At 42.4% G+C, this 264,825-nt stretch overlaps 1 protein-coding gene across 1 annotated transcript; it reads left to right on the top strand.

Annotated features, from left to right (window-relative positions):
- Positions 1-31,484: 31,484 nt before the first annotated feature.
- EPM2A (EPM2A glucan phosphatase, laforin) lies at positions 31,485-153,311 on the top strand. The gene is made up of 5 exons (XM_088474515.1): positions 31,485-31,605; positions 37,385-37,645; positions 119,267-119,441; positions 121,420-121,661; positions 152,576-153,311. The coding sequence occupies exons 2-5, from the start codon at positions 37,390-37,392 to the stop codon at positions 152,851-152,853; spliced, it is 951 nt and encodes a 316-aa protein (XP_088330641.1). The 5' UTR covers positions 31,485-31,605; positions 37,385-37,389; the 3' UTR covers positions 152,854-153,311.
- Positions 153,312-264,825: the final 111,514 nt, after the last annotated feature.

Below are 264,825 nucleotides of genomic sequence, written 5' to 3'. Positions count from 1 at the left end.
CTTTCATGGTCGTATTGCTGCGAAGAAGCCACTACTGAGGATGAACAACAAGAAGAGGAGAATTGTTTGGGTCAAGAAACACAAGGAATGGACATTAGACCAACTGAAATCTGTACTTTGGTCTGAAGAGTCCAATTTTAGCCGTGTCTTTGTGAGACGCAGAGAAGGTGAACGGATGGTTCCTGCATGTGTGATTCCCACTGTGAAGAATGGAGGAGGTGTGATGGTGTGGGGGTGCTTAGCTGCTGAACCTGTTGATTTATTCAAAGTTCAAGGCACACTTAACCAGCATGGCTACCACAGCATTCTGCAGCGCAATTCCATTCCATCTGGTTTGCGCTTACTGGGACCATCATTTGTTTTTCAACAAGACAGTGACCCCAAACACACCTCCAGGCTATGTAAGGGCTACTTGACCAAGAAGGTAAGCGTTGGAGTGCTACGTCAGATGACCTGGCCTCCACAATCACCCGACCTAAACCCAATTGAGCTGATTTGGGATGAGTTGGAACGCAGAGTGAAGGATACGCAGCCAAGTGCTCAGCACCTCTGGGAACTCCTTCAAGACTGTTAGAAAACCATTCCAAGAGACGACCTCATGAAGCTGGGACTTACCTTTGGCTTCACCACTGCCAAGAGTAGCAGAGGATGATCGGCTTCTTTCCTGTTTTCAGGGAACTGTTTTCAAACTTCACCAATTCTAGGAGCTAGGGAAGGGATGAGGGTGCAGCCATGAATGAAAACTTGAAAATGTTGTTGCAACACAAGGTAATTTGTAAGGTGGCAACAACCTAATCTAGGAATAGGATTTTATTCCAAAATATTAATTGTTAAAAAGTAGTGAAGGTTTTTGCATTATTCTAGATCTAAAGAAATTCAACACACAAAAACACCAGAACGTTCAAAATGCAGACAGTATGGAACATTTTCAGTGATATGGAAGTAGAAAATTTCCTAATCTCAATTGATCTCAAAGATGCTTACATTCAAGTACCAGATCACTAGCTTGTCAAAAATTCTTAAGAATCATAATGTAATTCGTACATTTCGAATACAAATGTCTCCAAGAGCCTCCACATACACGGTGAGGCAAGGTGATAGAACTTTATCTTTTACTGCTATGGGAAGTAAGTAGGAATACTGGCAGCTTATAAAATATAACTGCAGTGCTACAACCAGAAGAGTGGGATCAAATATTTCTCAAATGTAGAAAGGTGGGGTTTTCTGCAAGTAGCCCTGGTGGCCTCATCCAAGTATGGCAATTTTTTTTTTTTTCTTTTCCAGGTTCACAGACAATACCTTTTTTAAAGTGACACAATTTAATGTGAGTTCGGTATTTGCATCTACACCAATGATACCAAGGGGTTTACTTATGCTGGGTACACACTGGCCGATCAGTTGATCAGCTAATATATCTGCTGGCCGTTGGCCAATGTGTACAGACCATATGTCTGAACCGTGTCGTTCACAGACATCGCATTGCCTGTGCTGCACAGCCGATGGACAATCTGTCTGCAGACAGATCTGTCTATTGGCAAAACCACCTGTACACACACAGCTGCGGGGAGGGGGGGCGGCCACACACCCCCACCCGCCCCCCCTGCCAGCGGGACCCGCGGTTGCTGGATAGATGATGGCCGTTCAGTGTGTATGAACAACCATCATATAAAAATATATCTGCAGATCACTTGATCTGCAGATATCTTTCAAGTGTGTACCCTTTACTAAATGGAGGCTGATTATCAGCAGATTGTAAAACTGCAATACTATTAAGTCCAAAACAACATGTGTTTTGCACTTAATACTATTTCTTTTTTAAATGCTAAAGGCAAAAATGCTGATAATGGGCCAGCTTTGAAAAGCCACCATTTAGTAAATAAGTATCCAAATGTCTAAAGAGTGCCAACTGTTCTACCTTTTGGCAACACAGAGCCTGGATCAGGCTGGCATTGCAACTAGCTAGAAAAACTTGAATTGAAAGTAATCAATCAGACCTAATCTAAAGCTGGGTATACACTAGACTATTTTTTGAGCAATTTGCCCGATTCTGATCGTAAAGCAAAGGAAACAATGTTTAGAATTGGTTACATCTATTAATATTAAAATTGCAAGAATTATAAAATACAAAGCAATTTGTGTAAATTAAATGTGAAATGGTCTCAAAACCACTGTTGGTAGATGTATAAAATTCTACATTCAAGAAATGTTTACAATCAAGAAACTAGTTATTCCAGAAAGTATCAAAGCACTTTCTACTATGATTTATCTTCTGTCCAAGATGCAGGCATCAGTGTCCACTGAACAACTCTGAAAACTGATCCAGTAATGTTTAGTAAATAGAAGACCATAATGCAGCTTTGCAAAGTTCAATGAATGTGAAGCTTGGAAGAAAAGTATTTAGTGCAGTTTTGCAGAAATATAAGATCACATGAAGTTTAGTATGAGATTATTATCATGCTTCAGTTGATGTAATTAAGTTCTTATATGGCTTTTGTCCATCATGTATGCTGTCATGGAAGAGGAACAGGACACTGGAGAATAATATCTGTTAGTTTTGTCCCTTTGACTCCTCCATGGAAGCATGCTGCTGTCCCTAAATTCAATCATTACTAATTTTTCTATTTTGAAGATATTTTTGAGTTTGAGCAGGAGCAGGCGGAGTGATGTGTAATCTTTTATGTTATTTACGGGTGTATCGTCCCTCCTGTCCTGGTTTTGAAAGGGGAATAGAATTGTACTCCCCCCCCCCCCCCCCCAACCCCCCCTAATCACATTACTTGCCTATTGAAATTTGCCACATACTGACTCTCCATGATGAACCTACTCACTTTAACCACAATTCTCTGCAAGCTTCTCTTCTCTCTCCAGAATCCCATTTCTCTCCACCTTCCTCCCCGATTATTATTTCCACTTCACTACTTCCCTTTTCACTAATCTGCACCCTTGTACTTTTTTGTGTTCCTGTACCTGCGGTATTCATTGGCCTATATAAGAAATGAACCTCATACCCGCAAATTCTCCTCGCACATTTTCTTTCTGTCCTGCTCCGTTTTATTGCTGATGACCTCACACCCAACCCTGGGCTGAGCCCTGGATAAACCACACTGAAAAATAAGAGTGATTTGTGTAATGCACTTAAAAATTCCTGGTGTTCTCAAAATGTGTGTGATGTGCCAAAATATTCTCCGAACAAGGGTGTGAAAATAAAGTCTCCGCAGTGAAAAGTGGTGGTGCGTGGTCGAAAATGGAGTGTGGCCTTGTGGGAAGCTGTGTGGCTTAATGGAACACCCTCAGTTTCATCACTCTGGGGGTGTGCCCAGCACTCCCATAGAGACCGGGCTGCCCCCCAGAGACTGTCCCTGCACTGGCGGCTCCTCAGTGACCGTTGCACATTAACTTCACAGTACAGCACCCTGCGGAATGCATTCAGGATACCGGCGGGTGCCTGCCAATATCCCGACACCCTGACATGGGACTAAAGATAGGCGTTGAAATCCTGACTACTAGCATTAGCCCCCCTATGGAATCTCGATACCTGGCATACCGAACAAAGGTATGCCGGGTGTCTTAGCGTCTAGCAGCTGGAGGGGGGGGGATGGTTACGTTTAGGGACCCCTGTGGGGACTTAGGGTTAGGCACTCCCGGGAGGGTTAGGGGAAGGAGGGGTTAGGCACTAATGGGGGGAGGGTTGGGGTACTTTCAGCTGTCGGGATTTCGACCAGCCGGGCAGCCGTTGTCTTTATTTGATCCGTCAGCTAAACAGCCGCCGGCATTTCATACAGATTCCCACCCTGCTTCCGGTCACTGGGAAGGAGCTGCCATTTTGGTGTCCTCCCCTTAGAGGTTGTTCCAAACACCCCTAGTGACAGGTTTTATTAAAAACGCTCCAGTTTTTCTCTTAGAATACTAATTAATCCTAAGAGGAAAGGAATATGAAGACTGTTTTCATTGACTCTGGTAATTTTGTGTCCATAAAACTTTTCATGGATGCGGTCGATGTCCCAGCGTTCGGGATTCTGGCGCTTAGAATACCACCGCCAGCATCCCGAAGGTAAGTAGGGGGAGGGGTTAGGGTGAGGCACTATGGGGCGAGGGTTATGTTTAGTCACTAGGGGAGGATGTTGGGGTTAGACAGCAAGGAGGGAGGGTTTGGATACCGATTCGACAGCTGTCTGTATCCTAACCCTGTCGGGATGCTGGCATCAGGATTTTGACCTGCGGTATCCTGTATTCATTACATTGCTACAGGCAAAGTGAAACCTGTTGGAGTAAATGTGTCCTAATAAAGCTATAGGACTAGACTAGAAAACCAGCCTATAAGGATCTGCAAATGCCATTTGTTTTTTCTCTGTAAACTATCCCTATTATCCAGTTGTGTGGAAACCCATTGGGGCATTTGCAGTTTGTGCATCAATAGGTTACAAAGCAAACTCCCACTTAGGGCAGCACAGACGGTGTAATGGTTAGCGTTACTGCCTCAAAGCACTGAGGTCGTTGGTTCGCTTTCCACCACGACCCTACCTGTGTGGAGTTTGTATATTCTCCCTGTGCTTGCGTGGGTTTCCTCCCACACTCCAAAAATATACAGGTAGGTTAATTGGCTCCTCCTAACTAAATTACCCCTAGTGTATATGTGTGTGTGTGATAGGGAATATAGGGCCTGATTCAGACCCACTCGCAAGCGGCTGTCCGCTTGCAAGTGGGTCGATGTTGTGCACTGCGCATGCGCACGACGGCGGGAGCTCCGTCGTGCGCATGGGCCAGACGCGACGAGCGAAGGACTTTCCTTCGCTTGTTGTGTCTGATCAAAGGGGGCGTGCTGTCGATGTTGACTGACAGCACGCCCCCTTTGATGGGCGTGCCGGGGGCATGCCTCCCTGACGGGGGCGTTCCCAAGGGAACGCCTACCATCAAAAGCCGGCCCACTGACATCACTAGTGATGTCAGTGGGAGTGATTTTGGCTCTGATAGAGCCAAAATCACTCCGGGCCTTGCGGTTGAAAAACTCAACCGCAGGCTCCGGCTCGCAGTGGCGATGGTCAAGACCATCGCGGCCATCAAACTGCACGCTCGTATAGGCTGTGGGTGGTGACCCACAGCTATACGAACGTCCAGGAGGACGCTCCATAATAATGGAGGGCGGCCCTCATTCAGAGCGTGCGCTCTGCTCAGAGCGTACGGCTCTGAATGAGGGATATAGACTGTAAGCTCCACTGGGGCAGGGACTGATGTGAATGGCCAAATATTCTCTGTAAAGCGCTGCGGAAAATGTGAGCGCTATATAAATAACTGGTAATAAATAATAAATAAATAAAATTAATTCCAGTTCTTAGCTGATACAGAGCTTAACATGGATGTAGTAAAATATGACCCTAATGTTAACATAATTTTTACCTCAAATTCCATATACTGTAGTTAATTTCTAAATCTATTTTGCTATGATGGCTGGAGTCTGTCAATCTAGACATTTAATTGACGTACTAGGCACAGTTCATCTGAATCACAGTGTGATCAATGGCTTTATTTATTATGTATGGTCCCTTATGAAATATGTGTTTTGTTCTTATTGTAAAGTTCACCATACAAACATGATTAATGCATTTGGAAGAGTAGAACAACACTTTTCTCAATCTGGCTTCTTTTACTAGGCATGAGAACCTGAACACATAGATGTAATGTTTTAACATATTCTACATTACATATTATTACACTAACACTTTCTGTGCTGCATTTTCTCTTTGCTCGCATGCTTCTGCTGACTACTAACCCATATGTCAGTGGTTCCCAAACTTGTTCGAATCACGGCGCCCTAGAGTATCAGCAATTTTTCCACGGTTCCCCTGGGGCAAAAGTTTCTTATTGAGAAGTTCAGCAAAAATTAAATGAAGTCAGTTGCGCTTATAGGTCACTCTTAGGTTCAGTTATGTGGTGGGTGACAGGGCTGCACTTCTTTTTATCCACACAAGTTTTGATAGACAAAACCAGTACTAATGGCTGCCAATCACACTGACTAAAAATAATTTTATTTGGTACTGGATCACCAACCTGAGTCGCCACGGCACACAGTTTGGGAACCACTGCCATATATCCTTGCATTCAAATTTCCAACTGTCCGGGATCCTATTTATGTGGCAAATCCCTGCAACTATGTAAAAAAAAAGTTATTATTTTGGGAGATGGGTGTTTGTGGTGTGGAAGTGCATCACCCCCTTTTTTTTTATCACAAAAACAGAAGTACTTCAAAGTGAATGACAAAAACAGAATCATTTTCCATTAAATTATTAAAACTTTATTTTAAAATATAAGTAGGTATATGTTTATCCATGCAATTGTAGAACTACATGTTTTCAGAATGCACTGGCAGCCATTCCCTGGAAGCAGGGCCGGCAAGAGCCAAGGCGGGCCCCGGTAATAGGGGGCGTGGCCTAATCGTGGAAGGCGTGGCCACGCCCCCTTGCCGAAAAAAAAAATGAATAAAAAAGAGTTGCAGCGGCGCTGAGCGCCAGGGAGGGGGGCGCTCGGAGCCCCCTCAGCCCAGCGCAAAGCCAGGGGGGGCGCGATCAGTGTGATCGCTCCCCCGCACAGGCATAGGAGACTGCTGTGGCTACTGCTCAGCAGCCACGAGCAGTCCCCAACTGCAGCTCAGCACACGCTGTGTGCTGGGCTGCTGTGAGGGAGGGGGGGGCGGCGTCGGACGCTCCCCCGCCGGACCCCCACCAGGCCCCTCAGGAAGCCAGGGCCCGGGTAATCTGTCATCTGTACCCGCTCCCCCCCCCCCCCCCCCTCTAGGTGCCCCTGCCTGGAAGGGCATCCTGGTGCTTGTGGTTCATACCCCCGCCTCACTAATCTGCAACCTTGTCACCAACTAATCGTTATACCCAACATGTTTTCTTACTCTCCTGCAATCTCTGTACCATAGCACTAGACTAGTCACATGAAATGACATTGTCCTTAATGCAAAGAAGAACAGTCTGCTACTGTAGCTGAGGTTTACAGCAAAGTAGGGTAGGGAAATGACAGAACACAATGATTGCAATTTAAATAAGTAGTAGACTGGAGCGGTCACCTTCCCTGCCCATTCCAGTCATGGTTAAATTAATAAAGCTACTTTACGGACAGGATTTCAACATAAAACAGCAGGTGGCGATATAAGTCCAGTACCACAGTTTGTAATTTAAATACACCTTAAAGAAACAGCAATAAAGATGTCAGATTTTAATAGCAATGCTTTATTTGAGCATTGACTTGTGTTACAATAGTAACAAGGCAATGTTAGCAGGATTATAGTTGCAGCTAATGGGTTAAGTAATGAGCATTTCTTTCCTATGGCCTATTTATGAATACAGGGTGGCGATGATTTTCTATTGCTGGTTATTGCAATAACCTCAAATCTGGATATCCTGAAATGTACCAGCAATATCTCTCTGAGACAGCTGAGTGATACTGCACTTTCAGTTCAGTTTTTTTATTTTTAAGATTAATACTATTATAGAAACTGCTATGTTCAAATAATAAAGCATTTTATTTTATTTTTCAAAAGCCTGATACCAGAGCAAGGATTGTGCTGTCCTCAGTTTTGCTGTTTACTAATGCTCTCCTGTCTGGAGCTGTGTCACTAAGGGGTCTATTTTAAAAGCAAAGTGAAATTTGTCACAAAAAAAAAAAAAGAAAATCAGATATTTGTTTTGTACTGATCTCCTTATTTATAATTAAGACGTGCTAGGACAGCCATTACAGTAAGGGTTTTTCCCAGCAAGGAGATTCTGTACATGTCTGTGTCCCCCGCTCAGCGTTGGTGATGTCAGACCAACCATGATCAGTGAGCAGGCCAAGGGGCAATGGAGTCACTAGGGGGTTGTGGGCCGCACTTGGTGACACCAAAATAGCAGAGAGAGGCAGTGGAGAGGCTGTGGGCTGCCCCAGCAGCTGCCGGAGCGCTGGGTAAGTCCACTGTGTGCCAAGAACGGGGGGTGTGATGTGGTCACGCCCCCAAGAGAGGCATACAGAAGGGGACGTGGTTTTGTGGAATATGGCCACACCCCCTCTGGCATGCAAAATAAGTCCTACCAGCTGCATCGGGTGTCACCCAAGTTAGAGACGCCACTGCCAAGGGGATAAAGTATAGGGAGGCAGCGGAGAAAAGCAGGAAGAGAATGCCTCTCTCCTGTTTTCTCCATTTCCACTAGTAAAAGACACATAAAGCCATCTACAGATGGCGTTATATTCGTCAGAAAAGATGATAGAAGCTGAGCGTCTCATCTATTTGAATACTGTTTCTGAATACCCCCCATTAAATTCAATAGGGATGCAGGATAAAAAAGAAGAAATTAAAAGTTGGCGAAAACTTTGGGCCTGATTCAGACATGCACATGATGCCGATATTTACGCAGTTTGAGAGATTGTTAGCTATTGCACATGAATGAAACCTGTGCTGTGCACGCTCAGCAATTGTTTGTGATCACATATGCACAGAGGATTCACTCCCAAAGTTAGTGACAGGTACTCAGTTTTTTGGGGAAGTAAAGGGGGGTGGATAAAAAAAAACGCAGGCGTGTCGAATCGTTTAAAAACTGTTTTCAGGGCTTGCATAAATTAGCCACTGCATTATTGCTCGCAGCAGAAGAACCCTCTGCGTGTCTGGAGACATGTTGTGTCCTTGGCACCATATGCTGGGTACACACTGGGCAATATATCGGCTGTTCGATTGAATGGGCAGTGTATTGCGAGTCTGCCTTTGTGTGGCAATGCAGTCCCATGTTATCACAAAACACTTTTCAAGCTGAGGTTATTTTTCTAATTGACTTGCCCACATCAATATTGACTCTCTAAAGAGTGACTCGCTTTCGGTAGCACACTTGCACCTTTTACATTAATAAACAGGGCAGTAGAGAGCAATGACGGGCCTGTGTCATGGGAGAGGCGTGGCTACAACCGTCTGAAAAATGAATGGAAACTAATTTGAGCCCTCATTCTGGAGGGGGCGTTCTTCCCCCTGCACAGCTAGCGCAGGCCCCTTAAACAAGTCTGGGCCTGGGTATCAGAACCCACTCCCTTCCCTCTCTCGATGACCCTGTTAATACTGAAGATGCATTAATAGGTAATTTAGCCAAAACAGAAGACATGTTTTTATGGAACAATTCATTGAATCTGGATGTCTGTGTCTCATGTGCCTATATAATACATGAATGCACTTCAGATGAGGAACCTGAGGGGCAACTTTAACTTCATCTACACTTTTCAACTCATACAAGTGTCAGTCTGCTGTTCCCAATTCCGCTAGGGTTTTTAGTAATATTATTATTGTTTTATATAGCATCACCAAATTTCCCAGTGTTGTACAAATAGTATTTATCATTCATATCAGTCCCTGCCTTATAAATTTCCTAACACACACAGATACAGTACAATTCAAAGCTATGGCTGCCATCTCCCTCAGGTCCTTACATGATTCTATATGTTCTACATTATGCAGGTCTAGGCTGTATCTTCAGTCATGGCTATTTTCCTTTGTGGTATGTTATTGTACAAAAATATGTGCACAGCCAAACATCGCGGGGTGTTGGGTGGTACCTCGCCCCTAATTGAATCTGCCCTTACAAATTGTACAATGTTCTTCCCATGAGAGGTAACCACTCATCCAGAAGTGACTGGGACACCTATAAAATACGGTTATCACTCTCCAGAAACTTGCTGGTTTAAGGAACTTTTGGGGTAATTCAGCTTCGGATGGATTTGTAAAGCTGCACACAAGCAGCTTTGCAATTCCGTCCTTGCTATTATGCGAATGCAGCAGGAGGTGTATGACACCCCTTGCTGCATTTGCAATCCCAGCACTAGCAGACTAGGATCACGGATGGTGGACGGTGCCAGGCTGCCAGCCAGCTGGGTAAGCCTCAGCTTACACAGGCTGGTTGGCTGGCTTGCGAGGCCAGGAAACTTTGTACATGGACGCAGCCCCTGGCCTCGCCACTGCTGGAAAATGGGGCTGAAATGCCCCGTTCCTGGTAACGCTGTCTGTCCCTGTACTGCCCCTTAAATGCTTCTGTCTGTCAATGCCATGTAGAGGCATAGCTGGGGCTGGGTGCAATCACGCAGGACCTGTTCTGCACATTCCAAATGTGCTGATACCACTAGACCCCCATATCGCCAGATAAAACATCTCCCCCTGAGTTTGGGAACCATTGAATTAATTAATCTGCCATCAGCATTGCCTTGGTTAGACTTGTTAGTGCAGGGTTTCCCAACTCTAGTCCTCAGGGAACCCTAACAGTGCATGTTTTCCAGGTCTCTTCACAGAATCAAGTTAAATAATTACTTTCGCCTGTTGTGTCAGTTGGTAATGAATACACTTGTGCTTAGCTGTGCACACAGCTAAGGAAAACATGCACTGTAATGTGAATGTAAAGCTGGGAAATACTGGGTTAGCATGACTACTAGTGAAATACCCCATATTACATTGGAATCCCTTGCCACCTGCATAGTCCTAAGTATGGACAGCATGTTAGCCAATTTTATAAACTACTCTTGCATATATTTGTACATATATTAAACTAAGGCAATATTTAACAGCCCACTAAGCAAGAAAATATATATTTTTTCATTTATGAACTTCATTGCAGGGCCGATTATGAACAATGTGTTACAGGCAGCCTCCCAGGGCCCAGTAGGACCTAGGGGCCCGCCTGCCTCCAATCAGGGAGGGTCTGGCTGTGATCGGCGGAGGGGGGGTCGACAGCAAACTGGGCGAGGGGGTTTGGGGGGAATTGCAGCAGTAGAGTCTGACAGTGTCACTCACAGACAGTCTCAGACTCAGAATCTCTGTGTGTGAGTGACGCAGACAATCTCTCAGTCTGTGCTGTGGGGGCGGGGACATGGTGGGAGTGGTTTTGCACTACTGGGTAAATCCCATAAGACACTGCAGAGGGGTCAGAGGAGCCCATCACATCTCCCTCTGGCCCTGGAGATTAGCAACAGTAGCTGCCTCATGAGAAATTCACAGTGAATGAGAACAGAAAAGCAACACATCAGTGGAGCTGGGGATAAGGAGAAAGGAGAGGGAGTAAAGGCCCCCTTACATCAGCAATTGATTGCAGCAATAGTGCAATTTGAAATCGATTGTGTATAAAAATCTTTCCCTTTTTCAATCGATTGTGGCAATTCTGCAATCTGCAATCGATTGAAAAAGGGAAAGATTTTTATACACAATCGATTGCAAATTGCACGATTGCTGCAATCAATCTCTGATGTATGGGGGCCTTAATTGGTACAGTTGGGGAAAGTTTATACGTAATACCCCCTTCACATCGCAAACCTGGGTCTGACTGGGGATTTTGAACACTGGTCCAACCCGACTGCGACCCAGGTCAGGCCCCTTTCATACTGCACCTTCAAGCCGGGTTATTCCTGGGTTGGCCCCGTTCACCCTGAACCTGGGTCTGCCTTGTAAAACCGTACGGATGTCATTAAAAATGGATGACTTTTTCAGACTCGCAAAGATAAGGTTACAAAAGGGAGGGTTGAGGACTGCTCACAGCATTGCAGGAATCATGGCTTATGGATTACCACTGTGTCTCAGTTCATGAGTGTTTGTGCTTTACTGCTGTTTGATTCAGCCAGTGAGAGCATGATGCAGCTACTGACAGCATACTGTACAGTTCACTTCTTCATCACTCCAATTAGCCATCACTGTAGTGACAGTAGTGGTATTAACCCCCTTCAGACTGCCGGACTGCTGCCACTGCTGTTGTCTGAAGTGTGTGTCTGGGGGTCTGGCTGCTAACATCATCAAGTGAGACCCAGGAACATCCAATTAGTGGCGTTTGCTGAGTCCGGGGGTTGGATAACCCGGGTCGGACCGGTTCACACTGCACTACGGCCCAGGTTGGTCCCTTGCTCATCCCTGTTTGATGCCTGGGTTGAAATGCCAGGTCGCTCGACCCGGAAAATTTTTTGGTGGCACGATCACACTGCACCTTGACCTGGGTCAACCAGGCAATAACCCGGGTTATTTTGGCAGTGTGAAAGGTTTATAAGTTGTGTGTGGGGGTTATTATGAGGGTAATTTATGATGAACGGGGTTAATGCTTTTTGGGGGTTAATTTACATGAAGGAGTTTTTTTATTAGAGGGAAGTACAGTAATGACTGTGAATTAAATTACTGATGTGGATAAGGGACTGTTTATATGGAGGGTGGTCAGTTATGGTGAAGGAGTTAATGATTTTTTAGGAGGGTATTGTTTAAGGACGAGGGAATAATACTTATATTGTGTGTCAGTATCAAAACTAGTCTGTGTTATATTGTGGCCATTCACATGCATGAATTATATGGTGGTTATTCACATGCTCTCTGTATTATGTGGCGGTCATTCACATGCTCCCTGTATTGCAGACACAAAAATGGTCTCTGAAATGGATGATGGCCACAAAAATTCTCTCTGTAGGGTAAAGGCAGTCACAAAAATGCTCTCTGCAGTGCATGGTGGTCACAAAAATGGGAAGGGGACAGTGTGTACTCACAATCGTTTGTACCTCAGTCCTATCTCCACTTGTGACTGGGTGGGTGACCGTGTAATTGAGCTGCAAAGGGGATGGTTTGCTATAACTTGCTGATGAAATTGCAGGCACTGCTGATTGAAAATGTTACCTATCACTGCTTATTGTTAAATAGACCCTATGGGCCAAATGTAATAGGGTGAGAGTTTAGAAAATGTGGCAGTTTTCTCACACTTTAAACTCGGTCAATGTAATAGAGTCCGAGAACAAAGCAACAGAGCAAACTCTTTAAGCTCAAAAAACTCTCATGATTTAAAATCTCATTCAGATGTTTTCCCATTTTGAAGATAAAACTTGACCAATGTAATAGTGTGAGAGTATACTGCTAAACTCTCACAATTCCTAAACTTTCACCCTATTATATTTGGCCCTCTATGTTATTTTTTTTTGTGGAGTAGTTTTTGTAATTTATTTTTTCTTCTGTAGTGGGAGGGGGTTATTTGTAAGATTTTCAGCTCCAGTTTGTCTAGAAAAGGTAGTCATTGTATGAATGGATTGGGATTGGGCCCCAAACCAGTACGTCGCCTAGGGCCCCCTGAGGTCTTTATTACAAACTAATGAAAGCTGAAGCCCCAGTCACATATATTTAGAAAGTTTGCAATGGAATCTGATAAAGGACTAAAAGCTGAAATCTGAGAAACAGCACTCTCTTGACATTGCAACCTGCTGCATAGTGGTGAAAGACAATATGATGGACATATGTAGTTACTTATAAACACATTAATTCAGGTATATTATTTGGCACATTAATGCATAGACTTTGATGTATATTATGGTGACAAGAAAATAGTTGTGTTGTATAAACCTTTGTAACCTGCTGCAGTTACGGCTTGGATTCTGTTGTTACCGGAACCTGTGGGGATTCGAGGGAGTACCCCATATTTCTACCACCACGCTTTTCCAGAACTTCATTATGGTTCTGAAAGCCTATCCGGTAATTGTGTTTTCCTTCCATTTTGGACTCATGTCTATGTATGTTTGTGAACTATGTTATATGTGTACATCTTGATTAAAAGGAGATTATGCTATGTACTGCTTTTCTCCTATTTTTTTTGAGATCCACATTCTCATTGCTGTCCTTTGAAGTGGGGATCATCAGTGGTACGACTGAGGGTATACAAAGTGTCTGGAAGTCTGGCTATTCATGAACAGAGGACATGCATTCATTTAAGGATAAGAAATTCTGACAAAGATTGAAGGACTGTTGATCATATCTTTCTTTCCATTTTATTGTGTCACCATTAGAGCACCGGCAGATACCAATAACTTTCTTTGTGTTTAGAGGATATTTGATGTATATTAATAACATATATTCTTTCTTATACTTGTGCCCCAAAACTTGGCCAATATTAGAAGCTGCAAATCCATGGACATTAACAAATTGGATTAATGTCCTTCCTCTGCACTCAGAATGAACAGATAATGCATATGGGTCCTAGATAGCGTAGTTAGCTGAGTCATACATACTATCAATCATAGTCATTATCTAACTGGATTTCTACTGGTCTTCATCGACATTTGATAGATCTTGATCAGATATTAATTAGGATTGCTGGACATTGAGTTTCCACAAAACTGGTAATTTAGGATCACTTTGATTTGAAACTACTAAGCATGCTACTATCAATGCATATTAATAGGTGACATCAATAGTGGTACTAGGTTTGCTTTGTATGTTTCCCTCTTTTTAAGCATGCCAGAATCTTATAAGCACTTAATAGAAGTTGCGTGGGATGCAGTTACCATTTCGACAACCATAATGTCAACACCACAATGTCGACATTTATGATGTCGACTCTTGAAATGTTGATATGGAACATGACATCTGCAGAATATCAACATGTTCACAATGTCAACACGTGAAATGTTGACATTCTGCAGAACGTCATCATTAGGGAGAGTTAAGATTAGGCTACGGGTGGAGTGTGTTACGGTTAGGCTACGTAGAAGGGTTGGGCTGCGGGGGGGAGCATTAGGTCGCCTGAGCACACAGCGCATCAGCCTAGTGCTGATGTGCTGTGTCTCCCTTCCCCTTGCTGGCTCGAATGGGTATGCGCAGGATCTTGCAAGCATACTAAAGCAACACAATGCCTTTAAAATTGTATGACTTTGAAGAGAGTCTTGTACTTTCTCAAATGTACTGGACATGAAGGTCTTTATTACATGTACAGCTATCAAGTAGTCCTACTCTGGACACTGCCCAACAGACATGCTTCCAATCGCTCCTCATTTCTAAGGCTGCTAACACCAAATAGCTTTTTTTACGTAACTAAATCTCTTCCCTTCCAAACCAACCTCTCTGACTACCATCAATGCCAAAGATCTTTGCTACTCCTAACACAAGATGATAAGATCTTCAACCTACATCCTGCTCAATTCCTCGCCTGCACCTATCCCTCATTTGATCCCATAAATATAAATTAAATATCTACTGCCTGATCTCCCTACTGTACCACCAGTCCACTTGACCCTATCAGTCGATCTGTATCCTGTGCCCACCCAATCCTTAGCTAAAATCTATAATCTCTCCCTCATTCCATTGGTAACTTTCCAATTATTCAAGCATGCACTTGTGGCCAGAGCTGGATTAAGACTTGTGGGGGCCCTGATACAACTAAGTTGTGGGGGCCCCATCAATAAAATTTCCAGGGGGAAGGGAGGGAGAGAGGAAGAGAGACAGAGAGAGGGAGGGGAGAGAGAAAGAGAGGGAGGGACAGGGAGATACAGAGAGAGAGAGGGACAGGGAGGGAGATATATAGGGTCCTATTTAGCATCACTTAATTTCTACAAAAACAGGTGAAATGAGTATGGGGACAAAATTCATCAAGCTCTGAAAATACAATATTTTCCGATGGCAATTGCTCACCCTTGGGGCTTGCAACCTGCTCTTTTCTGATCCCTCCGCCCCGTCTGGCTCCTTCCGCTGGACGTCAGAGCTCCTGTGCGCATACATGACCTGTAGGTCACGCATGTGCACTTGTCTCACTGTTTTGAAAGGAGCAGTAAACACTTTGGGGAGATAGCTGATTTTCGGATCAGCTGTCTCCGCGCCAGAGCAATGATGAATTGTTCTGGCGCTCACGTCGAGTTAGAATATTAATTATCGGGGACCCTGATAATTAACATCATGAATAGACCTAGGGGAGGGAGAGAGGGACAGGGAGAGAGATAGAGAGAGAGAGTGAGATAGAGGAAGAGAGAGGGAGGGGTAAGAGAGGGGGACAGGAGGAGGGGACAGAAAGAGAAGTGGAGGGAGAGAGGGTGTGAGGAATAGAGAGAGAGAGAGAGAGAGAGAGAGGAAAGGACTAAGAGAATGTGCGCACACCTGTTACAGTACTAACTTTTCTAAAGGGGGCGGGCACTTTGCTGCATTATGCCCCGCCCCCTACTCAAACAGCTGAAAATCGTGGGATTATTTTGTCAAAGGGGGTGGGGCTTCCATAAACCATGGCCATCATGTCCATCTGTGAGGGTGCTGTGTGATACTGCCCGGAGGCGGGAGCCAGCCAGGAAGAGTCAAGAGTGGCCAGGTTCTGGCCAAGGGTTTTGGTAGTGTGGGGGACCCCAAAATGTGGGGGCCTCTGGGTGACAGCCCTGTTTCTGTCCTGAGACCATTCATGTGTGGGGCTGCTTCTCAGCCAAGGGAGTGGGCTCACTCACAATTTTGCCTTAGAAAACAGCCATGAATAAATAATGGTACAAAAACATCCTCCAAGAGCAACTTCTCCCAACCATCCAAGAACAGTTTTGTGATGAACAATGCCTTTTTCAGCATGATGGAGCACCTTGTCATAAGGCAAAAGTGATTACTAAGTGGCTCAGGGAACAAAACTTTGAAATTTTGGGTTCATGGCCAGGAAACTCCCCAGACTTTTATATCTTTGATATCTATCTAGTAATGGTCTGATGAGTAGCAGCTTTATCAAGGCCTCCGCTTCCACTACTGTTCACATTCCAAGCTAATCCAAGGGTCCTGATCTGAAGTTACTAAACCTCAGTGATGTGACAGCATGGCTCAGCAGCCAGGATTGCACATCAAGTGAGTGATACAAAAATGCTGGTGAGGTATAGGAATGTGTGTAATATGCAGTATGGTAAACCCATTGCTATGTCACATTTATTTATGATGATACTTGAGTGGCTTGTCTATCACCACCTCACCACTTTTCCCTTGACCCAACAATCTGGTTTTTGTTCCCTCCACTCCACAGAAACTGCTCTTATTAAGGTTGCTAATTATCTTCTTACTGCCAAATACATGGGTCAAAGTCTCTGTACTCTTAGTCCATGACCTCCCTGCTGCTTATGATACTGTGGACCACCTCTCCATCTTCAAATATTCCACTCTTTTGGTCTCAGTGACCTCCCTTCACACCTCACATCCAGTCTATCTCACAATCCTGACATTTTTGCAATATCTCTAGAACAGTGGTTCTCAAATTCCGTCCTCAGGATCCCACACAAGTCATGTTTTCCAGGTCACCCAGCAGGTGCACAGGTGTCCTCATTACTCACTGACACATTTTAAAATATCCACAGATGGAGATAATTATTTCATTGGTGATTCTGTGAGGAGATCTGGAAAACATGCACTGTTTGGGGTCCTGAGGACTGAGTTTGAGAACCTATACTCTAGAATTATACAGGCTTTCATCATGGATGCCACCAAAACTCTCATCCATGGCCTTGTCATTTCCCACCTAAGCTACTGCAATCTTATCTTCGCTGGTCTTTCTCTCTCCCATCTCATATACCTCTTCCACTGCTATGTATTGGACTCAACCATCTGCAAACTACTTCATCAAACAACCACAAAATATGCAGAATATAAAGTTTAAAAATCTCAACTCACATATAGAACCCTTAGGGGTTGATTCAGCAAGGAACGCAGATGAGAATTCACATACACCCGGCCAATGTTTTCGCACTGCATATGTGAGCGGGTAAGGGTACGCAAGCTACACGCAGTGTGTACGCAGACCCTTCTGATATTGATTGACAGGAAGTGCCATTTGTGGGTGGTGACGGGGTTGGTTGGGCGAACGCAGGCGTTCCTGTGCGTTGGGACGCAGTTATAGGGCATGCATAATTATGGCAGTGTAGCGGCATATGCAGCCAGACAACTTGATGCACGCAGGAAGTGGTTAAAATCCTGCACAACATCAGGTCATCCTCTTATTGTGCGTATGGTTCCGATGGTTCTCAATGTTTCCGCTGTCTTGCAGACTACTCAGGCTTTGAGTAAAGGGAAGTGGGCAGCATTGTGTAGTGCTAGGCATCTGCATCTTATGCTGCAGTTGCTGTGCGTATGCATTGATTAGCATATATCCGCAGCGGCCGAGTGCGTGCGTGCGCACACTTGCATTCCTTGCTGAATCAGACCCTTAGTCACTACACTCCTTCTACATTTCCAACCTAATTTCTGTCTACAATCCCTCCCTCCTTCCTCACCCCTACTAATCTCTGCCTCACTGTCGCTTGGATCACCCCCTCTTTCTACCATGCTCACCCACTGCTCTAAAACTCACTCCCATCCTTCTTATGTGCCCCTAAACTCATCTCTTCATAAAAGCCTGTCAATCCGCTTCATAACTCAGTTTTGCCGCTATACCACCCACTGACCCTGTCTCCCAGCTCCCCCTACCTGGTTACACAGCTTCATCTTAAACTGTAAGCCCTCACATGCAGGACCCACTTCCCTCTGTCTTTTCTCCTAGCACTATCCCTGTTACCAGTGTGCCTTTGTTCCCTGTCTCAAACCCCCCACCAAGGCCATATGGAGAAGTGTGCCTGTGATGCTGACGCCCTGGATGCAGGGACCTGGGGGCGGCGTCATCAGTTTGATGCTGGCAGGGTTTTAGGGGGGTTAGGGTCCCAGTCGGACCCCCCTTTAATGTACGCTGGGCAGAACCTTGACCCGGGGAGAATGGTCTGAGCCTTCCACTGGATGGATTTGGACAAAAACTTCAGAGTGGTAACATTGTATACCAGAAGACCTACTAAGGGGTTGAGGTCCTGGTCGGAGAATTACGTTGGCTCATGGATGCCGGGCAGAACCTTGACCCAGGAAGCCTGTTCTTTGCCTTCCACTGGATGGATTTGGATGACACCACATAATAAAACTTAACTTGAAGATTTAAGCCCGGGCTGCTGAGAGGGTATGGGGGGGGGGCGGGTACTAATTACCCAGGCCCGGGCTTGCTGCAGGGGTCCGGGTCCGGTTCCACTCCCCCTCCCTCTTAAATCACAGCAGCCCAGCACACGCTGTTGTGTGCTGGGCTGCACTGGGTGGCTGCTCGTGGCTGCTAAAGCAGCAGCCGGAGCAGTCTCCTATGCCTATGGGGGGAGCAGTCATGCTGATTGCGCCCCCCATTGGCTGTGTGCCGGACTGAGGGGCACACAGCACTCCCTCCCCAGTGCGCAGCGCCACTCAGCGGGGGTGTGGCCACACCATGCGATTAGGCCATGCCTCCTGTCACCTGGGCCCGGCACGGCTATCGTCGGCCCTAAGCCCGGGCAACGCCGGGTACTTCAGCTAGTCTATCTATCTATCTACAGTATCTATCTCTATCTACACACACATACTTTGCAGATAGCACAGATAACCAAATAGCCTTGTTTTTACTATCACATTTTTCTGACATTTTCTCACCCTTCCCAATAATAGTGTAAACTCATTGATGATTTCCTCCATTTAAATGAATGAATAAAGTTTGTTATAAACTACACCTCATATGATATCAATCCCACAGTACACAGTCCTCTATACCTTCTTTTGCGCTTTGGTATTTAGGGGCATATTTACTAAAGTGCAGATTTTTAGAAGTAGAGATGTTGCCCATAGCAACCAAACAGATTCTACTTAACATTTATCTAGCACCTTCTAGAAGATAATAGCTTTAATTTGATTAGTTACTCTGGGCAACATCTCAACTTCTAAAAACCTGCACATTAGTAAATATACTCTTTAAACCAGGTACACACTAAACGATATGTTGTCACCGGTGAATCTATAATATATCATCGCAGCTCCAAATGCAGCATCTGGTTCGCGCACGCGCACTGCGATGCGTACGCTTGTGCAGTGCAAAATAATTGGCCGTTTGGGTTCATATAAGCAACTGCGATCCTTGCTGCATCAGGCCATATATTCCTTAACACATGGACACATAAACACTCTATGGTTATTTTTTGTCTAGAGCACCCAGAAGAAGTCTACGCAAACATTGTGACAACATACAACCTGTAAACAGATAGGCCATGACTGGAAAATTAACACATTACCTTAGTGTTGTAAGGCAGTACTGCTAACCACCACACCAACCGTGCTGTCCATATGGGGTCCAATTCATGGTGTCTCAGATTTCTCATTTGTAACCTAAATGCTACCAGTGTACTTACAACCTTGCATAGGCAAATGCAGGGGGTGTTTCTGTCTGCCTGGAAACCCCCCTCCCCAGCACACACACGACCACAGTAGAAATAGTAATTGAACAGAATTTTGCTAGTGCTGCATGTTCTTCTCAGTATCACAAATGAAATAATTAGCACCACCTGTGGATCTTTTAACATGTATCAGACAGTAATAAATAACCTGTGCACCAACTAGGAGATCTGGAAAACATGCACTATTAGGGATGCACTGCTATAGAGCCCAATATGTACATATATGTCCAGGACAGTGCTAGGTTCTTCTGCCGCTCCTCCAGGCTCCCGGACTTGCTCCAATGGTCTGGAATGGTGCCCACATCTAAAATAAAAACATCCAGCTAAGGAAGGATGGCCCTACTGCCGCATCTAATGGCTTATTGTGATTGCTGGTCCTGTATATGCTGGAATTATGATACACAATACACTTTGTATGACGCATATTAAAACTGGTTGAGTACTAATTCTGCCCTCTTCATGGACCAGCCACGCTCGCTCTAAAATCAAGCATTTGGAAACCCCCCTCTAGAAATCCTGCGTTTGCCACTGCCTTGGTCCACTGTGTTTATACAGTCAGGTCCATAAATATTGGGACATTGACAGAATTTTCATATTTTGTCCTCTATTCACCACCACAATGGCTTTGAAATGAAACAAACAAGATGTTATTTAACTGCAGACTTTCAGATTTAATTTGAGGGTAATTACATCCAAATCAGGTGAACGGTGTATGAATTACAACGGTTTCTATATGTGCCTCCCACTTTTTAAAGGGGCCAAAAGTAATGGGACAAACTAAACAATCCTAAATCTAACTTTCACTTTTTAATACTTTGTTGCAAATCCTTTGCAGGCAATTACAGCCTGAAGTCTGGAATGCATAGACATCACCAGACGCTGGGTTTCATCCCTGGTGATGCTCTGCCAGGCCTCTACTGCAAATGTCTTCAGTTCCTGCTTGTTCTTGGGGCATTTTCCCTTCAGTTTTGTCTTCATCAAGTGAAATGCATGCTCAATCGGATTCAGGTCAGGGGATTGACTTGGCCATTGCATAACATTCCACTTTTTAGCCTTAAAAAACTCTTTGGTTGCTTTTGCAGTATGCTTCGGGTCAATGTCCATCTGCACTGTGAAGCGCCGTCCAATGAGTTCTGAAGCATTTGACTGAATATGAGCATATAATATTGCCCGAAACAATTCAGAATTCATTCTGCTGCTTTTGTCAGCAGTCACATCATCAATAAATACAAGGGAACCAGTTCCATTGGCAGTCATACATGCCCACGCCACAACACTACCACCAACTTGCTTCACTGATGAGGTGGTATGTTTTGGATCATGAGCAGTTCCTGTCCTTCTCTTCTCTTCCCATCACTCTGGTACAAGTTGATCTTTGTCTCATCTGTCAATAGGATGTTGTTCTAGAACTGTAATGGCTTTTTTAGATGTTGTTTGGCAAACTCTAATCTGGTCTTCCTGTTTTTGTGGCTCACCAATGGTTTGCATCTTGTGGTGAACCCTCTATATTCACTCTTGTGAAGCATTCTCTTGATTGTTGACTTTGACACATATACATCTACCTCCTGGAGAGTGTTCTTAATTTGGCCAACTGTTGTGAAGGGGTTTTTCTTCACCAGGGAAATAATTATTTTGTCATCCACCACAATTGTTTTCCGTGGTCTTCCGGGTGTTGCTGAGCTCTCCGGTGCGTTCTTTCTTTTTAAGAATGTTCCAAACAGTTGATTTGGCCACACCTAATGTTTTTGCTATCTCTCTGATGGGTTTGTTTTGATTTTTCAGCCTAATGATGGCTTGCTTCACTGATAGTGACAGCTCTTTGGATCTCATATTGAGAGTTGACAGCAACTGATTCCAAGTGCAAATGTCACACCTAGAATCAATTCCAGACCTTTTACCTGCTTAATTGATAATGAAATAACGAGGGAATAGCCCACACCTGTCCATGAAATAGCTTTTGAGTTGATAGTCCCATTACTTTTGGCCCCTTAAAAAGTGGGAGGCACATATTGAAACTGTTGTAATTCCTACACCGTTCACCCGATTTGGATGTAATTACCCTCAAATTAAATCTGAAAGTCTGCAGTTAAAGCACATCTTGTTTGTTTCATTTCAAAACCATTTTGGTGGTGAATAGAGGCCAAAATATGAAAATTCTGTCAATGTCCCAATATTTATGGACCTGTCTGTATATAAATATATGGCGTTTTATTAGGTGAGGGGACCAGTGTGCAATCTTCATGCAGGCCCCCTCCTCTCCGACAGCTCAGTAGACTCTGGCTTTGTGCAGGCCGCGGAAAACATGGCGCCCACGCTATGTTCCTGGAGACATTTCTATTGCGTATGCGCAAATCACCGGGGAAATGGCTGCCGCTCCATTTTCCCGGTGATTTCAGTCTGCAGAACCATCCCAACCCGGAGAGCCAAGTATAATAATTATTTGGGTGTGGTGTGGGCCCCCTAGACCCAGGGGCCCATGTAGTGGGCCCTGCACCCATTATAGAAACGCCAATGCAGGTGAGCTAGGTGGTTGGTAATTTACATTTGAGGTGACTTTCATTGCATCATTTTAAAACATCGTCTTTTATATTTAAACTGCATTTATTCTGAATAACTGTTCTTCTTAGGTTTGTAGGACCATCTATTATATATATTAGAGCCGTCTCTGTTCACTGTGTTGCACTTTCTTAAAAAACAAGCAGATGATTTGATATAACAATCTGCTGACAACATTTATTCAACGACAAGTTTTTATTTTTGTTTTTTCCCCATCTAAACATGACACATATGGGGAGAGAATTAAATTGAGCGCAATGTGAATACCGCCAGTAAGAGGTTTCCCAAGCTATTCAATTAACCGCGCTGTTAAGTCCAACTGAAGTATTTCTGCTCGCAGAAATCCTACTAAAGATGCTGTTTTTCAGCTGAACGCAGTGCTAACAGCATTGCAGATGGCACTTAAGTCGGAAAATGCCGGTTAGTGCGCCTAAACACCTGGCTTAAGGTGCACTGACCGGCATCTCCTGACTGTGCGCTGGACGCGAGGAGAATAATTGAATAGCGCTGGGAATTCCCAGTGCTATTCACATTGCGCCCAATTAAATTGCCCCATGGTGTCAAAATGCAAGCTTAAGTCAGATACACACTAATATATCACATAAAGGGGCTTATTCATCATTACTAAACTTTCCCTGGAGGTAATTAGGTTTAGAACTCGCTTGGAGTTCTACCTAATTACCAGAGGAATTCATCATTCCTCCTCCCTATAACTATCTATTCCGAAATGCTGTCATTTTTGCGATGACAGCTTTTCAGGAAATAGATAGTTATCCCTGTCTACACTACCTTACCGCAGCTGGAAACAGTGCTGCGCATGTGCTGTAAAATTCGTTAACCCAGCGCATGCGCAGCACTGCCTACACATACGGTAAGTTTGTGTCCCCCCTCCGCTCACCTGCCCCCCCTCTTACCTCCCCCCCTTCAGCACTTACCTGTCTGCGCAGCAGCCTCTGACTCCGTCCTGCTGGTCTGTCACATGGTCTCCCAGCAGACCACAGTACAGATTAGAAAAAAAAAAAAAAAGTTTTTTTTTTTTTTCTAATTCTTATTGTGTTCTGCTGGGAGAACACAGTGTCCGACCAGCCTCCGGAGCCAGAGGAGGGACCAGTGCGCCGGAGGAAGATGCCGGGGGACCTGTCCAGCTGGAAGCAGGTAAGTTTCACCTACTATTCGCCAACTCACAGTGGCGGATAGTACCTCCATCAAATTCCGAAAATTCATAATTTTCGGAATTTGATGAATACCATAATTTCCACATCCCCATACTAATGTACCAATGTATGGGGAGTGTGGAAATTAACGCAGGGGGACTTAGCAAGGAGATATCAGTGATATCTCCTATGCTAAGTGGCTTCATGAATACTAAAATAACGTTATTTAAGGAAAATGTCCTTAAAAACGTTAATTTAGTGTTGATGAATAGGCCCCAATATATTGTTCTGACGTGGATCGTAATGATATATATCGTGCAGATCGTATATTGTGTATGCCCGATCACACATGCACACTGGCCGTTCAGCGCATAGATGATGAAATGAACAACGCCATGCTGTTAAATGCAGCATAAACTGACACATCGTGCCATCGTACACCTCATTATGCAGTGTGTACAGACAGCGCGATCTATCGTTACATCACGTTGTTCCGTCACTGGGTACACAATCTTATTATTTTTTTTTACTTTAGCAACAAGCTTTAAGCTGGGTAGTTTAAAGCTTGTTACTAAAGGAAAAACAAATAAATTACCAGTAAAGAAAAAGGGTCATAAAAGGCTTTACATTACAGATGGCCAGATGATACTGCCATGGTGACCTGACATTCTCCAGGCCTAGAAAAATAGAGAGAACATTATAAATCCATGGCTGCTATGTTAATACACTCTAGGATTGATTCCGAGTGCGGACATCTGCAAACTTCAGAAGTGCCATAGAAAGAAATCGCTGACTGCACAATCTCCGGAGATTTCCCTGGTGATTCGCACAATGCCAGAGTCTACTGTGGCGCCGGAGAGGAAGGGGCCCGATCGGAGACTGCACACAGACCCTCTCCTCTCTTAAAGCGCCTCTGAGTGGGTGTGCAAGTTGGTTTGCACGCTAGTTTGTGGCGTGCGCACTGAAATGGGACACTTGTATCTGATGGATTTTTTGCACCCAGTGCTAATGCTAATGTTGACGACTGCAGACATTGAAACAGAGGGCAGGACAGTGCCCCACATGCTAGCGCACTTATGTTTGGCATAGACAGGTGGATTCTGACATTAGCATAAAATAATAAGCAGGCTGCTGCGATCGTAATGCGAAGTGGCCACAGATGTGTCCGACTCAGAATCAGGTTCTTTATCCACATATAACAAATTTTAGAATATTTTTCTGGACATTGCACCTTACTTACAGCCATATTTTATATGATAAAATACAATGTAAAGCTCCGGGTCTGATAAGTGTGGAGACTATCTCCAGGAGACAAACTAATGACACCGATGTCCCTATTTTGTCATGTATAAACCAAATTACTTGCACTAGAAAATATTAAGACATGTCTATTTTAAATTGAATAAGTCTCCCCTGCTAAACTGCAGATCTAGCAATAACCATTATAACAATAGTTGTCACAGAGAAATGTAGGATCTTTAAAGTATCTATTGTTTTTATTAGCAACTCTGGCAAGTAAGGTGAGGCATATATGGAAGCCTCATCATCCATGTCACCCGCATTTCCTGCCCACTGGGACCTGTAAAATGCTCCAACTGATGAGAATCTAGTAGATATCAAGGGATGGTATGGGATGCAGGCACTCGGTATCCCGGAGGTCAGAATTCCAATGTCGGTATCCCGACAGGTTTAGGATGCCAACACCTGTCGGTCGGTATCCTAACCCTCCCCTTCTCCCTACCCTAACTCTCCCTCCCTGCCTGTATGCCTACAGGTAAATGGATGGCTCTGTATGCATACCTCCCAACATGAACCTCTCCAGGAGGGACACAATGCTCTGGTCCTGGACTTCCCTGGTAATTTATGATTGGTGGCGGCTCCAGGGGTGGGGCTGCAGTACAGTCCAAAATGCAAATAGGGGAGTTACACCAACTGCCAGTGAGACCCAGCCAGTGATGTTGGGCAGCGTGAGAAATGACAGTTGGTGTGGCTCCCCTATTTGAATTTTGAACTGCACTACAGTCCCGCCTCTTACCAGGGAAGTCCAGGACCAGAGCATTGTGTCCCTCCTGGAGAGGGTCATGTTGGGAGGTATGTGTATATGATGATGTCATTGATGTCACTTTTTGATGAGCATGATTAAAGGAGATGGGCAGATTTCTTGTTGGATGTAGGGAAGTACAAGAAAGTATTAAGCATTGCACACAGAAGCAAAATATAGATATTTAAATTAGTCTCTGGGATGGAGCTTGCTCATTTAGGGGTGTTTCTAGCTTAGCAATCAGTCATAAAGCCTTTCACCGCCTCCATGAAATGACTTAGGTTTGATATATCAAACCTTCTAAAGTTTGGAGAAGCTGCCTATAGCAACCAATCAGCTCCTAGCATTTATCAAGTACAGTCTAGTAAATGATAGCAACCAATCAGCTCCTAGCATTTATCAAGTACAGTCTAGTAAATGATAGGTAGAAGTTGATTGGTTGCTATGGGCAACTTCCCCATTTGTCCACTCTTTAGAAGGCTTGCTATATTTGTATACAGTATATACTCAGAGGTAGCAGATATTGGTCATCAGCACTTACCTGGCTTACTGTATGGAGGAAAGCTTATTTATAGGCATTTATCTATAATTTGTATTTATATATATATACTCAGAGGTAGCAGATATTGGTCATCAGTACTTACCTGGCTTACTGTATAGAGAAAAGCTTATTTATAGGCACTTATCTATAATTTGTATTTATATATATATACTCAGAGGTAGCAGATATTAGTCATCAGCACTTACCTGGCTTACTGTAGAGAGGAAAGCTTATTTATAGGCACTTATCTATAATTTGTATTTATGTTTATATCCTCAGAGGTAGCAGATATTGGTCATCAGTACTTACCTGGCTTACTGTATAGAGGAAAGCTTATTTATAGGCACTTATCTATCATTTATATATATCCTCAGAGGTAGTAAATATTGGTCATCAGCACTTACCTGGCTTACTGTATAGAGGAAAGCTTATTTATAGGCACTTATCTATCATTTGTATATATCCTCAGAGGTAGTAGATATTGGTCATCAGCACTTACCTGGCTTATTGTATAGAGGAAAGCTTATTTATAGGCACTTATCTATCATTTGTATATATCCTCAGAGGTAGTAGATATTGGTCATCAGAACTTACCTGGCTTACTGTATAGAGGAAAGCTTATTTATAGGCACTTATCTATCATTTGTATATATTTGTACAGTATATATCCTCAGAGGTAGCAGATATTAGTCATCAGCACTTACCTGGCTTACTGTATAGAGGAAAGCTTATTTATATATATCCTCAGAGGTAGCAGATATTAGTCATCAGCACTTACCTGGCTTACTGTATAGACGAAAGCTTATTTATAGGCACTTATCTATCATTTGTATACATCCTTAGAGGTAGCAGATATGGGTCATCAGCACTTACCTGGCTTACTGCATAGAGGAAAGCTTATTTATAGGCACTTATCTATCATTTGTATTTATCCTCAGAGGTAGTAGATATTGGTCATCAGCACTTACCTGGCTTACTGTATAGAGGAAAGCTTATTTATAGGCACTTATCTATCATTTGTATTTATATATATATACTCAGAGGTAGCAGATATTGGTCATCAGTACTTACCTGGCTTACTGTATAGAGGAAAGCTTATTTATAGGCACTTATCTGTCATTTATATATATTCTCAGAGGTAGCAGATATTGGTCATCAGTACTTACCTGGCTTACTGTATAGAGGAAAGCTTATTTATAGGCACTTATCTATCATTTGTATTTATATATATATTCTCAGAGGTAGCAGATATTGGTCATCAGTACTTACCTGGCTTACTGTATAGAGGAAAGCTTATTTATAGGCACTTATCTATCATTTGTATATATCCTCAGAGGTAGTAGATATGGGTCATCAGCACTTACCTGGCTTACTGTATAGAGGAAAGCTTATTTATAGGCACTTATCTATCATTTGTATATATCCTCAGAGGTAGTAGATATTGGTCATCAGCACTTACCTGGCTTACTGTATAGAGGAAAGCTTATTTATAGGCACTTATCTATCATTTGTATATATCCTCAGAGGTAGTAGATATTGGTCATCATCACTTACCTGGCTTATTGTATAGAGGAAAGCTTATTTATAGGCACTTATCTATCATTTGTATATATCCTCAGAGGTAGTAGATATTGGTCATCAGCACTTACCTGGCTTACTGTATAGAGGAAAGCTTATTTATAGGCACTTATCTATCATTTGTATATATTTGTACAGTATATATCCTCAGAGGTAGCAGATATTAGTCATCAGCACTTACCTGGCTTACTGTATAGAGGAAAGCTTATTTATATATATCCTCAGAGGTAGCAGATATTAGTCATCAGCACTTACCTGGCTTACTGTATAGAGGAAAGCTTATTTCTAGCCACTTATCTATCATTTGTATATATCCTCAGAGGTAGCAGATATGGGTCATCAGCACTTACCTGGCTTAACGTTTTCACGTGCATCAACCCGGGATTTTTAGGTCTGTGTAAAAAGGGTATACACCTATCAGTCTATCAAATTCATAGAAATTACAGCACACATCAATAGATGGAAATCTACATTCAGCATATTTTAATGGATGTCCAGATCCTAGTACAAAGGAATAGTATAAATCACTGCAACATGATCTATAATATTTAGTTAGTCAAAGTTATTTATATAGCACAGCATATTGCCTTGCGCTTTTACAGTATACAGCTGCATTTGCAGATGTCTGGAAATACATATATATATATATTCCTTGGCCTATGGCATTATTCATGTTCTAAAGTTAAACTCCAGATACAGCTTTAGCAAAAGAAATTATAACTTCTACTTACATTTTACAAAATAAAGGGGGAGATATATCAAGCAATGAAAAGAGTGGGGAAGTGAACAAATGGGGAAGTTACCTGTAGCCAGTGGCGTAACTAGGGTATTTGGAGCCCAGGGCAAATTTAAAAATGGAGCCCCCCCATGTGTGCGCGCCGAAGGCAAAAAATGGGTGTGGTCACAAGGTGCATGGTCACTAAAAATGGGGCGTGTCAACACGACACACATCCCTTTCTCGTCACTCTGAACATTCCTTTCCATTCCATATGCACCTTAACCCCAGTAGTGCCCCTTATACAGTACCCCCAGTATGCAATGTCTCCAGTGGTGGTCACTCTTAAGCAGGTCCCTAGTAGTGCCACTTATACAGTACCCCCAGTAGTGGTCCCCCCTATGCATTGCACCATGTAGGGCCCCCCCTATGCTGTGACCCATGTAGGGCCCCCTATGCAGTGCCCCAGTAGTGGTCCCCCTTATGCAGTGCCCTTATATAGTGCCCCCAGTAGTAGTCCCCCCAATGCAGTGCCCCCAGTAATGGTACCCCTATGCAGTGCCCCCACTAGTGGTCCCCCTTATGCAGGCCCCATTAATGATCCCCCCTCTTCTGTGCCCCTTATGCAGTGCCCCCTGTAGTGGTCCTCCCTATTTAGTACCCCCAGTAATGGTACCCCCAGTGCAGTGCCCCTTGTACCCCCAGTAGTAAGCACCTTATATAGTGTAGTCCAGTAGTAGTCCCCAGTAGAGGTCCCCCCTCCCGATGCAGTGCCTCCAGTAGTAGTTGCCCACCAATAGTGCCCCCAGTAGAGATTGCCCCAATAGTGTCAACAGTACCCAGTAGTAGTGTCCCCCCCCGATGCAGTGCAGACAAATACAATTAAAAAAATGGCGCGCTCTACATTATGGGAGACGTCATGGCATCTCTCCCATTACCCAATGCAGGAGCCAGAAGACTGAGCTCGTGAGTGAGCTCCAGCCCTGCTCTTACAGTGGGCACAGCAGCAGTCAATGTGAGTCTGTCTGGCTCTCATTGGCTGCTGAAACACACACATCGCCGACGTGCTGGCGGCGATGTGTGTGTAAAATATGCACCAGCCTGAGCCCGCCTCCCACCCTCTGCCTGGCGCTATTGGGTAAGCGCTCAGGGGCTCGGCTGTGCAGCACAGAAGGGCGCTGGGAAGCCTAGCGCCGATCCTGCGGTCGGTACTACACTGGCTAACTAGGACAGGCTGGTACCGTGGCCGGCGGTGCCCCACGTTGCCCATGGCACGAGCCTCGGTGGCCCTGGCCTAGTTACGCCACTGCCCGTAGCAACCAATCAGTTTCTATCTGTCATTTGATAGAAAGAAGGTACTTGATAAATGCTACCTCGAAGCTGATTGGTTGCTATGGGCAACTTCTTCATTTGTCCATTTCTCCACTCCTTGCACTGCTTGATACGTCAGGCCCAAAGCCCCTGCAGACGAGGCAGTACCAGCAGTGGCATCACAAGGGGGGGGCGGGTGGTGCGGGCCGCAGCGGGTGTCACCCTCCAAGGGAGTGACACCAAAAACTGAACACTCCTGCCCGCACCCCCTGGATGCGCAGCCTGTCGCCATTACACTAATACAATCTGCTCCCCGCTACTGGTCCCGGACAGAGAGACAGAGAGGGGGGCCCACGGAGTAATGGGCCAGCAGCGGCCGGGATCCCAGTGCATGCCATCAGTGAGGATCCACAGAGCCGAGCAGCAGCTGCCTGTGTCACTGTCACTGACTGTAGCTACTAGCTAGCTATACTTCCTGGTGGCTGGCCCCTCCCCCGGACCTGCCACGTTACCATGAGCTCAGAACAGCCGACAGCAGTACATGCCTGAGCTGAGGGCCTGATTCAGAGGCGCTCGCAAATAGCGAGCACTTGCTCTGAATCAGGGCGGCCGCTTTTTTTTAAAAACCCGGCCTCCTGGCCGCTCGCTAAGCTGTGGGTGACCAACCACAGCTTTAGCGGGCAGCCAGATGATGGTCGCGACCATCGGGCTTGCGACAAGACCCTTGTGGTAGGGTCTCATACCCGGAAGCCCCAATGAGCTTCCTGCTTTAATAGAGTAAGAAGCTCACTACTGACATCACGAGTGATGTCAGTAGGGCCGCCCACAAACGGCAGGCGTTCCTTCAGAAGGAAGGAACGCCTGCGTTTGTCCAGCCACCCCGCCTACAAAACGGGGCGTGCTGTCGATCAACATCGACAGCCACCCCATTTGTAGCGAGCCCCGGAGCGAGTGCATTTATCTCTCGCTACGGGGCTTGGGCACGCGTGGCACGTGCGCAGTGCCCCACCATCAGAAGGGGTGCTGGCTGCGGAGACGCTGCAGAGCTGGAGTTGTAGGAACACGGTGAGTGGGGGGCCCTGCCTATATTGTCAGTCTTGGGCCCCACGATTTCTGATATGGCAGCCCTATACTTTGGTCCCGATTTTTATTTTATGGGGGGGGGGTGTCACCATACGTTACAGCACCGGGTGACACCAACCCTAGTGACGCCTCTGAGTACCAGAGCATGTCACCCTTTGCTTTCGGTCTCCATGCTGCAGCAATGGGCTAATTATATTTCAGAGAATAGAAAGTGAAATTAAATTATTTCTGAGTGACATGGTACAATGCTGGTAGCTGTCACACAGTGAGAGACCAATGCATTCTTGCTTAGAGATGAGTAGAGCATGTAAAATAATACTGTATAATGGATAATAATAGCATTCCCTGTGATATATAACACAGCACAATAGTATAACATATGTAGTGAAATGTCAGCACTGCAGCATGTATATTGTTCTTTGCGTAGAGACTCTCCTGGCTTTAAATATCACCCTCCACCACAGCAGGGTCCTCCCCCTCCTCCTTATGATAGATGTGTGACCCATCCCACACACATACACAGTGAGGGAGGGAGGGAATGCTCCCAGCTTGGGCCTGTGTGTCAGCTTCCCAGCACTGCAAATACACTAGGCTTGTCCTCCAGGCCTGAGCTGAGCTGCACAGTAAGGTACAGGAATAATTATACATATTTACATCAGCCCCTTATACACCCCATTATATTAGTGTATTCATATTTACAGCATAGGTGACCTGTCAGGTTTGTGTCACTGCTTCTTGTAATATATAGTGCTAGTACTGTATGTGTGGTTTATATGCTTCCTCCCCCTTCCAGGGAGGAGATACAGTAGCAAAGAAAACAGCAACACTGGGTTCACCTGACAAAGCTACTTGAAAATCAGGAAATAGCAGGTTTCCCTTATGTGGATCCTATTCATGGCTTCATTTATTATTATTGCAAAAGTAATACATTTTAATTTTTGAATCTCATATAATTAAGGCTAAATATATGTCTCACAATAAGAGTGTGCTTCAGTTCAAATGGCTGCAAAAAAAGCTAAAAAACAAACAAATGTAATCACATCTATAATAATCACATTATTGCTGTGTCAAACCACAGCTTTGAAGATAAAATCACAGAAAATGCTAAAATGGCTGTCTATTGGTTACATTGCTGGAGCTAGCTGTGTTGTACATGGAGTAAATGATGCAAATTGTACTTGGTATCATATGAGCAGTACAGTATTTAGGGTTCCTGGCAGGACTTGAATAATTGAAACCTCTACTCATCTGCATCGCAGCATTGTGGAATGTGCTCGCTGCACTTTTGGGCTACAACAGGAAACCCAGAGTAAGGCTGGCCACACATCTAAAGATTATCTGTCGAACCAGCCAACTAGTTGATTGGTTGGAATGAAAATCTGGTAACGTATGGGAGTAAATGATGATCAGCAATTTGCTCCTAAATGCCAGAATTAGATGAAAATGGGTGTTAGACAAGTTTGTTAAATGTTTGATCTAAACAATTTGTTCAAACAAAAGTTTTTGTCCATTTTCCGGCATTTGGGAGCAAATTGCTGATTGTTATTTACTCCCATACCTTACCAGATTTTCATTCCAACCAATCAACTAGTTGGCTGGTTGGACAGATAATCTTTAGATGTGTGACTAGCTTTAGGCTGGGTACACACCCGAATGATATCTTGACAATTTGTCATATCGCCAAGATCGTCTGGTGTGTACGCAGGATTGAGCGCTCCCATGGATCGCATGCAATATCTTCTGATATCAGATGATGTTGTATGTGGTGCTGTACTGTATAATGAAGGACAGAATGAGGTATCGGTACGTCGTTCATTACATCGCTCCTTGTGTACCGGCAATTTCCACTGGATTGGACCAAAGGGTAATCGGTCGGTCTATTGAGACGATTGCTGGGCATTTATATGTGTACCCAGCCTTAGGAGCTCAGGAGCTGATTCAAACCCTCTCGCTAGGATGCGTTAGCTCATAGCTGCCGATGGTTTGCATTGTGTGCATGCGTATGCATTGCAATGCGCGTGCGCAAACCACTGCAAAAGTTCGGGAAGCAATCGCTCGCCCAGCATGGACTGCCCAGCAGAGTGAGTGACAGGAGAAGCCGTTTGTGGGTGGTAACAGAGGCATACCACTAGAAACGGGTGAGTGGAGGTGCGAACGCTGGCGTGCCTGAGTGTCTCAACGCCGTTTCAGAGGCGTGCATAATTAAAAGGCAGCGTCATAGTACACATCACTTGGTTGTATTTCACACTGAAGTGATCACTGTGCTTGCGGCAGGGTATAGTCTACCTCAAGCGCTGCGATCGCATCCGATGGTCCTCGATGTACCAATGTTTTCATGCACTTCCAGGAGATGACGTGTGCAAGTGGGCATCTTAAGAATGGCTGGTGGGCATCTGCATACACAAAGTGAACGCACACCAAGACATAGTGGGCATGCTAATGTTGTGCCGTGCGATCGCACCTCCCAACTTTCCTGGTTTAGGCTGGACAGTCCCCATGAAGAGGACTAACCTGCCATCCAGTGGACTAGGATATTTGTCATGATTACATAATATTTGGGTGGTATGCCCTGCTATCAGGTGCACCTTCATTGCATTGTGTATTAAGGAAACTGGTGTGCGCAGGAGACAGCACAGGAGGTGTCACAATGGGACATCAACCTTCTATCCCCACCCCCGACGGGTAATGGACTACTCCTCCCATCCCTCCCGGACATAGGCCCTCATTCAGAGCCACTCGCTATTTGCGGTCGTTCGTTCTAAAACAAGGGGTGGCTATTCAAATGAACCGTTCGCTGTTTGCGGTCTGTTCACGCCTCTAGGTCTGAACAAGCGAACAAAACTTGCGTTCGTTTTTTTAAAAAATACGCCCCCTAGCCGCTCGCATCCTACGTCATGTCCGCTATTTATTAGATTAATCGAGTACATCGACCAGGGTATGAACTGCTCGCTTTTCTTGGGGCTGGTGTTTGCTACCACAATTTTGCGAGCAGTTCTGGCTCTAAAATAACCCAGTGACGTGGTCAATGACGCTGCTGTTTTAAATATGCACACCCATAAAACGCCCGTTTTGACCTTTAAGCACGCCTGCGATCGGATCTCCACTCCCCGTTTTCAAGCACCTTCCCCTGTTACCACCCACATACGCCTCTTTCTGTCACTCAAATTATCAGGCATTCGCTATTTTGCGAGCACATGAATTTCGGCCGCACTGAGTTGTTCGCGCATGCGTATAACGATCCGTACGCATGCGCAGTTCAAATAACCTCACTCGGAGCGAACGAGCAGCGACTTGCGTCCGGCTCTGAATCAGGGCCATAGACTACATTCTTGGTCGACCTGGGCGGTGAGTAGTTTATGTCCGGAAGGTGGGAGTAGTCCATGGTCTGCCTGTGCAGACTTCTGTACACTCATAAAAGGACAAGTGTCTGTGCGGTACAAAAGAGGTGTTTTATTGAGTTGTGGGTGCCCCAATGCTTCAGAAGTACTCAGCAAGCCAAACTTTTATGTGGTCTGTATTGCATTTGAAGTATGTATTTGCATCACATAAAGTCACACCCCAACCAACAGGAATAAACAGTACAACAGAGTATAAGAAGCTTACAGCGTAAACCATTCTGCGAGCATGCAATTTTCACCCGGTCTCATTTTTACAGGCCTTCATTCTCAAAATGCTGTTTGGAAGTGCAGGATCTCTGTTGGGTTTTAGATCACTTTCCTTATAAAGCAATTTACATTAAAAAAAGAAGAAAAAAACATATTGGCTTCAATTGATCTGATTGTTTAGATGCAAATTATCCTCTGTCACAAAATATCAATACATTATTTAAGTTTAATATCTGGTTTAACATCCAATATTTGGGTTATAAGTTTGATTTAGCCACAGTCTAGTGCTATAGCGTCTATACTAAAGCCTGTTTGTGTGATCTCAGCCAAATACCACTGGTGATCATAGATATGTAACACAGTTGGGGTATTTCCTGCTGAAGACTAGTATAAGAGTGTATGACAGTATGCACATTTCTGAGCTTTAATTTCTTTCACCACATTTTTAGTTATTATTCTATGCAAGTGCACTTTTGTAACATTTTATGTTTGTAGGGAGGACAGAGTACTTTGGATGAACATGATAACAATCGTGATTTTAGTTACATTTTATCAGCAAATTTGTAAACATCAGTGTGTGAATTATTCAGGCAATGGTTACTTGCACGCCGTTAGTGCAAGCAAAGATATATTTGAATAAGTTCTAATGGGTGTGAAACAAAATGCCAATGCTCAGGTTGTCGACTTTCAGAATGGCGACACCAAAATGTCAACATGTTCTGAATGTCGACAAGTGTGAGAGGTAGACAAAACAACATTCATAATATCAACATTGTGAATGTAGACAGTCGGCATGTCGTCCGTGCTGGTTTGCATTCACGTGAAACATTTAATTTTCATGTTACAAATTGAGGCAAAATTAGATAACCTGTCCGTATTTAAAATACGGGATATGATAAGTTGTCCCCAAAACTAATACATTCGTATTTCACTGCCAAATACAGATACATGTTAAAGTTCTGTAATGACCTACGATATGCCCAGATCTCCCACATCCTGGCATATATATATATATATATTCACATACATCCATGTATGTTAATTTTAATATGTGCGGTCTGTTGGGCATATTTATATGTATGTGTATACATACATAGGGGTGCAGCTAGGCTTCCTGTCATCCTGGGCAAAAACTCAGCTCAGCAGGTAGTAGTCACCCTTGGCTAGCTCGCATACAGCTATCAACATTGTAAAGACTAAAATGTATGATGGAAAAACCCATTTTTAATCCCGTTACATTAAGGTGCCAGCACCTAAGCATTTATTTTGTGGTATCAACACTTTTCAGTGGAGCATGTAGGCTCAACTTTCCAAATACTCAATGGCTAGGTACTGCTGTCTGTACTACACTACCTCACCCATCACAGAGCATTGCCTTGACCACCATATAATGCAGAGAATATTGTAGTGACTGCTATATACTGCAGAGAGCATCAGTGACCACAATGTAATACAGATAATATTACACTGACTGTCATATAATATGTACATAGAGCATTGCAGTGACCACCTTATAATAGAGAGAACATCACAGTGACTGCCATATAATACGGAGAGCATTGCAGTGACCACTATATACTGCAGAGCGCATGAGTGACTACAATGTAATGCAGATATTACAGTGACTGCCATATATTACATAAAGCATCGCAGTGACCACCATATAATACAGAGAACATCACAGTGACTGCCATATAATACAGAGAACATCACAGTAACTGACATATAATACGGAGAGTATTGCAGTGACCACCATATAATACAGAGCATCTCAGTGACTGCCATATAATACAGAGAGCTTTGTGGTGACCACCTTATAATACAGAGAGCATTGCAGTGATTGCCATATAATACAGAGAACATTGAAGTGACCACCATATAATACAGAGAGCATTGCAGTGACTTCCATATAATACAGAGAACATTACAGTGACCACCATATAATACAGAGAGCATTGCAGTGACTGCCATATAATACAGAGTACATCACAGTGACCACCAGATAATGTAGAAAACATTACAGTGACCACTATAGAATGCAATAAACATTTCAGTCACCATAAGCCATAAAATGCAGAGAACATTGGAGGATGGTGAATGGGCGATGTTTCGGCCCGAGAAGTGAATGGTCAGGGCTTCGGAGTGCTGCTGGTGGTGAAAGGAATTTATTTTCCTGTCAACACTGTCTGCTCTGCAGAGAATCCTGATTGCCTATTTTCATGGGGTCCTGGAGCTGCAGCTCCACCCAACTTATTGTTAATTCGGTCCAAACGTATACAATTCTAAATTATGCTTTGTTTTCTGATTATAAGAGTATGATGTATTTGCATTTTACTGAAAGCATGAATCATTTTTACAGTTCATGAATATTTAATTTCAAAGGTTTTGGTTAGACTGAGGTGTTAGCACCTGTTGTAATAGTCTTCAAATCAGGCATGTCCGAGTGTTCTCACTTATCACACGACGAATGTGAGCATTTGAAGCGTTGCACAGGATTCAATTAGATAAAGCTGATTAAGAGAGATTGTTTTAAAATAAACTTTTGATGCGCTTTGTTTTCACAAATAAATACTTTGTGTAAATTGTAGTTAATGATAAATTGATATGAAAGCTGCTTGTGAGGTGTTTTTTTTCAAACCTTAATTTAAAATTCAATGAAAATAATTTTCAGATGATATATTAACATTGCAAAGTGTGGTAGCAGTGGAACACCCAGCATGTGTCGTTGTAGAAAAATATATGTAATGGTAGGATAATGCATATATTTTTGTCTATGTAACAAGAGATCCTACTCTATTGCAGTGGCCATGCAGCAGATGCTGTTCCGGTTTGGTGTAGTCATCACATTGAGTCACTCAGACACTGAACTCCTTGTGCTTGGATCACGAGCGGAGATGGGAGCCTGGGACACTCAAAATGCTGTTGCCATGAAGCCCACGCGCTGCCCTTTATCCATAACTGAACCATCTCTATGGGTGGGGGAGGTACTACTGGAAGAACCGTATACTGACAACTTTTGGTTCAAGTTTATCAGAAAAGAAGTTGGAGTCTTAATTTGGGAAGGTGAGATAAAAGCTGCTATAAATTCTTTGAAAGCATAATTACTAGCTAAATTTACATGTACTTTACTGGCTACCAGAGATCAAGGTTTATTTTTTTTATTCCATTTTTTTTTAAATAAATCCTCAAATCGCATCTATTTTGGTAATGAAATGAAAGCCGTGTGACCAATACCTTGCTTTCTCTTTTCCCATTCTCCAAATTTGTGTTTAAAAGGGACAGTTTGGGCTTGTTTTGTTTAGTGTGGAGATTAGAGACATGGGGGCTTATGTAATAGGGGACGCCTGCGAGTTTTCCCGTATTTTTAAACTGGAAATCATTTTAAAGGCAAAACTAGCTTGGTTTTGCCTTTAAATGACTGCTGCTTTAAAAATACGGGAAGACTCGCAGAAGTTCCCGCAGCGGCTGCAGCTCACACCCTATTACGTAAGCCCCATGGGATTAGTAAGGAATGATCTTGACATTTAGTTATTTTATTGGTAGTTGTGGTGTGAATATTTTGTATTTTTTTCCCTTTTCCCTCAGACTGTACAAAAAGCAAATTACATTCATTTTGGTTCACTCATGGTTCACTTTGTTTTTTAAGTAATATTATAATATTATTGATACCGTTTGAACAGCATCGATATTAGAGAGATTTGATTGCACAGACCAGATTGCCCATACCTCCCATTTCAATATAAAATAACTTTGTCACACAGAAACAGTTTGCGGTTCCAACACACACAAAGGTACTATATTGTAAAAAGGGTATAATCAGCCTTAATCTATACAATGCAGCTATATACAGGATAAAGACAAAGATACAATTACCAACACTTCGCCATGCGGTCTGGATCCTAGACTAACAGCTGTCCATCAGGATTGCTGTGTGTTTCTTTAGGGTCAGGCAGGGAGAAAGGTAGCAAAGGAAAAGGGATGGGATCCAGACTGCATGGCAATTTATAGGTGTACAATTACCTTTGAACATAAGCTGAATACTCAGAGGGGTTCCCTATTGGCCCTTTATTACTGAGTCACAATGGTTGTTGCTATTCATTTGTTAGTAAATGGTTGACGTCACTGGAGGTTGAACTGTTAAATAAATCCCTTTGTACTAACATTTGGCATGCAAATCTACAGGGGAGGTGTACAGTGATTTATACAGTATAGAGTATAATTCTTGGCAGGTCTTCATAACTCGATAGTGATCCCTTCCATATTCATTCTGTTGGTTTCATATTCCTGTTGAGACAGAGGGAAATCGGTAGATACTACTCATGACCCATTTATCTTATTCCTAATCCCAGATATCATATAACTGCTATTTAACATGTAACATTCATTGTATACCTTTAAAACACATAGCATTGTGCGTATCTCAGTCAATTTAGGGTTAAATGGGATATAAGTTTGTGTAAGGAAAGGCTGCTGTCCGTTGGGGTAAGGTTTCCGACAATAATACTTAAAAGCTGGCTATGCGATTGAAATGCAAAACAGTATTTAAACAGTATTGCTGTACTAACTTTATGTGTTTATGTAATGTAAAAATTGCGCTTAACTGTTGTGAGCACAGAAGCATGGCTCGCCATTCACAATATGACGAGTTGCGGGGGCATGGGATGCGTGTGCATGTATAGCGAGCATGTGCAATTAAGCGTGCGCAAGTGCGTTGGGAGCCTGTGTTCGCATAAAATGGCCGTGGACGATCAAATCGTCCAATGGATGTCGTGTTGCGATTCGTGCACAATTAAGCGATCGCAACCAATTTATACGGTTTTGACAATATATATTAGTGTGTGTGTGTTTTTATTTGCTGCTTTTAATTGTATGGTAGTGTATACTTAACTCCTTCACTTACCTAAAGGCGGGTATCCACTAGAAGATCTGAAAACGACTGCACGATTACGACATTGTAATCGATCAGTCGTTTGTCAGTTGTGTGATGAGCCTGCACTGAATGAGCAGTCGTTCAGTGCAGGGTTATCAATCATCTGGAAACATGCTGAATCTGACGATATCGTCAGGTTGACCAGCATGTTGGAAATATGATAGATGTCTAAACGACCAGCGGGCACGCGCATCGCTGGTCATTTTAGACACTTTTGCAAACTATTTGCAAACGATTGAACGATCAAATGATCGTTATCGTACAATCGTTCATAAAAATCGCTAAGTGGATACCCCCCTTAAAACTGCAGAGGACTGGTGGATCCGATTACAAGATTTCGTTATTTGCAGATGATGTTTTGCTTTCTCTCTCCTCACCCCACACTTCTCTGCCAAATTTGTTCCAACTTCTCACTGACTATGGCCGTCTGTCGGGCTATAAAATCAATTGGTCCAAAACTGAAGCCTTGCCTCTCCACATTACTCCGGCATGTTTGTCACTCTTACAAACCAACTACAAATTCTCTTGCTGGCCTACAAAGTTCCGTTACCTAGGCATCTATATTACAAACCATTATAGTACCCTTTATAAAGGGAACGTCTTACCATTGACATCGTCCATCAAAGCAGACCTGCATAAGTGGCAATCTCTTATCATCTCTTGGTTGGGTCGTATAGTGGTCTTTAAAATTAATATAGTTCTATGCCTTATGTACCTGTTTCAAACTTTGCCGGATAAAGTACCAGAATCGACTTTAGCTCAACTACATGCATGGTTTCTCCGATTTGTGTGGAGGAATAAGGTGCCCAGAACGGGATTTTCGACTTTACAGAGACCCGTGGTGGGAGGTGGGAGGGGTTTCCCGGACATCCATTTATACTATTACACCTCTCACTTGAGTCAAGCTAGTGCCTGGTTCGTCCCCACCCCCCACTCTTAGGTGGCTCCAATTAGAGACAGATCTAAGTCATGCTACTTCATTGGCAGCCCAACTACTACTACCCTCCAAGTCCAGATTTCCTTACATTGGTTTACATCCTGTTATTAATTTTACTTGTCAGATCTGGGACTACTGTACCCGACGCTTCAAACTCCTCTCGTCTCCCTCTTCCCTTACACATTTATGGCATAGTCCTGCCTTCCCACCGGGCCAATCCATGGTACGTGCACGTCCCTGGGTCAGCAGAAATATCCGCTTTGCTATAGATATCATGGATAATGGTTTATGTATGCTGTTACCGGATATTATAACTAAATTCAATTTCCCCGAGGTGAACCCTTTTCTCTGCTTTTAATTGAGGCATTTTGTGTCCTCTCTAACTAGCCCAATGCCACTTTGTTCTCTGTCAAATTTAGAATCTCTATGTTATCGCAGTCCCCTAGCTTAGGGCATTATATCTGTCATTTATTATTTTCTCCTATTGTGTGGACAGTCTCCTTCCCCATTGTTTGAACCTCAATGGAAAAGAGACTTAGGTCTACCTGATGAGCAGACATGGTCCGATATTTATATATCTGTCTCAAAGACATCAATTTCAACCTTGGTGAAGGAGAACGCCTATAAGATCTTTTACAGATGGTACCTGGTCCCTACTAGGTTACCTAAGATGTTTCCTTCTGTTTCCCCTCAGTGCTGGAGAGGTTGTGGTGCCCTAGGTTCTTCTATTCATATATGGTGGACATGTCCCAAAATAGCGCTCTATTGGAACATGATTCCAAATTTGTTAAGTACAGTGATTAATGTTTCTATAATAATAATAATAATAATAATAATAATAATAATAATAATAATAATAATTTTATTTATATAGCGCTTTTCTCCTAAAGGACTCAAAGTGCTTTACATTTACAGTACAAAATACAAAATAAGCTTAAACAAGGGACATTAGTGAAATGCTTGGGTGAATAGGTGAGTCTTGAGTCTATTTTTAAGGGATTCTAGAGTGGAGGCCTCTCGAACTGTGCGGGGAAGTGAGTTCCATAAGGTTGGAGCCACAAAACTGAAAGCTCGACCCCCAGACGAATTCCGTGAGATTCTAGGTACTGTTAATAATCCTTCGTCAATGGATCGCAGTAATCGAGTGGGACAGTAAGGAATCAGAAGCTGTTTCGGGTACCCTGGGCCATGGTCATGAAGGGCTTTGTAAGTTATTAATCCAATCTTGAAAGCAATTCGCCATCTGACAGGCAGCCAGTGAAGGGAGTAGAGAATGGGTGTTATGTGGCTGGAACGGGGCTGGTTGGTTAATAGCCTGGCAGCTGCATTTTGTACCATCTGCTAGCGGTGTAATTCTTTTGCTGGGAGACCAAGGTAGAGGGCCCTTGGTCTTTTATCTTGGGTCTACCAATTGCAGCACTCTCCAGTAAGCTGATGGTTCAAATATTGAACGCAGCCAGATATCTCGTTGCCTTATTTTGGAAGCGTTTAGAAACTCCTTCTCTCCACCTAGTTATTGATAAAGTCTGGTACCTAGCGAGTATGGAGAAGATCACCGCATATCTTAATAATAGATCCTCTAGTTTCTTACAGGTCTGGAATCCTTGGTACAACTACCAAAGCTCCTCACATAGTTCCCACTCGTTAGGTGGCCTTTCAGCCCTTCTGTTCTGACCGATTGTTTCTACAGACTCTCCTAAAACTAGTTCAGTACCATTTGTTAATGCTTCGGTCTCTGTTGAGGTGTTATACCAGTGAGGTCCTTCCACCCCCCTTTCCCCACCACTCACTTTTCCGTTTCCTCTTTCTCCCCCCCACCCTTATCCTCCACTTTTCTTTTCTCTTTTTTCTCTCTTTTCCTCTACTCTTGTTTCTACAGCTAATATCGTACAATTGTTCATAATACATTGTTACACTATATAGGATCATATTTGTCCAACATGTTCTTCAGATGTATATTTGACTCACAATGTTTTCTTTTTCTCATCTAAAGACTACTTGTCACGAACCTGGGCTGACTCGCAGATACAACAATCTGGATCAGCTGGTTGTGATGCCGGCGCACCGCGGTAACTTACCAAAATACATGGTTCTTTTGCCACCACGCAGACTGTTCTCCGGAGGTCTGCGATCTCCTAACAGATTAATAATAAATCACATTCAAATGACACACAAATATGTAGCATGGGCCTATCTAGGCACACAAGTTCAATAAGAATCACGAAGAATATGCTAGATTAAATGTGTTTAATTCAAAAAATATTTTCAAGTCTTAGTTACAAAAATATTAATAAAGTGACAAACAGATTATAACGCAAATATTTTCTTAAAAAATAAAAGAGAGAAATAATTCAGAGCCCCTAAGACAACTTACACTAAAGTTCTTAGCACTGCTGATGGGGTGGGGGATCTCACCCACAGGAATATCCTGATGCACTTCCAGACCTGACTGTCTGAACCCCAAGGAGTGAACATTGAATGCTGGATGGTATTCCCTTTTTATACATCCCTAATTCTTTGTTCATACTTAACAGGGTCTCCCAATCAGGTCATCAGGGTTTGAGATTATTAGATTTCCAATACAGGGTTACCTGGCCAAACTAACAGGGTCCCTGCTTTAAAGATAAATGATGACATAACTCACTCTTCAACTTCCCCCTTCCAGACCTATAGTGAATACCATATCTCAGCCTCTATAGAATAACAATAGTCTTTAGAAATAGGGCACTGGGGTACAAGGAGGTCTGGTTCTGGAATAACCATCTAGGACACTGACTTCAGGGGTCATAAAAAGTGAGAGGGCTAATTGTTCACACAGGACCTCATACTGTGAGGGATATTCATTCTTTTGTTATCTGCAAGCCATCCATTTGCTAATTCCAGGCCTTTCTGACCTGTACACCAAATAGCAATGGACATACCCAGTTTATACAGTCTATAAAACTAGAGGACACACAGTTATATAACACTCCTCAAATCACAGGACATTGGCCCTCATTCAGACCCGGACGCAAGTGGCCGTTCGTACGTTCGGCGTACTTACAGACATATGTTAATTCAAGCACTCGCTCGTAATTTCGAACGCATCTAAACATCCTCCCCAAACTCTACCGACCCCTCCTCTAACTAACGAGCGTGCCAAATAGCAAGCGTACATCCCCAATGCGGCTTGCAGGGAACGCACGCACAAGTACAAACCGGAAGTGGGCCTGTCAGATTCCGATTACCTGCTCCTTTATTCTGCCTACCTGCCTCAATCGTATCATGCCAATCAATATATCAATTATCTTAATTGCTCTTTTTTTTTTTTTTTGGCAATGCAATAAACTTTACTCTTGTCCGTGTTTGTGTTTACCCGCAGAATACGTACGGCTTAAACATTCGCTGTTATTTGTCAAAATACATGTTTGAGACAATTAAACATTTGTTTTATTTGTTTTTAACCACGCATATTTTCCTTGGTTCATTTCTTTATTTAAATTAGCTTACGCATGTCACTGCATCAAGCCTATCATAACTCTCAAAAGATTTGTGGCCCTGTCGAACACATGACTCATACACTAACCAATAGAATTGGTCCTGTTAATTACCCAAATACATTAGCCAATCAAATTTTTTTTCGGGTCTTTATTAAAATAGATTTTTAGAAAATACACCATTGCCATCATGAGAGCCTCGGCATTCACCAGGCGCGAGCTGATGGTGTTAACCGAGGTCATGGACAGGCGGATCACCAGCCAGCCTCCCCCCATCACCAATAGGGAAAAGCGTTCCGCATATGCGGAGGTACGTGGCCGCCTGCGTTCCTTCGGCCAGCTGGAGCGCAGGTGGTCTGACCTGCAAAGGTGGACGCCCCGCTTGCTGGCATGCTTTCGCATGCAGATTGCGGAAAGTAAGTTTTTCTGACTGTGGTTTTCATGTTTTTCTTTGTACTCATATCTGCATGCCCATGTTTTCATGTATGTCCTATTTATTCTTTGTACTCATATCTGCATGGCCATGTTTTCATGTATGTCCTATTTATTCTTTGTACTCATATCTGCATGGCCATGTTTTCATGTATGTCCTATTTATTCTTTGTACTCATATCTGCATGCCCATGTTTTCATGTATGTCCTATTTATTCTTTGTACTCATATCTGCATGCCCATGTTTTCATGTATGTCCTATTTATTCTTTGTACTCATATCTGCATGCCCATGTTTTCATGTATGTCCTATTTATTCTTTGTACTCATATCTGCATGCCCATGTTTACATATTTGTGTTGTCAAAAATTAGCGTTTAACTAGGTCATGGTTGAAAATAACCACAATTTGTTTCCCATCTTTTAGGGGCAGAGCGAAGACTACGGCGTCATCGCCGTCAAAGACGGCGCTCTCGGCCCCTCTCCCCAACCCCCAGCCAAACCTCCACACCCCCAAATTCCCTTATTTCCCCCTCCTCCCCAGCCTGCACAGACCCTGTGGAAGATGTGTCGGGGCTCCTTCCCCTCCATCCCAATTCCCCCCTCCCCTCCAACCACCCCTCTCGTAACTACCCCCTCCCCTGAATCCCAAATCACCCCTCCAACCTCGTTGGGGAATGTTGGCACCTCCGAGGAGGACGAGGGAGTTGCTTCTGTCCCGGGCGTCATTTTGAACGGTATGTGTTTTTTTTTTTTTACTTTTTTTATAAAAGTGTTTGTATGTAATCCTGTGTCTGTGCCTTTTTTGGGGGGGTTTGTCAGAATTTGGTGTAGATTTATGTTTGTCTTTACCTTTTACTGCTGATTTCCCCATACACATATCACACCTGTCAGAATCTGATGTTTTTTGTTGCAATTTTTGGGGTCTCCATTTTTGGGGCCTTGGTTTTTTTGGGGTAAATCTGCTTTTGGTCACAATATTGTCATTTTTGGATAGCTTTGTTTGGCTTGTTTTTTAATGTGGTTTCATTAATTATGTATTAAGCCCCACACTTTTCTAACCCACAGAGGAACAGAGGCGTTTGGCGGACTTAGCCGGATGCGTAGAAAGGATGCGGTGCTATGTCATCGGGCTGCTGGTGGTCCTTGACCATATGTCTGTCATCCTGCGTCCCTAATTTTTTTGTGTTATTAAAAAATAGTTGTATTCAGTAAAATTTTAAACTTAACGTTCTGTCTCATTCCTTGTCTCCAAATCTTAGATTGTTTACACTGACATAAGTAGACTCTTCCAGCAAGTATTTGCAATTAATGTCACTAAGATTGTGTGTTGTATTTTTAAGGGAAACAGGCACATGAAACACCTAACAGTAACAATCTGCTTGGCCTTTTTTTGTGTTTGACAATTTATATATTACTACATTTTACATGTTCCAATTTGGGGGGCAACCTGCTTAGGCCGAGATTACAAAGACTACTGATTGTACAGGATTCCTTTTGGTGTTGGTTTTGACCCAGAAAGCATCTTTAAATTTAGATCAAATTGCGTCATTACAGAATTAACCCTTAATAAATTTTAACGTGGGTGAACCTGGTTACACTTGCTTGTAATGGGCAATAAAATGACCAAAATTACACTCTCAAAACATTTATTCACAGCATAACTAAAATAACAAAGTGTTGACTCACAAACAATACACACAGTGAAAACCAAAAATACAACCCATAAAACACCATATGAAAAAAGAAATGAAAAACCAAGAACTGGTTGACGAAGGAGCATGCCAACATGATTCCACAAATGTGGCGTTGCAATATGGGTTCCAGAATATATATCCAATGTGTCCCCATGAAGGTTTTTTATGGGTAGCAGGAAGTAGTCATCGTTAGAGTCCCAAAGATTATGAAATCAAACAGAAGATGGGAAACAAAAATCAAATTAATTAGATGTTCTCCAAAAATCCTTACCACATTGTGTCTAAACACTTTTGTGTTGCCAATAATTACCTAAAATATCTGGCCACCACATCATCGCGTATGGCCCCCCCCACATACTGACCTCCGACCAACCTCGGGGGGGCCATCCTCAGGCAAGGCATCCTCTGGCTGCATTGGGACACCACTCCTTATGGCGATGTTGTGAAATATCCCACACAGGACCACAATTTTCGAAACCATATCCGGCAAATACATGAGCTCGCCACCAGAGCGGTGGAGGCATCTGAATCGGCCTTTTAAAAGGCCGATACAGCGCTCCACCACTTGCCTGGTGGCTGTAAGTGCGGCATTAAAATTACTTTGTGGCCCTGGTGTGGGAGCCAAATAAGGAGTGAGCAGCCAGGGCATGCAAGGGTAGCCACTGTCTCCTGTGAAAAAGAAGTGACAACATCAGGATCACTGTGTATCAAGCTTAACATTGTTATGTACTAAAGGTCTCCACTTACCCAGAAGCCACGCATCACCAGCTTGTAGGTTGTTTAATTTGTGCCATATCCCTGATTGCCAGATGACGAATGAGTCATGTGCACTTCCGGGTAATGTTGCATTCAGGGACAGGATCTGGAGGGAGGCATCACATACCACCATTACATTCAGGGAGTGATAGTGTTTCCGGTTGCGAAATATGGCCTCCAGCCATGCTGGAGGCTCAAGTGGTATGTGAGTACCATCCACAACCCCTATGATGTGTGGGATGCCAGCTATTTGGTAAAAATTGGCCTTGGCCACACTAAGGGCACCCATATCCAAAGGCATTTTAATAAAATGATGGAGGTGCTTGAAAAGGGCCTCCATCACTGCCCTCAGGATCCGGGAAAAGGAGGATTGTGAGATTCCCGCCACTATTCCCACCGTTGTTTGAAACGATCCTGAGGCACAGAAATGTAACACCGCCATAAATTGCGTAAGTGGTGGTATTGCTGTAGGACTGTCAATTTGCCGCTCAAGATCACTCTCTATTAATGAGAGAGTGTCTATGATGATTTTGGGCGGAAGACGGTAGCGTCTTAACACCTCATCATCGGGCATTCCAAAAAGGGTGACACGTGTTCGATATATCTGGGGCCTTGCACGCCTACGATGCCTACGCCTGGGACGAGATTGAGGTTGGTCAGCTTCCGGGAGCATGGCCAGAACAATCCAACCAAGATCAACCTGAAATGGCAAGATTTGAATGTAAGGCTTTTTTTGTGCAAAAATATTTGAAAAATTACTTAGCTTGATGATACAATCCAATGATGCTTACATGCCGGGGTATTGTCATGATTGTCCAAACCTATAAATAATAGCAAATAAACAATGCCACAATTTAGGGTGGGCATTTAGGAATCTAAATTGGGTGCAAGACAAAACAGAAAAGGGGAGAAACACACATTTGGGCAAAGAGCAAAACGACAGTGCGCACACTACCTCAATTTGGGCCCAAATGTATTAAACAAATGCTAAAGGGAAAACACAACCAATTTCACGGTTCAAAATAAGCAGATAAAAATGCGCTAATTAGTTCGCAAATACAAGTCAAAAAAATAAGCAGATAAAAATGCGCTAATTAGTTCACAAATACAAGTAAAAAAATACGCAGATATAAATGCACAAATTAGTTCATACATTTCGGACTCACAAAACCAAAGGTTAAAAGTGTAAGGTCAAACAAAGTTGCGTTACAAAAAACATGAACATTTAATAAACAAGTGAAAAAATATACTTACCAATAGACGATATATAAGTCACCGGATAAAAAGGTCGTTGGGGCAGAGCCAAAAGAAACCTAACAAAGGAGAATTTTGTAAAAATTAACGATCCAAAATTCACAAAAAGAAGGAGACACAAAGTGAACAAAAGTAAGACGGCCAAAAACTTACCAAAACAAAACACGACAAAGAAAACAACCACACCAAAAAAAGCGAACGGAAAAAAAAAAACCCAAAAGACAAACCAAAAACAACTCCCAACAACGCCAAATCCAAATCCCACCAACAATCCACTCCGACCAACGTAACCTCCAACAACCAACAACCGCCACCTCGACTCGAGACGCCCCAAGCCATAAATAGTGTTTATTTTCCCGCACAAATTAAGGAGGGATCATCGGAACGCACAATCAATGATGCGGCCGAAAAATAAGGACGCATGTATAAATACGTCACGAGCCAAAAAACACGTTCTGGTGTATTTCTTGTTTGGAGATAAGAAATGCCTACAGACCAGGGAAACAATGGCCAACAGTCTGCCGGTAAGTATTTCATGCATTTCCAAGCAATGATTATTTTGAAACATAATATAGTGCAAGTTTGCAAGCTTAAATTTCTCAACATTTAAACAAATAGGTGAGGAGGATGACATGGAAGAGACTGCTGGGCCCAGTTTTCCGGCCAAAGCAGGGAAAAAGAAAAGGCAGCCACAATTCACAAGAAAAGAGATGGAGGTTTTGGTTCAGAAGTGTGTGGACATCCTGCCACAGACAGACAGGAATATGAGTGCAAGCCAGAAGTGGAGAATGTGGGAGGAGGTAGCCAGTGCTGTCAATAGGGTGGGTGATTATGTCCGTCTAGCCCGGGATGTCAAACGGCGGTAAGTAAAAACTTGACCCCCCCTAAAACCAAAACCCCCCCCAAAAAACAGAATAATGGTTCCTTTTTCACCCACAGATGGGGCGACTTCAAATATCGCCTGAAGCAAAAACTGGCGGACAGGGCTAGGCATGCAAGGGGGACAGGTGGGGGTCCCACCCCTGTGTCATTGGAGTTGAATGATTTAGAAGAGCTGGCACAGGGGTGTGTGCAGGCTGTGGAGGTGTTTGGCGTGTCCAACATGGATACGGACATGCCAGACTTTGCGGCTCCTCTTGTTGTCCCAGGTAAATATTGTGATGTCACCAACTCTGAAATGTTATTGTGGCAATATGTAGATTCTAATGTGACTCTTTTCTCATTTTTCCAACAGTGACACAGGCGGATGAGTCTGCTCCAGAGGGGAGCCTTGGCCGCAGAATTTCTGCTGGCTCTGCAGGGGAGGAACCAGTACATCCGGCTGAGGACCCTGCAGAAGCCAGTCCAGGGCAATCCCCCTCGCAGGCAGTGTCCCTCCTCACGGAACTCAATTTTAAATCGGATTTCCATACGGAGATTCTGCCGAGGATGGACGCCAGTCTGGTACGGGTGGCTGAGGCCCTGGAGCAAAATGCTGCGGCCAACGTGACCATTGGTCAGGCCCTGGCGGAAAATACCAGGGCCAACATCCGCATCGCCAATGCCCTGGAGCAGCTCGTTCGCCAGCACATAGTGGAGCCGACCTCCCTTCCTGCCGGAACATCAGGATCCTCCACCTCTGGCACAACATCAGCCAATCCTCCAAATGTGCCTAGCCCTGTGCCTAGTCCAGAGGCCACAACATCTGCCTCTGGACGGCCCAGCCCGATGACATCCCGGACCAGGTCTGGCGCCCACCCTCCCCCAGCCAAACGGGGTAAAAAATGTTGACAGCACTGGCTACTTTTCCCACTCTCCTTCTGTGCTTGCCCCATATTCCTTTCTGGCCAAAACTTCCCTCTCCTTTCTTGTGAATTGTTTTTAATTTTTAGATGTAAGTTTCCATACCTTTTATGTTTGCACAAATTAAAAAATTATTGGGAATAACACTGCCAAAAATGTTTGGGGCAAAAATGTGCCTGAAAATGTTTTTAGTTTCCAATAAATTTAGAAAAAATGTTCTACATTGTATTCTGACATTATTTTAGAAATGGTTTACATTTAATCCTGGCCCACAAGGCAAAAACGAGCTCCCAAAAAATGTAAATGAAATAAAAAAATGGCCTCTTTAAGGAACACTTTAAAATGTACATAAGGATGCAAATTCTCCAGACAAAAGCAAAATGGAAAAATACACACAAACATGATGACATTATTGTTACAATAGCACAAAAACCAAATATCAACCAAAAAAAACAGACCAACAAATGTACGCTAATTGATTGTGTAATCCTGACATTAGCAGCTATGATTTCCACCTGCGTACGGTTTTGTGCTAACCCAAAAAACTGATTTCAAAACACATTACAAGCTAGTTTTCAATACAAAACTAATTGGTTTTCTGACAAGCCGTGATTAATCGATGAAACATCGTGGAGGGCCGGGACGGAGGAGAAGGCCATCGCTAATGTGGTTGAGTAATCCAGACCCTAAGCTGTACAAGCAGTTTGAACGGAAAGAGGATCATCCAGTGACGTATGACTTGGTACGAACACATTTGACGTTCGCATCAGATAATGTATATACGCCCAAAAAATGCCACGCCTGCGTTTTCCATTTCCCCCCCTGTCAACGCCCAAAAACGCCCTGTTCTGTCAATCACATTTGACATGTCACTTCCTGTATGCAATTTGACGAACGAGACAAAAAAAGCTCGCAATATGCCGCACGCACATGCGCAGTGTTACACCGACGCATGCGCGGTTTCTCATCATCGGAACGCAACGAGCGTACTGCTGTTAACGAGCGGCTCTGAATGAGGGCCATAGATCATTATCAACCCCTCTTCCTGGAATTCCTATCTTCAAAAGAGGTGGGGTAATACCTCAGCCCTTCTAGACACACACAGTTCAATTAAAGGACTTCATAGTTCACAAAATATTATTTCTGGCGATTCTTCTTGCGATTAATCGTCACACTACTGTTGTGAATGTTTTATATATTTTAATTAAAAATAAACTGTTTCAAAAACTGCAGAGGACAAGCTCCACATGTATACAACAGCGATGTGGGGAATTAAAAAAAAAATGCCTTACCCCCACCAGTCCTGACAATGGGTGCGAGTGCCTAGTAATGCACATTGGGAAGTGACATTGTTGCGTTAATGTGCAAAGATGTCACTTTTGGAAAAAATTAAATTATGAAAAGGATGGTGGCACCTCATATATTGTCAGGGTGAACACACGCCTACAAACATGGGAGCACCCACATTTGGAAGGGGTGAGTTACTCCGTGCTTGCTGGTTTGAATCCCTGACCACCAATCCTGAACAAAGCCAACTTGTGAAAACAAGCTAATGACTTAGCTGCCATCTTGTGCACAGAGGCACCCACCTCTGGCGTCACTTACGTACCACCTACGACGCTGGAGCCTCTCCAGCTGTGTACAAATTCTCAGAGGCTCATTAGGGCATGCTCAGAAAATGGTCCCTACACACCCACTTCCTCCCCAAACACTGACTGCCTGTCACTCACTTTGCAAATAAATCCTTTCTGTGACCAGCATTGCTAACTAATTGCTGCATGTGCCAAATGAGGTTTTGACGCATACGCAGTAGCAAGAGAGCACTTCACTTTATCCAACATTGACAATGCTTCCACCTCAGAATCAGGCCATCTGTCTTTCAGAGTGCGCTCTCTGGGGATTGTTGTGCTGGAGTGCCGCACTGTTCACATAACCAGGACCCAGCGCAATGCCACTCCGATAGCAGATACGCTCACTGCCTTTCTTCCACACATCAAGTCAGCTTCCCTGTTCTGTCATCATTCGCACAGCTCCGACAGCAGATGCAAGTGACTGCGATCTTTCATTTTTTTTCTATTATCCCTAAAAGCGATGTAGTTTAAATCCCGGCTGTCATGATGCTGGCGCTCAGAATTCCGGCGCCAGCATCCCAACTGCCGGCATCCCGATGGTAAGTAGTGGAGTTGGGGGAGGGTCAGGGTTAGGCACTGGGGGGGGGGAGAGTTATGTTTTAGGCAGTGGGGGGGTTGGTTAGGTTTAGACTGTGGGGAGGGTGGGTTAGGTGTAGGGGTAGGGTTAGGCACTGGAGGGGTTAGGTTTAGACTGTGGGGAGGGAGGGTAAGGTGTAGGGGTATGGTTAGGCAGTCGGGGGGAGAGTTATGTTTTAGGCAGTGGGGGGGTTGGTTAGGTTTAGGCTGTGGGGAGGGAGGTTAAGGTGTAGGGGTAGGGTTAGGCACTAGGGGGTTAGGTTTAGACTGTGGGGAGGGAGGGTAAGGTGTAGGGGTATTGGTAGGCAGTGGGGGAGGGTTAGGTTTAGGCTGTGGGGAGGGAGGGTTAGGTGTAGGGGTAGGGTTAGGATACTTACCGACAAGTGTTGGTATCCTAACCCTGTTAGGATGGCGGCATCGGGATTCAGACCGCCGGGATCCTGAGCACCGGCATCCTGTACCCAACCCCTAGCATACACTAGCTTAGTGTACAGTGAAAGTATATATGCCTTCTGAAATATACTGTGTTATATGCATTGTTTATATAGATTGTATCACTTTGTTGGTCTTTATCTGTGACTGCTGTGACCAATGACACAGATTAATGTGTATGCTAATTAAAATACACTGTGTTAGATACATTATTCTGTGTGTAGCTAGCTATGTACATTTGGTCAGTGTGACATTTAGAGCTCAATCCTTAGGTGCGAGTTGGGACCTGCTAACTGTTCTCACAGTGAACTCACTCTGCAAATTAATTTGCAATATAATTCCCAACTCACATTGATTTTTTAGGAAATTTGTGTTTTTTTTGTGTCTACCCCCATGAGCTGGTGAAAAAGTAGGGACAAGGTGCAAAACCTCTGGTACCCCCCCAATGAATAATCATGTACTTGGATGGGGTTTAAATAGCAGATTTTGGATAATAAAAACATTAGTTTTCAGGTGAATATCTCTAAAAAGCTCAATTAAGGGTTACATTATGTGGGACAGGTTTGTCAAGGTGTAAATGATGTGTGACAGTTATGGGCAGGTGTAAATGATGTGGGACAGGTATGTGGAGGTGTAAATGATGTGTGACAGTTATGGGCAGGTGTAAATGATGTGGGACAGGGATGTGGAGGTGTAAATGATGTGTGACAGTTATGGGCAGGTACAAATGATGTTTGACAGGTATGTGGAGGTATAAATGATGTGTGACAGGTATGTGGAGGTGTAAATGATGTGGGACAGGTATGTAGAGGTGTAAATGATGTGGGACAGGTATGTGGAGGTGTAAGTGATTTGGGACAGGTATGTGGGGGTGTAAATGATGTGGGACACGTGTGTGGAGGTGTAAATGATGTGTGACAGTTATGGGCAGGTGTAAATGATGTGGGACAGATATGTGGAGGTGTAAGTGATTTGGGACAGGTACGTGAAGGTGAAAAATAATGTGGGACAGGTATGTGGGGGTGTAAATGATGTGGGACACGTATGTGGAGGTGTAAATGATGTGGGACATATATGTGGAGGTGTAAATGATGTGTGACAGTTATGGGCAGGTGTAAATGATGTGGGACATGTATGTGGAGGTGTAAATGATGTGGGACAGGTATGTGGAGGTGTAAATTTAGCTCAGTGAACTAAGAAAGTGCACATTAAAAGAGGAATTCTGCCAGTTTGAATTTCTCTCTGAAACTAGGCTCCTTATGTGGAAGATGTGGGAAATATTGTCTGGGAAGCACATATTTCTCCCACCAGAGCTGGCCGTCTGCTCCTGAGGCCTACAGGGATGCCATCAACCTGTTGGCATGAACCGCCTCCCTGGCAGTACGGTTAGGTTTAAATTCAAGCAAGCTAAAGGACCTCTGATGTCACAACCATGTGACCTGCAATGGCAGGGGCATTAGCGAGGTCGGCTCAAGTTCCGAACATGGGACCCTACGGGTACCCTTATGGGTCACTTTGTTCACAACGCTAAGGACAAGGTGGCTCGCTCCACTGCGCTCGTCACGGGTTACTATTCTCAATAGATGTCCACGTGGATAGTAAAACTGCAAGCCCACCGATTTTGCCACTTCCCCTGCAGTCGCAAGTGACATGCTGATATCAGAGGTCCTTTACCCCACTTGTATCTAGCATCAACTCTGGCGGTACTGTGCAAGAATCTGGAGTCTACTAATATTGTTTCCGGTCCCTGCCATACCTGCTTCTGAACACTGTCTCTGGACTAGGGTCAATCTTATTGGAAGAATCCTACCTGACTTGAGTGTGGATCCTACCTCCAGAGTGTGGAGCCTGCTTGGGTGACCTGGCTGCTACGTGGACACAATGCCTCTGCCCTGCCAGTGACTGTTCCATCCATGACAGACTGGGATGCCCATGCGTTACAGCGGACCTGCACACTCCAGACACTTAAAACCACTTTCTTAGCTCTCCGGTGCCTGTCCAGGCTAGCGCTGAGGTCTGCTCATGCTGTGCATCACTCCAGGATAGCACAGAGGTCCGCTCTAGCTGCACATTGCTCCCGGCTGGTGCTGAGATCTGTCTGTGCTGCGCCTGCCCTGTCCGCGCAGTTTCCTTTCACTGAGCATGGAGTTGGCTCTCTGCAGTCCCTTGCTCACAGCTTGTCTTTCCAGCATGATGGCACACAGGCTGCATGCCAGAGTTCCCTCCTAAACAACATTATGGGGGCAGCCATGGTGGACTCTGTCACCTGACGCTCTTCCTCCACTCAGAGCACTGCTCCCAGACCAGCTGATTGCAGCATACAATCCCTGGGGATCCTCCTGTATAAATTCCAGTTCCTGACTGGCCTCTGTTGCCAGTACAACATCGCTTCTTGCAGTGCTGAGCTCCCAAGTACTCTGTATCTGAATGGCCCCAGTCCATTTTATCCAGTTCCTAGATCTGGTAAACAAGTCTCCTATACCATCTTGCACACCAGTCTGGTTTTACCACCGAGACTTGTTGTTACAGCCGCCATCGGTTCCAGCCAGTACCTCCAACCGTTGGTCCCATCAGATGTCTTCAATCATTGGACTCATATTAGTTCTTCAATTCATCAACATTGGTTCCAACCGATCAAGTTCATCAATCCATCAACATCGGACTCTTATCAAGTAAGTTCTTCAATTCTTCAACATTGGTCTCAAACCGATCCAGCTCTCAAGCCAGCATTATTGGTGTCACGGTCCTGCAGGCCGACCATCCAGATAGGCCAATCTGAGAATTGCCACCCGTGACTTTACTGGTTACCTCAGCATGTGTGGTTACTCAAACACAAACGCTTAGGAAAATAGGTAACATGGGCCACACAAGGCCTTGAGTTTAAGGGCCTGATTCAGAGCTGAACGCTCTGACCAGAGCGCTCGCTCTGAATCAGGGCCCTCCTCCATGAAAATGGAGCTGTCTCCTGGCCGCTCACATTGCTGTGGGTTACCACCCACAGCTTATGCGAGCGGCCAAAAAGATGGTCGCGATGGTCTTGACCATCGCGACCATCGGACTTGCGACGGAGACCCTATCAGAGCCAAAATCACTCCCACTGACATCACTAGTGATGTCAGTGGGGCCGGCTTCAGACGGTAGGCGTTCCGATGGAAAGCCCGTCGCTCCCCGGGTCTCGCGCATGCACACGACGGAGTTCCCTCCGTCGTGCGCATGCGCAGTGAGGAACATCGACCCGCTTGCGAGCGTACTGCTGCTCGCGAGCGGGTCTGAATGACCCCCTAAGAACACAGACCAAGAACTAGAATTTTAAGTACTTAGGGCCTGATTCAGAGCCGGGCGCTCTGACCAGAGCGCTCGCTCTGAATCAGGGCCCTCCTCCCTCAACTTGGAGTGGCCTCATGGACGCTCACATAGCTGTGGGTTACCACCCATAGCTATAGCGAGCGTCCATGATGATGGTCGCGATGGTCAAGACCATCACGACCATCGGGCTTGCGACGAGACCCTGCGGTAGGGTCTCGGTGACCGCAAGCCCTGGAGTGATTTTGGCTCTATCAGAGCCAAAATCACTCCCACTGACAACACTAGTGATGTCAGTGGGGCCGGACTCAGACGGTAGGCGTTCCCATGGGAACGCCTCCGTCTGGCAGCCACGCCCCCGGCACGCCCACCAAAGGGGGCGTGCTGTCACTCACCATCGACAGCATGCCCCCTTTGGTGCGAGACCCATAACGACGGCTTGGCCGTCATTATTCGGGTCTCGCACATGTGCACGACGGAGCTCCCTCCGTCGTGCGCATGCGCAAATCGGCACCATCGACCGGCTTGCGAGCGTCCTGCGCTCGCGAGCGGGTCTGAATGACTCCCTTAATTCCAAGGGTATCTTCAAAGCTTTTGTTGCAAAAAGGTACAAAGATGATGATAATTTTAAAAGGTCATACCAGTTACTCACAATTTCAAGAAATTGTTACAAGTCCAGTCCAGGACTTGTCTCCTGCCAGTATTCCTCCTGCTCCTGAAAATGCTTCTAGGTTGCCGGTTGCTATGAGACCCAAACGTCAGAGGATTGCACATGTTTCCTCCTAGTGTTGCCTGATTGGCAGCTGATCCTATTTGAATTTCCTGGACTGTCGCCGCCCTGTCGGCTATAGAGTTTTCATGTGGAACTTTTGGTTATGCAACTTGCTTTCTGTCCATCCAGACTTCCAGTTATAATCTGCACATGCTGTGTGTACTCTGCTCACCGGCTTCTAAGTGACCCAAGTACTCTGGGTTCAAGCATCGCTGTCTACAGGCCCACCAGGCCATACAGCTATCCTCCTTCTACACCACATGCCAAGCATCGCTGTCTACTCGGCCCTCCAGGCCATACAGCTATCCTGCGTCTACACCACGTTTCAAGCAACGCTGTCTACTAGGCCCTCCAGGCCATACAGCAATCCTGCCTCTACACAAAGTTTCAAGCATCGCTGAAACTAGGCCCTCCAGACCATCCAGCACTCCTGCTTCTACACCACGTTTCAAGCATCACTGTCTACTAGGTCCTCCAGGCCATACAGCAATCCTGCCTCTACACCACGTTTCAAGCATTGCTGTCTACTAGGCCCTCCAGGCTATACAGCAATCCTGTTTCAGCACCACGTTTGAAGCATCGCTGTCTACTAGGCCCTCCAGGCCATACAGCAATCCTGCTTCTACACCACATATCAAGCATCGCTGTCTACTAGGCCATCCAGCAATCCTGCTTCAACACCACGTTTCAAGCATTGCTGTCTACTAGGCCCTCCAGGCCATCCAGCAATTCTGCTTCTATACCACGTTTCAAGCATCGCTGTCAACTAGGCCTCCTGGCCATTCAACAACTTTAGTTTGGGCTGTTAAGTCTACAGTATATTATATAGACTGTCCTATTGTATCAGCTCCTTACTGCACTATTGACATGTTGTGTTTGTACTGGCCCTCCAGGTCCACCATATCATTTATTAAGTAAACTGCCATGATTTTAATATTCTGCTTGTGACTGTTCTTCGATGTGCCTCGTATCTCCAATACCTCCATCTCGGTTCTAGCAATTGCTAGAGGATCGTAGCAGAAATAAAATAAAATAACAAACAAGGGAAGAATCACCGTTCGGATCAACTGGACAGGGCCAAACAATGGCAGAAGTGAGGTCTCTTCCTAAAGGTGTGGTTTTATAAAAAAAATTCAATAAAAATACATATATATATATACAGTATATATGTAAAATTAAATCATATTTTTGTTTTAATGTAGTGTTCTCTAATTTGTGGTCCTCCATTGCCACCTAGTGGCGGGATCTCAAATTTCGATTGCTTTATCTGTTCTTGCAATTTGTGATTTGAATAATTGTATTTATCATTTAGCAGGTACTTTCTGTACTTCTATACAGGATAGTGAATCTTAACTGTGCTGTTCTAATATTGGCTCTGCTGCTCAAACCAATAATGAGGGTCCCCCATCAAAATAGAATAGGAAATAGATGGGATTGTTGGTGCTGAGCGTTTATGCAAATTATGGTTTCAAAGCAGTAGTGATAATAGCTAATCTAAGCTTGAAATTAGCCTCCTAAGACAGATACAACATTAAATTGATAAAATAATTTTTAGTTTTATCTTTCATGTTGCAAAACACACGTGTGGTATTGTTGTTACCAGGGCCGAAACTAGGATTTTTGTCACCCGCGACAAAACAGTCGTTTGGCACCCCCCTGGTAATTCCCCCATAGTAATTCCCCCTGCAGCAGTGCCCCTATAGTAATGCCCCCTTCAGCAGTGCACCTATAGTAATGCCTCCTGAGATAATGCCCCTGTAGTAGTGCCCATATAGTAATGCCCCCTGAGGTAATGCCCCTATAGTAGTGGCCATATAGTAATGCCCCTGTAGTAATGCCCATATACTATAGACCCTGTAGTAGTGTCCATAAGGTGATTCCCCCATAGTAATGCCCCTTTAGTAGTGCCCATATAGTAATGACCTGTAGTAGTGCCCATATAGTAATGCCCCTGTAGTAGTGCCCATAAAGTAATGCCCATATGGTAATGTCCCTGTAGTAGTGCCTTTATAGTAATGCCCCTGTAGTAGTGCCCATATGGTAATGCCCCCATAGTAATGCCCCTGTAGTAGTTCCCATAAAGTAATACCCCTGTAGTAGTGCCCATATGGTAATGCCCCTGTAGTAGTGCCTTTATAGTAATGCCCCCCATAGTAATGCCCTGTAGTAGTGCCCATATGGTAATGCCCCTGTAGTAGTTCCCATAAAGTAATGCCCCTGTAGTAGTGCCCATATGGTAATGCCCCTGTAGTAGTGCCCATATGGTAATGCCCCTGTAGTAGTGCCCATATATTTGAATTTTTATTAACTTGGATGTTTCTATATGATTTTATACTAACGTATATGTGAAGGAAACCCCCTTCCTTTTAGATTAATAAAATAGTTTTTAGTTTTATCTGTTTTAAGAGGCTAATTTCAAACTTAAGTAAACTATTTTCATTACCTCAGTGAAACCATAATTTGCATAAACGCTCAGCGCCACCAATCCCTTATATTTCCACTGTTTGTACTTCACTGATTGGGTGATTTAACTCACCTAGCAGGTCCTACCTGTAATCCCATGTTAAGATTAGTCTCTTTATTTTTTTTCGTGTAAAATGTAGTACATTTTATTATTCTTAAAAGAGAGGGTGATTCCTTTTACATACTTTGGTCTTACACTGATAATTTTTGTGTGGTACTTCTGTGTTCCTGATGTGATTTATTATAATTAGTACCACTTGCTACTTACTACTATCAATGGGCTCTTTGGACATGGAGGCATTTTTAGATAAATCGTCTCAGCCCAAGTACCCGCCCTCAGCTGCAGAGGTCAGAAAAAGGGGTATGGCCAGGAAAAGCTCTGCCGCTTCTCCCCCTAGTGGCTCTACTGACCCAGTGGATCCCCCAGGTCCACCCACTTTATCAGTAATACCGGTGAACTCCCTGCCCCTCGCTGAAATGGCGAGGGAAATGCCCCAAATCATTATGCCTCTACTTGACAAGCGTCTAGATTACATGAATTCTCAACTGGATGCAACTCTAGGCATAATTTATTATTACTCTACATGTTTAAACACATTGGAACAACATACTAGTAATGTAGATAATCAGTTGTAGAGTGTTCAGCGACAAGGCACCTCCCAAGATGTTCTCTTGCAGTCACTGCAAGATAAAATCGATTACTTAAAAACCACCATAGGAGTAATCTCCGATTCATTGGCATACCGGAATCCATCACAGGTACCCAATATGTTGCTTTTCCCAGTATATATCTTCCTGTAGCTTTGGATATCACTAGAGAATTTGCTACTCCTCAAATAGCGAGAGCGCACAGATTGAGACCGAATAGCAGACCGGTACAGGGAAGACCCAGGCCAGTAATCGCATATAGTTCTTAGATTACAGGGCAAAGGAGCAAATCCCTTATCACTATTGTAGATCACATCACAGTCTCTACCTGGACAGGACCATAGAAACCTATTTTTCCAAGATTTTCCTGCGGCAGTCTTGTAGAAATGTAAGGCGTTTTCTAAAGTATGCAAATATCTACATGACAATAATCGTCGTTTTGCATTTCTCTATCCTGCCAAACGTAGGGTTTTTGAAAATGGTCAACCGTTAATATTGATAATCCTATTCTGGCTAAGCAAAAAATTATGTCTTCCCTTTCACCTCCACCAGTTTAACAGCTAGACGTTGCACAGGAGTGCATGATCACATACATTGTTTAATTTTCTAGCCTTTAGAATAGTGTACATAGCTTCTAGGCGTTCTACAGTAGGTGTTGTATTGTTTGGGCATTTTTAATGCCCTATATGCTCTAATGCTCTCACGCATGATTGTGCATCTAAAGACAGACAAATAAGTTCTACTCATTATACCCTCTCTTTTATTTGTTACATTCAAATAATTAAAAAACAAAGTAAACACCCGTTTACTTTGTTTTAAAGATGTACCCCTGAGGAAGTTCTGTTAAGGAACGAAATGCATTGGGTTCTTCATCTATTGTACGCTATTATTGAATGTAAGCTCTTTTGCAGATATTACTGTTTTAATGAAATAAATAATATCTTTTATCAAAGGAAATTTTCTTATTTACTGAGCGGCCATTTTAGCCCTCTTTTTGGGTGTGTTCTGGTGTGAGGGTGTCTTTCAGTGAAGAATACAAAGGATTATCGTGTACCCATATCATCCGTGGATTATAAAGGGTCAACAAGAATTCATTAATAAGAACATTTCTGAAGTGGGGAAAAAGGAAAAAAGGAATTTAAATCCTACCTCTTTATGCAGGACTGATCTTTTTGAATTTCTAAATATTTTTCATTGTTTCTATAGTGTGGTTATTTATATAAAAGATCTTTATATTTTGAGTTACAAGCGCCCGTTTTCTCCTTTTCACTTTTGCATATATATATATATATATATATATATATATATATATATATATATATATTGTCAAACACTAATTTACATAATTCCATATTTACATATGCTTTATGCTGTATAATGAAGCAGCTCATGAGATTTAATAGGGCATTGGTACGTCCATTTTGTTTCTCTGTCCAAACTCACATTTAAATGGAAATTAGTGTGTGTCTTTAAGGCCGCTCCCAAGGAAAACAGTTTTTCTAACAAAGTGAATAAGAGAGTGCCCATATATGTATGCTTGTGATGAGAAAAATACTTGGACCAAATATGGGGATACAGCAAGCAATGAGTATCTCTTAAAAGAATTCAATTTCGATTCTGATTGCCAAGGAGGAGCTAGCAAGAGCAAGCTTTGTCTATCTGATAATGTTAGTGGGTGTATAAGGGAGGCGTATAATCTGAATATTGTAATAGGGTATAAGAACTGTGTGACAATGTCAATGGTTGTTGACTGCTGCATTAACCCTTGGAGAAATGTCCCAGTTAAAAGGGCTAGATCTATTTATTTAATTAATTAATAAAATGACAAATTCTTAAGTATACTGGATTGGAGTATATTACTTATTATGGAACAACACCAGGTTAAAGGTAACTTAAACAGAATATATATATTATATATATATATATATATATATATATGTATATGTGTGTGTTTGTTAAATACACATATATACAGTACAGGTTGAGTCTCCCATATCCAAAATGCTTGGGACCAGGGGTATTTTGGATATCGGAGTATTCTGTATTTTGGAATATTTGCATGAAATAATGAAATATCTTGGGAATGGGACCCAATTCTAAACACATAATGCATTTATGTTTTATATACACCTTATACACATAGCCTGAAGGTAATTTTAAACTATATTTTTAATAATTTTGTGTATTAAAAAAGTTTTAGTACATACATGATATTCATTTATGTTTCATATACACCTTATACACACAGCCTGAAGGTTATTTTATACAATATTTTTAATAATTAGTGCTTTAAACAAAGTTTGTGTACATTGAACCATCAGAAAGCAAAGGTTTCACTTTTTCAGTCATACTAAGAATATTCCATATTTCAGAATATTTGGATATGGGAGACTCAACCTCCATATATATATATATATATATATATATATATATATATATATATATATATATATATATATATATAAAGAAAAAGTGGTAATGGTGCTCAGTCTGTGTACAGTCAGATTAATGTCTTAATAATCCTTGACAGGTATGCACTCCCCAAATCTCAAGGGTGGCTGCTTCTTCTCCCAAAGACTGTTGTTCCGACAGCATATAATCCTAATAGATAAAGAGTGGAGAAAAGAGCGCCTCCTAGTGCAGTATTTTATAATAATTTTCAACCACCACCAGGTGCAATCACCTCTATGTGAATGGAGGTGTACCTTGAAAAGTGGAAACACCACTTTTTTAATAACACGAATGGCCTTTTTAGTCCACAATCTCAGGATCCTATGAGCAGCCTGATATCATAACATTATATTTCAAACTGTACTTGTAATTCCAGGGAATTGCAATAGTTGGTCAGCTTGACTTGCCTGCCTTTCCAGGGGGCCGGGAGCGGCAGCCGAAAATCGGGAGGCTCCCGGCCAAATCGGGAGGGTAGGTAAGCCTGGTACACATTAACAGAAATATACAGTATACACACACTAACACATATACAGTATATACAAAGATACAGTATATACACACTAACATACCTACACATATATCCACACTAACACATACTTATATACACTAACATTCATACACATATATATATTATAATAATGCATACATACACACTAACACATACAGAGACAAATACATACATACTTACTTCCTGTGATGCAACAGCAGCTGGCCCCGGGCATCTCGCAACATTAGGCCCCTCCCCTCCACAATGACGCAATTTGTGGGTGTTTGGGGCGGGGCTTGTCTCATTGGCTCCGCCCCCATTGCAATCATGGATTGAAAAGGAATCTGTCCCTTGCTGGAGTGTTTAGTGCACTCACTGCGGATTATACATGTAAGCGGTGGGAGGAGCAGGACCGGGCGCTGGTCCCCTCCCATTCTGCCAGAGTCCGGGCACGGGACTCTAGTCTCGGCAGTCCCCCCGTGAATGGCGGCCCTGATGTTCCTTCTTGTATATTTTTATTATACATTAAATCCTTCTGTGCAAGGATATGCCTTGAGTTTCTTGGCTGAATGTAAATTCAGAAAATGGTGTTTGAAGCTTCATATGTGCATTTTGTTTATTTTTGTTGTGTCTTCGTTCTTTATCTCCCTGCCCTGCGGTTTGTTAGTTCTTTTTTTAGGAAATGTCACTTTTGCCTTCTCTCCGCTCGCTGGGACAGAGGGTTGCAATTACTTGATTGTATTTACCTTGATTTTTTGTACACCTCGAACAGGAGTAGGATAAATACTGTATGGCTATGTATGGCTCATACTTGTTTAGACTCCAGATTTTCTCTCCTCCAACAACAATTTAAGGTGGTGTCCTGGAATGTGGGAGGCCCTAATTCACCCATAAAGAGGAGGCGGCTACTTACTCGACTTCGCCCGGATATTGTTTTTATTTTTATTCCTCCCTTAGGTCCCCATGGTTAGCTGATTGTGTTTCCTCAAAATATTGTAAAAAAGCAAGCCGGAGTTTAACTTTTTGTCACAGAAACCTTAATTACTTAATTATTAATAACACTGTAATTGATCCAAATGGTCGCTATGTCATTCTAGATGTCGCTATTTGCGGAGCTGAATACACCTTAGTAACCTATATACCCCTAATGTATCTTCTTCTTTATAGAAATCACCCATTTTCTAGCTCAACAGGTTAACGCTCAATTACTAAAAGGGAGTGAATTTAATGCAGTAGGAGATCCTCAACTTGATAAGCATCCCATTTCACAGCACACTATTTCCTCCTCTTGGAGGTCCATATATTTCCTTAGATCTACTCTCCAGCTCACCGATATTTGCCATCTTCTTAACCCAACTGATAACCCTTTCACTTTTTTCTGCGGTTCATGCTTCCTGGTCCCGTATTGATTGTATCTTGGTGGGAGACTTTCTAGTGGCCCAAGTTCATAAAACTGATATTTACCATATTCTAGTGTCAGATCATGCTCCAGTATCGCTGACCCTGCAGAGGTCTATACAGTCAGGAAGTCAGTGTCTTTGATGTTTCCCTCGGTATCTATATAATTCAGACGATTTTAAAAGCCATCTTACTAATGGTTGGATGAACTTCCTAGATGATAACCCAGAATATTGGGATTGTCCAATGATATTTTGGGGGGACATCAAAGGTATTCATGCTTGTTCTCATCATTAAATACATATCTGAGTACAAGAAAAAGTTAGCTGCACAATACACTTCCCTGCATGACACATTGGGGCTGATTCAGCATGCTGAATGCAGATTCCCAATTATCTGGAATCTGCGTGTGCACAGGACCCATTCTGTGAGTGTCATACACCTCCTGCTTCATTTGCATTTTGGCAAGGACAGAATTGCAAAGCTGCCTGCGTGCAGCTTTGTAATCCCTTCCAGTACTGAATCATCCCCATTGACCTAATCCCTGACCGACTATAATGCTGCTTCTAACCCAACACTTTTGGTGACCTATACTTAAGCTCGGCAAATGTTAAATAACTTTCTGCTTTCACAGGCTAAAAAGCATACCACTTTTTCTAAATTTAAATATTTCCGTTGGGGTAACAAGGCACTCCGTCTCTTGGCCACTTTGTCTAGACCCTGGTAATGTAAGAATATTATCATGGCCATTAGAAACCCTCACACTCAGGAGCTTGACTTCACTCAGAATTTTGATTCACTTTGACTCCTATTATTCTGAGCTTTATGTGCGCAAGCTCCAAATTGCTGATTCTTTTTTTGCATAAAAAAAATGTAAAGTCTTGATGTTTAGTATTTTAATTATGATGAGAAACACTACCAAGTTCCTAGCTCAAGAAATATCTCTTGAGGAAATCAATGCAGTAATATCCAAACGTAAACTACACAAATCCCTGTAATACCCATTGGCCTGTCCAATGTGTATTACAAACTTCTAGCTCCCCATGTTTCTTGGGCTCTGTTGGAATTGTTTAACAATATCCTCAATAATCCCATATTTTATAAAGGCATACACAGTTCTCCTACTACAACCTGATAGGGATCCTCAGAGGGTTTATTCTTACCGCCCTATTACATCTATTATCTTCTCCCTCATTCGCTTACGGACCACCAGTTAAGGGATTCGAACTGCCACTGCAGCAACTCCAACTCTGCTGCTCACATAAAGCCTTATTTAGTTTGGATACCACTAAGGCCTTTTATTCAGTTATTTGGCTTCATTTCTTTACTGTTTCTACATCGCAGATGTTTTGCGGCTGCTTTAATTGGATTAATTCAATATTTATATAACTTCCCTTCCACTTCCCTTTTAGTTAACAGATACAATGGGATCACCTATTCCAATGTCTCATGGTACACGCCAAGGATGTCCTTTATGACCCATTGTTTAATTTAGCTATTCTCTCCTTACTTAGATTATTGCAAAGTTCTGCTCAATTTCAAGGTATAAGGACTGGAAGGACTGGTAATAAGCAAATCAACATGATCGCTTTTGCAGATTATGTCCTTCTCTATGTGTCTAACCCCTCGGTTTTTATGGGTCCCATATTTACTATTCTAAAGACCTTTGAAGAGGTTTCTGTTTTTTTTTCCGTCAAGCTCACTAAATCTATAGCACTCTCATTGGGAGATATAGTGATATCCTAATTTCTTGGACCATTTTACTTATCTAGGGGTGCAGATTCCTTGTCACCTGCATTGTTTATATGTTCTTAATTTTACCCCTGTGATAAGAGCTATGTCGACTGAGCTGGAGGGAAGGAGACCTCTACCTCTGACATACCTGGGGAGCGCTATCCTTATTAAAAATGTATTTATTTTCCTAGACTGTTATATTTACTTTAATCTCTACCTTTTGTTCTAAAAACAAAAAAAAACTAAATTTCTGCAAAATTTCTCTGGAATAGCAAGCGACCTAGCTTACTGAAACTGCAACAGTCTATCGCCAATGGGGGGATACATTTTCCTAAACGTATGCATTATTTTTATTCTTCGATACTACGCCACCTGATTGGTTATATGATCAGGATTTATATTCCAACACCCCTTTGGAAAGTAAAATCCTGGTGTTGGGAGGGGAATAGACTTAACCAGCGTCCTGCCTCTGCATGATCAGGAAATATCTGTACATCTGAGGGATAATCCACTCCTCTGGAGAACCACAAAAATATGGATCTGCTCCGACACTAAAATGGATTAAATTCTCACAAGTCTTTTTTTTCTCCTTTTTCTTGCTAATTCTGATTTTCAAGATGGGTGTGTCTCTTATCCCTTTAATATTTGGAGAATAAACTGCATCTCTACCATAGAAGACTTGGTACATGACTGAGGAGCAATGTGAAGATAACAAAATTCTCCTGTGCTTCTACACAATGAGGTGCAGCTCAACAAGGGTGTGATATTCACCAATCACACAATTAAAATAGTAATAGAGAGAACAAATGTCAAGTGCTCTCCCAATAGAGTGAGACTACCTGATATATGGTAAAATAGTCACTGGATGTGACGTCCGTCCCAATGGCAGAATAATATTCTGATGGATGAACAAATGTCCAGTTTCCCCTTCAATCCTTCTGGGTGTACGTCAATACATGTATAATTAGTGTCTGCAGCACCTTCAAATTAGCTTATAAGAGGGGACAACCCATAGTGTAAAACCATAAAAGTGCAAGTAACAAGCAAATAGGTGAATATGACACAGGTAGAAAAATTGCTGCATACCAAAATTAGCCTTATAGAGAAGGCATGAATTAGCTACTCCAGGTAGCATTTCACCTTCCCATAGCAGTCCCTTCTAGAGTCCCTGGTGGCAGCAACTCTTCCAGTAATACACCAATGCGTTTCAACCGTAGGTCTTTATCAAGGTGTACCTGTGTATTCATCTGGTATGAGATATATATATATATATATATATATATATATATATAAAATGTATGTCTTCAGACGCACGCCCTAATTGATTATGATGATAAAGCAGCATGGCGCATCCAGCTGGCACACTTTAAGGCAATTCTCCCCGACTCTGTCACACTGACGGCTACAAAGAGGAAACCAGACTCTTACATGCAAAGCATGCCAGTCACTGTAGTTCTCAGCGAGTTTTAACAGAAGTCAAGAAAAACAAGCACAATTAAATAGCTGAGATGCAGGATTTGGTTTTGGTGCCTACTGGCCCATTTGAGGATTTGGGGAGCATAATGCCTAGTATTTATGTTGAGCGGAACGACAAATTAAGGGGAAAATAAGTTCAATTAGTTGTTTGCATTTTCAGGGGATAACTAGGGCCGATGCCAAGATTATTTTACAAGGCCAAGTCATCTGTGAGTAATTTGTCTCAAAATAGGAGGCAAGGGCGCTCATCATAAATGGCCACTCTTGCGGTCAAAGGTTTTCTCAACATCAAGGATGCTAGAATGCTATTGTGCTCTCAGGACCTCAGAACTTAAAAATCCAGTACTATTTTTTACCAAATAAATGTGCATTTAGATTTAAGAGCTACAAAATACATATCAAAAGTATATCTATGCAGTAAAATTCACAAAGTAAATATATTTAACGAAAAAATGGCGAACTCAAAAAGTCTTCATACTAAACAGTGAGTTATGTAAAAAAGAGGGTGAAATTAAGTAGAATCAAAAAGTAAAAATGGGGTTTAGGGTTCCACATTACAGTAGGGTATTATAAAAAATATCCCATTGCACCAAGATCCTCCAATAACTTCAAAATATTTTTTAGTAAACCGAGAAAAAATTGCATCACACAAATACAGACATTTATTTTCAATATATATGTTTTCAGTTTTAGGCTTTTTAGTGTGATTCATCAATTTAAATGATTTGTACAGTTTAATTGGCTTAAATTGGAGCTATTTTTAGCAAATGGCATGTTTGATGCATCACCCTCTCGATCTTTATTGCTTATTATGTACTGTTCTTATCATGAATCATAGTACTGCACTATTGTGGGATGCTTGTTCCCACAGGCTCTTAAAAACTGGAACATTAGCTGTATAAATGTACAAGTACTTTAACAGTCAGGAAATGTAATATACACAGCACAGTCATTAAAATGTACTCTAAAGAGACATTTGTTATATTACAGTATACCATATTTCTATGTTACAAAAATTAGAGATAATCGTAAAAGTAATTTTCAAAGAGTAATATAATGGATTTACACTGGTTACTCTGGAAACATTACCAGAAAGGTATTTAATCATATATTAACTTGAAATGAGAAATTAAAAACATTGTTAGATCAAGGTAACAGTGGATGCCGTGTACCTGGATTTGACAAAAGTCCTTGTTATGGTGCAATATTAGAAGCTACTATCAGAATTAATAAACTTGGGGGGAGATGTATCAAGCTGTGTAATGAGTGGAGATGTGGACAAATGAAGAATGTAATTTATAAAGGCTACCTCAAAGCTGATTGGTTGCTACGGGTAACATGTCATTGACTTGATACATCTCCCCCATAGTCTTAGATGAGCCATCTATTATGTATCTCTGCATCTGGGGTTCGACAATGAAATACAATGTATCATTAAAACAACCCTGATAGAATCACTTCATTTGAAGTTATGGACTTCACAGAGATTCCTAATTAGTCTACTGAAGCAGCATTAATTCAGGCTATGCAGACATCACAAGGGCAATGAGCGGGATGCACCCTAGAATGGAAGAGGTAAAATCCAGTTTGAGAACCACCTGCACCTGCTGGAGTAGATGCTGCATTACTTGTTCCTCAACTTTAGCCAGATCTTGTTATACAATTTGCAGAAAAGTAAATGGAGTTTGAGATCAATTTCATCAGTTTGTTGCACAACTTATTATTTTAAATGTGGCCCAGGACTTACTATTCCGATGCCTTAAATGTTGGTTTAATGTTAAGGCATACTTGCCTACCTTTAATAATCTTTTCACAGGAGAAGCCCGGGTAAGAGAAGCAGCAGTGGGCCGATGGGGACGTGGCCTGACGAGTTGCGTCATTAAGCCCCGCCCCCTCATGGTGAAATTGCCGCGATTTAGTAAAATTTACATAGGGGGCGGGGCCAAATGCTGTGATTCATGCAGAATCACGTCTTAAGCCCTGCCCCCTTCACGGAGACCCGCGACCGCCGCAGGAATTCTCCTCATTCTGCCCACTTCACTAGGAAGTGGGCAGAATGCGGGAGAAATGTCTATCCTTACGGGGGTGCGGGGGGTTACCTGAAAAATCGGGAGCCTCCCGCGAAAACCAGGAGGGTAGGCATGTATGTATTAAGGGCAGTATTCAATTTGGCTGCGAAAAGACGTTATCGGCTATAATTAATCGCCAATGATGTCATTTTCGCATGTTTCAATTATCCCCGTATTCAATTACAAAGACAAGACTTTGCAAAAAAACGGGGATAGGTTTTCACCATGTTTTACATGGTGAAAAAATTTGCAGAATTGGGGTTTAATGGTACAGGCTTAAAAAAAATAGCCTGCACCCCTGGGAGTGTCCTTTAAAAATAAACGGTGTAAAAAAAAATTTAAAAAATCTTCAGGAGCCCCCCAAAAATGTATTTTATTTTTGGGGGTAAAGAAATAATAATAGGGGAACAAAGTGCCAAACTAGCAAAAATAATTCAGGTGGAGTCCCCAAATATGCGGCTGGTGTTTTCTTCAGTGTGGGTAGAAGCGGCAGCAGAATTTTTAAAAATAACTTTAGGGACTTAAAAATATACTTACCCCCATTTTCGTGTACCCCAAATTTGATAGGAGTAGTTATTCCCCCCCCAAAAAAAATCTAAGTGCTATTCTTCACCACTTCTTCATAACTGCAAATATGCACCTGCCGCGGCTATTGCAAACCCTGACTTCCTTCAGCAGGCAAAAATGGGGGTACCCATAGTGCTGCCCCATGTCTGGACATCTTTAGGGGGTCCCAGGCACAGTTCCCGAAAATTCCCGAATTTTTGCGATGCTTACCTTTCCGCCAGCTCCCGTTTTCACTGCGATGTGGAGCGAAAAGTCCAGCACGGACTTTTCACCCCAAATTGAATACTCCCCTAAGTGTTGCTTAAAATGGCAGCTTTGGTATTGGCTACTTCTTCTTTGGGAAAGCAAGATCCTCTGCAGTTGCATTTGCTATTGGCTTTGATGACTCACATAGGGCAACCACAGTGTAACCGAACTGACCAGTTTAAGACAAATTTGGGGCAGATGTACTAAACTTTGGAGAGTTATATAGTACCAACCAATCAGCTTCTAACTGTCATCTTTCAAACACAGCCTGTAACATGACAGTTAGGAGCTGAGTAGCTGGTAGTTTATCACTTTCCAGTTTATCACTTTCCAGATCTTAGTACATCTCCCCCAAAGGGTTCTACCAGTACTGAAATATGCAGTAGAGCCCAGTCAATGGATGGGAGATACTGACTGGAACATAGTACCAAAGAGATACCAATTTTGGAAACCGTTAAATGGCAATATTAAGGATGAATTAGCTTGAATATAGACTCCAGTAGGGTTTTAGGAATTTATGAATAGAATATTTCGGTTAATTCAACATTGACATAATGGCATAAGGAGAGATGAAGGTCTCAATGGGGTACATTTTCTGAAGTGAAAGATTTTAGAAGTGAGTTTTAGAAAAGATGTTGCCCGTAGTAACCAATCAGATTCTAGCTATTATCTTCTAGGAGGTGCTAGTTAAATGTGAAGTAGAATCTAATTGGTTGCTATGGGCAACATCTCTTCTAAAACTCACTTCTAAAAACTCTCACTTTAGTAAATTTACCCCAATGAGTTCTCTCTTTTTCAACTCCTAATACTCTAAGGATAACAGTATCTTACAGAATGCCAGAGAAAGACAGTTGAAAAAACGGAACTTAATTGAAAATCCAAATACAGGAATTGTTTTTTGTTTTATTTTGCTTTTTTTGTTGAAGGTAGGTTGTGTAGCAAAATTGGGAAAGCATAAGACAATAGAGTGCAAACACCTACAGTACACACTGTATTTTAAGTTAACCCAACAACATGACTAGCCTTGGCCAACATGTATCCCTCTGAGAACTACACTTTTATCCAGAGAGATGTTTAAAAAAGGAATAATGGACAATAACAGGACAGTACACATTTATTAGTGAAAAATACACTGTTGCTTCCTGGGAATTTTCTGTTTGGCCATCATACAGTGGCTCTGTCTCCACTGGCTCATCTTGTGCTGGCCTCTCCTCCTGGACCCGAGCATGGTAGGTTACTATGAGACAAGCAAACAAAAAATTAATTATAGGTTTTAGACTCAAAATCAAATAGAAAATAATGTCCAATGATCCAAAATTCAGATACTTAGAAATTACAGGACATCAATCTATGAAGGACTGGTTAAATACACTCCACACATGGTGGCTGTTAGTGACTTCTAAAGTATCTGACGTTACACATGCAGCCTAATTACATAAGGGGTGGCCATACTGAATTTGACACAAGCTATATTCCTTTGAAATGGTGGACACTTATTTTTTTTTTTTGGGGGGGGGCTCGGGTATTACAAATTTATTTTAGATTAATCTGACTCTGACTATTATGACTTCTCAAGTTTTGTTAATTCTACTGTCACAGGCTAGTAAAAGACCAAATTTACTCTGGCAAATCATTTTGAGAAGAGTTCTCTTATGGTGGCTCCACCATTGCTCCAGTTGGACCTCCAAACATTTGCAGCCTACTGTAACTCTTGGTAAATGCACCACTTAGCTGCTCAGCACATAGCCAGTTTAGGTTATGCTATGCTATGATGACAGTGCTATGATGACAGTGGCGGAGGCCAGTGTAAAACCAATGGGTGGAACTGGTTTCTGCTTGCAGACCCATGACAAACCCCCACATTAGCTGAATGGATTCTCACATTAGCATAAAGTAGTAAACATGGCTTCCGCATTGCGAGCGACTCAGAATAAGCCCCTTTATTTGCATATGCAATAAAAAAAATGTAATGAGCAAATTCATGCCAAAATGTGACATGTAACTATACCAACATACACTCCCAAACAGTATATATAAGCCTCAGTATGCCCAAAATAAATTGCCTTGGTTTACTGTTAAATGAACCTAAAAATATCCCAGATTGAGGATGAGGCTCCTGGCCTCAGCTGTGTACCCATGAAGCAGCACCAGACCACCTTTAGCTACAAATAAATTGGGAGAATATCACCCATGAATATGGGAGGGCATCACTCAACAGGTCAATGTAATGGCCCCTACCCGCTGTAGTATTATAGAGATAAATATGTACAGCCAAACAAATCTCTATTCTATTTAGTTTAGTTTAATACATTATGTGTCACACTACAGTTTCAAAGTATAATCCATACAGTGAATTTTTGGAAAATGCAAATTTCTGAATTAAATGTCACAAAACATTTTGAGCAACTGCCTAATAAGCTGTTGTTCCTACATGTGCCATCAAAAAATGAACTGACCCACTTAAGCATGGACTCTACAAGACAAATACCAGGAGATCCTTCAAATCCTTTAAATTGCGAGATGGACCCGAAATGGATCACTTGTTATTCCAACACATTTCACAGATGCACAGCTCTATTGCGATCTGACCAGAGAACACCTTGAACTTTTCATCATTTTCCACAAACCATTCTTGAACAATACGTGCAGTTTTACTGCCTGCACAGTTTTACGGCCATATTGGCTGCTGATTTTGTGACCTAACAATTATAGTATGGTTTATAATAAATACATTTTTACCCAATATACGAGGGTGGTTCAATAAATACAGTAACTCTAATTGCGTAATGTTTTTCAACTCTTACATATACATACAGATTATTTTTCCACATAGTCCCCATACCTGTCTAAGCTTTTGTTCCAATGAACACCAAGGAATCTATCTTGGCATAGAAGAAAGCAGTGTCAATCGCCTGAAGCCAGGACATGATGGCTTGCTGTACTTCTCTGTCAGTAGCGAATCGACTTTCACCCAGGTGCTTCTTCAATGGTCCAAGAAGCACGCTCTTGTGGTCCCAAAATACGGTTTCCATGGCCGCCTTCTTTGCTGATGGAGTTATTCTGAATTTCTTTGAAGGTGGGGATAATGTGTGCTTCCATGTCATGGATGCCTGCTTCATCTCCAGTGTCACATGATGCACCCACGTTTCATCGTCTATAACAATACGATGCTGGAACTGCACTCCCTACTCATGGTAACGCATCAAGTGCACGAGAGACAATCCCATCCTATTGGTTTTGTGAACTTCTGTGAGTTGCTTTGGTATTAAGCGTAAACATTATTTCCTGTACCTAGTTGCTCATGAACAATGTTGTGCACGGTACCCACTGAGATGTTCAATTCATCGGCAATATCACGAACTAGAATGCGTCTGTCCTACTGAATCAGACCTTCAATGTGGAACAAATTGTCATCTGTGGACATAATTAGCCGACTGGATCGCTGCTCATCTTGCACGTCTGTTCTGCCGTTATCAAAGGCAGCGCACCAAACCCAAACCTGTTTCCATGACATGATGTTCACTGTACACCTCAACAAGTTGGCGATGAATTTCAGCTGCTGATGTTCCCTTTACACGCAGAAATGTGATCACAGTACTCACCTCAATGTTTGACCACGTTTCCGCCAACCCTGCCAACTTACAGCTGATGTTGGGACAGTTTGACTGATATGAAGTGCAGTCTAATGGCCTGAGGGGAATCACTGCTCTACCTGCTGTGGTCTGGCGAGAAATTAGAAAGAAATAGAGTATATTACAAATGTGAACGGTCTTGTTACGTTACTTATTGAATCACCCTCGTATATGTATTTAGTTTATAATCCATGTGCATGATACAGTGACCACTTACTCATACCTCACACTGCAGCCAATGGGTAACAGAGGAAGCAAGACCAGCGAAGAAGTGAACTACCAAGGGTGGGTAATCTTCATCTCATCTCTCACTTCAATGCAAAATAGCGTTCTTGTGAACCTGACACTGGGCCTGATTCAGACCCGGTCGCTAAGCTGCGAACGCTCGCTAGGGGAGAGTATCGCACATCTGCGTATGCGTCAAAGTACGCATGCACAAACCAGTCACTGCGGCTGGGAATCGTACGCTTGTAGTACACAGACTGGACGCTACTTTGAGTGTCAGCGTCGTTTGTGGGTGGTGACAGGGGAAGGTGCTTGTGAATGGAGTAGTGGATGTGCGAACGGAGGTGTGTCTGAGCGTCAAAACGGAGTTTAATGGGTGTGCATGATTAGCAAAGTAGCGTCATTGAACACGTCACTTGGTTGTATTTTAGTCTGAACTGATCGGAGTGCTTGCGATGGGGTAGGGGCTACCTCAAGTGCTGCGTGCAGCTCCGATGGGTCTCGATGTTACCGATTAATCACACATTTCCTGGAGTTGACGTGTGCTAAGAGAGAAAGGTAGGCAGCTTTATACTCCTGCGTACGCTCACTTCCATCGCCCTCTAAGACATAGAGGGCGTCCTTAAGCCAGACAGTGCGATCGCGGGATATGCATACCCGGCCCCTTTTGGCAGCGAGCGCAGCTTAATGACCGGGTCTGAATCAGGTGCTGTGACCAAGTTGTGAGGCATTCTTCATGCACATGAATGAGGGGAGTATATGTGGATCAGAAGTGTCCAACATTTACACTGGAATTTTTCACCAGAACGCTGCTGGTCACCAGCCCAAACAAGGTAAGTCTGGGATGCCCTTAGCGTTAGCCGCGCGCGCGGGGGGGGGGGGGGTGGTTTAGGGAGTGTAGCGGGGTTAGGGTTAGGTTTGGGAGGGAGGTTAGGGTTAGGCACCCCTAGGGGGGAGGGTTAGGATTAGGAACCCCTGGGGGGAGGTTAGGGTTAGGCATCCCCCAGGAGGGTTAGGTTTAGGGAATGGTAAGGGCAAGTTAGGGTTAGGCACCCCCCTGGGGGGGTTAGGGTTAGACACCCCTATGGGGGAGGGTTAGGGTTAGGCACCCCCGGTGGGAGGTTAGGGTTAGGCACCCCCCGGGAGGGTTAGGGTTAGGCACCACTAAGGAAGGGTTAGGGGGGGAGAGGGGTAGGGTTAGGGTACTTACCTGCCCTGTCGGGATCTTCTCCCTTCGGGCTGCCGGCGTCAGGATATGAACCGGCGGCTATTCAGTTTCATACCGGGACATGTGGTTTTAGTGACTTTTTATACATAACAATCTGCTTAATAAATGATTTTGAGACTTTGTGACACATTGTGTCCAATTCAAGATACAATACAATAGTGACTGGATTTAGTATCCTGTTTGACCGCTGCATATATCCTATTTTAAGAGCGGGATCATGGAACTTTAAATTTAATTTCCTGTTACTTGGCTCCTACATGGTTTCGGAATCTGGGCTAGAGATGCACGCAGTGTCGATGCCGGAACACAAGCGGACAATTTTCTCACTCTACGCATACATTCAAGTTGCACTACGCATGCATCCCGAGGGTTACTGATAAAAGTTGCAAAATAAATTTGGACACATAGGCCCGTTTTCAATTTGGAGCGAAAAGCTGAGATCGGCAAAAAAGTTTCGCCAATTACGTCATTTCGCCAGGCGGAAAAGTATCGCCGTATTCAATTTCAAAGACTTTCCGCCTAGGCGGAAAGTCAATGCAATGTAATAGGCAAAAAAGTTTCGCTTATTAATAGCAGGTGGAAAAAAGTGCAGAATAGGGGTTTTGGGGTGCAACATTGCGGGAACCCCCGTGCAGCCTTAAGACAGTCCCCCAAAGGTAAACTGCGTCAATTTTTTTTTTAAAAAGACTTAAGAACACCCCAAAAAATAACTTTCATTTTGGGGGCAAAAAAAAAAAAAAAGTTGGGGGACAAAGTAAAAAAAACTAGCGAAATAGACTCCAGAGGGGTCCCCAAGTATGCCCCAGGTGCATTTTTGATCGCAGTGTTTGCGACAGGTGGATTTTTAATATATTTTTAAACTATACTTTAGCAACTTTAAAATATGCTACCCCCCATTTTCAGGCACCCAAAATTTGCAGGGACTAGTTATTTTCTCCAGAAAATAAAACAAAATGCTATTCTTCACCACTTATGCAAATGGGTGGGTGTCCCTGGGTGGTAACAGTGGGGATGGGGGGTGTCGTGGTCAGCGACTGTGGCTTTAGCCACAGTTTCACTGACACCGGCGGCCATGTTATAAATATCACTGCTGACATTGGCTGTTATAGTAAATACTCATAGTATGCTTTTTTTTGGGGGGTGGGGAGACGGGTTTGTGAATAAATCCATTGATCTAGGCTATATATTTGGGCATTCATTCAAATTAATCGATATACCATATTATATCATACTTGCCGACAATCAGCTCCAGCCTTCCGGGAGGGAGCTGATTGTCGGCTATTAGCGGGGGGCAGGGCCGGCCATTGGGGGTGGAGCAGGGGGCGGGGTGGCCATTTTGTGTCATACTGGGGCGGAGCCGGGGGCGTGGCCGCATGATCGCGTCATCGTGACTCCGCCCCCTCTTCACAATGCTGTTATTTTTGGCATTGTGAAGCAGGGGGCGGGGCCACGATGACGAGATTCTACGCGAATCGCGTCACCGGGCCCCCCGCTGCGGGGATTTCTGTGTTTTTCAGGGAGGGAGGTGGGGAGGGTCGGACACTTCCGGGAGGCTTGCCTGCCTTTCCGGGGGGCCGGGAGCGGAACCCGAAAATCGGGAGGCTCCCGGCCAAATTGGGAGGGTAGGCAAGCCTGTATTATATATGGGGTTGAGTACGGTATCTCGGCGGTCAGAATACCAACAGCGGCATAACAACAGTCAGAATCCCAAAACAAGAACGTAAGTATACTAACCCTAACCCCCCCTCTGCAACCTAACCCTAACCCTTTCTCCCTGCAGCCTAACCCTAACCCTCCCCCTAGTGCCTAACCCTAGACAACCCCCTAACCCTAATAATTAACATCGGTATGCCGGCGGTCAGGACTCTGGAGCCGGGATTTCAACTGCTGCTATTGAAATTCCGGCGCCGGTATTCTGAGAGGATCGGGCTCAGTGCAGCATCCATGCAGGCCCACTCCTCTCTCATTAGCGCATGCTCCCAGTAGACTCTGGCCCTGATGAATTAATGACTGAACAACTGCAGTACTAATAATACAAATTAACGTACTGAAATCACTATTTATGTAATCCCGCACTACCTCTCATATTGATCCAATCCTCCTTCTCACACCATTTGCTTTTTTATCTGCTTTATTTTAGTGTGGATACCTAATAGCAAATAAAGATCTACTATTTTGTATAATCTGTGATACGTTGATTGTGCAACACGATATTAAACATAATATCAATAGTCTTTAACAGAATTAAAATCACACAAATATATGGCTTCTGTCAACAATTTTATTTGATGTATGATACTTATAATAAGCACAGCTGACTTTTTTTTGTATAACACAATTTTTCTTCAAACAATTACAGTGTCTATACAAGATCATTATATATACCTTTTGCCACATACATACAGAACAATATGGCAGCCAGGGGTGATTACTTTGCCTTTGCACACCCTACTAGCAGTACACAGTTAGCTTTTCACTGTTGTGTGGCAAAACCCTTTAAAATACTTATTTTTTAGAAATACTCATGGGAATGGTTAAACAATACTAAAGACGAGCACATTCTGGTTTGTTGATGTTCATCACTACATTGTTTCAGCTATTTCAGGTGTCAGAATGCATTATGAAGTATAACCATTAGATGTCAGCATTTACCGTTTTATTATGAATGCATGGTTTAGTCTAGATAACAAGAGGATCCTCTATGGAAAATGCCAACAAAACAATTGTTTTTTTATTTTTTTCTTCCCAAAGAATGTTGAAACTAAAGCCAAATCTTTTCCCCTACGGATAGTTTTGTAGCGCTCTGTAAGTGACATATGGGGAGGCTTGATGCATTAATTGCTTGTATATTTTAATATTTATTGTTTGAATTATACAAATGGATTCCGTATGCTATCAGTTACCGTGATTTTTAGCAAATTATTTTTTTATTGTTTAATGCTATCATTTGTCTGCTATGTCCATTACCGAAAATATGGCTATAATTAGTCCTACTCGAGGACAAATAAGCTCTGTGCTGAATAGTACTTGGGCCCCGCCATACACCCTTAGGAAGCGGATGAAATGTGTTATTTGCTGTGAAACATTAAGTATAGTTTTGGAATTATAAGTCTCAGCAGGTCGTGGCAGCCATTGAACGCTTGAGCATGCTGGAGCTTGTGGAACTAGAAGTGTTAGCATGCCCAGGGTTGGAGTGGCCCACAGGGATACAGGGGAAATCCCCAGTGGGCCCCACTGCCTAAGGGCCCTACCACTTGTTCTAATGTCAGGTTCCAGACTGTGCACTTGAATAAAACATTGTTAGTCTATAAGAAGGTCAGTTACATGGTCTCTAATGTCTGTCCAAACCTCTGTGGGGCTGGCCTCATCCCCTGTAGCAACTGACCACACCCCAAAGCATGGGCTCCTACCATTGCATTCCCCTGGTGGGCCCTTCATGCTCCAGTCCGACACTGAGCATGCCTTGGTAGCAAGGGTCTTTTGGAACATGTAGTTCCACAAATGTTCCTAATAGAAAAAAACTACTTTAAGAGAATTTTAATTAAAATAAAAAGTCCCTCAAACAGCTAAATCCAATGGAAATCTTTTTTCTAAAGTAGTCCATAGCGAATCTTCATTCACAAAATAATCCATAGGGCAGAGGTTTTCAAACTCCGCCATTACAGTCCAGGTTATAAGGATATCCCTGCTTGAGCACAGGTGACTTAATTAGGGAAATAAAATTAAAATCATAATAAATTAAAGTAGTCTCTTAATTGGTTTATGGCTCCCTTTTGGCTGTCACCATTTTTGTCTCCAAGACGTGTATATGATAATATACCAAGTGCTTGTTGTAACAGTATATATCATGTACAGTAATATTGTATTTATTTTTTTCCTAATATAGCATAGCTATATATAGTCTAATGTAGACTACTAGGGATATATTTACTAAAGTGAGAGTTTTTAGAAGTGGAGATGTTGCTCATAGCAATTCTACTTACCATCACTAGCACATTCTAGAAGATAATAGCTGGAATCTGGTTGCTATGGGCAACATCTCCACTTCTAAAACTCTCACTTTAATAAAGTTACCCCTTTCAAAAGTGTCTGTGCTTTAGAATATATCACTGTTAATTTGGTCACTATTTTTTGTGCTTTGCATCTTATACATTGATTTTTCTGTTTTTGTTTTTCAGCATTGTTAATTAATATCTTTATTATAAAGACAGAGGGCCTGATTCAGCAAGGATTGGTAACATCGAGTAACATCAGACCCATACGCACAGTTAAGGCAGGTCAGCCCTCACTCAAGAACTGCTAACTTCAGCGCACGCTATGAGGCCTCAGGCTGCTTATGGTATCGCAGTGGCTAATTTATGCACACCCCTGCAACGCCGTTGAAACGCACTGGCATGCCTGCGTTCGTACGACCACCCCCCGTTACCACCCACAAACAGCACTTTCTGTCAATCACTCTGTGATGGGTCTGCGTCGCCATTGGTGATCGCAGTTCCATTCGCAGTGGCTGGTTCGCACACTGCGATGCGTACGCATGCGCAGTGCAAAACAATCGTCCAATTGCGTGCGTATTAGCAACTACGATCCTTGCTGTATCAGGCCCCAAAAGGAACATTCATTGCAGAAATGTCTATGGAAAAAATATCATAATTGCTTTCAGTAAATGTATTTACAGTATGCATACACTGTATAGCATCTTGCACTTTGTGTTTCAGAAAATACTTTTTAAAATTTGAAAGCAATGCAGCAATACTGGAAAATTGTTATTTGCTTCTATTTGGAAAAATGTATAAAACACAGTTAGCCAAGTAGGTCCAATTCCAGGCTGCACAAATATGCTTTGTTTTTTGGTATGTTGCACTGTATTTACTCTGGGGGGTCTGATTGTCTTAGGGAATGCTGCCATGTACTATCAGACTGGGGCTGGTGGTATCATATCATAACAAGGGGGCAACACTTTGCAAGTCTCCATGCTATAGTGTGAACAGCCAAGCCTGACATAGCCTGGTACTGGTTGCCGCTTTTGTAGTGGACCTTACTCATTTTTATCCCCCTGCATTAGCAAATTGAAGCTCAGGCTATAGCATTGGTGATGGGTTTCATTTTGGAGTGGGCATGCTATCTATTTATTTATCTTTTACTGTGATTGAATATTGTGAATGAATGACTTTCTGCAGCAAGACTACATGCAGAATAGTAAACCTAATTTTGACAGTATGATAGCACAAAAGTGTAATTAGGGGAAGGCATGATGATATGTTAAAAAAGTGACACAGCAGGTGTCCATTTAATGCTTGCTACAGTTGTATGTATAAGAAGAACCAGCCAGGAGGAGAGGAAAGTGCAGCTCAGCTTACTGTTACATTGACTGCAGTGCCAGGTTGAGCTAAGCATACTGGAAGCACTACCATTGAGATACTTTCTCGAGGCACCTATCGTTGTGTTCTTCCTACTGACAGGTGCAAATTAAATAATTTGTTTTATGTCATATTTATTTTATCGTCTCCTGGTGTTGCTACAAGATGATCTAGCTACATCAAAGTCCTAATGCTCTGCTACACCATTCTTTATTAGTGCTCAAGATATGAACATCTGGATCATCGTCTAGTTTGGCCCTACAACTAAACAAGATGTGTCTTTTTGGTGCTTAAGCTTCACATCGAAGGCATAGAGTCAGATGGCGGTCATTTTCCAACTGTATTTATCAACATGCGCGATAATGATGATTAGAAAATATAAATATTTGTCTGCGCCTGAAATCACTTAAACACATATATTAGTATAAAATTTACAAAATTCCTCAGTAATATGTAAGGGATCTCTAATAGGAACACCTGAGCTAGATTTAATTTTCAGAACATTGTTCTGCGAGAGTTTGGATCGTAGTCTAGACGCCAGTATTCTATCAGCTTTATCCCCCTTTTTGTAAAATGTTTGATTAAGTCATTTAAGCGAAGTCTCAGCTTTTGCTGTAAGGAGGAGACCAAGTTCACCTCTGGTGGCTACAAGATCATGATAGTCATCCACCAGTCCTGATGTTTTGTGAATTTTGTCTAGACGAGCATCGAGATCCATAAGCTCAAGAAGCCTCTTGTTTCTGGCCCTCTTGGCAAAAGCCACAGACTTAATCAAAGACCCTCAGATCACTGCTTTGTGGGCATCCCAGAGAAGCTGGGGAGAGATTGTAGGGTTAGAATTTAGAGAGGAATATTCTGTAATCTCAGAGGCTAGTTGTTATCGCAGGGTAGGATTCATAAGGAGCCTATCATTAAGGCGCCAAATATGAGAATTATTATGAGGAAAGGGAGATTCAATATCTACTGAGAATGGGGAGTGGTCTGACCAGGTGCTGGGGTGAATGCTGGCATCTAGAATTAGTTGTGCGGGATCAATCCCAAGAAAAATCATATCCAGCCTTGTATGAACATCATGGACAGGTGAATAAAAGGTAAAGGCTTTAGCAGTAGGTTCTTTCACACGCCAAGCGTCAAATAGGAGATGTTGGGAAAGAAACTGTTGTAATGCGACAGAATTAGCACGAACCGAGCTAGCCGACGATAGTCACCTTCTCTCTTTTAACTTATCCCTCTCTCCTTCCCCTCCTTTACCTCCTAAGGGTACCATTACTAAACGTAACATTGAGGCTATTGACACTGTTGCTTTTTCCTCTCTGCTGGACTCGCTTCTTTCACCTATCCCTTTTCTCTCTTGTCCTGAACAAGCCACTTCCTTGTACAATGCCTCCCTTACTACTGCTCTTGACTCTGTTGCTCCAGCAATAACTACTCACCCTTGCAGATCCACACCACAACCCTGGCATTCCAAATGCACCAGATACCTGCAGAAGTGTTCAAGAATTGCTGAGCACCAGTGGAGGAAATCGCGCTCTATGGCAGACTTCCTCCATTTCAAATTTATTCTCTCATCCTACAGTGCTGCCCTGTCCCTCTCCAAACAATCATATTTCAAGAATGTCATCTCCTCCCAGTTCGCAAACCCCCAGCATCTCTTTGCCACTTTCAACTCCCTCCTCTGCCCTTGTCCTCCTTGCCTCCCCTCCTCGCTCTCTGCCCTTGACTTTGCCACCTACTTTACATCTAAAATTAACTCCATATGTGAGGACATCTTATCCCATCAGACCCTCAGCACTCCTGCCCCTCCCTTCCCTGACCACCCCTCCCCTTCTGTCTCACCAACTCTGGCATCCTTCTCCCCTGTTTCTGGAGAGGAAGTCATGGCCCTCATCTGGTCCTCTCCTCCTTCCACCTCCCCCCTTGACCCTATCCCTTCCCGTCTCCTCTGTTACCTGTCTCCCTCTGCCTGTTCCCCCTTAACCCTATCCCTTCCCGTCTCCTCTGTTACCTGTCTCCCTCTGCCTGTTCCCATCATGCCCACCTCCTCAATCTCTCCCTATCATCTGGCACTGTCCCTTCTGCATTCAAACATGCCCTTGTCTTCCCCATTCTTAAAAAACCTACCCTGGATCCTAACATACTCTCCAAATACCGACCCATCTCTCTCCTCCCTTTTGCTTCCAAACTCCTTGAGCGTATTGTCTACAACTGCCTTACCACCTTTCTTTCTTCCCACTCCCTCCTTGACTCATTTCAATCTGGCTTCAGTTCTCTCCACTGAAACTGCCCTCACGAAAGTCAGCAATGACCTCCTTGCTGCCAAATCCAAGGGCCACTACTCTCTGCTCATTCTCCTTGACCTCTCTGCTGTATTTGACACTGTAGGCCACCCTATCCTCCTGAAAATCCTTCACTTTCTTGGCTTCCATGGCATTGCCCTCTCCTGGCTGTCCCCCTACCTCTCTGATTGTTCCTTCTCTGTCTCCTCTTAGGACTCCTCTTCCCCCCCACTTCCACTAACAGTAGGAGTTCCCCAAGGTTCTGTTCTTGGACCCCTCCTTTTCTCCCTATATACGTCCTCTCTACGTGAACTCATTAACTCTTTTGGCCTCCAATATCATCTTTATGCTGATGATACTGAAATTTACCTTTCCACCCCTGACCTCTCCCCCTTGCTTCTTACCCGTATCTCCAACTGTCTCTCTGCTATCTCTTCATGGATGTCCCAGTGCTTTCTTAAACTTAACATGTCTAAGACTGAGCTGATCATCTTCCCACCCTCTTCCATTACCTCACTTCCCACAATTTCTTTATCTATTGATGGCACAACTATCTCCTCTATCCCCAAAGTCCGCGGTCTTGGAGTTATTTTAAACTCCTCCCTCTCCTTTAAACCACACATTCAGCACCTCTCGCAGTCCTGCCACTTCCACCTACAAAATATTTCCAGGATTAGACCCTTTCTCACCCAGGATGCAACTAAAACCCTCATCCACTCACTGGTCATCTCCAGATTGGACTACTGTAACCTTCTCCTAGCTGGCCTCCCAGTCTCCCACCTCTCTCCACTACAATCAGTCCTCAATGCTGCTGCTCGGCTCATCTTCCTCTCCAGACGTTCTACATCTGCTTCCCCTCTCCTTCAAGCCCTACGCTGGCTCCCCTTCCCCTTCAGATGCCAATTCAAGGTTCTTACACTCACCTACAAAGCCCTCACTAAATCCTCCCCAACATACATTTCTGACCTTCTCTCCCTTCACACTCCCTCCCGTCCACTTCGCTCAACAAATGCATGCCGCCTCTCTTGCCAACTGATTACTTCCTTTCACTCCCGCCTCCAAGATTTTGCCCGTGCTGCTCCCTACCTTTGGAACTCTCTCCCTCTACCTATCAGACTCTCCACCTCACTGCATATCTTCAAACGGGCTCTCAAGACCCACTACTTCATCAAGGTCTTCCAGCTCTCATCCTAACCCACATAATACTCTCTCCTCCCTATCTTCCCCTTCTGTGTCACGCCTGTCTGTCTGCCCCTCCCCTTTAGAATGTAAGCTCTCACGAGCAGGGACCTCTTCCTTCATGTGCTTCTCCTTATACTTTCTTCTACTCCTTACTCCCCATAAGGGCACCTAACACGTCTTTGCCAACTCCCTGCTGCTTATTGTGAGTGTTTTAATCACTATTGCAGCAATGTATATAATGTCCTTCACTGTACTATAAGTTACTTGTTTTTTTTTTTGTTCACTTATTAGTTTTATGTATTATGTAAGGCGCTGCGGAACACTTGTGGCGCCATATAAATAAAGGATAATAATAATAATAATAATAATAGACAATAGTTGCCCAATATTGCCTGAATACCACGTTTTGCGGCCAGCGTTAGTAAAAATCTACTATTTCCATTAAAAATAATTTGTCAAAATAAATGTATTTTTCAGTCTGTCCCTGTATCCTTATAGGAGTCAAACTTAAAAATGAATAATATTTATTTTTGTTTTATTTTTCTACATATGCACTTATTATACCTTTGCACAGTCTATTGTTATTGTTTACATGGCTGTAATATGCTCTTAATGCCAAGGACAATTGATACAGACAACAATAGAACAGGGCTACCCCATGACAAAATTATAATGGCATTATAAGTGGTTAAACCTGAATCTAGCATCTCTATGATATGAAAATACTTTTTCTTCAATTATCAGTATGTTCCTTACAAATCGCAGATTTAGTATAGTGGTCCTGATTCAGCATGGATCGCAGTTGCAACCGTGGTCACAGAGCGGTCGAAGGTGCGTACTGCGTATGCGTATACATTGCAGTGCGGGTGCGTGAGATAGCAATCACGATCACGCATGCAGAGAGAAAGCCATCGCAAAGTGAGTGATGGGACATCAGCGTTTGGGGTAGTGACGTGGGAGTGGTCGGAGAAATGCAGGCGTGTCCATCCATGTGATTGCCGTTAGTTGGGCGTGCATAAATTAGCCACTGCGATGGCATAAGTAGCTTGAGTACTCACTGCATGCGACGAGCGTTGTAATTTCTGAGACAGGTCGGGACTGCTGCAATTGTGTGTGAGGGGCTGATGTTACCGATGTATACACAGGACTGCGAGGTCTTATGGATGTGAGATAGCAGTAGTGGGGGTCTCTATGCTGGCGGTGCGATTGCAAACATTAGCATATTTTCGCAGCAGATCTGAGTGTGTAATTGCAGCTGCGATCGCAGTGTCCAATAAATACTACATGCCTTCATACCAGTGTTTGTTTTCTTTATCTGAAATCACTTTAGCTACATGAAAAAGTTTCTGTGCCTTTTTAGGAGATTGATATTAATTTGACTTATTTTCAAAGTATGTGCGAAACATTTCCCAGAACACGGTTGCCAAAAAAAAATAAAAAATCTGCCTAAACCTTTGCATATATTTTTCAGTTATATTTATTTTATATCATTAAGTGCTATTATGAGAGGATGTGCTGAGCGAAAATTATATGCGCTTGGCAAAAAATGTAAAAAACTGATAAATAATTCCTTTTGTGCTAGCCAAATGGAAATAACTCTGCTATGTTCCGTTATTACAATATCCAGTAAGGGAATAGATTTGCAGGCTGTGTTTGCTGTATCTCGCATACAAAACACCTTTTATTTTGTCGGTATCCTTTGGGTATTTTTTTGAGTTTATTTATGCTAAAACAATTACAAATTATCAAAAGGTCACTGATGCCCATCATTCATAGTTTGCATGAAGAAATCTATTGAATTGCACTCAATACCCTACACTATAATGGAATTTTGAATGCATATAATTAGTCATGGTCAGATTCACAGTCCATTTTTTATCTTATATTGCACGCTTAGATTATGCAAACTTAACTAATAGCTGAACAGGTAAAATTTCATTTTTAACTTGCAATCTCCTACTGAACTAAGAATGGGCATTTTAGTACAGTATGTTACAGGATACCAAACCGAAAATTTGTTAGAGTAAACCAAGAAGGTGCTGGATAAATTAATTGCTATTTTTAATTCACAATGTAAAACCAAACAATTTGACTTACCTAAATAATGTTTGTATTGGTGAAAGAACCAAGCAAAGGGGAATGGGAAAAATATTTTGAGCACAGGATCGTACAAATAATCAATAATATACTACTAAGATTAGGTGATCCACAATACTATAAATAATACCTTATAAAAGGAAATATAAAGGTGTGGAGGTGCTCCCCCTGAGAGTGTAAATATATGGATATAAAGAACAAGGAGAAAAAAGAAGAACTCTCTTGTTGGGAGGCACTCAGCTATAAATTGTCTGTAATTAATAATTAACTTTTATTATGTATACATTAAAATACATAAGCAGGTCAATAAATACCCACATTAACACATATAACACGCAAGGACATAGACATAAACATATACTAAAAACAAAGGGCCTGATTTAGACCCACTCGCGAGCGGCTGTCCGCTCGCAAGTGGGTCGATGTTATGGACTGAGGATGCGCACGACGGAGGGAGCTCCATCGTGCGCATGCGCCAGACGCGACGAGCGAAGGAAAGTCCTTCGCTCGTTGTGTCCGATCAAAGGGGGCGTGCTGTCAATGTTGATTGACAGCACGCCCCCTTTGGTGGGCGTGCCAAGGGGCGTGCCTCCCTGACGGGGGCGTTCCCACGGGAACGCCTCCCGTCAGATGCCGGCCCACTGACATCACTAGTGATGTCAGTGGGAGTGATTTTGGCTCTGATAGAGCCAAAATCACTCCGGAGCTTGCGGTTGAAAACCTCAACCGCAGGCTCCGGCTCGCAATTTCGATGGTCGCGATGGTCTCGACCATCTCGCCCATCACAATGCACGCTCGTATAGCCTGTGGGTGGTGACCCACAGCTATACGAGCGTCCAGGAGGACGCTCCATGAAAATGGAGCCCGGCCCTCATTCTGAGCGTGCGCTCTGCTCAGAGCGTACGGCTCTGAATGAGGGCCAAAGTCTCAATCATTGAGAAGCTAAGTGAAATATTGCTGAATAGTGTCAATAAGATCAACTAACTTTGGTGGTATTAAAATACACCTGGATATCCGATTATCAAAAATCCACCTGGATATCCGATTATCCTCTCAAAAAGTAATATCTTACCACAGCATAATAGCTAATCAAAAAGCATACAGCAAACACAGAAACGTTAGTTGGCTTGATGATAATGGTATATCGTATTGTAGAAAGATATATAGTGCATTGAATATTTGCAAGATATAAACATATATACCAATCAATTAAATCAAACGACAAATATATAAGTATATATATATAACCAATGACAGATCATCCACAAGTAGCCTAAGAAATTAACCCAGGTACACGCGGACAGTTAAGTATAGATACCAAGAAGTAGAGTGTAGACTACTCCCTTATAGGATATTAAAGTGGCAGCTGCTGCAAGTCATTATAATATATTATTGAATGACATGTGAGCGTACCACTATGTTTCCCCAGAGTAGGGAATAAGTACAATGGACATCTGCTTTTGGACCAAGTACATCTGAGGGTCCTGGTGTATATATATATTGCAGGAGCCTCCTATGGCAAGGTACCAATGAGAGTGCCCATATGGAGTATATAAAGATGGTGTATTATATATCACTCAGCATAAAATCGCAGTCTGTGCTGCTGCCACTCACATACCTAAAGGTTGTGGTGAGTGGTGGGAAGCACAGATCACGTTCTGCAGTGTGGGAAAAGAGATAAGAATTATACAGCTACAGTATGACTGATCCAGTGTGAGCTGAGCCCTGTTACCTATAGGCTTTGCATGGTCATACGCTCACACATAAGATATATAGTCACTACCTGTGCTCAGAGTGAGAAGGAAGTATGGAAGGTACCTGGGTGCACCTATGCAAGAAGTCGGCGTCAGGTGGAGAGGATCTGTCATGGAAATTTGTAACTGTGCTGCTGTGCTGAATCCCACCTGTACACAGCGGGATTCGCGGGTCTGAGACGCGCGTTTCACTGGTCGCTTCCTCAGTCAGATGCCGATAAGGAGAGAAACACAGGTGAACTTTTACCCTGTGTTGTGGCCGATCAATGGGCGCTTGCTCTATCAGCAAGTGTAATGCGCTCGCTGATAGGTTAAAGTAATGTCTCTCTCTATTGGTAGATCGTTAAGGAGAGAGAAACGTGTCACCAGGAGGGGAGGTTTAATTTAAATGAGACTGAAGACTATTTACGTCCCAATAGAGTCGAGAGCTGCATGTTAGGTAACCATGGTTACTAAGAAAACAAAACAAAATAGAGTGAAATGGGGATCAATCGCTAAGGATGTAAAGTGTAAATGGATTAAGAAAGTTAAGCACTTAGAAAGTTATACAATAGCTAGATGATATATGTTACGTGAAGAGCAGATACTGTAATAAATTATCACAAATTGTGAGGTTGTGTGAATGAAGTGATTAATGTGAATAATAGAAGTGAATATATATTATTGAAAAAAAGTAAAAATATAAAATATAGATTGAGAAATAAAGATAATAAAAATAAGATGAAATGATATTAGAATGAAATAAATAAAAAATGTTAATAAATATAATTATTCAAGGTATGTGTGTGCATGGTATTTGATAATGAATAAGTGAGAAGAGTGACTGTATATAATGTGATGTAAGAATAATGGATAGTGAGATATAAGAGATAATGAAAAATAGATAAATGATTTGTGAATAGAAATGAAATATTATAAAAGACATAAGGAAATATAAATATAAAAATGAAAATGAGTAAAGATAAAAATGAAAATATTAAGAAATAATAATGAAGATAAAATAAATATAGATATAAAGAAGAGGTCAAACCAAAATTATAATTATGGTTATAAATCGTGCTAACAATTAGATATATGATGAAATCATAAAAATGTCAATTACACCAATGGGGGGGGGGGGGAAATCAGGGGGAAAAAAAGGGGGCTGCGGTTATCCAGATTAAGGAGACCAGTAGTGAGCCTATAATAGTATCCACTTAGTCAGATGGCTACTTAAAGCCTACATAATAATGAATATTAATTATAAGGAACATAGATGTGTAAAAAATGTTAAGTGTATAACTTTGAATAAAAATTGTGTAATAATATATACACTAAGTGATAAAATTAAAATAGTTTAATGAGGGGTGAAGGAAAATTATATAAAAAGAATAATATAGTACAGCGATGATTTCTAGTGGTTATGACCACTCCCTATGGTGTCATAAGAATGTACTGTAGTTGATCATTTCATTGAGCCCATTGGGGATCACAGTATTAAGTCTAAAAGTCCATTTACTTTCCCATTGAAGTAATGTTTTTATCAAATTGCCGCCTTGAACACCCAATCTTACATGTTCAAGACCGAATGCTTTTAGATCCTGGGTGTGTCCATTATGGTATTTCAAAAAGTGTCTGGTGACTGATGTAAGTTTCTTCATTTTGACAAGGTCATCTTTAGCATTTTTAATATTTCCCACATGTTCTAATATTTGTTGTTTGAAAATTCAACTGGTCATGCCTATGTATTTGAGGTTACAGCTGCACTCCAGGCAGTATATAACCCCCATGGCATCACAATTAATGAATTGTGTAAGGTTAATGTTCTGACCATATCTGTCGATAACATTGTCCTTTTTGATGATATAACTACAGGCCTTACACTTACCACATGGGAAGGTCCCTCTTAATTTTGTTTGTCTTTTCGGAGTTCCTATAAAGTGACTCGTGACCAATTTATCCCTAAGATTTTGAGATCTTCACCAGCTAAAGGTGGGTTTGTTCTCGAGACATTTCTTTAAGTCCTCATCCATAAGTAAGATGTGCCAATATTTTTTAACCATCTTTTGAAGTTCTTGCCACTCATTACAATAGTTGGTGATGAACCTGACCTGATTTGTATGTTCCTGAGGTTTATTATTGTTAAAGATCAAAGTTTGTCTGTTTGTTTTGAGTGCCTGATGTTTGGCATTCTTAATCATTTTGTTACTATAGCCTCTATGAAGAAGGCGTTCCGTCAGATCTTTACTTTTAAGTAAAAAGGTATCATCAGTTGTACAATTTCTTCTGAGTCTAAGGAACTCGCCCTTCGGTAAGTTTTTGATGGTAGGTGGAAAATGGGCACTGCTACTATGAAGAAGACTGTTTGTGGCTGTCTCTTTTCTAAATAATTCTGTCAGTACATGACCATCCTTATCCGTAAATAAATGGAGGTCTAGAAAGAAAGCTTCATTCCTACTGACAGAATATCTGAGTTTCAGGTTGATTGAGTTGCTGTTTAGTTCCTGACTTGCTCACAAGTTATTAGCCCCAAGCATCTTTTTGTGTAATGCTAAGTTTAAAACTTTATAGTGCAGCATGCCTTTTACCAAGCAGCAACACAGCCTGCTAGTACAATAAACTGTACTGGTAAAATCGCGTTCCATAAGTAGCAACACTAAAATAAAAGACGTATCGCTAAAACATATTATTTATTTCATTATTTATTAAAAGTTATTTATATAGCACAAACATATTCCATAGCACTTTACATAGAATATTTCACTCATTCACATCAGTCCCTGCCCCAATAGATCTTATGATACATATTCCCTATCACATGGACACACACGCTACTGTTGATTTTTAGTCAGATGACAAGTAACCTACCAGTATGTTTTAAGAAGTGTGAGAGGAAACCAGAGCATTTGGTGAAAACCCACTAAAACACGAGGGGACATACAAACACCACACGGATGTATCATGACTGGGAATTTATCGCATAAGCTCAGTGCTGTGATGCTGTAATGCTAACCACAATGTCAATTGTTTCTACCCATTTTCTGTTTGTACTGTATATATTTGTGTCCAAGTCCTATAAATGTATCATGTCTTAAGTTAATATTCTCTTATGGGGGGACTATTTATCAAAGTTTGGAGAGAGATAACATGCAGAGAGGTAAAGTTCTGACCAATCAGCGTCTAACTATGATTTTACTGGCTGTGTTTAAAAGATTACAGGAGCTGATTGGTTGGTACATTTTCTCTCTCCACTCTATCTCTCTCCAAGCTTTGATAAATCTCCCCCTTAGTTTGAAATGTACCAGGGAGTAAAAGTGCTAGAAATTATGTATGATAATGAGGATAACTATTTTATGCTGAAATTGTGAGCTAATTTTTTTAACCCCACAGTCCTTGGATCCATTCACACTGATGAAGAATTAAATGCATGTCCATTTGCTGAGCTTATCTTGTGTGTTTTCACATTGTGCATGCTGCAGAACTCTTCATACACCAGAACGGGCGATTTATATATATTTCATTCACATCTCCACGTTCGACTGAATGGCTGTAACGGTGCATTCTCACAGTGTTAACTGAGGGCGTGTTGATGATAACATAAGTACACCTGTTTTCAAGCATATCTGTTGCATCAAGGATAGGGCTGGTGCTAGTGTGCATTCATAATGATGACTAGTATCAAACCAAGCATGGTCCAGTCACAGAGATGTGTACAACTCTACACATAGGTCCACTAAGGCAGAGCGGGAGCAATTCCAGATGACTTGTGTGCAACTCTGCATTGTCTGCTTTCTGTATGGAACTATACTAACTTAAACGGAGGCTAAAGTGACTGATAGAGACAAGCAATGCAAATAAAAGATAAATACAGTGATTAATAAGCATTTATGTAATAGATCGTATTACTGCCTAACCAGGATGTGTGTTTTCATGCTGGAATAAAAATGTGAAAATTGTATTTTTGAAATTCTGTACTTGTGTATTGTATGTTTATTTTGTTCATACTGTGTGATGACTGGCATATGAATTGTAAGTAATTGCTGTTTTATGTTCATTTCGCTCTAAATCAATCCTAATGAGATTAGGCAAGGGAAAACATGTTTACTAATAACAAAGAATTTATTCCTAACTTTTCCAATAATATCACTCTAGTAACAGAAATACACAGCTACAGTATATATGGTGAATGGCCAAGCAGACATCTGTGTTTCCTATGGATTAACTATATCTCGCTCCAATCTATGTGTACATGACTGCAACATGGGGACACTGATAAGAGCTGTTTGATAATCCCTGAAATGTTGTATATCACAGAGAAAAACATTATTTCCTGTTGCAGCTGTGAAACCTGCTTTGATCATCCTCTAACATAGCTGTGAGCTGAGGCTGTTATATCAATTGTTTACTGTTCTAAAAAGAAAATAGTAATGGCTTAGAAATTCTTAAAAGCAAAAACTTTTAGGGTTACAAAAAGCCATAGAAATCACGTTTGCTCCATTAGACTAAACTTCAGTTGAATGTTTGCAAATCATGGAAAAAAATTATGTTCTACTTCCAAATTATGATTAATTTAGATTTGCATTGATTTGATTGTTCTCAGCTCTGAGTTGGTTATTCCCAGCTCCGATTCACCCCATCAAATTGCTACCCACTGTCTACAATCTCTGTATGAGCAGGAGCAACAACACAGATGTGAAAACTAGTTAAGCCGGGTACACACTAACCGATATGTCGTCTTATCCGGTGGATCAGAACAACGTATCAGGCACATTGCCTAGTGTGTAATTGCTATGTCGCTAATGATGCGCTCTCCCGTGCGTCATCAGTGACATCCTCAGTTGGCCTTGCATGCAGGTCTGTTGGGCGATATCGTTAACGGGGGCCATGCTGCCGAGCGCAGCATGGGCCCCGCCTTCGCTCCGTCGCAGCCAGCATCGGCAAGTGTGCAAGTGTGTATGCACTTGTCAATGCCGGCATCCCTGCCGAGTCCCGTCATTGACGAGGTCGGGCACGTCTAGTATGTACCGGCCTTTATGGGGCCTGAAAGTTACACTTTATATTTGCTTTTCTATCTGTGTATAAACATACATTTATGTTTGAAAAATGTTGACTATGTACCGTCTATTTCAGTTCTGCTTGAGCCAACAATTCTGCTAATAGCTCAGATTTAAAAAACGTATAAATAATTTTCAAAGCTGCTATTTTGTTAAATGCACAGTTAGCAATTGTTCGATACTTCCAATGGTGGAGTTTGGCAGTTATTTTTTTATTACCCATTACTTTTTTTAAATTCTGAATAATGTTGGATCACTGAATTTCTCTTCCCACAGTTATTAGCATTGCTTCTTCTACTGTACAATGTACTTTGCAGTGTGTGGTTGTCTGAGCACATTTTCCCATACCTGATTTAGGTATAATCTGTGATGGCAATTTTTCATCATCATCATCTGAGCTTTAGACAAGATTAAATATTCATCCTTACCATCACTATCAGGATAGATATCACACCACAGTACTACTGTCTCATCATGTTCATCCTCAAACTGTATCAGAGAGTCACTGCTTGTGACTGGGGTTCCAGATGGTCACCACTACAAAAATTTAAACTCCCTGTGCTGTTGCACCATTAAGGGGAAATGTAGGTACTAATGCTTTGGAGAGAAATGTACTAAGCTTTGGAGAGAGAAAAAAGTGGATGATGCTAAAGTACGAACAATCAGCTCCAGTTATTTTTTAAACACAGCCTGTAAAGTGACAGCTAGGAGCTGATTGGTTGGTACTTTATCCCCATCCACTTTATTTCTCTCCAAGGCTTAGTACATAGACTACTGTGCGCATGTGGATTGAATATAGTTAATTTTGTTCAAAGTTGACATTCTGAGAGAGGTAATCAAAAGTTATATAGGCATTCCATGTATTGAAGAAGAAAGTTGTGAATATTTTTAGCATGAAAGCACAGCTAGTGGTCATCCTCCTTTTCATCCTGTCTGATTAGAGAGATAGGGAAGCACTCCCAATATAAGATGGCTTTTAAATACAAATAGATCAATTAGTTTGCTTCCTAATGACTATATATTCTGTGAGGCATGTGTTAAGTGGTAAATATTCACAAAAAGAATACAAATAACAGATTGCTTTCAAATGAGCTTCAATCCACTTTTGGGAGACTTCCATTCCTGATTCCATGATTTGAAAAAAAAATTAATAAATGTTAATAGCTGTCAAGATTTGTGAACTAATCTTAGATGGTTTAAAGAGGCAGATAACCAACTCTCTTCTTGTAATTAAGACACCTTTATGTGCCATTAAAACAGCAATCGTGGTCAGTCTTCTTAATGTCCATCATTTTCTGTATGTCCTCACACAATGTCACATCCAGAGATAACAACCTTCAATGCTTTCTGGACCTCCAGTCTGATCCATTTCATTATGCATTTCTTTGCAAATTTCTTTTGGAGGGGTCTCTACAACTAACAACTCAGCATCAGAATCTGCAAAAACTATATATTTTGGTAAATAAATATTTTCCTTTGGCAGTTTCTTGGGAACAAAAAAATACACTAGTTTATGGGAGCTACCATCTTGTTCTTCAGTATAGCCTTCACCTCATTGGATACCTTATTATGCTCACTCTCCTGACCCTGGATGATAACTCCCACTCCTCAAATAGGTTCGCAACAATTTGTTAATGCCTCTGTTTATGCTCTTTGATATGGGCTTCATATGTTATACTGGGTACACACTATAGCGATATATCTGCAGATCGAGTGATCTGCAGATATATCTGCAGATGATGGTCCTTCATACACACTGAACGGCCATCCTCTGCTTCAGCCCGCGGGTCCCGGTGGCCGGGGGGCATGTCGGGTGCGTGTCCCACCCTCCTCACCATGGCTGCCGCTGTGTGTGTACGGGCGGTCTGCAGGCCGCCTGTACACACTTGACGATGGACAGATATATCTTCAGCAATGTTGACCAGCATGTTCGGCAGATAATCGGGGTCAGCAAGGACCCAGCGTGCACGCGCTTTGCTGGTCCTTGTCGGCTATCCATTACACGACTTTGTGAACAATGCGACCAAAACCTCCTGGTTTTGATCGGATCGTTCAAAAAGTCATGTATTGGATAGACCCCTTAAGAGAGTTCACCTGACTGAGTAACTGATAAACTCTTGCTTTTCCATTTGTAGAGCACATTTAGTACCACTTGTTTTTTTTGCACCATTAAAAGAGTCTTGTTCAAAATGTTTATCTCATCATCTCTCTCTGTTTGAGTGTACATCAAACTAAGTTTTTATCTCAACATTCTTGGAATGTCTCAGGTAGTTCTTTTTGTATTACAGTCAGATTATCTTGCTATACTTGCCACTTCACAAGTAACATTTGTAAGGAGTTAATTATACCCCTTTCACACTTACATCTAAATCCCGGGATTTTGCACGTGAACGCGCATTGACCCGGGATTTAGGTAAGTGTGAATGCAAACAGCCCAGGACGTGGTCCTGGCTCCCCGACCCTGCTCTTTACCAGGGTCGGGCTGAGTCCCGGGAAATTGCCAGGTTGATAGACCCGGCAATTTCCCAGCTCTCATATCTGAAAGGGGTTTTAATAAGTATCTTTCAGTATTACAGTTTGATGGGCCATGGTCTCTCATGCATGCTCTGTGTCAAACTGTTATCCCTTTATACATTTTTTTAGTATCTACATTTTCTGCTGAACCTCTCACTTTGTCAATCTAATTTAACAATATTTTTTTTGAAACTTTTGTCTTTTTGTAATGCTATTGCTTTCTCAAACTAGGTCCTCAGGACCCCACACAGCTCAAGTTTTCCAGGTCACCCAGCAGGTGCACAGGTGTATTCGTTAATCACTGACACATTTTAAAAGATCCACAGCAGGAGCTAATTATTTCACTTGTGATTCTATGCGGAGACCTGGAAAACATGCACTTTTTGGGGTCCTGAGAACCGAGTTTGGGAACCTGTGCTTTAGACTGTACATTACTTTTTCAAGCATTTGATTATTTTCCAAACACAACAAGAAATTTCCAGGCAGAAATTAGGTCATATTATCAATCTCTTCCATAGTCACGTAGTCCACTACAGACAGACACAGCTTCACACTTTTGCACTCACAACAAATCTTTTAAGATTTGTTTAATTTTTTAATTTAAATTTCTCTGAAATACTACTTGGCAGCTTTCTAAAGATGATACTGAATTATAACATCAAGGTGATCCATATACTGTACAGTATATATATATATATTTTAAATTCCTTGCATTATCGTTGCTTTATGTCCAGACTCCAGTCCAAGTTTTGTGTCTTTCCACACTGAGGCTGCCACACCTTTATGCAATCCATCTGATTGCAAATCATTTTCTTTTTTTTACTCTGATTTGAACACAATATATAAAGTCAACAGCTTTTTTTTTTAATTAGTTTATTGTATCTTAAAAAGTAGGCAACTTTATCTACATAAGCATTTTCCACACAGCAAACAATTTTAAAATTAATAAACACCTAGAAGTATATTTTGAAGTCAAAATGTAAAGAGGCATTAATATTAATTATGAGGTCTAAAAGTGACTGTAAACTCCCGAATGCTCATTGTGAATATTACCTTACTTCTTGGCTTTTCTGTAGTCACTGGGCAACTAAGCTGCCTTCTTTCTGTCTTTGCATAATTTTTCTCTGCATATTTGCTCTTTGAAGCCTCTTAGACCTTTTTCCATACATACATTGGCTCAATGGTCCCTATCCTTAGTTATTTATTTGACCTTTTCAAGCTCACTGAGCTCTATTCTAGCCTGTACTATTTTTCAATGTTTATAATAATTTAACAAAATGAAATTCTTTGAATGAATGATGGGTAGATGGTGAAATAAAAGGTGCACCTATCAGGGAATCAGCTTCAAGGGGGTCTACCTGTCTGGTCAAAGCTCCATACATATATGTGGGGACTCTTGCTAGTTTTTCCTATTAGGGGTAAATTTACTAAGATTCGAGTTTGGTCGAGTTAGCAATCTCTGGAGACTTTAGTAAATTTGCGAGTAGAAAAAAATACCTAATGTCAAACTCGATAGAGAAATCTCCTTTGCTACAGGAAAAGTCTGGAGAGTTAGCAAACTCTCTTCACTTTACCATCGGCCAAACTCGAGTAACTTTTCACTAGTGAAGATAGGATTCGAGAATTTACCAAGATGAGAGTTTGTAAACTCTCATGAGACCGGACAAAACTCCTGTCCAAATTTGTGAAATCAATTCACCTGCCTGTAAGCTGCGAGTTCAGTAGAAACATAAACAGATCAGTGTGATTCATGTATGTTTCTGCCTGTAAATAGTAAAAAATAAAATAAATGTTTTAAAAAAAAATGATGCAGGGTCCCCCCCCAGAAGCAAAACCAGCCCCCGGCTGCTCAGCTAGTCCTGGTTATTAAAATACGGGGAAGAAAATGAATAGTCCCCCCGGATTTTAGGAACCAGCACCTGGCTGCTGAGCCAGTCGTGGTTTTAAAAATAGGGGGAAAAATTGCTTAGGGGTTCCCCTATATTTAAAACCAGCACCAGGCTCAAATTCGGCTAAGGTGTAATGCCAAAGCCAGGGGACCCTATCACTGGGTCACCCCAGCCAAAGCATTCGCACCCCAAGCCGGTCAGCCCAAGCCGGGGATCTCAGGGGAGGTAGGGACTCCCCCAATAAAGTGGTCCCCCCTTTCCTGACACCCCAGGCTTAGTTTGAAGCCCGGGTCTTTTCCCCACACCCCTGGGCTGTGGGTGGGGGGGTAATAGTGGGGATATTAGTTATAAACTATTGTATTTTACAGTGGATCTACAGGTGTCAGCATGCCTTCCCTTTGGCACGTGGCACCCGTACCCCCGCTGTAAAATAAATCGTTAAATAACCACAACACTCAAACACTGTGTAAAGTATTATTTAATTACATATCTCTACCTACCCCACTCACATACTTACCTGCTGTCAGCTGTTCTGTCCCCTTCCCTACTAGAATCCAATGGTGGTACATGAAAAGAAGATGCTTAACTCACCTCTGTTCTTGCGATGGTCTCCGTAGAATCCCCGGACTTGGCAAAACAAAAAAGCGAGTGACCCGATCCATGCCGGACAAATATTGGTATGTGTGTTGTCACATATACCAATACTTCGCACATGATAGGAGACGGGCCTCTTCGGGAAATCCCACGGCCCGGCAGCCAATCAGAGGCGGCTTCACATATAGTGGACGCTCATTGGCTGGTTACACGTGGGTCACAGCCAATGAGCGGCCGCTATATGTCAAGTGGCCTCTATATACATTTGTTTCACTAATTAGCACCTCCAAATATATACAGTACATATATGTATATATTTATTCTAATATTATGTATGGCTGTATTATTTTATATATACAAGAAATAAAACTACATGACCTAAGAAAGCTGGAGATCATAAAGGGAGTAGTTTACCCAACCAAGTGACCGATTAAAGTTCACCCAGCACATTTGGATTCCAACCTTGACTAGTTAGGTGTCATCCTTATGAAGCGTGTCACTGAATCCAGCTACTGAGGCATAACCACTACTGTGAAGGAATGATCTTCATTAACAACATAGGATATTTTCATATCCTCGCAGTACTGACTTTTATGGAGATGGAGTTTACGGTCTAAAATTTTGTTAAGTTAAATAATCTACAGTACATTAGCACTGTGCAGATAATAACAATTTTTCTGGGAGCGTAATGTACAGTATATCACACTGTTCAATTCCTAAACAAACTATATCTAATTAGAATTGAAAAGTGCATGCTCATTGATAGGTATGTCCCATTGAGCATTTTTATCCCATTTAAGTCTCCCACTCTAGCTCCATTGAAAGTAATTGTTGGCTGAGCAGGTGAAAAGTTTCTAGGATGAAAGTGACATAAAGAGTGCTAGAGTTACCTATGTTTCTATTTGTTAAATAGGCTGAATTCCTGAGAGTATTCCTGTTAATTGGACTTCAATGCATTTTTTTGGTGAACTTCAATTTAAACTTTTGAAAAGTGGAATGCATTTGGTTCATAAATAGATGTACTGTAATACACCAATATTTTGGCCCCCCTCCCCATCATTGTATTTAAAGGTCGATTCTAGATATAATTATAAAAATTCTTATCAAGTGAAAGCAAAAGGCATGTGTCACATCGCTAATGCATGTTAAAAAAAGCATATAGAGTAGCACTCAGTAACCCCACTACCATTTCCTGCTTCAAGCTAGTATTCCTCACTGGTGTTGAGCATAGATATGGAACAGGGAAACATTGACTGTAATTGATATTCTGGTGGGTTGTTTGGCATGCTGCCTACTTGATTAATATGCCACACAGCCTGATTTTGTTATACTTTTATTTGTTTTTGCTACTGACAACACAATAGCTGCTCCTAATAAAAAAAAACAATCTGTTGTATAGGTTATTAATTCTATTAAAATTATCTAAAATAAAACTCTTACACCACTTTCAGACAGAAGCTGGGGCTTGGATCCTGGTTTTTCCCAGGATTGTGGACATGGGTTGGACACGGGTCACAGCGGTATGCAGTCGGGAAGCCGGCAGACCTAATCCTGACCTCCAACATCCCGACTGTCTATTCCCGGCAAGGGTCTAAAGACAGGCGTCGAAATCCCAACGCCTGTCATTTGACATATACATTGGGAGCCCGACGCCCGGCATCCCGATCGAAAGGATGCCGGGCGCGGATAGCTGCGGGGGGGGGAGAGGGTTAGGTTTAGAGTTCCCAGGGGGACTTAGGGCTAGGCACCCCCCGGGAGGTTAGGTTTAGGCTAGGGGAAGGGGGGGTTAGCGTTAGGCACCCCCCGGGGGGAGATTAGGTTTAGGAACCCCCCTGTGGGACTTAGGTTTAGGCAGCGTGGAAGGAGGGGTTAGGTTTAGGCACTTAGAGGAGAAATTAGGGTTAGGCACTGGGGGGGGGGGTAGGTTAGGGTTAGGCACCCCTAAGGGAGGGTTAGGGGGTAGAATAGGTTAGCAAATACTTACCTTAGGACGATCAGGATTTTCACTGCTGCCAAGATGCCGCTGTCGGGATTCCAACCGCCGGCCATGCGTTCAGCGGTAAATCATACCGATTCCATCACAGCTCTGACCCCCCCTTACACACTGCAGCTTGGACCCGGGTTATTCACAATTTGACCCCTTTCACATTGAACCAGGTCAGCACTGTAAAATGTGTGAGTCATTAGAAGTGGACGTTTTGTTACAGGCTCACAAAGATGAGTCATGAAAAGTGGATGTCAATGCTCCTGAACCGCCAATAAGTTACTATTACTGTAACCGGGTTACATCCTTTCAGATTGCAGGCAACCCAGGCCAGACCAGGGAATAACCCTGACAATTTGGACCCGGGTAGACCCTTTCACACAGAAAAAGGACCTGGGTTGACCTGTTTTGCCCCAGTCTGAAAGGGGTGTTACTTACCTGCGCTCTGGCAATTCAACAGATCTTCCTAATTCTTATACACCTATTGGTTTAGTGCAGTAAATGCTTCTTTGACAATTCTAGATCAAATTAACAAAAGGCTGGCCAAGGACCCTGCTCCACGAACTTCTCATTCACATGAATTGCAATAAATTGTAACGTAGACTGATAGCAAGCTTTGATATTTTATTTTATCTCAATTCTACCTATTATTTTATATTCTTCACCAATTTCTTCTCAGTATCTTCTCTGCATAGTTATATATACTAAGCAGTGCAAAAGAAATATTTTACATTTAAAACTTGTTTGGCATCACTAACTTGAATGGGTCATAAACCACACTCGGTGCACACTTGACTTTGAAGTTACAGTAAGGTTGTCACAGAGGACTTTAGCACTAATCTTGGCACAGAAAAAGGCAACCGATGCGGTAAAACAAGTGGATTTATTGTAAGTAAAACAGGAAAACTAGCAGCTATATTTGCATAGAGGCGTCGCTTCTCGGCAGGTTGGAGCTGAAAATTAAAGAGCTACTCACATGCAGTGTGAAGCATGCTGGGCTAAACAGTGAATGTGAGTACCGCTTTGTAAATATAGCCCCAAACTAATTTCACCCCATTACCTGTATGGCAAAGCACTGTAATTGATGTATAAGTTGCAATACATATCCCTTTTAGTGAAAGTGTATTTGCTCACTATCAATTATAATATTAATTAAAGTAATTATGATTTAGGAGGAATTAGGTTTTTCTGTAAAGCACAGGACGCATCCTTGTGCTCGCAGAGTACAAGTTTCTTTGTGTGGGACTGATCTCTGGTATGTATATTAGTTTTCAAAAAATACTCCAAAGGCAGGACATAGGGCCTGATTCAGACCTGGACGCAAAGCAGCGCACTTTTGCAGCCATCAGTGGCAGGGTATGCAAATTCCGAGATCGCACTGCAAGGCTTAAGGACACCCTCTATGTCTTAGAGAGCGACGGCAGAGTGAACGCATGGCGGTCTAAAGACGCCCCCTTTTCCTTCACAGCACACGTCATCTCCAGGAAGTGTATGTAATATCAGTAGCATCGAGAGCCATCGGAGCTGCTCGTAGCCCTTGAGGTAGACCCTACGCTGCCACAAGCAGACTGAAATACAATCAGGTGACATGTACAATGACGCCTCCATGCTAACTATGCACGCCCATGAAACGCCATGAACACACAGGCACGCCTGTGTTCACACATCCACACCCCTGTTTTCATAGACCATCCCCTGACACCACCCACAAACGGCACTATCTGTCACTCAAATTAGCGCTCAGTCTGTGTACTACGAGCACACGATTCCCGATCGCAGTGACTGGCTCCCGCAGGCGCACTGCAATACATACGCATGCGCAGACGGGCGACTATCGGCCATAGCGCGATCACGGCTTAGCGTCCGGGTCTGAATCAGGCCCATAGTTCCCAATAGGGGCTCTTTGAAGCTGCCCTGTTCTTCCCACTGGATGTCAAGGTTATCTCATAGTTTAAATCGCTTTGCATTTCAATACTCTTTTGTGTGCCGACACAGAATGTCACAGGCAAATTCTTTCCTGCTATCACATTCTAATACATTCATATCTATTTGACTAAAATCATCTCAACAATGTCATCTTTCAGTTAAAAGATAACAGTAATGATTAGCGTAAAATTAGTTAATTTTGGATTGGCTTATTTAGAGTTGTATTTTAGTGTTCCTGTTCAGGTTTATTCTTAGTATACTGTGTTCTTGCCAATTAATGCAGAAGGTAGGTTAATGACACCTCGGGTTAATGTAAGTTAATTACACCTTGGCATTCCCTGCTGTAAATTACTTTATCAGATTGCATTGGTTATCATGTGAGCATTTGAATAATGAACCTGGAGTTCCTGCATTCCATAAGAGACCTTTGGAAAGAGCTTTTAAGTTTGTTTGACCTTGAGTAACTAATTTCATCTTTTGGTGCTGGAGGCTAAAAACATAGCTATTCCTTCAGCTTGATATGAACTGCCAACAAAATCATCATTAACTCCTGTTTTCTACTTTTCATTTTCACCTGATCTTTAAATGCTGTTTTGTAAAGCAATATCTTCATGTTGATAAAATACATTAATCTGCAGATAGCATTTTATTTTGTAAAATAAATAAAATATAAATAATAGAATCACTAAGTGAAACAATATTTCCAGGGGGGGTTTCCACACAACAGCCTACTACCAGTCCTCTTCCCAGCAAAGTATACTCACCCATGTGGAGCATGTTTGCTGCTGTTCTGCCCAATGTTGGCATGGCCTGCTCGTCAGTCATGGAGGAATGAGAGTTATTTTGCAGTATCTGGATGATATTTCTGTCAGCTAGTATAAGTCGTAACCTACACCTGTCTAAATGAGAGATGTATCAAACCTTTTACCCATAGCAACCAATCAGCTTCTAGCTAGCATTTATCAAGTACATTCTATAAAATTAAAGGTGGAAGCTGATTGGTTGCTAAGGGTAACTTCTCCACGGTTTCATACATTCAGCCCACAAGGGCTATTTCACATTTGCCGGTTTTGGCCGGGCGGCAAAAAGCCGCCCGGTCTTTAGCCGGTTTTGAAATCTAGTAAATGCAGGGAATCAGCGGGTCCTTTCAGACGGCACGGCCACGGCACGGTCGCTGTCCAACAGCAGGAAATATCTACTGTGCAGGACGGTGCCGTGCCGTCCCTGCACAGCAGTAGTGTGAAGAAAACAATGTTTCCTTTCACACATACTGGCTTCTGCCGGCCGGGCTCGAGCAGCAGCTGCTGCTGTGCATGCCCAATTGGTTGCCAAAAAAACCCCCCATAAAAAGCGGCTCATATTTGCTGCTTGTGAAAGGCACACAGTGCCTGTAAAAACCCGGCCTGCTACCGCCCGGTTCTTGCCTGGCCGGTCAAAACCAGCAAATATGAAACTGGCCTGACTGTTGAATCACAAGAGAGAATAACCCACTGTCCTAGTTGCCCAGGATGTTTTTAGGTTGGGGGGAGAGACAAGATATTTTATTTTGGTGCTCCTATATATTTATATCTATATTTATTTCTATCCATCTATCTATCTATCTATCTATCTATCTATCTATCTATCTATCTATCTATCTATCTTTCTATCTATCCATAATTAATACATTTATTATTATTACTAGCATTTGTTCGCAGCTTTGCTCGCATGGATGTTATTGCTCAGCGGAACTAATTTTAGTGGCATCTAATATTGTGGTGTATATTTTATATTGTACACAATAAGAATCCACAGTTTTCTCTTTTTTTTTTATGTAAACCACAAAATCGAATTCAAGGGGCAAACAATCTCGCAGTCCAGTCTGAGTTCACTTTAGTGACGTCAAACAAATCTTATCTTGTAGATGCCAAATCCATTGCTACTTAACCTACAGTAAATCAAATCAAATCAATTTATTGTCACATCCACATACAATGCGTCAGCGAAAATGTAATGCAAGATACAATCATAAATTCCATAAAACAGTTTAAAAAATGTAAACTAACTATTGCAGCAGGGAAAGAACTATTCCGCATCCTGCTAGTACGACACCTAAGACATCTAAAACGGTTTCCAGAAGGCAAAAGAGAACAGAGTGGGTGGCTATGATCGGCGACAATCTTATTTGCTTTCGCAGCACACCTTTTAACATAAATGTCTTCTAGCCTAGGTAAAGACTGACCAATAATTCTTTCAGCTGCCATAATCTCCTTAGTCAATGATGTGTGATCCAAACACTTGGAATTCCCATACCAAACAGTGATAGAACAAGTCAAAAGGCTCTCAATTATATCGCAATAGAAATTTACCAATAATGGCCTAGATAATCCACTTGCCTTTAGTTTCCTAAGAAAATACAGGCGTTGCTGAGCCTTTCCCATAAATGAAGAGATATGCGACGACCATGACAAATCCTCCGAAAAATTAATACCAAGGAATTTAAAACCACCAACCCTCTCCACTTCAACACTAAAAGGTTGCAAGTAACATGAGCAGCGACTCTATGATATGTAGTATTTGTCTTGGTGTGCCATCTACTGGGTTGACATGTATACTGCAACTTCATGAGTCAAGATAAGCTGCCTGGTTAGTGCTTAATATATAGTTGGATTTTCCTGTGAAATAGATCTTGAGATAGATATATCTATGTATTTCTATATGCACACATATATAACTCTTTGCATTTGAGGTGTGCAATATATATATATATATATATATATATATATATATATATACATTTTGGACTTCAGGAGCCTATGCAAATTCTGATAAAAAATGCTTTTGTCACCATAGTTCATAAACAGTCCCTAAAAGTATATGTGTCCCCCAAAAATTATAAATACTTCTAGTCGGTTTTGTCTTGAAGAGCCTGCACGCTGCACGAACAAAGTATCAACTGTCTGACTTTTCATTATTGCTCCTCTCCCTGATTTCACATTGAAATAATAAATACCTCAGTTTCTTTTGGGGTGACTAAGCTATACAATATTTAAAATGCAATCCAAATCCATCCTGTAGTTTTTGCGTGATGCCGGAACGAAGAGACAGACAGACAAAAAAAAATTCTGAAATTAGTTTTTTTGTCTCCATAGTTCATACAGTCCCAAGGAGTACATTTCTCCAAAAAACATTCTACAGTATGTACAGACACAACCAGTACAACTTTATTATAAGTATAGATTATTATTATTATTAATAATAATAATAATAATAATAATAATAATAAAAAACACACACATTGTCCCCCATGGGAAAAAAACACACACAATGGGGCATATACAGGATTTTGGTTGCAATAAATTATGCTGACCACATGACCAATTTTGGATTACTGCAGGTATGAGCGCTCCAGATACCTACGTTATCCAATAAAGAAAAATTGATTTATTGCTCTTGGACAATATTTCAATGTTTATACCGGCTTCTGATTGTCTCTGACATAACTAAGAGAATTTCTGTGTAGATCCACACATTTTGTACTTTTCATTTTTATTTCATCATTTGTATTATTCTGTTGAATGCTTATACTATTGAAAAAAACAAATAAAAACAGACTTAAAAAAAAAAAAATTGGTTGCAGGGTTTCTTGTTGGCAAAATCCTGCGGGGGAGGAAAAAAAAGATGTGTCATGGAATACCGGGCACTTACCAATTTGTTCCGGCCAATCATGGGTCTCTCCCCCTCCCTGTCAGCTCCCCTCCTGCCAGTCAAGTTGCGGAGGAGGATGCTCGCTCGGAGGATGAGGCTAATAGGAGATGTACTTCCTGGCTGGTTTAGGGGTAGTGTAGGGGTGCAGGGTTAGCAGCGGTAGTTTAGAGTTGTGTATTATAGGTATGTGTTTGTGGGCAGGGGGTACAGGGCTAGTGGCGGTAGTGTAGTGCAGTGTAGTGTGTGGGGAGTGGGTGCAGGGTTAGCAGCGGTAGTGTAGTGCAGTGTAGTCTAATGTGTGTGGGGAAGGGGTGCAGTATTAGGGGTAGTGGAGTGCAGGGTTAGTGGTAGTGGGTTGCAGGGTTAGGAGTAGTACCTATACTGTGCCTGGCTGGTTCTTGGAAGCTGTCTGTGACGCTAGAGAAGAGATGGAGGAGGAGCACAGTGCTGCAAAGGTGAGTAATTAAGGACTAATTAAGCTAATTTGCATAATTATTCATTAGGGGGGGTGTCCAAAGGGTAATTTTTCCTTAAAATATAAATTGGACCTGCTCTGGAGACGCTAAAAAAAAAAAAAATCTCAGGTACTATTGCATACCAAGAATATTGCAACTGTGGGAAAAATGCTGCAGGTGTGACATTTTGGTGAACTCTTACCTAAGTGGATATGCCTGATTGTCCCACATGGGGAAAAAACACAAACACATTGCCCTCCCCCAGGAAAAGTATAAAACACATTTTCCCCCTTAGGAAAAAAAAATACACATTGTCCACAGAGGGTAGGCTGTAATATATAGAATGTAGTCTTCCAGTGCCAAGCCATCAGGTGTGGGGGGCGTGAGGGGGGGGTTGGTTGGTGCCAAAATTTCGAGGGGTGTTGAAAGGGGGGGGGAGTCAGCTGGACCCAAGGGGTAGAGAGGACAAAGGGCGGGGTAGCTGAGGGAGAGATGGGAGTAACGTGTGAAGTGAGAAGGGTACAGGGCAGGTCCCAGAGAAAGGGCCAACCCACAGTAACTAGCCACACAATTTTCACAGCCAGGTGCAGGGGGGGGGGACCCTGGAGGTGGGCAGAGAAGGTCTGTAAGGAGGGAGGAGGTGGAGCACTCAGAAAGGGAATATAATCAATCCCAGACGGCGGCCGCACTGTGCCCATCAAACCAGTACATTAACTGGCGCTGCTCTCATGTTTGGGGGGAGGGCCAGCCGCTTCCTTGAGCCCCCCTGTTCCAGCACCTCTATAGTTGCCTGATTTTTAATGGCAAAGACGGTCCCCCTTGCAAGTAGCCCAAACTCCTCTGATTGGTCCTTATTTGATTTACTTACTTATTGTCCTTTAGATTCTGACTCTGGGTCATCTACAGTGTCTGGGATTTAACAGTGGGAATTGGATGACACGTTTTAGTGATGGAGAAAGCATAGTTCTGAGGGTGCAGTCGTTCTTACAGAGTTTCACTTGAAAAGTATGCAGTTTTGTCCTGGATATATTTAGGTGATTCAGTCCCTTATGAACCCCACAGTAGTGCACTACAACCCCCATCAGGTGACTTTTGAGAACGGGTGTATGTACATTGTCACATAAGCATGAGTGACCATAGGTGCAAGCTCTTAGAACTGGCAGTGTGGTCAATCCCTGCACCCTACACTCACCACAAGATTGGTTAAAACAGAACTACTTACACAATATTTATAATATTTACTTTATTATTTATTTACACTATTTTGTGCCTTTTGTTCACTGTGCTCATATTCAAGTGTATGCCACAATCTATAGATGATTTTGCAACCGATTGTGATTTTGCAGTCTTTCATAGACATGTATGAGTGTATGCATATATATGTTGAGAGTGCCTATGGGTGTTTGCTATCTTTATCCTGTTTAGCTCATTTCTTGATTAGCAATTTAATATCTTTAGAAATAAAAGTACAATAGTTGAAGAATATTTGACAGGTTTAGTGACTTGTAACATGAATAGTACATTTTATATACACATCTGACTAGAGTAACACAGATGCCAGGAAGCCTACTAGTGGGACTGGCTTCCTGCTGGTCACTGCTGAACATGGTGGCAGAGCAACTGGTTCCAGATGCCAGTTATAATATCAGTGTCATCAACATCCTGTATTTGGAGTCACATTATATATATATATATATATATATATATAAACAGTAAACCCAGCACTCACCATGTTTAAACACTCACAATGATGTATAAATAAGTAAATAAATAATGGGGATTTAGTTCATGGATTGATCAATGCATTTAAGCCCGCAGCCCACATCACGGGACCCCACTTTCTGCAGGTCCTACACTATCCGTCACACTGATGGAAACCTGTTAGCTGCTATCACATAGTTTAGACTGAAAAAATGTTACCTGGTTTAAAGCTCACCTGCCAGCTAATGGCTTTTAAAGGTAAGGCAGTCACCTGACCTAATGAAAAGTGTATAAAAAAACAAGACACACACCGTGAAAATAAAGTTTTATTACAGACATACATACACATACATACTCACCTGCTCCCAGATGTTCACGTCCCCTTCTCAACGTAAAGTATCCAATTGAATTACCTGTAAAGAAAGATCCACTACTCACCTTTTGTCCCACGATGTTCTCTGCAGTATTCCAAATAGGGCCCCGGACACACTGTAACAAGACTCTACAGCATATTGTTACAGTATTGCTAATGACAGCTCTGGGCTTGAGCTATCATTAGTGCCGGGAGGCCAGCCAATAAGCGGCGACTTAACATTAGTGGCCGCTCATTGGCTGGGACCCATGTGGGCTTAGCCAATGAGCTGCTCCTCCACATGGGTTCCAGCCAATGAGCGGCCACTAATGTTAAGCCACCACTGATTGGCTGGCCCCCTGGCACTAATTATAGCTCAAACCCTAAGCTGTCATTAGCGATACTGTAACAACATGCCTATTTGGAATACTGCGGAGAACATCGTGGGACAAAAGGAGAGTATTGGATCTTTTTTTCAGGTACAACCATTGGATACTTTACGTAAACATCTGGGAGCAGGTAAGTATGTGTGTGTATGTATGTAAGTAATAAATCTTTATTTTCCCGGTGTGTGTTGTGTTTTTTTACACATTTCTTTACAGGTGAACTACATGTACCATTGAGCCCTTAGTGCCCCGCATGCTGGTACTTGTGGTTCACCAAATACCAGCATGTGGGGGAGGCTTGCTGCGACCTGTAGTTCCACTGTAAAGACAATGTGAATTATTCTGTTTTTTACACACTACATCTACACTATCAACGCACCACCCACCGCCCAGGGGTGGTGGGGATAGCCCCAGGCTATCAGCCTAGGCCGGGGTGCCCTGGAGAGGGGAACCCCTTTATTGGAGGGGTCCCCAACTCCCCAGTGATTCCTGGCCTGGGCTAACTAGCAGTCAGGGCTGATGCTGCGGCTGGGGGGCCCGGTGAAAGGGCTCCCCTGGCTGTGGCATCAGTCCCCCGCTAGAAAGGGTCTGGAGCTGGTTTTAAAAATAGGTGGAAACTCACGCCATTTTTTTCAACCTCTTTTTAAAACCATGTCTGGCCCTGCTGCCTGGTGCTGGTTTTTAAATTACAGTGGAACGCTATTAATTTTGTTCCCCATAATTTTAGGAACCAGGACTGGCTCGCAAGTCTGGGGCTGGTTATGCTTTTGGGGGGGGACCCTATGTCATTTTAAAAAAAATAAAAACACTTTATATTACATATACAGGCAGAAAAATACTCAAATCACACTGATCTGTGTATGTTTCTGCCAAACTCGCAGCTCAGGAGGTGGTCTATTTGAAACATCTATTTCACAGTGAGTTTGCTACAATCTCACATGAGATTGATAACTCGATTCTTAGTAAATTTGCGAGTTGCTTCTTTTTCATCTAAAGTACTTCATATTTTGGCCGATGGTGAGTTTTTTCGAGTTTGCAAACTCACATGAGTTTTAACTAGGGGTGAGCGGGTTCGGATTTCTGAAATCCGAACCCCCCCGAGCCCCCCCGATCCGAGTCCGATCCGAGTCAGGCTCGACTTTTCCCGCCTGACTCGGATCTGAAATCGAGGCAAAACGTCATCTTCCCGCCTTCCGAGTCTCGCGGGTTTTGGATCCTATATAAGGTACACACGTCGGCGCCATTTTCTCACTCGGCTGTGGACAGTGAAGAGGGAGGGTGGGAGTTAGGGCTGTGTAGTGTAGTGTAGTGTAGTGCTGCTGTTGTCCACTACTTCAAAGTCCATAGGGGCTGGCTGTGTTGTGCTGTGCTGCTGTTGTTAATAGGGGCTGTGTCCACTACTTCAAAGTCCATAGGGGCTGGCTGGACTGTGTTGTGCAGTCAGTTCTCCATAGGGGCTGTGTCCACTCCAAAGTCCTGTGCAGTGTCCCAGTCCTAAAGGAGTGCTGTAGTGTTGTCCAGGGGGTGCTCTGTCCATCAGGGGTGCTCCCCCCAAGTGCTAAAAAAATAATATATTTTCTGTGTTTGTGAATTGTGTGCGCAGTAGCCGCACGTGCATCAACAAAGTAGTGCCAAGCGTGCGCCTGTGTCATAAGTAAAGGGCCGGCTGGCTTGACCGTTAAGGGTGCTGTAACCCCCGAAAGTACACTCCAGTCCAAACCAAAAAAAAAATTATTTTCTGTGTTTGTGAATTGTGTGCGCAGTAGCCGCACGTGCATCAACAAAGTAGTGCCAAGCGTGCGCCTGTGTCATAAGTAAAGGGCCGGCTGGCTTGACCGTTAAGGGTGCTGTAACCCCCGAAAGTACACTCCAGTCCAAACCAAAAAAAAAATTATTTTCTGTGTTTGTGAATTGTGTGCGCAGTAGCCGCACGTGCATCAACAAAGTAGTGCCAAGCGTGCGCCTGTGTCATAAGTAAAGGGCCGGCTGGCTTGACCGTTAAGGGTGCTGTAACCCCCGAAAGTACACTCCAGTCCAAACCAAAAAAAATATTATTTTCTGTGTTTGTGAATTGTGTGCGCAGTAGTCGCACGTGCATCAACAAAGTAGTGCCAAGCGTGCGCCTGTGTCATAAGTAAAGGGCCGGCTGGCTTGACCGTTAAAGGGTGCTGTAACCCCCAAAGTACACTCCAGTCCAAACCAAAAAAAAAATTATTTTCTGTGTTTGTGAATTGTGTGCGCAGTAGCCGCACGTGCATCAACAAAGTAGTGCCAAGCGTGCGCCTGTGTCATAAGTAAAGGGCCGGCTGGCTTGACCGTTAAGGGTGCTGTAACCCCCGAAAGTACACTCCAGTCCAAACCCAAAAAAAAATTATTTTCTGTGTTTGTGAATTGTGTGCGCAGTAGCCGCACGTGCATCAACAAAGTAGTGCCAAGCGTGCGCCTGTGTCATAAGTAAAGGGCCGGCTGGCTTGACCGTTAAAGGGTGCTGTAACCCCCGAAAGTACACTCCAGTCCTAACCAAAAAAAAATTATTTTCTGTGTTTGTGAATTGTGTGCGCAGTAGCCGCACGTGCATCAACAAAGTAGTGCCAAGAGTGCGCCTGTGTCATAAGTAAAGGGCCGGCTGGCTTGACCGTTAAGGGTGCTGTAACCCCCGAAAGTACACTCCAGTCCAAACCAAAAAAAAAAATATTTTCTGTGTTTGTGAATTGTGTGCGCAGTAGCCGCACGTGCATCAACAAAGTAGTGCCAAGCGTGCGCCTGTGTCATAAGTAAAGGGCCGGCTGGCTTGACCGTTAAGGGTGCTGTAACCCCCGAAAGTACACTCCAGTCCAAACCAAAAAAAAAATTATTTTCTGTGTTTGTGAATTGTGTGCGCAGTAGCCGCACGTGCATCAACAAAGTAGTGCCAAGCGTGCGCCTGTGTCATAAGTAAAGGGCCGGCTGGCTTGACCGTTAAGGGTGCTGTAACCCCCGAAAGTACACTCCAGTCCAAACCAAAAAAAAAATTATTTTCTGTGTTTGTGAATTGTGTGCGCAGTAGCCGCACGTGCATCAACAAAGTAGTGCCAAGCGTGCGCCTGTGTCATAAGTAAAGGGCCAGCTGGCTTGACCGTTAAAGGGTGCTGTAACCCCCAAAGTACACTCCAGTCCAAACCAAAAAAAAATTATTTTCTGTGTTTGTGAATTGTGTGCGCAGTAGCCGCACGTGCATCAACAAAGTAGTGCCAAGCATGCGCCTGTGTCATAAGTAAAGGGCCGGCTGGCTTGACCGTTAAGGGTGCTGTAACCCCCGAAAGTACACTCCAGTCCAAACCAAAAAAAAAATTATTTTCTGTGTTTGTGAATTGTGTGCGCAGTAGCCACACGTGCATCAACAAAGTAGTGCCAAGCGTGCGCCTGTGTCATAAGTAAAGGGCCGGCTGGCTTGACCGTTAAGGGTGCTGTAACCCCCGAAAGTACACTCCAGTCCAAACCAAAAAAAAAATTATTTTCTGTGTTTGTGAATTGTGTGCGCAGTAGCCGCACGTGCATCAACAAAGTAGTGCCAAGCGTGCGCCTGTGTCATAAGTAAAGGGCCGGCTGGCTTGACCGTTAAGGGTGCTGTAACCCCCGAAAGTACACTCCAGTCCAAACCAAAAAAAAAATTATTTTCTGTGTTTGTGAATTGTGTGCGCAGTAGCCACATGTGCATCAACAAAGTAGTGCCAAGCGTGCGCCTGTGTCATAAGTAAAGGGCCGGCTGGCTTGACCGTTAAGGGTGCTGTAACCCCCGAAAGTACACTCCAGTCCAAACCAAAAAAAAAATTATTTTCTGTGTTTGTGAATTGTGTGCGCAGTAGCCGCACGTGCATCAACAAAGTAGTGCCAAGCGTGCGCCTGTGTCATAAGTAAAGGGCCGGCTGGCTTGACCGTTAAGGGTGCTGTAACCCCCGAAAGTACACTCCAGTCCAAACCAAAAAAAAAATTATTTTCTGTGTTTGTGAATTGTGTGCGCAGTAGCCACACGTGCATCAACAAAGTAGTGCCAAGCGTGCGCCTGTGTCATAAGTAAAGGGCCGGCTGGCTTGACCGTTAAAGGGTGCTGTAACCCCCGAAAGTACACTCCAGTCCAAACCAAAAAAAAATTATTTTCTGTGTTTGTGAATTGTGTGCGCAGTAGCCGCACGTGCATCAACAAAGTAGTGCCAAGAGTGCGCCTGTGTCATAAGTAAAGGGCCGGCTGGCTTGACCGTTAAAGGGTGCTGTAACCCCCGAAAGTACACTCCAGGCCAAACCAAAAAAAAATTATTTTCTGTGTTTGTGAATTGTGTGCGCAGTAGCCGCACGTGCATCAACAAAGTAGTGCCAAGCGTGCGCCTGTGTCATAAGTAAAGGGCCGGCTGGCTTGACCGTTAAAGGGTGCTGTAACCCCCAAAGTACACTCCAGTCCAAACCAAAAAAAAAATTATTTTCTGTGTTTGTGAATTGTGTGCGCAGTAGCCGCACGTGCATCAACAAAGTAGTGCCAAGCGTGCGCCTGTGTCATAAGTAAAGGGCCGGCTGGCTTGACCGTTAAAGGGTGCTGTAACCCCCAAAGTACACTCCAGTCCAAACCAAAAAAAAAATTATTTTCTGTGTTTGTGAATTGTGTGCGCAGTAGCCACACGTGCATCAACAAAGTAGTGCCAAGCGTGCGCCTGTGTCATAAGTAAAGGGCCGGCTGGCTTGACCGTTAAAGGGTGCTGTAACCCCCAAAGTACACTCCAAACCAAAAAAATATATATTTTCTGTGTTTGTGAATTGTGTGCGCAGTAGCCGCACGTGCATCAACAAAGTAGTGCCAAGCGTGCGCCTGTGTCATAAGTAAAGGGCCGGCTGGCTTGACCATTAAAGGGTGCTGTAACCCCCAAAGTACACTCCAAACCAAATAACAAAATATTTTTTCTGTGTTTGTGAATTGTGTGCGCAGTAGCCGCACGTGCATCAACAAAGTAGTGCCAAGCGTGCGCCTGTGTCATAAATAAAGGGCCGGCTGGCTTGACCGTTAAAGGGTGCTGTAACCCCCAAAGTACACTCCAGTCCAAACCAAAAAAATATATATTTTCTGTGTTTGTGACTTGTGTGCACTGTGGCTGCATGTGCATCAACAAAGGAGCAGCGCCAAGCGTGCGCCTGTGTCCCATAAGTAAAGAGCCGGCTGGCTCATTTCTTAAAGGGTGGTGTAACCCACAAAGTGCACTACTCTCCAGCAAAAATAAAAAAATATTTTCTGTGTTTGTGTGCGCTTTAGCCGCACGTATATATCAATATAACATAAATGGAGGACCAAACTTTCTCCGATAAAAATAAAATAGGGAAAGATCAAGAACCACTTCCTCCTAGTGCTGTTGCTGCTGCTGGGAGTTGTTCATCATCCCAGAGAGGAAGTAGGAACATCACTACTTTTACTAAACAATTGACCCTCCAACAGTCCCTAGCGATGAGGATGAAGTACGACAGCAGTCATCCTGAAGCAAAACGTATAACTGAGGCCTTGACTGCTATGTTGGTGTTAGACGTGCGTCCGGTATCCGCCATTAGTGCAGTGGGATTTAGACAATTGATGGAGGTAGTGTGTCCCCGGTTCCAAATCCCGTCTAGATTCCACCTGCATCCTCAAAGCAGCAGCGACAAGCGTGCGTCTGTCTGTTAAAGGGTGGTGACACCCTCAAAGTGTGCTACACAAACAATAAAAATATTGTTCTTTTTTTTTCTGTCTTTGTGAATTGTGTGGGCTGTAGCCGCACTTGCATCCTCAAAGCAGCAGCGACAAGCGGGCATCTGTCTGTTAAAGGGTGGTGACACCCTCAAAGTGTGCTACACAAACAATAAAAATATTCTTCTTTTTTCTGTCTTTGTGAATTGTGTGGGCTGTAGCCGCACTTGCATCCTCAAAGCAGCAGCGACAAGCGTGCGTCTGTCTGTTAAAGGGTGGTGTAACCCTCAAAGTGTGCTACACAAACAATAAAAATATAGTTCTTTTTCTTTCTGTCTTTGTGAATTGTGTGGGCTGTAGCCGCACTTGCATCCTCAAAGCAGCAGCGACAAGCGTGCATCTGTCTGTTAAAGGGTGGTGACACCCTCAAAGTGTGCTACACAAACAATAAAAATATTCTTCTTTTTTCTGTCTTTGTGAATTGTGTGGGCTGTAGCCGCACTTGCATCCTCAAAGCAGCAGCGACAAGCGTGCGTCTGTCTGTTAAAGGGTGGTGTAACCCTCAAAGTGTGCTACACAAACAATAAAAATATTGTTCTTTTTTTTTCTGTCTTTGTGAATTGTGTGGGCTGTAGCCGCACTTGCATCCTCAAAGCAGCAGCGACAAGCGTGCGTCTGTCTGTTAAAGGGTGGTGTAACCCTCAAAGTGCTCCAAAAAATAAAAAACTATTGTTTTAATGTGTTTGTGACTTGTGTGCGATGTAGCCGCACGTGCATCAACATAGTAGCAGCGCCAAGCATGCGCCTGTGTCATAAGTCAAGGGCTGGTTTGGACATCTGGTCCGGACTGAAGGACGTGCCAACAATTTCTGACAAGTCTAATGTCACTGCATATGATACTGTCCTCAAAGCAGCAGCGACAAGCGTGCGTCTGTCTGTTAAAGGATGGTGTAACCCTCAAAGTGCGCTCCACAAACAATAAAAATATTCTTCTTCTTTTTTCTGTCTTTGTGAATTGTGTGGGCTGTAGCCGCACTTGCATCCTCAAAGCAGCAGCGACAAGCGTGCGTCTGTCTGTTAAAGGGTGGTGTAACCCTCAAAGTGCGCTCCACAAACAATAAAAATATTCTTCTTTTTTTTTCTGTCTTTGTGAAATGTGTGGGCTGTAGCCGCACCTGCATCCTTAAAGCAGCAGCGACAAGCGTGCGTCTGTCTGTTAAAGGGTGGTGACACCCTCAAAGTGTGCTACACAAACAATAAAAATATTGTTCTTTTTTTTTCTGTCTTTGTGAATTGTGTGGGCTGTAGCCGCACTTGCATCCTCAAAGCAGCTGCGACAAGCGGGCATCTGTCTGTTAAAGGGTGGTGACACCCTCAAAGTGTGCTACACAAACAATAAAAATATTCTTCTTTTTTCTGTCTTTGTGAATTGTGTGGGCTGTAGCCGCACTTGCATCCTCAAAGCAGCAGCGACAAGCGTGCGTCTGTCTGTTAAAGGGTGGTGTAACCCTCAAAGTGTGCTACACAAACAATAAAAATATTGTTCTTTTTTTTTCTGTCTTTGTGAATTGTGTGGGCTGTAGCCGCACTTGCATCCTCAAAGCAGCAGCGACAAGCGTGCATCTGTCTGTTAAAGGGTGGTGACACCCTCAAAGTGTGCTACACAAACAATAAAAATATTCTTCTTTTTTCTGTCTTTGTGAATTGTGTGGGCTGTAGCCGCACTTGCATCCTCAAAGCAGCAGCGACAAGCGTGCATCTGTCTGTTAAAGGGTGGTGTAACCCTCAAAGTGTGCTACACAAACAATAAAAATATTGTTCTTTTTTTTTCTGTCTTTGTGAATTGTGTGGGCTGTAGCCGCACTTGCATCCTCAAAGCAGCAGCGACAAGCGTGCGTCTGTCTGTTAAAGGGTGGTGTAACCCTCAAAGTGCTCCAAAAAATAAAAAACTATTGTTTTAATGTGTTTGTGACTTGTGTGCGATGTAGCCGCACGTGCATCAACATAGTAGCAGCGCCAAGCATGCGCCTGTGTCATAAGTCAAGGGCTGGTTTGGACATCTGGTCCGGACTGAAGGACGTGCCAACAATTTCTGACAAGTCTACTGTCACTGCATATGATACTGTCCTCAAAGCAGCAGCGACAAGCGTGCGTCTGTCTGTTAAAGGATGGTGTAACCCTCAAAGTGCGCTCCACAAACAATAAAAATATTCTTCTTCATTTTTCTGTCTTTGTGAATTGTGTGGGCTGTAGCCGCACTTGCATCCTCAAAGCAGCAGCGACAAGCGTGCGTCTGTCTGTTAAAGGGTGGTGTAACCCTCAAAGTGCGCTCCACAAACAATAAAAATATTCTTCTTTTTTTTTCTGTCTTTGTGAAATGTGTGGGCTGTAGCCGCACCTGCATCCTTAAAGCAGCAGCGACAAGCGTGCGTCTGTCTGTTAAAGGGTGGTGACACCCTCAAAGTGTGCTACACAAACAATAAAAATATTGTTCTTTTTTTTTCTGTCTTTGTGAATTGTGTGGGCTGTAGCCGCACTTGCATCCTCAAAGCAGCAGCGACAAGCGGGCATCTGTCTGTTAAAGGGTGGTGACACCCTCAAAGTGTGCTACACAAACAATAAAAATATTCTTCTTTTTTCTGTCTTTGTGAATTGTGTGGGCTGTAGCCGCACTTGCATCCTCAAAGCAGCAGCGACAAGCGTGCGTCTGTCTGTTAAAGGGTGGTGTAACCCTCAAAGTGTGCTACACAAACAATAAAAATATTGTTCTTTTTTTTTCTGTCTTTGTGAATTGTGTGGGCTGTAGCCGCACTTGCATCCTCAAAGCAGCAGCGACAAGCGTGCGTCTGTCTGTTAAAGGGTGGTGTAACCCTCAAAGTGCTCCAAAAAATAAAAAACTATTGTTTTAATGTGTTTGTGACTTGTGTGCGATGTAGCCGCACGTGCATCAACATAGTAGCAGCGCCAAGCATGCGCCTGTGTCATAAGTCAAGGGCTGGTTTGGACATCTGGTCCGGACTGAAGGACGTGCCAACAATTTCTGACAAGTCTACTGTCACTGCATATGATACTGTCCTCAAAGCAGCAGCGACAAGCGTGCGTCTGTCTGTTAAAGGGTGGTGTAACCCTCAAAGTGTGCTACACAAAAAATAAAAATATTGTTCTTTTTTTTTCTGTCTTTGTAAATTGTGTGGGCTGTAGCCGCACTTGCATCCTCAAAGCAGCAGCGACAAGCGTGCGTCTGTCTGTTAAAGGATTACATCCTGTACTGGCAGGAAAAATAAGCAATTTGGAGGTCCCTGTACAAACCGGCTCTATTTTACCTGAGTTGCCCCCCCTCCAGTGTGTACTCCGAAAGAGTGTTTAGTGCAGCCGGGAACCTTGTCAGCGAAAGGCGTAGGAGGTTGCTTCCACAAAATGTGAAGAAGATGATGTTCATAAAATGAATTATCACCTCTTCCAGGGAGACCAGCCTCCAGAACGTACAGAGGGACCTGTGGTTGTGGATTCCAGCGGGGACGAATTAATACTCTGTGAGGATGAGGATGTACACAACACTGAAGAGGGTGAGGAATCGGTGGATGAGGAGGATGAGGACGACATCTTGCCTCCGTAGAGCCAGTTTGTGCAGGGACAGATTAATTGCCAGCTTGTTTTGTGGGGGCCCAAACGAACCAATCATTTCAGCCACAGTCGTGTGGCAGACCCTGGCGCTGAAATGTTTGGTTTGTTAAAGTGTGCATGTCCTGTTTATACAACATAAGGGTGGGTGGGAGGGCCAAAGGACAATTCCATCTTGCACCTCTTTTTTTTCTTTGCATTATGTATAGTTTGGGGCCTAGTTTTTCAAACTGCCATCCTGTCTGCCACTGCAGTGCCACTCCTAGATGGACCACGTGTTTGTGCCGCCCACTCGTATCTCTTAGCATAGTCATCCAGCTACCTCGGTGCAACCTTTTAAACATAAAAACACTATTGTGAGGTGTGAGGTGTTCAGAATAGACTGGAAATTAGTGGAAATTAAGGTTATTGAGGTTAATAATAGCATAGGAGCAGAAAAACCCACAAATTCTGTGATTTTAGCTGTTTTTATGCTTTTTTTCAAAAAAATACAGATCCAAAACACAAAACCCAGAACCCAAAACACGGAAGGGTGGTTTTGGCAAAACCAATCCAGATCCAAAACACGAAGAAAGATCCAGATCCAAAACCAAAACACAAAACACGAAAAGTGGCCAGTGCACACCCCTCGTTTTAACAGTGAAAAAAGATAACTCACTGAGTTTGTCTTTAGTAAATTTGCGAGATGAAAAAAATGCCTAAACTCACGTGAGTTTGCAAACTCACACAAACTCACCTAAACTTGAATCTTAGTACATTTATCCCTAGGATGGAATTTCTGTGAGACAAACTTGAAACACCATAGGAAAAAAGTCGTCAAGGAACCTTTAATTGTAGTCTGACAACAACGCTCAAAACCATTTACTGTTTATTTAAAGCAAACTGTCAAAGAACATTGAAAAATGTCTCCATGTTCTACATGATAATGCCTGTGGCAAGATTTTCTTGTCGCTTTGCCCAGTTATTTGGTTAGCAATTAATGTTTGTTCACTGTCTCCTAATCACTTTAGAAAAAAATAATTGAAAGGCTTGCTCTGCTGTAAAGTTACCAGCATCCTTACACCCCCTCGGCTGGATACCCTTTGTTGTCAGTGCTGCCATTGCATTACTCTATCACAGTGTCTGTTTTATTTTCGCTGGGAACGTGTTATGATTACATAAATGCAGAATTAATGTTCTCACATTGGAGTCATTTTGTAAATGTACAGCTTTGTAAATATTCTATTCTTAAAAACTATTAGTGTCACTATCTCAGAGCAGATGATAGATGGTAATTTAATTGAAGTGCAATAGTTGAAGGATATTTTACAGGTCTTGTAGAGCTTTAACAACATATAGCAGGAAAGAGTAAATCGTCATACAAGCCTGCATGACATTTCTTTCTAAGCCATTCAGTAGCTCTGTAATGGATTGTGCCAAACACTGATCTATTCGGCTGAACTGAGTAATATTGTTAATTCTATCCAAGGGAAAACCATTGTGCTCTGACTTTAAGTGCTTTATAAAGTTACCGAATCATATAGAGTACTGTATTTCAGAAGACTCATCCTTGCAAAGTATTTTATTTTTCATTCTATATTCTATATACATTGTTAGGTAATGGCCCACACTACGATCGCTGCTGTGTTTACAATGAGAGCAACATAGTGGATGGAGTTTATTGCTACCCAATAGGTCATTGGATTGAAACAACCGGACATACTGATGAAATGAAGCACACCACAGATTTCTATTTCCACATTGCGGGTAATCAGGCAATGCACTTCTCCAGGTATTATCAATTCAAATACAAATGTGTGGGACACTATTTATAGAGCTCTTACTATTCTTGAAAAAAAAAATCAAGACAAAAGAGGGTATCATCCCAAACTACTGAATCAGACACCCCCTCAATTCAACTCAATCCATTTTGACGGCAGGATAAATACCCGATCCGTGGGTGGGAGGGCGAGAAAGTGTACAAAAAAAGTTGAACTTTTCTGCCAAATTCTAGGCGGCTGAGAGGAATGAGCCTATAAGGACTAGTGTGATAAAAACTGCACTTTTTCAGGGTGTCATTTTCTTGCTGTAGTACTAAAAAGCTGTTCCATTATCATGGAAACATGGTTTATTTTCAGCCTATAAAGCTCCAGCACAGCATGAGTAATTTCAGGGAGATTATCAAAGTCATGTCCACTTGTTTATATTACTTTTAAAGTCCTCTAACATAGAACTTTGATACAACATTTATTTATTCAGAGCACAGATAATGACAAGACAAACATCAGAAATGTTCTAATGGTAATTATACATAACTGGAATACAGTCTCTAGAGACAACGAAGGGCTGCTGTGTACTACCATGTCTTATGTAGCACCTAACATGACCAAATGTCATCATGACATTTTACTACTTTAGGTTTACTTTTTCAACTTTTGTAAATGTTAACTTATAGTACGTCAGAATAAAAATACACAGTCGATACTGTATCCAACTTACAAATCAAATCATACTCTGCAGTAGGACAATATTGTAGGTAATTGACTTTGTAACGGACAACATTCTTGGGAAATTATTAATACTTTGGACTGGAAATGTGTGACAGCTGATAAATATGCATAAAACAACACAATATAAAATACAAGTGCTAGCTGCCAATAAATAAAACACAAAGAAGCTGGCACATAAAACACAAATCAGCTGGCACAACACTCACAGGGACCAGACTATGGGGCCTATTCATTAAACATTAAAATTCTCTGGAGATAATTAGCTTTAGAACTCTCATGGAGTTCTAGCTAATTATAGGTGGAATTCATCATTCCACCTCTCCATAAGTTGTTATTCCGAAAAGCTGTCATTTTTGCGATGATAGCTTTTCGGGAAATATATACTTTTCCCTGCCTACACTACCTTATCGCATCTGGAAACAGTGCTGCGCATGCGCTGTTACATCTGTAAAACCAGCGCATGTGCAGCACTGCCTACAGATGCGTTAAGTTTCGAACCCCCCCGACCCCCCCACCCCCCTCCCCCTTCCGCTCACCCCCCCCCCCCCGACTTACCTGTCCGCGCAGCAGCCTCCGGCTCCGTCCTGCTGGTCTGTCATGTGGTTTCCCAGCAGACCACATGACAGATTAGAAAAAAAAATATATATTTTTTTATTTTTCTAAACTTTCTTGTGCTCTGCTGGGGAGCACACATGACAGACCAGCCTCCGGAGCCTGAGGACGGAGCAGAGCGCCGGAGGGACTCGTCGGGGGACCTGCACACGCTGATACAGGTAAGTGGATTCTGCTATTCGCCACCTCACAGTGGCGAATAGTAACTGCATCAAATTCCGAAAATTGATAATTTTCGGAATTTGATGAATACCACAATTTCCACATCCCCATACTATTGTATGGGGAGTGTGGAAATTAACGCAGGGGAACTTAGCAAGGAGATATCTGTGATATCTCCTGTGTTAAGTCTGTTCATGGATATCAAAATAACGTTATTTAAGGAAAATGTCCTTAAAAACATTATTTTAGTGTTGATGAATAGGCCCCTATGCCCACTAAATACTGACTATTATCACAGCTCCAACAATATTAACACACCTGGGTTTTAGTGCACTACATCCTTTCAGTTTTGCTGATAACTATGCACTCAACATACAAACTGTTGTTGTTCTTCCCCTGTTCCCTTTTATGTCTGCTTGATGTGAGCTTCATTATGTGAATATATCTCCTATAATAACATCTATGTATTTTGTATCTTAAATCTAGAATACTGCCTAACATCTATCTGGGAAGTTGCCCTCGTCAGCTGGAACACGTTACAATAAAGATGAAGCATGAATTAGGAGTGACTGCTGTCTTGAACTTCCAGACTGAGTGGGACATAATGCAGAATTCAAAAGGCTGCAATCGGTTTAATGAACCTATGAGTCCGGATACTTTGTTCAAGTTATATAAAGAAGTTGGATTGGCTTATATATGGATCCCTACACCTGATATGAGTACAGAAGGTATGTACAATATCAGGGGTGTAACTAGGTATTTGGGGGCCCCATATAAAATGTTTGTAAGGGTCCTTATGTACCACCCAATGATGAAAAATGTATATAGCACATGTGACTTTGACAAGGAAGATGGATCCCCTTCAGCTCTGGGCCCCATAGCAGCTACACCCCTTGCACCTATGGTAGTTACGCCCATGTATCTCTGATGGATGTCATATTTTCTTGGTTTAAATCACTGATATCATGTTTTCAGTAAATGTGATTTAGAGATTAGGAACTGAATATAAGATGACCTATAAGAATGGCTGCAACATTTCTGACAGCCATTTTGAGATTTGAAATTAAAGCTTTTGCTTTTGAAATATAATAAAGTGACTTCATCCTTCCTAAATCAGGCCTGGTCAACCTGTGGTTCTCCAGCTGCTGAAACTACATGCCCCATCGATCAGCTGGTATAGCATGCTGGGACATAGTTTCACAACAGTTGAAGAGCCACAGGTTGGCCAGGCCTGCCCTAAATCAGCATTTAATTTCTGTGTGCATGATAGCTTGCATGTGTATTTCTATCACAATTCCACGTGATCTATGGATTGTTAGTACGTTTACAGTATTACAAGAGATTTTTATAATTATCTAATCAATATTTCCATGGAGCACTATTTAATGAACCCACTGAATGTGAAAATAAGATTTAATTGTCTTTGAATACAACATTCCTTGTTATACAGACACTGTGGAATTGAGCCTGTTCACTCTGTGAACTCAGGTGGAGGCCAAGGTCAGAGTTTGCAAAACAACATCTACATGTATGTTGTGGTTTCAAAATAAGGTAATTCCCACACATCTTCAAGTCACAATAAATTAAATTGCAAGATGTGTGTTTTGTGCTGAAATTGCAAAGTATAGTACCGTGCTCTGCATTCACATCCACAATCTATAGTGGTAATAGAGGTAGTTCTGCAAAGAGGTTGCTTCAGAATGCACTCTGTGATCTGTGCATAGGATATAAAATACTATTTACATTTTCAGTGTAGTGATGAATATGTTCCCCCACTAAAGTGGAAACAAGGGCAGTCATACTAAGAACCATACCTAACCTTTTTAGCATAGGGCTGGAGCCTTTTTTAGGTGGACAACCACAAAAACTGAGTGGGCCTTACCCCCAAAAAGATAACCAACCGCATTTTGGATCACTTCTCTGAACTCCTGGATTTGGCAACTTTCCAACTCCAGTGAACCCTGTCTAATGGTAATGGGTCCTTAAGACTTATAGATAGGTGCCCTGCAGAGGTAGTAAGTTTATTCATTTATTTTTTTTAAATTGAATAATTCAAATGGCTGCAATCGGTACAATGACCTATGATTCCGGAAACAGATAGGGGGATATGTATTAGGTTATGATCTTATGGAACCAGTGTCATTGCCGCTAAATATGTATATATAATAAGGGCACAGTCGTGCCCTTATATTGAGGTTGCATCTACAAAACTTGATTTCTCCATAGAGAATTCCGGAGGGGGGGGGCAGGATGTTCAAGGGGCCACACCTCAAAAGCTATTAGAGTTACGGATCTGAAATTTGGTATGGCTGTGTAGAACCGTCAGGGCAAAAACATAAAAAATTAGGATTTGGGAGTAATCTACAGCTCCAACAGTCACGTTTCTCTGAAGTTCTCAATTAGGAACACTTTTCTGCTGTAGTCTATGTTTTTTTTTTGGGAAGGCAAAACTCTGGGTCAGGGTGGAATTTAGATTTGGGGTTTGTTTTATTAGGTAGCTATTGTGCCAGGGTACGTGCTTTTGGGGTTCAGGTAAATTAGAAAGTTACAGTTTGTAAACTATTACCTCAAGAATGCGCCATTGTAGAGATAGGACTTTTCAACCTGTTGCGCAGCCGCAGTAGGAGCCTCCAGCAGGTGTAATAACTGTGGCTTCACTTGGGTGCACAAAGATGGCCATCGTTTGCGGGCTTTAGCGGTGGTGGGCTCGGGGGAAAGAAGCTGGCGTTAGCTGCAGCGGGAGCCGGGGGAAAGGTGCGGGGGTAGCGGGCGCTAGCTGCGGCCAGAACGCGGGGACAGTAGCAGGCTTTAGCAGCGATGGTGTGGGCGGCAGTGTGGATGGTGGTGGGGCAGGCGCTAGGTCCCGGGGGAGGTAGCAGCACACAAAATGCAGGCTCGGATCTGGTAGATCCATGATACCGGATTCTGTGTTTAATTTAAAAAAATGGCGTGGCCCTGTCCCCCAGAAAACAACCAGCACTGGGCTGTGGAGCCCCAGTACTGGTTGTGCTAAATACAGGGGACAAATGACATAGGGGTACCCTGTAAGAAGCACAACCAGCACCAGGCTTTTCAGAACCTGTCCTGGTTGCCAAAATACGTGGGACAAATGATGTAGGGGTCCCCCATATTTAGAGCAACCAGCACAGGGCTTTGAGCCGGTCCTGGTTCTGGAAATACACAGGAAAAAAATGCGTAGGGTCCCCCTGTATTTACCAGAACCATCCCCGGACTACTTCTAGCGGGGGGGTGATGCCACAGCCAAGGGAAGCCCTTTCACCGGGCCCCCGAGCTGCAGCATCACCCCTGACCGCTACTCAGCCCAGGTCGGGGATCCCTGGGGAGTTGGGGACCCCCCCAATAATGGGATCCCCCTCCTCAGGGCACCCCAGGCCCAGGCCGATAGCCCGGGGTTATCCCCAGCACCCCTGGGCGGTGAGTGCCGGGTTGATTATGTAAAGTGTGGTGTATATGAAAATATAAATATTGGCTTTTGCTGTGGAACTACAGTTCCCCACAAGCCTCCCCTGCATGCTAGTACTTGGAGAACCACAAGTATCAGCTTGCGGGGCATTACGGGCTTGCTGGTACTTTTAGTTCCACAGCAAAAGCAATATTAAAAAACACACAACACACCGTAGAAAAGTACAATTTTATTAAAACATACATGCACACAGTATCTCACATACTCACCTAGTAGCCCTGAAGCCATTCTGTCCTCTTCTTCAGTAGATAATCCAATGGGGAGTACCTGTAATAAAAATTCCATACTCACCTCCTCCTATGCATGGATCAGGTCCTCATCACACAATCCAGGGTCTTGGCAAAAAAAAGAGATACCCGGACCCTCGCTCATTAGTAGTGTTCTCTAAGACACTACTACCTGAATGACAGCTCCGCCCGGGATTTCAATACAGAAATCCCGGTGCGGAGCGCTCATTGGCTGAGAGAGGCGAGCCTTCCACTTCTCAGCCAATGATCTGTTCTTACCATTGACTTCAATGGTGAGAACCGAGCATGCCCTTTTCAAAAATGGCTCCTCAGCTCCATTTTTGAAATTCAAAGATGGCCACCGCGAACCAATCACGGCTCACAATGTCATCGCCCCCCCCGCTCGGCTGGCTTAAATACAGCCAGCACGAGGCCCCGTCCATTCAGTCATCGGCTGGGGAGCTGGACAGATCAGCTGAAGCATGAAGATACCACGGAAGCCCTGAATGGGCGGCGGCCTCGCAAAAGAGCTTAATGGCCGCCGTGCTCCAGGTGAAGATGCCGTAGAAGTCCTGGGGGAGCTATAGCCATGTAAAAGAGCTTAAAGGCTGCTGCTCCACAGGTGTAGGTGCGGCATAATAAAATACTTTAAAAAACGGTGTCTGTTTTCTTTTAATATTTCTTTTGCAGGGGTACTGCTTGTTCTACAAGTACCAGTATGCAGGGATACCTGCTGGGACCTGGAGTACTACTGCAAAATGCAATATTTATATTTTCATATGCACCACACTTTACATTTTCAACCCAGCACCCACTGCCCAGGGGTGCTGGGGATAGCCCTGAGCTATCAGCCTGGGCCAGTGGTGATGCTGCGGGAGAGGGGGGCCCAATGAAAGGGCTCCCCTGGCTGTGGCATCACCCCCCAGCTAGAAGGAGTCCGGTGCTGGTTCTTGTAAATACAGGGGGACCCTACGCATTTCCCCCCCTGTATTTCCAGAACCAGGACCGGCTCATGACCCTGTGCTGGTTGCACTAAATACAGGGGACCCCTACTTCATTTGTCCCCTGTATTTTGGCAACCAGGACTGGTTCTGAAAAGCCTGGTGCTGGTTGTGCTTAATACGGGGGACCCCTACGTTGTTTGCCCCCTGTATTTAGCACAACCAGTACTGAGGATCCAAAGCCCGGTACTGGTTGTTTTCTAGGGGGTGGGGCTACACCTTTTTTTTTTTTACACATTCAATTTTTAACAGATGCGTAGATGGATCTCACTGCTGCATTCGTGCATCTGTGACTTATTGATTTGATTTTCTCAGGTTGATACGCACTGCAAGTGAGCCCTCTGTCGCCCACTGATGCCCACTGATGCCCCCTTTGCACTGCACCACTGCCACTGCTCTGCACCACCACTGCTGCCGCTACCCCACACGCCTACAGCTGTCTCGCACTATGCATCTCCCAAACCAACCTCCTGTGTGCTGTCCCCTCTTCCATCTGCATTAGTGTACCATTTTGTTGCCCTTCTCCCCTGCAGGTGGCCCAGTTTGCTCATATAAACCCTGACAGTTAATACATTTTAAAAAAGCTATGAAATTCCATAGACAAAAAACCTTACAGTTTCACATGTCCCATTAAGGCTGCTTAGACATGATCTGAAAATTCTCAAAACCTATTGATTTTCTGCCACTCAAACTTCAAAAAGCAATGAAGTTACGATCATTAGGGCTAACACCTTAATGGACATGTTCCTTGAGCAATACAGATATGGTATGCCATCACACCCTGTGGTTAACTGTAGATTTAGCACTCTCACAGAATGAGATTGCTGTCACTCACAAAATGGTGGAACTGTTAATTCACAGAATTGTGTGCTCATTGGAATACACACATGCAGTCTATGCAACTGAGGTTTGAACAGTTATGTGGCTCCCACATCCCACTCAGTGCCCACAATCTTCCCATTTGATCACAAAAACAATCTCACTGGCTTCCAACATCCTTCTCACTGCATACATTTATGTAATTTAGAATACACATTCAGCTCCATTATTTTTAAAACTATCATACTCTGTCTATGCATGTACACTTTCTTCCCCTATATGCCTCCATGCTGCTGTATATTCCCCAATCCCTACTGCTGTGTGGTCTACCAACTGTGATATTTTTTTTCCTCATCCACACCAATGTTTTTCCCCAGTCACGCTGCCCTGCATCCGTGCCTTCTCCACAGCCATGTTGCTGTCTTTCTCTCATTTGTTGCACTCTTTCTTCCTCCATTTGCTCCGTCCTGATGATGGGGTCGGCAGCGGCCCAGAAACGTTGATATTTTTAAGAGGATTATGATGTATTGCTTTTGATATACTATATATAAAGTCTTTTTTCATTGGATACCAGTCTTGTAGTGCCGTGCTTCTTACAATTTTGTTTCACACACAGCAAGGGCACACAGGAAGTTGCAGCCAGATTTGAGAGTGCCGGATTTCTTCTCAAATATATATATATAAAACACATTTTTATCCCTTATCCTGCGCTTTTCACTATCCTTCGAGACACTCCTCTCAATAAGCCCTCTGCTAGTAGGACTATATAAATAGCACTAGAACAAATATACTGACAGGTCACTCTAATCAGAAAAACAGTTTATAAAGTCAATATCACATAAACGTCCTTATGATTTCTTTATAAAGGACCATTCTTTTGGAGGCTTTATGGTTCTGGCCTGATAAATGTTTTCTTTTGGGGCTCTCTCTTAGCTCCAGATAATGACGTATTAGTCCTTGAAATATTTTTTAGCTTGTCAATATTATTCATTGGGGCCCTAAAAAGATACCCTCATACCAAAGAACACCCAAAAATCAGGCCCAAGGTCAATATTAATAGATATAAAATTGTTTTATTAAAATACATAAAATACTGCAAAATTAAAGGAATTGGCTTACATAATATCCAATATATATATTGAGTAGCAGTCCACTATTAGTGAATTTTCACCCACGTTCCAATAGTGGACTGGATCTAACAAATAGACCACTTATCACTAATAAACCCTACGCATTTCGTCTCTCTACGAGACTTCTTGAGGGGTATATCTCAATAAATGTGCACATATCCTAATTAATGAGTCATATGTTACAATGCAATTGAAGATCCACTGATTCAGGCAATGTGAAAACCTTCACTGCTCCAACTAGAGAAGATCAATATCAGGTTTGTGGACAATTGGACTCTATACATACAGCGACATTGAACTGATTCTCAGCGTCCTATGGCACAGTCTTGCAGCACTGGGACTGTGATATAGGACACTGAAAATCAGATGATTGAGTGCCATGGAGATATATATATATATATATATATATATATAATTAAACTGAATTGATTGTACAGCGACTAGTTTGCTACTGTAAGTGTAAAGGTGTAACTTTAATAAATTAATAACACTCAGTATTAGGTGTATCAAGTGGTATATATATATAAACCATATAAGTGAAAAAGTGCAAAATTCTACATCTCCCTCACTACCGCTTCAAGATGAAGATGGATCCTCTTCCCCTGCCCTCTCTACCAAGGACGATATTTGAGCCCTAAGGTCACTAATTACTGATTTTAAAGAATCCTTGGAGACCAAACTTGACAAGGCAGTTTCATCTATTAAATCGGATATCTCCTCCTTGGCTTCTAGAACATCTAAACTGGAATCACGCCAGGATTTTCTTCATAAAGCTCAGACTGAGACCCACAAAGACCTAGATCATATAGCTCAAGAACTTTCTGATCTCCGCACGAAAAATGAAGATCTTGAGAACCGTGAAAGGAGAAATAACCTCCGCATTGTGCCAGTCAATAACCTCTGAATCTCTGGAGCCCTACCTACATAAGATGTTCTCTTTAATTCTCCCATTCTAGGCTCTCGTCACATACCTCTGGAATGGGCACATAGAGCACTCAGACCCAAACCTCAAGAGGGCGACCCCCCGAGAGATGTCATTATAAGATTTCTCAGTTTCAAAGATAAAGAATCCATTCTAGCCCCAACCCGAGGCAAACCTCACATCCTATACGAGAATACCAAACTTCAGTTCTATCAGGACCTTGCACCTACCACAATTATTAAACGAAGAGAACTCAGAGAATTAACAAGGGCTCTATGTGATCGTGGAATTCGATACTGCTGGTGGTTCCCCTTCAAACTTATTATCGATCTACATGGCAAAACGATTATTATTCGAGATCCTAGAGAGGGTAAAGACTTGCTGACTCACCTTGAAGAATCCGGACCCCCCCGCCTCATTCAACTAATGATAGCACTTGATTTTTTCTTCATCAAAAATGAACACACTCGTCTAATAGGTTTTATTATTTTCCATGAATCCTACTCAGTCATACCTATTACTACCTTGGATCTTTGACTCCCACTCATATCAATACCCAAGAAGATCCATATCCTTTTTTGCCAATATAGACTGTTATTATTGCGAAATTTATACACCATGATGTTTTTGTTTTCCTACTTGTATTTTGTTGTTTATCCACAGGTTATACATCAGTCGTTTACCAAGTATTCTAGATGATGTTATATAGGTCTTTCAAAATTACTCTAGCTTCCATCTATAGCCAATATCTAATTTTCTGGTTCTTGCAGTTCTTATTATTGGATTCTATATATTAATTATATGTTTTTTCTAATACAATATAGGCCTTACCATATATTCATTATTTTTAGAACAGACCCAGAGGGTTCTATCTAAATTCAATTTTGTTTGGACTCATTTACATTTAGCCATTGAATATTTTGTACACTAAAATTTTCTTTTGTCTGTGTTCTTCTTTATTTTTATTTTCATACTTTCTAGAGGTTATAGAGATTTAGTTTCTTAAACCTCTTTGGACTCTTAAGTCCTAATTTCTGTGTGTGTCATCCTCCGCTGGACTCTGGGATTTCATAACCAGTCTTCTCCCTTACCCTTCTTTTTCTTCTTTTCTACTCCCCCTACCCTTTAGGCGAGTCAGGACCCAACGTTTATTTCTTCTCCCCCCAAACCTATCTTTTTTTAAACTCCGTTAAAATGCCTTTGACCTTTGCTTCCATGAACGTCAAAGGTCTCAATACGCCTCAGAAGCGATCATTACTATTTCGCTCCATTAGTGGCCTTAAAGCCGGCATTATATTCCTACAGGAGACCCACTTTCGTGCCTCCTCTCACCCATCTCTTCAATCAAAACATTTCTCAAATGTGTTTTACTCCTACAGCCCAACTAAACATAACGTAGCTATACTAATCAACAATAAACTACCTTTTGTTCAAGACTCTGTCTTTACCGACTCAGATGGCAGGTTCATTATTATAAATGGTAAATTGGGACATTTAGAGTTGATGATAGCTAATATATATGCTCCTAACACAAACCAAATTTCCTTCTGCAATTCATTTTTTTCAACTCTAAATAAATGAAGAAAGGGTTGTCTCATTGTAGGTGGGGACTTTAATGCTGTTCTCAATCCAGACCTAGATAAATCGCACTCACCAAACCGTCCCCAAGCACATCAATTTAGTAAATCTCTTAATAAACATCTACGAGAATCTGGACTTTTTGACGCTTGGCATGCATTTAATCCCTCCTCTTGCGACTATACTTTTTTTCCCCCCTCATCAAACCTATTCTAGAATTGATTTGTTTCTTTGTTGCACCCAACTCTCAGAACACTAAATTGATTCCTCTATCCTACCCTATACATGGTCGGACCAGTCTATTCTTACAATTGCTTTAAATCTCCTAGGAACACCTATGTCTAAACATCCTTGGTGCTTAAATGAAACACTTCTGAAAATACCTCAATTTCAAGAAAATATTGGATCTGCACTGGCTGATTATTTTTCTACTAATAAAGCAAATTCCTCCTGTTCACCTTTGGTTTGGGAAGCCTACTAATCGGTTATACGCGGACGTATAATTAGCTATGCCTCCTATAGAAATAAGACTAATAAACTTCAATAAGCTTATTTGACTGAAGAAGTTCAAAGGTTAGAAACCTCCCACATAAACAATCCTTCTTCTCACCTTTATAAAAAACTTACATCAGCTAAAAATGATCTTAACGCCCTTCTGGCGGAAAAAACTGAGAAATCCCTACGCTGGCTTAATCAGCGTTTCTCTGAAAAAAATAATAAGGTGGTCGCTCTACTAGACAATAGATTAAAAACCCGGACAGCTAAATCTGCCATTCAAGCCCTTAGGGATGACTGTAGATTACTTATCATCATGTGATCTCCCCTGTATTGACCCACAAATGTCGGAAACACTTGGACTTCTCATTACAGAAAAGGAAACTTGTAATGCCCTGAAAACACAAAAACCATCTAAAGCACCTGGCCCGGATGGGTTCCCAATATCCTACTATAAAACGTTCCAAGCTTCTTTAATCCCACGTCTTACTGAGATGTTCAACCAGATTTTGAATGGTGAAACTTTTCACCCTTCTACCACCAGAGCTACCATCACGGTCATTTCCAAACCAGGTAAGGATCCCCTCACCACCAATTACCGACCCATTTCATTACTTAATGCAGATTTAAAAATCTTCGCTAAGATCCTGGCAAACAGGCTTAATCCCCTTCTACCCAACCTTATCCATCCGGACCAGGTGGGCTTTGTTCCGTCCAGGCAGGCACTTGATAATACTAGACGAACAGTGGACATTATTCACTATGTAAATAATCATCAACTTCCTTCTCTTGTGCTTGCTCTTGATGTGGAAAAAGCCTTTGATAGAGTTTCCTGGTCATTTATGATGCACACACTTACTACTTTTGGCCTCGGGGCAACTGCATCTGTTCTTGCTGGGGGGATACTTTCGGATCCTTTTTCTATAACCAATGGCACCCAACAAGGTTGCCCATTATCGCCCCTTATTTTTGCATTGATTATAGAACCGCTGGCTAGGAGAATACGGGCTAACCCTGACATATCTGGTGTAACTATTGGAAACTCTCAATACACTCTCTCTTTATTTGCTGATGATATTCTTCTTACTTTGATTAAACCACTCACCTCTCTACCAAACTTATTTTGTGAGTTGTCCCTATATGGAGATCTGTCGGGCTATAAAGTCAATCAAACTAAATCTGAAGCTCTCCCTATTCATCTCCCGGGTGATCTGAAACGACTATTGCAATTGAATTTTAATTTCCATTGGAGAACAGACTCTTTGCGATATCTTGGGGTTAATATTACTAAAACATATGATCGCCTATATAAAGTGAACTACCCTCCTTTGTTTAAAACAATTGAATGGGATATTCTACAATGGAAAACTTATTTTATCTCATGGATTGGGCGTATTAATGCAATAAAGATGAATGTTGTACCAAAATTGCTTTATTTGTTTCAGACTCTACCTGTGGCAATACCAACCCAAATCCTCAACCAACTCCAATCTTCATATTGTAAATTTATATGTAACTATAAAAGACCCCGTATATGCTGAGATATCTTAGCCAGACGATCATCGGATGGAGGTCTAGGTTTGCCTCTTCTACTACGCTACTATAAAGCTTCTCAGTTGAGTCAGATGGTAGCCTGGCATACTCCTAGTTTTACTAAACGGTGGGTTGACCTCCAGAATGATTTAGTGGGTTTTGATTCACTCTCACATTTGCCTTGGTTACCTTGCAAATACAGACCACGCACTGCCCTCTCCATACCAACGGTAGCACTAACACTCTTCATATGGGATCATTTTAATAAAAAACTCTCTCTCTCCTCCTACCCTTCTCCTCAGACCCCCATATGGAACAACCCTACCTTCCCACCAGGCCTCTCATCTACCATGGCATCTGCCTGGTCCAGGGCGGGTATTACCCGCGTACGTCACATTATAGGACAATTCACCCCTCAATTGTTTAATGATATTCAGGAAAAGCATGGCATCCCCAACTTGTTACACTACCAATACCTGCAAATTCGTCACTTTATCACCTCTTTATTTTCCACTACCTCACCTCGAAATCCTTCTCCTATAGAAAGATACTGCATTCACTGATCTACTGACAAAGGTTCTATATGTTTTCTTTACCATTCTATATTGGCACCAGAATCCCTTTTACCCTCAACACATGAACTTGCATGGGAAGCAGATTTAGTACACCCATTGGGCGATGACACCTGGGAGGCAATACATCTCACCATTTCTAAATGTTCCATTAGTGTGGCAATCAAAGAAAATTCATATAAAATGTTCTCACCAGATGGTATTTAGTCCCAGGACGCCTCCATCATATGTATCCCAACACCTCTAACCTGTATTGGAGGCAATGTGGTCATGTCGGCACATTTTTTCAGATTTGGTGGTCATGCCCAAGGATAGTCCCATTCTGGAATATGGTTCACTCACTCATATCATCTGCTGTTACCCTACCTTTCTCTCTTTCCCCCGCTAACATTTTACTCTGTGTCCCGGTTGATCAGGTTCCCAAAGACGCTAACAAACTAATTCTCCACATCTCCTGTGCAGCCAAATATCAATTGGCATGCAACTGGAAAAAAAATAGCACTCCAACTGAATCAGAACTTTTAAATAGAATTTGGTTTGTATCTAAAATGGAGTATACTACCAGCCTATTGAATAACTCAATGCATAAATTTCATTCAATATGGTCTCCCTGGTACTCTTCCCAAGCCATTCCTCTTCCAGGTCTTTCATGAACCACGTACCCTATTTCTGCTCCTGATGTTTTCATTTATCATTTTATATCGTGTTGTCCCGACTCGCTTACATGCTCTCCCTTCCTCCTTTTTCATTTTTATACTTTCCCTTCATCCCAAATATCCTCTGACTGAACTTATACTTTTTACCACATCTTACCAATGTTTTTATGAATACTGAAGATAACATTTTTCTCAATTTCAAATTAGCTGAAGAATTTTTCCTATTATGATGTCACCGGTGTATTCTTTATATATGACTTTATACATTGTTATTGGATAATGTATCTATTATGACACCGAATTGTCTTGTTGTTTACCTCTAATAATTCTAATAAATGATTTAAAAAAAGAAAAATAAAGAGGTATAAAACAGCAGCTTATCTGAGTATATGGAAAGAAGTATTTTTCAGAGTTCATGAGACAATGGACAACCACACACAACGCTTTTCATCCTGGGACTTCATCAAGGGGATGATGTGCTACTGGGGTGTTCCGATATTTATACCCCACTGAGAGTTCATTAGAGGTCAGGAGTCTGCATCTCTTCTTGTATGTCAGAAGTTCATACTTTTGTTGGTAATTTACATTGTATTAACTCATAAACTTATCTCCTGAGTTGTATGAATATTGCAGTGATTTGCGCTACATTAAGCAATAATTCTAAGGTACTTTAAACTTTTTAATAGGGCCCTTTTTATTTATGCTTCCGCCCTTCTTAGAGATGTCATATCCGTTTGACTCCCGCGTTCAGCTTCTGAGTATCCTAGTAGTGCTGGCTGCGTCCTCAGTTCCCATCATTTCCACCCTTTTCGGCTTCCATCATCGTGTCATTTCTGCCCTTCTGAGCCTTGTGCTGGCCGCGTCCTATGTTGATCGTCATATCTGCCCTTTCAGCTCGAGCATCGGGATACTTCTGCCCTTTTAGCATGCATCTATTGGGACTCTGCTTGATGTGTCACTGCGTTAATTCCACCCTTCTGATACACATCGCCTGGATATCCACATGGAAACTGGCTTCCACCCATACATAAAATATTATTGCCATGATTGGTGTTTGAGAATTACCTGACTCAGGTGTTGAAGTGGATTCAGCAGAGACCGGCTTAACTGGAACCATGGTTTAGGTAAATAGTTTTATTTGTGATAGAATTGTATAACAGTGAGAAATGCCTTTGGTAATAATTAACAGGAACAGGAAACTTGTAACGTTGGAGTGGAACTAGTAGAGGACTTGGAGGAACCGGACCGGGACCGGCAGGAAGACTTGCTGAGTTGAACTGGTGAACTTGGAACTTGACTCTGGACTGGAATAACGTGGATTGAACTGATGAACTTGGAAGTTGACTCTTGACTGGAGTAATGAGAATTGAACTGGTGAGCTTGGAACTTGACTTCGGACTGGAGTGTCGTGGAACGAACTTGGAATATCACTCCGGACTGGAGTATCGTGGAATGGACTTGGAATATCACTCTGGACTGGAGTATCCTGGGCTGTGCTGGGAAGCACTGGTAATACACAGTAAACAGAGGATCATAAGTCATGCGACAACAATGGACATTATGCACTGGCCTCTAAACTGGTAGAATTTCTGGATGCTCCAGGTGTATTCGTGTAGCAGGACTACAGATAGAAATAGTCTGGCAACCAACAGGATATCCAGATATACTAGGTTTGCAGTTAGCAGGATAACTGGATATAGCAGGTTTTGCAGTAGCAGAAGCCTGGGACATGCTAGTACTCTGAAATAGCACCAACTATACACCACTAGGAATGATGAGATGTTCAGGCCCAGAATGCTATCAGAGGAAGGTGTATATACCCTAGGTCCAGTTGGAATTGGTGGATATGATCAGGTGATCTGGAAGTAGCACTCTGAGTGGTGGAAGGCACAATATGCAGAGAGAGCAGTCATCTCTGCAGGGCTGAGAGTCAGACCTGCACCTGTGATTCCAATCAAGGCTAGCAGTGTTCTCAGACAGAGTAGAGACCAGGTGACTAATCACTGTGGAAAGGAGAGCACAGTCTAAATACACACACAGCAGTGTTACAGACAGCATGATTCAGAGCAGATCTCCCAGGTGAATTGCACACACAGATCCATGGAGCAGCTGGCAGAGGTAAGTCTCAAGGCAAAAGGTAAAAAAACTAGCCAGGGTTGTGACTATTATCAAATAATGGTTTCTCATTCATTACTGAATTGATCTATAACTTAAACAAAAACACATATTAGACTCTATAACACACTTTGGTTTTGTTTTATGAAGACTTAGTCAGCTGACCATATATATATATATATATATATATATATATATATATATGTTTATGTTATGTTTTATACATTATACAGGTGTCAGTAAAGGTAAATATTATGATTAAACCTATGGATATTAAGATTATATTAACTATAAATAGTCTTGTGTAGAAAAACATTTCTTGTTCTTTTTCTGAGACCAAAGTTCTGTGGTTCAGTTCTTTAGAACAGTCAAGTTTTGTCAAAAAAGGGGTTCAATTATAAGTTTTATAGAGCATAATCTAGTAGTCCACAAAAATCTTCTTCCAAAGTGGTTCTGGGTCTTGGTTCACCTTCTTCACCGAGAACTATGTTTTCTCCAAAGATTTGATCTTTACTCTGCCTCTTTACTGGGAGACAGCTTTATTGGGGTACATGGGGCTTACAACACCTGGTATTCCCAGGTGGTCTCCCATCCTGTTACTGAACAGGCCCAACAATGTTTAGCTTCCGGGATCAGACGAGGTCAGGCTTATACGTGGTGGTATGGCTGTATGCATCATTGTTTCCCACTAATGTCCAAGAATTATGTCAGAGGGATCTGTATTTGATCAATGTTTGTTTACTATCCTGTTCACCAAAAATATGTGTCTATTATGGACTGCCTGATAGTTCCTTTTATTTGGGAAGTGTCACCATATTGAGATAACCACAATGTATGGAGACCTTTTTGTAATTGCAGCATCGGGTATTCCTAAGAGGTTCCCCATCTTAGTACTGATCAGGTCCAGTTATGCTTCGCTTCTAAGATCAGGCGAGATTGTGCATATACAGTCAGGTGCATAAATATTGGGACATTGACAAAATTTTCATATTTTGGCCTCTATTCACCACCACAATGGCTTTGAAATGAAACAAACAAGATGTGCTTTAACTGCAGACTTTCAGATTTAATTTGAGGGTAATTACATCCAAATCAGGTGAACGGTGCAGGAATTACAATGGTTTCTATATGTGCCTCCCACTTTTTAAGGGGCCAAAAGTAATGGGACTATCAACTGAAAAGCTATTCATGGACAGGTGTGGGCTATTCCCTCGTTATTTCATTATCTATTAAGCAGGTAAAAGGTCTGGAGTTGATTCTAGGTGTGACATTTGCATTTGGAATCAGTTGCTGTTGATTCTCAATATGAGATCCAAAGAGCTGTCACTATCAGTGAAGCAAGCCATCATTAGGCTGAAAAATCAAAACAAACCCATCAGAGAGATAGCAAAAACATTAGGTTTGGCCAAATCAACTGTTTGACACATTCTTAAAAAGAAAGAACGCACCGGAGAGCTCAGCAACACCAAAAGACCCAGAAGACCACGGAAAACAACTGTGGTGGATGACAGAAGAATTATTTCCCTGGTGAAGAAAAACCCCTTCACAACAGTTGGCCAAATCAAGAACACTCTCCAGGAGGTAGGTGTATATGTGTCAAAGTCAACAATCAAGAGAAGACTTCACAAGAGTGAATATAGAGGGTTCACCACAAGATGTAAACCATTGGGAAACCAAAAACAGGAAGACCAGATTAGAGTTTGCCAAACAACATCTAAAAAAGCCATTACAGTTCTGGAACAACATCCTATGGACAGATGAGACAAAGATCATCTTATACCAGAGTGATGGGAAGAGAAGAGTATGGAGAAGGAAAGGAACTGCTCATGATTCAAAACATACCACCTCATCAGTGAAGCATGGTGGTTGTAGTTTCATGGCGTGGGCATGTATGGCTGCCAATGGAACTGTTCCCTTGTATTTATTGATGATGTGACTGCTGACAAAAGCAGCAGAATGAATTCTGAAGTGTTTCAGGCAATATTATATGCTCCTATTCAGTCAAATGCTTCAAAACTCATTGAACGGCGCTTCACAGTGCAGATGGCAATGACCCGAAGCATACCTCAAAAGCAACCAAAGAGTTTTTTAAGGCTAAAAAGTGGAATGTTATGCAATGGCCAAGTCAATCCCCTGACCTAAATCCGATTGAGCATGCATTTCACTTGATGAAGACAAAACTGAAGGGAAAATGCCCCAAGAACAAGCAGGAACTGAAGACATTTGCAGTAGAGGCCTGGCAGAGCATCACCAGGGATGAAACCCAGCATCTGTTGATGTCTATGCATTCCAGACTTCAGGCTGTAATTGCCTGCAAAGGATTTGCATCAAAGTATTAAAAAGTGAAAGTTAGATTTAGGATTGTTTAGTTTGTCCCATTACTTTTGGCCCCTTAAAAAGTGTGAGGCACATATAGAAACCGTTGTAATTCCTACACCGTTCACCTGATTTGGATGTAATTACCCTCAAACTATATCTGAAAGTCTGCAGTTAAAGCACATCTTGTTTGTTTAATTTGAAAGCCATTGTGGTGGTGAATAGATGCCAAAATATGAAAATTCTGTCAATGTCCCAATATTTATGCACCTGACTGTATATACTGGTATGGCTGCAAATACCTTTCATTTCCCTTGACTTAATCATGATTGACACTCCCTTATTCTCTACTGTACCTGGACTTCCCCCAAAGGTCGCCCTTTATGGGTACTAGTCAGGCCCCACCATGTTTATCCAAAGATGCTTGGGATCTGATAACATCATGGAGGTATAATAGTAGGTAGGAACTATTGGTATCACAGAACGGAGCAATCTCGTAGCTTTCATTAAATCCTTTGGGGACCAGTGTATCTAGTTCGAATAGCCAAAACATCTCTCTTCTTGATAGTAGGTTCCCCAGATCTCCTCCTCTTTCACCCAAAGTCACATGCTCAATGGCTTTAAATGTGATGTCTTCAGGGTTGGAATTATGCTCTATTGAAAAATGTTTGGAGACTGCATGTCCCTCTACTTTGTTTATTATGTTTCGAATGTGCTCCAGAATTCTCCATTTCAGAGGTCTTTTTGTCTTTCCTACATATTTGAGTCCACAAGCGCATTCCAGCAAATATATGACTGACGTGGAGTTACAATTCATAAATATTTTTTATAGTAAACTCTTTAGATCCATCTGAGTTTGTAAAAGTTTTCTTTTTGGGGTGGACGAATTTACATATGTTGCAATGGCCACACTTATAACTACCATTACATCTTAAAATGTTTGAGGTGTTTTTTTCTTTTTCCTGTAGCATACTAGGTGCTAAAAAATCTATCAGGTTTCTAGATTTCCTGTAGATAATCTGTGGTTTTGGTGGCAAGATGTTCTTTAGTACAGGGTCCATTAAAAGAATGTTCCAGTTTTTGTCAAATTATTTCTTGATCTGATTCTCATGACCATTGTGTGTGGTAATGAAGGGTACTGTCTCTCTTTTTTTGGGGTTCCTCCATTCTGTACTTCAGTAGCTCTTTCCTGTCTAGAACTTTAGTTTTCTGTATTGCTGCTGTTAAAGTTTCTTCAGGATATTCTTAATCTCTAAATCTATTTGCATATACTTCTAGTTGTTCATTGCAGGTCTTAGTGTCACTACAATTATGTTTTATCCTGTAGAACTGGGAGTAATGGATGTTTTTCTTCCATTTATCCAAATGGCAGATCTTAAAATGAAGGTAGCTGTTGGCATCTACTCCTTTTATAAAATTATTTGTACAGACTTTCCCCTCAGTTGCTGTTAAAATTAAATATTAAAACTCAATGGCCAGAGTATTAAAGTTTGATGTAAATTTCAAATTCATGTTGTTGTTTGAGATATGTAGTAAAAACTGGTTAAAATTTTCCTCTGTTCCTTCCCAGATAATTAAAATATTGTCAATATATCCTTTGTAGAAAATAACATTGTACTTAAATGGGTTATTGCTGTAGATGTAGGTTTTTTCCCAGCAGCCCATTAACAAGTTTGCAAAACTTGGGGCAAAAGTTGTACCCATAACTGTTCCACATATTTGACGATAAAATTGGTTGAAAAATGTAAAATAATTATGTTTAAGTATAAAAAACATAAGATCACATATAAACTCCTTGTGTAGAACATCCATATTGCCATCCAACTCTAAAAAATCTCTTACCGCATTAATACCTTTTGTATGCTCAATACATGTGTATATGGATTGAATGTCGATTGTTGCCCAATTGTACGTCTGTTTCCACTGGATCCCCTCCAGGCACTGTAGAACACTTGTAGTGTCTTTGAGGAAGGATTCCAGTTCTGTAACATACTTCTGAAGGAAAGTATTATTATTATTATTATCATTTATTTATATGGCGCCACAAGTGTTCTGCAGTGCCTTACAAAGTACATAAACAAATAGATTGATTTACAGTGACTTACAGTAGAGTACAGTACAATACATTACAGGACATGGATAATATACATTGCTACATTCACAACCATAACACCCAGATAAGAAACAATGCAAAGCAACCAAGTGTTAGGTGCCCTGGTAGAGAGTAAGACATAGATGAAGATAGAGTAAAGAGAAGCACAAGAGGGTAGTGGGCCCTGCTCATAGGAGTTTACATTCAAAGGGGGAAGGACAGACAAACAGGGGTTAAACAGATGGGGTAGGCAGGGAGGAAGGAGTATGTAGCAGCAAGTTAAGATGAGAGCTGGAAGGCTTTGATGAAATAGTGGGCCTTGAGAGCCCGTTTCAAGTGTCAATGAATTTAGACAAATGAGAGGTGTGACTCAATTCCTGCTATGATTGGTTTACCCGGAAGTTCCATAAGTGATTTATGAATCTTCGATAAGAAGTAGAAAATGGGGGTTGTGGGGTTCGTTTTTGTTAAGAACTGGAACTCTTCTTTAGTTATAATATTTTTGTGTAGGCCATATACTAGGATCGTTCTTAGTTCTTCTATGTACTCTTCCACTGGATCTTTATCCACTTTCTCAAACTAGTTCCTATCACCAAGCAGTCTTTGAGCTTCTCTTAGATAGTATGCATAATCCATGATCACTAGCCCACCCTTTAACAGCTGCTTTTAAAACTATTTCCTGACTTTTCTTGAGGTTCTTTAGAGCGTCCTTTTCCTGATTATTTAAGTTCTGTTTTTTAATATGGTTCACCTCCTTTTCACATAGATCATTTTTAACCATCTCATAGAATACATTTATATAGTTCCCCTTTGACTCTAATGGATAGTACGTTGATTTACCCTTCAGACCGGATTTGGAAGTAGACTCATTATAATTCTTTATAGGTGCTAGTTCCTTCTTCATAAAGTGTCTCTTGAGCGTCAGATTCCTCACAAAATTGTTTGTCAATAAATATGTCAAATTTGTTCATACTACTCGTAGTTGTGAAGTTCAATCCTTCACTCATTAATAAAATGTCAGATTTGGTTAATATATGCTGGGAAATGTTAAAGATACCCTTTGTTTTAGGGTCTATTGGAGATTTCTCCTTTTTAAGTTCCTTCATCCTACCACCCCATTTTCCTCTTCATCTCTGTACCTCCTTTTTAGAGGGGAGGCTGTTCTTGTAGTTTCCCTGAAGGTCAACTTTCTGTTGCTTGTGATGCGGTCCTGTCCTGGTGATAAAAAAGGTCACTGTCTCTATTGGAATCTAGATGTTGAAGCACAGAAAATCTATTCTTTGGCTGAGTGACTGCAGGTCTGGGGTGTAGACTACCCTCCTGATTCTTTCTAGAACTAAATATTTTCCAAGAGGCTATTCTCCAGCTTAGTTCCTCTGCAGAGTCATGTCTTCTAGTAGTTCTTTCATGTTTTTGGAATCTACTCCAGTTTTTAACTTTATTATGTTCATAGTCCTTCTTATTTCTAATGAACTTTTTCTCTTTGCTCTTCATGACTGCTTCTTCTACTCTTTCAACTTTTCTCAGTAATACTTTCTCATTCTCTTTATAGTTCTCTTTTTCTTTTAGCTCCTCCATTCGAGATTCCATTTTAGTAATCTCCTTCTCCAAATTGGAGAGTACCACCTTTTTCTCTTCTATAATTAATCTCATTAAATCTATAGAACATTTATCTAAAATACTGTCCCAGTCTTTTCAAAAATTCTGGGTTTTCCAAACCAAAGGTAGGATTTTTCAAAAGTCTCAAACCTCTAGGGATTCTATTCACAGAGATGTAGTTCTCCAGTCCTATATTTTATTATTGGTGCCGAACCCACCTAATTTATATATATATATATATGTATATATATATATACATATATATTTACCATATGCAGAGGGCACTCTATACCATATGCAGGCGGCACTCTAGGGACTTGACAAACTGTTAAGGAAACACTGTCACAGCTCTATAACGTCCAACATTTTGGTTTACCTATTATTAAACCTCTCTCTTTGTTATATATAAAAAAACACAAAAACAAAGGCTCTAGCCTTCTGGGCAATTGAAATGTATATATAAAGGGTGTTAATAGCAGACAGCAGCCACCATACAAAATGTTCAGAACTTGACACCCCAAAAGATCAGAACAGTGATACTAAAAAAGATGAGGCACTGTTAAGTTATACTATTTATTAAAAACTCAAAAATCATACATATCAAACAAATGATTATAATCACAGAGCTGGTAACACATGTATCCATTGCACTTCTATCTCACTCTATTGGTACTGACTGCAAAGGCTACAAAGTAACAATCCGTTTGTATATCAGGCTTAATTGTAAAAGCCCAACTCTCCCTGCTACTATCCTATATACCTTTCAGCTTGCTTATTACAGCTTTATTTGCACTCAATGATTGTTGGATAAAACCTGCTAACAGACAATCACCACTTTCACACTACAAACAATAACCCAGGTTATTGCACATGAAAGCACAGCAAACCGGGTTACTGTGCTGTGTGAAAGGGCCAGGTTGTAAGAAGCCGGGTTGAGTGAGCTGGCATTTCAACCCTGGTCACAAGAAGGTTTGAAGACGGGTTCAACATGGCTCAACATGCAGTGTGTTACATCAACCCAGGTCCCGTTACAATTAATGGAAGAGCTGGCACTTGGAGATGATCTCATTGCCGGGTCGGGCTGCCAGTCTGAAAGGGGTCTCAGCCAAGTTGCACCCGTGATGGATACGTGAACAAAATCCCAGGTGCGAACCGGCATTCAGATGTGAAAGTGGTATATTGTAGCTATAAACATATATGAACTGAAGCTTACTCACATACTGCTACAGCTTTTCTTTATTTCACAGTTAGAGATCAATTAACATCTCTGACTGGTCACAACAGTGACTGCTGTGGTTGGACATTTTTGCTGTTACTAACAGAGTGAAACCTAATCACTGCTTCTATTAACATTGCAGGTATACTGATAATTTTTGCCCGCTCACATAACGCTGATAATATTTTTCCTGATAATGGCTTTTTTGAATTGATATATTTCAATGTAGCCTGTTAACCAAGAGGCTTATATTTATATATAGAACACTAAGATGACCTATTAAGGGATTAAGGTGCATTTTTAAACAAATATATTTATATCTATGCATTTTTTTTCTCTTTTATGTCAATTGTGTGATATGTGTGATTTAGAGATTTTTAGTAAATAGTTTAACTGAATAGCGCCTCTACTTTGTATTGCCTGGCTCTACAAAGTGGTTTTGAGATGGATTCCAATTGATATAAGCGTCTGCTAGCCTATAGCTATCTGAGGCTGAAAGCTGATGGTGCTGAGCATTGGAGGAGGATGAGGTCCCGCTGGAACAAGGAGTGGTTGAGGAGGAGGGAAACTCTCTCCCATTTGCCTCTGCTCAAGGAGATTAGGGAGAACAACCCGGACAATTACCACAACTAACTGCGTATGGATGATGACACATTCCAGGAGTTGCTGCATCTGGTGACCCCCTATATCCAGAGGCAGGACACTGGCATGAGGAGGGTTATCCTGGCTGAGGAGAGGCTCATTGCTACCCTGGGGTACCTGGCAACAGGAAGGTCTTTCAAAGATCTGAAGTTTGGCACGCTCATTTACGCCCAGGCTTTGGTCCGCATCATCCCAGACACCTGTGATGCCATTGTGAATGTCCTGAAGTTCTACTATTTTAAGGTGAGTAAAAACACTACACATTTTTTTTTCTGGTTAAAGAAAATATTTAGTTTTTTTTCACACTGAGGGAAAAAAATCAACCAACATGGCTGTAAATATCAATAAATGTATTTTTTCTTAAAAGCAAAACTAACATGGCTGCTTTTTAATGGAGACCAAAACCAACATGGTTTGAAATGTATAAAAACTGGTATATCAACAAGTTTTATCTCTCCCAATAGCTAGCTGGCTTCATGGCATATGGTGAGTCAGATAATGGATTGAATAGACCAAGAAGCACATGGCCCAAGTCCAGATTGAGGCCCCGGCATTCCCCAATCTGTCCTTGCGCCATGCGTTTAGTGACCCTGTCCAATCCACATCATCAGCACCGTATACCATGCAGTAGCTATTGGGAGAGATAAAACTTGTTGATATTTTAAATGTACTATACTTTTAAAAATGTACAAATTCGGGTAAATTAGGGCTCCTCATCCTCCACCAACATGGCTCTGTAAAGAACCTCAGAGGAGGATGTGGAGGGGTTGGTGGTTTCGGGAGTCAGGTAAGTGGGATGGGGTGTAGGGTGGGATGGGGTTGGCCCCAGTTGTGTGGCCTGGTAGGTTGGTGGTGGGTAGGAATGGGATGAGGAAGACCAATAGGGTGGCTGGACTGTTGTCAGGGGCAGAAGCTCAATTGTCAGCCTCGTGCTGCCCAGCTGTTTGAATTTCCCCCAGGCAACAATATCATGAATCAGCCTTTCAAATGGAGCTGCTGTTGTTCCTCCATAGCCCTTAAACTGCTGGAAATATGTGTGCCCAGGTTGTCAAACATGTCAGGGGGTTTGGCGAGGGCATGCTCGACTTGTCGCAACAGGGCATCTGACTGCGAATGGGTTTTGCACTGGTATGTTCTGTGGTTTGCAGCAGGCTGACTCACTTCGGTCTCGCTCTCGCTTGGCTGTGGTGTTTGCGGGCTAAAACACCGGTCCAAGTCAGGTGTAGCAGACTGTAGGAGGAAAGAGAGAAAAGATTAATGTTTATATACTGTAAATTTTGTTGTTTCTTCTTTATTCCAGTTCCCAACAATGGTGGAGGAGTGGCAGACCATTGCTGAGGAATTTGAATGCCGGTGGAATTTCCCCAACTGCAAAGGAGCTATTGATGGCAAACATCCGCATTACCCCACCTGCCCACAGCGGCTCCTTTTTTTTTTAGTATAGTGTTGATGGTGGTGGTGGTAAATTTATTTTTTTTGATGTGGACAAAAATGGTAGTGCTTTAGATGGTGGATCATTCAAGCAAACTTTATTTTATGACAGACTTACCACCAACCATCTGAATTTGCCATCAACAGCGGTTACCGAGCATGGCCTGAAATATGTTTTTGTGCCAGACGAGGCATTTACTTTACATGAGCACTTACTAAAGCTGTATGGACAAAGGGACCTGACCAAAGAAAAGCACATTTTCAACTACCACCTATCCAGGGCATGGCAAATAGTTGAAAATGCGTTTGGGATTCCCGGTAGCCATTTCAGGATATTTCATACGGTTATAAACTTTCGTGTGGGTAAAATTCATTTTGTCATTCTGGACTGCTGTGTCGTACACAATTTCTTATGAAAAACCAGCTCAAAACAACAGCGGACATTAGACAACAGAGATGGCCGATTACGTCCAGGAACAACCACACGAGATTGAGCAAATGCCCTCTGTGGCCACCCCCACAGTAATGGAGACAATAGGGAGTGCGTGGGCTAAACAGGTCAGGGAGCAATACCTGGCCTACTTTAATGGAGTGGGGGCAGTACCATGGCAGGAGGACAGTGGCCCTGATTCAGAGCCAGACGCTCTGACAGAGCGCTTGCTCTGAATCAGGGCCGTCCCTCCTCCTTTTTGGAGCAGCCTCCTGGCCACTCGCATAGCTGTGGGTGACCACCCACAGCTATAGTGAGCGGCCAAAATGATGGTCACGATGGTCAAGACCATTGTGACCATCGTGCTTGAGACGAGACCCTTGCGGTAGGGTCTCGCTGCCGCAAGCCCTGGAGTGCTTTTGGCTCTATCAGAGCCAAAAGCACTCCCACTGACATCACTAGTGATGTCAGTGGGGCCGGCCCCAGATGGTAGGCGTTCCCATGGGAACGCCTCCATCTGGGCAGCCACGCCCCCGGCACACCAACCAAAGGGGGCGTGCTGTCAATCACCATCGACAGCACGCCCCCTTTGTTGCGAGACCCATAACGATGGCTTGGCCGTCGTTATTTGGGTCTTGCGCATGCGCACGATGGAGCCGCCTCCGTCATGCGCACTTGGGCAACATCGGCCCGCTTGCGAGCACTCAGTGCTCGCGAGCAGTCTGAATTAGGCCCTGTATCCGCTAAACACCTGTGAACAATAGTGGACTCCTGAACAATTTAAAAACAATTGGCATGGTGTGTATGTGTACTTACCATATCCAAAGAGGATGGCTGATCATTCTCACACCCTGCTCCTCGGGGACACTGTCTACCATGAACGTTTGTGATGCTCGCTGCGGCTCCTGTTCATGGAGGAACTTCAGTAGGTGGTAATACCACAAGGTGCTTGTATATACGTCATCTGCCCCCACTCCAGATGCCCGTGAATCCTGCTCTTTCTTATGCTCCTTCACATAGACTCAGTGGTGGGCTGGGCCGGGGGGCAGTGTGCCATGTGCCTCCAGGCCGCTCCATCACCATGCATCATGGGTCGCCTCCTCAGACAGCAAAGGGCCCTGGTGGTCCAGTGTGTTATGCTGCTCTGTTGCAGCCATGGCTGCATTCCGACTTTGACTGTCGGTGGCAGCTGCGGCCACATGATCTTACTGTGTGTCCTGCAGGCAGCTGCACGGCCACCACCAGGATGAGGGCTGCTGCTGTCAGTCCACCCCGGGCCGTGCAGCTAGTGATGAGTGCCACTGCGTGCCTTCCGGAGCAGTACATTCTACAGTAAAGTTTATTTATTTATTTTTTTCACAAAGAACCGGCGCATGTGACATCATGATGTCACGCGCACCGCAGAGAGAGAAGAGAACTCAGAGGAGCCAAGTGAGCAGAGGCCTGTAAGGTAAGTGTGGGGACTGGCTGGGTACATAGAACGTGGGCTGCTGGAGACACAGAGGTTGGGCTGCTGGGGCCATAGAAGATGGGCTGCTTGGGCCTTAGAAGGGGGCTGACTGGGGACATGGAAGGGGGCTTCTGGGGCTGGCTCTAGACACAGAAGGAGGGCTGCTGGGACTGGTGATACAGAAAGGGGGCTGCTTGGGATGGAGACACAGAAAGGGGGCTGCTGGATCTGGGGACATATAATGAGGACTGCTGGGGCTGGTTGGGGACACAGAAGAGGGACTGCTGGGGATAGAGACTCAGAAGGTGGTCTGCTGTAGATGGGGACACAGAAGGGGGGCTGCTGGAGCTGGGGACACAGCAGTGGGGCTGACTGGAGAGACAGAAAGAATACTGCCGGGGCTGGAAACAGAGAATGGGGGCTGGCTGGAAATGGAAAGACACTGCAGAAACATGTAGTGCAGTGAAAGGAGAACAACATATCGTGCAGTGAAAGGAGAACATTGAAGGGGAGGGGAAGGGATGCTGTGCCCAGACCTGCCTACAGACTGTCACCCACAACATCTGCCCCACATACACTAACTGTATCACCTACTAGACCTGCTCCCGCACACTCACCATGTCACCTACCAGACCTGTCCCCGCACACTCACCCTGTGACCTAAAAGACCTGTCCCCGCACATTCACCCTGTCACCTACCAAACCTGTCCCCGCACACTCACCCTGTAACCTACTATACCTGTCCCCGCACACTCACCCATTCATCAATCATACCTGTCCCAGGATGTAGATTATTATTAATATGTACATGCATATGTATTATACACACATGTACATATATACACTGTAGATAGATATAATATATGGATAATAAATAATGTAAATGTATAGAAAATTTATATTCTATCTATCTATAGTTTTCTGTCACAGTTTTTTTTTATTGACAAGCCAGGGCCACTTGCTTGTGTTTGCCCCCCAGCCTGAAAGTTGCCAGCCAGCCCCTGCATAGACTGTTTGTAGGTTTTGGATTTTTGCCTTTACCCATTTTGGACAGGCCTCATCATGGTACGGCAAACTAAATGTTACCAGCTCTTCTATTGCAGCAACTCTCTTGGTCTTGTTGCTGTAATCCTTACTTTTGACACACCACAAACACTCATGGGCGCTGTCACGACACCGTGCCCAGCCTACGCTCAAATATGCCAACCTGACATAGCAAGGCGGTTGTGACGTGGGTTTCACCTAAGCTGCCACCACGAAGAGTATTAAAATAGCACTCTTACATTCGCCAGACACTTAAATCTCACTTAAACTCACAATTATTACACAAATGTAGCATGGGCCTCTCCTGGCACGTGAATTCATTAGAGGACAGAGATAATGCTGATAAAATTTAGGATTTATTGAGAAAATATCTCCAGGGTTAAGTTACAAGGAAAAACAGGTGAATAAACAAGACATACAGATATAAATGCACAGATTGATTACAGATAAAAGTAAATGATGAAAGTCAGAATCCTAAGTTGTCTTACGCTGAGATATTTAGGGAACCTGTGTGGAGGGAGACCACGATAGACACAGATGGGGTAGCACTCTTAGCACGCAGCTAATCTAACTGCAGGTTCATCTGATCTACGATGCCAATTCACGACGCCGGGGATGCGCATCGGCATCGTAATAGTCTAGAAAATGCAATTTTATACATGATTAGTTGTTACGATTGATCGAAATTGGCCATTATTGTCCTATGATGGACAACCAATGTGGTAATCCAGCAACAACCACAGGGGGTTTAATGACCAAACACTATGGCTTTAGTTTTATTTTGCTGTAGCTCTTTAATTGAATTATTAAAGTAAAAAAAATGTTTTTTAATTTACCCTGCCATCTGAAGCATTGTGCTTCCTGTACTGCACAGTGGAACGCATCAGATGACCGCTTAGGCCATGCCCCCACCTATAGTAAATAGTGCTTCAGCCACATTTCTTCAGTCTGGTAAATTGGATCAAATGAACTAATTTATTACTAAATAAAGTATTTTGTATGTGTGTGTTAATTTAGTCTTTTGGAGATGGGGGAAATGATGCTATGTTTAGATCACAAATTTCGATCTGGCTGTGCATGTTAATACTGTAGCAGTGATACTTGTATTATGCTATAAGCAAATATTTTTTTTTTAAATTAAGGGGGAAATTCAATTAGCTGCGATAAAACGTTAACTTTTTGTGTGTTAACATATAAAACCTATCGCCCGTTAATTTAACTTTTCGCCTCTTTGTGCACTCCCTTTTTTGGTTCAATTTAATTCTAAAGTTTGTTTTCCGGCATTCTTGCAAGTTTTACATGCCATAAGTATAGGTGAAAATCTGTCTGTACCCCCACAAAAGGGAACCTTTTATAGGATAAAAATATAGAAGTCTACTAGTGGCCACAATAAAAGTATTTGGGGTTCTTAAATTGTGTCAAATGTCTGTTATAAGCATTTATCTAAATCAGTGAAAAAATCATAGAAAGCAAGTGTTTTTTTTTTGCAAAATTAATGTGCTGCTTAAATTGGAGTGCATAATAATGCCTATAAGTATATATTTGTGTCATTTTAAGCCACTTTTAAAAAAACGTCAAAATACACCTCTTAACACCAACCTGCAATCTTAAAAACACCTGTTCCACTCATACAGCACCCCCATATACCTGTCCTACATCAATTATCCCATTTTCCTGCACTTTGCACAGTTTCACCACAAAAATGACATGTCATTATTGGCCAAATTAAGCTAATTAATAAAATTGTTTTTGCCTTATTAGTCAGTAAGGGTTCTGAACCCTGACATTTTTTACCTTTTAAAATAGGGATTTTCTCCAACTTTTCACCTGCTCAGGAGGTGGTGAAAAGAAATGTACGTTAAATCTCATGAAGAATTTTTGCACGTTAACTTGCAGGCTAATTGAATAGGGTGACATTTTTTTTTCACCTGAAATTCACTTTTATGCACTGACACTTTTACGCTAAGTAGCGATAATGGGTAATCGTGGTTAATTAAATTCCCCCCTAAATAAGAAAATCAATATAAGAGACGTATTAATTTCTAAAAGAATTTCTGCAGAATGCTAATAAAGTGTTTTAACTGTGTACCTTTGCAGAAAAATTTTATGTGGCAAAACAATAAAGTGTCAGCGTTAAAGATTAGCAATTTCGATGTACTTTTTATTTTCACTTGGAGTTTTGCAGCGGAAAAGGCCGTTTCTCAGAATGGTGAAATTCCAGCTATACAATCTGAAAGTATGGTCTAAAAATAGATTTGGGATGATGACGATCAATTACTTCTACCACATGGTGATTTTGGGGAAGGACTTTGCTAAATTTTGCCCATTTCTTGATAGTGAAAGTGATCCGATTTTTCTTTATTGTACTAAAAACAACATATATGAGTCATTTTGTAATATGCAGCTAATTTCCCCAAATTATTGTTTATAATTAATGATTTATTCCAAAAATTCCAAAGGTAGCAATGAATCAACTGCTACTGCATGTAGATTGTACATTGATACCATGGCATGAAGACACGATTGCTATGTACTGTACATTAAATTTCTTAAAACAGGTCTTTGTCTCTGTTAGTGAAACAGAACAATAAAGTTTCATTTTTAAATTCTGTGCAGTAACTTTTAAATCAAACTGGAACTCTTGGTGATTAAGACATGAAAACATATCAGCTTTTTTAAACCATTCCTAATGAGCATATAAAAAAGAAATCAATGCCAATATCGATCATTTGTCTTGAACATTTTGTCTCAGTGTTATGTGCCATTCAACTTAAAAAATAAATTACTTTTATTTAGAGCAATTGACTTCATTTGCCAGGCTATGCAACCATGACTTCTTGAAAACATTAGAGGGCAAAATATCAGAGAAATAAAGAAAGAACATAATGTTGTTTATGAAGAAATGTCTTCAAGCTTTCTCTTCTGTGTAACAAAAATATTGTTTACAGTAAATTAATGTTACTAGACATGTACTTTGGCTTACTTGTTTGTGGCCTCATTGATTAAGGTTGGTACACACTGGACAATATGTACCGAGATGGTATGTCGGGCTGATCACTCATTCCATCATTCATTAACATAATAGGGCCGCATACGATATTGTCAGGTTTGATATGCAGCACATCAAACTTGATGACGTTGCATGTGACCAAGGGAGCTCGCATATTGTGCATACACACTGCACAATTTGTCATTATGATTTGGCTAAATCCCAGTGTGTACCCAGCATTGCACATCTAGATATTTGGGGGTCAGACAATGTGGTGTTAGTGAGGTATTAGTTGTGGATCCATACTGTTTGGGAAGGATAAGGTATGTGGGATGCTATATAAATTTAGGGATACTGATTTTGAAGAAAATACATCATATCCTTCACTCATCCTGATGACTCATATACATGTGTAAATCTGGATGGCTTTTCATGTTAGCAGCTGGCACCAATCCTCACCGTTGAGACATGTTATCAAGAATGCCAAAATATACCCATTCCTCATACAGTCACAATTATCAACTACTTCAGATTAAGTAAACCCATGGCAGGCCTCCTCTCAGGTTATTGCTGTACTGTCTTCACTACTAATTCTTCAAAAAAGGAAAACGCATTGTAGCCACATTGGATGGTGGGAAACTGGAACTATCTCCAACTTCACCCGACAGGGCCTGGTGTTGAAGGTAACCTCTATTTAATTTTTCTAGAGAGCAAACCAAATTATTATATAATGGGCTGAAATGCCTTTCTAGCAGTTGGGTATTAAAGCTAGAGGGAGGCCAAGGTCCCCCTCACAGCTCTCAGTGATCGCTAGGCACAAGATGGAGTAAGACCTGCCCCCTTCCCCAACACTCTCACCGTCATCACAAGATGGAGTAAAACCTGCCCCCTTCCCCCGCTCAGGTGCACTGAAGAACAGTGAAAGTCCCTTCCCCAACACTCTCACCGCCATCACAAGATGGAGTAAAACCTGCCCCCTTCCCCCGCTCAGGTGCACTGAAGAACAGTGAAAGTCCCTTCCCAAACACTCTCACTGTCATCACAAAAAAACACACCTACAGAGTACAAGCCCCCCAATCACCCACCCACCTACCTACAATGGACATCTCCTGGCCACAAATATACACAGCATGTGCTCAGAATTTCCAAAGTAGATTTACCCCTCAGTACAATTAACAGTCTCTGCTACAATTGTTGCATTCACTATATTGGCTTTATTGAGAAAGTTAGTGAATAAAACACTGAAATACAAGGTTTGGACTCTCTGGGAGTGGAGGCGGGACCGCATGATGTCATGACGTCACACAATACTCGGACAGTGCTCCTCCGGGAGCGCTGTGATCGGGTGATTTCTTCGGGCAAAAGGGCCCCTCCACGGGCTCCTAGGGTTACGACGGGCCCTAGGCGAGCGCCTAGGATGCCTAGCTGGAAATCCAGCCCTGGCTTAAGGTAGTCTCTGGCATTTTGCTAGAGTGTATCGCACATGCTCATAGCTCTGTGAAAATATCGCTAGTGCCATTTTCCTGGAGGTTTCTTCAAAGGTGACCACAGCCGCTACATAGGGTTAAGTATATTGAATGGATGCAACATGTGTGGTGTGGGTCACCCTAGACCCAGGGGCCCACGTGCACCGCACATACTACACCCATTATAGATACACTGCTGGCTATATTATTTTGTTATGTAGCTGATACTGTTGTATGGTGTCCTTATAATAGCCAGTTTGTGTTGAAAAGTATGCAGCATGCTCCTAGATGCTAGTTTTGTCTGATATTGATCCACATATTTATTTTAAACTTATAAAACTAATGTTATTTAAAGTAGTTTTGTTAAAATGACAATATCCATAATAAAAATGGGTAAGCTTTTTTGTGCTAATACTTTGTTCTTGTCTTCAATAGGCCGAGTTCAGATGTTGCCACAAGCTGTATACCTCCTCTATGGGCTTTTGGAAAATGGCCACACAGTGTATGTCCATTGCAATGCAGGGGTTGGCAGATCCACTGCTGCAGTATGTGGTTTTCTCATGTATGTGATTGGTTGGAGTCTCCGAAAAGTACAATACTTTCTTGCCTCAAGAAGGCCAGCCGTATACATTGACGAAGTAGCATTGACACACGCTGAAGAAGATTTCCATCTGAAGTTTGGTCGGCTTCATTCTACTGTGTGTAGAATTTAGAACAGAGCTGGACAATTCATAGACTTTAAGGGTGGTAAGCAATTGTTGCGCCCCTGTACGCGCCCGACAGGAGCTATTGAATTGTTTCTCCAGTCGGGCGCGATCAGCTACCGGCGCACCATTTCAGCTCGCAGCCTCAGGAGGTTGCGAGCTGAAATGGGTGAAAAGTGACATGTTTGGCCCCCAAAGATCACTTTTCGCGATCGTGCCCAGCACTTTGGTCGGGGGTAGCTGTTTTATGCGGCTACTTTGAGCACGATCAGCGCAAAAAACAGCAAAAATGTAATAGCGCCCCATGATCTCCCGTCACTTGAGACAGGAGATCAGACGCGCTATAACAATTGAATACTGCCCTAAGAACACAGTATTTGTTGCATGCAGGTCTTTCAAATAGTTTTGTTTTCAAACCCTTGTAGTTATAATTATTGGAAGTTATTAAGTACAGTATTATAAAAATATTAAACCAATCTTTTTCAGTCTATTGTCTTTTCTGCACTTTTTAACCAATGAAACATTTTTTTTTTGCACACAAATAATTTAGTAGGATGAATTCCTACGCTGACAAAAACAGTCCATCTGAAATTGATGTTCAGTAATTCACATTTTTTATCTAAAGATATTTGAAACAAGTCAGATCACAATTATTACTATTAATAGCAAACATTTAAATCTTTCTTAAATAGGTATAATAAGGGTGATAAGAGAAGGAAAGGAACACAGAATTGTTGGGTACTCACAGGCCAGGACAGTTTACGACCAGATGGATAGGTACTTTGGGGTAAATTCACTAAAGTGAGAGTTTTTAGAAGTGGAGACGTTGCCCATAGCAACCATTCAGATTCTAGCTATTATCTTCTAGAACAGGGATGGGGAACCTCAGGCCCGAGGGCCGTATATGGCCCGCGGGATTATGTTGTCTGGCCCTCTGAGCTTTTTTCTGCTAACCTCATCTGGCTAGCATGGTGCCTAGAATGGCACCCTGCAGCCAGAATATATGCAGCGGTGCCACTTGGAGCATCCTTACGACGCTTCAGATGGTCACACCGCTGCCCTTACAGCTCCCCGGAGCATCCTCTATAATCACCAGCAATTGTGAACCCGCCCCCGCGTGACGTCACATAGGGGGGAGTGGAAAACACCGGGCCCATGAACAATGTTTTATATATCACAATGGCCCTCGGTAGAAAAAAGGTTCCCCACCCCTGTTCTAGAAGGTGCTAGTTAAATGTTAAGGGAATGAAGCGAATGTGAACTGCGCATAGGAGAGGTGAGTTTGGACTTTTGTATGTGTTTGTTTTTTTACGTATTTCTTTAGTTGTGGAACTACAAGTGCCAGCGGGCCCTAATGCCCCGCATGCTGGTATTTGTGGTTCTCCAAATACCAGCATGCGGGGGAGGCTTGCTGGTATTTGTGGTTCTACAACTAAAGACAATATTTAACCCTTTATTTTACACAAAACACTAACACTATCAACCCGGCACCCACCACCCTAGGGTGCTGGGGATCGCCCCGGGCTATCAGTGTAGACCTGGGGTGCATTTTGGCCCCTGTATTTTTAGAACCAGGACGGGCTTTATAATGCCCGGGGCTGGTAATGCTTTTGGGGAGGGGGTGCACGTCATTTTTTTTTTAAAACACACACAGAAACCATTACGGATCTCACTGATCTGTGATGGCTTCTCTAAAACTCGCACCTTTTAATGCTACTCGCATTAAAAGGTGTCAGTTTACATAGTCCTAAACTTGACTAAACTCGCATATGCAGTAGCCTCGAGCTGAAACGTTCGCAGGCTATTGAATTTGCGAGTTTCGGTACAAACTCGCACTTTTTAAAAGTGCGAGAAAGTGCAAGTTTGTACTGTTACTAAAACTGACTACCTATTACATTTGGCCCTATGGCAACATTTTTGTTTATACTCTGTTTTTGTGTTTTTTCCACACTGCTGGCACTGGGGAGCACTGTGGTACCTTATTTATTAAGAATGACTTGGAACATTTACATAGTATTAGTTATCCTAGACATAGTTTGAACTCAATCTCATAAGCTGGAGTCTTCTTGAAGCCTTTAATGATATCATATCCCTGATGTCTTACTTCCCTCCTTTCCATAAGATGCCTATGAGTTGATGGGCTTCTAACAAGACTAAAGGCCCCCATACATCAGCAATTGATTGCAGCATTCGTGCAATTTGCAACTGATTGCGTATAAAAATCGTTCCCTTTTTTAATTTATTGCAGAATTGCCACAATCAATTGAAAAAGGTAAAGATTTTTATACACAATCGATTGCAAATTGCACTATTGCTGCAATCAATTGCTGAATGTATGGGGGCCTTTAACTAAAACTCACTTATTCCCACACTGAGATAATGCTCATACAGCTTAAGGCCCCCATACATCAGCAATCGATTGTGGCAATTCTGCAATTTGCAATCGATTGTGTATAAAAATCTGCAATGTATGGGCTTCACAGATCGCAGATTGCAACCAAAAAGTAATTGGAATTGTTAAATCAGATTGTCCAATATGTTGGTTTTCACAGATCGATTGGGGCTGTAAATTGCTAGTGTATGGACTTGATCAGCAGATTTGCCGACCGTTACTAGTAAAATGATGGGCCTTTCAAGATTGACAGATCTGTGTTTTCTGCAATCGATCTGCAAATCACTGAAAAAGATCTGTAATGTATGGGCGCAGATTGCAAGATGATTGCTAGATTGGGAAATCCTAAAATCGTGCAATAAATCTTCAAATTGTTTAATTGTGGTTTCCAGATTGCTGATGTATGGGGGCCTTTAGTTAGTGGAAAATGTCACAGCATTAATTAATTGAATAATCAAGATCAAACTTTTAGGTTGCCAAGAAAGTATTGCAGACAATCATAATACAGACTGGGCTGGATTGTATGTCCCAGACACAGCTTTGATGTTCCCCAAGGACACTTCCAGGTCACCTATCAAGTGCAGGACACCTCATCTAACTTCATGTCACAATTGTTAGTTATGAAAATAGTGCCTGTACTCTCATTGGAATTATTAGCTGCACTAGATGTTACCATGTTATATACACAGGATCTGCCACAAATAAGACACATAACATTAATCTGGGACATTAGGATGTGTGTATAGACGAGCAGTGTTTCCCAACCTCAGTCCTCAAGGCACACTAATAGTCCAGGTTTTAGTGATATCCATGCTTGAGCACAGATGGTTAAATCAAAATAACTGCAGTACTAATTAAGACACTTGTGCTCATCTATGGCTATCCTTAAAACCTGTACTGTTAGTGTGCCTTGAGGACCGTGGTTGGGAACCACTGGTGTAGAGCTTCCCAAATGTTTTCTAATTTGCAGAGCTATGGTGGCTCTCCTTCTGTAATGTATGTGCGTGCGTATATGTGTGTTCATGTGCATAGGGTGAGGTATGGGGAACGAGTTCAACAGTGGATATGGAAATTCAGACCCAAACTTTGTCCAATAAACTTTCCTGCTCATCTTGTCTGTCAGCCTCTGAATTTCTGTACCAGTGTAAAGGACCGAATTGAAGTATCCGTGTGCTGGCGTTATCTTCTGTATGTAACTCCCCTTCAGAAAAAATTAGCCATAGCGTTGCAGATTCTGGATGCAAAATCAATTCCAGTGAGAAATAAGATGTGTTAGAGGATCTATCTTCCCATTTAGCTGATTTGTGCATTAGACACACAAAGCTAGCACAGTCATTCCATATTTCCCATGTACAATTACAGGAGAACGATGTGTGAAAGCAGAATTTTGGACTACTTTTGTTGTGGTACATCTAATAATGAAGGAAACCATACATTTTGCTGAGCAAAGCATACATAGGATAACACCACAGTCATGTTCAAGAAAGATTGGGTGCCAACAATGCCTACCAAAATATTAACAATCTTCTACCTGTTATTACTGCAAGAGTTGGTTCAAAAACCCCTGCTGGAGTGGTACTGGACTTAGAGAGCACCAACGTTTGGATTAATGATGTCCCACAGATGGCTTATTTTACTCAAATGTTGTTTGAGCTTTGTCAATAATCAGGTAGATTATAATAGAAAGAGGTATAAAGTTAGGCATTTACTCATACATTGTCAACAGAGATGCCGCTATGAGGCGTACATAACTTCCAAAAGAGCTAGATTTAAATCAAATCTCTATGCTTGGCAAATCCAAATCGGTCCAATATTATATATATGGGAAAGGGAACTATAATGGACACAGAATACAGAGAATTGTGGCTGTCTTTTTCCACGTCTACTCAATGCCTGATATATTATTGACTTATCAAACTGACCCATATAGAACCCTGAGGAAGAACAGGGAAGATGTTCTGAAAAAATAGAAACTACAAAAGGGAAAATTCTAAGTATTTCATGAAAGGTGTCAAAGAGGAAAGCTGTGAGCGTACAAGTGGAGGGACAAAAAGGACATCTGGAAATAGTTGACTATAATTACACATCTGACGACAACTATAAGTAGTAAAATGGGTAAGAAATTTTATGGAAAGAGTTTTGCCCACCTCTTACACCAAGTAATTTGGAAAGCTTTTACTTTATAATAAAAAAGTATACCAGTGAAATGAGGGTTTCAGATGTGATGTAAAAAAAAAAAATGTAAATTTTCAAATATGGGGGACACAAGTGGGTCCAGACTCGTAGGGAAAAAGGGGGGGGGGAGGGGATACACGGAGGGTCAGGGGTAGGGTAGGTGCACTAATTTGTGCCCAGAAGATCCAATGGTCTGCTGGGAAACCACATGACAGACCAGCAGGACGGAGCCGGAGGCTGCTGCGCGGACAGGTAAGTCGGGGGGGGGGAGGTGAGCGGAGGGGGGAGGGGCGTGGGGGGTACACAAACTTAACGCATCTGTAGGCGGTGCTGCGCATGCGCTGGTGTTTCCAGATGCGATAAGGTAGTGTAGAAAAGTATCTATTTCCCGAAAAGCTGTCATCGCAAAAATGACAGCTTTTCGGAATAGATACTTATGGAGAGGTGGAATGATGAATTCCACCTATAATTAGGTAGAACTCCATGCGAGTTCTAAAGCTAATTATCTCCAGAGAATTTTTAGGTTTAATGAATAGGCCCCTTAGGGGTAGATTTATCAAACCTTGGAGAGAGATAAATTGGAAAGCTATAAGGTATTAACCAATCAGCTTATCACTGTTATTTTACAAGTTGTGCTAGAAATATGACAGAAGCTGATTGGTTGGTACTTCGGGCCTGATTCAGAGATGGACGCTAATGCAATCGCAATTGCGAATTCCTACGCACCGCAGCTGTGAAAATATGCTAATGCTTCCAGAGTTTACCCGAGCATAAGGAAGGCCACTGCTGCCTTTGTACATGTGTACAACATCACTTACCTGTGTAAATATCGGTAACATTAACGCACATCGAGCGGCCATTTTACCCTTGCGGCAGCCCTGACTTACCGCAGACTCGGCAGCTCACCTGACTCACAGGGTTCTCATGCTGCATAGGAGATAGGCTAATTTATGCACGCCCATTAATAGCGTTTAAACACTCAGACACGCCTGCGTTTTTCTGACCACCCCTTGTTATCACCACCAAACGCTGTCAATCTATCATTCACTTTGTGATGGATTCCTATGTGCGCCCGTAATCGCAATGCGATCGCAGCACATGCGCATTGCAGCTTATACGCAGGTGCATTGGCAAACAATCGCTCGATCTGCGTAAATATCAGCATTGAGTACATCTTACAATCGGGCCCTTTATCTCTCTTCACTTTATCGCTCTCCAGGATGTGATCAATCTCCCCGAGGAGTTAAATAGTACTGTAGATACAGTATGCTATGTATAGGGAAAGTAAAGCAGCATAAAGTAAAAAGGATGTAATGCGTCCATGAATACCCTGTCTTGCAGCCTGTGTACCATTTGTAATATATATATATATATATATATATATATATATATAATGTGTGCTACACCTAAATGAAGATAATAGTCAGTAGCCTTCATCGAGTTTGTTACAATCAGGTTTAAATATTGTGCGCAATAACCATACAGTTGTGGGGGAAAAAAACTGATTAAATCATTTTAATTTAGTATGCAAGCATATTGTCTTATTATACTTCATGAGTACATATCACTGCATCAACTTTGTGATCTTATAGGAACTCTATGTAGGCTCTGACCACACTACAAACTATGACTACGTAGCTCCTAGTTAATAGGTGCTAAGAATTCATCTATTACTTGAGCTCCAGCAGTATACATACCAAATGAGCGCTACAGCAGCTTTCTGACCATAAATTAACATGAAACATAGAATGTCATAAAAACCGCATGGCATTAACATTCATTTTAATATAATTACATTGAATTTAAAAGCCTGGCAAGTTTTGGAGGCCACAGCATGGGGTATATTCATAATGTCTCGTTTACAGACCCAAAAATGATTCAGCAGAAAAAGTAATTGGAATTTAGACTATATGAAGGATTGTTGGAACTGGTAGAACATACTGAGTTTACCCTTTACCATTACTGTCTAGATACGCAGCACAATCTACAGTACTATTCATTTTAATATGTTACATTATTCTAGGTTGTTTTTTTTTTATTGCCCCCACTGTTCACAATATGCTAGTCCATAATCCATATAACCAATTACAGCGGCTCCCGATGGTTGGTATCCAGACAGGGGTTGGATAAGTATACTTACCCTCCCCCTTCTCCCCCTAACCCTCCCTTCTTGTAGCTTAACCCTAACCCTCCCCACCCCGCGCCCTAACCCTCCCCGTTAGTGCCTAAACCTAAGTTTCCCCTCTTTGTGCCTAAACCTAACCCTCCCCCCTTAGTACCTAACCCCCCCCAGTGGTGCCTAACCCTAACCCACCCCCCTAGGGGTGCCTAACCACTAACCTCCCCCTCAAAACCTAACGCTAACCCTGCTATGCTACCTAAACCTAACCCTCCCCCCGTGGCTAACAGCTAAGGGCGCCTCGGACTTACCTCGTTCGGGCTGGCGTCCTTCTGGATTCCGGCATCGGGATTAATATAGGCATTGGTATTTCTTTCAACACCTATCTTAAGTCCCTTGTCGGGCTTCTCCCATCGGGATTTAGATCGGCAGCATCGCAGCTTCCGGTCTCATAACTACAACCCGTTGGGTAGTTTTTATTTTTATTGGGGGATATTTTATAAAAGAGAAGGCAATTTTAATTTACCCTGTCATAAGGATTCATACTTCATATTGCCGTCTAAATTATATTGACATATTAAGGGGTAAAATTACTAAAGTGCGGGTTTTTAGAAGTAGAGTTGTTGCCCATAGCAATCAATCAGATTCTAGCTATTATCTTCTAGAAGGTGCTAAATAAATGTTAAGTAGAATCTGATTGGTTGCTATTGGCAACATCTCAAATTCTAGAAAACCGCACTTTAGTAAATATACCCTTAAGTGTGGTTTACTTATTGCCACAATAAAACACACACACACACATATATATATATATATATATATATATATATATATGTATATATTTTTTTAATAAATGCAAGATCAGCATAACAGGCAAAATAAGAGAGTGTGTAGGAACAGCAGAGGCTTATATAATTGAGTTGTGACCTTACTCTAAGAGTTGCTCAATTTTCATCTATCTTTGTACTGGCTGCAAAAATAACGTAATACTGTAAATCTTCAGCTTAGAGCTGCTAGCAGCTCTCTTACCAATGTCAGATTACCTGACTCCCCTGAACCTCAATCATGCAAAGCTTTAGTGAACAAGCAGCTATACAGCCACGGGTTGACTAGCTCTTCTGTGGTTTAACTAGTAGCACTAAGCACAATAGTCTTTATTAATACTGCTGTGTTCAATCTCTTTTATTTGTGTCTGCAAGCCTGCAGGGGTCAATTATATTGTATAACATTGCAACTCAGAACATGTTCATCACCAAAAATGTTTTCACATTCTTAACTACAGTATATAATAAACAAATGTTTTGTATCTTTGAACCTGCGGAATCTATTCCTTAGAGAAAACAAAATTATACTCAATAATAGAAAATTAGATCATTACTTACTGTAGTCAAGTAAGACAAGTAAACATAAACATTGACATTTAGAGATAAGCAAAGTAACTACAGTAGGTCATTTTGTGGTGGGGGGGCAGGTTGTTTTACAGAGGTGATACAAGATCTTATTTTGTATCAGATAAAAATTAAAATGTGGATGGATACATAGGATATATGCAAACTGCGCATGCGTCATTTAATACAATCGCAGACTGCGCATGGGCTGTACCATTCACACAAACGCAGATGGAGACTAAAGCTGGGTACATACTATATGATCAATCGTCCAATATATTGTTCTGATGCGGGTCGGAACAATATATCATACAAAACATAGAACAGTGCGCTCCACTGATGGGATATTAGTCCTCAATGTCTGTATTTCTAACTTCAGTTTTGAGTTTCTTCTTTATATATATCGTTTTAAACACTCTCTCTGGGCATATGAAGGGAGAAACAGAAGAGCTAATAGTGTAGTATATATAAAACTGTTTTGTCCATACACTATTATATAGGGTCGAAATGATCCAATCCAAATATTAATGGGATATGTGTCAATCTATTGGTAACACCCACGTGTTAAGCAGTGGCGTAACTTCATCCTAGACGCCCGGAGGCAAGTTCTAATTTGGTGCCCCCCCGTCACAGCCGCTGACACTGTAACATAGCAATTCACATGCAGACAGGCTATAGATAGATGAAGGCGGCAGCTGATCTGACATGGAGCTATCCATTAGTGTATGGTGGCTTTTCAGGTGTCAGGAAGAAGTGCCATGTATTGGGCGGCCGTGACGGTACACTCTGGGTACATAGTTACAGCCCTAAGTGGGGTGAATATGAAATGGACAATGGAGGAGGTGCCCCTTCACAGCTGGAGCCCGGCAGTAGGCGCCTCCATTGTCTCCCATAGTTCTGCCCCTGGTGTGAAGGCATATAGTCGGATGCTCACAATATTGCTTACTTCCATCAATATTCACCATACATATAATGTTATCTTTAAGCTTCTTATTTCTTGGTGTTTGAATAAACAGCTGTCTTTATCCTTAAACACCACATGAAATTCATACTTTTATAACGTGCTTACATTCATGCTTACAAATATATTGTAGTGGATCCTCATATAACAGTTTCTTTTAGTAGTAATCCCTCTAACTTTGTTATTATATGGATAGACTTCTTGGTAAAATATTTTAACATTTAATTGTAAATCCAAAAAATAAAACTTCTTAAAATACTATATTACATATCCACACAGGTGGAAAATGTGTTGTTCAAAAATCCAAATTATACTGAATTAAACATATATAGGCATCCTATATATGTTTAAGGAAGGTAACCTACAGAGGTTACCTGGATATGGTGGGTAGGCCATTAACCTTGGCCATGATTATGCTAAAAACCTCTATTTATTTATTGCATAATGTATTTATATATAATTAGTAATTTGTAATTGAGCACCTGTGATTTGTCTTTTCTGTGCTTACTTTATATTGCTGCAAGGGTATTCACTGTATCTGGCTGAGTCTTTCACAACAGTTAATGGGAGCCACAGTACACATTAGGATATCACTGTACCTGTGAACACTGCACCTGGTCCTTCTCCCTCTGTCTCACTGGGAGCTGCCTGGCTGGGAATGGGATTGAAATCCCGACAGCGTGAGCCCGACAGCAGGAAATACCGACAGCGGCAGGTAAGTGATCTAACCCTCCCCTCTCCCCCCTAACCCTCCCTTAGGGGTACTTAACCCTATTCTCCCGGGGTGGTGCCTAATCTGAACTTCCCCCCAGGGGTGCCTAACCCTAACCTCTTCCTGGGGGGTGCCTAACCCTAACTCTCCACCCTAGGGGTGCCTAACCTCCCCCCCAAAACCTAACGCTGCTAACTGCCCTAAACCTAACCCCGCCCCCCCCATGGCTAACAGGATGGGCACCCCAGACTTACCTAATTCAAGCCAGCGTCGTCCTGGTTCCGGCATCAAGATTATGATAGGCGTATTTCGACGCCTATCATAAATCCTTTGCCGGCATTCTGCAGTTGGGATTGTGACTTCAGTTAACATAACTACATCCTGTCTGGCTGAATGAGTGATTGGTGTGGGAAACTGTACAAGTAAGAACAGCAATGTACCTACTGGTCTCTGTCTCACTGTCAGTCTCTTGCTGGTCACTGCCGCCCGATGCATTCTCTGACCCCACAGCGCAGCTTCCTCACTCCGCAGCTCAGCTCCCGGTCACAGCACTGCACACTGGGCCTGATTCAGACCCGCTCGCGAGGGCTGAGCGCTCGCAAGCGGGTCGATGTTGCCCAAGTGGCTGCTCCATCGTGCGCATGCGCGAGACCCGAATAATGATGGCCAAGCCGTCGTTATGGGTCTCGCACCAAAGGGGGCGTGCTGTCGATGGTGGGCGTGCCGGGGGCATGGCTGCCCAGACGGAGGCATTCCCATGGGAACGCCTACCATCTGGGGCCGGCCCCACTGACATCATTAGTGATGTCAGTGGGAGTGCTTTTGGCTCTGATAGAGCCAAAAGCACTCCAAGGCTTGCGGCAGTGAGACCCTACTGCAAGGGTCTCGTCGCAAGCCCGATGGTCTCGATGGTCTTGACCATCGCGACCATCATTTTGGCCGCTCGCTATAGCTGTGGGTGGCCACACACAGCTATGCGAGCGGCCAGGAGGCCGCTCCAAAAAGGAGGAGGGACGGCCCTGATTCAGAGTGAGCGCTCTGTCACAGCGTCCGGCTCTGAATCAGGGCCACAATCCCAGTTGCTGCACTCCGTCTTTTCAGTCTGGGCACACACAGCAGACACGTGCTTTCTATCTGCAGCCAGCTACAGGGTTCTTCACTCTTCCCCCCTTTTACTTTCAGTCTGAGGGCCTGATTCAGAGCCGGACGCTATTTGCGCTTGCTTGTTCAGAAAAAGGGGCCGGCTATTTAAATTGAGCGCTCGCTCTTTGCGGTCTGTTGACGTCTCTATGTCTGAGCAAGCGAACGAAATATGCGCTCGCTATTTTGTAAAGACGCCCCCTGGCCGCTCGCATCCTATGTCATCTCCGCTATTTATTTGATTAATCGAGTACATCGAAAGGCATCTGAACTGCTTGCAGTGCTTGTGGTAGGATTTTCCTACCGCAATCATGCGAACAGTTCAGGCTAAGAAACAACTAAGTGACGTGGTCGATGACGCTGCTTTGTTAATTATGCACACCCTTAAAACGCACTGCTCCATGGCCTGCCGCAATATAGGGGTCCACACTGCCCGATGCCATTTGTAAATGGCAGGCTGCAGTGCAGCTGCTTGTTGGGCAGTCATCAAGGCTGTAACTGAGCCAGCCGGCAGCTACACGCAGAGAGGACCAGAGCACAGTGCAGTCAGTTTCAGCACTGCAGTGCACTACTGGGTAATAAATCCCAGTAGTCTCTGCAGTGGGGTCAGAGGAGCATGTGCTGATTGGAGGAACCCATCACATGCTCCTCTTACCTGGAGCTTACCAGCAGCGCAGCCTCATGGGTGTGGCTCATTGTGAGGCTGTGACTGCTGCTCTGCCAGCTGCCTGAGGATGCTGCTGGTGAGTACACTGTGTGAGCACTACAGGTGGTATAATGTGCGGGCACTACAGTGTGGCATAATGTGTGGGCAATACAGGTGGCACAATGGGTTGGCACTGCACGTGGCATAATATATGGGGACTACAGTGTAGCATAATGTGTGGGAACTAGAGATGGCATAATGTGTGGGGACTACAGTGTAGCATATTGTGAGCATTAGAGGTGGCATAATGTGTGGGCATTATAGTGTGGCATAATTTGTGGGGTACTACAGTGTGACATAATGTGAGAAGCACTATAGTGTGGTATAATGTCGGGCACCCACTGCATCTCCATGTCACCCACTTCCTGTCACCACTTCCTATCACCCTCTCTCTGTCACCGACTGCCTCTCCCCTCTCCCTGTCGCACACTGCCTGTCACCCTCTCCCTGTCACCCACTGCCTGTCATCTCTCCCTATCACCCTCTCCCTCTAACCCACTGCTTTTCCCTGTCATGACTGCCTGTCACCTCTCCCTATCACTCTCTCCCTGTCACCCACTGCCTATCCCCTCCCCCTTTCACCCTTTGCCTGTCAACTATCCATGTCACCCTCTCCCCTCTCTGTCACCCACTGCTTCTCCCTGTCACCTCTCACCCTCTGCCCTGTCACCCACTGCTTCTCCCTGTCACCTCTCACACTCTTCCCTGTCACCCACTGCCTGTCACCTCTCCCTAACACCCACTGACTGTCACCTCTCTCTTTCGCCCACTGCTTCTCCCTGTCACCTCTCATCCTCTTCCCTGTCACCCACTGCCTCTTCCCTCTCCCTGTCATCCACTGCCTCTCCCTGTCACCCACTGCCTGTCACCTCTCCCTGTCACCCACTGCTTCTCCCTGTCACCCACTGCCTGTCACCTCTCCCTAACACCCACTGACTGTCACCTCTCCCTAACACCCACTGACTGTCACCTCTCTCTCTCACCCACTGCTTCTCCCTGTCACCTCTCATCCTCTTCCCTGTCACCCACTGCCTCTTCCCTCTCCCTGTCACCCACTGCTTCTCCCTGTCACCCACTGCCTGTCACCTCTCCCTAACACCCACTGACTGTCACCTCTCTCACCCACTGCTTCTCCCTGTCACCTCTCAACCTCTTCCCTGTCACCCACTGCCTTTTCCCTCTCCCTGTCATCCACTGCTTCTCCCTGTCACCCACTGCCTGTCACCTCTCCCTAACACCCACTGCCTGTCACCTCTCCCTCTCACCCACTGCTTTTCCCTGTCACTACAGCCTGTCACCTCTCCCTGTCACCCACTGCCTCTTCCCTCTCCCTGTCACCCACTGCCTGTCACCTCTCCCTAACACCCACTGCTTTTCCTTGTCACTACTGCCTGTCACCTCTCCCTGTCACCCACTGCCTATCCCCCCTCCCTTTCTCCCATTGCCTGTCAACTATCCCTCTCCCCCTCTCTGTCACCCACTGCTGCTTCTCCATTTCACCTCTCACCCTCTTCCCTGTCACCCACTGCCTCTTCCCTCTCCCTGTCACCCACTGCCTGTCACCTCTCCCTGTCACCCACTGCCTGTCACCTCTCTTTGTCACCCACTGCTTCTCCCTGTCACCCACTGCCTGTCACCTCTCCCTATCACCCTCTCCCTGTCACTCACTGCCTCTTCCCTCTTCCTGTCACCCACTGCCTGTCACCTCTACCTATCACCCACTCCCTGTAACCTCTCCCTAACACCCTCTCCCTGTCACCTACTGCCTCTTCCCTCTCCCTGTCACCCACTGCCTGTTATCTCTCTTTGTCACCCACTGCTTCTCCCTGTCACCTTCTCCTCTTGATTGTTTGAGACCACAACCAATGAAGTTTCCTTAACATTGGTTTGCAAATAATCAATGATCCCGCACCCCTGCTGGCTCCACCGCACCCCGCCACTGGACCCCTTTGCACCCTACCACTGTTGGATCCCAGCACCCTGCCATTGATGCCACTGGACCCCCACAATGCAAGACGGATAACCACGCACCACCGCCTACATTGACGGACCCCCAGGTATTGTAAATACTTTAAAAAATGCCATATCCGAAATGCTCCTGGTCCAGAGCATTTCGGATATGGAAAACTCTCGACCTGTACATATATACATATATATTGAGAGGAAAAGAAATAGTGGCACTCACGGGACCTCCAAAAGAAGACTCATATCACAGCAGTGTGGTTGATTCTATGTTTCAGTCAGTGAAGACTTTTATAAAGAACACAGAAATATAACAGTGTACATACCTTTATAGGACTATACTCGTGTAGTGATGTGCTGCATCCGCCCCTCCTGTCTGTCTCCGGGTGGATGACGTCATCAGCATGCGGCCGGCGCTTCCTTGTGCACGTGATGACGCCCGCCATGTGACGCTATCCCGATGACACTCACTTCCCGGTGTCAGCCGTAGGGTAGTGGGCAGCATTGTATAATGAGTAACCTAGGTAACAAAATTTTACATTAGTACGTGCATGTGCATATCATGAGTTCAGTGTATACTAGGGGTGCGCACCGGCCACTTTTCGTGTTTTGTGTTTTGGTTTTGGATCTGGATCTTTCTTCGTGTTTTGGATCTGGATTGGTTTTACCAAAACCACCCTTCCGTGTTTTGGGTTCTGGGTTTTGTGTTTTGGATCTGTATTTAAAAAAAAAAAAAGAATAAAAACAGCTAAAATCACAGAATGTGTTGGTTTTTCTGCTCCTATGCTATTATTAAACTCAATAACCTTAATTCCAGTCTATTCTGAACACCTCACACCTCACAATAGTGTTTTTATGTCCAAAAGGCTATGCTAAGCGACACGAGTGGGCGGCACAAACACGTGGCCCATCTAGGAGTGGCACTGCAGTGGCAGACAGGATGGCAGTTTGAAAAACTAGGCCCCAAACAGTACATAATGCAAAGAAAAAAAAGAGGTGCAAGAAGGAATTGTCCTTGGGCCCTCCCACCCACCCTTATGTTGTATAAACAGGACATGCACACTTTAACAAACCAATCATTTCAGCGCCAGGGTCTGCCACACGACTGTGGCTGAAATGATTGGTTCGTTTGGGCCCCCACAAAACAAGCTGGCAATTAATCTGTCCCTGCACAAACTGGCTCTACGGAGGCAAGATGTCGTCCTCATCCTCCTCATCCACTGATTCCTCACCCTCTTCAGTGTTGTGTACATCCTCATCCTCACAGACTATTAACTCGTCCCCGCTGGAATCCACCACCACAGGTCCCTCTGTACGTTCTGGAGGCTGGTCTCCCTGGAAGAGTTGGTAATTCATTTTTAGGAACATCATCTCCACATTTTGCGGAAGCAGCCTCCTACGCCTTTCGCTGACAAGGTTCCCGGCTGCAATAAACACTCTTTCGGAGTACACACTGGAGAGGGGGCAACTCAGGTAAAATAGAACCAGTTTGTACAGGGGCCTCCAAATTGCCTCTTTTTCCTGCCAGTACAGGTACGGACTGTCTGATATGCCTACTTGGATGCTGTCACCGATGTAATCCTCCACCATTCTGTCAATGGTGACAGTATCATATGCAGTGACAGTAGACATGTCAGAAATTGTTGCCAGGTCCTTCAGTCCAGACCAGATGTCCAAACTTGGTCCTGCCTGCCCTGCATCACTGCCAGCGGGTTGCTTAGGATACCTAAGTTTTTTCCTGGCAGCCCCAGTTGCGGGAGAAAATAAAGAAGGAGCTGTTGACGTGTCACGTTCCGCTTCAGCTGACAGTGTTTTCACCAGCAGGTCTTTGCACCTCTGCAGGCTTGTGTCGGCCAGAAAGAGAGACACCACATAGGCTTTAAACCTAGGATCGAGCACGGTGGCCAAAATGTAGTGGTCTGATTTCAACAGATTGACCACCCTGGAATCCTGGCAAAGCAAATGAAGGGCTTCATCCACAAGTCCCACATGCCGAGCGGAATCGCTCCAGCTTAGCTCCTCCTTCACTTTCTCCAGCTGCTTCTGCAAAAGCCTGATGAGGGGAATGACCTGACTCAAGCTGGCAGTGTCTGAACTGACTTCACATGTGGCAAGTTCGAAGGGTTGGAGAACCTTGCACAATACGGAAATCATTCTCCACTGTGCTTGAGTCAGGTGCATACCCCCTCCTTTGCCTATGTCATAGGTGGATGTATAGGCTTGAATGGCCTTTTGCTGCTCCTCCATCCTCTGAAGCATATAGAGGGTTGAGTTCCACCGCGTCACAACCTCTTGCTTCAGGTGATGGTGGGGCAGGTTCAAGAGTGTTTGCTGGTGCTCCAGTCTTTGGCACGCAGTCGCTGAATGGCGAAAGTGGCCAGAAATTTTTTGGGCCACCCAAAGCGTCTCCTGCACGCCCCTGTCGCTTTTCAGAAAATTCTGCACCACCAAGTTTAGTGTGTGAGCAAAACATGGGACATGCTGGAATTTGCTCAGATGTAATGCCCGCACAATATTGGTGGCATTGTCAGATATCACAAATCCCCAGGAGAGTCTAAGTGGGGTAAGCCACTAAGCGATGATTTCCCTCAGTTTCTCTAAGAGGTTGTCGGCGGTGTGCCTCTTACTGAAACCGGTGATACACAGCGTAGCCTGCCTTGGAACGAGCTGGCATTTCTGAGATGCTGCTACTGGTGACGCTGCTGTTGTTGCTGCGTAAGGTAATACATCTACCCAGTGGGCTGTCACAGTCATATAGTCCTTAGTCTGCCCTGTTCCACTTGTCCACATGTCCGTGGTTAAGTGGACATTGGGTACAACGGCATTTTTCAGGACACTGAGGACACTTTTTCTGACGTTTCTGTACAGTCTCGGTATCGCCTGCCTAGTGAAGTGGAATCTAGACGGGATTTGGAACCGGGGACACACTACCTCCATCAATTGTCTAAATCCCACTGCACTAATGGCGGATACCGGACGCACGTCTAACACCAACATAGCAGTCAAGGCCTCAGTTATACTTTTTGCTTCAGGATGACTGCTGTCGTACTTCATCCTCCTCGCTAAGGACTGTTGGAGGGTCAAATGTTTAGTAAAAGTAGTGGTGTTCCTACTTCCTCTCTGGGATGATGAATGACTCCCAGCAGCAGCAACAGCAGCAGCGGCAGCAGTAGGCGTAGCAATGCAGGATCCTCCGGAGAAATCCCGGATAGGAGAGTCAGTCATGCCAGAGACATGGCCTGCAGGAGTACTTCCGATCCTGACTAAGGAGGAAATTGACGAGGAGGGAGTTGACGGTGTGGTTTGCAGGTGCTTGGATACAACAGGACAATGGGATTTAGGTGTCCCTGGACTGCTTACGGTCTTAGCCAAAGTTTCTGAACTTGACAGTAACTTTTTATGAACGCGCTGCAGGTGCCGTATAAGGGAGGATGTTCCTAGGTGGTTAACATCCCTACCCCTACTTATTCCACCTTTACATATGGTACATATGGCAAGACAGTTGTTGTCCAGATTTGGATAGAAATATTGCCAGACCAAAGAGGTGGAATGTTTGGTCTTCTGCCCAGGCATGACCGTGATGGGCTTTTTCATCCCACGGACAACTGTCTCCCCCAGAGCCTGATTTAAACAAACCACATCACCATCAGAATCCTCCTCGCCAACTTCCTCCTCAGCGCCAGCTACACCAGTATCCTCATCCTGTTGTACTTCAACAGTGACATCTTCAATTTGCATATCAGCAAGTGGACTGTGGGTGCTCCTTTCAGCACTTGCAGGGGGCGTGCAAATGGTGGAAAGAGCCACCTCTTCCCGTCCAGTGCTGGGAAGGTCAGGCATCGCAACCGCCACCACACTTGGACTCTCCTTGGGGATTTGTGATATCTTCTTAGAACGCACAGTTCTTCACTGTGCTTTTGCCAGCTTAACTCATTTGATTTTTTTAGCGGGAGGAGGGCTTCCATCATCATGTGAAGCTGAACCACTAGTCATGAACATAGGGAAAGACCTTAGCCGTTCCTTGCCACTCCGTGTCATAAATGGCATATTGGCAAGTTTACGTTTCTCTTCAGATGATTAAAATTTTTTTTTTAAGGTCATTTTCCTGAACTTTGTCATTTGGGATTGTATGTGCCCTCTACGATGACATTGGGCATTGGCCTTGGCAGACGACGTTGATGGCATGTTATCGTCTATGTCATGACTAGTGGCAGCAGCTTCAGCACTAGGAGGAAGTGGTTCGTGATCTTTCCCTATTTTATTTTTATCGGAGAAAGTTTGGTCCTCCATTTATGTTATATTGATTTGATATATACGTGCGGCTAAGGCGCACACAAACACAGAAAATATTTTTTTATTTTTGCTGGAGAATAGTGCACTTTAAGAAATGAGCCAGCCGGCTCTTTACTTATGGGACACAGGCGCACGCTTGGCGCTGCTCCTTTGTTGATGCACGTGCAGCCACAGTGCACACAATTCACAAACACAGAAAATATTTTTTTATTTTGTTTGGAGTGTACTTTGGGGGTTACAGCACCCTTTAACGGACAAGCCAGCTGGACCTTTACTAATGGGACACAGGCGCACGCTTGGCGCTGCTCCTTTGTTGATGCACGTGCAGCCACAGTGCACACAATTCACAAACACAGAAAATATTTTTTATTTTGTTTGGAGTGCACTTTGGGGGTTACAGCACCCTTTAACGGTCAAGCCAGATGGCCCTTTACTTATGACACAGGCGCACGCTTGGCACTACTTTGTTGATGCACGTGCGGCTACTGTGCACACAATTCACAAACACAGAAAAAAATATATATATTTTTTGCACTTGGGGGGAGCACCCCTGATGGACAGAGCACCCCCTGGACAACACTACAGCACCCCTTTCGGACTGGGGCACTGCACAGGACTTTGGAGTGGACTCAGCCCCTATGGAAAACTGACTGCACAACACAGTCCAGCCAGTGGACACAGCCCCTATGGACAACAGCAGCACAGCGCAGCACAGCACAGCACAACACTACACTGCACTACACTACACTACACAGCCCAGCCAGCCCTAACTCCCACCCTCCGTCTTCACTGTCCACAGCCGAGTGAGAAAATGGCGCAGACACGGATACCTTATATAGAATCCAAAACCCGCGAGACCCGGAAGGCGGGATGATGACGTTTTGCCTCGATTTCAAATCCGAGTCAGGCGGGAAAAGTCGAGCCTGACTCGGATCGGGGGGGTTCGGATTTCAGAAATCCGAACCCGCTCACCCCTAGTGTATACATAAGGTATGTCACATAGTGTATTACATAAGAAGTAATAATACTGATGTTGATGCATAATAAAAAGAGACATGTTAAGTGTTAGACAAATGACATTAAAAGAAAAGACATGTGACATTAAAATACAGCAATCAAGATGGTAAGACTGTGTTGACATAATCCTGGTGTCTTCAGTGCATAAACAAGCATCAGATGGGACATGTATAAATCTATATAGATATGAATTCTATAAATAAGTAACGCAACCAAACCAACTATATATGACCAAAGTCCACCTAGGAACGGGTCAGTTAAGGAAGAGAAAGAACGGATAGTATGAGGTGGATATCAGATCCACTATAATGAGCAAAGGATCAATTCCGCATCACTACACGAGTATAGTCCTATAAAGGTATGTACACTGTTATATTTCTGTGTTCTTGATAAAAGTCTTCACTGACTGAAACGTCGAATCAACCACACTGCTGTGTTATGAGTCTTCTTTTGGAGGTCCCGTGAGTGCCGCTGTTTCTTTTCCTCTGTACATCAGGTTCCAATACCTCGGAGGGCACCAGGGCGAGTATCCATGTTTATATTGTGGAGTGCCGGCTTAAATTGACTGTTTGTGTTCCAATTGCTGTTCCACTATTTGTGTGGACCTTTGGCTTGCAAGGCACCTCATTTCACTTAACCCTTTCTTTTTCTGGACTTTTTTTAGTGAATGTGATCATCTTTTTTGGATATCCCTTTGAAGTTTTTGATCAAAGTTTTGCATGTCCTTGGAGACTTCCAGGTTACAGACCGGGTGATTGTGCTGTTTACGCTAGCGGTGGCTCTGACCGCGTGTTCTGGTACGCGCATTGTAATTTTTAAAGATTGCAATAAAATATTGGCCCTCATTCAGAGCCGTACGCTCTGAGCAGAGCGCACGCTCTGAATGAGGGCCGTCCTCCATAACTATGGAGCGTCCTCCTGGACGCTCGTATAGCTGTGGGTCACCACCCACAGCCTATACGAGAGTGCAGTTTGATGGCCGCGATGGTCGTGACCATCGCGACCATCGAAACTGCGAGCCGGAGCCTGCGGTTGAGGTTTTCAACCGCAAGGCCCAGAGTGATTTTGGCTCTATCAGAGCCAAAATCACTCCCACTGACATCACTAGTGATGTCAGTGGGCCGGCTTCTGACGGTAGGCGTTCCCTTAGGAACGCCCCCGTCAGGGAGGCACGCCCCCGGCACGCCCACCAAAGGGGGCGTGCTGTCAATCAACATCGATAGCACGCCCCCTTTGATCAGACACAACGAGCGAAGTACTTTCCTTCGCTCGTCGCGTCTGGCGCATGCGCACGACGGAGCTCCCTCCGTCGTGCGCATGCTCAGTGCAGAACATCGACCCACTTGCCAGCGGACAGCCGCTTGCGAGTGGGTCTGAATCAGGCCCATTGTTATACTTTTAAACACGATGTGGCACCCTCTTTCTATGTTTTCTTTTTAGTGGTGTTCCCGGATGGATTTGGGGGCTCTTATATTGGGGAAGACGCCGATCCATTTCAGATATGGGATCTCTGCTTCACAATCCCACTTTCATATGTGAGGAATTGGTTATAAGACACTGTTTTTGCAATCACTTTTGGGACTCATTCCTTGGACATTGGTATTGTTCTAAACCCTGAATTAAGCGCACTAATTATTTGTTTTTATATATATATATATATATATATATATATATATATATATATATATATATATAATATATGTATTCCATAGACAAAAAACCTTTATGGTTTCATTTGTCCCATTAAGGCTGCTTAGACATGATCTGAAAATTCCACTCAAACTTCAAAAAGCAATGAAGTTACGATCATTCAGGCTGACGCCTTAATGGACGTGTTCCTTGCGCAATACAGATGTGGTATGCCATCACACTCTGTGGTTAATGGCAGATTCAGCACTCTCACAGAATGAGATTGCTGTCACTCACAAAATGGTGGAGCTGCTAATTCACAGAATTGTGTGCTCATTGCAATACACACATGCAGTCTATGCAACTGAGGTTTGAGCAGTTATCTGGCTCCCACATCCCACTCAGTGCCCACAATCTTCCCATTTGATCACCAAAACAATCTTACTGGCTTCCAACATCCTTCTCACTGCATACATTTATCTCATTTACAATACACATTCAGCTCCCTTATTTTTTAAAAATATACTCTGTCTATGCATGTACACTTTCTTCCCCTATATGCCTCCATGCTGCTATATATTCCCCAAAGTCTACTGCTGTGTGGTCTCCCAACTGTGATAGTTTGTGGTCTATCATCCGCACCAATGTTTTTCCCCAGCCTCACCGCCGTGCATCCGTGCCTTCTCCACAGCCATGTTGCTGTCTCTCTCTCATCTGTGGCCCTCTTTCTTCCTCCATCTGCACTACTCTGGTCCCCCAACCGTGCAACTCTGTCTCCCCCCAGCACCCGCACCACTCTGTCTTCCTCCCCATCTGCACCAATCTGTCTTCCCCAATCCCTATTGCTGTGTAGTCTCTGAACTATGGTAGTCTGTGTTCTCTCATCCGTACCAATCTGTCTTTCTCCATCTGCACCACCTTGCATTCGTGCCACTCTGTTTCCTTCTACACCACTGCCTTCCCCTAAGCCACTCCGCTGTCTTCCTTTCCTCTGTGGCACTCTTTCTTCCTTCATCTGCACCATTCTGTCCCCCCCAACTGTGCAACTCTGTCTCCTCCCCCCACCAGCACTACTCTGTCTTACCTACCCATCCACACTAATCTGTCTTCCCGAATCCCTACTGTTGTGTGTTCTCCTATTTGTGCTAGCCTGCATTCCCTTATCCGCACCAATCTGTCTTAACCCATCTGCACTGCTCTGTCTTCCCATGTCCATGCCACTCTCTTCCCCGATCCACGTCGCTAACCCCCCAAACCGTGCCACTCTGTTTCCCCCCATCCGCACTACTGTTTTCCACCCATCTGCATTACTTTGGCAACCCCCCCTCTGTACTGCTAAACCTTCCCTCCACTACACGCCTTTGTGTCTCACGTATCCACGCTGCTGTGTCTCCTCCCCCCATCCACACCACTTTTATCCCATCTGCACAGCTCTATTCCCTGCTTTCACCTCAGTTGCATAGTCTGCATTCCAATGAGCACAGAATTTTGTAAATTAGCAGCTCCACCATTTTGTGAGTGACAGCAATCTCATTCTGTGAGAGTGCTGAAACTGCCGTTAACCACAGGGTGTGATGGCATACCATATCTGTATTGCGCAAGGAACACGTCCATTAAGGCGTCAGCCTTAATGATCATAATTTCATTGCTTTTTGAAGTTTGAGTGGCAGAAAATCAATAGGTTTTGTGAATTTTCAGATCATGTCTAAGCTGCCTTAATGGGACATATGAAACCGTAAGGTTTTTTGTCTATGAAATTTTATAGCTTTTAAAATTTATTAGCTATCAGGCTAGTCAGCCCAGGCCAGGGATCCCTGGGGAGTTGGGCCCCCCCCAATAAAGGGGTCCCCCTCCTCAGGGCACCCCAGGCCCAGGCGGTGGGTGCTGGGTTGATTATATAGTGTAGCGCATAAGAAAATATAAATATTGTATTTTGCAGTAGTACTACAGGTCCCAGCAAGCCTCCCCAGCATGCTGATACTTGGAGAACCACAAGTGCCAGCAGGCGGGGCATTAAGGGCCTGCTGGCACCTATAGTACCCCTGCAAAAGAAATATTAAAATAAAACAAACACCGTTTTTAAAAGTATTTTATTTAGCAGCACCTTCACCTGGAGGGCGACAGCCTTTAAGCTCTTTTACATGGCCGTCGCCTATCCAGGGCTTCTACGGCATCTTCACCTGGAGCCAGTAAGCTTGTTTATGCGGCCGCCGCACATCCAGGGCTTCTCAGCGTCTTCTTGCTTCAGCTGGTCTCTCCAGCTCCCCGGTCGATAGACTGAATGAACGGAGCGCTCGCTGGCTCTGTTTAAGCCAGCCGAGGGGGCAGGGTGATGACGTCGCGAGCCGTGATTGACTCGCGGCGGCCATCTTTGAATTTAAAAAATGGCGTTGAGGCACCATTTTTGAAAAGGGCACGCTCGGTTCTCACCATTGAATTCAATGGTGAGAACCGCTCATTGGCTGAGAGGCGGAAGGCTCGCCTCTCTCAGCCAATGAGCGCTCCGCACCGGGATTTCTGTACTGAAATCCTGGGCAGAGCTTTCATTCGGGCAGCTCCGGGTATCTCATTTTTTTTTTGTTGCCAGGACCCTGGATTGTGTGCAGTGGACCTGATCCACACATAAGAGGAGGTGAGTATGGAATTTTTTTTTTACAGGCAATCCATTGGATTATCTACTGGATAAGAGGACAGATTGGCTTCAGGGATATATAGGTGAGTATGTGAGATAGTTTGTGCATGTGTGTGTGCATGTATGTTTTAATAAAATTATACTTTTCTACGGTGTGTGTCTTTTTCAATATTGCTTTTGCTGTGGAACTAAAAGTAATAGCAAGCGCGTAATGCCCCGCATGCTGATACTTTTGGTTCTCCAAGTACCAGCATGCGGGGGAGGCTTGCTGGGAACTGTAGTTCCACAGCAAAAGCCAATATTTATATTTTCAAATGCACCACACTTTACATAATCAACCCAGCACCCACCGCCCAGACGTGCTGGGGATAGCCCCGGGCTATCAGCCTGGGCCTTGGGTGCCCTGAAGAGGGGCACCCCTTTATTGGGGAGGGTCCCCAATTCCCCAGGGATCCCCAGCCTGGGCTGACTAGTGGTCAGGGGTGATGCTGTGGCTGCGGGGCCCAGTGAAAGGGCTCCCCTGGCTGTGGCATCACCCCCCACTAGACGGAGTCTGGTGCTGGTTCTGGGAAATACAGGGGGAGCCCTATGCATATTTTTCCCCTGTATTTCCAGAACTAGGACCGGCTCAGAGCCCTGTGCTGGTTGTGCTAAATGCGGGGGACCCCTACGTCATTTGTCCCCTGTATTGTGGCAACCAGGACAGGTTCTCAAAAGCCTGATGCTGGTAGTGCTTAATACAGGGGACCCCTACATTGTTTGTCCCCTGTATTTAGCACAACCAGTACTGAGGCTCCAAAGCCCGGGGCTGGTTGTTTTTTTTTTAAACACAGGCAGCCCGTCCTGGTTGTGTTTAAATGCAGGAAACAAATGACATAGGGCTCCCCCATATTTAAGCACAACTAGCACTGGGCTAGTCATAACCAGCCCTGGTTGCCAAAATACGGGGGACAAATGACATAGGGGTCCCCCTAAGTTGTGCAACCAGCACTGTGCTCTGATCCGGTCCTGGTTCTGGAAATATAGAGGGGAAAAATGAGTAGAGTCCCCCTGTATTCTCCTGGGCCAGCACTGGACTATTTCTAATGGGGGGCTAATGCCACAGCCAGGGGAGCCCTTTCACCGGGCCCGCCAGCCGCAGCATCAACCCTGACCACTAGTCCGTCCAGGCCAGGGATCCCTGGGGAGTTGGGGACCCCCCAATAAAGGGGTCTCCCTCCTCAGTGCACCCCATGATTAGGCTTATAGCCTGGGGCTTTCCCCAGCACTCCTGGGCGGTGGGTGCTGGGTTGATTGTGTTGTTTGGTGCATTTTAAAGAATATTTTCTTTTGCAGGTGAACTATAGGTCCCAGCATGCCTCCCTGCATGCTGGCACTTGGAAAACCACAAGTACCAGCATGCTGGGCATTAGGGCCCACTGCCACCTGTAGTCCACCTGTAAAAAAAATATTAAAATAACACAACACACTTTAACATTGTAATATTTTATTTTACAGGTCTTCACCTGGGAGACGGCGGCCTTTAAGCTCTTTTGCATGGCCGCCGCCACCCCAGGGCTTAGGCATCTTTGCCTGGCGGGCGCCAACCCGCCAGCGCTTCGGCGTCTTCACCTAGTGGGCACCAACCCACCAGGGCTTCCACGTCTTCACCTAGTGGGCAACAGCCTGTGTCAGCTCTTTTTCATGGCTGCCGCCCACTAGGACTTATGGCATCTTCGGCTGATGAGCACCAACCCGCTAGGACTTCCGGCGTCTTCCCCTGGCGGGCGCAAACTCACCAGGGCTTCGGTGTCTTCGCATAGTGGGCAGCAAACATACAAAAAAGATTTACAGAGGCACAACTCCAACATTACTCATTATATATAATACATTTTGCAATAGCATTTTGCAAATAATAAAAGAGGTTTTGGCATAATCATGGCCATGGTTATGGGCCTACCCACCGCGCCCAGGTAACCTCTGAGGGTAGGTCCCTAACATACTGGGGTTGAAATCCAGAGCGCAGGACACCCCCAAACCAGCCCAGCTGAGCCACCCCAGGGCATCGCTCTAATAAGGAAAGGTGGAGTGTAGAAAGGTGTAAGATAGATAAGAGCAGCTACTGCTGCATGTAGGGAGGTGAGAAATAAAGATGTGAAAATAATACATATATATTAAACAAACAATGGAAGTGCTAAAAGTGAAAGAAAAGAAAAATGTGTATATAATGCGATGCCCTGAAGCAGCCCAACCAAAGCAATCCAGGGGACCCACACACCACAAATCAACCCATAGCTGCACTACAGTATAAACATTTTTAGGAATAACCTAGATTGTACAATCTAGGTAAGTCCTAAAAATGTTTATACTGTAGTGCAGCTATGGGTTGATTTTTGGGGCGTGGGTCCCCTGGATTGCTTTGGTTGGGCTGCTTCAGGGCATCGCATTATATACACATTTTTCTTTTCTTTCACTTTTAGCACTTCCATTGTTTGTTTAATATATATGTATTATTTTCACATCTTTATTTCTCACCTCCCTACATGCAGCAGCAGCTGCTCTTATCTATCCTACACCTTTTTACACTCCACCTTTCCTTATTGGAGCGATGCCCTGGGGTGGCTCAGCTGGGCTGGTTTGGGGGTGTCCTGCGCTCTGGATTTCAACCCCAGTATGTTAGGGACCTACCCTCAGAGGTTACCTGGGCGCGGTGGGTAGGCCCATAACCATGGCCATGATTATGCCAAAACCTCTTTTATTATTTGCAAAATGCTATTGAAAAATGTATTATATATAATGAGTAATGTTGGAGTTGTGCATCTGTAAATCTTTTTTGTATGTTTGCAACAGTAGTCTCCACAGGTAGCACCTCCCATTAAATATATTTTCAGGGTGTGCAGTCTAGGGCCCCCCTTTTCCACATAGTGGGCAGCAGCCTGTGATAGCTCTTTTTCATGGCTGCCGCCCACTAGGACATCCGGTGTCTTCGCCCGGCTGGCGCCAACCTGCCAGGGCTTCGGCATTTTCACCTGGCGGGCGCCAACCCGCCAGGGTTTTGGCCTCTTCACCTAGTGGGCAGCAGCCTGTGTCAGCTCTTTTGTATGGCCGCCACCCACTAGGACTTCCGGTGTCTTCGCCCGAAGGGCACCAACCCGCCAGGGCTTTGGCGTTTTCGCCTGGCGGGCGCCAAGCCGCCAGGGCTTCGACCTCTTCACCTAGTGGGCGGCAGCCTGTGTCAGCTCTTTTACATGGCTGCTGCCCACTAGGACTTCTGGTGTCTTCGCCCGGCAGGTGCCAACCCGCCAGGGCTTCAGCCATTTCACCTTGCGGGCGCCAACCCGCCAGGGCTTCGGCCTCTTCACCTAGTGGGTGGCAGCCTGTGTCAGCTCTTTTGCATGGCCACCACCCACTAGGACTTCCGGTGTCTTCGCCTGGCGGGTGCCAACCCGCCACGGCTTCGGCGTTTTCACCTTGAGGGCGCCAACCCGCCAGGGCTTCGGCCTCTTCACCTATTGGGCAGCAGCCTGTCAGCTCTTTTGCATGGCCGCCGCCCGCTAGGATTTCCGGTGTCTTCACCTGGCGTGTGCCAACCCGCCAGGGCTTTGGCGTCTTCGCCTGGCGGGCGCCAACCTGCCAGGGCTTCTGGCATCTTCACCTGGGGGGTGGCTGCCACCTCCCCAGGGCTTCTGTGGTCCTCTGTAGGTGCTGTCACCTCCAATGATGTCATGAGCCGTGATTGGCTCGCGGCGGCCATCTTTGAAAATCAAAGATTGCCACCGCGAGCCAATCACGGCTCACAACATCATCGTCGGTGGCAGCTGCGGGTCCAGCGCCTGTTCGAGTGTCGGCGGAGGGCCTCGATCGGAGAGGATCTAGTCCCCGCCAGCCATTCTGCTGAGTATGGCAGCAGCACCCATTTTAAAATTCAAAGATGGCCGCCGCAAGCCGTGATTGGCTAGCGGTGGCCATGTTTGAATTTCAAAAAGAGCACTGAGGCGCCATTTTTTAAATGGGCGCCGCTGCCATATTCGGCATAATGGCTGGTGGGGTCTGAATCCTCTCGGGTCCAGGCCCGCCGCCAATGCCCTCGCCACCGCCGCCAACACCTGTGCCCCCCGCACCGCCTCCGACAACCGCGACTATCAGTCTGCCGCTGCCGCTGATGTCCCCACCACCGCATCCGTGTCCCGCCGCTGCTTTGCCTGCTACCGCCAGCAAACGACGGCCATCTTGCTGCACCCAAGTGAAGCCATTATGACTACACCTGCTGGAAGCTCCTACTGCGGCTGCGCAACAAGTTGAAAAGTCCTATCTTTATAATGGCGCATTCTTGAGGTAATAGTTTAAAAACTGTAACTTTCTAATTTACCTGAACCCTAAAAGCACGTACCCTGGCACAATATTTACCTAATAAAACAAACCCCAAGTCTAAATTGCACCCCTACCCTGAGTTTTGCCTTCCCAAAAATCCCCCATAGACTATAGCAGAAAAGGGTTCCTAATTGAGAATGTCAGAAAAATGTGACAGTTGGAGCTTTAGATTACTCCCAAATCCTAATTTTTTTATGTTTTTGCCCTGAAATTTGGCATGCAGCACCCAGTAAGAGTTCTACCTGGCAATGCCAAATTTCAGATCCGTACCTCCTATAGCTTTTGAGGTGTAGCCCCCCCCTTCAGAATTCTCTTTGGAGAAATCCGTTTTTTTAGATGCAGCCTTAATATAAGGGCACGACTGTGTCCTTATTATATATATATATATATATATATATATATGTATATATATATATATATATATATATGTATATACATACATACTTCTGTGGGGTCATCAGCCGCATCGCCTGATCTTTTGTAAATGCTGGAAGATCAAGCGATGCGGTTGATGATCTCATGCTGCGCTATGCAGCGGGGGCCAGCATATCGGGCAGTTGGCCGCCCAGTGTGTATGGACCACCCGATATGTCGCCCCATCTTCGCTGTGGTCATGGGTTTCATCGCTGGGTACACAGGGGGCGATTCAGACCCGCTCGCTAACAAGCAATCGCTCGGTGCGTGAAGTAGCATGTGTATGCAAATATACAATCGCAGAGGCACTCGCTGTAGAAACATGCAGACGCCCATCCGCTACTGAAGTCCACCCACTTCCCTCTGTGAGCAAACGTTAAGAGGCCACTACATAAGGGGAACATTGGTACAATCTGCACCATTCACACTGCTAAGGTAGACCTGAGGCTACTGCAAGCACTGTGAGTTCTGATGACTTTAATCCAGCCTTGTGATGTGAATGCTGATGATACATGTTAATTATGGACGCCCACGAAACGGCGTTCAGACGCTCTGACACGCCTATGTTCACACAACCACTCCCCCATCAACACCCCTTTACAGCATCTAATGTCACTCAAGCTGGCGGGCCTTTGGTGTACTATGAGCAATAGCTTCCTGATTGCTGTCATAGGTTTGCGCACATGCACTGAGTACTTTACGCATGTGCAGTACTAAAACATCGGCGGCTAGCGAGCGAGCGCCCGCTTGCGACCGGGTCTGACTGGCCCCCACAGTCGTTTAGTGTGTACCCAGCTTAAGAGTGCGTGGGGTGCAAGAAAAAAAGAAAAGACATATGCAATTTTGAAAGGTTTATTATTAAGAAAAAACAACAATAATGTTTAAGCAAAGAGATGTCAGGTATCGGGAAGAAAACATTAACTTTAATGTTTTCTTCCCAATATTTGACATCTTTGTGCTGTCACCAGTTTTTCAATTTAAGGAGAAATATTATTGGATGTGATAACTTTTAACACTGAACCAAGATGAAAATCTGTCAATCTGGACCTAGCAGGAGATTAGTTTCCTGTCACTAATGAGAATAATTGCTCACACTGGTAGGTACTTCCGAACATGGAAATAATTTCACTTGCGAACTTGCAAGTTTCTACAAATCGCTCAGTCAGGTACACCAACTTCGTTAAATATGAACTTCACATTGAATCTTATTTACTTCCATTTGCTTAAGGTATGAGTTGGCACTTTTTCTATTTCAATTTAATTCACTTACTGCCTTACACAAAACACGCTGCCCCCAATTCTATAACTGTGAAAGGTAGACAGCAGCTGTGTGACTGCACAGACAGTGGCACTTATCAGAGCATACCAGCACCAGGCTGTACTTACAGGTGTGATATTATGAGTGACTCCAGTCTTGTTTCACATTCGCCTGTACAGAGGTCTGGGTATGCAACAGAGATTCAGCTGTGAGCGTGGCGGTAGGCCTTATGGCGTCTCTAGCCGGCAGCATGTTACTGCCGGAAGGCGGGCTTGTGGGAACACAGGCCTTGTGGTGTGTGGCGTCTCTCCCCGTCCGTGCGTTACTGCTGGGAGGCGGGATTCTGGGAGTGCAGGTTTTGTGGGGTGTGGCGTCTCTCCCTGACCGAAGTGTTACTGCTGGGAGGCGGGATTCTGGGAGTGCAGGTTTTGTGGGGTGTGGCGTCTCTCCCCGACCGAAGTGTTACTGCTGGGAGGCGGGATTCTGGGAGTGCAGGTTTTGTGGGGTGTGGCGTCTCTCTCCCTGGCAGCGCAGCGTGTAATCACGTGACACTGTCACTGTTGGGTGGCATAATATGTGTATTTGGCCCACACTGTCTGGCCACATAAAATGTGCATTTGGGCTGCATGCGTCCTGTGGGCCGCATGTTTGTCATGTTTGTCCTAGAGGACTAAATGAAGGGAAAAGTTATTTGGCTTTTTTAGAGAAGTGAATTGGGATTACTGATAACTGATTCTTATGATCAATCCTGTATATCTTATGCTGGGCATACACGGCAAGATAAAATGCCTGTCAGACCGACAGACATTTTATCTGGCCGGCTGCCAGCCGCAGATGTCGCAGGCATACACTGTGAGAGAAATCTCACAGTGTATAGCCCGACATCTGCGCTCCGCCCCAGGGGGAGGAGACATTTCCCTGTTCCTTCCGTAGGAAGGAACACAGGAAATGTCTGTCTGTTGGCCGCGCTGGACATACACTGCCCGATGCGGCCGACAGTTACCGGGTAAATATCGCATCGGACGGATAATCCAGCATGCCCGATTGAGCAATATTTAACCCTCAGTCGCCTCCCCCCACGCTACAATTATCGCGGCGATCCGCCGATATCGGGCGGATCGTCCCGATAATTGCAGCGTGTATGGCCAGCATTAGAATACAAATGATACAACATTTCACAACCTATTCCTCATGTATAAATCTCTTCATACCCGACACTTAGCAACACGACTTGAATAATGGAGGGTGCACAAGGTCAGATTTTCTGGAAGATATGAACGATAACAATTGTAAAAGTCGTCACATCATTCATATCGTTGACATGTTTGGCATGCATCGATGACCGAGGAACGTGCCCGCATGCCAAATAATGATATCTGTTTGTTATCAGATTTGAACGATATCATTAATTTAAATACTGTCAGAAATCATTCATCGTTCATGAAATCGTTGGTAAAATCGTTCAAATCGTTCATCGTTGATCTAGCAAGTCTGACCGTGTGTATACACCATAACTTGCCTAGGTGCCCTCCCAAGTGTCTAAGGATGAATTCACAATAGTCGATAATGGGTGGTCCTCACAGGACATGCACATCAGAAAGAAGACCAGTAGTCTAGGTATATTCCAACATTTCAGTCACCACTTTTTTGCAACTTTCCTCAGAGACCACAATGTATCAAAGACATACACATAAATACACAAAGTAGCGTAACTCAACGCGTGTCACACATCCCGAGTGCTGGGTCCGGAGTGGTGATGTAATCACAATGCTACTCGCTGGACACATTTACCAATCCCCGCACGGCAACTCAGGTTACCATAGTGACAAACACCTCCACCAATAAAACAATCATATGGTTCCCATAACAACAATAGTAACCAAAATAGGACAAAAAAAGACATATTAAACTAAACAGCTTGCTAACTTCTTACGTTAAGGAGCGTGCAGAATATACATCGCTGGTGATCGACTGCATACAATAAATAAATAAAGATTTCAAAAGGATTACATACTGTAGTTACCTTAGTAATACACTACTATACATAAACACATGAACAGGCATTCATGGGTGCTGCCAACTTAATAACAGATTAGCAGACACCAGAACTAGTAATACCTGTCTATCTATCGCAAAAAAAACATAGGTAGAGTCACATGACCAGGAACTGAAAAAAATAAGCCTAACATTATAGATGTACCATGACAAAACCTATACCGAAGACTATAAGTGCAAGAATATATATATATATATATATATATATATATATATATATATATATATAAATATATATATATATATATATATATATTATAGCTAATGACCACCAAGTACCTTACAGAATATTTTAGGATACAATTTAATTTTTTCTATAATTTACAAGAAGAAAGAATAAACAAACAAATCCCTTTATTGATATAACAGATATAGGTATTTACCATTGTCTCTATATTTCACCTTGTCTGTTAAGTATTAGAAAAATAAACAAGGAAAAAAGTACCAATGTTTTAATGGCATTTGTAGAGTTATTGAAGTTCATCTATTTTAATTTGCAGCTTGGTGTTTTAGATGCCAAATAACATAAACTGACCTTTTAGAATAATATCCCCATTTTCAACTAATTCCAGAAATCTCTGCATATAAGCCAGTATATAGTTTTTTGTTGCAGATTTCATTATTTAAACATTTGTTATGAATAAGGATGAAAACTTAATGAAACATTCATGCACCTCAAAGTCACTTTAATAAAATATGTATTTAATTACAGTAGGTGTTTATTTGTTCTGCAGACACACGATTTAGCTTAGAAACTGTGTTTTTTTTAAACGGTTTCTTATTTATTTTGAGCACAGAGTGGTCAATGAAGATCTGCCTGTAAGGACAGAAGCCAAATTCAGTGGTGTTGCACCCGAGTGTCACCCTCGGAGGGGGTGACACCTAAATGCCGGCCCCTCCTCATTGACAGGAGCCAGATGCTGCAGTGTGACTTTCTCCTGCAGCACTCAGCCCCTGTCACAGAGAACAGGCCTCCGGGGAGAAGCCCAGCATCACCGGGGATGCTGTGCATGCCCCCAGAGTGATGCTCTTGGGATTTCCAGTGAGGCCACTCTCCCTTTATGATAGACCTTTTCGGGTGCATGTGGTAGAGCCATGCAGGGGTATATAGAGTGCGCACCGGTTGTCACCTGACTTGGTTATGACTCTGGCCAAATTAGCAGTTTTTTTTAATGCCAGTAAAAATACCTTAGTGCATGTGGATAGCAAATGTGTTTTGAAAACCAAAGCACAAATGGACCACTATCGCAACACTAACAAACAGTAGTAGGGAATATGGTGACATTAGTACAGTGGTTTCTATTGCCATATCTGTCTACATGCATTATCCAGCATGCAGTTACGTAACACCATGAAGCCTAAGGAAGATATCAGCCTGTGCTGTGCATGCATACCAGTGGTTACCGCCAGGGGATACAGAATGAATTTGTAGACAGAGAGAGACATTTCCAGTGGCATTTGTGGGTGGTAACAGGGGGGTGACTAGCTATGTAGACTGTTATGGGTGGTAACAGGGGGGTGACTAGCTACATAAACTGTTATGGTTGGTAACAGGGGGGTGACTAGCTACGTAGACTGTTATGGGTGGTAACAGTGGCTGACTAGCTACGTAGACTGTTATGAGTGGTAACAAGGGGTGACTAACTACATAGACTGTTATGGTTGGTAACAGGGGGGTGACTAGCTACGTAGACTGTTATGGGTGGTAACAGTGGCTGACTAGCTATGTAGACTGTTATGAGTGGTAACAAGGGGTGACTAACTACATAGACTGTTATGGTTGGTAACAGGGGGGTGACTAGCTACGTAGACTGTTATGGGTGATAACAGGAGGGTGACTAGCTACATAGACTGTTATGGGTGGTAACAGGGGGGGGTGACTAGATACATAGACTATTATGGGTGTTAACAGGGGGGTGACTAGCTATGTAGACTGTTATGGGTGGTAATGGGGTGACTAGCTACATAGACTGTTATGGGTGGTAACAGTGGGTGACTAGCTACGTAGACTGTTATGGGTAGTAACAGGGGGGTGACTATCTACATAGATTGTTATGGGTGGTAATGGGATGACTAGCTATGTAGACTGTTATGGGTGTTAACAATGGGTGACTAGCTACGTAGACTGTTATGGGTGGTAACAGTGGGTGACTAGCTACGTAGACTGTTATGGGTGGTAACAGTGGGTGACTAGCTACGTAGACTGTTATGGATGGTAACAGTGGGTGCCTAGCTACATAGATTGTTATGGGTGGTAACGGGGTGACTAGCTACGTAAACTGTTATGGGTGGTAACAGTGGGTGACTAGCTACGTAGACTATTATGGGTGGTAACAGGGGGATGAGTAGCTACGTAGACTGTTATGGATGGTAACAGTGGGTGACTAGCTACGTAGACTATTATGGGTGGTAACAGTGGGTGACTAGCTATGTAGACTGTTATGGGGGGTAACAGTGGGTGACTAGCTACGTAGACTGTTATGGGTGGTAACAGGGGGAGACTAGCTACGTAGACTGTAATGGGTGGTAACAGGAGGGTGACTAGCTACGTAGACTGTTATGGGTGGCAACAGGGGGATGACTAGCTACGTAGACTGTTATAGGTGGTAACAGGGGTTGACTAGCTACATAGACTTTCATGGGTGGTAACTGGAGGGTGACTAGCTACATAGACTTATATGGGTGGTAACAGTGGGTGACTAGCTATGTAGACTGTTATGGATGGTAACAGGGGAGTGACTAGCTATAGAGACTGTTATGGGTGGTAACAGGGGGGTGACTAGCTACGTAGACTGTTATGGGTGGTAACAGGGGGGTGACTAGCTATGTAGACTGTTATAGGTGGTAACAGTGTGTGACTAGCTACGTAGACTGTTATGGGTGGTAACAGGGGGGTGACTAGATACGTAGACTGTAATGGGTGATAACAGGGGGGTGGCTAGCTACGTAGACTGTTATGGGTAGTAACAGGGGGGTGACTAGCTACATTGAATGTTATGGGTGGTAACAGGGGGGTGACTAGCTACGTAGACTGTTATAGGTGGTAACAGGGGGGTGACTAGCTACGTAGACTCCAATGTGTGGGCACCAATGGCTGCGTCTTTTTTTTGCAGGTGCACTGACACAGATAACATGTTCCCATGGACATTCTGAGCAACCATAGGGCTAATCTAATGTCCGATGTGTGACCAATGGTTCCAGTGGAGTGATTTATAATGCAAAGCAGCGGATTTGAGTTGCAGCCTGTGAGTGTCTCTGTACGAATCCCATAGGCTGAGGCATTAGCATAAAGATGCAGTCATGCTGTGTAAAAGGAAACAGTTGCAGCTGTGTTACCGTCCAACTCTGAATCAGGGCCCAGTGACACTAGGCTGCAGGTCTTGGTTGATTATATGAGCTCCATCATAGACTGCTTACTATGAATATCCTCCTGATTTGTATGCTTAGAGATTACACTAAGCAGAAAAGAGACTTGGCTTTAATATCAAGATAATGGTGTGGATCCATGAAGAAGTACATTAGGAACATGGAGAGTGCACCCTAAAAGGTACTGGATAAAGTGGCGCAATGCATACGTGCAGTAATGCTATTCTTACACAATTCCATGTTTTTCTCAAATATCCATAGATGTTCTTCAGTAAAGCAGTCCTTTATGTGGTTTTCAAGCAATATATAGAAGGGTAACAAAATGGTGTAAAGAACTTTATCACCAGTTACAAAATAAAATATTTGGGTGATGGGCCCTGAGTTAATGTCATTACTGAATGTGACACAATTGATATTGTTGTACACAGAGAGTTATTGTGTATGAATATAACAAGCTCTGAATACTAGTTTCAGCAACAGACTGTATATCTGCCCATTCTGGAGACATCATCCATAATGTAGAGTATACTACATCTATATGTTTTACTGTTACTGCCTATGCAGCAATAAATTACCCCCTCCAGAAATATTGAATTCCAATGCGGATTCTTTCAGTCTGTAATAAGTAACGATATAAAGTATAAAACAGCTAATTCAGCTGCTATTGCTTTATAGAAAATACAATTTAGACCCCTGGGTAGTATTACATTTACTAAATCCATTTCATACATGCTTACTAGTTATTATTAATAACATTTATTTATATATATGCTTCTATTTGCTTGTCAATTTGAAGTTGCTAAATAAACCTAACAACTAATTGGGTGAAAATGAATATTTTGTGTTTGTGATTTCAAGCGAAATAACTCAAAACTAATTCCCCGCAGGGGCAAGTACTATATAGGATCTTTAATTCAGTGTCAGTCCATCAGTTTCCAGCACGTGTATACTACACCAAATACTAGTGCTCCTTCTACATCCTGCCCTGACCTACTTGCATAATTGCCAAGTGTCCCTAATTTTTTTTTTAAACACTTTTTAGCATCAAAGACAAATACAATAACACAAAAGTACAAAAAAATATACAAATACACAATAAAGTTACCGGTACGTGTGCTAAAGGATCCCAAATAGAGTGTGCTTTGGAGTTAACAATGATGTTATATATAATGACATCCATTATAGCTATAATGACTACAAGATGTTCCACTATAGAATTTTTTTGTTTAGGAGAAGATTCTATAATTAAGCTGATCGTTCAGACCCTTAGGTCTGACCGTATCTAAAAAGTGAATCCACTTTGATTCCAACATCATTAACCTATTATTCCAATCCCCCCTTCTCCCATCATCCGGAGCTTGGTCTTTCACCATATGCTTAAGGCTAGACAAGTTATGCTTAGCTTCCATGAAATGTCGAGCAACTGGTTGCTCAGACCCCTTACCATTGATGGCAGATCTAATGGCCGATCTATGCAGGGCCATGCGCTCCTTGAAGGAGTGCATTGTTTTCCCTACATAGCAGAGTCCACAAGGGTATTTAATTAGATATACTGTACTACAAAGGTACTAGAGCAAGTCAGGCGATGCCGTATCTCATATTTCTGTCCAGAGTGTGGGGGATAGAAAAACTTGCCTGTCAGCATGTAACCACACGTCGTGCATCCTAAGCACTTCTAACATCCGTTGGTGGGTCTGCAAACCATTTGAGAGACTTACTGTGTTTCGTAATATCTGAATGGACCACCCAATCCTTGAAGTTCTTGCCCCTTTTATAACATGGTCTAATTCTTGCTTTTTTAAATGATGGTAAGTCTCGATCATTTTGGACTATCGGACAAAGTTCTTTGCTTGCCTTACTTATATCTCTATGTGCCGTACTGTAAGTGTATAGCCAGTTCAGGACATTATCTGTTTGTTCTTTATCCTTATGTTTCAGCGTTTCTTCTCTGGATAATAAGTCCACCTTATTCCGTGCTGATTGCAATACTTTTTCAGCATATCCTATAGATCTAAACCTATCTAGCACTTTGTCCAACTGTTCATTCAGTATAGAGGGATCACTTGTAACTCTTTTAACCCTTAATAATTGAGAGTATGGCAAGCTGTTGATTGTTGGGGTTGGGTGAAAGCTGTCTGCTCTCAACAGGGTATTTCTGTCTGTTGGCTTAGAATAAATTTTGGTAGATAATATATTATCATTCACCATAATGGTAACATCCAAAAAATGTATTTCTTCAAGACTCATGTCATACGTAAATTTGATTGAGTGGTCAAGTCCATTAATCCCTTCAATTATGTCTTTAAGGTCGTTGCATTCACCCCTCCAAAAGAGAATCACGTCATCTATATATCTCTTGTAGAACAGGATTCTGTCTCGTATGTCCCTATTAAAGAAAAAGTTCCTTTATACCTTGGCCTTATAGGCATTGGCATATGTTGGTGCCACGTGCGATCCCATGGCACAGACGCTTTTTTGCATATAATAATAGCCATCAAAATAAAAGTAATTCCTTCTCAGGGACAACAACGTAAGAAAAAAATCTATCCGGGGACCCTGATATAGGTCATTGTTGGTAATCAAATCCTCCACAGCCTCCAAACCCCCTATATGGGGGATGTTGGTGTAGACGCTGGAGATGTCTAGGGTGCATAACCACATATTAGAGGGCACCTCACCTATTTCTGTTAGACTTAATAGTAAATCTGTTGTGTCCTTCAAATAGGTATCTCCCGCCTGGACGCAGGGCTGCAAAAAGTGATCCAAAAATTGCGAGATGTTACTATATAGAGAGTCTCTTGCTGACACTATCGGGCGTCCAGGGGGGTGGATAAGGCTCTTGTGGATCTTGGGTACCATGTATTGGGTACCCTTGGATGATCTTTGTTTAAGAAATTATATGTCTCCTTGGCGATGGTACCTCCATTTAAAGTTGCTGTAAGCAAATTCTCAATCTCAACCTTGAAGACATCATTTGGATCCTTCTTTAATTTCTCATAAACTGATTCATCCACTAACTATTTGTATATTTCCTGACGGTACTTATCCACATCAAGAACCACGATTCCTCCCCCCTTATAAACTGGTCTGACAAAGATGTCCTTATAGGTGCTAAGATTCTTTAGTGCACCCCATTCTTCCTTCATTAAGTTGTTTCTATGCAGAATATTCTCTTTCAATTTTTCTGATATGTTCACATCCAAGGTCGTCATACAGCTATTAATAGCAATGTTGTTTAGAGGGGGTTCCAACTGAGATTTGACTCTAAAGGGTTCCTTTTTTTTTAGGATGTATGTTAGGATGTATTTTTGGACTCTTGTTGTCAAATAGCCCCTTAATTTCAGTTGTCTGTTTAAAAATTGGTGATTAGGTACATACCCTTTATTGTGTATTTGTATATTTTTTTTGTACTTTTGTGTTATTGTATTTGTCTTTGATGTAGGTTGTCACAAGGTTTTGTTTTAATGTCTCCCCTGGCAGGCGTCGGGTTTCCATGGTGACGGTTACGTCACCAGTGAGCTGATGTGTTTCCGGTGTGACCGGAAGCCCTGCACGCGGTACTGGGAGAGACCAGTGGGACCCGGCGCAGGTCGGAGGAAGACAGTGGGTATTTAAGGTAAGATTGTAACATTCACTGTGTTGATGTTTGCGCAGCTTGACGAAGGGCAAGAAAGCCCGAAACGTTGTGACCAAGATGATGTGATGTCCTTATTAACAAGTCCTTTGACTGCCGCACTTGGATCACTATATATATATATACACACACACACACACAACTTTTATTGATAGCGGCCCCCACATGTTTGTTGCCCAGGGGCCCCCACAGACCTTAATCCGGCCCTGTCCTGCACCCATATAGCCTTATACTTACCTGTCCATTCTCTCCAGACTGCTGCTCTGCAGTGCCGGTCCGGTGCTGCAGAGCAGAAAAATATCACTGGGAAAATGGCGGCGGCAATTTTTCCAATGACTCATGCATGCACAGTACAGCTGTCCCTGGGAAATTGGAGGATTCTGGCACTAAACCATAAACTACAGCACCGCGGCACCACCAGAGAAAGAAAGTGGCCCATATAGCTGTCGGCACACAGGCTCCATCCTCTCTTAAAACACCCCTGATGCCCCTTGTTCAGTAATAATGTTCCATCTAAAAATGCTTAATTTGGACCTAATAGAATCATATTTTAATTGATTGTAAAGCAATTGCAAATTTATTGTAAAACTATATTCTGTTTCCATTGTTCTTTATTAATTTAGATTTATGCCAGTCCCTTATTCTGAGCAGTATATTTGTGGTTTTCTAATTTGATCGTTAGATTAAAAAAAATATTGAGAAAGTGGATATTGGTCAATTAGTCAACAATAAAAAAGGTCAACATTCAGAAGGTCGACCCCAGAAGGTTGACACCTATGAATGTCGACAATAAAAATAAAAAGGTTGACATGAACATTAGGTTGACCATCATTCTATTGATATCTATGTAGATCAACAGTGTTAAATGGTTGACACAGTCAATAGGTTGACATTCAACATGTCAACACTATAATGTCACTTTTTTTATTGATTTTTAACATTAGGGATTAGGGTTAGGTTTAGGCTAAAATAACAAACATGTATTGACATGTTATATGTCGATCTTTTGACTACGTCGACGATTTAACCATGTCAATATAAATACATGTTGACAGAATGATGGTCGACCTAAGGACCATCTTGACCTATTTACTGTCAACATTCAGAACCAGTAAACTTTCTGGGTCGACATTCTGAATGTTGACCTTTATACTGTCTACCTATTGAACCACACCCGGGAAAGTAAATTACAATTACTTGCGTGGAACGGTTAGACGAGAGTAACAAAATTTAAATAATTCAGTGTTTGGAATAGGAACATTCTTTTAATTTTCAAAAGTACTGAGGATACATAAAATACAGTAACAAGAGTCAATGTACTAGATTACAATAGAAAATATAGAACCAGAGAATATGCCAAATGCATTTTATTTTTTTGCTATCCTTATCTATTTTTTGTTTTTTTTCTTAGTTCAATAAACTCGTATTTCAAATTTACATAAAACACAAAATACATAACACAGGAAATGGGTTGCAGACTATTTGCAAAGAAAAAAAAATAGACTGAAAAGCAAATAATCCTTATACAGTACCAGAAATTATGTTTTGTGCCAGCTCAGAGGCAATGCTGAAATATTTCCTTCCCTCTCATGAATATCACAAGTAATCAATGCTTCATGAATTTTAAATCTTCGAAAGTACAAAAATCATTTAAGTTCATTAACACAAGGACACATTGACGGTACTGATATTTACCCTTTTATGTAAGTGATATTGCTCATATATTTGTAATAATTTTTGCCACTTTAAAAAGTAATAATTTCTACCCTATCAGAAGTACCTCTAAGTGATTGATTTTTCCGTGGCTTTATTTTACAGATTTCCTGCATGATTCACATTTTTGCAGAGACAGAAATTGTTATACATTTTTTGGTATTTATGCTCTATGGGATTATTATGTGCAATTATTATAATTTAGTATTAAATATTTATGAAATAGTGAGGAATTAATTAAGTAAATGACTAGAATATTTCTGTAACTCATCATTTGCAGCTCTGTCTACTGTATGACTATATTGCTGCAATGTATTAAATGGGCAAGTAATTAATTAAATGCTTAAATGCTAATTGGCTTGCTATGCTGTAATCATTTGATGCTATGACATTAAAGATGAGCATAATTGCTGAAAAATGTTGCAACAGAACAGGCTAAATTTCAGGTCTCGGAAGTACCATCAATACACTTAGCTCAACTGTTTTGACAAACTTTGGATTCCATTCTGCACTGGGCTTGTAAATTCCCAGTTTATGGATTTTTTTAGGAATAGATTTGTGATGAAGAGAGTCAATACACTTAGTCGGGTGATGATTGGGGTAGAATGAGTCAAATTCAACCGGTGAAATGAGGAAAGTTCCATGGCAATGAAGCAATATTTATGGAACAGTATGAATCTCTGCCCATCAACAACTCACATAACAACTGATTCAATACTGCAAATCACATTTTGCAAAATGTTTCAAGCCCATGCCTACACCCACAATGTCCAGGAGACTCCTGAATTTCGTGGACCTTTCTCAGATTCTTTGGATAGTAGATACTGCATGTTTCTTGAATCCAGACCACTTCACCATTCACAGTGGGGGATTTCACGGCCATGGACCTCACCTTACATGTGGACTTCCCCTTCAGTCAGCAAGTATGTTTAAGTCCCTTACAGAATAAGTAAGAAAGGGGGCCAAATGAAATAGGGTGAGAGTTTAGAAAATGTGAGAGTTTAACAGTAACCTCTTAAACTATTACATTGGTCAAGTTGTATCTTCAAAAATGGGAACATCTGAATGAGAGTTTAAATCGTGAGAGTTTTTTGAGTCTGAAAAACATGGGAGTTTGGATTTTCTCGGAGTCTCTCAGACTATATTACAGTGGCTGAAAGTGTGAGAAAATTTTCACATTTTTTAAACTCTCATCCTATTACATTTGGCCCAAGGTGTTACACTGTCGGTATTTATCTGATCAGATAGTAATAGGACATCACAAACAAATGTCCATTCATAATAATGAATAGAGATGAGTGGTTTGGTTTTGCTTAAAACAGAACACACCTGAAATTTAGGATTCCAAGTTGAACAGAGCCCGGCTTGGATCACTTTGGGGTTCCGAGTAGAATTAAGTGTTGACTCACCAAGTTAAGAACTTGGATCTCAAAAATGGATCTTGTGTGTTTTGGATTGGATGTAAGTCCCTCCCTCGTGATTTCAGTGTCATTTCATACAGGAGAGTATGGAGAAGGTGTGTGCTGTAGGTAATGCTGCATTACTACATACTAGTCACCATTAGAGAGAGTTGTAAGTAGATGAAGTGGGTGGGAAGCATGTAAAAGACTGCAGACATCTTTGTCACTGTGTATGTTTGTTTGTTAGAGGCCCATTTATTAATGTGATCAGAGAGTGATATTAGTACCCTTGATTGCATTGCAGGATGCGATCACAGCGCTGGGATGAAAGAAGCTTGTCCCTGTGATGTGTTGGGAGTGAAGTGACTGCATCTACAGACCACACATGCACGGCGGCCATTGCCGGAGGAGGGTTCCTATAAATGCAAGAGCAGATTAAGAGAGGAGGGGGCCGTGTGTAGATTCAGTGTGCCCTCCTTCCCTCTGGCAACAGCGCATGCCAGAGTCTACTGCACATACTCTGATCACTGGGAACATGATGCCCACACCATTTATCCTTGTAATCACTCTACTATGCATGTGCAGATTTATAGGAAAATGTCAGCTGCGTAATTTTCTCAGTGATTTCTGTGGTTCCAATGCACACACTGCACTCATTATAGTTATGCTCATGTATAGATGCCAGCTCATGTTCTGTGGTGGTAATGCTTAAATTTGTCAGCTGTGGTTGTCCCATTACGCTTCAAAGATATGTTTTTATAAGTTTTAGGGGGAGATGTATCAAACCGTGGAGCGGGAAAAAGTGGAGACAGATAAAGTACCAACCAATCATTTACAGGCTGTGTTTAAAAAAACAAACAAAAAACAACAGTTAAAAGCTGATTGGTTTTTACTTTATCTGTCTCCACATCATCTCTCTCCAAGGTTTGACCCAACCACCCTTAGTTTGCTAAACTTGATTAATTGAAGGCAAAAGAATCTGGAATGGTGAGGAAAATTCTCAGAGCTATAGTTATAGGGAGGTATGGGTTTGGATTTCTGAGAGGCCACCAGTCTCAATACTGACATCCAAATCCCGCCAAGGGACTTAAGATAGGCCTCAAAATCCTAACGCCGGAATGCTGGAGGATGCCAGCCGAACGAGGTAAGTCCGGGGCAACCTTACCGTTAGCTGCGCGCGCGGGGGGTGTGTTTAGGTTTAGGGAGCATAGCAGGGTTATGGTTAGGTTTTGGGGGGTGCTTAGGTTTAAGCACTCCCGGGGGATGGTTAGGGTTAGGCACTACTAAGGGAGGGTTAGGGGAGGATTAGAGATAGGGTACTTACCTGCCCTGTAGGGATGTTTTCCCTTCGGGTTGCTGGCGTCGGGATATGAACCAACAACTATTCAGCCACTGGGACTTCATACTCTTTCCGGAGGTATAGATCTTGTAGTCCATCCTTGCATGGGCCCTGTATGTGTAGCAGTTTTCACTTTTGAGCTGAAATCCAGGGTATGATATTTAAGTCAATGGAATACGTAAGACCATTTACTCTGAAGCTATGATTAAGACTTTAAAGTTTGTACACTCAAGATTGTAAGATTGTTGATAATAGCTATGTTGAAAGAGGAATACAGACAGAATTATGTTGACATAGTTGTAATACTATGTAATACTAGTTAAAGCATTTTAACCATGTTGGCCTTATAACTTTAAGTATGACGGTAAAGCATTATGTTTATAGTTATAATGCTGGCACAGTTAAAATGCTTTAACTACTATTACAACCATGCCGACATAATGCCAGCGGCATTTTGCTTTCCACGTATTATCTGTCGACAACGTGATTGTCGACATAATGACTACATACCATTGGGAGCTGTTACTGTCTCATGGACAGTAATGTAAAATGTGGCCAAAACTATAATTACTAGCGGTATTCCTGATTGGAAATTGTGTATCTCAACCAAGACCAGGAAACAGAAATCTTGCGGCCCAATCCACTGATATCAATGCCCCTCGCTGTGTTCCCCTTTTCCCGGCCCTTACCAACACATATACATACAGGGTATTTCACTTGCTATTGGCCCCAGACATGATGAATGTGGATCCCACAGTACACAACACCACTGTCAGAAGCAAGAATGCCTACTGACTAGCTGTGGCATCTCCAGAGGTGGGGCTGCAGTGCAATCCAAAATTCTTATAGGGGAACCACACAAACTGTCATCCTAACTGGCATCCTCACTGGCAGTTGGTGTGGCTCCTCTATTTGGATTTTGGACTGCACTGCTGATTAGGGAGATGAACAGCTGGCCTTCACTTCGCGCATGCTTGAACAGCTGGCCTGGATGCTAATGGCGAACACTGTCAACACTTGCTATGACTTCCTCATGTTTCTCATAGACCTAAGTATGTCAAATTTCACTAAATTACGTCAGTTGTTAACGGACTGGACCAAGTGAGGTGACTAGCCAAGGGATGTTGGAGCGGCTTAATAATTTTTTTTTTTGTTAACTTGTACCAAATAGGCAGCCTTCATAGACTGCTCAGTTTATAAATAACTATTAGGTGCCACAGCCCAATTTTGTGCCCCTGAACATTGGGGCTTCTCTGAATCTCGGGGCCTGGGACGGGGCTACCCTTGTACTCCCCTGTCGCTGGGCCTGATCTCAACATCATTACATTGTATTTATGGAATCAAATCATTGCATGAACCTCAGATAAAGATAGAAATAGGCCATGAGATTGGGGATCCAGTGCAGGGACATCCACCCGTAAGACTGAGTACCAGTCAAAGGGGCATGTGATGAGCTCATCCATTGAGGGCTCAGAACATTCCCCTCTGACCATGCTGATTAAGATATCCAGGGACAGAGGGCCTGATTCAGAGATGGAGGCAATGCCGATATTTACGCAGATTGTCCGATTATTTGCTGTAGTGCCTGCGAATAAGCTGCACTATGCACGCACAGTGATTGAATTGGGAATACGCTCACACAGAGGATTCACTTGCAAAGTGAGTGACAGTTAGTGAGTGTTTGAAGGAAGTAATGGGGGTTGGTTAGAAAAACGCAGGTGTGGCAGACCATTTAAAACCTGTTTTTTAGGTGTCCATAAATTAGCCACTGCATTGATACATGTGTTTGGAGACCCACTATGTCTGCAACAGCTTAGACTTACTCAGAAGGCTGAAAGCCACCATCAATGTATCCAATGTTTCCGATTTTGTTCATGAGCGGCGGATGTGAGATGCTTTCATGTATATTTTGATATTTTTTAGATTGGTTTGGCTAAAACATCAACTTTGTCAAACAGGGTCAGTTCAATAGAATTTTTGAACTGGCTTGAATAGATTGAGCTACCCTTATATATGTGCCCTATCTTCCACATGATCATGTTCTCTCAAATATAAAATAGCTAAAAATATATGGTCATTGCAGAGAGGGGTGGTGGTCATGAGGAGCACAGGTACAGGGTGTAAGTACCATGCAGGAGGTGTGGCTGCTATGGGGCCCGGGCTGCCTCCAGGGCCCTGCCTTGCACCCAGCAAATACCAAACATCAGCCGAATGCTGCTTTGGCAGATCACAGTCCTGTGTTCCAGGAGACCCCAGACTCAGTGATGATTCACTTACACCCCCACCCACCCTGCACATAGAGGAGGCCACACTGGGCAGACTGGGTCCATGCTGCTGCTTACTGCTCCAGTATATACACAGTCCTATCTCCTCTGACAGCTCCAACCACACTCTGTAGCAGTAGGACATCCAACAGTCTCGCGTCTGACTCCTGGCTCTTCCCTTTTCAATGCTGATTCACAAGATGCTGTCATTCACATTTTGTGGCAGATTCAATTAGCCACGGGGTGTAACATGGGTCTGCACCTCTGTCCTGAGCTATTCAATTACTGCTGCTACCCCACACGGTAAGCCCCAGAGGGTGTACTTAACATGTATTTTTCCTCGCAGCCTCAGGATCTTCTAAAAATTAAAGTCTGCCATTAAGTTCACCTTCTGGGGCTTGCCACACAGGGTAACTCTATAGCTCCAGACATTTAACCTGGAATCTATAGGTTAACGCATGTTAGCTGCGGGTTTATCACACATGGAATTGGGCTTATAATGGAATAGCTGTGGGCATTAAAGCCTGAAGCTACAAGCCCATGGTAAGTCCTGCGGCTAACTGAATCTCCTCCTTTCAGTGCTAACTCTATGACTGTCCTATTGTTTTCTTCAGACTAAGCTTACGTTAATACCTAGATAATGAAATAGTCTCTACCCTAGTATTGTCAGGTTCTCTTTAACTGCTATTTAACCACAACCTAACACATTGTGCACACATTTTTGGGGCACTGTTTGTCATAATGTGAACTGGGGGCATTACAGTGTGGCATAATATGAACTAGACCACTACTAGGGGACATAAAATAAATTAGGGTATTACTATGGGGTATAAAATTTACAACTGCTTTAGATAGAGGTATCTCTGTGGAATTATGTTGCTATAGAGCCCACAATATTTTAGTTAGATCCCTGGTAGTTAATGTTATATGAGGCTTGGCATCTGAGGGGCCATGGCATAGGTGTTACTCAGTTAAGCTCTTGCTTATGATGATCTTGTGTTCACGCACAGAAGACACAGTTATTTTTTCCTATGATTGCGGGAACATTCCCAGAAAATTTAGCAATTTTTCTGTACCCTTTCCATTAAAGTCCTGGTGCTTAAAAACTTTGGTAGGGGACTGGGAACAGCCAAGCAGTACAGAAATGATTGGTAGAGGTTTTGACAAAGTATAAGTGCCAGATGAATGCTAAATGCAGTGAAGGGTTGAGTCTAAGGGGACAGAAAGTACTATTACTGGTAAGGGATGTTGTTTAGTAAGACTTATTTTTAATGTGGGAAACCCCTTTTAAAGCAAGGAATCTGACACAGAGCAAAATCACCCTGGGGTACAACAATATCTTAAAGTCAATCAAAAATTATTGTAGAAAAACATTAATGTAACCTTCATTACCTTATATAATTAAATTTTATTAGATTAACAAGGCTCAAATTGTTTTTATTATTTATATTGAAGCAATATTTAAAATTTTAGGCAAAAGAAGGTATATTTTTATCTGCAGCTCAACTGATTAGTAATAAAGATGCTAATGTGCGTTAATAGATTTCTGTAAAATGAGAACTTCAGGCTGATTAGCGGAGTAATGGGGAAGATATAAATGGCTCTCTATGCAACCTCTTACTAAAGCAAAACCAGTGGATTAGCGGAAAGGTCATGCTTCAGTGGTGTGTGCGGGAGAAAATGACTTGAAATAAGAGCTTTAGGAGGTGGCAAGAGAGCAATGTCAAGATAAGAAACCTTTTGCATTTCATTTTATATCTAGCCAAAGAAATTAAAATCATCATGTTCAAATCCATCACACTTTGGTTAATATCAAATATGTAGATAATTGTAGCACAAACTGCATCCATTTGTTTTTTCCTACATTATTCTAGTATTCTATAGCCTCACTGAGTTATTTGGTTTTAATGTTTCCTTTTGGTTAGAATTGATACAAAACATTATACTGTCATTTACTGTAGGAAGCCTACACTTTCCAGATATAGACAGTGATGCATCACATATCATAGTAATGTCACTCTACTCTTGCTAAGGGGAAGATGTATGAGACTTTCTAAAGAGAAAAAATGGAGATGTTTCCGCTAGCAACCAATCAACTTCTGTCATTTTTTAGACTGTGCTAAATTATATCTAGGAGCTGATTGGTTGCTATGGGCGACTTCTGTACTTTTTCTCTCTAGAAGGTTTGATCAATCTCCGCTGGTCACTTATTTCAAACAGCAATATAATATCCTAACTTTGTTTAAGCCTTCTGGTTGTCTCTTCTTGACATTGGTAGTCAATCACATTACAATAAGAAAGTGGGTGAGATGTCAACTGCACCATGACTTAAATGGGCAATCCCTTTAAAGTTACTGATGCTCATGCAGTGCTTGCATTTTCTATGCCAAAGGAAAATAAGACTGGATGTAATCATCTACATTTTGGACACTGTGACAAAATGAGTTTACTCCACCACCAATACAGTATGTTTATTGGGTGCAGGGTGTGCGCACACTGCAGAGCCTGCACTAAATGATCTTGTTGCCTTTGGCACGTCCTGCCGGGTGCCTGCACCAAATTTCTGCCATTACCTTTAGAAATATGGTGCAAGTGCCATATTTCTGAAGATAATCACCAGAAATATAGTGCCGATGCCATATTGCCCAACAAGATGTCAGAAATATGCACATGTGTAGAAGGCCCTTGCACAGCGCTAGAGTCTTTCTGATACCCGATGGAGGGGTCAAGGGCCCACAGTCATTTGTACATGGGCCCTTTCCATTCTTAAGACGCCACTGTCCATTATCCTGTCTTTATTTCTTTAACTTTACACTGATGCCACCAGTTGAAATGTGACAGGATGGGCTTATAGCTATCATATGACCCATTTCCCTTGCACTGGTATAAACTGTATCAGCAGTTAACACAATGAACCAACAGTTTTACAAGTGAACTTTTGTGATTATATATAACAATTGAATATATTTATTGTGCTGCAGGTCAGCAGTGTAGTGTTTAAGCCCCTATTCATGTAAAACGAGTGAGTAACAGCTTTCGGTTACAGTAGGTATGGTATGTTTTGTCAATGATAAGAATGTTGACAGTCATAATATAGACACATATTGGTATATTTACTAAAGTAAGAATATTTAGAAGTGGAGATCTAGTCATAACAACCAATCAGATTCTACTTAACATTTAACTAGCACCTTCTAGAAGATAATAGCTAAAATCTCATTGGTTGCTATGGGCAACATCTCCACTTCTAAAAACTCTCACTTTAGTAAATTTACCCCATAATGTTGATATGTACAACATGTAACAGACATGCAAAATGTCAACACGGTCAAAATGTAGACATGTTCAAAATAATGGTAGCCAAAATGTTGACTGGTACATAATGTCAACACCAGTTTTAAGTAAAAAAAGAATGAGACAATCTGTTTATGGAGCAGTACACACCAAATATGCATCAGGTTAGATTCAATGTAATGAGTAACACTTAATACTCCAATGCAAAATAAAGGAAAAAAGTAATTGAATACAACACGGCGCTCCTTGGTGCTAGATGTGGGTTATACATCAATATGAACCAATAGGGTCTGGTGAAACCCGGTGCACACTCTGAATGCCACTTGCGTGGCTGAAAAGGGTGTGTGGCCTAACAAAAAGAAGGCATGGCCTCGCTGTAAATTTCTCCGGGGGCATGCCCAGAATCCCTGGTAATGCTGGGCTCCCCCCAGAGGCTAGTGCCTGCACTGTCGGCTCCTCCTCTGTGACAGGAGAATGTCACACTGCAGCACCCGGCTACTGTCACTGCGGAGGAGCCGGTATTTTGGGTCACCCTCTCTGAGGGTGACATCCAGTGCGGCCTGCATCCCCTGCACCCCTATAGTGATGCCACTGTATGCCGCTATCCCTCCCTCCCTTTGCCCCCTCTCTTCTATGCCCTTATAGTGAATTTGGTTTAAGTCAGTTTTGTATTGCTCATACTGTATATTCTACTGAATTTTGTATTGTCTCCACCATTTATTGTGACCTTTCTGGAAACAAAACAAAAACAAAAAAACCTTTAAAATGAAAAACAATCACAGTTTTAATTTAATTTTAATTTTATGCCTCAAACGTGCACCTGTCCCTTGTCATTTTGACGCTCTGGTAATAGGAAAAGTGCTTTAAGTGCTGCAGTTTGATAGTGTTATTACTTCTCTGTTAAAAATTTTGTGCTAAGTTGCACATTACATAAACCCCATTTTGATTAAATTGAAGCTTATGGATTATGTACAACAGAGTTAAAATTTTGGCGCACTGTTCGACTCTAAATGCGCTACAATAAAACAGTAATTAACCAAAAAGATATGTAAAAGCAAAGGTTTCAGAGTGTCCTATTCATAATGCATGTAACAACTCTGTATAAACTGAGATTATTATTATATTTCATTTTTAAGGTTCCACAAAGTTTTCACAGTGCAGACCTATGCCCTGTACAGACATAACAGTAGCGTCAGCAATGCATATGTAGCAGGGACACTGTTTAGTAGGTAAAACTATGTGGATTAAATTAAAGAGGTTCTGAGAATTTTTTTTTTTTATATTATATAATAAGGATGGATGAGTAGGAAACCAAGTTGGTTTTGCCTTTAAAATGATTGCTGCTTAAAGAATACGGGAATACTCGCAGGAGTTTCCGCAGCTGCTGAAGTTTGCAAACTATTACATAAGTCCCCCAATATTACCGTAATATGGTTGTTGTCACATGGCTGTGGTTGTTGCAATGGGATTTGCTTCTTTTTTTGTTTGACTTTGACTGATTTACTTATACCTGAAATATTTTTTATCTGCAGGGTCAGCTCACCAATTAGTTGTTTGGGCAACATTGCTACAAAATTGGAGCATAACTGAGAAAAGATACATTCAGGTCATATTCTGACTCCTTACAGAATTTCTGAAAATCTCATTCAAAGTCAGTGTTTGTGGTTGCCTTAGGAATAATATCTTCTGTGCTAAGGAAACCTGAATGTGCTAAAACACACAACATGGTGAGGTTTTCAGTCGACTACATCTTCTAAAAACTTTTGTATCAATTTAAAATGATGCATTGCTGGGAATTAAAGTTCAACTTTAGATATGCAAATGAAAAAAGATCTGAACAAAAAGTCTGCAGAAAAGTTGCCACACTAATAACCTCATTCAGCCAGTGGGGACCCTTCCCTATTATCTTTTCAGGAAGGCACATCACCCTTTACTTAAGAGTCGGAGTCGCACAATAAAGAACTTTGCAGTATGAAATGTAATTCATAAGAGAGAATCAATACATGGTTTTAATAGAGATGGCTGCAGCTTTAGCGCTGTTTTAGAAATCCAATTAAAATGCAAAGAAGCTTCTTTTTAAAAGTCAAAGAAAACAGTATAGTCCACCAAACTAATATTTTCTCCTTTTCCCAATCTCACCACAGCAATTTATCAAGTCTGTAAACAAGAATGACAATATTAAAATGGTTTTGATAAGGAGGCTGAAACTGATCTGACAAATGATATTTCACTGACAGTTACTGTTGCTTCCTTCTACTAAGAAGACTTATGGGAAGTACGTGTGGGAGGTGCGCTGATCCGATCATGACACATTCTTATACGCAGATAGATGTTTTCACTCATACAGTTGGCAACTATTTATAATCATATATTTTCATTTTAAGTTTGGTCCAATCATATACAGATATCTAAACAGTATTTTCATTTACAGTTGTAATTATTCTAAGGAACATTTCTTGTCCTATTTTTTCTAATAAATTCTAAATACATTTTAATAAATTAATATAGATCAGATAAATAGACTATAATATGACCCTAGTGATGCTGAATAGGAACAATATTAAAGTACAAAAAAAATGTTTTTTAAAGTAAATGTACACTAATGCTCCCGCAGCTGCAATTTTCATAGCTGTGGATGTGTGAAAATGTGCTAATGCAGCAGAGGCCGGGACTTGTACTGAGACGCCACCTGAGCCATCGCAGCTGTCCGCAACACATACACAGCATCGGATGCAGGTCATGCAAATATCAACTCCTTGAGTTAGACTATAGTCACTCAGAATGGCCGCCGTAACTGAGACGCCGGAGCCATGTTATCTGCATACGGGATCATAGACGCAGGCTGTGACATGCACCTGAAATAGATGAGACATGCCTGCGTTTTTTGTCAACACTCCCCATTGCCCCTCCCACGCACTTCTAAAGCTCCTAAAGGCCATGTCACAGGCTGTGTTTGAAAAAAATGGCAGTTAGGAGCTGATTGGCTGGTACCTTATCACCGTTCCCTTTATCTCCTAAAACAGTTTAGTAAATAGACCCCTAGTAGCGTGCGACTACAGTAAAGTAACCTGATGATGGGTTAACTGTGCATGCGTAGGACGTGTTCTGTGCATGTGCAGAACAATTGCTGTGATTATGCTCACAGTGTCCAACAGCCATAGCCTGATTGATAGGCTGTGGGCATTTGGGAATGAGGAGGAGGTGGCACCAGCCTGCGTTCCCAGAAATGGAGATGTGTCACCAACGTTTTCTGGGAGTGCTGAGGTCAAGCTCTGTGTCCGAAGACACAGATTTCCTGGCCTTGGCGACGCAGGTAAGATGGCCATTTTGAGTAGCCTTTGGCTTTCTAAGATTGCCTGTAGATGATCCAATGCTGGGATTCAGCACCCAGATCTGTGATGCTGTCAGGAGGCATCCATTTCCTTCAGACACCTCCTGCAGCATTAGAATATTTACCACACAGCAGCTGCTTCCAAAGACACAGCTGCTGTGTATTCTGCATCCACATCTGAATTGGGCCCTACGTCAGCTAACAAATACACACTGCTATACGTGGCTTTCATGGAAGTATAACTACATTTGTTATTTATAACAAATGTCCACATTACTAAAACAGACACATTATATGGTAAAAGCATTAAACGTCCTACTGGCTGATGTCAGCCTGTTTCTGCAAGCACTTAAAATAACCAAAACGTATCTAAAATTTTGGGCAACCTGTTCAAAGTTGATTAGTATGCAGCCTGGAACTATGGAACTGTTCAACAGTAGCTCCTAGTAGAAATGTGTACTTTGTGTGTCTGGTCTGGCAATGTCTTGTACGTAGGAGGATCAAGGGATGGGGATGGCCTGTGTGCAGCCTCTATGGGGGCTGCCCATTCTCTTGCTGTGCCAGAGTGTACCACTTATGTAATAGTCTATAGGAAAATCATGTGGTCATTATTTTTCTAGTGATTTAGATTGCCAAGTATTTGCAACACTGCAAATCCAAGGGGGGGAGGGATCAGTATGATTGCTCCCCCTCACCCCCACACTGGCAGAGGAGACTGCTGGCACCACTGAAGCCTCTATAGACCCACCATGGCCCAGCTCACAGCCTGGGTAATTAGTTCCTGTTCCATCCCACTGCTTGTTGTCCCTGACAGTAGGATGATGTTTGGGTCACACATGCCATTTTGAACCTTGCTGTCCTTTTTTTGAAACTACATTTTCTAATAGCATGTCAACCATTGTTAAGATCTTAGGGACTCACAGACATATGTGTAGTGTACATACAATTATATGAAGTCTTACCAATTATTTTACTTCTCTGGGTATATGTATAATTAATGCCTTGGTGTTAAATTTAGTAGTGATTTCACTGAAGCCGACAATTGTCTGGGTGTGTTATGTAGCTTCTCTATGGCAAGTGTCACAAGGATGTCAAGCTCCTTGACATTGAAATGTGGTTGTCTCTTTTTTTCCAGGGGCCCAATGTGGCTCAGGAGTGGCCATATGGCTTGGCCCAGGAGTCTCCTCATTACTGAAGTGCACCGTAGTGCTTGTCCCTGGATTAGCTGGTGTATTTTGGTCTTCTGGAGTGAGGTGAGTGCTGGAGTAGCCCATGTGGATCAGGAGTGGCCAGATGGCTTGTCCCAGGAGTCTTCTCATCATTGAAATGCACCATAGTGCTTGTCCCTGGATTAGCTGGTGTATTTTGGTCTTCTGGAGTGAGGTGAGTGCTGGAGTAACCCATGTGGCTCAGGAGTGGCCAGATGGTTTGGCCCAGGAGTATCCTCATCATTAAAGTGCATCTTGGTGCTTGTCCCTGGATTAGCTGGTGTATTTTGGTCTTCTGGAGAGAGATGAGTGCTGGAGTAATATTATGAGCCATTCTTGAGCTGCATATGTTGCAGCAGTTCTTGCCTCAGCACACTCTAGCACTGCTACAATGGGAGAGGGCTGAGACATCCTTGAAAGGGATGTGTGGTGCCTCTTCACATGCCCAGTTAGTTATGTCCTTTCTACATTTTTTAAATAAAATATTTGTGACTTTTTATAAGGTAAGTGTTTCAAGTGTGTATGTTTGTCGGTGGTTGTGTGTCCCTTTCTCTTTGTAGATCCATGTATTGCCTGAGCTGGTGTTTATTTATTTTCCCATCTAGCAGCATTAGCTACTGTATAGATTTCAGCTATATTTTTCATCAATTTTCTTTGGTACTGCCTCCATTTGGATTTTGCCCATAAGCTAAGTACTTGAATGGTGTGAGTGTGTGTCTCTTTCTGTTTGCAGATCACTGTGTGGTGTCAACCATTTTTATTGTTTAGAATACTTAGCATTTCAATGTTTTATTTTAATGGTAATTGATGTTTTGAAGAATGTCATATATGTGTAGAATATTAGCCTAATTGTTTGTCTTTTGTTTTCATTGCAACCATTCATATAGGATGTCAGGGATTTCCTAAGTAATATGCAGGTTATATTCTTAGCTAAGTCATTTTTGTCTGTAATAATGTGCAGCTTGTGCATGTTGTCTCTAACTTAATTTATTTATTATTCATTTAATATATGCAGTATTTAGCTTCTGTGTACTATATCAGTTGTGTGCTTGATCCCTACCCTTCCCTTCATCCTCAAAGACACCAATGCCGTCAGCCAAGCGAACACAACTACAGCACGTGTGTTTCCCTCTTTATGATGAAGTAGTGCATAGATTTAAGCTTCCATCTCACGTCATTTTAGAGATGAAAAAATATTTTTGAAACTTCAGATTTAGTGGAGTGGAGAGTGAGTGCGTAATTAAGGATTAAATAATTTGATATATTTGATCTGAATTTTCCAAAATATTTTTATACAGTTCTGGAAATACATATTTCAGCCGCCAATTACTGTCCAGACATCTGAGATGTCAGGACAGGCTGGCTGGGATCCCACTGAAAAGGATAACATGACTCCTTATGTTACACTATCAACACCACAGGGGATGTTGAACAATTTTGTGCCTCAGATACACGTACAACAGGACGTCTAAGATATATAAGCCCATAGTACAGGCAGTACTAACATGGGTTGCTGGTTAAGGTGAATACTTACCATAGCCATCACCTAGGGGTTCGATTCCCATTGAGGTCAGCGACAATGTAATTTTGTAATGAATATTATTTTATCTACAGTATAAATTTTTTAAATGTTAATTACACATTGCTCTGCACTTGGAACATTTGGCAATAAAGATACAAAGTTTTTCTTCTTTTTGCTACCATACTGTATCTACTCAAGCCGCCCCCCTGCATGCACACACCACACACTTACATGTAAATATACAGGAAAATGCCACAAATACGCAGTACAAGTTACAATACACCTCGGTAATAAAGACGCACTATCAGCTTTCAACAATAGAAGAATTCATGCTGCCCATTTGGAGGGTACTGCTGCTCAACTCACGGCATGCTCTGTACCTTCCCCCATCCTTCATTTATATGCAATGCCACAGAAGTGACTTTGCTGCTAACCGCTACAGACATTGCCGCTAGGAGCTACCTCAACATGACATAAAATGACTGGTGAATAAGAAAGACAAATAAATATGATGTAAGTTGTGCTTTGATGTCCCAGTAAGAAATTGGTACAAATACATGTATGTAACAGTTAAAAATTTGCTTAATATAAAATATAATTAATAAACTGTTCCAATAATCCGGTTAAAATATACTGTATATGATTTCTCTTATAATAGCTATTTAGAAAGTAATAGCCAGGCTTATCTCTCTTTTGAAACAGACAAATCTCAGGTGCACAACTCCAAATTATTAATAATATATATAAATGCAATAAAATTTTGCAATCAATAACCTTGGCCATGATTATGCTAAAAACCTCTATTGATTGCATATATATATTATTAATAATTTGGAGTTGTGCACCTGAGATTTGTCTGTTTCTGTGCCTGCAATTAGTCTCATCAGGTAGCACCTCCCATTATATATATAGTCAGGTTGTGCAGTCCAGAAATCTTTCCCATTATCTCTCTTTTGATACTGGAATGAAAAGCCATATGGCTTGGTATTTCAAAATGTTTTCACTTTCATGGGAAATGCGCCTGTTGATTCTCTACCTACCAGTCTGACATTATTTGGCTTACTGCCCATAGCTTTGTATTGAGGTGTGACTCAAGGCATTGGTCTTTTCATAGTATAGAGAAACATTTCAGAAGATAGTTTTCCATTTCAGTTAATGTTTCCATAGAACACCACAAGTTGCAGAGTGCAAAGATCATCTTATTATTTTTTATCCTTAACTTTTTCATTATACTATGCTATAACTTTTTTCTGCAGTTCCACATTCACATTTCCAGATTCATAAACTTCTTGCTCAAATTCGGCTAACTTAGCCTCCAAAGACATTCTGAAATATCAAAATAAAAAAATCTGAAATCAAATACAGTAAAAAATAGTAATGTATATAGAGTATATAATATGGGAAAAATTCTAGCACACAACATGTTTTTCCTGGTGAATTTGTCCAAATAAATATCAAAATAATAATAATATATGAATATAAACTCAAATGGCAGTTAAAGGATGGAGAATTTTTCTCTTGTCACTCCCATACTGTATGGAAAGTAGCAATAGCCTGTTAGTGGTTCAGATTAGTTGCCAGGTGAATATATATGTGTTGGGAAGTTTTATAGAAAGGGCGCTATTTAAACCATTTTGATAGTTTAACAGAAAAGTTGCTTTCTCTTGGTCCAATTTGAACATGATCTATGGGCCTGATAAGGGCCGTATTAAAGGCAGGGCGACAAGGGCGGTCGTCCCAGGGCCACCCACACATAGGGGGACCCCAGACACTGTCCCCGGCCCCATGGCACATCCAGATGAACCATTTTTTTTTACATTTTTACGGAGCAGCCTGACGAGGCCTGCAATTAAGCCCCTCCCCTCCTGGCATTTGGCTCCACCCCCTTTTAAAAGACCTATGAATCACGCTGGTCTGAATAGCTTATGGGCTGGGTATGTAATGTGAGCACCTCCCAATATACTAGTGTTTGTCCATGGCTTATGGGGTGGGGGTTACAATGTGAAAATTCGTATTCTACCTGTGTCTGTGCATGGCTTATGAGGTACAGGTGCAATGTGAGCACCCTTAATGTACCTGTGCATGGCTAAAGGGGAGATATAATGTGAGCACCCTTAATGTACCTGTGTCTGTGCATGACTTATGGTGTGGGGGTGCAATGTGAGCACCCCTAATGTACCTGTAAATGCCTTATGGGGTGGGGGTGTAATGTGAGCATCCCCAATATACCTGTGTCTGTGCATGGCTTATGGGGTGGGCTGTAATGTGAGCACTCTGAAAGAGGTAAGCAGGTGTGTGCGTGCACGTGTGCATGTGTTTTGTTGATTACAATAGCAGGTAACACGGTCAAGTAAGTGTCACTGCCCCCAAGACTTGAGTCAGCCCCAGGGAGGGAGAGAGCTGTGGTCTGATGCTAGGTGCCAATAGTAGCAGCAATGTTTTATCGTTAGGGGCCCCCACACGTTTGTTGCCCAGAGGCCCCCACAGACCTTAATCCAGAACTTGATTCAGAGATGTATTCTAATGCTATCACAGCTGCGATCTCATACACAGCTACTGTCCAAAAATATGCAAATGTTGCAGGCGCTGAGGAATGTGTTTAGATGCCCACCTGCAGCTTTGCAAATCCAAGCATCTGCAAACAAAGACGCAGCAACAGTCACAGATAGTTGGACTTCTAAGTAACCCTATGGTTGTGCAGAATGGCCGTGTCAGGTTACGGCCTAGGATTGTCCATTACTCACCACAGAGCTGACTTTCCCTGACTTCTCGAGCGGTCAGACATCAGGTGCGGTGGCGAGTGACGTGCTGAGGATTATGCCTTGTGACCGTCCGGACATCCATGTGCTGCCCCGTGACTTGGTTACTGCGGTTACCATCATGGGCGCAGCCTTGACAGTCTTCATCACCTGACTGACCTTTTAACCAGTGGTGGCATGGTTGCTGTCAGCTGATTCTGTCCTCCAATGGACTGCAACCTTAGGGTATATAACTGGGCTCTGGACAGCAGAAAGTTGCCTGTACAACGTCATTTCTTCTGGTGCATGCTTGCCATTACTTTGTTCCAGGTTCCATGCTCATCTCTAGGGCTACTCCTAGTGTTTAGCCACACTGTGTGTACTCAGTACCTGCATCAAGTACATCTCGTGATACCATCTGTGCTACGACCTTAGCCACAACATGTGTACTCTGTACCACCATCAAGTACATCTCATGATACCATTCCTCAGTGTCTGTGCTGTGACTTTAGCCACAGCATCTGTATTCAGTACCATCATCAAGTACATCTCGTGTTACCACTCCTCAGTGACTGTGCTATGCCCAAAAACCATGACTAGTGTACTCAGTACCTTCATGAAATTACTGTCCTGTGACTCTCATGTGATTATATCCTCTATTCCCACTGGTGCCGTGCCTTTGGTCAAGTCTCACCAACATCTGGTACTTGTGCATGAGGAGGACGAATATCCTAGATCTAGCCTCTGGGTCATTTCCCAACCTGGGACCTTGACGGCTGTGACAGACCCTGAGAATGTTCATGACATGCCTGCATTCTTTGCTGCCACTCCTTGTTACCATCCCCAAACACTCCCTGACTATCAATCACACTGCGAGTAAATAGCCGCTGCGAGCGACTACAGTAATGTACCTTGATGCAAGGGCAGTGTGATTTAGATGCATTCGTAGATTACCAATAATCACTCAACTGCGCAAACCTTGGAATAGTGTACAAAAAGGTTTTGTCTGACTGTCTCCAAACTGAGACCTGATGCCATAGAAGCACAGGAATCAAAGAGGGACCGGGCAAATGAGAGCACCCAGAAAGATAGAAGAGTGCCTTATATAGTGGAGGCTTATGGTGTCAGTTGTGATATGTGTGAGGTCCATTCTGTGCACAAATGGGACCCCGAAATGATTCACAAGACCCATGGGAACTCACAGAGGTGTATGTCAGTCTGCATCTTAACAGATAGTTCAGCCAATGAGGCATTACAATTTTTGATTGGCATATTTGCTGATATCTGCTGTGGTCCTTCCATTGCCGACACCAGCCGCAACCCCCTTAGGTTTCTAGTATTGTGCTGCTGTAGTTTATAGGCTACACTTAGCTAAATTTACAGGAAAAGGGTTCCTCGAAAACCCTCCCCGGCAATGGCCACCTCACATCCATGGTCTGTTGACCACACATCTGCTGGAGTCCTGATAGAGGAAAGAAGAGACTGCTGATACGGTCACTTAATTTCGAGCATAGCGCATCGAAGTGTTCCTTTCAGAGCCCCTGTTCCTGCTTGTGGTATTTAATACATTTGGGCTCTATTATCACATACTACAATGCGATCAAAGGTGCCAATATTGTGCCCAGATCGCATTGAGTTTGTGATTTTTGATTAATGGACCCCTTAATCCTTATATATTTTAGTGCTAATTGGGTACACAATTTGACTGACTTCACATCCTGCCAATTAGGGCTGGGATTCCTCATGCATTATAGAAGTGAATGTCAGTCTAAAAAGTCATCAGTCCAGCCCCAATTGGCAATTATATTATATAATCCTGCATTACAACATGTGCTTATATGGAAGGATACTATTTCTGTACCTTATATTCAAGGTGAGTATAGATGCCTATTGGTGCTGATTCAGCGCATAGTATGATCAATTACACATGTGACATAGGAGTTAATATTAATTATCCGAAAATACCGGTCTGGAATCAGTTGTTATACTAACACATAGTCCTTCATAATACCATCAATGTTCACACAATCAGACAATTAGACATTAGTTCTATGTGTTGTAATCCTGCTCAGAATTCTGGGCACAACACAACTGAATGGGGAGTAGAGAACAATCCTTGTATAACCTAGTGCTGGTTATGTATGTCATTTGATTACTTACATATCCATACTGTATTTCAGGGGTAAAATGATCCCCCTATGTCATAGAGGTGAGAATCAATAAATCCAAAAGACCATTGGTCCAGTTTTAGCTCTTAATCAGGCACAAATGTCAGTGTTTCCATATGTTCTGTATATTATAATCCTGCGCATTAGATTGGCACAGTAATAAAGAGGAACAATCCATGTTTGGATACATATTAAGTCCAGGTAAGATACATCTATGTGATTTTCCCATTAGAATTATTGTGCTAGTCAATGTTTAGAGGGATGATATAGAAGGGCTGAGGAGTCTAGGTATATCCTATATCATATTTATTGGATATTTTGCAGAGAAGCAAAGAAGACAAATATAGTCTTACTGGTGCACTCTTGGATTAATTAACTGAAAAATAAGGTATAGTAATGAACTGTATTAATACATAACTTTTAATAGATACTTAAAAGTGTATAAAAATTATACACTAATGTCACCCAGGATCACGGAAATACCGTATGATCACAAATTACACATAACAAGACAATACCACATTGAACAAGCAATTGGCGAAAATGTTATTCCCTGGTTCCTTAAATAAACTACAATAGTCAGAAAAATTATTATAATTTAGGATATATTTCCCGGGGAACCAGAATAAATATACCACATTCCTGACCCATGAATAGTTTAATCATAGGATCTTATTGAGAATATACAAGTAATGTGGCCAGGAATCAGAACAGCTGTGTGTGAAAGCCAATGTCATATATACAGAGAATCCTTATTGGCGTATCTTCATCAGAAGTATATAACGACTGCTTAATACTTCACAGTAATCTAAACTCATATCTGTAAACCAATGGTTGATCATGCAATGTATTAAGGATATTTGATAGACTCTTAGTAATTCCTATCTCATCACAACATTAACGGCAGAGATATAGAAAATATTAATCCTGAAGGGTCATATATATAGAGAGCCTGTATTAGGATACTGTACAAAAATCTATAAGCAGTATCCACACAATGACAAATGTGTGGAAGCTGATGAAAAATAAATATGAATCCACTGCAGTTAACCTGTAATAGGATCTAATAAATATAAACCAGGCACAATAGAGTGAGTTGATATGGGGTAAGAAAAAAGTATAGCCCGGTGTCAAGCTGCATCACACCTTCTACTGTCCCTTATCTTGTATACTACAGCGAACAAGGGATGAGAGAGGGGTGAACCAGAACTACCAGGGAAACAACAGGTTGAACGCCTCTGCTGTCCCCGCTCCTGACTGTATCTGTCCTCTGTTACTAAATAAGTATTGCAGAGGAAAAGTGTCAGTCCGGCTTGGATGAGAGAGCGCTAGAGTGAACAGAAAAATTGAAAAAGAAGAATATCTAAGGTAAAGATGGAATTTCATTCATTGTTCAAAGGAATGTCAGTCATTGGTTACACTCAAATGTATCTTAATCTTCAATGATATAGAGAAACCTGTTGGATGTATCCCATCTATATATGACAAATACAATACAAACAGATACAAATATATCTACTGCAATGTAGCCAATGGAGCAGTGTGATTGAATCCAATCGTTATATTCCACAGCGCCGTGCAATGGAATCGGTGTGTGGTGAAAAATAAAGTATAGCCTGGTGTTAAGCTGCGTCATGCACCTTCTACTGTCCCTTATCTTGTAAATCACAGCGGATAAGGAATGAGAGAGGAGTGAGCTAGAACAACCAGGGAAACAACAGGTTAAACGTCTCTGCTGTCCCCGCTCCTGACTGTATCTACCCTCTGTTGCTAAGTAGTATTGCAAAGGGAAAGTGTCAGCCCGGCTTGGATGAGAGAATGATTAGAGTGATAGGGAAGAGGAAGAATACCTGGAGTGAAAATTAAAGTGGATCACTGAAATTAGGAATAACTGACAGTCTGCTAAACACACATAATCACAATTGTGCAGCTGTTCGTGGTATCACAGGTAGGGCTGGTTATGTATAGTCACCCAATCAGATGGCCGTCGCGTGCAGTTGCGAAAATGTAGCCGCTCACATGGAGTAATGTATGGGGCTGTTATACACGTAAACCGCCCGTTGGTAGGACGCGCGTTTCGCATTCCTAGGCTTGGTCACCTGATCGCCGTGAGGTGAGCCTCCTTCTCACCCCTTCTATCTAGGTCAGCTGAGCCAATTAGGTTCTCTTTAGAGAGATTGATGTCTCTCAGTGCCAATCATAGCACTTATCCGGAAAAGCCAATCGGCTAGGATGCCCTTATTAGCATAGATAAACAAGACACATATGGTTGCTGCAGTACTGATCTGTAATGAATAATTAGTGCAAATAGCATCAGAGATGTATTTTAAAATTAAATAAATGGGGATATGAGGATTAAGGGTCAGAGAATATTCTCTATATAACATATATAAAAAAACATATATAAAACTAGATAAATAGAGTATAACATTAGTCCTTATGTCATAGGTGACTGTTTTGAAATGATATTATTACAATACTCAGTGTGGTAGAGAGAGAAACCTTGGATATATAGAGAAAAATATAGAACAAAATCATTTGTCATTAGACATATATGTGAAAGTGAATAAATAAATAAAATATAAATGTAAAAATATTAATTTTTTTTAAAATATTATTGCCCGGATATTGGATGTGATAAATATAAAAATATAAAATATGGCAAAATCTTATTAAATATTGTATAGTTATACAAAAATATAAATATGTGTGTGAAAAAATATTTTATGTGCATGAGTGTAGAAATGAGTATATAAATAAATATAAAATGATAAGTGAATATATAAAGATATTACCAAAATGTAAGTAATCTATAATATGATATGACACAAAAGGTAAGTGAATATAAATAAGTGTCAGTGACCAAAATTATAGTGAAAATAAAGTGTGTACTAACAAGGTTGTATACATGTGTGCGTACATACGAATGTACGCATATGATCATATGTCTGTAATTACACATATACATGCAAACCCACACACATGACCTGTGCATACGTACACATACATAGGTGTGAATTGACCAATAGGAGGTGTTTAGGTAATCTTGACAGTATTTTTCCCACTGAATTAGGAGTCTCAGTAACAGATAACAGCTGGGAGGAGGATCTTATAAAATTAAAACGAATCCTTCAGAGACAAATAAGACTCAATTGGGATCTAACAAGTTTAGAAAATTACCATAAACAGAAGATTACACCTAGGGGTTTACGACCAAAAGTCTTTCCTACATTTGAGTTGTGTACAGATAATCTAAAACAAGAGTGGGAAAAGAGTTTACTAAAATGCTCCCAAGAACTTATAGACATCTTAATTAAACATAACAACCTGGTCCTTAATGAATGTACCAAGGATATTGAACAGCTTGGTACCAAATTAGAACCATGGGAGCAGAATACTGAATTTCAGACAAATTTCACTAAAATTAAGAAAGAGTTGGATGATTATGAAAGCTCCATTGTAGAACGCAAACGTAATAAATTCGTCAGAGACAAACGAGACTTTACTTCTGGTCATATCTTCCGCTGGAACAAAACTCAGAGGAGAGAAAATATTGCGAGAGTAGAAGGTACACCCTCATCATCTGAGATAGAAATCTCTGATACAGAGGAACATAGTGGTACCACATCTTATCTAAGGAATATATCATCTCATAGGGGAGACAGCCTCTTGCATCTCCCTTCTACTACTTCTTTTTTAGAGGATACCAGGGGTACTCGCGGACACCCCATAAGAAACAAACGAGGCGGGGGAAGAAAAAGAAGGTGGGAATCCCAATCACCCAATCGATATATGACCAGAAAAAATCAAATGTTCTGAGCTCTTCTTCAACTTTGAAGATCATTAATCTTTCTGATCGTATTCTAACTCCTGAACAAATGGAAGTTCTTAGTAAAGGTCTATCATTAAAATGACATGACAAGGTAATCATTAGGGTATTATTCACTCTGTTTGGATGGGGCATCTGTGTCATGGACATGCAGAGCCTGAACCACCTCTGGAAGGATGATGGCATGCAATGGCTCTTCATATTCCAGCAACTCCTGCTGGAAGAGGGAGCCACCACCAGGCCATTTTGCTTTTGATGTGCCGCTTAATTTCACTGAAGTGCTTTTTACACACATCTACAAAGTGCTTTACCATCCCTGAGCAAATTACATCATCCAAAATCTTCTGCCTCTTCAGGGATTTCTTACGACCACTTGTTCTTGAGGAGAAGCAGCTATTAAGAGAGCCAAAAAAGAAGTGGACCAGAAAGCACATGAATCCCTGATCTTTTATAACAGATCAGAAAAGAAAACTACCAACATTATTAGATTTATTGGTGACTTCTGTAGTAGTTGGAAAGAAGCACGAGCAATATTACAAAAACATTGGCCCATCTTACTCTCTGATGCAAATCTGGCCAAGGACCTGGACAAACAAATCAATGTCAGCTGGCGTAGAGCTCCTAACCTCCGGGATTATTTGGTTAAAAGTCACTTCTCATTGAGAAAGGATAAACCTCCCCCTGTTACTGGTAGCCATCCGTGTGGAAACTGTAAAATTTGTCCTCATATTACCAATGTCCAGAAGATCACGGACAAATATGGACAAGAAAAAGAGATCAAAGACTTCTTTAATTGTCGTACTACTAATGTCATATATGGTGTTAGATGTGATTGCCCCAAATGGTACATTGGGATGACTACTAGAATGTTGAAAACCAGAGCCCTCGAACACATTGGCAATATCCAGAATGCTGCTAATGACCTGACTAAAATGAAACAGATCACGACGGTGGCCAGACATTTCCTTCACAAACATTCAGGAAGGACACAGGATTTCAGGATATGTGGACTTGATAGGGTATGACTAGGACTCAGAGGTGGAGACTGTAATAAAGCTTTGTTTATGAAGGAGAGTGAATGGATTTTCAAACTGGGGACCTTGATGCCAGCTGGACTTAATGAAAATATTAATTATGGCATATTTTTGAAGGAATAAATTATTTAGTTATTTATTTATTTGAATTCCTTGTAATATAATATTTCATATACTTTTTGATTTACATTTATCATTATTTTGATAATTTTGTGGTACCTCACTTCTATACTTTCCATCTTATCATATCTCTAATATTGATGTATCCTTTTTACTACATACAGTCACTTTGTTTTTCACCTTTTTCACTTTTATCTTGTGTGTTTTTCACTTTCTGTCACACGTTTTCATACGCTTACATACATGCTTATCTATATATTTTTTTTCATTTTTTTCACTTTCTTCATTAATTTATTCACTTCACACCTATGTATGTGTACGTATGCACAGGTCATGTGTGTGGGTATGCATGTATATGTGTAATTACAGACATATGATCATATGCGTACATTCGTATGTACGCACACATGTATACAACCTTGTTAGTACACACTTTATTTTCACTATAATTTTGGTCACTGACACTTATTTATATTCACTTACCTTTTGTGTCATATCATATTATAGATTACTTACATTTTGGTAATATCTTTATATATTCACTTATCATTTTATATTTATTTATATACTCATTTCTACACTCATGCACATAAAATATTTTTTCACACACATATTTATATTTTTGTATTTACTATACAATATTTAATAAGATTTTGCCATATTTTATATTTTTATATTTTTATATTTTTCACATCCAATATCCGGGCAATAATATTTTAGCAAAATTTAATATTTTTAAATTTATATTTTATTTATTCACTTTCACATATATGTCTAATGACAAATGCTTTTGTTCTATATTTTTCTCTATATATCCAAGGTTTCTCTCTCTACCACACTGAGTATTGTAATAATATCATTTCAAAACAGTCACCTATGACATAAGGACTAATGTTATACTCTATTTATCTAGTTTTATATATGTTTTTTTATATATGTTATATAGAGAATATTCTCTGATCCTTAATCCTCATATCCCCATTTATTTAATTTTAAAATACATCTCTGATGCTATTTGCACTAATTATTCATTACAGATCAGTACTGCAGCAACCATATGTGTCTTGTTTATCTATGCTAATAAGGGCATCCTAGCCGATTGGCTTTTCCGGATAAGTGCTATGATTGGCACTGAGAGACATCAATCTCTCTAAAGAGAACCTAATTGGCTCAGCTGACCTAGATAGAAGGGGTGAGAAGGAGGCTCCCCTCACGGCGATCAGGTGACCAAGCCTAGGAAGGCGAAACGCGCGTCCTACCAACGGGCGGTTTACGTGTGTACCAGCCCCATACATTACTCCATGTGAGCGGCTACATTTTCGCGACTGCATGCGACGGCCATCTGATTGGGTGACTATACATAACCAGCCCTACCTGTGATACCACGAACAGCTGCACAATTGTGATTATGTGTGTTTAGCAGACTGTCAGTTATTCCTAATTTCAGTGATCCACTTTCATTTTCACTCCAGGTATTCTTCCTCTTCCCTATCACTCTAATGTTCTCTCATCCAAGCCGGGCTGACACTTTCCCTTTGCAATACTACTTAGCAACAGAGGGTAGATACAGTCAGGAGCGGGGACAGCAGAGACGTTTAACCTGTTGTTTCCCTGGTTGTTCTAGCTCACTCCTCTCTCATTCCTTATCCGCTGTGATTTACAAGATAAGGGACAGTAGAAGGTGCATGACGCAGCTTAACACCAGGCTATACTTTATTTTTCACCACACACCGATTCCATTGCACGGTGCTGTGGAATATAACGATTGGATTCAATCACACTGCTCCATTGGCTACATTGCAGTAGATATATTTGTATCTGTTTGTATTGTATTTATCATATATAGATGGGATACATCCAACAGGTTTCTCTATATCATAGAAGATTAAGATACATTTGAGTGTAACCAATGACTGACATTCCTTTGAACAATGAATGAAATTCCATCTTTACCTTAGATATTCTTCTTTTTCAATTTTTCTATTCACTCTAGCGCTCTCTCATCCAAGCCGGACTGACACTTTTCCTCTGCAATACTTATTTAGTAACAGAGGACAGATACAGTCAGGAGCGGGGACAGCAGAGGCGTTCAACCTGTTGTTTCCCTGGTAGTTCTGGTTCACCCCTCTCTCATCCCTTGTTCGCTGTAGTATACAAGATAAGGGACAGTAGAAGGTGTGATGCAGCTTGACACCGGGCTATACTTTTTTCTTACCCCATATCAACTCACTCTATTGTGCCTGGTTTATATTTATTAGATCCTATTACATGTTAACTGCAGTGGATTCATATTTATTTTTCATCAGCTTCCACACATTTGTCATTGTGTGGATACTGCTTATAGATTTTTGTACAGTCTCTAAATCTATAAGCTCTCTATACATATGACCCTTCAGGATTAATATTTTCTATATCTCTGCCGTTAATGTTGTGATGAGATAGGAATTACTAAGAGTCTATCAAATATCCTTAATACATTGCATGATCAACCATTGGTTTACAGATATGAGTTTAGGTTACTGTGAAGTATTAAGCAGCTGTTCTGATCCCTGGCCACATTACTTGTATATTCTCAATAAGATCCTATGATTAAACTATTTCATGGGTCAGGAATGTGGTATATTTATTCTGGTTCCCCGGGAAATATATCCTAAATTATAATAATTTTTCTGACTATTGTAGTTTATTTAAGGAACCAGGGAATAACATTTTCGCCAATTGCTTGTTCAATGTGGTATTGTCTTGTTATGTGTAATTTGTGATCATACGGTATTTCCGTGATCCTGGGTGACATTAGTGTATAATTTTTATACACTTTTAAGTATCTATTAAAAGTTATGTATTACTACAGTTCATTACTATACCTTTTTTTTCAGTTAATTAATCCACGAGTGCACCAGTAAGACTATATTTGTCTTCTTTGCTTCTCTGCAAAATATCCAATAAATATTGTGTTCTCACAAATTTTTCTGGTGCACCACCAACCATTATAGTCTTATTAGACTTTTTCAAATTAAGACTTATATGTTGGTATAGATATGACTATTTCTAATATATGTCTTATTATGGTTCTGATTGACTAGTGCGGATTCTATCTAATTTCTTATTATATCCTATATCAATCAGATGTGTCGTCCCAGATTTATAAATTGGGAGAAATTGTCTATGCACATCTCAAATTATCTTGGTCATAAAGCGTTTCTAACATTGGTAGGGATCTGGCATCTAAAAAGCTCAGTACTATAGTAATATACATACATTAATTTAAAAGATTTATGTTGAGTCTACTAAGTACTCAACACATATCTATAATATTTTGTTAATTATAGCTTAAATATAAATGCTTTTTTCCATTATCATACTTGTTAGATGTGAATTAGTTACAGGAGTAATACTTCTGAACTAATAAGTCATTCTGAAATAATTTAGTCAATTCTATCTTAGTAAATATTAGGGAAATAAAAATAAATGATGAGATGTACTAATACAGTGAAAAATGTATAGTGATAAATAAGATAATTACTTAGTAGTAATCGTAAATTAATATGTGTGCAACGTGAAGAAAGGAGCAGATGTGAAGAAATATATAAATATACAAATTTCTATCCTCATTCAAATTTTTATTGTTTTTGTGTCAATCTACACGTCTAGTATTTTTTTTAATTATGTGCTATATATATATATTTAATACATACCAATAAGAGTGAATGTTTAATAATATACTTTTGGAGTGCCCCGTATAAAAGTGCTTTGCCCCTTTTCAGGCTGTTTCTTATAACCACCTACCTGCCTATGGCACAATCTAGACATTTCATTCAGAGTCGGTTTTAAAGTTGCTCTTTATACCAATAATGATTTTTGGCTATATCTAAATCCCTGACATCCCTTCATGAACTTCACAAATTTGACTGTGAGATTGAGATTTACTAATATTTTGCATTTTTCTGTGATAAAGGAGCGTTTTTTGCAAATCGGGAATTTACTAATGGTCAAATCACATGGAAACTGCATGTCAAACACGACTTTGTAGACCAAATCATGTCAAATCATCATCAAAACAAACATTGGTACCAATGCAAATCACAAATTTACTAAGAAATGAGTTTACTAAATCGACGATACTAGCACCCAATTCACACATCAATGCACAAAATCAATGTACTTCTATGCTACTGGGAGCTTTCAGTCAATGATGGAGAGGATGGTAGGCATATAGCAAATCAACTTCTCCCTCTACCTGGGCAAAGTCTTTACCACACTCAAGACCTTCTCCTATACCTATATCTGCTTGTTTAACCAGGAGTCACAATGGCATGATGTCAGGTTAGCTCTTTATAGGATCGCATACATGCCCAATGTGCTGGGTGCTATAGACTGCACACACATTGAGCTGAAACCACCTAGGGCACATGCCCATGTTTATTTAAACAAGCACCACAGCTTTCACCAATGTTCATGGAGTTTGTGATGCAAACCTAAAAATCAAGAGTGTTGTGGTTGGCTATCCTGGCTCATGCCATGATTCCCTTATGCTCAGTCATCCCTCTGTGCTAAGTTTGAGGTGGGCCAAATTCTGAAGGGATGTTTGGTTGGTAAGTATACATCCTCTGGTTAATTCCTCTCTACACACCTATAAATGTTGGCATGTTAACCTTCAAATACATTTATTTATTTGCTCCACAGGGGATTCGGGGTATGGATGTTTCTCCTGGTTTCTTACTTCATTGTTGCTTCCTGATAGTCCTGCTGAGTACAAATATAATGAAACACATAAGTCGACTAGATCTGTTATGGAACATACATTTGGCCTATTGAAATCTAAGTTCTGCACTCTTGATAAATCTTGGGGTGCTATGTTGTACTCTGTTGATAAAATATCTGACATTTTGCTCTGCTGCTGTGTGTTGCATAATCTGTTCCTTAATCAACATCCCCCGCCACATTATGCAATCCACTGTCAGCAGGCAGGCTACTGATTTCATCTGGTGGCTCTGTGACCACATAAAGTGGGGGGCAGGTTAGGGCTTCAGTGATTTCCAACTATTCCAGTGTAAGTATATTACACAGTATTGTTATTTTTCACTTCAGTATAAATATTTTTGATCAAAAATAATAAATTAATGTGCATCAACCACAATTTACCCATTAAAAAGTTTGTTTTTACCAAAGTAATTAAGAAGACATTTGCCTGAAATTCTAAATGACAATGAGTAGCTTTTTTCTTTACAGATACTCACCAAATAGCTACACACAGGGAGGTGTCTGAAGTGTGGGTGGATTTTGGGAGTGTTGTGTCTCCCTACTCCCAAGAGAAGGCGGTGGAGGTGACTGTCTGGCAGACTGGCATGCTGAAGATGGACCTTAAATAAATAAAGCATATGTAAATTGCAAGAAAACAATGCATTTGTGATTTACAAAAGTACAATCTTGAAAATTTATTTACCTAGCTATTTGTCATTCTGCCTTAAGGATGGGCTGACAGCTTTTTTCTTCCCACTAAAGCTAGGTACACACTGTCAGATAAATTGGCCGATCAATTGATTGGCCAATATATCTACTGCCCGTCGGCCAGTGTGTACCTGCGATATGTTGGTGAACATCGTTCGCACAGCCAATGGACAGATATGTCTGCAGACTGCCTGTACACACATAGCAGCAGCCATATGGAGGGGGGTGGGACATGCCCCATAGCCACCAGGACCCACAGCCAGACACAGATTATGGCCGTTCACTGTGTATGAACGACCATCATCTGCAGATATATCTGCAAATCACTCGATCTATATATATCTGTATAGTGTGTACCCACCTCAACACTTTTGCCTGTAATGTTATATAGTGATATTTAAAAAAATTGCATTACTGGAAAAAAAAGTGGTTATCATTTAAGTCAAAATGCTAACATGTGCAAGGACATTTGCACTAAACAACGGAAAAAAAAACATTGGACATTGTTAAAAACATTAGCAGAGCAGACAAGTAACTGTAATGTTTTGCCTTTTGCACATATAAACACAGTTGTAATGTATTTATAAATGGCACCAACAAATAAACCTGCCTTTTTCTTTGTCACTTACTAAAGTTCATGTATTATGTTTTTTCACTAAGCAACATACAACATGGGTAAGAAAAATATAATGCTTGTGTGGAAACTTATATTTGGTAACATCAATAATTCAAATATCCAGATATGCACAAAACGGGATGTAGTTATGAGACACCACCGGTCTCAATACCTACTGTACATCAAAATCCCGACAAGGGAATTAAAATAGGTGTCAAAATACTGATGCCCATCTTAATCCTATGCTGAAGGATGCCTGCCCTAATGAGGTAAGTCTGGGGGCCCTTGGCGCTAGCCATGTGCGGGGGGAGGGGAAGGTAGGGTTAGGGAGCATATCGGTGTTAGGGTTAGGTTTTGGGGGGGTTAGAGTTAGGCACCCATAGGGGGTACAGTTATGGTTAGGCACCACTGGGGGGGTTAGAGTTAGGCATTAAAGGGGGGAGGGTTAGGTTTAGGCATGAAGGGGGGAGCCTTAGGTTTAGGCACTAACAAGGAGGGTTATGTTTAGGGTGCTGGGTGGGGAGGGTTAGGCTACAAAAAGGGAGGGTTAGGGTGGGAAAGGGGGTGGGTAAGTATTCTTACCCGATGCCTGTCGGGATACCAACCATCAGGATGCCACTGTCGGTATTCTGACAGGAGGCATCCAAACTGACAGGAGGCATACATACCCATTCCCAAACAACAATGGACAGTGTTTGCTAAGTACTATGGTAATTGATTTTAAATATCATAGATAAGAGCAAAAATGTCACAGTAAAGACATTAAAATGACATGACAAGGTAATCATTAGGGTAGTATTCACTCTGTTTGGATGGGGCATCTGTGTCATGGACATGCAGAGCCTGAACCACCTCTGGAAGGATGATGGCATGCAATGGCTCTTCATATTCCAGCAACTCCTGCTGGAAGAGGGAGCCACCACCAGGCCATTTTGCTTTTGATGTGCCGCTTAATTTCACTGAAGTGCTTTTTACACACATCTACAAAGTGCTTTACCATCCCTGAGCAAATTACATCATCCAAAATCTTCTGCCTCTTCAGGGATTTCTTACGACCACTTGTTCTTGAGGAGAAGCAGCCAAAAAATGGTCATAATGCTTCATTACTCCTTTGACAAGGGCCACATTTTTACTTCAAAACAAAACCGCACATTGCCCCTGACCACTGAGCCATCATCTTCCTCCTCCAAGTCTGACTTGAGCAAAGGCTGCTGCACAGAAACCTTCCCCACATCAGACTCCATCTCCCCTGCCCTCATGCTACCACTCTCCTCCTCTATCACAACACAAGATATTGAACACTGATAAATAAAAGAAAATAAAAAAGCCTCCAACACACCACACACAAATAATTACAAGACAAAAACAAAAAGACACAGGACAAAAAAAAAGACAGACCTTAAAAACTAACAAGACTATAGAAAAACAAGACAACCACACAACCAACCAAGCAATAATCAAATTGAATATCTGCCCAAAACTCTCCTTTTCAACAACTGTGCAACCAATGCACGTGATCTCGGCAGTTTGTGGGTGTATTTATACCAACATGGTGATGCTAAAGTAGCATGTGCAAATTCTGACCAATTGGAATATGTTTGTGAATTTCACTGATTTGCTCTGATTTCACATGCAAATATTGATAGCATGAGTTCTATTGTATCACAGATTTGTGATTTCAGTTGCAAAACACGATTTGACTGATCTCGTACACGACATAACATGACTTGTTACACCATTGAATGAATGACAAAATGAAAGCAAACACGATTCTATGGAAATGTGAATTTTGCAATGCAAAACCTTCCAGTGATAAGGTGTGATAATGAATCGTAGGCCAACACAATTGTTAGTAAATCTTCCCCCTATTCTAATTTACAAATTAACTCTGATTAAAAATAAAAAACTAGATTTCTTTCTCCCTCCGTTAATTAAAAACTTCTCAATCTCAATTTCCAGTTTAAAGGTCTTTCTGAATTAAGTATCTGGACATTTCCACTTTCTTCAGAGCCATATATGCTCCACTCCTGTACACTATTAAATCTGACCATGCAACCTAGGGCAAATTGTTTATTTCCTGGACTGGCCGCATCACAGCTATCAAAATGACTATCCTCCCCAGACCACTCTACTTGTTCCAGATGCTATCTTGATTTATTCTGTGTTTGTATGCACAGGCGCTTCAAAATAAAAATATCTTGTGATGGGGCAGCTACGGGTATAGGAGGTAACCACCCTCAATTCACTTATGGATCTGTGATTTATGGTAATACCTTAGTGCTCGACCTTTTACAATATAGTATAGAATAAATTCATAAAATTTGTATGTCTCCTTAAACCTTTGTTTAGTGTAATGACGTAAATGACTGAAACTGTATTTCTTTTTAAACAATTTATTTGTCTAGTTCATAATATCAGCAAAATTTACAATTTTACCCCAATTATTGTTATATTATCAATTTAAATTAGAATGTTACTGTAAAAGCACAATAAGAATCGTTATGATCATATATTTGAGCCAATCCTTATAATCAATTAAAATATATGTAGAAACAATCATATATGTATTTTAAGAAACAGCCAGCTGATGGTAAGTGAATCTAGGACGTCCACATGAACAACAGTACGTTTTAAACACAAACTGACATAGGAAGGGGGTGAGTGTGTGGGGATGTGTAGTATAGACAATTACAATTGTGTTGAGTTCAGGGGTTAGGGATGACGGGGACGGGGATCAGGTAATGAATAATGTCCCAATGTGGTACAATAGATATGTCCAAAAAGAGTCCTGCTGAAACAACCTGAATGGTCTGTTGATGGTAATGTGGATATGGCAGCTGTTTTCAATAATGTGCAGCCCGCCGGGATCCGGCTGCCGATAAGCCCCGTAGGTGACTGTCCCTTGTGGGCTCTCTGAGATGCCGGTCTCTCCCTGTGTGTTGTGAAATGTATTCAGAGCCGCTGGTGACCGGCCGCTGTAGCCTCGTGGGTGCCTTACCCTTTGCTGGCTTCCTGCAGCGCCGGTCCTCGCTCTGTGCGGTGTACTCCTGCAGACGATCCTCTGGAAGTTTGCGGTGACACTTGCTCTGTCGTCCACATGATCCAGAGTCCCAGTGAGACCTTCCGCTGTCAATGAGCTGCTGCTGCACCTGCGGCTGATCAGACCTTTGTGAGGGATGGAAGCGTGTGCGCACGCTGTCCTGATCTCTCCGTCTGAGGTTCTGCTTCAGTCCTATAGAAATGGTGCTGGATTTCTTTCTGCTACTGTAGAAGATGTCAGTACACCAACGCGTTTCGGCTCTGTTTTGCCTTTGTCAAGGTGTAATCATTGTTCCAGATGCTACTAATGAATGCTTTCCTTTTCTACTTTTAGTTCCCTGCAGCATATGATTAGCTCCTTTATATTAAAGGACAATAGACCAAGAATTAGGACATCTGTACTATAGTGCTCTAGTCTTGGAAGAGGCCTGTAGGTCCCCAATTTCATAAAGTATTATAACGCTGCACAGCTCTCACAGTGTTTCCAAATGGCATTTTCCCATGGGGCCTTAAGTCAGCAACCCTACCTTCCACAATGACATCTTCGATTCTATGGACTCCACACTCCAGTCGGCCCCCTGTTGCCTGCTCTCACCCCATAATACATTTTCCCTGATGAACTGGTTGAGGCATAACACATTGTGCTTTATAGCTTGTGCTTCATCCCCTCTATTGCCATTTTGGTATAACATTGTAACCAGTGGGCTCATTATATCATTTATACATAAGCCTATAACTTGTATAATCTATACCTTTGCTGGGTCCCATTGAGGTTTGAAAAGGAAATTGTATTCATACAGTTTTTTACTGTGCATACTTTCACAGAATGGTCAACTTCACCTTTATGGTCAGACAAAACATATATTGAGAGGCCTGCTTGTACATGACATTAGCAGAGATGTATAATGGACCCTTAAGACCTTATATGGTGTTATCAGTAGACCACAAGCCACATCCTATAAGAATGACCATTGTAAGATGTGTAGAGATACTAAGCATTATGGGTTACTGATAGCAAAGCCCATATTCTAGACAAAAGGGCTTTGGAAGACAGTGTAACTCTAGACATTCTAGGACACATCATAACTGTATTTCTTCATCTTGGTTATATATGTTAGTGCTCCCTGTACATGTGCAAGAGATAAGAATGGTCCATGCTATGTTGTACCAACCAGTGCTTGGTACCCAATATATAAATAATATGGGCTTCATATCCAGAAGCCAACACCCAGACCATGGTATATAATTCAAGACCTAGAAAAAAGCCCTTCAGCTTGTGTATGGACCTGAGACTGCAGTAGGGTGCCTACAATGTAAATTGAAAGACCTGGGCATTGTGAAGTGAGGATGAACTACATCTTATGAAGATGATGAATCACCAGTGTTGTCTGAATACATAGACAAAAGTTGAGTATATACTCTGTATGTTGTTTGTTGTTTTGTTGATTGTTTGTTACTTGTAATAAAGTGTGTTAATTTGTACTAACTGAATTGGTTACATTGTATAACTATTCACTTTGATTAGAACAAAACCCACCATTATACAAACATTGATTTTGAGGCTCACCCTGTCTGTATTTTCTGCCAGGTCTAATGACGGAGTTGGGTTCCTTAATTATATCATTATTAGGGATATGTTAACTCTATCCTGACTTATTCTGCTTCTCTGCATTGCTTTCATGAATGACATTGGGATAGAGATTTGAGTGAGCTCTTGGATGCAGAGGATTGGTCATACATATGTTCTGGGGTCTCTAAATGCTCTATCTGTTCTGGCAACAAAAAGTACATGGATACAAATTGTTATTTTGGTGGTATTTGGTCCCAAATAGGCTCCATAAAATTTCTCCCCAGCTTCTTTCCTTTGTTTGTGGAGTTTCCCAGATTCTACATTCTTTCTTAACATCTGGTGGTCCTCTCCCATTATACAGGGTTTTTGTGCAGTACAGTCCTTTTTGTCCTCTCTTTTGGACTCTGATATACCATACCTTCTTAAACATGTTTTGTTCTCTTTATCTGTTCCAGATCTCAAGCTTATCAAACATGTTTTCAGTCCTGCTACCTGTTAGATTCTCCGGAGAGTCCTATCACTGTAACTGCACTCTTATATGGAATCTAATTTGTCTACCAAATAAAATTCATGACCATAATGCTGAGAGGTACCTCCAGCTCATCTTCAAAATTGTGGAGCCCCTAGACTTCACATAATAGTGTCTCTGCTCTCTCATTTTTAAAGAACTTTTCTTTATTGGTCCTACAATTTTTATGGAGCTTCTATGGCCACAAATACACTGTATATTACTTGAAGAGTCCTATCTCCCTCAACCTCGCCTTCTGTTTTCTCTCCTTCTTTTCCTTTTTCCCTCTGTCACTTCCCACTCTCTACCTTAAACTTATCTAAAAAAATTAATATGCTCATATTTTTTTCTGTGGTATATTGTTTTTGGGGGCAAATATAGGTGCACCAAGTTTTGGAAGGACAATTATGGATGTGGTCCAATTGGACCTTCAGTCATGGTCCACTTTATGCTTCCTATTATCCATAATATCACAATATACTTTATATATGAATAGAGGCTTGTGCCTAATGTCTGTACTGTTGGTGACACAGTAGTTGTAGACAATGCAACCCTCTGTATGTGGCTTTCTCCCTGGTTGACTAATGGATAGCAAATTGGGATAGGCCAATTGTTTAAATGGCATGGGGATGGTCCTCAAAGTTGACTACCACTCTAGTGGTCTTCTTCAGTCTATCCCTGGGCATTATCCTGATGTCCTAGTGGGGTTTAAATAACAAAAAGCCTAAATTGCTCAATGTTGGATTGGAGACAATGTAGGCTCTTTAACCTTCATTACTGTTGCCAGCAGGATCCTTCTTCTAGATCCACAATCATCTGGTCTACTTCTGGCCAATGCTGCCTTCTTCTCCAGTTGTTTCCAATGTTTTATTTCTTTATCTTAAGATTGGATCCTATTTCTTCTTCTGGCAGCATCTTCCTGATTCCTCCATCACAGCTACTTCTATTTGGTTTATCATAGCAGCCACTGATTGGTCCAAAGTGAACCAAGCTTGGATACAGACTCCACAATGTTCAACAACATGTCAATGCCAACTGATGACTTCCACAGGACAGACAAGTCCATAACTTTCTCTGCTGTGTTCTCCTGCAGGTGGGTTACTCCTATGGCCACTCCCAGAAGATGAGCTCCTCATACAGTAGGGACAAACTTCACAACAGAATGAGCAGCTGTTTAAATATTTTTGCAATGACTAGTTCATCCTTTATGTTTCTAAATTCCACTGTCTTTTCTCATTCCAACTCTACCATACCACTGGCAACTGCATAAAAATGCCCATTTTTAATTACTACATTGATATTGTTGCATGATCATTCTTCTGCCATACAGTAACCACACGCTCAATGTCACTTCCTTACAGTGTGTCTGAAGTGTTACCTATGCCTAGATTGTAGGATAATTTAAGTAGAATCATCTTTACCTTTCTAAGTATACCATGGTAGGAAAGTTAATGCTAAATATGGTGAATGTGAGATTAAGTGAAAGGGGGTGTAGGTGTGAGGGTAACTTCAAAACTTGTGTGCAGTATATCTATCCCACTACATATTATACAAAATTAAGTTTTCATCAACTTTTGCAAATATTAATGCATTATAATGTAAAATATATTTTGTAGAAATGAAATGTGAATAATAACATATCTACCAACTTCAGGCATAGAAGATTTGTTCCACTTTGGATAAATCTGTTGTTGTTTTGCTTATTAATTTGCAAAACCATATTGAACCGCCAAAGAAAATATCATGCAAAATGAGATTCGGAAATAATAAGCTCCTAATCTAATCGCACTGTTGTAAATCACAATAATCATTACAGTGTTACTTTGAGACATATTTACAAAATTCAAATTTAGCCGTAAGGCACCATATGGTCCATTGGTTTGCAAGGCTTTGCACTAATTAGTGAGCATGTTTCTATGCCTTTAACTGTGAATTAGTTACTATTTTGAACATTTTATAACCTGAGAACATCGTATTCAGTCATATAATTAGTTCATTTGCAAGAACAGTGTGGTATAATTATGGTAAAATATTAATTATAATGATTGGACAGCTGGAATCAGTTTACAGTATACCCACGTTGTTTTGTGACCTTTCCTAGGCCCTCTCAGTGCAGATGGAAACATTGTGATCATTATTTTCTCATGATAAATATTCCACACATTTACAGTTTACCGTTCTGTAAAATTTATTGCTCCTTCCTTAAAAAGAAATAGGTGAAATAAATATTTCCCCGTCTCAGAATCTCTTATCTACACATTCTTTTAATTTCATTAAAAACAGCTTCAATGTATAATTTATATTAATGCATCTATCTCGCTGCTACACATTGCATGTATTTATTTTAGGACAGCAGCTTGCATACTAAACAATGTATGTGTTAATTAAAATGAGATAGCTATTTGGAAAATTAAAGGGCAAGACCAGTTCAAGATAAAAAAAAATCCAGTGGTACTTCCAGACCTAGACAGCATTGGGAAGAGGTCACAACTTTAATCTTACTGTCAATAATTGAACAGTTTGCAAGTAAAACTGGTAATGTGAAAAGCAAATTAGCCCCTTATTACAAGTTATTATAATTAGATAAGGCTTATATTGTCTTTGGGATTTGGTTGTAATATGTTTGTATTTTGTATACAATTCTGACTACCTTACAGGATCATGTTGACTTTTTTGGCTGAACATGAATTATTCACAGACTGCGCTAATACACCTTATTAGTGCTTAGATCGCAGGATTCACATGCATCAAAAAACAGTCATGGCTCCAAATATATAAAAATACACCCTTTTATTATAAAAATATATGTTTCAATTTATAAAAAACAAACATTCAATTGTCAAATACACTGTCTCTTAAATTGCAACAGTAAAACACTAATGAGCATATAAAACTAAATAAAAAATACTACTTGAATAAATAGTGCATTTGAGTATCTTGTGCAATCTGAATTGGAGTAATTGATGAGCACCTGATGTGCAAAAACAGTCTAGTTGACAACAAGGCAAAGCCTGCAATGCAGAATACAATGAATCTTAATTTGAATGTACACAATATAATAACAGGTTTGGGTATATCACAAAAAACAAGATAACAGAAGAGAGTCATTCAGCCCATAAGGCTTTACAGTATTAAGATAGTTAATCCACCACAACTCCCTTTGCAGGAGGTTACGTTCTCTATCCCCTCCTCTAGGATCCTCTGAAACAAAATCAATCATTTTGTGTCTTAAAGTAGCTAATGAGTGCTTATATTCCCTAAAATGTCTCGCTACCAGCTGTTCATTGGGGTTACCATCCAGAGCTGATCTAATGGCACTACGAAGTAGTGCCATTCTCTCTTTAAATTTGCGCATAGTATTGCCCACATAAAGTTGTTCACAGGGGCATATGATGAAATATGACAAATCCTGATGAACACATTAGTGTATGTTTGATTTTTATCTTACTACCCGAATGCGGGTGTGGAAAGCTATTCCCAACCTCCAGATAGCTGCAGGTAGTGCAGCCCAAGCAGCGGAAATTACCAGCTTTTTTTGATGGAAAATGACCCTGGATTACAGGTTTAGGTGTCCTAACATCAGTGTGTACCAATAAATCCTTTATGCTTTTTCCTTTCTTAAAGCACGGAAGAAGTCAGGATTTCTTTAAAAGTGGTAACTCATTATCAGTCCCAATCAATGGGCAGAACTTTTTTGCTGTCCTATTTAACCGTTCACTGTACATATTGTAATTATTCACCCAAATCACTGTATCACCTAAAGCTTTCTTAGAAGTATTTTTCAATGTGTCTGCACGGGGAATACTAAGTGATTTTTGTCTGGCATTCTCTAACAGTTGCCATGAGTAACCCCTATGAAGAAATGTATTCATCATTAAGGTCATTTGCATATTTTCATCCTCCGGATTACTACATATGCGATGAATCCATAAGAATAGAGAAAAGGGTAGATTGCTTTTGAGCGGTGCTGGGTGATGACTAGAGGACAAAAGGAGATTGTTGCAATCTGTTGGTTTTTGAAACAAAGATGTCTGTATCTGTCCATCAATTACTTTAAGTTTTACATCCAAGAAGTGTATTTCCGTGTCATTTATATCAAATGTAAATTTAATATTCTCATCTTGACCATTAATGTCTTCCATCATTTTAAGAAAATTCTCTTTACTGTCTGTCCATATCATAAGCACATCATCTATGTACCGCACAAAAAAAGCAACGGATTTAGAATATTTCTTGTTCATCAAAAGTAAATCTCTCTCAGTCTGGAACATTCGCATAAGCGGGGGCCAAACAGGACCCCATCGCACAGCCTAGTAACTGTAAATACAGTGAGCCATTAAACAAGAAATAATTTTTGATCAACACTAATGTAAGGGGGTAGGGGGGGTAAGGTGCGCTCTTCCTGCTAGTAATGGTGATGGTGATGACTTGTGTGTGTTTGTTAGTGGTGTTAATTAGAATGTTTCTTCTGGTGGTGGTGATGTTTTGGGAGTGAGGAGGGTGTGATTGGGTATGGAGTGTAGTTTGGAGTAATGTGAAAAGGGGAATGGAATAGGATCAAAATGAGGCCAGCGAGACACAGTAATTTTGGGCAAAATCCTTTATTGAGTAGTCACAATGCTGCTCTGTTAAGATCCCGGGCAGGTGGGTGGGGATCGATGATGAGACTGGGGAAGTAGGTGGACCCTTTTAGGGGGCTCCTTCCCGTGCGGTTCAGTGACCTTGCACATCACCCCTGCTGGACCTATGGTCGACAGTCTAGGAAGTCTCGGGGGGTGGGGGGATTTGCAGAGTGGGTTGGAACACCTGTGCGGCGTCCCGCGTGTTGGTGTGAGTCTTGGCAGTACTTACCTACCGGTAGGTTTTTCGTTATGGTGATGTAGGTCGACATTGCGGCCGTTGCAGATAGGTTGGGAGCTGCAGGTTTGTTGGTGAGCTGGATCAGCGTGTTGCTGGTGTGCTGCAAGTGCATGGCTGTTCTGATTGGTCTGCGGAGGTCAGCGACCGGAGTATGCAGCTGAAATTGGCTCTTGGTCGTGCCGCTGGTGGTGCGGAGCCAGAGGTGTGGATGGGTGAGCTGCTGGGAGGCTGGGTTGCAGCGTGTGTGCTGGGACCACCCCTGGGGGGTGGTCTACCTGGGATACTGATTCAAAAAAAGCCAGGGAGGAGGGGGGATGTGGAAAGTGTGACCGGGATGGAACTGGTCACTGGCGATGTTGGCTGGGCGGACTTGCAGCCAGATGTGCGGGATGCTCTTCTCACTGACGGTCCCTCGTGGAAATGGGGATCGACGGTGGAGACACCCCTGGCCAGGAGTGAGTTGCTGAGTACGCCTGGGAGCAGGGGGGGGAGAGGGGCTGGTCCGTGGTGGAGCCGGTCACTGGAGGTGTGAGCGGTGTGGACCAGCAGGTGGGTGGGCTGAGAGCTTTCTGCACTGGTGGTCTCTGGTGGGGATTGGGATCTTTAGTGGAGGTCAGCCTGGATCGGTGTCGGGTTTGATGTGAGGGTCTCCAACGCGTTTCGGCACAGGTGCCTTCTTCAAGGAGGTGTGAGAGGATCAATGCTTCTGAGGTTCTTATGTAGGTCACTTCCGGGGGTGGGGGTGTGATCAGGTGACTCATGGGGCCAATGGTGTGTTTGAAAGGTAATGTGGTGCAGGTGTATGCAGGGACTTGCTGAATGGTGATGCGGTGCAGGTGTGTGCGGGAACTAGCTGGAGTGATGAATTTAATCAGATTAGGCCACTGGTGTGTTTGATAGGTAATATGGTGCAGGTGTGTGCAGGGACTTGCTGAATGGTGATGCGGTGCAGGTGTGTGCAGGAGCTAGCTGGAGTGGTAAGTGTAACCATATTAGGCCAATGGTGTGTTTGAGAGGTAATGCGGTGCAGGTGTGTGCAGGGACTTTCTGATTGATGATGCGGTGCAGGCGTGTGCAGGGACTAGTTGGAGTGATACGTGTAATCATATTAGGTCAATGGTGTGTTTGAGAGGTAATGTGATGCAGGTGTGTGTAGGGGCTTGCTGTTTTTTTTTCTTTTTTGTGAAAGGTAATGCGGTGCAGGTGTGTGCAGGGACTTGCTGAATGGTGATGCGGTGCAGGTGTGTGCAGGAAGTAGCTGGAGTGATAAGTGTAATTAGGTTAGGCCAATGGTGTTTTTATTTTTTTTTTAAAGGTAATGCGGTGCAGGTGTGTGCAGGGACTCGCTGAATGGTGATGCGGTGCTGGTGTGTGCAGGAAGTAGCTGGAGTGATAAGAGTAATCAGGTTAGGCCAATGGTGTTTTTTTTTTGAAAGGTAATGCGGTGCAGGTGTGTGCAGGTACTTGCTGGAGTGATACTTGTAATCATATTGGGCCAATGGTGTGTTTGAAAGGTAATGCGGTGTGCAAAGAATTGCTGAATGGTGATGCAGTGCAGGTGTGTGCAGGGACTAACAGGAGTGATAAGAGGTGAGGTGATAGGGTTTGGGGCTGGAGGAGAGTGTGGGTGGGCTGGTTGGAGATTACTTCGTTATAATGGATTTGACATCGTTGTCAATGTTGAGTCCCCTGGGGGTTAATGTTTTCAGCGTGAATATCCATCTAAGTTCCTCCTTGATGAGGATTTTGTTATGGTCTCCGCCTCTCCAGTTTTTTTTGCATGTGTTTGATTCCTATGAAAGTGGTGCCTTGTGTGCTGCTATGGTGGTATTCTTTGTAGTGTACGGGTATGTTATGGTTCTCTGTTTGTTTGGTGATGTTTCTCAGATGTTCGGCAATTCTGGTTTTTAGTGGTCTGGTGGTCCTGCCTATGTATTGTTGATTGCATGGGCATTGTATGAGGTAGATTACGTTGTTAGTGTTGCATGAAATGTGTTCTTTAATTTTATACGTGGTGTTTGTCTGTGTGGATGAGAATGTTGTAGTGGGTGTGGTGCTTCTATATTTTAGTGTGACGCAGTTGGTACATGAGCCGCAGTGGAAGAAACCCCCTGTGAGTTTGGAGTTGTCTAGAGTACTTTGTGTTCGGATGGGTGGAGGAATGTGGTTGGATACGAGTTTGTTATGGATGTTGGGGGCCTTGCAGTAGATGACTTTGGGTCTGTTGGGTAGGATACTTGTCAGTTGTGCATCTTCCTTAAGTAAGTGCCAGTGTTTGTTGATGATTCTTTTTATTTGTGTCGCCTGGGTGTTGAATTGTGTGATGAAGGGAACGTGGTTGTCTGTGTTTTGTGGTTGTTGTTTGTATTCCAAAAGTGGTTTCCTATCTTCTAGTCCTATTCGGGTGAGTGTGGCTTCTAATGTGTCCGGTTTGTATGCTTTGTCCGTGAATTGTTGTTTAAGTGTTGTGGCTTGTTCGTGATAGTCCGTGAGTTTTGTGCAGTTGCGTCTGATCTGCTTGAACTGTCCTGTTGGGATATTGCTGAGCCAGGAGGGGTGATGACCACTACTGGAGAGGATGTAACCGTTGACGTCTACGGGTTTTTGAAAAGTCTTGGTCTGTATCTGGTTATTATCAATGTATATTTCTAGGTCTAAGAAGTTGACCGAGGATTGGCTGTAATTGGTCGTGAATTTGAGGTTCCAGTCATTGTTGTTGATGTATTGAATGAAGTCAAGGAGTGTGTGTAGGGGACCCTTCCAGATGCAGAGGATGTCGTCTATGTATCTGGTCCATAGGACCAAATTCGCATCCCAGTCATGACCCGTCCATATGTGGGAGTCCTCCCAACTGCTCATGAACAGGTTAGCATAACTGGGTGTGAACTTGGTCCCCATAGCGGTGCCTGTCCTCTGCAGGTGGAAGTCCCCATCGAACCAAAAGTAATTGTGTGTGAGAATGTATTCAATGCCCTGGAGGATGAATGTGTTCTGTTCTGGTTCCAGTGTGTCATCGTGATTGAGATGGTGTTTGATGCTGTCAAGACCCTGTTGGTGATAGATGATCATGTATAGGGATGTGACGTCGCTGGTGACTAACCAGTGGTCATCCCCCCAGGTGGTGTCCTCGAGTATTTTGAGTATGTGTGTTGTGTCCTGTAAGTGTGAGCGTTGGCATTTGATATATGGTTGAAGATAGTGGTCGATGTATTGTGATAGATTAGATGAGATGGAGTTGATGCCGGAAATGATGGGTCTACCTGGAGGGTGTGTCGTGCTTTTGTGTATCTTGGGGAGATAGTAGAATATGGGTATGACCGGGTTTGGGTTATGGATGAAGTTATATTCCTGCTTATTGAGGATGCCTGTGTCTAAACCGGTCAGTAGTATGCGTTTGAGTGTTTGGTTGAACTTGAGTGTCGGGTCAGAATTGAGTTTCTCATATGTGTCTCTGTCTTGAAGGATGCGGTGTGATTCTGCGATGTAGTCGAGTTTGTCCAGGAGTACTATGCCCCCCCCTTGTCTGCTGGTTTAATTATCAGGTTTCTGTCCGATTTGAGATTGTTCAGTGCACTTTTTTTGTTAGTGGTGAGGTTTGGGTTGTGCCGTTTGTTAGAGGTATTGAGTTTGTTGATGTCCTCTGTTACCAGATGTTCGAAGGTGTGTATGAGGTGGCCTTTTAGGTGACTGGTGAAGAAGCTGGATGGGGGTTTGAGTGTAGTGTGTTTGTATTGGTTATGTATGGGTTCTTTTGTGATGGGGTTGGACATGAAGTATTTTTTGAGGGTGAGTTTCCAGATTAATCTGTTTAAATCAAGGTAAGCTTCGAATTTGTTAAGAGAGGTTATGTGGGGCGAATTTAAGTCCTTTGTTTAGTACGGAGATGTCATTCGGTGTGAGGGTGCGGCTGCTTAGATTGAAGATACCTGTACTGTTGGGTGGTGTGGGATTGGTCAGTGTTTGGGTTTTGGTGGTTTGTCCACCTCTGCATTCTTGTCTCGTTGGTCTAGCTTGCATTTTGGCCTTGTTGGGGTGTGTGTTAGGGTAGGTGGTAGGCAGGCACGGTTGCCTGCCTCCAGATCTAAAAAATGCTGTGACCATTGTTCGTCTGTGTGGATGGGTGTACATGGAGGTGGCAGTGGTGGTCGGGTGGCTTCTTGTGTGTTGTCTGTTTGTGTTACTGTTTGGTCTGGTGTCCCTCTGAGTATGTTGACCCACCCTTGGTTAAGCGATTGTCTTGCTAGCTGTTCGTAGTGTTCCGACTCGGATGGGTCTTCTATTTCATGAATGCTAAATGATGTGTTGCAGTCTGAGTCTTGTTCCTGGTCGTTTGTGTCGTTATCTTTGTTGTGTGTGTTTGATGGATTCTTTGTGTTGTGAATCTTGGACATGTATTGCTGGTACGTTAAGTCTAGTTTTTTGTATATCGGGGTGCCTGAGGTGGTATGGTTGGTTGTGTGTTGGTGGTGTGATGTTGGTGCGGTGTAAGTGTGTGTCTTTGTGGTGGTGAGACTGGTGGTTGTGTAGTTGTGATGTTTGTCTATGTTCGGATTGTGAGCGTTGGGGCGGTGGTGGTTACCTGGTTTATCCCATGTGATTTTGGCTATCTTTTTCTCGATTATGGCTTCCTCTGTTTTATTTAGTTTGGTTCGTGTTAGTGTCACGAGGTTTTTAAATTCCTCCTCCCGTTTGTATGGATCCAGGTCTTTGTCAAGCGTGTTTATTTGGTTGTCTAAGAGGGCTAGGTCTATTTTATGATGTCTGATGATTAAGTTGATCAATGATTTGGAGCAGTCATGAAGTATACTGTTCCATTCAGTCATGAACGTGGGATTGTCGTGGCTATGTGTGGGTGTTTTTTTGATGACTAGGCCCTTCGGGATGAGGTTATTATTGAAGTACCATTGGAGTATGTGTGCATCCCACCATACTTTGGACTCTCTGATGATGAGTTTTTCGAGTTGAAGGTATGTTTGGCAGAAGGTGTTGCTGTTATTTTGTAGCGTGGCTCGTTGGTCTAGTTCCTTTAAGAGGTATTTGGCCCTATCTACGCGTGTGTCTCTGATGTTGAAAATGCCCATGTGTGGATTTGTGTATGGTCCCTTTGTTGTGTTCGGTTATGTGGTTACTTATTGTGTTTTGGGGGTGTCGGTGATTGTGTAGATTGCTGTTGGTCGTTGGTGCTGCAGTTCTGGGTACTGATAGAACATATGAAGATGGGCGGTAGAACTGCGCTCTCGTTGACCAGGGGGTGGTGTGTTGTGGTTTCGGGGTGCTGCACCTTTGTGTGGGAGTACCTTTCCCGCACTGAAAACGTATGGGGGTAGGGGGGGTAAGGTGCGCTCTTCCTGCTAGTAATGGTGATGGTGATGACTTGTGTGTGTTTGTTAGTGGTGTTAATTAGAATGTTTCTTCTGGTGGTGGTGATGTTTTGGGAGTGAGGAGGGTGTGATTGGGTATGGAGTGTAGTTTGGAGTAATGTGAAAAGGGGAATGGAATAGGATCAAAATGAGGCCAGCGAGACACAGTAATTTTGGGCAAAATCCTTTATTGAGTAGTCACAATGCTGCTCTGTTAAGATCCCGGGCAGGTGGGTGGGGTTCAGTGATGAGTGGTGATGAGACTGGGGAGGTAGGTGGACCCTTTTAGGGGGCTCCTTCCCGTGCGGTTCAGTGACCTTGCACATCACCCCTGCTGGACCTATGGTCGACAGTCTAGGAAGTCTTGGGGGGTGGGGGGATTTGCAGAGTGGGTTGGAACACCTGTGCGGCGTCCCGCATGTTGGTGTGAGTCTTGGCAGTACTTACCTACCGGTAGGTTTTTTGTTATGGTGATGTAGGTCGACGTTGCGGCCGTTGCAGATAGGTTGGGAGCTGCAGGTTTGTTGGTGAGCTGGATCAGCATGTTGCTGGTGTGCTGCAAGTGCACGGCTGTTCTGATTGGTCTGCAGAGGTCAGCGACCGGAGTATGCAGCTGAAATTGGCTCTTGGTCATGCCGCTGGTGGTGCGGAGCCAGAGGTGTGGATGGGTGAGCTGCTGGTAGGCTGGGTTGCAGCGTGTGTGCTGGAACCACCCCTGGGGGTGGTCTGCCTGGGATACTGATTCAAAGAAAGCCAGGGAGGAGGGGGGATGTGGAAAGTGTGACCGGGACGGAGCTGGTCACTGGCGATGTTGGCTGGGCGGACTTGCGGCCGGATTCTCTTATCACTGACGGTCCCTTGTGGAAATGGGGATCGACGGTGGAGACACCCCTGGCCAGAAGTGAGTTGCTGAGCACGCCTGGGAGCAGGGGGGGGAGAGGGGCTGGTCCGGGGTGGAGCCGGTCACTGGAGGTGTGAGCAGTGTGGACCAGCAGGCGGGTGGGCTGAGAGCTTTCTGCACTGGTGGTCCCTGGTGGGGATGGGGATCTTTAGTGGAGGTCAGCCTGGATCGGTGTCGGGTTTGATGTGAGGGTCTCCAACGCGTTTCGGCACAGGTGCCTTCTTCAAGGAGGTGTGAGAGGATCAATGCTTCTGAGGTTCTTATGTAGGTCACTTCCGGGGGTGGGGGTGTGATCAGGTGACTCATGGGGCCAATGGTGTGTTTGAAAGGTAATGTGGTGCAGGCGTGTGCAGGGACTTGCTGAATGGTGATGCGGTGCAGGTGTGTGCGGGAACTAGCTGGAGTGATGAATTTAATCAGATTAGGCCACTGGTGTGTTTGATAGGTAATATGGTGCAGGTGTGTGCAGGGACTTGCTGAATGGTGATGCGGTGCAGGTGTGTGCAGGAGCTAGCTGGAGTGGTAAGTGTAACCATATTAGGCCAATGGTGTGTTTGAGAGGTAATGCGGTGCAGGTGTGTGCAGGGACTTGCTGATTGATGATGCGGTGCAGACATGTGCAGGGACTAGTTGGAGTGATACGTGTAATCATGTTAGGTCAATGGTGTGTTTGAGAGGTAATGTGATGCAGGTGTGTGTAGGGGCTTGCTGTTTTTTTTTTTTTTTTGTCAAAGGTAATGCAGTGCAGGTGTGTGCAGGGACTTGCTGAATGGTGATGCGGTGCAGGTGTGTGCAGGAAGTAGCTGGAGTGATAAGTGTAATCAGGTTAGGCCAAAGGTGTTTTTTTTTAAAGGTAATGCGGTGCAGGTGTGTGCAGGTACTTGCTGAATGGTGATGTGGTGCAGGTGTATGCAGGAAGTAGCTGGAGTGATAAGTGTAATTAGGTTAGGCCAATGGTGTTTTTTTTTTTTTTTTTGAAAGGTAATGCGGTGCAGGTGTGTGCAGGGACTTGCTGAATGGTTATGCGGTGCAGGTGTGTGCAGGAAGTAGCTGGAGTGATAAGAGTAATCAGGTTAGGCCAATGGTGTTTTTTTTTTTGAAAGGTAATGCGGTGCAGGTACTTGCTGAATGGTGATGTGGTTCAGTTGTGTGCAGGTGATGCGGTTCAGTTTTTGAATCAGTATCCCGGGCAGACCACCCCCAACAACCTGCAGCTCCCAACCTATCTGCAACGGCCGCAACGTCGACCTACATCACCATAACAAAAAACCTACCGGTAGGTAAGTACTGCCAAGACTCACACCAACACGCGGGACGCCGCACAGGTGTTCCAACCCACTCTGCAAATCCCCCCACCCCCCGAGACTTCCTAGACTGTCGACCATATTTCCAGCAGGGGTGACGTGCAAGGTCACTGAACCGCACGGGAAGGAGCCCCCTAAAAGGGTCCACCTACCTCCCCAGTCTCATCACCACTCATCACTGAACCCCACCCACCTGCCCGGGATCTTAACAGAGCAGCATTGTGACTACTCAATAATGGATTTTGCACAAAATTACTGTGTCTCGCTGGCCTCATTTTGATCCTATTCCATTCCCCTTTTCACATTACTCCAAACTACACTCCATACCCAATCACACCCTCCTCACTCCCAAAACATCACCACCACCAGAAGAAACATTCTAATTAACACCACTAACAAACACACACAAGTCATCACCATCACCATTACTAGCAGGAAGAGCGCACCTTACCCCCCCTACCCCCATACGTTTTCAGTGCGGGAAAGGTACCTCCACACAAAGGTGCAGCACCCCGAAACCACAACACACCACCCCCTGGTCAACGAGAGCGCAGTTCTACCGCCCACCTACTAATGTAAGGAGCTGTAAGAAAAAAGTCAATTCAGGTCCCTAATATTTAGAATTATTAGTAAGTAATTGTCTGGTAGCTTCAATACCTCTCTGGTGTGGGATATTAGTATATAACGAAACCACATTGATGGTACACAGAAAGAAATTGTCAGGCGACACTTATATTTTATCCAACTTGCATAATAGTGAAGTGGTATCCTTTAGGTATGTTAATTCGTTCTGAATCACTGGTTACATATAGTGATCCAGATATTTAGAGACCTCAAAAAACAAGTACCCACGGGCAGAAATTATAGGTCTGCCCGAAGGATGTATAAGGGGTGTGCACCGGCCACTTTTCGTGTTTTGTGTTTTGATTTTGTATCTGGATCTTTCTTCCTGTTTTGGATCTGGATTGATTTTGCCAAAACCATGTTTTGTGTTCTGGGTTTTGTGTTTTGGATCTGTATCTTTTGGAAACACAGCTAAAATCACAGAATTTGTTTTTTTTTGTTCCTACACTATTATTAACCTCAATAACATTCATTTCCACTCATTTCCAGTCTTTTCTGAACACCTCACACTTCACAATATTGTTTTTAGGTAAAAAGATTGCACCGAGGTAGCTGGATGACTATGCTAAGCGACACAAGTGGGCGGCACAAACACGTGGCCCAACTAGGAGTGGCACTGCAGTGGCAGACGGGATGGCAGTTTGAAAAACTAGGCCCCAAAGAGTACATAATGCAAAGATAAAAAAGAGATGCAAGATGGAATTGTCCTTGGGCCCTCCCACCCATTCTTATGGTGTATAAACAGGACATGCACACTTTTACAAATGAATCATTTCAGCACCAGGGTCTGCCACAAGACTGTGGCTGAAATGATTGGTTCATTTGGGGCCCCAGAAAACAAGCTGGCAATTAATCTGTCCCTGCACAAACTGGCTCTGCAGAGGCAAGTTGTTGTCCTCATCCTCCTCATCCACCGATTCCTCACCCTCTTCAGTGTTGTCCTCATCCTCACAGAGTATTAATTCGTCCCCACTGGAATCCACCACCACAGGTCCCTCTGTACTTTCTGGAGGCTGGTCTTCCTGGAAGAATTGATAATTCATTTTGATGAACATCATCTTCTCCGCATTTTGTGGAAGCAAACTCCTACGCCTTTGCTGACAAGGTTCCCAGCTGCTCTAAAAACTCTTTCAGAGTACACACTGGAGGGGGGGCAACTTAGGTAAAATAGAGCCAGTTTGAACAGGGGCCTCCCAGTTGCCTCTTATTCCTGCCAGTACAGGTACGGACTGTCTGACATACCTACTTGGATGCTGTTACCGATGTAATCATCCACCATTTTGTCAATGGTGACAGTATCATATGCAGTGACAGTAGACATGTCAGAAATTGTTGGCAGCTCCTTCAGTCTGGACCAGATGTCCAAACTTGGTCATGTCTGCCCTGCATCACCGCCTGTGGGTTGTTTAGGATATCTAAGTTGTTTCCTGGCAGCCCCAGTTGTGGGAGCAAATGAAGAAGGAGCTGTTGACGTATCACGTTCCGCTTCAGCTGACAGTGTTTTCACCAGCAGGTCTTTACACCTCTGCAGGCTTGTGTCCGCCAGAAAGAGGGACACCACCTAAGCTTTAAACCTAGGATCGAGCATGGTGGCCAAATTGCAGTGGTCTGATTTCAATAGATTGACCACCCTCAAATCCTGGCAAAGCGAATGAAGGGCTTCATCCACAAGTCCCATATACTGAGCAGAATTTCTCTTTCTTAGCTCCTCCTTCACTTTCTCCAGCTGCTTCTGCAAAAGCCTGAAGAGGGGAATGACCTGACTCAAGCTGGCAGTGTCTGAACTGACTTCACATGTGGCAAGTTCGAAGGGCTGGAGAACCTTGCACAACATGGAAATCATTCTCCGCTGCACTTGAGTCAGGTGCATACCCCTTCCTTTGCCTATGTCACAGGTGGATGTATAGGCTTGAATGGCCTTTTGCTGCTCCTCCATCCTCTGAAGCATATAGAGGGTTGAGTTCCACCACATCACAACCTCTTGCTTCAGGTGATGGCAGGGCAGGTTCAAGAGTGTTTGCTGGTGCTCGAGTCTTCGGCATGCAGTGGCTGAATGGAGAAAGTGGGCAGAAATTTTTCAGGGCACCCAAAGAGTCTCCTGCACACCCTTGTCGTTTTTCAGAAAATTCTGCACCACCAAATTTATTGTGTGAGCAAAACATGGGACATGCTGGAATTTGCCCAGATGTAATGCCCACACAATATTGGTGGTGTCAGATATCACAAATCCCCAGGAAAGTCTGTGGGGTAAGCCATTGGGTAATGATTTCCCTCAGTTTTTCTAAGAGGTTGTCGGTGGTGTGCCTCTTACTGAAACTGGTGATACACAGCATAGCCTGCCTTGGAATGAGCTGGTGTTTCTGAGATGCTGTTACTGGTGATGCTGCTGTTGTTGCTGTGTAGGGTGATGCATCTACCCAGTGGGCTGTCACAGTCATGTAGTCCTTAGTCTGCCCTGTTCCACTTGTCCACATGTCCGTAGTTAAGTGGACATTGGGTACAACTGTCATTTTACTGAAATGTTTGGATTTTACATGCCCTCTACTATGACATTGGGCATCGGCCTTGGCAGACGATGTTGATGGCATTTCATCGTCTATGTCATGACTAGTGGCAATAGCTTCAGCACTAGGAGGAAGTGGTTCTTGATCTTTCCCTATTTTATCCTCCAAATTTTTGTCCTCTATTATTTTTATGGAGTGACAGCTACGCCAATGATAGTGACAGGTGTTTTTTTTTTTTCAGGGCAGCAGCCCAAGACAGACAGCAGCACAGCAGTGTCCGCACCCTTGCGCAGCAACGCCGATGATAGTGACAGGTGTTTTTTTTTTCTTTTTTTCAGGGCAGCAGCCCAAGGCAGACAGCAGCACAGCACTTGACAACAGTAGCCGGCCAGCCCCTATGGTCAGCATGAGCAGCCAGCAACAAATCCCAGCTCCCTGCCTGTGCACACTCCACAGCAGCCCTTGACAGACAGCAGAACAGCACAGAACAGCTCCCAGCTGCCTCAGAACAGCTCCCAGCTCCCTCCTTCTTCAATCTCCACAGCTGGATTGAAAAATGGCGGCGATTGCAGGACCTTTTATAGAATCCAAAACCCACGAGAATCCAACAGCGGGAGGATGACATTTTGCCTCAATTTCAGTTCTGAGCCAGGCGGGAAAACCCGAGTCGGCTCGGATCTGGACTTGGATGGTGCTCGGGGGAGCTTGGATTTCGAAAATCCGAACCCGCTCATCCCTAATATATATATATATATATATATATTGTGATGTCTTGGGCTTAATTAGCTCGGCAGAGGGTGAATGGGTGCAGTGTTTAGGTGCTTAAAGAGGGTCCACACACAGCTTTCAGGTGAAATAAAGGAGGTGATGCTTTACTTCCAGCATATGAAATCAGGAAACAGAAAATAACAAACAAACCTAGCCCTTGTTTAGGGCACTAGCTCGCTTCTTCAACCCTCTCTATAAGGGAGCAGCTAGTCTGCCAACATAGTCTCTGAGATTGTGGTCCTTCCTGCCACATGCAGGACTGGACCTGGCCTCCTGGCCTAGTATACAGTAGCTTCCTCAGCTTTACAAACACAGTCTCTGTGCCTTCCCTGTATCCTCCAGGTATACAGAGGCCTTGGCTTCCTCAGCCTGAAGCTTAGCTGCCTCAATGTCACTCAGTTTGAGAGTTTGTGGTCCCCACTTGCCTCCTGCAAGGTCCAGACATGGGCCTCCAGGCCCCCAATGGCTCACTCAGCTTCACTGGGCTCTCTGCTGCCACAATCCCACATGGACTGTTTCCCACAGCAGTCTGAATGGTCTGCCTTCACATCAGCCCACACCTGAGTTCTATCCATATATATATATAACTCAATGCCTTTATCTTGTGCTAAAACAATCAGTTGTAAAAAAGCTGCACTTCTAAGTAAACCTGTTAGCAAGGATCAGACAATAATACTCAAAAACGCAAAAATCAGAGGGTGCCATACAGTAGAAATATTTAAACATAAGAGCAATAAACTCCTGTGATAAGATCAGTGGATGGTCTTTGCTGTGTCTACAAGTCCTTTCCACTAGGGTCCACCGAGGAGTAGAATTATGGAGGTTGCTCTCTCCTGGATTTTCCTAAAAATACTCTCTTACCAAAGATCACCTGACAAGAAAAAGGCCCAATGGCCGATCAGTAAATAACTGACAATTTTTTTTATTTTTGATAAAAAAACAATGCATAATTTATAAAAATTGCTTATAGCATAAATAAGGTGTCAAAGTATACAAAATCATTATACAGTTGAGGCGATGATATATTCCTGCCACTACCCTTAAGGGTGTGAGCTTGATTGGCATGATCCAGAAAACCTATGTATTTCGTCCAGAAATTGACTTTTTAATGGGTAAGAAATCAAAAATTATACTGCAGTGTCATAATAGATGTACTGGAAATCGTTCATATCAATATACCCAAGTGGGATAATTTGTTTGATTGCACATAAAAATGGGAATTCAAATCCAGTGGATCCCAAAAATCCACTCGATTCAAGGAATGATTCTGAACAATGTGAAAGTGCCCTCCAAAAATATGTCTGTTAAACAAGTGCAATGAAAGTGCACTTGGAGAACAGTATACAGTATATGTAGAATGTGCACACTAGCTAGTTTGCACAATAAACTTACTGTATTGCATATTCATATTTCATATTTTTGCATTTACTAAATAATCCTGGCACCATGCGTTAATTTATTTTATTTTTCACGAGTTCCTGTGTTTTGTATTTTTTCCTATGCATATATCTACAGTATAACATATAGAAAAAGTGGGAAAGGGGTTCTGGGATAGATTCTGCACAGGATTTGGGAAAAAAAATGACTTCACTTGCCTGTGCAAGAAACTGTGGGCCTGATTCAGACCCGGTCGCAAGCACTGAGCACTCGCGACCGGGTCGATGGTGGCCCAGAGTGCATGCGCACGACGGAGCCGGCTCCATTGTGTGCATGCGCGAGACCCGGATAGCGATGGGCAATCCATCGCTCTGGGTCTCGCACCAAAGGGGGCGTGCTGTCGATGTTGAGTGACAGCATGCCCCCTTTGGTGGGCAGGCTGGGGGGGTGGCTGCCCAGATGGTGGCGTTCCCATGAGAATGCCTGCTGTTTGGGGGTGGCCCCACTGACATCACAAGTGATGTCAGTGGGAGAGCTATTGGCTATCGGCTCTGTTTGAGCCGAAAGCTCTCTGGGGCTTGCAGCTACGAGACCCTACCACAAGGGTCTCATCGCAAGCCCGATGGTCGCGATGGTCTTGACCATCATGACCATCATCCTGGCCGCTCGCATTAGCTGTGGGTGGCTCTGTTAGAGCGTCCTGCTCTGAATCAGGGCCTGTATATCCTATAATATAAAAGATTTAGGGGCCTATTTATTACTGATCTGATTTGTAATGCGATCTGGGCGTGATATTAGCACCCGTGATCATATTGCAAGATCATATCGGGCGAATATGTTACTGAACACTCGCAGGTACAGGACTCTCTGAAAGGAGCCGGTCCCTGTGATGTGCAGGGAGTGAAATGACCGCGTCAGTGACCGTGCTTACAGACCACACATGCGTAGTGTCCACTGCTAGGGGAGGGTTTCTATGGAACCCTTGCTTGGCTAGTTATACGATATGTAGCCCATAGGCTACAGCAGCCTATGCCATCTTCAGACGGTGAAAGCTCCGGGGATCAAATTCCGGAATGCTTCAAATTCCAGTAAATTTGACAGCATCACATCCCCCATAGAAACCGAGGGGCCCAGTGGCTCCAATAGTTCTGATCGCAAACTGTGAAAGAGAAGCACTTTCTGTCTGGGATCATCATTATCTGCAGCAGGGACAGAATTTGATGTAGGCAACTACTGGAGCCTCTCTCTTGGCTAGGTCCCCCACCACTGGATCAGCTTTCCTTCCATCTTCCTTGGCATCTGCTGTAGTGCTGCCCCCAACACTCATCCTATCTTCTTCTCCTCTTCACTGATTTCATTGGCTGTGCAGCAGCATAATATGCACCACACTGTAGAAGGATATGTAGTATTTGTGGTGCACAAAGTTGCTTGACAGTTCTTCATACATGACTCTGCCCTTTTCCCCTGCAGTCTGTCCCTCTATCACCTTATATTTGTGCCTCAGCCTGCTCCTCATATCTGTGCCTTAGGGGTCTATTTACTAAGCAGTGTTAGAAGACAGAGTGAAAAGTGATAAGGTGCCATCCAATCAGCTCCCAACTGTCATTTTTCAAACACAGCCTGTGAGATGACAGTTGGGAGCTGATTGGCTGGCACCTTATCACTTTTCACTCTGTCTCCTAACACTGCTTAGTAAATAGACCCCCAAGTCCCAGCTCTAAATTTGTGCTTCAACTCTCTCCATATCTGTGTCTCAGCTCCTCCTCATAACTGTGCCTCAGACCACTCTACCTATCTGTGCCTCTGCTCCTCCTGATCTGTGCTTCAGCCCCATTTCTGCCTCTACCTCATTTACCCATGTGCTCCTCTGCCCTCTCACCCCATGTGTGCCTCTGCCCCTAATCTCTTGTCAGGTGTCTGCAGATCAGAAGTGGCTTGGATGAGCAGAGGACCAACTGCATTTAATGTCATGTAACTGAACCTAAAAATGTCAGGTGAGCACAATTTTCCATTACGAAACCATTAGGTCTTTTGCACAATTAAAGTGTTTTAATTAATTTAATATATAAAGGTTTTTTTAAAATCTTTTACAGGTTTTAAAAGAGAGGTGAAGCTGTGTGGAGAATGCAGGTGGGCTTCAGAGAATGGTTGGGCCAGAAAGAAAAGCAGACAGGTCAGGAGGAGGAGGGAGGCAGGCACAGAAGAGGACACAGGCAAGACAGGAGGAGGCAGGTGAGCCAGGAAGAGGAGGTTGGCCAACCAGGAGGATGGAGGCAGGGCTATGTGAGCAGTGTTATTTAGGCAGCATTAAACTGATCATGACCAGAGCCAATACTTCATAGACCATCATTTAAAATTAAAATAAGTACATTTCATTTTTATTGATATCCATTAAATTATAAGGTGGGATACATGTTTTTTTTCCTCCTGACGTAACATTTATTTCATAATCAGAAAGTGGTGTAGGGGAGCTTGGGGCTGGGCTGTCAGGTGCATATCATACTTATCCCTTACCAGAGGCTCTGCACTACATTGATAGGCTGACCTCCTGAAGCCCACTTTCGCCTCTTTCATCAATAATAGTAGAATATTTGGTTTAAGGCTCATTAAATGTGGAATGAAGAAGCGGGTTCCTGTCTGCCTACACTCCACATCACAACTCCGGCAGACAGGAACCCGCTTCTTCATTTCACATTTAATGAGCCTTAAAGTAAAATATTTTGCTACTATTAATGAGGGAGGAGCAGGGGAAAGTGGGCTTTGGAAGGTCAGCTGTATGAACTGATATCGGACTTATCACATTCCTGGGGCCATGCTCTATGGCTGTAGTGTTCACTATAATGTATGGTGGTCACTGTGATGTCCTCGGTATTGTATGGTGGTCACTGAAGTTCTCTGTATTTTATGGCAGTCAGAAACGTTCTCTGCATTGGGTTGGGTACGCATTCCCAGCACACAGAATGCCAGCGGTCAGAATCCCGGCACCGGAATCCCAATGGTTTAAAGATGGATGCATGCAGGTAAGTAATTTAACCCTTCCACTAACTCTACCCTAACTCTAACCCTAACTCTTTTTTCCCACAGCCTAAACCCTAACCCTCTCCTAGCAGCCTAACACTAACCCTCCCCGCCACAGCCTAACCCTAACCTCCCTAGTGCCTAACCTTAAACATTAACCCTAAACCTAACTCTAAAACTTACCATGGAATCACAGCCGTCAGGATTTTCATACCAAGAATCTGACCCCTGTCGGGATTTCAGCGACGGGTTTGTGCACAAGTGTATTCATTACTTGTTGACATTTTAAAATATCCACAGGTGGAGCTAATTATTTCAATTGAGATAATTACAAGATCTGTAAAACATGCACTGTTAGGGGTCCCTGAGGGCTGGAGTTGGCAAAAGCTGTTGTATTATATGATTCGCACTGGGATGCTCTGTGGTGGGAGAGGCAGTATAGTACAGACAGGGTTACTTACCATAGAATTCTGGGGCTGGGTCAGGGGAAGACACCAAGCTGAGTCTTTGCTCTGTGACAGAAAACCTAGCTTCACCCCTGCGGAATATTAATGTACATAGTTTCTGAGCACTGAGTTCCCATGAGAAACTCCCATGATTGACTCTACTGTAATTTGTTGACTTAAAAGCCAAGCTTAATGGCAGGCCACAGCTTGTAAGCTTCGCCCCACTACTGACTTTATCCAATAAACCTACACACATGGTAAAACCTACACACATGGTAATCATTCTGATACAGCCAATAAATTACATACTTAACATGGAGGATATTAAATACCACACAAAGTCATTATGCAATGCACAAACAAAGTAAATAAGCATCATTTGTAAGTGATAACTCTCTTTTTACATCCATGAAAAATGAAATAATTATATTGTTTTAAAGACTAAATTTTACAAACTTACAACTATCCTCATCTACACCCCCCCCTTCCAACAGTCATCTAAACAACACACCAACATGTCTGCCCACATTAAAATGGAATGTATTTGATATACCGATGGCCAGGAAACCACCTGATAAATCCTGGCATCTAATCCTGACACAGGACTAAAGACAGGCATCGAAATACCGACCCCCGTGTAGATCCCGACGCAGGATTCTTGACAGACAGCTTCTGGAACAAAGTTAAACCGACCCATCTTAGCTTTTAGCCACGGGGGGGAAGGTTAGGTTTAGGCACCACCGGGGGAAATTAGCATTAGGCACCCCCCTGAGGAGTTTAGGCTTAGGCACCACTAAGGGAGGGTTAGGGTAAGGGGGGGAGAGGGGTAGGGTTAGTGTACTTACCTGCCCATGTCGGGATTTCTTAGCATCATCAAGCTGTCGTTGGTATATCACCCGATGGCTACTCAGCCGTCGGGATATCATACCCAACCCCATTAAAACACATATACCTGCTTTAAAAGTTTTCTTGATGACCTGGACACAAAGGCAATTACGCATGCAGATCAAGCCATTGTTTGTCATCGTGCATGTGCATAAGCTGCACTGTGAGCGCATCACATTGTGTCTATGGGTGCACAGAGGATCCATCGCAGAGTGAGTGACAGGCTGTCACCATTTAGGGGTGGTGTCGGGGGTGGTCTAAAAAATGCAGGTGTGCCTGTCCGTTTGAACGCCGTTTCATGGGCGTGCATAAATTAGCCACTGCGATGCATATGCAGCTCTGCATGTCAGAAGAGCTCCCAAGGCTGCAGCTGGTCAGACCTGCTGCAAAGGCAAGATTTCTGCTCAATGTGTCACTGATATTTATGCAGGAAAGCAACATTGTACACATTTGAGAAGGCTGCAGTGGGTGTCCTTATGCTAGCATATTTTCACAGCTGTGACACGTGCGATATTCCCACATACCAAAAATATACCCTTAGGTAAATTATCTATCTGGATATATGAAATTAACTCCTCTATACAATTATCGGTATTTCCCAGAGACTGAACTAAAGGTTGCCCTGTAATATTCCAAAGTTTCTGGTATGCACTTTGCTGTATTTCTATTTTATATTTTGTTACATGAAAAATTTTCAGATTTATAATTTATGAGTTTAAATTGACCAGCTCTAACTATTATAATGTTTTTTGCTTTTTTTCGTAAGCAACTATTGGAGCAATACAGTTATATTCAATATTTACATATACAATAGGGAACTTCAGGTAACCTCTGGCACTTATAATGATTATGCCATTTATTATTATTTATTTCATGATGGTGGGGTAATGGGCAATGTCACTAATCACGTAGGAACCATAGGTGGTTGTTGCTACCTGCTTACCACAGCACTCTACTCCAGCTGGGCTATTATATTTAACAAGTTAAAATTCCTACCATTCATATTACTAAAATCAAACTTTATTAGAAACATTATAAGGTCTAAAGATCTATTATCCTCCTTCTTTGTGTGGTTTGGATTGAGCGGGACCGATTCACCTGCCCCACTCTCTTCTATTACCCCTTGACATACCAAGCTATTTCCTTATTCACTGTTTGAACATTGCCTCCAAAGCTGGGGACAGATCAGCCTCCTCGTTGGCACCTCTTGCTCTAGAGCTGGAAGATACCGGGTCGGTTACTCTCTTACACTGTGAAGCATTGGTCCAGGTAGGCTTTTAAGCTACCTTTACTGCAGTGGAGGTGGTTAGGAGCACCTGGTATGACCTATAAATGATCCTGAGCGTAGAAAACTACTTACTATTTACACACTCACCAGGCATCATGTTATGGCAGGTTGTGACCTGGGAGGAGACAATGCTCTGCTGTATCAATAAAACCTGCTTGTTTAACAGTAGTAGTGTATCATGGTTGTCCTCTGGACCTAAAATTAAATGTGAGCATTTCCTGAACAAGATGTAGACCTATGTAGACCTGGGAGTACCCCGGATACTATGCAAGACTTTGGTAGGGCATTCACCCAATTCATTCCTGTATCCTACAGTATGTGACTTTTGACAATTCATTTTACGTTTCTTGTGGCTTGTAGGTGCAGTAGGTGCAGTGCATCCTGAAATACTTGTCCTGTGAAATGTGTACCCTGATCATATTATACTAAAATTACAATAACTTGAAAACCTTCTTTTGTATAATTAATACATTACACCACAATATCTAATACATATTTTACATCTCTACTGGGTGGAAACTATATGAAGTCAATCTGTATTACCAGGAAAGGTCCTTGTGAATGAGAGATATGACTAATAGGTTTGGGAACCGTTCTTCCTTAGTTCTTTTCCTAAACAAGTGAGACACAACTGCTCTTTTACCTGCATAGGATTAGAAGTCTGGAGCATACCAATATAACTCACCATACCTTCCCTTACATTGTGAGTAAACCTATGGGCTGCCTCTGCCAGGCTAGGTTATAGTGATTTTGGTGTTACTGGTCATCCCTTCTCATTTTCCCAGGTACCTTCCACAAGGAGATTTCCTGCTTAAAACAAGACTAATATATTTTTCACAAGTTACAGGTGTAAAATCTTGCAGTGACCCAAACATTTTCATTTTTCAAAATATCCTTATTGTAACCTGCTTTGCTGTTTTATCAGACTGGAACATTTCGACAATACATTTCTTTAGGCAGCTTGACATTTTCTTAAGCATTGGGCTATGCCTGTGGAGTACAGTAGTGATGAGTAAGGTTTCAAATGCAGTAGATAATTCAGTATCCTTGAGCCTATACTGTCCTATGTTACCCACATTCAAACACATTCATATTACATACATCTAAACTTATCCAGAATGATGCCTATATAAAAGTACCCTTCTCAAAATCAAACTTTCCTCATCCCCTCTTCAACTCTTAAAGTGTCCCTGAAAATACACCCTTTCAGGCAAGCTTTTCACATTACAGGATCCAATCATCTTCACTGTATACAACATCTCTATACTTCTACATACTTTGTCTTTCTTCACTTTTATATACTTTCTTCACCTCTTCCTCTTTGTATGTCTTTTATTAGGAATAATCTAATTTTCCTTATTTAATCTCTCCCCACCCCTTGTGACAATCCTGTCACATACAAACAAAACAATCACAAAAATCCCCTACCAATCCACATAATATATCATATCCCCCCAAAATATATATTAAACTCCTGGATGCAACATAAAACATAGAAGATATTAAAGACTGTCTACACAACATACTATATACTTTTAAAATCAGATATAATGTAATTACCGTACAATATGTAGCTGTACTCTTTGCTTATATCTGAAACATGAGTAAGGACTGACCAGGGCTTTTTTCTGTAATTAAAGTACAAGAAATAAAAACTTACATTTCATTTTGAAGAATGTACATGGAAGGGAAATAAAACTCTCATGTTATCATCATTTTCAGAAAACAGATAAATAAAAAATATATATTTTCCTTCTACATACATTTAGAAAAACTGATAATGATCATTTGAAATGAAAAAAAAGAAGCACTTTGGTTTATAACACTCCATGGAGTCTTTTAAATAGTTTTCAACTATAAGTACCTGTAAAATACAAAATACAGTTAATTAACATGAGGACATAGGGTAATAATACTGTGAACCAAGATGTAAAGACATTCAGTATGTGCTAATGTGCTATGAGTAGGTGAGCCTCGTGGGGGTGTACTTGTGTTATCTCAGTGGCTACTATCTGACAAACACAACTCTGTAGTAGCAGAACTTAGTAGACCGAGGGGTCCCTTATATTGGAACCTTCCTTAAGGTGCTATGCCACAATATCTAGAGATATGTCCCTGTTTATCACATTTAAAGCACTGAATAGGTCTTTTCTCCATAGGAGGTTCATGCTCAAGAACACCTAAGGTTTTTTTTTTTAACATTAATGTTTCTAATAGTTGAAAATGTTCCTGCTATGTTTGTTTATGCTGCTCCTTGTGTCTGTACCTGGTAATTACATATTGTGTGGCTTTTTCCATAATGTCTGCAACTGAGCTGAATTTTAAACTGGCAAGTGGTGTGTATGACATGTGGCATTGTGGACCAGCAAGTTCAGTAGTGTCTGTTTGGACAGCATCTGAATAAGCAACACATGAATTGAGTGCCAAGACACCAGTTTGGGAAACTTTTAAAGTTGGTATTGATAGATCATAATTAATCTTCTATGGGTAATCCCCAGCCAAAGCTCATTTATTGTGTCAGACCCTTGTGTTACAGAGTATACTCTGGAGAGGCAAATCAAGACAAATCCATCAGTTGTGTGTTCAAATATTGTTCTGGCTATAATTGCGTGTCGTACAATAATATAAAACACAGTGTTCTTACTTTGCAACATATCAGTATTTTCACATTGCATCTCAATACAGCAGTCATTGTTAGCATTCATTACATTATTATCTTATCTACAAGGGAGTGAACTGTTAAGGGAAAGGAGGTAAGAATACACAGTCTTATTCATAACACTATCTGGTGTGAAACCATCTGCATGTTTATACATTTCAAGGTTCTACAACTCAAAGCTCAGCAGAAATCAGTCTCTATAATATTATTCAGTTAAAGCTATGAATAACTTAAAGTCAGACACCATCTTGTGACAAGATGGAGTCTTATATGAATAGCTTAATAACAGATTGATAATTTTCCCATCTTTTATTCATAACTTTACCCTATACTATCTATCTAAGAGGATCATGTTCTTGCATGTTCCAACAGGTACTTATACATATAAGCCATTCTAAAAACACTTATACATAGGATGAACTGTCCCCTGCTAGGGCAAGCCCATGGTTCTCAGTCTCTAATTGTTCATTATATTGTCCATCTTGTCATGAATATTCAGGGAAATGATGATAGTCGCATTGTCCACATATTTTCTTGTCATCCTCAATGAGGCTGGTTTCACAAATGGTAAAGCTTGGAATGTTGTCTTAGGCATAGATGTTATCATAGACTTGAGTTATCATCAAGGCCTTTAGTGTGGTTACTACAGTAGTTTCCTTGGAGAAACAACAGTCAAGTGTAAGTAACTTCTTAATCAGAAAAATAACAAGTTTTATAGCAATATAAATGATTACAAACAAAGCTAAAACTTTATCAATAAGTGAAAGATTTCCTGATATCCATCTACTGAATTCATTAAACCATTTAGCTGGGGTTAATTAGGAAAACCATTCATTATCATTAAGATCAAACTTTGGATCACTATGTGTTTTCCTAAACTGGTCTTTTAGTTCCTTGATTTTCTTCATGTGTCCATATATCAGGTCAGAAAAGTTATCAGCTATATACATTACAGCAGGTTAGTCTCACTATAAGACACATATCTTATTAAGCAGCCGTAAGGTAGTTGAGGATCAGTTTAAACTGTCTCATAACCTTTACATTAAATTGCAGTTCATTAATGATCATTTTTATTTCATCTGTAACATTATCATCTGTAACATTATCAAACAATTTGGCTTAAAGCTTCTATATAGTGATCATACTATACACTGAGTCTAGATATTGTTACTGCTTCATCTCTTGATATACCACTATATATGCAGTTACTCAGCTTAATACATGTGATAAAAACTCAAAGTTTTAAAGCTAAAATTAAACTTATAACAAAGCAAGGCAAAATATACATTTCCACAAGCCATTGTCAGGCTTGGGGCCTAGGAATATGTATCTATTCATAATATCAAATGACTCCAACTCCCCTTGGATGAAGACTTTGCAATAGGAAGCATATATTCAGGTGTCCTTCTCATGAAGTTTCACTGAAATAAGTGTACTCATCAGGATTTGGTATAAACTTTCAAATCTGGGCTCAATAGCCTTCCTGGTATATTTCTAAATTATCATTCAATTTCCTGGTTGTAAACAGTGGGTACCTATATCAAGATAAAGGACTGGAATAGAAAAAAACACCTATGTATTTTAGTTAATTGTTTCTGTAAAATTGATACATAGTACACCATATCTGCAGATGACCTTAATCATGATTTTCTTAATTATCTTATTTACCTTGGCCATTGTCTTTGCATCTGCCCTCCAACACGCCTACCCTCCAGGCTAGTGACTGATGAGGCTCATACAAGAGGACATCACATTCGGAACATTTGGGCAGTGGTATAAAATCAATTTGTATCCTCTGTGAGGGACGCTGAGTCTGGGGAATACTTTTCAAAGGGCTTAGGACAGTCTTACCCAGATTGTTCAATGCACATATTAGGCATTCTGTTACAAAGGCCTGTGCTGTCTGTGCAAAACCTGGAGCTATCCAATTATGGTTTGTGATAGCCACCATTGTATCCTTCCCCAAGTGCACCTCACCATATATTATCTGGGTAACTGGGTAAAGTGCTTTTGGTAGACAAACATTGACCTTCCCCCCACTTACCATTTGCCTTTAGATCCTAGCTTTGCTTTTCTCAGCCTCTAGAGCTTGTACCTGGAGCTTTGTGAGGGTACTTAAGTCAATCTTGAGTGCGGGATCTACCACATAAGTGGGCTGCCCTTGGGAGTAGTGACTTATGGCAGCAACACATGTGGCCTGGTCTACCAGTCTATTATCTTCAGCTTTGGGTATAGTCTCTCAAGTGTACCCTCATTTTTATCACTATGAGCCTTTGGGATAACTAGAATGCAGTAGACAGTGCTCTGTCATAGCCACATATCTTGTGTATGGAAGTCCATTTTCAAAAGAAACATTTGAAATGTTAAATAAGGACAATGATTCCTGCTTCATTAGTTCAACACAATCATGATCAGGAAAATAAAAAATTTGTATATTTTCAGTGTCCTCCTTGACACTGTCACTATTCACTGTTATTTTATCACTATTATCTCCCATCTTTTGAAATCTGTGAAAGCAAGATTCAACCATTGTACCTTTAAGAGTGACATTACTTGTACAACAAAGCTACTCCATATTTCGTAAGCCTAACAACAGATAACTGCTTTCTTTAAGCTTTACTGAGGATTTTATACTATAAGGGTTAAGGGGTGTCCTAACACTATGTCAGCACTTGACAGGGTCTAGGTGACAAGAGTTTCCATGTGATTGTTCAAGGACCCCCTGAACATGTGAGTTAGACTCATGACAAAACAGTATAAATGGCTTACTATAATTAGGTAAAACCAATGCTGATGCATTAATAATATCTTGTTTTACAACATGATAAAGTTCAATTTATTCATATGTTAATGCAAGGGGATCCTGTTGTATCAATCCCTTGTTTGCATTATACAAAAGTTACAAATTATTTACAGAAAGTATCCATGTATTATCTTTAAATTCTTTATAATTTTGTTTTACTTGTGCAGAATATTCAGTAACACTATTGTTTCATACAACTAATCTTGTTTTAAGTTATATATAACTGTAGATTGTCTACATATCGACGTATAATGATCTGATTGCACTGGCAAAAAGCCAGTTATTTTAACATTAGGTAATACTGAAGCAGCAGGTGTCGCTGTTGGCTTAATCTTCATGTTATTAGTGTTATCTTCACAATAATTGTCACATTCCAACACTTGTTGTAAACACTTCAATGTTACAATCCAACTTACTCATTGTAGGCAACATATATGTAATTTGCAATATTTTAATAAATCCTTGTACAAGATTAAGGTAGAGGTGAAATTTTTTTTTATTTCATTTTGGGCTGTGCAGTGAATTCCATTATTCCCCCTCACTGAAATCTCTTTGCCTGTGGAATGTTACTCCTCCCTTCTCCCACACCAGTTATGGAGAAAAATATCAGTATTGCTAAGCAATGACAAATTCAGAAATTCAGAATTTTATCATCAATTGATTCAGAATCAATTCCTTTTTCAATCTTCCCATCCTAGTTTACTATAGATGTCTCCATAGAAAACGACAATTCATTCATATTTCTTGACTCAGAACCAGCATATTGAACATTCAATTTCTGCTTAACTTTTCTAAATTCACGCACATCTGCTAGGAACCCTGTCAACTGACTGTCCATCTTATCTCTAGCAAGTGTAACATTTCTCCTAAGATGTTTAAACATTTTTACTTCTCAGTAAGACAAAACACAAAATACACAGATTTTTTCACTTTAGAAACATATTCTTGTTTTGCTAATGTGTGACTAGCTTGATCTTTTGTAATGTCATTAATTTGTATAGGCAGATCGACTATCAATATAAAACTGCTTGTTATAACATTTGCAATGATATTCACTGAACCTCTTGTAAATTAGGCATATAAAAGTTCAACTAAGAAAAGAACAATTATGTCATACCTTTAAATATTTGAATATCTCACTAACATCATACTTAGATTTACTTGAACATACATATTGATTTATGCATTTTTCCACATTAATTATTTCTTAAGTCCACTAATTTCTGCACAAACTGCTTTGTGTAAATCACCTGAAATTGCAACTTCTTCTGAACACTCACTCCCCCTCCCTTTAGAATTTCTTAAAGGGAGATTGTCAGAATTCTCAGAAACAAACAATGGCAAAACTTCAGCATCTGATTCAAAATCAATTTCTTTTTAAAAACCCCAAACACATAGGATTAAACTGAGATGTTTTAACATTTCTAAAATTTCATCAATTTATTCTGTAATCTACCTTTTGCAATTTTTTACATGCACTTTTCGTTACATTTAAAATCATAAACTATTTAGCACTCTCCACAATGGTAATTGAGGACATTCACATTTCCATGTATTCTTCTTACAGGGATCTATGTATTCTTATTTTTAGCAATATTCTTTACTGAACAAGTTTGGACCTACTGTTCTTACAGATGTCTCTTCAAAATAATCCTTAAAGTACATACAAATAATTAATTTTTCCCTTTCTTGTGACTCTTTGTTTAACAAGATTTGTTTTAACACTTTTATCCAATTTAAAAGTTTGCCTTCAAGGTTGTTACTCTTTATGCAGGGGCCATATAACTTATGTATCTGTGTAATTTTAATCGGATCAAGTGTGCCATTTCCATTCCTTCTGTCTCCCCAGGACCTAACACTGTAAGTCTAATATCCATGGGGATCTGACAGCCGGACAGATGTTTATTGTCCGCAATACCCATGTCTGTGGGTTTCCTAAACCCTATTCTGTGTGTTCACCAAAACCCTGGTCGGTGAGTTTTACAAAACCCTGGTTGGTGTGTTTTATAAAAACCCTGGTTGGTGGGTTTCACAAAAACCCTAGTCATTGTGTTTTACAAAAACCCTGGTCAGTGGGTTTTACAAAAACCCTGGTTGGTGGGTTTTACAGAAACCCTGTCCCTTTGGTTACTAAAGTAGGTCTCCTTAGTAGTTCTGGGCACACTATGACCATACCTTTGGGATATAGATTGATTGACAAAATTGTTATAAACAAATCCCCAAATTCTCTTACTATAGTTTGGAGATAATCTCCATCAATATGGTAACCTACCAACAAACAAAAGGTACTTCTATGTCTATTCACTCTGGAAGTATAAAGAGCACAAGATGTATCAAGGGACAATACTTATGCTAGTCAGGGAAACCAATTATCAGACTGTTAAACACAATAGCACATTTGCATTTCTCATATTTAAATCTATAAGGACTATAGTCTGTATACATTTTTAAAGATTCATTAGACATGTAATTTCATTAAAGAAAACCCAAAACATAAAACAAAAACAATAGTCTGAGACACATAGATATCCATACATGAATCCCCAGGTAGACACGGAAGTTTCCCAAAACAGCACAGTCCAGTTTGAGCAAAACTACCCATCCCAGGGTTAAAGCTAGAATCCTCTGTTCCGGTCACTCCTGACATGTCAGCCCACGGATCAGCGTAGAACATCTCGGTATGGGAATCTCCAAGTGATAGATTGTAATTAATCTTCTGTGGATAATCACCAGCCAAAGCTCATTTATTGTGTGTCAGACCCTTGTGTTACAGAGTATACTCCGGAGAGGCAAATCAAGACACACCCATCAGTTGTGTGTTCAAAGATTGCTCTGCCTATAATTGCGTGTCGTACAATAATATAAAGCACAGTGTTCTTACTTTGCAACATATCAGTATTTTCACATTACATCTCAAGGGAGTGAACTGTTAAGGGAAAGGAGGTAAGAATACACAGTCTTATTCATAACACTAACTGGTGTGAAACCATCTGCATGTTTATACATTTCAAGGTTCTACAACTCAAAGCTCAGCAGAAATCAGTCTCTATAATATTATTCAGTTAAAGCTATGAATAACTTAAAGGCACACACCATCTTGTGACAAGATTGGAGTCTTATATGGATAGCTTAATAACAGATTTATCAGTATAGATGTAACTTTTAGGTGAAATAGGGTATAATAGGGGATACTGTACTTGTATTATGTAGCTGTGGGATTTTCCTGGAAACAACATCTTGTTGTATTTTATCTACTTCCAAAGATATACAATCTGAAAATGCTTTATATTATCATTAGATTTAAGTACATTCAATATCTGAGTTTCTAGGCACTGCATGTCTAGTGGATTAAAAGACCCTGCTTCAGGAAATGGATATTCAGTGTCTCTGGTAATGTCAATCCACTTACTTAAGTACTTTACACAGTTATCTCCATATCTCTCTACCATGCAATAAACAGCTGAATTTTCTGGGTATTTGGAATTATCTGTACCCATATTGTTCTATCAATTACAACAATGACAATGCATTTACTTAACTCACTTATACTGCCTAGACCGACGAATCTGTATACAACATGAAACCCTAATTACAAGGTTACACTTCTTGCTGCCGCAATCAGCAATCTATTAGCTGGCTGTCTCCAACAGCACTCTGTCAAACTCTGGCTGCTTCAATCAGCAATCTGCCAGGCACCTGTGTGTCCACAGGAAAATCACACTTCAATACAATACAAATCCCCTTACTTTATAAAAAATTTAGAATGCAATGTAATTACACTTATTCACCACCAAATGGCGTACTTGTTTTCCAAAACTTTTGAAAACCTTTACTAAAGTATATCTTACAGCTTATTACTCTCATACTGGGGTTGAAATCCAGAGCGCAGGACACCCCCAAACCAGCCCAGCTGAGCCACCCCAGGGCATCACTCCAATAAGGAAAGGTGAATTGTAAAAAGGTGTAGGATAGATAAGAACAGCTACTGCTGCATATAGTAAAGTGAAAAATAAAGATGTGAAAATAATACAATTGGATTGCTTTGGTTGGGCTGCTTCAGGGCATCGCATTATATACACATTATTCCTTTCTTGCACTTTTAGCACTTCCATTGTTTGTTTAATATATATGTATTATTTTCACATCTTTATTTTTCACTTTACTATATGCAGCAGCAACTGCTCTTATCTATCTTACACCTTTTTACACTTCACCTTTCCTCATTAGAGTGATGCCTTGAGGAGGCTCAGCTGGGCCTGTTTGGGGGTGTCCTGCGCTCTGGATTTCAACCCCTGTATGTTAGGGACCTACCCTCAGAGGTTACCTGGGCGCGGTGGGTAGACCAATAACCATGGCCATGATTATGCAAAAACCTCTATTTATTTATAGCAAAATTTTATTGCAAAATGTATTATATATAATTATTTATTTATTAACAGTTTCTTATATAGCGCAGCATATTCCATTGCGCTTTACAATTGTAAGCATTAATAGAACAAAACTGGGTAATAAGAGGCAGATATATAGGTAGGAAGGCCCTGCTCTCAGGCTTACAATCTATAGGTAATGTTGGAGTTGTGCACTTGTAATTCTTCCTTTTGTGTTTGCAACAATAGTCTCCACAGGTAGCACCTCCCATTATATATATTTTCAGGGTGTGCAGTCTAGGGCCCCCTTTTCACATAGCTTATTAACCACAAAATCAATATCTGGCACATCAAATCAAACATGCAATACAAACATCACAGAGATAGTGAAAACCCTTTCCCCTTTTAAAAAAATTTCAAGTGCATAGAAAATTTTCAGATACTGATTTTCTATCAGTAAAATAATACTCATACAATTTGCACATTTACTGCAGTTTATACATATATATATATATACTTTAGATATACTCAGTTAGATTTTAATTTGCCACAAATGTAACTCACGTAACCTGAGTTCAATCTGCCAGCCTTCTGGTGACACAGATATAGTATCTCAGCTCTTGACAATGAACGCGAAAGTGGAAAAATGAAAAAAAATATTTATATATAGGTATATTACAGTACCTTGATCTGGATCACTCCACCACTTTGACAAGAGCTAAGATAGCACGCAGTATCTTGTGATGCAGCAGATGTTGGTAGCTGGACTATGAGCCCCCATCTGTTAAAGTAAATATTCTTCTCCCAGTCTATTTTTGGCAAAGTAAATTTATGTTTGTCATGTCAGACTGGCCAGCACCCATAGTCACGTAGTCTATGAAAAATGTCTCTTTATAGCTATTTTTCCTTTTTACTGAAGACTTTTAACCCATCATCCATCAGAGTCTCTGCAAAAGCTATATACACATATATTATACTAAAGCCTTAATTAATACCTTTATTCAGGCAATACAGACTCCATTTTGATTTAACCTCAACAGATTCCATTAGAGTGCATCTTTGAATCAGGCCCTATATATACACATTGTGTCTTAGAGGTAAATTTACTAAGTATTGTTTTTGAGTCTGTTTCAAAACCATAGAGAACGACTTGAATCAATGTCAGGTAGTTTAGACAACATAATTTACTATACATTGATTTTGACTGTCATTTAAAGTACAACATCGATACCTGTCAGATTTCAAAACTCTATATCGCAGCATATCTAACTGCAAACACCGCCGTCGCAGAGGTGAAGTCCTGCACAGATCACTATAATCTGTGCAGGCTTCATTCACTTAAAAATCTTTAGAAATGGTCAAAAATAGTAAAAATGTGTGCAGTTCCATCCAAATCCATAACCACCCCTGGGCATCTGATCCTAGCCTGATATTGGAATTTGGGGAAATAAACATGTGGGATTCCCCCTATTTTCCAATAACCAGCACAAGGCTGAACTAGCCAGGGGGCTGACTAATGCAGGGGTACACACCCCCTGTCATAACAATCAGACCCAAAATGGTCAGCCCAGGTCTGGAATCTCTAGGAAAGTGGGTCCCCAACATAAAAGGTGTCCCCTTTTTTTCGTGTTTGAGCTGGTTGCCATTAAGGCATGGGGATCCAATGTGGTGTGTCCAATAGGATCATCCCCCTGGTTGGTTTAGCCTGGTGCTGGATATTGAAAAATAGTGGGGACCCCACACAGCTTTTCGAACCCTATTTTTAAACACCTCTCTAGGCTCAGAGGCCCAGTGCTGTTTATGGATTTGAAGGAGGGACCCAACACATTTCTTTTCTGTTTTTAACCATTTATACACATTGTAAGATAACAAAGCCTGCACAGATCATAGTGGTTAAAATTAACATTTTACTATTATGCTTTATATATGGTGCTACAAGTGATCCGCAGGTGCCGTATGGCAAATGATCACACAAGTAAATGGTTATTAACAGTATTATTATTAACAGTACAAAACAATGGGGATTATTCATGTACATTAATGGCAGTGTCCGTATTTTTATCACTAATGTTTGTTTGTTTTTACTTTGTTTTTGCTGCCCGTTTTCATGGAATTCATGGAGAGCCGTCAGTTTAGCTATGTGTGACCTTAGTGGGTTGTGCTGCAATGTTCTATTAATGCTGGTTTTCTGTTTCTTTAATGAAGCTTAGCAGATCCTCTGTTTTCTGCACATGCACAGGTTTTTTAATTTCCTCATGTTAGTCTGGCGCTTGCGCATTATTAATGCCCACTGACAAACTAACTCGCAGTAATGCCATTCAGCCAGCACAGCAGTGGATGATGGGAGAAAAGGGGCAGGAGCTATCACAAGCACAGGGAAGTGTTGTACAAACAAACAAATTATGCTGTTCACAGATGGCGAATCTGTTACATAAAAAAAATGGAAAATCTTGTTTTCCGTTGCTACATGAATTGCACTCACCATACAAAAATGTGATACCAAAACTAAGTAGGGGCGCTCCAGGAGAAACAACAAGTTTGTCCATGGTAACCCACTCTATGAATAAATGAAAGCAGAGTAACAGGGGCATAACTAAGTATTTGAAGGCCCATAGCAAAGGTTTGTAAGGGCCCATATGTACAGTACCACCCAATGGGGAAAATGTGTATAATAAATGTAACTTTGACAAGGAAGATTGGCCCCCCATGCTCTGGGCCCCATAACAGCTGCACCCCTTGCACCAATGCAAAGAAAAGCCCTACTTACCACAATACAGGGCGTTTCTCTGCTCTATGAATAGACTTCCTTGCAGGACAAGAACATGGTTTATACGCTTTGCTGCATTTTGCTTATTGCCTCTGCTAGGACTCTGCAAAAGGTTGCAATTGCAGCTGCAATAGCGTGCATCTCTGAATCAGGCCCCCTGTGTTCTAATTATTGCAAAAGTTGTGTGTGAACTTTCAGAATACCAGTTCAGACTGGTCCCATCACAAATAAAAAATTAAATTGTGTAACGAAGGCTTCAAAAATGTGACACCACCTATTTAAGGGCTGCACACCAGTATTTGAAACCCTTTACAGATTATTCAGATGTTTGTGATGGAGAGGCACTATGGAGATTGCAGCCATACAGGTCCAAGCAGCCAGCAAACATCTTGATAAAGGCAAACTTTAACCACAGAAAAATGGCAATGTTGGTCACCAATGTCGATGATATGCTGCAGAGGGACAGCATGTAGATGTCTGCAGTTGTGTCCTAGGTAGATTTTATGTTAATAATAGAATAGGGAAGATGCAGACTTCCAATCTAGGTTCATACAAAGATCTACATTACTGCTTATTAGTCTACAATTCCACAGGTTTACCTGAAAATGTCAAAATGCTGAATTTTTTACTTCTAGATTGAAGGAATAAATACCATGAAACTACAAATAATAAATCACGGACTCAGCTATTCCCTCCTCTTAAAATG

Source organism: Taudactylus pleione, unplaced genomic scaffold (genome assembly GCF_031769625.1).
Source record: "Taudactylus pleione unplaced genomic scaffold, aTauple2 ptg000154l, whole genome shotgun sequence".
Taxonomy (NCBI): Eukaryota; Metazoa; Chordata; class Amphibia; order Anura; family Myobatrachidae; genus Taudactylus; species Taudactylus pleione.
Note: the sequence above shows the minus strand (reverse complement) of the source record. Positions and strands in the feature narration are given on the sequence as shown.

Bases quoted from the DNA above. Each gene is read 5' to 3' on its own strand.
- EPM2A (XM_088474515.1), top strand. From the start codon at position 37,390: ATGCAGCAGATGCTGTTCCGGTTTGGTGTAGTCATCACATTGAGTCAC. The intron at 37,646-119,266 runs GTGAGATAAAAG...ATACATTGTTAG, and splicing joins TGGAGTCTTAATTTGGGAAG to GTAATGGCCCACACTACGAT. The intron at 119,442-121,419 runs GTATTATCAATT...TCTTAAATCTAG, and splicing joins CAGGCAATGCACTTCTCCAG to AATACTGCCTAACATCTATC.